This window comes from Tursiops truncatus, chromosome 2 (genome assembly GCF_011762595.2).
Source record: "Tursiops truncatus isolate mTurTru1 chromosome 2, mTurTru1.mat.Y, whole genome shotgun sequence".
Lineage (NCBI taxonomy): Eukaryota > Metazoa > Chordata > Mammalia > Artiodactyla > Delphinidae > Tursiops > Tursiops truncatus.
Window position 1 is genome coordinate 169,030,915 of NC_047035.1, and position 257,442 is coordinate 169,288,356.

The 257,442-nt window shown below is 43.5% G+C and overlaps 1 protein-coding gene and 1 long non-coding RNA gene across 11 annotated transcripts; one reads left to right on the forward strand and one right to left on the reverse strand.

The window, feature by feature from the left end:
• Window positions 1-13,771: 13,771 nt before the first annotated feature.
• On the reverse strand, window positions 13,772-230,526 carry FAM107B (family with sequence similarity 107 member B). 9 transcript variants are annotated; one of them, XM_019933461.3, is made up of 5 exons: window positions 230,116-230,526; window positions 151,506-151,566; window positions 26,224-26,407; window positions 17,735-17,885; window positions 13,772-16,773 (listed from the first exon to the last, which is right to left on the reverse strand). In XM_019933461.3, the coding sequence occupies exons 1-5, from the start codon at window positions 230,524-230,526 to the stop codon at window positions 16,657-16,659; spliced, it is 924 nt and encodes a 307-aa protein (XP_019789020.1). In that variant the 3' UTR covers window positions 13,772-16,656. The 9 variants fall into 9 exon arrangements, with proteins under 9 accessions (XP_019789020.1, XP_019789021.1, XP_019789024.1 ...); XM_019933462.3 differs by lacking the exons at window positions 151,506-151,566; window positions 230,116-230,526 and adding an exon at window positions 99,354-99,512; XM_019933465.3 differs by lacking the exons at window positions 151,506-151,566; window positions 230,116-230,526 and adding an exon at window positions 99,354-99,502 and having other exon boundaries at window positions 26,224-26,403.
• LOC141278114 (uncharacterized) lies at window positions 53,738-59,032 on the forward strand. Of its 2 annotated transcripts, none has more exons than XR_012330429.1 (3): window positions 53,738-53,846; window positions 56,179-56,281; window positions 58,757-59,032. It is a non-coding gene; the product is annotated as an uncharacterized lncRNA (long non-coding RNA). The 2 variants fall into 2 exon arrangements; XR_012330428.1 differs by having other exon boundaries at window positions 58,762-59,032.
• Window positions 230,527-257,442: the final 26,916 nt, after the last annotated feature.

Genomic DNA, 257,442 nt, shown 5'->3' on the forward strand with positions numbered 1-257,442 from the left:
GGAAGGAAGGAAGAACCAAAGAAAGGGAAAGAAAGGAAGGAAGGAAAGAAAGAAAAGGAAGGAAGGAAGGAAGGAAGAAGGGAGGGAAGAAAGAAAGAAGGGAAGGGAGGGAGGGAGGGAGGAAGCAGAGACCATCTCCTATACACTCTAGGAAGTTTACTCACTGATGCTCTTGGCTCCTGGTCTGGTGGGAGGGGGAGCACAGTAATTGATTCCTGGGCACTTTGATGTTTGAGGGGCCAGGGAGCTTCTCGGGCAACCCAAGAAGAGCAACAACCCTGAGCAGGCCCTTGTTCTGTGCTTCTAAGGAGGGCATCTGTGCTTGACCTCCAGACCTGTGTGCCTGCAGTGCAGGCAGACCAGTTTCAGAATCCCTCAGCTTCACATACAGCCTAACAAAAAGAAAAACTATTTCTCACTAACTACACATTGGCTTAAATTCCTCCTCTTATGGTTCTGTATCACAGAAATTTATGGCTGGGAAACATGATGAGTGACCTCTGTGGACAGATGCTTCTTTTCTTTTATTCTCAGGACATAGGAATTGGCTTTGACAACCATCAAGGAAGGGATCCAAGGCTTTGCAGCCTAATAGTACAGGATATCTCTTTAAATTACCTTGATAGGCCGTCTAAGCTCCTCCGTTATGTTTACATTTCGTTTGATAACCTCATTTTACGGGAAAAGATATGTGATGTGCTATTCTACACGAATTAGCACAACTTAACTTTTCGTTTCAGATATGAAATGAAATACAAAGAGTCTTGAGTCTTTAAGATCTTAATACCAGAAGCTCAGCCTCAGGTTACTGATGACTTTAGTGATTGGTGCAATAGAAAACTGTGACTGCTTTTCCATTCAAAATTCAGAGAATAACAAGCTGGGGGGAAAGTCTCTTGATACAGGGATCCTGAAAGTGTGGTCAGGGAAGAGTACTAATCAAAGCCTGGATGCTGGACCCAACGTTCACCTCATTCATTCATTCACTCACTGTGATTCAGTGAGTGCCCACCAGCAGCTCCAGGCACCACACCAGGCACTGGGGCTACAGAGTAACACGGGGCATGGCCAGTGTCTGGAGGGAAAGAGCTGATAAAGTCGTCGTTAGAATGAATTCAAATTTTACTTACTCAGTATTTATTCCTTCCCTTCCATGGTGCTCTTTTCAAAGAAACACATCCATCCTGTTCAAATAATGGTAAAACCCTTTATATCAATAGAAGAAACTGCTTGAATTAAGACACTGCTGCGTGGATTTTACCTCCCCAAACTGTACACTGAAGGCCCTCCTTCCACATTTCTAGTAGGAGCATCCCAAAGTGCCTCTTCCTCCAAGAACAGGGGAGAGTCCAGCTTTTTCAAGGGCCTCGCGCTCCAGTGCCCCCATAGCCCTCATCGGCAGACAAATCTCTGCATCATTTAAAGCAGACGTGAAAATAGAGCTTAGGGCCAAAAGAAATTACAAAGCAAAAGTGAAGGATAATTTATTATGCATGAGCTCTCCTCCCCTTAAAACCTCCCTTTGTTCCGTTTTTATAGGGATCTGGTTTTTAAAGAGAATTCCAAATGAAATTTCCTACAAACAGATGCTTGTACTCACTCAGCTTGCCGATAAGGGGCCAGGAAAAGGAGATGAAGATGAGGCCTCAGGGTCTGGGGTTTGCACTGACAAACGTGGTAAGGCCAATACACATTTGACAGATTTATTACAATGGTGGCCAGTGCTATTGATTTAAACAACTAACAGGTAAAGCAAATCTCATCTAAATTCCTTTGCTGCAATGTGAACGCACCCTAATTATCTCACCTTTGTCCCTCGGAACAGTCAAGTTGTATTCACTCCAATGCATATTGGCAGTTGCTAGAACCCACGGGAAGGGCTGGTTGATAGGCAAGATATTATTGCAGGGCAGCGGGAGGCTGCTCGGAGATGAAATTAGAGATCCTTTCTTTCAAGACCTTCATATCGTGAAAGCCCCTGGTTTCCTGCTTCTTCCCAGACACGCTGGTGTCCACTTCCTAGATGACCAGGGCTTTTTTACAACACCAATCATTAGGTTTAATTAAAATGTTGCCATTGAAAAAATGGATTGTGAGATATTTCATACTATATAAGAGTATATAAAACATGTCTGTGTTGTAAATAATTATAAAGCAAATACTCATGCAACCGTGATCCAGGTTAATTCAAAAAGATACAGGCACCCCAATGTACATAGCAGCACTATTTACAATAGCCAAGACATGGAAGCAACCTAAATGTCCATTACAAGATGAATGGGTAAAGAAGATGTGGTATATATACACACAGTGGAGTATTATTGAGCTATAAGAAAGAATGAAATCATGCCATTTGCAGCAACATAGATGGACCTAGAGATTATCATACTAAGTGAAGTAAACCAAAGATAAGTATCATATGGTATCACTTATACATGGAATCTAAAACAAAGATACAAATGAACTTATTTACGAAACAGAAATAGACCCACAGACATAGAAAACAAACTTATGGTTACCAAAGGGTAAAGTGGGAGGGGGGAGGGATAAATGAGGAGTATGGGATTAACATACACACACTAGCGTATATAAAATGGATAACCAACAAGGACCTACCGCATAGCACAGGTGACTGTACTCAATACTTTGTAATAACCTGTAAGGGAAAAGAATCTGAAAAAGAATATATATATTCTGACACCTTGACTTTGGCCTTGTGAGAGTTAAGCAGGGAACCCAGTCAAGCCCATCTGACTTCTGGCCTATACAACTGTGTACTAATAAGTGTGTGATATTTTAAGCTGCTACATTTGTAGTGATTTTTGTTACACAGCATTAGAAAACTAATGCAATGTCCATACAGGTGTTTTCCAAAGTGCGGCAGCAATATTTATTCCCACCCCCAGTAGTTCTAATTGTTCCACATTCTTTCCAACACATGAAATTGTCAGTTGTTTAAAATTTTAAATCTGGTGTGAATGTACTGGTATTACACTATGGCTTTAATTTGCATTTCTATAATTACTAATGAGGCTGACCATCCTTCACACTTTTTTTGGCCATTGAGTTTTCCTTCTTTTGTGCAATATTTGTCGACATCTTATAACCCAATTTTCTATTGGGTTCTTTGTCTTATTAACTGGTAAGTTTTCTCTATATATTCTGGATATGAGTCCTTTGTCAATTATTATTTTGCTAATATCTTTCTTACAATTTTTGTCTTAAGAAATGTTTCATTATTCCAAAGTCCTCAAAATATTCTTTTATAAATGCTTTATACCTTTGCTTTCATATTTAGGTCCTTTAATCCACCTGGAATTAATTTTTTTGTATGGTATGATGTAGAATCCATTTTTTCCCCATCTGGATAAATCATCATTTCAGTAACATTTATTAAAATGTCAGTTCTCCCCTCACAGATTTGCAATGTCACCTGTGTTGTATACCCAACGATAATATCTGTGTAGATCTGGTTTTTGGACCACATTCTGTTCCATTGTTTAATTTTTTCTTTCTACATCTATACCACACAATCTTAATTATTAGAGTATTATACTATGCCTTGATATCTGGTAGGGCTAAGCTTCCTAGACTGATCCTTTTTCCTTGGCTACGATTTTTCTCCCTTTATATGATAATTTAGAAAATTACTTTAATTAATGTTTGTAGTCAAACTAGCCTTGCATTCCTGGAATAAACAAAATTGGTTATGATGTATTATCCTTTTAATATGTTGCTGGATTTAGTTTGCCAATATATTGTATAGAATTTTTGCATCGATGATCATAAGTGTTATTGGCCAGTAATTTTCCTGTTTCCTACTTGTCCTTTTTTTATTATCAAGATTTTGGAAACCTCATAAATTGAGTTGGAGAGTGTTTGCTTTTTTGCTGTGCTCAGGAATAGTTTGTGTAAAATTGATTTAGTTAAAAATTTAACTATCTGATAGAACTTGCCTTTGAGGCTATCTATGCCTGGACTTTTAAGATTTCTTTTATCACTATTTAATTTTTTTAAGCATATTATATTATTTAAGAAAATTTTGGTTTTTTTAATGTTATATTTTTCTCCCTGATTCCAAATTATTTCATATAAAGCAATTTTCAGTAGCAGCCACAAAAGGTGTTAAGCTTGCTAGTTTTTGAGTCTGGAACTATTATTCAGAAAGATCAGACAGATCCGCCCAGAAATGAGAGAACGTGACAACCAGAGAAAGGGGAAGACAATCTTACTTACAGAACAGGGACGTAGTTTCTAATGTCACAGACTATGTAAATCTCAGCTTGTCACTCCAAAGAAAAAGATATTCCAGGTTTCATGTACTTAACTCGTCTTCTAAAAAGAGAAAATTGGCCGCCACAGGGAGCTGTCCTTTTAAACTTACCTCTGACAACACGCTGTGCTCCTTTCTTCTTCCCTCCACTTATTAGATTTTTAATTGCAAGGGCAATTTCCATACATATTTCTCTGCAATGTCCACAATTTTCTGATAATTTAGGCCAGCTCCAATTTATAGGCAAGGAAACTGCTTTTCCAAAATCAATTAAATGACTCCAAGAAATGCGGCTTCAGAGCCAAGATCTAAGAACCCTAGGATTGGAAGAGACCTCAGAAATTATTTGGGCAGCTCCCTTTTTGCACTGAGAAGTTTAATAAGGTACCGCCAGTGAGGGGCAGAGGCCCAGACAGAACCAAGTGCCTGATCGTAGGCCAGGGTCCCATCCATTACCTGGTGAGATTTTCCCCTAATTGGAGCCACTGCACTGAAGCTACTTAAAGTTCTGTCAGGAGGGTCAAGCTCGCCTTGGTGCAAGGTCTGCGCAGGGATAGTTTCAAGTCTCTTTCTCAGTAACGCAAACACTTTCTGGTGTAGTGACCCCCGGTTCAAATGGCAGAAGCAATCCTGAATTGTAATAGAAAGTGGCCTAAACTCAAAACCAAGACACGCTCAGGCACAAATGAACATTTCATATTCTATATCGTTTCCATTTTATAAAGAAATGTTAAAAGCCTCTGCTGACTTCCGTTTCTCTGGTGTTTAACAGTGTACAGGGCACTTTCTCCCGTGCTGTTCATTTACTGCAATTCAGCAAAACTGTGTTTAGTTCAGGCCGCCGCAGACGTTGACAAGATCCTTGTAATGTGTCGAGGCAAACGAGTACAAGCTCCATCGTGCGTGACAGAGCCTGACCCAGGTAGGGACCCTTCTAGGGCTGGGGGGAGCCAAGCAGGGCCATGGATGTGAGGGGCAGCCTGGTGGTCAGGATTTTTGAGCTGAACCACGAGTAACTGGTGAGATTTCACCAGATGGCCAGTACACCGGATGTGGGGAGAGCAGAGTTGCAGAAGCAGGAAGCTAGGTGGCAGCGTGACACAGAGGCTAAGGGCACAGGCTTTGCCATCACGGGAACCTGGGTCTGAGCTCCAGGGACCTCTGTTTACTAGCTGTGTAGCCTCAGATGAGTTCCTTGGCTTCTCTCCGCCTCAGTTTCCCCACAGATAAGCAGAGGGTGATGATAGGACGTAGCTCTTGGGTTGTGGTGAAGATTTACAGATAAAGCACTTAGCAGAACACCTGACACCTGGCAAAATTCACCTGCTATGGGTTCAAAACACTGGAAGTAGCCCGATGGAGCGGCCAGGATGGAGAGACTTCCAGGAGAGAGAAACGGGACTCTATTATATTGACAAGGGAGACAGTTTCTGAGCAAGGCGGTGATGTTCAGAGTTGTGTGTCAGGAAAGAATTTTAGTATTAGGAAAGGAAAAAGATTGGAAGCAAAGAATGGAGGAAGAGAGTCTGCGTGAGAAATGGTTCCATGGTTTGTTCATTTTGTGTGTGAATCTATTTCCTCCCTGGAACACCGGCTCCCGGAGGGCAGCCCTGCACCCTCCTTACTCAAGGGGGGTCCCGGGCTGGTACTCAGCAGACTCCACCCCGGATTGGCCGGATGAATGAATGAACGGGTGAAATTGGGCTTCTCACACTCAGTTGTGGACGGGAAAAGTCCAGTTAGCCCATTTTATGGATAAGAAACACAGCACATCCGGAGGCTCAGGGACTCGTCCACTGCCCCACAGGGAGAGGCAGCTCTGGGACCAGAAGAGAGGACTGTTTACTCTGTGTGCAGGAAGCCAGCATAACAAATGGACGTGTTTGATTTACATTAGTTCACCTAAGATCAAGAACAGAAGATGAATATTCTGAAAAAGAATTCTAAGGCCTACAGAGGAAATAATAATAAAAATAATAGTAGATTCATTAATTAATTCCAATTCTAATTAAAATTTTAAAGTTCTCCTCCTGATGCACACTAGATGGCAGCATCTCGCACCACTTTGAGGGCAGTAACAATGGCAACCGGCCCCCTCCGGGAAGGGTATCTATAGAGACTGCGCCCTAAGCTAGGGCCTGATTTTTATTATTTTATTTAAGCCTCATGACCACTTAATTCTGCAGATTAAAACAGCCTAGCAGAAAGGATCAAATCCAGAAACCTGAGGTCACCAACCTTCCTCTTGCAAAGAAGTTTCTCGTGGCTGCCTTGCCTCATCACTGAAGATGCTCCGCAGGGAAGCCTTGCTTCCTAGAAGCCTCTGAATCAGGGTCCTTCCGTGGTGAGAAGGGGTAGCAGGGACAGAGGAGTCCCTGGGCCTTCGAATGGGCCGGCGACCCCTCCCACGCGCCTCCCTTCCTGGCCCCCTGATGTCTGATGAGCTGGGCCAGCCCTGGGCACCCTGGAGACAGCCCACGCCTGCCAGTGCCCACGCTGCCTCTTTCCAGGCCCCATCTTTCAATGGCAAATATTTATTGAGCACCTATTATGCACCAGCAATATGCCCCAAACACAAACCCCCAAGCCCTGTACGCCTTTGCCCCAGCGCCATCCATCACGACCGCCCTCCTTCTCCCAGATCCTCGGGGTTCCTGCTCAGCTTCCGCAAGCCCCCCTGCTCAGGCCCGGCCTGTCCCCTTTCTTCCCCAGCCCAAAGGGACCGTCCTGGCTGTTCCCAGTGCTTGGGGGTGCATCAAGGTGTCTGTGCCAGGCAGCAGAGGGTAACTGTTCTCTCTCCCCAGGTGACGGCACGTTGGAACTTTCATGGAGGTAAACTGTGGTCAGGATTTTAAAGATTAATGCTATAGGCTTTTGGAAGAGGAATTCGGGAGAGGTAGGTGTTGTGGCTTTAAGTCACACCATGAGGCAGAGGGTCTCGTACCAGGATTGCCCGGGCACTGGGCGTTCGTTCTGTGAGCAGCACGGTCCTGAAGCCATTCCGGCCCACACAGGCCTCTGCTGACGGAGCCCGCACGGGCTCATAAATACAAGCTGGAGACAACAGACACAAAGAACAGGGCAGCAACCATAACAGCCGCTAATGTTTATTACGGGCTTCACATGTGTCGACTCCTGTAACTCATGCAACAACTCAGTGAGGCAGATATGTTCATTATGCCCATTTTTCAGAGGAGGAAACTGAGGCCAGAGAACTTGTTTTCCCAGGACTGCAAAGCTAGAAAAGTGGTGGGGCTGAGATTTGAACAAGAACCTGGGCTCCTAACCGCACTCTGCTGCCCACTCGAGTTTCCCCAAAATGCCAAAGCGACATCCAATGTGAATTTCATCTCTCACATACACACGCACATGCATGCTCACACCTTCTACTGAGGGCAGAGATCTCCAAATACCTCCTGGTTCGTGCTGTCAGCCAGTAAGAATGAGTCCAACGGTTAGTTTCAAGCTGGGGAAAGGAAGCACGGAGGCCCGGGAATTGGCCAATGGCTTTGGATCACTGCGTTTTGCTCCTACAGAAACGTGTGTGTGAGCCTACAGGTGTGTCTCTATGGTGACACAGACAAGACCGTGGTACTTTCTTGTGACACCTGGATTTGACCTTCTCTCATACTCTCTTAGAAAACCATAAATTGCTCTTCTGGGGCTCCTACAACATTTTCTGTATCCACGTCTGTCAAGGTCAACATATGGGAGGTTCCTCTCATGTTGGGGACACTTGTTTACTCGAAGGGCCTCGAAGGGGCATAAGCTTCAGAATGGGGACTGTACCCTACTCACGTTCAGCCTTCATGCCGGCTAGCATACAGCAGACGCTCAATAAATGACTCCTTGTGAGAGGAGAGGGTGGACTCAGGAAACAAGGGGTCTCCTCTCCATTCCTGGGCTGGCCGCCCCTCCACTTCACCGCTCCCTCCCTGGGCTCCCCCTGGGTCCCCATGCCCATCCTCCATCATAGAACAGGAAGGTGCAACACTGGATACCCAGAGCCAAAAGCCACCACGGGTCAAATAAGACAAGAGGAAAAGGACGCAGCACTGCAGAAAAAGCCAGCACAGCTTGGATCGATACCATGTGGGCCGGATTCCCTGAGATCTTGTGTACGAAGCAGGCCATTCGGGAAAATACGGTAAAGAAAGTCATCACCTCCAACACCGCAAGGGGATTCATGAGAGCCTCAAAGTTGCAGGTTTGAAGAAAAGAACTCACCTGGCTGGATAATGTTTGATCAGCCTTAAAATGTCTTTTCTGTTTCACTATGTGAGAAGGGGTGGGGGTGTAGTTAATGAGTTGTGTTGAGAATGAGGGAGGAGGGGACTTATCTCTAAGATGAAGAGCTTATCAGTACGAGTAAATAAACAGCCTACATTTGGAATCCTCCAAGTCTTGGATTATGGCTTAAATGTCCTTGTCCGAAGAATAAAATGTGGAAGAGAAAGAGCAATTACATGCGTTCAATCTTGTTCTACCCAGACTTGGCGCGATCTTTCTGTCTTTCTAGTAGTTTCTAATTGGCTAGATTTGTCGGTGCAAATTGACCTGTGGATTCACCCTCACTGCCTGGTCTCCTGCTTCTTTGGGGGCCTTCATAGCACACACCACAGTTGTCACATTCTGTTTGTGTGATTCTCTGAATAATATTTGGCACCTTATTAGATTTTAAGCCCCAAAACAACAGGGACTGAACATGATTTTGTAGCCCCGTCACTGAGCACTGTGGTAAAAACGGACAAACAGCCTGGAGAGGAACTGTGTGCTTCCCCGGAGTGCCATTCATTCCTGTGTGCCCACTCCAGGCACGTGGGAACAGCCTGACACTTGCTTGGTATTAATCATGTCACCGCAAACTGCACAGTTCTTCAGGGTTCACGCTAGGAAGCAAAATATACCCACCCATAGCCTAACCTTAAGTACCTCAGGAAGTCCTTTGGAAATAATGTCAGACGTTACCTGGCAACCCTACAAGCTGTTGTGCGTGGCGGGCCTGTGAGTTTACTTGCTGTGCTCTCCTCGCCGCACTCCACTCTCCTATTACTGATATTCATAAAAACCTGGGTTTTCAAACTGTCCAGTCTTATTCTTGGAAGAGTCTGTGAAGCAAAAAGGAAGATCAAGGATCAATAAGATGCGCATTTCATTTAAAACATCATTTGAACTGTTCTTTCTACTGCTTCCCTTCAGAGAACATTTATGAGAGCATCTACGTAGCAGTAAACAGTGTATTTCTTTTCTTTTCTTAATTTGCTCCTATAGGTCTTATCTTCTCAGCATTCTTGTGGCAGTTCATTTAATTTAATGCTTGTTATTATTTGTTACATCCTAAGCAATGTCTTATCTCTGAACAAGATTATAAACACCCCAAGGGCTGGAACCAGCTTCTAGCAAGATATCTTGTAAATATCTTCGGTTAAAGTACTTTCAGTTGACTGAGCTGGCATCTTTGAGAAACACTGAAATCACTAAGGAAGGAAAGAGAAATGGGGACAAACAGCTCATCAAATTAAAGCCAATTCACAAGTTTTGACCAGAAAATTGCCTTCGCTCATTTGAGTTTACACAGTGAATTTTCTCCTCATGAAGGCCCTAGGTTGGCTACCAGCCCTAAAGAGGTTATCCATGAACCCGACTCTGGTTCTCAGTTCACTGTGTAAGATTTTGCCCCCCTGGCTTGCAGTAGATGTTTTGGTCGTGTTGCCCCCTCTTCGCTGGTACCTGGCTGACACAGGTGTGATGGTTTCCTGAAACCTCTTGAATGAGTAAATAACTGTGGGCAAATGACCAAGGTGGTACCCATGTGATCACACCTCCCACTTCAACAGTGAAGTCAGGACAATTGACGCTGCACCCTACATTCTCTGACGTAAATTCTATTCTAAGCCAGCCTCCATCCCAGTGCCTATTAGCCCTTTGTAAAAGGCCAGCATTTCTCCAGTTCTTGGCTAGCTCCTCCTTTGGCTAGCCAAAATCTTTTTTTTTTTTTTCTTTTTTTGGCTAGCTTAAATCATTTTAAAAAATTTTACTTATTTATTTTTATTGAAGTATAGTTGATGTACAATATTGTGTTAGTTTCAGATGCACAGCAAAGTGATTCAGTTACACGTATATATGTATATATCTTTTTTCTATACTTTTCCATTATAGTTTATTGCAAGATACCGAATATAGTTCCCTGTGCTAAATAACAGATCCTTGTTGTTCATCTATTTTATATATGATACTGTGCATCTGTTACTCCCATGTCTCAATTTATCCCTCTCCCCCTTCTACTTTTGTAATCAGAAGTTTGTTTTCTACATCTGTGAGACTGTTTCTGTTTTGTATAGAGATTCATTTGTACTAATTTTTAGATTCTACGTGTTAAGTGTTATATCATATTTGTCTTTCTCTGTCTGACTTACTTCACTTAGTATGAAAATATCTAGGTCCATCCATGTTGCTGTAAATGGCATGATTTCATTCTTTTTTTATGGCTGAGTCTAAGCTTTAATGGTAACCCTCCTTCATCCAGAAGAAACAGAAAGAGAAATAAAATATTCTTAGTAATAGGATGAAGGCTTCACCTGGAAGCAAGGGAGAAGGTAGACAGAAGTTTCACTATCATCCAAGAGAGAATACGTCCCAAGAAGACTGTGATAGGCCAACCTAAAGCTCCCCCAAGGCACTGTGTGCACAGGGTATCAGTAATTCATTACCAAGCTGCATGTCCCCACCTTTCCAGTCCCCTTGACCTCAGCCAACAAAAACAACAGTAGGAAAAACCAATATTGTAGCCACACTACCTTAAATTCCAGTAGCAGAGGAAACATTTAAAGGGCAGAGTTTTCATGGTGAAGCCTACAACTGGATCTCTTACAAGGAGCCCCGGCTTAGGTCTCTGGTTCATCACTGGGGGGCCGACAAAGAACTGATATGTTCCTCACTGCCATTCTGGAGCCCTTGCTTCTCTTTATTCCTTCCCTGGCTCCTCTTTTCCTTTGATTCTGCTTCAATTACAGGTCTGTGTGCTTAAAATAATTGGATTCTTGACAGTTTCTTAAAACGGATTCACTTTTACTTTGCTTTTTCGAAATGCTGAAATCATTCTGTTGTAATTTTTCACCATACATGTGCTCAACACATAAATAATTATGACATGAATATCATTTCATTTTTAAGAGATGATTTTGTATGAAGCACACATTTTTTTCCCCAAGCTTTTTCTTTGCTTCTTATGCCATTTTAAACACCGGTAGGTCAAGAACACACTTTAATTGTGTAAAATTATTAAAAATATAAAAATACACAAATTAAACTAGGAATCCCCCATTTCTGACCCCAATTCCTTTCCCTTCCCCAGAAGTGACTACTGTTTACATGATAGGTAAACATCTCGTCTTATCGATAAGCATTTATATAGATGTATGGATACACTTTTAATTTTTTCATGTAAATGGGATTATATTACATGTGTTGTCCTGTAGCTTGCTTTTTTATATAATAGTATAGCTTCAAAGTCTTATTTCTGTAAAATAAAATAATAATACCTTATTATTTTAAAAGATATGCATTATAGCCCATAATAAGGAATACAGATGTATTATACTCAATCTAGTAAACTACTAAAATATAGTTGGGTTGAGAAATTATGAGAAATGCTGCAATATCTTTGAACAACAATCTTTGTGCAGATAAATACTTCTGAAGGCCAAATTCCTGGAAATCTAATTGTGCATTCAAAGGATATGTACATTTTTAAAAGCTTGACTGAGGTATAACTCACATCCCATAAAAGTTACCCATTTTAAGGTATTAGTAGATTTATGTTTATATGATTACTAGTATATTTAAAGAGTTGTATGACTATCACCACAATTTTACTTTAAATCATTTCTATCATCCCCCAAAAGAAACCTCATGCCCATTTGTACTCATTCACCATACCCGCCCCCAGCCCTAGGCAACCACTATTCCGCTTTCTGTCCCTATAGTTCTATCTACTCTGGACATTGCATATGGATGTAACTGTACACTATGTGTCTTTTGTGTCTGCCTCTTTTCATTTAGCATAATGTTTCTGACGTTTGTTCATACTGAAGCATGTATAAGTACTATGTTCCTTTTCATGGCTGAATAATATTCCATTGCATGGACATACCATATTTTGCTTATCCATTCACCAGCTGATAGACAACTGGGTTTGTTGGTTCACACTGGAAACTATAGCACAGAAGAGTAATCATCAGCAGTGGTCACACATAATAACCAAGTGGAAAAGGAGGCATGAGCATAGAAATAACAAATTTAGAAGAACACAACAGTATGTTCAAGAAAATACAGAACCAAATGTCTCAGAGAATTCACTTGATGATTCTTAGTAGAAAAAATTCCCAGTATGATCCTACTAATTATATAAGGTATCGATAAGGCATACCAGACTCTGGTTGGCATTACCATCTTGCTGGGAAATCTAAGGGCAAGTGGGAAGATGTTCCACAACATCCCCAATTGATAATCAGACTGCATTTTCTCACCTGGGAAAAAAAAGTAGAAATTATAATTGTGAGACTGTGAGGCTAGCTCATAAAGATTTTATTTACCCTAAAACCTTAGAATAAAACACTTCATTTTTCATTATACTAGTAAATGTAAGCCTCGAAGTAGTATTCTAATACTTCTTTTAGGTGTACTGTAGCATTTTAAGTCTTACCAAACATATTAATTGACCTCTGTCTTCTTTCAAGTCTATGACTACTATTGTAGGGAACATACAGTGGTCCAATGAAATGGACTGACAGCCTCAAAACTGTCACCTTGGAAAATTGCCTTGTTATTCCACTTTTCAAATTATTTTTGGAGCCCACCTTCTTCATTGGTCTTTGGAGTTCATGGTATAAACCCTAGACATAGCAAATCTTCACTGCTCTGAGTAGATTTAATTTTTCAAAAGACTCCAAAGACATTAGGAGTTGGGTGACTAAGCTCAGTAGTAATTTGGGGGTGGAAAATAAGGACAAAGTATAGAAACTTCACTCTCCAAGCTATTTCTACCAACAGTATAATGCAGTCATGTGTACAGCTTCCCAAAGTGACTTCTTTGAGGATGAAGTTAATTTAGCTGAATAAGCAAAATAATTTCATGGTCATACTTATGACATGTCATGTGTGCTCACAAGCACTAAAAAACGGCCCTTCGCAAAATATATCTCCCACTGTCCTACCAAGCTACCTAAAATTCAGAATACTTTGATCTGTAGAACGGATGGCTGTTGCTAAAATACCATATATTCTAAGCAAGGTGTAGCATAATACCTTAGCATGAATTTGCTTGACAGAATAAATCATCAGCCTTGACTGACACAAGGCAAGAGGACATAACTGATTTGGGGGGAAGGCCATCAGAGGGAAAGCCTCGAACCACCTTCTAATCCTTGAATCGAACACAGCACCCACTCCCCTCCAATTCCACACAACCGTCTTAAACACATCAGCCAAACACAGACGCATGGTCCAAGCGTGTGGTGATTTTTATTAAGAATAACTTTGGTTCTAAGAATTCCACCCTCAATTCTGTAATACTTTCCATTAAAAACAATTATACAAGAGCAAATACAAAAAATATTAAATTATGAAAACAAATCCATTAAGGCTCCCTTTATATATATTATATACACTCAAACAAGTCAGAATTTTTCAGAGTAGAAGAATAAAGTCAACTGTGATAGCTTAGAAAGCAACACTACTCGGAGACTAGAAAACACGGAGCTATTTTAAGAAAACCGCAGAGTGGAAAAACGGAGCCATTTTTCTCAAAAATTGGCTCAAAGCACAAAACTGCTTGGATGTTCATGAGTCCTAGGGGTCTGGACTGTACAGTATGAAAGTGTGGAGGGAGAATGACGCCTTTTTAAACTCAGGCTTATAAGCTGAGCTGACCTGGCAATTTCAAAGAGCTTTTCTATCTGGACATTCCACTGTCTAGTGAGGAGACATCGCTTGACACTATTTACAAGTCTTCTTTTGGCCAAACCTTGGACTGCTAACCACTAATAATTTTGCAGATTTGTGAGTGAGACTGGGAGGGAAACACTCTTGGAATTTATTTTTTCCCAGTGAAGAATGCATTCTAGGTAAATTCTAGGAACAGAATTGGTCTTTCTAAAGGAGCCTGTTAGGGCCCTTGAGAATTTTATCAAGTGGCAGAATTGCTTCAAGGATACACAATCTAAAGATCTTACATATCCGGTTGGATTCAAGGCTATGAGCTACTCCTGAATCTTCATTTTACAAATTGCATCACTAGTCCACATGCACAGGGGCAGAACTGTAGTCAACGTACAATCGGAAACGTACTTTCAAGATGATCAGTTAATGCTCTTTCCTCTCTGAAAAGGAAGAAGGATGGAAAAAAATAGTTACCATTCCATCCTTCAAAAGTAACTTATGATAGAGCAACATTGTACCTTAAGCACCTCATATTTTATTCAAATAATACTTGCTGATGAGAGAAATAATCCATTTCAGGTGTAATCAACATGTTCTATGACTAGCAGTATATTATCTATGCATTTACTTTTGTCCTGTCCACATTAGGGGTGAACAGGAGCCTAATCACCAACCATGAAAACTACAGAATTCCCATAGAAAGCTACTTTCTACTTAGGCTTGTTGAGGATTCAAAAGCTCGGGATCAGCTTTCTATGATTCTTGAAAGAAATTATAAGAAGAGCCTTCCGGGCTTCCCTGGTGGCGTAGTGGTTGAGAGTCCGCCTGCCGATGCAGGGGACATGGGTTCGTGCCCCGGTCCGGGAAGATCCCACATGCCGCGGAGCGGCTGGGCCCGTGAGCCATGGCCGCTGAGCCTGCGCGTCCGGAGCCTGTGCTCCACAACGGGAGAGGCCACAACAGTGAGAGGCCCGCGTACCGCAAAAAAAAAAAAAAAAAAAAAAAGAAGAGCCTTCAATGTAGGAATTACCGGCTGAACCGTTTCTACAAAGAACATACTGAATCCACACAAATTCTTCTAGACCACCCCAAGCAGAACGTCCCCCTGCCCATCCCGGCAATAGAAAAGGGATTTTGCGTTAAGAATCTGGCTGTAGTTGGTAACGCAGGGCTCACACGTGGAGTACAGCATGCCAGCTGGAGAGCGCCAACCGAGCAGCCTCCCCTTCCCCTCAGCTGTTCCTGAGAGATCAACAGTAGTCACAACATCATCCTTACAAACGCATCACCATCACTAAGGTAGTGGTGAACTAGCCTTTCTTCACAAGAAAAAAGGGCAAAGAGCTAGGTGACCATTAATCAGAAAATTTCAAAGGTTGGCTTCAAATAATATTAAAAATGTATAAATGCTATATATCTTCCAAATGGGCCTCCTTGAGACCAATCTACATTTGATTCACATTAAAATACCCAGAGAACTCTTCCTTCACAGCTCCACATGGGAGCTTTCCCCACACTGCTCTCAGGAGAAACCAAAAGATTTGGACCCTCTACTTTTGACACTGAGGTTGGGTTATACGGACTAGTTTTTATTCCTCGAAGGAGTGGGAGATTATTTCACATAAAAGGCGTGGCTGAGCAAGAAACTTAACAACAAAATAAAACAAAACCAACCCCCTAACAGTTATCAAAGCAAGACATGGATTTATATGATGGACCTTCCCTGAAGTAGAAGGTCACCGTGAAGCATCAGGGAACCAACAGGAACGGAAATAAGATCAAGACAGACGTTTACGTAGTCTTGTTTATGTATCTCTTTGTTCCCATATTTTTAAAGTTCCTCACTCTATTTCTGAATCTTAATGCCGACAAAGGTAAGAACTGTGTTCAACATGAATATTAACATTCTCTGGTGTTAAGCCTAACGTGGGTGAAACTGTAAATAGACAAGAAAACAGAATTTACAAACAGTGGATATAAGAGATCAAACGCATTTCTGCGCGATCTAAATTACTGAATGGGTAACTAAAGGAAGAACGAAACACATTTTCTTTACATTTGAAAAGAAAAAAGGCTCTGTGCCCCACTAAACTTGGCTTGAAAGAAAAACCAAGTAGTGCAACTCTCAGGAATTTATGCCAGTGTCCTCTTCCTTTTTTTCTTGTTGTTGTTATTTTTTAAGTCTTTGAACACACAGGTCCATTATCCCAACTTAAGTGCTGGGCAACGTCCTTCATTTGGCGAATAGGAACTGCAACAGTCACAGGTGTAACCGATCCAACCCGGATGGTAGGAAAACCAAAACCAAACTCTTTTCAAAGTAACAGTTCTCTGCTGGCTGGGATTCTCTCCAGGGGCTTTGGCCCTGAGGTTAAGTACTGGGGAGGCCCCTGCACACACTTTTTGTGTGCGCTGGGCTGGTGCGCGGTCTGTGCAGCCTGGACCTACGACTCCTGGGCTTGCGCCACTTCTTGGCCTGTTCTTCTGAGATTGCCTTTAACCTTCACAAACTCTGGGGCATTTTCTTGCTCTTCACGCAATTTCTGCTTCTCGAGTTCAAGCTAAACAGAATTCAGAAACAGGAAAATTATTTACAAATGGACAGGATTTCCAAAAACACTGTTCCTCTTTCCAAAGTCCCTAACAACTCCATTTCCCAACGGAAGGAAGTTTCTCCTGGTCTCCGCTTTAAATATATTTGTATCTTTACATACGTGGCTGGATCTAGGTGCTGGGGTAAGAATTCTGCACAGGAGCAGCAGCTGACTGGTTGTTGCTGAAATACCGAGGGATGACGAGAGCCTAAAGATTAAGGCTAAGACTTAAAACAAGACCCGAGGGCAACACGCACTTGCTCCACAGTCTTAAGTGAAGCTGAACTTCACTCAAGTGCTTGAGCTCCCAGCACTGGGCTGTGCGTTCTGTGATATTCCCTGGTTTTGGCTTTGCCTCCTGAATCCCTTCTAGGTCCTCAACAGAATCCTTCCCTTTATCTTGAGTGTATTTTAGTCCACCTGCGGACACCTGTCTCAGCTTTTCCTTTCATGGTATAAAAACATTTACATCCGACGTGTCTGGGAAATTCTGCTTGTTCCAGCACCCTTTATTTCTCAGGACAAGGTAAGTCAGAGAAAGACAAGTACTGTATGATCTCTCTCACATGTGAAATCTAAAAACAGTGAAATCGTAAAAGCAGAGGGTAAAATGGTGACTAGCTAGGGGAGTGCGAAAGATGCTATTTAAGGGTACGTACTCGCAACTAGCAGAGAAGTAAGTCCTGGAGACCTAATACACAGTACGGGGATTATCGACAACAAAACGATTATAAACGTGAAAGTTGCTAAGAGACTAGAACTTAACTGTCCACACCAGCTAGAAGAAATGATAATTATATGATGCGACAGAGCTGTGAGTTAGCACTACGATGGCAATCATATTGCGATACAAATGTACCAAATCAATACATTGTGCCCCTTAATCAACAACAACCGAAAAAACACCTTTCACCCCAATCACCCCTACCTGCTCCAACTTCTGCTGCCGTTTTAATAGTTCTATTTCCAAGTCAGATTTCTTCTTTTGTGCCTCCTCTTCCTTCTGCTTTATTACTTGATCCCGTTTTCTCTTTTCCATCACTTTCTGCAGCTCTGGCTTATTCTGAGGGGCAAGTCCCCTGCAAAAAAGCATTAACAAATCACTTTGCTGTACACCTGAAATGAATGCAGCACTGTAAATCAACTATACTTCAGAAAAAATTTTTTAATTAAAACTAGTAAAAATAATTTTTTTAATTAAAAAAATATTTAAAGCATTAACAACATTTAAAAGTTTTAATCTAGTGGATGCATCTTTCATGAATAGAAATTTTAGGCGTCAACCACAGAAGAGGGGTCTCGTGACTTAGCGTGACTGTGATGCCTACCACCAGCTAACGGTCGACACTGGGAGCCTCAGAAATCCATGAGCATGAAAGGAAGCGCAAGAGCACCTTCCAACAGTAAGCAAAACCCATCGCTCGATAAAATCATCCTGAGCGCCTACCGTATGCCCGACGCTAGGTCATGCAAGGGAGGTTAGTGCAGGAGGTTTGGGTGGGGAAGGTGGGGAACAGCATGCTCATTCGCTGGGTGGGACGGTCACCCACCATGGAGAGGAAGATGTTGAAGCTTCCCAGGCTCGAGCCCCTGACCCCAAGTACTAAATGCAGCCTCGAGAGAAGCTAGCACAGACACTTCAACAACCAAATGGCCCAGAAACCTCTTCCAATCCTTCACGTTTCAGACTTGGGAGAGGATTCTTGCGCATCTAAAAGGCACGTCCAAGGTTCCATCATGGCTGGGGGCATGGCCCTGGAGAACCTGGATCCCGAATCCCAGGCCAGTACTCTGGAACCATTTCAACTGCTGACAACACACGGAAGTCAGCCTTCAGGGGACCTCAACACTGGGGAGAGATCAATCAGGCTGCCATCTCTTCAAATGGGGCGAAACAAAACCCAAACTCGGGCCATTCCCTAGCAACCCTCATCTGAAATGTCTGCGGCAGGTCAGGAGAAGGACGACGTTCACTGGCATTTTCGCAGGTGGGATTTCTGTCTATGTTAAAGGTCAGCTGGGACTTGCCTGGTCTCCATGTCCTCGGATAATTCCTCAGGATTTCTCTAGTCCGGGCTCCCCCTCTTCACCATCCTCTCTCTCTTGAGCCAGTCTCCACTAGCCCCTGAGTCATCTCAACTCATTATTAACTTTGACAATAAAAAAGAAACCAAAAAAGAAACAAACAAACAAAATACACAAAGGGCTTCCCTGGTGGCACAGTGGTTGAGAGTCCACCTGCCGATGCAGGGGACACGGGTTCGTGCCCTGGTCCGGGAAGATCTCACATGCTGCAGAGCGGCTGGGTCCGTGAGCCATGGCCGCTGAGCCTGCACGTCCGGGGCCTGTGCTCCGCGACGGGAGAGGCCACAACAGTGAGAGGCCCGCGTACCGCAAAAAAAGAAAAAAAAAAAAGAAAGAAACAAGCCACAGAACAGGAAGAACGCTATCAGTGCCAAGCAGCCCAGGGGGTGAGTGACAATGCCATCACACGTGTCCACACATGCACACGTGGCCCCAACCGGCACCGGTGCTTTTCCGGGCTGCGGGAAACCGGTGCTGCTGAAGCAGCCTCAGACCACCGAGGTGGCCTGTGCGCCTCCCCACACGCCTGCTGACCTTGCTGATGACACCTGGGAGTCTATAGATCAGGCCGGTCGACCTCCGTGGCTCTTCTCCACTCTACTTCAATCAGCTAATGCAACTAATCAACTAGGAGTCATGTGAGTTGCCGTTAACTGAAAGAATTTCCGAAACGTGCTCTGGCTCTAAGAATCTCAACACCACCCTTGCCTCAATCTCTTTCAAGTTCACCCTATCACATCTGTAAAATAATCCTCGGTGTCACACTTCCACATCTATCTAGTGGTGATTTTTTAAAATGCTGGCATCTCTCCTCTCTACCTCTTTTTAAGGTCATAATAAATGATTTTGCAAAGTTGTTGTTTACAGAGTAACCGTCAGTGGATTCCATCACTGAAGATAAAGGACACAGAGTTAAAATAACATATATGTCTTCCCTTTCCCAATTTTCATTAGCAGAACTTTCGGTTTTAAAAAAACAGAAAGAGGAGTTTTCCTGGTGGCCCAGTGGCTAAGAATCCGCCTGCCAATGCAGGGGACACGGGTTCGAGCCCTGGTCCGGGAATATCCCACATGCCGTGGAGCAACTAAGCCCGTGTGCCACAACTACTGAGCCTGTGCTCTAGAGCCTGCAAGCCACAACTACTGAAGCCCGCGAGCCACAACTATTAAACCTGCGTGCCACAACTACTGAGCCTGCGCTGTAGAGCCCGTGAGCCACAACTACTGAGCCCACGTGCCACAGCTACTGAAGCCCGCGTGCCTAGAGCCCATGCTCCGCAACAAGAGAAGCCACTGCGATGAGAAGCCCGTGCTCCGCAACGGAGAGGGGCCCCCGCTCGCCACAACTAGAGAAAGCCCTCGCGCAGCAATGAAGACCCAATGCAGCCATAAATAAATAGATTAAAAAAAAAAAAACAGAAAGAAATATTAAGTTCAGCCATATTTCCAATGAAATAAAAGAGACGGGTTATTTTTGCGATTTACAACTTATTTCACAGTTATTAAGATTGTATGAGGAGGACAGAAGTATAGACAGACTACTCTGGAAATTAAGTCTTACTCAGTGTAATGAGAAAAGTCGCTTATGGTACTTCACTCCAATAGACTTAAGTGTCATTGAGCACCGGAAAATGTTTGTAAATAATCTGAGTAAAGACCCACGCAGTTTCATGACTATTAAAAAGTCTCAGGATGACAGTACAGACAGAGTTAAGGGATTTAAATTTTAGGATTAAGAATTTAGCTACCTGCATAATTTAAATTTCAAACTATAATTCACTGGTGAAATTAACTTCAACCGTTATTAAGTGCTTCTGGCTTATGCAAAAGCTGTTGAACAAACTCTGATGTATGACGCGTTAAGCTGGCATTCTATCACAACACGTGAATGGGTTTAATATACGGTATGCGTTTTCTGTTCAAAGATTTTACGCAGTGGTGCAGTAAGATAAAATATTTAGTAACACAAAACTCAGGAAAATGGTGCTTATATGATAAATGTCCTGCACTTATAACAGTCAAGAAGTCATACAAATTTAGTTAATATTTTATCAAGCAGCTCACTTAACTTTCTATGCTGAATGGAAAAAGTCAAGCACTGCCTATGTGATTCTCTGAGTCTAAAACTAGATCAGGTTGCAGAGATAGCAAGACAGAAATAAGCTCCAAATTTCATAAAAATTACAGTATCAGTCTCTGCATGACAACGTTGATTCTCTTTAATCAATTCAATTAACAAGAACTTTCAATCCCTTTATGACTGACAACTGCTTACGACCTGGGGGCTTGGTACCACCCAAGACCAACAGTTATTCCCGAACTGCTTCTCGTGACTATCACAGCGGACCAAGCCGATTTTTAAAATTAATATGTGCTCTTTGAAAAAAAAAAAAAAAAAAGAGAGGTTAGGTGTTATATACATACATGCAAGATAAAAAGTGAAAGCAGGGCTTCACTGGTAGCACAGTGGTTGAGAGTCCGCCTGCCGATGCAGGGGACACGGGTTCGTGCCCCGGGCCGGGAGGATCCCACATGCCGCGGAGCGGCTGGGCCCGTGAGCCATGGCCGCTGGGCCTGCGCGTCCGGAGCCTGTGCTCCGCAAGGGGAGAGGCCACAACAGTGAGAGACTCACATACCGCTAAAAAAAAGGGAAAGCACACCTAGACTCTCCCTGTTAGACATCTACGGGGTGCACCACTTGCACTGTAATCTAAGTGAATGGTGGCCCAGAAAATTGTACACGGTAGAGGCCCTGCACCCATTCCTGCACCCACAGATCACTCACTGTTTAGAGTGTGCCCCATACTCTCTAGACCCTTATCGGAGTACAGAAGTGCCCAAATTTCACCATGTCCATAATGCGAGACATTTATGTTGTTTCCAATTGTTCCCCATTGAACGCAATGAGGCGGGGAGCTTCCTTGTCCGTTTGTATCTCTCCTATCCAAGCATCTCTGCTGGCTACATTCATAGAAGCAGAATTGCTGGCTAAGCGTCTGCACATTTTGGATTTGGATGTGGACCGTGAAACTGCTTTCCAAATAGGCCGCAACAATTTGTACTCCCACCACCACTGATGAAGACGTACAGACGACGTTTAAAGGTCTGTTTCACACTTCATATAAACCACTGAACACATTCAGGGGCCGACTGGACCGGTCTATGTTCACGCCACTCCGCCTCCACACCGGCCACACTTGAACCCGTAAAAGGGAGAACGCCTCCTGAGCCAGGTCAGCACGGAGGCAGGGGCAGGTCTGGCGCCAACTCTAACACGACACGCTCCCTCCCCTGCCCACCCAGCCACACACCTCCTGGCCTAATATTTTTCTGTAGCGGGGAGGGGAAGGGTTGCCTTTGACTTTCAGGCCCTTGATCTTGAATCTTGGAATCTCCTGGTTTGGCCTGCCCTGCTCCACGTTTATGACTGAGCCATTTCAACCGGCGTGGATTCAAATGTAAATATTTCGACCTCAACTTCCCATATTTTTTTTCCACGTTGCAGGGCAACAAGCATTTACTGAGGATCTACCTATTTGTCTAACAAAGAACACCAACTGAAGAGTGACCAAAAACACAGGGACCTAGAAACTGTCGTCTGAAATGTACAAGCCAAAGAGCCATTGGCAGGGATGCAGAGTAGCCGGGTATGCTCTGTTTGCCCCAGAAGTACTCTTTTTAGGGAAGACAGATTCTCTCTAAATTATATTGGAAATATTCTCATTTTTTAAGACCTCTTGAACACTGATCTTTCAACTACCAAAAATAATGCCTCTTGCAATCTGCCTTGTTATAGGAACAAAGAATCCGAGAACCTGACACAGGGTCTTAATCGTCAGACTTGGTGGTAAACTGTGACCAGATCAAATTTTCAAGACTTTTAACCTGAAACTTAACTGGGTCCGAAAGACAGCAAATAGAGGAGCAGAATGAGATACTTGAAAGAGTGCAAGATACGGCGTTAGAATACCTATGAGGATATGCTCTCCTAAGCAAGGCAACTCTTTGGACTGCAACAGGTCTTCGAGTGAAACTGTGGCCATGCAGAGCAAAAGCTCCACAGAGCCTGTTTCGTGTACATCTCAGTTCTCTCTCCCTCTCCCACCCCTACCCCTTCTTCTCATTTATATGGTTATTAAATTTGATTCATCGCTGTCTTTAATTTAAACTGCCTGTAATTCTATGTTGATTTCTACCCTTTTTTTATTCCAATAAAACTATCATGTGAAATTGAAAAGACTCTTCAGCCAACGACTCTTGAGTTTCCTCTCACTCACATGTCGAATGAGAACAACCCCAAGACAACACACACTGGGTTGCTGGAAAGATCACTGGATAAAACATGGGAAGGCCCTTTACAAACCGCAGACAAGTAAACAGAGGTTCATTATGGTACAAACCAGTAAGCAACTATGACTATCCTTGAACCAAATATATATATATTATTGATGTGATACTTTCTATTATTTGGCCCTAAAACAGAAATAAAAACCCCACAGTCTCTAAAAAGCATGCGTGATAGAAGATGAATAAAAGAGAAGAAACTGCTTGAGAAGTTTTCACTCTAAAACCAGTTGTATTCCTAATAAGAGGATCCTACCAAACTAAGATTTTACCTTGAAAAAACCGGAAGGCATAGGATAAGATATATTCGTTTGATTTTGAAACCTCGCTTTAGTTTTCATTTTTTTTGTTTGTTTGTTTGTTTGTTTTTAATGTACTTCTACAACCAGACCAGAACTTTTCAGAGAAAAAGGGGAAAAAGCAACAGGAAATTTCAGATGATGCTACATAGTAAGGGGGAAGATGGATGGGACTAAATGAGCACTTCTTATATGCCAGGTGTTTTAACAGGTATTTAAACATGCTCTCATTTACTTTCATTTTTTATAAGAAAGATATTTTTATCCCCTACTTTAGAGATGAAGAAACAGATCTCAGGAAGGAAGACCCTATCCAGGATCATAAAAGGTAGGTCAAGTTCAATGGCAAACCAGGATTCATACCATTTCTCCCTGACCTTAAGGCCCAGGTCCTCTCTATACCACGGTGCTCGAGTGAACACGAGCATTCTCCAAAATTAGCTGAGCTGGGCCTGGCTAAGGAGTCAGCTGTGCAAACAAGGAAAAGAAAGAACAGGCGACAGAAAGGCAAACAGGAATGAGGTCCATTTTCACAGAATGTGCCTACTCCAGGAAATTTGGAAACAGATTCAGTTGCACAAACTGAATGTAATGTTTTACACAGACAGACCCAGGCTACTAACTACATTTCTGCAGAATAGCCTATAGCCTCTAATTCAAAGAACAACTATTCCACCAACTTTGCTTTACCGTTGTCTCTATTCTGACGTGGAGCCTTTTCATAGATAAAATAGAAAAAACAAAAACCCAACAACAGTTTGAACTAGAATGTTCCTTAGAGATTAACTAAGTCTCCTACTCCTATCTGACAGGCAAGGGGACTGAGATCCAAGAGGTAAAGACAATCAGAAAATTATTTGGTTTAGGAAACCATTCGGCTACCCTCTTTTAGAGGATATTTAACTTTCCATCTTCCCACCAAAATGCAGACATGGTTTCCCAGGAAGGACGGCCTCCAAATTCTCTGGTCTGTTTAGGAACGTATACAGTCTTGTTTTGCTATGGGTGTGATGATACCAAATCCTTGGGGGTTTTGTTGTTTTTATGCGACAAAGACAGGTAGAAGCTAAGGACTTATTCAAAAGGGATCAAACTCACATTCTACTGATTAAGCGTTATTCAGACAGCACGCTAGTGTGCTGGGGACAGAAAGTAAGTCACATTCCCACATCTGGAGGGAGAAATGTAGTTACAAAGAGTTCCTGGGACAGAAGATATGAGTTCTGGAAGAGGTACACTCCGACGGAGAACTGCCATAAAAATGCCCCCTCATCCCTTTTTAAAATGTTTCATTTTTATTTTTAATTAGGCCCTTCTTCCAAAACGTTACCCCAATGCTGAGCTTGGTCTGCACATCTTTCAGTGCAGTGGGCAGTAGCTACCTTTTCACCAAGGCTTAGCAAAGAGTGAGCAGATGAGTGATCCACAGTTCCACAACTCAGATCAGCACAGTTTTACTATGAAGACCTGAAAACAGTTCTAAACGAAGCTTAACAGATCTTCTAGTAACCTTGTGTCCTAATAAATAAAGCAACTTTTCATCCTCAGCTCTCCCAGTCCAGTAGCCCTGCCCCTAATCACTTAAAACGCAGAGTACCAGCCATAAAAAAGAATGAAATAGCGCCATTTGCTGCAAAACGGATGGACCTCGAGATTATCATACGAACCAAAATCAGAAAAAGAAAGACAAATACCATATGATATCATTCATATGTGTAATCTAAAATACAACACAAACGAACTTATCTATGAAACAGACTCACAGACAGAAAGAGGACTTGCGGTTGCCAAGCGGGGTGGGTAAGGGAAGGATGGATGGGGAGTTTGGGATGAGCAGATTCAAATCATTATATACAGAATGCATGAACAACGAGGTCCTACTGTATAGCCCAGAGAACTATATTCAGTATCCTGTGATAAACCATGATGGAAAAGAATATGAAGAAGAATATAAATATGCATAACTGAATCGCTTTGCTGTACAGCAGAAATTAACACAACACTGTAAATCAGCTAGACTTCAATAAAATAAACTCTCAAAATTAAAAGAAGCAGAGTATACTGAACCCAATGCCCTAAATTACGTATGACACAGATGGAACTAAAAATGGTTTACAGAGAAGACTGAAAGTAAATGTTTTGCTCCTCTCCAAAAAACAATTAATAACAATAAAAATGATAGTAATCATTTAAAATGCTCCCTAAAAACAAACAAATGAAAACACAAGAAAGGGGGTCCTTCTCTACTGTTCAGTCTGATGTGGTTCTAGAGACTTCTCCCGGCCACTCTACAGATGCTGAAGTGGGTGGTATCTGTTCTCACATTTCCCCAGATATATGGGGAAAATTCAGAATTTTTACAAATCTAAGCAATAATGTATTCCTCTTCGACGTAGGACACCCTCTTTTATCCTTAATCCAGCCCCTTCTGTACAAATTCTAAAATACGCATCCACTTGAGAAGGGGACCCAGGACCACAGAACTCCGAGAGACCCTGGGGCCGGCAGCTGAGCCTGCAGACGGCTTTACATCATGGGTGCCCTGACTCAAGGATGCGAAAGGAATAGGAAGTGTTAAATATGGTCAAGAAACAAACAACTCTTCGAAGCCTTTGTAAACGTAACTAAACTTAAATCTAGTTACCTTAAAAGTCCCCTAAGGAAAACTCCGCTCAAGAAAGCATCTTACCTTTTTTGATTCATAAGGAGTTCTCTGTGAAGGTCTTGATGGTTCCGGGATGTTTTGACAGGATTGACTAGTTTCTGAGGCCTAATTAGTTCAGGATTGTCATCGTCTATATAGTCTGGCTCAGCCATGATGTTTCTCGGGATGAGATATGTGTCCTTCAGGTCAGAATCCTCCAGCGGGCTGTCTGAAACAGAAAGATGAAATTCACTGTGGTCTCTGCTCAGACGTCTGCACAGAGGCCGAGGCCCAGGACAGCCGGGCTGGCCCAGCAGCTGACACCGCATCCGCCACGGGGCCCTTCACCACTTCACTGAAAACTCTGAAGCTCTGTCAAAGAGATAGGGGCAGGGCTTCCCTGGTGGCGCAGTGGTTGAGAGTCCGCCTGCCAAAGCAGGGGACACGGGTTCGTGCCCCAGTCCAGGAAGATCTCACATGCCACAGAGCGGCTGGGCCCGTGAGTCATAGCTGCTGGGCCTGCGCGTCCGGAGCCTGTGCTCCGCAAGGGGAGAGGCCACAACAGTGAGAGGCCCGCATACCGCAAAAAAAAAACAAAAAAAACAAAAAAAAACAGGGGGCTTCCCTGGTGGCGCAGTGGTTGGGAGTCCGCCTGCCGATGCGGGGGACGCGGGTTCGTGCCCTGGTCCGAGAGGGTCCCACGTGCCGCGGGGCGGCTGGGCCCGTGGGCTATGGCCGCTGGGCCTGCGCGTCTGGAGCCTGTGCTCCGCAGCAGGAGAGGTCACAGCAGTGGGAGGCCCGCGTACCGCAAAATAAATAAATAAATCTATAAAAAAAAAAAAAAAACAGAAAAAAAAAGAAAAATCTTTTGAAAATCAACGTGAAAATAAAGAGGACAAAAGCCCAAAGAATAAATAAGTCAACTCAAACAGAAAACTTGTAGCTGCCTCATTTGTTTATATATTTTAGGTATAAACACATGATTAAGGCTCAAAATTAAGGAGCAATAATATATATATCTAACAAATGACACCAAACATTCTTTAAATGCTACCTGCACTGACCTTTTAAAAACAAGCATGCCTGCAGCCCTCCCCCAAATGGAAACTCACAAACCTCGACAGTGGTAGGTTAGTGACCCCATCCCAGCAGCCTGACCGTGAACGCACCCCGAGGAGAATGTGCTCCTTGGTGGAGACTGGAGAGGCACCAAACACACTTGTAGGCAGTCTTGATTTTGTTGAAAAGCCAAGAGCAGTTTCATCCTAGTTAATCAGTAGACAAGAAGGCCCATATGCTTCCATAAAAGGACTGGTTTCTCTGCCCTAAACTCCGGGACATCAAATGCAAACAGATTCCTGCCCTCCTGAGGTCAACGTGTCAGCAGGGGTGGGGAGAAGAGTATTCCAGACACCGGAATGAGACAGGAGTCAGGAGCATGCCTGATGGGTCTGAGGGAGGACAGACACCAGAGAGGGTGGGGATGGAGAGGGACCAGTGGGGACGCAGGGGTGGGGTGAAGGTGATACGATGCGGGAACTTGAAGGCCAGTGTCAGGGCTCTGGCCTTTGCCCTGAGTGACAGCCGGGAGCCATGCAGGGCTCTGGGCAGGGAAGTGACGAGCTCTAACTCACGCGTCCAGACAATGACTCTAGCTGCTGAGTGTAGGACAGACCAAGGCGGCCAAGGAAAGACGCCGCCGGGAGGTGAGTGTCAGGGGACCCAGACGGTCTGGACCAGACAGATGCCGTTTCATCCCGGGCCTCAGGACTCCCCTAAAGGACTGCACACGAGGTATGAGACACAGAAGGGCCGAGGATGTCTTGAAGGGGCCTGGCCTGAGCAACAGGACAGAGCGGTCGTGGTGGAGGCCGTGCGGACAGCAGATGGGAGTGAGGTCAGCAGCTCCCTTTAGGACGTGTTGGGTGGGAGACGTCGCTGGACGCCTGAGTGGTGACGCGGTAACTGGGCAGCGGCTGGAGGGGATCTGCCGTAACTGAAGCCCCCAAACATCTTCCTTCTTCTTTCTCCCTGGTTTGCCCTTCTTCTAAGTGGGGACGGGAAAGGGAGTCCCGGCCTGAGTCAGGCGTGTAGACCTCAAGCGTGACTGCAAACCAGGCTAAGGGAGACCTTGTGGCCCCCGTACAGTGGACCACACTGGGGTCTGGGAAAGGTCACTTACGAGAAGGAGGGTGAGCTGGCTGGGAGCCACACTGTGTGTCCCTGAGCACCCCTGGCAGTGGTGGTGGCCGGAGAACAATCTGGGGTCTGGTTCCTTTTCAGCAACTTTCCACCCTGGAGCCACGACACGGCAATAAGCATCTAACTGACCTCCTTGTTCGACTTTCTCCCCTCTGCCAACTACCTTCCCCATGGCTCCCAAGGCTGGGAAACACAGCTCTGATCGTCAGGGAACCCTCCCAGCTCACAGATCCTGTCCTCGACGAAAGGAAATTGAACACTCACTGCTCCCCGTGTGTTCACAAGTCCCTGCCTTCCCCACCAGCATCCTGTGCCTGCAACCCGCCCTCTGGCAGGGCCGCTGATCTGCTCCCTACCCAACCCTGGACCACAAAGCCAAATCTCACTCACACCTTCAGGTCCAGACGAATGTCAGATCTTCCACGAAGCCCCCCGCCCAACTCCCCAGGTGCAATTCTCTGACCTCTAGACAACTATGGGGTTCTCTTTGCCCCCTTTTCCTAGTACTCACCAACCTCCACCTCGTGTTGCAGCAAAATGTACATAAATCATATCATCTCTTCACCGCAAAGACCGCATCTGGTTTACGTTTCAAATTCCTCAGACCCCTTGGACTGAGTCAATGAACAGTCAGTCCTTTAATGAAGGAACAGAGCCCACGAATAACTAGCAGGACAGGGAAGCCCTGGGCTGTTTGGAGTCCAGAGCAGCAAGTAAAGCCTGAAAGGGCTCCGAGCAGCGAGCATCCACAGCCCGAAAGGGAGGAGGAGACAGAAATACGTCTGGGAGTAAAAGCACTTTGTAACTGGATGTTATTATTGCTACGAAACATTCTTCCAGAAAGTAACATGAAGACACTCTTGTCATATACACGCCCCTGGCCCAGTAACTGATTCATAAAATAATTTTTTTTTAACTGTCAGGTCAATGAAGGAAAATGAAGGTCAGCTCAGTACAGGAGAAGCAAACCTGGCTTGAGATCTTGGACAAAGCTTAAGATGTCTGCCCCTCGGTTCTCCCACCTTCTAAAATGAGTGTTGTTTTAAGAACAGGCTGAAGGGGCTTCCCTGGTGGTGCAGTGGCTAAGAATCCGCCTGCCAATGCAGGGGACACAGGTTCGGGCCCTGGTCCAGGAAGATCCCACATGCTGCGGAGCAACTAAGCCCGTGTGCCACAACTACTGAGCCCATGAGCCACAACTACTGAGCCCATGAGCCACAACTACTGAAGCCCGCACGCCTAGAGCCCGTGCTCCGCAACGAGAAGCCACCGCAATGAGAAGCCCTCACACCGCAACGAAGAGTAGCCACCACTCGCCGCAACTAGAGAAAGCCCGCGCACGGCAACAAAGACCTCATGCAGCCCAAAAAATAAATAAATAAAAATAACACTTAGAGTTCTGGCAGAGAGCACGGTGAGAAGCGGATCGCGGCCTTCTAGCCCGGGGCCCTCCAGGCCCTCCGGCCTCTGGTCGGCAGGTGAACTGGGGGGCCCCCGGGACAAGCTCAGGCTGTGTCTTACCGAGCCCCAGAGCCCTCGCCGCAGCCGCCCACTGGCAGGGCCCGAGCCCGGAAGCAGCAACGAACTGCTCCCCCACCCCCACCTCCGCGACTTAATGGCGGCGGCCCCTCGGAGCCCAGATCCCGCCCACCGCCGGGTCTCTTGACCCCACGCTGCAGGGGTTAGGCGAAGCCAAGGACATGGCGCCTTTGGGCGTCGGGCGTGGCAGGGCGAGAAGAATGGCGGCCACCGGAACGCTGCGGAGGGCCGTTAGAGCCTCGAGGGCCCGGGAAGGGGGCTCCACGTGGAGGCCAGCTCAGCCACCCTTAGGCCTTGGAGCCCGCGCGGATCCGGGACCTGAGGTGACCTCTCTGACCCAGTTGGACGAGACCTCACCTCGTCCGGACAACGACGGACAAAGGCCTTAACGGGCCCGGAAGGTGAGCGGAGCCCCGGTCGACGACGGGTGGAATGTTAGCAGGTCATCGGGCGGTTGGTCGTCGTTCTACCAAGACCTCGATGTCGGAAGATAGAAATGGTAGAATAACGTACCACACGCGGCCAATAGGAAGTGCCCGCCAACCTCTGGGAAGATTTACTGGCCATTTATAGAAGGCCTGTGTATATAATATGAAAAAGCTGCTCTCAACTTTCCCCCCAACCTTTCGAAAGAAAACTTTTCACTACATATAGGCCTTCTAGATGTGAAGAGGTTGCCGACGTATGATAGAGTTAAAGTCACATGTCTTGTAAATGCCCATTTGTTTCTTTAAAAAAACCGTAAAAAAGAAATGTCTTCTGGAAATGACTTTTCGAAATGGAGTTGTTGGACCACCTCTAGAGGCGACATCAGGAGCCACAGAGGTCCACGTTTGTTCAGTGGGTTAGAGGACATGGAATGGAAGACGTTGAGGAGGAAGAAAAGAAGGTTCTGTGCCAGACTGGTCACAGTTAGAAGACATTTGCATATTAGAACCATTGGTTTGTGTGTGCATTTTACTCCTTACTACTGTATGTGTAGTTGACAATAAGTACTTTTTTGAAATATCTAGTCTTTCTAGATCTTCTAAAGTGCCTGATATTTGTTCAAAGTAGAGGTAGTAAAAAGACATTTTGTAAACATCTTTTTGTTAAAATTCGTATGAAATGTTGTTTGGGGGGGAAGGGATGGCCAAACCACCTTTTTGAACAGTACGCAGTATGCACTGTGTTTGTTTGTGCACTGGTGCAAGGTCGCGGGGAGGAGAAGGAAGTGCAAAGAGCTCTGTGCCAGTGTGTTTATAGTGAGGCAAGATTAACCGTTGTCTTTTTTATGTTCCCGCATTTTGTTTCACTTTGCTGTGTATATAGTGTATATAATGGACAAATGAGTCCTAATTTACAACATCTAGTCTTTCTAGATGTTAAAGAGGTTGCCAGTGTATGACAAAAAGAGTTAGTAAATAATACATTTTGTACATTTTGTGTTAAAATTTCTAGGAAAGGTTGTCTTCTGAAAATTTGAGCGTGACAGCCCTCTGGGTTGGTGGAGGGGGGAGAGAGAAGGGGGTTGGTCTTAGAATGGCTAGAATGCTGGTATTTTGAAGACAGTTTCAGATTATAACTGTTACATGTGTGCAGTTCATTCAGTACTGCTCTGTATATAGTGGACAAATTAAGTCCTTATTTGAAACATCTAGTCCATCTAGATGTTTAGAAGTGCCCAACTTATGTTAAATGTAGAGGTAGTAAAATATCACTTTGTAAATAACTTTTTGCTAAAATTCACAGGAAGCACTGTCTTTGGGAATGTTAAATGTTAAACCACCTCTCTGAGCAGTATACTATTGTCTATACTTACTTGTTCAGTGGTTTGGAGGAGGGAGGGAAAGAATTGCAAAAGGTAATATGCTAGTGTGTTCATACCTGGACATTTTCAGACAAAATCATTTTTTGTATGTTCATTTTGTTTTGCTGTGTATATAGTGTATATAATGGACAAATTGAGTCCTAGTTTTGCAACATCTAGTCTCTAGATGTTAAAGGGGTTGCCAGTGTATGACAAAGTAGTAAAATTAGCACATTTTGTATACTTTATTGAAATTCATAGGAAAGCTTGTCCTCTGTAAATGACTTTTGGATATGAATTTGTTCAACCATCTCTAAGCATTACATATGCATGTACTTGTCCACTGGATTGGTGGTGGAGAGAAGGAAGTGAGGGAGGAAATGGTTCAGGCCAAAATGGTCATATTTAAAAGATACCTCAGATTATAACCATTGTTACATGTGTGCAATTTTATTTAACAGTGCTGTGTACATAGTGGACAAGTAAGTTCTTATATGAAATAACTATTCTTTCTAGATGTTTAGAAGTGCTTGATGTATTTAAAAGTAGTTTTAGTAGAATAATGCTGCTTGTAAATAGCTTTTAAAAACTGATGGGAAATACTGTCTTTGGAAATGGAATTGTTAAACCTCCTCTCTGAACAGTATACTCTGTGCTTGTTCATTGGGTTTAGGGAGGTGGGAGGGAAGATTGCAAAAGATGTTTTGCTAGCAGGTACTAGAACATTTCAACTTACCCATTGCTCTGTATGTTACATGCATTTTGTTTAACTTTACTGTATATATTTTGTATATACTGGACCAATGGGTCCCAATTTTATAATATCTAGTCTCTAGATATTAAAGAGGTTGCCAATGTATGACAAAAGTAGAGTTAGTAAACTAACACATTTTGTACAAAAAAAAAAATAACACTTAAAAAAAAAGAGAACAGGCTATAATGTGGATATAAGTATTCGCTATAATCTCTGGCAGGTCTATGATGCCAGATTCAATAAATGGAAACTATTATTAGTCAAACTATGTGACTAACAACATTCCATATTTTATTCAGAGGTCTGGGAAACCCTGTATACACAAAGCTCTACCTCTGAAGGCCTTTAAAGCATAAGAGTTCTCCGAAAACATACGAGTTCAACTAGGTGGCCCACAGGCACTGAAACGAAGGCACAAACATTTTCCCTCTCCTTTCTCTCCAGTTTGCCCTTCTTCTCAACCAGCGTGGGGAAAGGGCCACGAAGCCCCCTTCACGTTCTCGCCGGTAACATTCAGTGGTTCTAAGACCCACTCAGGCTACAAACATTAAGAACCTTCTGCAAAGTGTAAAAAGTCTATCACACACACATGGAGTTCTGAATGGCTCAGGCTACAGTGCAGGGTGTGTATCAAGGAAACAAGGCTGCTAGTGAGGATCTCTGATGCTGTTCTGAAGTGGAGGGGATTCACTGAAAGATTTTTAGCCATTGAATAACAACACAGATTTGCATTTTAGACATATACTAATGCTATGCACTGAAAAATGCAACCTGATGAAAATTCTGCCTTTAATTCCTGAGAATCAAGAAACGGAAATCATCACTAAACTCTACTATCCCAGAGAGTAAGGAAATCCCATCCTTACAGATGCCTTCTGAGTCCTTGCTTTTGCATTTTTTTCCTCTTTCAAAGGTTAACTCTGGGCCCAAACCTCTGCCTGTCCTGGGTATTTTGTGTTGATTGCTTTCCAGAGGCGAATAACCATCCCCACAGAAAAATTCCACAGCTCGACTAATAAAACAAACATTTCACTGCATCTGAGTTTCCCATCAGTCTATTCCTGGCTCCAGTAGTTCACTTACATATTGTTACATCACAAAGATATATTTTTTTTGTATTTTGGCCTCAGGGCTTATGGGATCTTAGTTCTCTGACCAGGGATTGAACCCGGGCCCTCAACAGTGACAGCGCAGAGTCTTAACCACTGGACCACCAGGAATTCCCACAAAGATAAAATTTAAAACCTAATCCTTTGAGATGAAAAATCAGAATTTACAGATTATGCTAAATTCCACGTTTCCCTTAATATTTAAAATCTAATTCTACCTAGAAGTGCTAATAAATGAATCCTTTAGAAAACAATACTGGGACTTCCCTGGTGGCACGGTGGCTGAGACTCCAAGCTCCCAATGCAGGGGGCCCGGGTTTGATCCCTCATCAGGGAACTAGATCTCACATGCATGCCACAACTAAGAGTTTGCATGCCACAACTAAGGAGACTACGTGCCACAACTAAGACCCGGTGCAACCAAATAAATAAACAAATAAATATTTTTTTAAGCAATGAAAAAAATAAAAAGGAAGAAGACAATACCTGAAGCCTGTCGGTACATGCAGGTTACAGCTGTACTAGAACCAAGCGAAGCTAAACAATTAAACATCTGAACTGCTGCGACTTCTTCTGGAAAGTGCAAAGTAATTCCAAGGCAGTTTTTAAGAGCATTTGTTTCCCAGGCTGTCTCTAAGAGATTCTAGCAACCCTCTCACGATACCCTGAAAAACCCAAGTCATTTAAGATCGCAGGCCAGCCAAGTCCAGGCCTGGGTCAACCTGGAAGGGGAACGGCTGTCTCTGGACCCACGGGAATCTCCTGCAATAGCCACTGTTCCCAGAAGGGAGGCTGGCTGGCTGTGAGGAGAAAGGCCTTGAGAGACCAGAGAGTGAGTTAAAATGGGAATTTCTCGCAAACAGCCCAGGGCTCCACTGACAAACTCCTAAGCCTGGGGTGAACCTAAGGATTCAGTCTCGTTGCCAGGAGACAGTGGCAGCATCTGGTACCCAAAGGCATCAGACAAGTGCCCAGATGACCTCTGTGGCCACAAACGTAATAAACTAAGGCTGACAAATGACACCAAACCGCAGCCATCCACAAGAGCTCATAAATGTGATTTTTCCAGCTCTACCCGGCCCACTGCTGCTAGAACTTCAGACCCGCAATAAACTGGCCACAAAGATGCTGCTGTACACATGCCAAACACTGACGCGCTTGGGAAAATACCAAACTCGTATTCTCATCGGTTTTTGCATCCCCCAAAAATGTTTTTTTACAAAAATAATAAGGCACATATTTTATATTTAGAAGATGGGAAAGAAGTCAAGAAAAACCTCGGGAAGACAGAACGCGTGCCAAGGTTAGATGAGCTGGTCAGGGTGAGGCAGGACCAACCAGTAGGTGGCGATAGCTCCGCAAATCACGAGGCGTCCATTTCCAGGATGACACCCGCACCTCACCCTGAAAAAGCATCAGAGAGATGCCACAAAAGGAATCCATTGTGGAGTCACTGTGCATCTTCCCTCGATGCTGTCCACAAGCTTCTCCCCATCATTTCAGCCTCATGACGGCCCAATGAGGCAGGAGGTTTTATTCTCCATGAAGTCTCCAAATTCCCTATAGGCTCAGACAGCTTCAAGGCCACGGGCTCCAGGTCACACCAACTGGGTCTAAATTCCAGTTCTCTCATTTACTGTAAGTGTGACTTTGGGCCAAGCTTTCTCACCAGTTTAAAAAGAAGAAGAAGAGGTAGAAGAAGTGGAAGAGGAAGAAGCAGCAGCAGCCAGGGAAAGATTATCTTATAGGGTTATGAAGAATAAATGCACACCCAATGCAGGGCCTGGAATAGTAAGCGTCCAGTAAATGTCACCTGCGATGAGTGCTGTCATGGGCAACAAATAACGACTAGTAAAAATAACCCTGTTACTGCTGCCCCAGGTTACACAGCTACGAAAGGGCAGGACCAGGATTTGAACTAGAGGCTGTCTGATTCCACGGGTATGCCCTCAAGCATCCCACTCTTCTGGGCCGTGATAATGGTGGGGCAGGGGGAGGCAGGAGAGGAGACAACAGGTTTCGCTTTAACAGGATGACTTTCTCTCTCAGAAAGCTTTTAGGAGCTTTATAACATCATAGCTTTATAACCCCAACCAGAAAACATCTTGCAGAAAGTCACACTAATGTGGGGAAAGGTTGCGAGAGGGACACAGTTTCTTTAAAACATATAAATGTTTTTATAAGGACGCGCAGAGTAGCGATATTCATAACAGCCCCAAACTGGAGGCAACCCAAATGTCCATTAACCGTCAGATGGAGAAGTAGATGGTGGTGTGAGGATATAACGGAAGAATACACAGCAATGAGAATGACAACAGCAGCAGGACCGAACCTCACAAATACAACGTCAGCAAAAGAAGCCAGACACACAGGAGTCCATCCTGGATCATTCCACGGATCTGATGTTCAAAACAGGCAAACCCAGCCTCTGGTGTCAGATGTCAGGATAACGGTTACCTTGGGAGCAGAGAGGCAGTGGGTGGGGAGAAAGGGGGCTTCTGGGGTGCCGGTAAGGTTCTGTTTTCTGATACAGGTTCTGGTTACACAGGCACATTCACTATGAAAATTCACCCATCAGTTCACTTTTGGGGCTCATGCCCTGCTCTGTATGCATATTATCCCTCAATAAATACCGTACATATTAAATAGCTATTAAACTTACAATCTAGGGATCATTCAGTTGCTGCTATATGATTACAGTTTTGTTATTTCATCCATTTTAAACCCTGTTCAGTCCATGAGAAGTAATACCACCAGGTTTGAAGACCACCCATCCTGGATTAGAAGCCTGGTTATGCCACTTACCAGTTATGTGATTTTGTACAAATGACTTAACCTGTGTCTTGATTTCCTCACCTGTAAATCAGGGCTCGTACACCCACGTTTGCAGAACTGTCCCAAGCATTAAAAAAATCTTAAGGAAAACATTCACCATACGTCGTACCAGCCCATGTGGCAGATGTTCAATAAACTGGACAGTTAAGTAGTTCCAACAAATTAACTCATTAATCTAACCCTCCATGAATCAATGTCCTATCACAGTGAAAAATGGATGACCACGCACTACAAGTATACTATTTTAGACCAAGTTTAATGGTGAACCCCATCTCGGCCTCTGCTCATTTTTTCAATTTGGACTTAGATGGGAGAGAGAGAGAGAGAGAGTCAGGGAGGGACGAAGTGGAGGGGAGAAAACAAAATCCCTGACGGCACAGCCAAAGCACAGAGAGGAGCCCGCAGCCCAAGGCTGGAATGCCGTGAAAACCCTGACCATCTCCCAGTCTCTGGGCTTCAGTCTTCTTATCTTTACAGCTGAATGGCTGTGTCGCCCTGATTGCTCAGTAATCTGTTGTAAATGACTACGCTGCGTACAGAGCTATCATACAAATGTGAGGGATCTATAAAAACATAAGTTAGTCCAATATAAAGAGTCTAACTGTTCAAACATCAAGTCACTCTTATTAGTGGTCACGATTTACTTAACCTCCCATGGCCCGCGTGGAATCTGAACTCACGACCCAATGGCAGACAACTCTACAAAAAAAACAAAACAGAAAACAGGCCAGATCTCTTTAGAGGCATGTTTGGCACAAGGTTCAGTCAAACCCTGTGGTAAAGGGGTGGGGAGAGAAGCAATGGGTGGAAGACAGACAGCAAAAGTGTCCCCCCAAAGCACAATACTTTACACTTCTGCACTGCACTGCACTGGTACTATAAGTAAAGTGTATTGCTCCTGCACGTTTCTAATCAAGTTTCTACACCATTAACAGTGCATTTTTCAATATAATCTAACACAAAATTACTCAAACACATACAAGGGGTAACCTGAAAGTAAATGCCCGGAATGTCAGGACCTCAGAGAACACTTATACCTAAGTTGGGCGCCCAAGATCCTGCCGGTGCCTGATCAGAAGAAGGTGATGCTGACAGTCAGCAGATGCAAGTATCGGTTGCTTTCCATGGAAACCAGCAAATCAACCCTGTGACTGAATTCCTTCTGCCTTCTAGCTCCCCAAAGTCTAATGCTTTGCTAAAAAAATTTTAAAAAGAAAGCAAAAAAAAAAAGGAGTTTGCTATGTTGCCTAATGAGGTCATGCTCAAAGCCTAAGTAAAAGTTAAAAGCAAAAGCAGTTCTTGAATAATCTGGTTTTACTAGAAAGGTGGATATTCAAGCTACCTTGGAAAACTGGGAAGACAAACTATACAGAGAAAATAAAAACAAAAACCACTCTGGGGGTGTGAGAAAAAAAAAGTCTCTATGGCTTCCCTGGTGGTCCAGCGGTTAAGACTTCATGCTTCCATGCAGGGGGCGCGGGTTTGATCGCTGGTCAGGGAAGTTCCGCGAGCCGCGCGCGGTGCAGGCAAAAAAAAGAAGAAAAGTCTCTAGGTAGAACAAAACTAATATAAAACGGATAAAAATTCCCTGAGCCGCTTGGTGGAGGGAGGAAGGGAAAATGGTGAAAGAGGTGAATAAAATCCTTCAAGGGCTCTCAGCCAGCGATGACATCCCTCCGTCCTGGCAGGCAGCTGATCCAGGTGATGTTTCACTCCGATAACTAAACAAGTCCCCGAATTTCAGATGAGACACGGATTCTCTACATTCCCTCCCTCTGCCTCCAGAGAAGATTCTAGAATTCCCTGGTAGACAACAGCACTAACTCTGCAAGCAGTGAGCACGCCTGAAGGAAGGAGAAGGGCCAGCCGGCGGGGGCCTCACCGGCGGGGGGACCCCAGCAGAGCTGCAGCAGGGCCACCACCTCCGCACGGGGAATGGCAGGGCCTGCTGTGTCGCTCACGTTCCCGCAGGACAACAGCACAGGGCGGCTTCTCATCTGAGCAGATGCACTCGGGCTTCTCCCCAAGGAAACACCTGGGCCTGAGTACGAATCGACAGGGATTTCAACCTGGAAGGACCTTAGCAAACCTCCTGCTTCCCAACTCTACCTGGGGGGCAGATGTTCTTTCAGATCCAAGGTCCTGTGCTCTGGCCCCCAGGCCTGTCCACAGGGGCTGTCTGTGACCTGTAAGGCACTAGGGACAAAAAGCCACCACTGGATGCCTAGCAGAAAGAGAGCGCAGAAAACCTCCCAGTCCACAAATATGGGGTGCTCCTGGCTTCCTGGGGTACATTCTCCCCAGCCTCTCCCTGGAATTCAAAGCTGCTGTCCATCTCCTTCTTGACCTGAAAGCCAGCCCCTTGGACAACCCTCTCTCCTGGGCCTCCCTGCACCGGAGGCCCAGGTGCCCTCTTCCAGCCTGATCTCTTGGCGCCAAGAGTTCTCAGGATCAGGCCCAGCCTAGACCCTTCTCTGGGTCCCCAACGCCCTCAGCCCTCCCTCTCTGTGAGCCATTTCTCGGTGGGATGCTTCCCTCTCCTGAATCTCCCCACGGCCACTCCCCCAGGCCGTCTCCCTCTTGTCTGCAGTGCTGAGAACAATTTCACGCGGTACTCCCTTCCCGTGTGAACTTGACACTTACAAGTCAGTTCTTCATGCATCTCCAAGTGGTCCCCCTTGAAGGACCGATGTGCGTCCCTTCAGAAAGGAAAAGACCCCCGACTGACTTAAGTCATCCCCCCACCTGGAGCACAACGCCTCGCACTTATGCCATCCAAAGCGGAATTAGCCCCACTGTAAGCAGCTGACGAAGAAGAACCAGCAGGAAGCTGGGGCCACCGCCGCCCTGTGCCTACGGCTGAGCTCCAGGGGCCAGCGGTACATCTGTCTTTACTCCCTCCTGCGTTCCCAGCACTGGGCTGCGCGCCACCCCGTGGGCACCCGACAGAACTGCACCGAATAAAGGGGGCAGATGCTGAAGCAACAGAGAATCCAAACGAAGGAGCTCATCCCGGGAAGCTTTTCCTGATTCCTCTTGCAGTTTCCCTCCTTTCTGTCCCAACAGGATGCCGTTAACACTTCTCTAAGGATGCTCATGGCTGCCTGTATGAAAACTACAAGTTTGCTTATCCCTCACATTAAAGTTCCAAAGGAAAGGCCTGACTCTTCCTCATTTCTTATCCCCAGAAACACCACTATGAGCCTTCCGCGTACTGCTGAACTCAATTTGACCTGTTGACAAGTGAGGTGCAGAGCTCAGGCTTACAGAAGGCGCCAGAAACACGGGAGGGGGAGAGAGGGCACCTCATGCTTTGAACAGACTCTGTCCTCACTTGATCTTCAAAAAGCACAGAATGAGTGAGAGACAAAAGTTCCTGGTTCTCCTGATACAGATCAGTCCAGGGAACCACATGCCCATTTTTCTAGCCCAGCAGATGATGCTCCCTCTTGCACAAGATGACTCCCCGAAACCCTCACTCAAAGTCCATAACGTGAATTGCTGCGTACGAGCTAGGAGTCTTTTGCCCCAGAAAGATAACTCAGATTGTTGTCTGCTGGGAAATAAATCTGAGTGCGCTGGCTTGCATAAATATTCCCGTGAAGTAATTAGCACTTCATTAACATGCGGCCCATCAATCTGCACAAACCTCTAAGCAACTGAAATGCTGTCCAATTAACAGATTTTTTAAATAATTGATTACCTTAAACTCATTAGCCTTAAAATTGCCATAGGCTGATAAATTACACTTATCAAATAACATTTGATAGATGACCATTAAGTGGTTCAGAGTCTCTCTCTCTCTCTCCTAGGTGAAGCAGCGTGATGAGATCTGAAGTTCAGGGATCCTTGATTCTATCCGTTGAAGAGTGTTCTGTGGTCTAACAGTGTCACCCAGTGGCAGAAGTCTCACAGTTGTGTTCAGAGCAGCTGTTGCTTTTTAAAAGAAGTATTTGTCACATGTGTTTCTTTACTAAAAGGAAAAGAAGAAAACTATTTTGGGGGAATTGCTCTAAGAAAACTAGTGTGTGTAAATTCTAGAAAACACGGCACTGGCATAAGACAGCTCCCCTACGTCCAAGGTTACTTTGAAGCCTTTGGGGACCATACAGACGTGTGCAGACATGACGAGACACAAGGGAAGTTCCTGTGACTCAGGGACGGTGCAGGTTTGACATGAAATCAATTCAGTGTCCCAGGGCTGAGCAATAGGGTCACCCCCTGCTGTCTGCTTTCTCGTCCACCATTCGGCCACTTCAATTCTCAAAACCCTGGCTCTCCCAGAACAAGGAGAAAAAAACCAGCCAATTCTGTTCCAAGGTTGACTATCTGATTTTAGAAGCTTATGAGGTGACGCTTAATTGAAAATAATAAATTATTTAACTTCCTTATCGGTACAAAGAGAAGGCTGGACCAGATAACCCTTGAGATCCCTTCCTGGTTCTAACATTCTGATAATACAGAAGAGTTCGGCTGGTCTGTCACTCCCCACAGCACAGGGGCTTCTGACCCAAGGCTGTGGAACTCTGGCCCCACCATCAGGGCCAGACAGACCACAGAGGTGCCCCAGTACGTTCCACGCACACTCCACCTCGGTCTCCACTCCTCTCGTTCCTGTCCCCAGTGCATCACATCTACGCTGAGCAGGCTTTCTGCTCGTGACTGCTGCACTTCCCCAGATGCAGCCACCCTCCCTCGAGTCCCTCTAGAAGAGTCTCAGCCACTTGGTCCAGGGCTAGAGCTGCCCACATAGGATGGGGTGCAGACTAGACTTTATTAAACCAAAACTCCCAATCCAGGGGGCTCCCAATACTCTAGTCAAGAATCACACATACACCATATACGATCAATAAAAACAAAGCATTGTTTATTCCTCTTTGCATAAAATCACCTACAGCAATTAGATATTACACTATAATTAAATTAATTCAAGTCTGACTCCTGAAACTACCCTGAAATCAAGCCACAATTCAGCCCTCTTTAGGATTGGTTCAAGATGGCGGAGTAGAAGGACGTGCTCTCACTCCCTCTTGTGACAGCACCGGAATCACAACTAACTGCTGAACAATCATCGACAGGAAGACACTGGAACTCACCAGAAAAGATACCCCACATCCAAAGACAAAGGAGAAGCCACGATGAGACGGTAGGAGGGGCGCAATCACAATAAAATCGAATCCCATAGCCACTGGGTGGGTGACTCACAGACTGGAGAACACTTATACCACAGAAGTCCACCCACTGGAGTGAAGGTTCTGAGCCCCACGTCAGGCTTCCCAACCTGGGGGTCCAGCAACCAGAGGAGGAATTCCTAGAGAACCAGACTTTGAAGGCTAGTGGGATTTGATTGCAGGACTTTGACAGGACTGGGGGAAACAAAGACTCCACTCTTGCAGGGCACACACAAAGTAGTGTGCACATCAGGACCCAGGGGAAGGAGCAGTGACCCCAGGGGAGACTGAACCAGACCTACCTGCTAGTGTTGGAGGGTCTCCTTCAGAGGCAGGGGATGGCTGTGGCTCACCGTGGGGACAAGGATACTGGCAGCAGAAGTTCTGGGAAGTACTCCTTGGCGTGAGCCCTCCCAGAGTCTGTCATTGGCCCCACCAAAGAGCCCAGGTAGGCTCCAGCGTTGGGTTACCTCAGGCAAAACAACCAACAGGGAGGGAACCCAGCCCCGCCCATCAACAGTCAAATGGATCAAAGTTTTACTGAGCTCTGCCCATCAGAGCAACAGTCAGCTCTACCCACCACCAGTCCCTCCCATCAAGCCTCTTACATAGCCTCATCCACCAGAGGGCAGAGAGCAGAAGTAAGAAGAACTACAATCCTACAGCCTGTGGAACAAAAACCACATTCGCAGAAAGATAGACAGAATGAAAAGGCAGAGGGCTATGTACCAGATGAAGGAAAAAGATAAAACCCCACAAAAACAACTAAATGAAGTGGAGATAGGCAACTTTCCAGAAAAAGAATTCAGAATAATGATAGTGAAGATGATCCAGGACCTTGGAAAAAGAATGGAGGCAAAGATCGAGAAGATGCAAGAAATGTTTAATAAAGACCTAGAAGAATTAAAGAACAAACACCTAGAAGAATTAAAGAACAAACACACAGAGATGAACAATACAATAAATGAGATGAAAAATACACTAGAAGCAATCAATAATGGAATAACTGAGGCAGAAGAACAGATAATTGACCTGGAAGACAGAACGGTGGAATTCACTGCAAGAGAACAGAATAAACAAAAAGGAATGAAAAGAAATGACAGACCTCTGGGATAACAGTACATGCACCAACACTCAGATTATAGGGGTCCCAGAAGGAGAAGAGAGAGACAAAGGACCTGACAAAATATTTGAAGAGATTACAGTCAAAAACTTCCCTGACACGGGAAAGGAAATAGCCACCCAAATACAGGAAGTGCAGAGAGTCCTAGGCCGGATAAACCCAAGGAGAAACATGCTGACACACACAGTAATCAAACTGACAAAAATTAAAGACAAAGAAAAATTATTAAAAGGAAAAAACAACAAATAACATACAAGGGAACTCCCATAAGGTAAACAGCTGATTTCTCAACAGAAACTCTACAGGCCAGAAGGGAGTGGCATGACATATTTAAAGGGATGAAAGGGAAGAACCTACAACCAGGATTACTCTACCCAGCAAGGATCTCACTCAGATTTGACGGAGAAATCAAAAGCTTTACAGACAAGCAAAAGCTAAGAGAATTCAGCACCACCAAACCAGCTCTACAACAAATGCTAAAGGAACTTCTCTAAGTGGGAAACACAAGAGAAGAAAAGGACCTACAAAAACAATTAAGAAAATGGTAATAGGAACATACATATCAATAATTACCTTAAATATGAATGGATTAAATGCTCCAACCAAAAGACACAGGCTCGCTGAACGGATACAAAAACAAGACCCATATATATGCTGTCTACAAGAGACCCACTTCAGACCTAGGGACACATTCAGACTGAAAGTGAGGGGATGGAAAAAGATATTCCATGCAAATGGAAATCAAAAGAAAGCTGGAGTAGCAATACTCATATCAGATAAAATAGACTTTAAAATAAAGAATGTTACAAGAGACAAGGAAGGATGCTACATAATGATCAAGGAATCAATCCAAGAAGCAGATATAACAATTATAAATATACATGCACCCAACACAGGAGCACCTCAATACATAAGGCAAATGCCAACAGCTATAAAAGAGGAAGTCGGCAGTAACACAGTAACAGTGGGGGACTTTAACACCAATGGACACATCATCCAGAAAGGACATTAATAAGGAAACACAAGCTTTAAATGACACAATAGACCAGACAGATTTAATTGATATTTATAGGACATTCCATCCAAAAACAGCAAATTACACTTTCTTCTCAAGTGCACATGGAAAATTCTCCATGATAGATCATATCTTGGGTCACAAATCAAGCCTCAGTAAATTTAAGAAAACTGAAATCATATTAAGCATCTTTTCCAACCACAATGCTATGAGATTAGAAATCAATTACAGGGGAAAAAAACGTAAAAAACACAAACACATGGGAGCTAAACAATACATTACTAAATATCCAAAAGATCACTGAAGAAATCAAAGAGGAAATCAAAAAATACCTGGGGACAAATGACAATGAAAACACGACAATCCAAAACCTATGGGATACAGCAAAAGCAGTTCGAAGAGGGAAGTTTACAGCAATAAAATCCTATCTCAAGAAACAAAAAAAATCTCAAATAAACAATCTAACCTTACACCTAAAGGAACTAGAGAAAGAAGAACAAACAAAACCCAAAGTTAGCAGAAGGAAAGAAATCATAAAGAGCAGAGCAGAAATAAATGAAACAGAAACAAAGAAAACAATAGCAAAGATCAATAAAACTAAAAGCTGGTTCTTTGGGAAGATAAACAAAATTGATAAACCATTAGCCAGCCTCATCACGAAAAAAAGGGAGAAGACTCAAATCAGTAAAATTAGAAATGAAAAAGGAGAAGTTACAATAGACACCGCAGAAATACAAAGCATCGTAAGAGACTACTACAAGCAACTCTATGTCAATAAAATGGACAACCTGGAAGAAATGGACAAATTCTTAGAAAGGTATAACCTTCCAAGACTGAACCATGATGAAATAGAAAATACGAACAGACACATCACAAGTAATGAAATTGAAAATGTGATTAAAAATCTTCCAACAAACAAAAGTCTAGGACCAGATGGCTTCACAGGCGAATTCTAGCAAACATTTAGAGAAGAGCTAACACCCATCCTTCTCAAACTCTTCCAAAAAATTGCAGAGGAAGGAACACTCCCAAACTCATTCTATGAGGCCACCATCAACCTGATACCAAAATCAGACAAACATACTACAAAAAAAGAAAATTACAGGCCAATATCACTGATGAATATAGATGCAAAAATCCTCAACAAAATACTAGCAAACAGAATCCAACGACACATTAAAAGGATCATACATCATGATCAAGTGGGATTTATCCCAGGGATGCAAAGATTCTCCAATATATGCAAATCAATCAATGTGATACACCATATTAACAAACTGAAGAATAAAAACCATATGATCATCTCAATAGATGCAGAAAAAGCTTTTGACAAAATTCAACATCCATTTATGATAAAAACCCTCCAGAAAGTGGGGACAGAGGGAACCTCCCTCAACATAATAAAGGCCATATACGACAAAACCACAGCAAACATCATTCTCAGTGGTGAGAGGTGAAAGCATTTCCTCCAAGGTCAGGAACAAGACAAGGATGTCCACTCTCACCAGTCTTATTCAACATAGTTTTGGAAGTCCTAGCCATGGCAATCAGAGAAGAAAACGAAATAAAAGGAATTCAAATTGGAAAAGAAGAAGTAAAACTGTCGCTGTTTGCAGATGACATGATACTATACATGGAGAATCCTAAAGATGCCACCAGAAAACTACTAGAGCTAATCAATGAATTTGGTAAAGCTGCAGGATACTAAATAAAGCACAGAAGTCTCTTGCATTCCTATACAATAACGACAAAAGATCAGAAAGAGAGATTAAGGCAACAATCCCATTCACCACTGCAACAAAAAGAATAAAATACCTAGGAGTAAACCTACCTAAGGAGGTAAAAGACCTGTATGCAGAAAACTATAAGACATTGATGAAAGAAATCAAAGATGACACAAATAGATGGAGAGATATACCATGTTCTTGGATTGGAAGAATCAATACCCAAAGCAATCTACAGATTTAATGCAACCCCTATCAAATTACCAACAGCATATTTTACGGAACCAGAACAAAAAAATCTTAAAATTTGTACAGAGACACAAAAGCCTGAATAGCCAAAGCAATCTTGAAGGAAAAAAAATGGAGCTGGAGGGGCTTCCCTGGTGGCTCAGTGGTTGAGAGTCCGCCTGCCAATGCAGGGGACATGGGTTCATGCCCCAGTCTGGAAAAATCCCTCATGCCGCAGAGCGGCTGGGCCCATGAGCCATGGCCACTGAGCCTGCACGTCCGGAGCCTGTGCTCCGCAACGGGAGAGGCCACAAAAGTGAGAGGCCCAGGTACCGCAAAAAAAACACGGAGCTGGAGAAATCAGACTCCCTGACTTCAGAGTATACTAAAAAGCTACAGTAATCAAGAACAATATGGTACTAGCACAAGAAGAGAAATACAGATCAATGGTACAGGATAGAAAGCCCAGAGAAACCCACACACCTATGGTCAACTAATCTATGATAAAGGAGGCAAGGATATACAATGGAGAAAAGACAGTCTCTTCAATAAGTGGTGCTGGGAAAACTGAACAGCTACATTTAAATGAAAGAAATTAGAACACTCCCTAACACCATACACAAAAATAATCTCAAAATGGATTAAAGACCTAAGTGTAAGACCGGACACTATAAAACTCTTAGAGGAAAAGATAGGAAGAACACTCTTTGACATAAATCACAACAAGATCTTTTTGACCCACCTCCTAGAGTAATGGAAATAAAAACAAAAATAAACAAATGGGACCTAGTGAAACTTAAAAGCTTTTGCACAGCAGAGGAAACTATAAACAAGATGAAAAGACAACCCTCAGAATGGGAGAAAACATTTGCAAACGAATCAACGGACAAAGGATTAATCTCCAAAATATATAAATAGCTCATGCAGCTCAATATTAAAAAAACAAACAACTCAATCAAAAACTGGGCAAAAGACCTAAGTAGACATTTCTCCAAAGAAGACATACAGATGGCCAAGAGGCACATGAAAAGCTGCTCAACATCACTTATTATCAGAGAAATGCAAATCAAAAGTACAATGAGGTATCACCTCACACCGGTCAGAATGGCCATCATCAGAAAATCTACAAACAACAAACGCTGGAGAGGGTGTGGAGAAAAGGGAACCCTCTTGCACTGTTGGTGGGAATGTAAACTGATACAGCCACTATGGAGGACAGTATGGAGGTTCCTTAAAAAAATAAAAATAGAATTACCATATGACCCAGCAATCCCACTACTGGGCATATACCCAGAGAAAACCACAATTCAAAAAGAGTCATGTACCACAATGTTCACTGCAGCACTATTTACAATAGCCAGGTCATGGAATCAAACTAAATGCCCATCAACAGACGAATGGATAAAGAAGATGTGGTACATATATACAATGGAATATTACTCAGCCATAAAAAGGAACGAAACTGGGTCATTTGTAGAGATGTGGATGGACCTAGAGACTGTCATACAGAGTGAAGTAAGTCAGAAAGAGAAAAACAAATATCATATATTAATGCATATATGTGGAATCTAGAAAAATGGTACAGATGAACCCATTTGCAAGGCAGAAATAGAGACACAGACGTGGAGAACAAAAAATATGGGCACCAAGCGGGGGACGTGGGGGTGGTGGTGTGATGAATTGGGAGATTGGGATTGACGTATATACACTAATATGTATAAAATAGATAACTAATAAGAATGTGTCATATAAAAAGTAAATTAAATTTTAAAAAATTCAGCCCTCTTGCTTCTCCTCTAGTTTTTCTTGACATGTCTTTGTCTTCTCTATAAATCCATCTTCTTCCTGCCAACTCCCACCAAAGTCCAAATACACAGGAGCTTCAGAGAGTCAATGACAGTTCTTTCTCATTGCCTTACGTTCAGAAAATCACTGTCTACTCTCATAGACTACTCGTAAGAAGATATATTTTTGCCACTTCCTGTCTGAAGAACGTGTGGGCAGTGTGTGACAAAAGGCTTGAACACGTACATACCCGTGAATCTGGTAATTCCCCTTGCAGGAATTACTCCAAGGAGGTAATCAGACAAGGACACAAAACATATAAAAATATGTGTAAGAATAGTTTATGTATGATTTATGATAGTGAAAAAGGAAAGAAACCACTTAGATGTCTAATAATGCGCTACAGTGCAGCTTTAATAAAATCATATTGTTAGAATAAATAATGAAAGGGGAAATATTCACGATGTATCAAATGAGAGAAAAATTTCAGGTTCCAAAACAGCATGTCCTTTATTTTCTAGTCTGTGCGTTTGCATGAACAAAAGCTATTCAGAGTGTCACCCAATGACCAGCAGTATCCGCATCGCCAGGGAGCTTGTTCAGTGCAAATGCCCTAGCTGAAAGGCACTGGATCAGAATCGCTGGGGCAGGGCCCAGAGATCTGTTTTTTTGTTTACTGTGTGCCACACCACCTCTGAGGTAGATACTAAAATTTGCCCCATCGTGCAGATGGGGAAATTGAGGCCCAGAGAGACTAGGTAACTTAGCCAAGGCTGCAAAGCCAGTAAGTGGCAGCTCGCACAGCTAGCTCCAGAGTCCGCACTCCGCACCCCTCTGCTCTAGGGCCCCTCTAGGATAAATCTTATATTTGGAAGTGTGCTCTGTGCTGCTTCCCCGAAATCAACAGCGTGATGCATCCCACCCATCCTTGTGTCTTCTTCCTAGTGTTTCAGCACTTCTGTTACAAAGTTATTGATGGGGGAAAGAGGCGTTGCCACTATCGCTGGTACCACCATTGACAAACCCCGTGGAGAAGACCTGCCTGAAGTCTTTAAAAAGATGGTTTGATTTTAGTGCACATTAAATAACAGCCCACGTTAGCAGAAACAACCTTAATGCCCTTGAGTGACAGCATGGAGTGTGATATGGGTTTAACACGGAAGGCCTTCCTATCACCAGCTAGAGTGGGGCTGTCACTGGCGATTCCATAAACACCCTTGACAAACCACCCGGCCTATCATCTTTGAAATTATGCAACTTTTGATCGATTTCTTTTACTTTTTTGTCTTCTGCCTTCAAAATTTGCATGTAACGTAATACTTTGATTTTTATATGATGCTATTTTATATTCACAAAATTCAAGTTTGCACACAAACGCCACCAGCCTTTATTCCCAAACTGCAAATTTCTGAATAAAGGAGCCTACCTTGGCACATTTACTGTATGTGATTTTCTAGGGAGGAAACACCTCAGTCATTCATTTCAGGAGACTACAAAGGGGATGGATGGACTGGGAAGATGGTGGGTTTAGGCCTGGTCCCTCCTGAGAGGAAGGAAACCACACAGACCAGAAAAAAACTTCCTGCTGGACCAGCTTTCAAAGCCCTCAAATATTCCTGTCTTCAAGAGCGGAATAATAATTTCATAAAATGCATGACCTGGTCCAGCTGGGCACCCAAACAAATATTTTCAAAAGCGGAGACTATCTTCAAAAGGACTCAATTTAGAAAGAGCAGAGACCATCTGCTCAACTTCCCCAGCACCACACATGAGGAAACTGAGGCCCAGAGAGACTGAAGCTTGGCTAAGTTCACACAGAAAGTGGCCACGCCTGGACTGAAACCCGTGTCTGCCTCTGGCCCTCAGTTGGCTGGACTACACCGCCTCTCTCACTTCTGACTCCTATACTGAATTTTCTAAATTGATTTTCTACATTTCCTACTCATTTGGGGGGGGGTGTTTTTGACACTAACATCACCATTAACATTACCATCAATAACGGGATGGCATCTTTGAAGATGATAATATGTTTCAGTTATAAGTAGCCACACTGCCATCTGCTTCTATATCCTGCCAAATTCCAGAAAACTACAAAGTCACTGTGATGATTAAAAAAAAAAAATGCCTCTTAGGGTAGGAGAAAACGACTCATTTGCCTTTTTTTTTTTAACCTGACATTGACACTGAGTAACCATAACATTAAAAACCAGTGACGGCTCAGACCCAGTGACTTAAGACACCCTCTTTAGACTCTCCATCTTATCCTTCTCCTATTAAAACCTACCCTTCCTCAAGCATCAATAAACTACTGGATCAAATCAAATAAACTACTGGAAAAGTGAAAATCAGCCCTACTGACAACAGGAGAAGTAAGGACAGGCCTTATGACAACCGACCCCAATATGCCATCAGGACATAAAGAAATCTCAGCATAGGACCCAGACGCTGACCTCCACAAAAATGAATGGCCATCCTCCTTTCTCACTAACCTGTGACTGCTAATTCTTTACTAAGTGACAACTCTAACCCCACTTTAATGTCCGGCCTCCTATATAAAAATTGTTAAGATACCCAATCACTGAACTGTGCCTGCTTCCCGACCACATCCAGCCCGGGTCTGGCCCCGTTTCTCTAACCCCACCTTCAAAGCACCCAGCATAAGCAAAGACCCAACTCTGCCTTTCCCAGAGAATCCCAGCACTCTTCCAGGCTACACTCGCCCCACTGCAGAAGCTAAATGAACCGAACCTCTCTACAGTGACACGTGCATTCCTGGAGGTTGCTGGCTGGTGGGATTCCACACTCGTTTGTCTTACTAAGTTACTAGTAACATTAGAGTAGAAAGAACCTCAAATAAAAGGTCCACAAACCTAAATCCTGACTTATCACTTCTCTAGGTCTGTTTCCTTGCTGGTAAAATGACAGCCAGTTATCCTATATTTTGCAACTTTTCATCTCAAATACGCCGTATTTCAGCCATATTGTGGGTCAAAGAGGTTTATTTCCATTGAAGAAGGTGCTCTGACTTCCAGTCACTCAACTTAACTTTTTCACTTTTGAAATACAGCACAGTTAGAGTTTGTCTGGAAAACTTTTTTCACTCTTAAAGAGATCTTCATGCAAGAAACAATGGTTACAATTATGTGTTTTTCTGAATGGTTCATTAACATGTTTCCTAATTACACGAATATAAGTTGACTCATTTGATTTCTGCTTCCACCGTGAAAAGTTAGTGCGAGGATTGGGGCACATCTCCGTCTGGGTCTTTGGAGGATCAACTGGCGCTAACTAAACCTCAGAGAGCAGCTATGGGCACAGCCCAGGTCCTTTTAATTAAAGTCTGTTTTCCCACCTACCCCTCTTCTGGTTACCCCGTGGGCTTTCTGTGGACAACAAACAGCCAGTCTTGTTATGAGGACACCAAAACCAAGACAGGATTATTAAGCCCACTGTTGTCAGCAAGGCCAGAACCATGAGTGTCCCTCCTCTGTATGAGCCTCGGGTCAGGCCCTAAAGATCTAGGGAGGAGTGAGACATGGTCCCTGCCATCCAGGGCTCACAGCTAGTGGAGAAGACAGGCCCACAATCACTAGTGTGATACATACACTTTGAGGGTGGGAAGGCCGGGGCGGTCTCTGGGAGAAGTTCTTCCTAAGACTGTACCTCCTTCCAGCTCCAAAAGGAGGAAGGTTCTCCCCTTGTGACTCCATCAATGAGGATGCTCTGGGCCACATGCAACAACACCTGCCTCTAAGGAGCTGCAACCACAGGGGCTCGTTTTTACCTCTCGTAAGAATGTGGTGTCAGGCTGTGCAAGGCTGCTTCAGAGCTCAGTGGTGTCATGGGGGCTCTGGGGTCTTCTCATTGCTCTGCTCAGCAGTCCCAGCACCTCCAGGAGGAAGGGCAGACTGGCAAAGCCCCCCACACTGGGTCTCTTTATCTTGGAGGGAAGCCACTCCCAGAAGCCCCCAGGGGGCCTTCTGACACCTCATTGGCTAGAGCTACATCGTGTCATCACCATAGCAACAAAGGACGCTGGGAAAATGGGGACGTGGCATTCCAGCACTGAAGAGGGGACAGCAGTGGCTGTTAGGTAGACAACCAACCCTGCCACACACAGACGGTTATGGGGGGAATGTGTCCCCCAATATTCATACGTTGAAGCCCCACCCCCCAATGTGACAGTAAGTGGAGGTGGGGCCTTTGTGAGGTGATTAGGAGTAGAGGAGGGCATGGGGGGGGGCCCATGATGGGACCAGAGTCCTTATAGGAGGACGAGACACCAGAGCTGGCATCTCCCCCTACCCCTGCCATGTAAGGACATGGTAAGAAGGCTGCTGTCTGTAAGCCACGAAGAGAGTCTTCACCAGGAATCCAATCAGCCAGCACCCTGATCTTGGACGTCCAGCCTCCAGAACTGTGAGAACTAAATATCTGTTGCTTAGCCCACTCAGCCTATGGTATTTTGTTATGGCAGCCTGAGCGGACTAGGACACAAATCCAATTCAACTGTCTTCAAAGGCACTCCAGCCTCCGGACAAGGGGCTCATCAGGCCCCTCCGGGTAAGGTCAGCAGCAACTCTGCACCTCAGCTCCAAAGCTGAAAGGGACACTAGAGCAACGACCATTTCTTAGAAGTGCTCAGTCCTCACAGCATCTGTAATAATGCTGCAGTAAGCAACAAAGACGGGGGGTCTTTTACTGGGAGCCCTTTCAGCCTTTAGCTCTGCCTTCTGCACAAAACCTCCCTTTCTAAACTACCGGGATTTTGGCAAAAGTTCAAACGTAAACACATTTGTAGCGGGCGCTGGCCCCGGAACGAGGGAGTAAACTGCGCTGACTCTTCCCTTTCTCTGCTTGAACTCCATGCATTAATTCAACTCCCTCAGGAGGCCTGTCATGCTAGGACGCCAGGCCTTACCGTTTTCCCACAGGCTTTCCTTCAGCCCCAGGAAAACAAAAACAAGGCACCCCCAGCCCCGTGGGGCTGTCTACGCACCCTAAACGGTTATTTCAGTCACCCCCATCTCACAGGCCCACCCAGCCCGGAAACTGGATACAATCTCCCTTGGGCCTCCACTGGAGCCCTTTCTCTACATGCAGTTAATAGGCAGCGGAAAACCTCCCAAAATAAGAATTGGGAAAAACTGACAGCAACCTACTTGGCAAACAAGGAACACAGAAAAACAAAAGCCTAAAAAGACGGAGCCTGCATTTAAACCAGCAGACACCAGGGGCCACGATGTCTGAAAAGCATAACAGCCTTTCTTCTTGCTGGAATGGAAGGGGGCTCACTGTTCATTAGAAAATAGTCAAGATTTCAAAAATTTATCTATTCCTAGAATAAACAGAGGCCTTAGATAATCACTTACTTGAGTAATGAGCAACAGATACACCAATCACGTTCCAGATCCTATAGAAGTTGAGTGATATTATTCATCTTCATTCCAACAAGATGTTTTAAGGGTGTTTATGTTCAAACATAAATTGTTTTTAAGTACAACTTATGACGATTGCAAGACTCTCCTATTTACTTGGTAGCTTCCATCCTCAAGGAAATTCTCTCTTAAAATAAAGCCTTAACCATCACCCCTTCCTCCCCGCATCCAAGTATGCAGAACTCAAACCACTTACCACTGTGTCTACAGCCCCCAGGTCCTCAGCCAACAGGGATTAGGACGTGTGCCCTGAGTACCAACACATCCTCCACCAGGCTACGCACTCTGGCATCGCAATCAAATCTGCTGCTAACCTGTTATACTAGTTGTTTTACATGCTTTCCCCAAGTCTTGACACAACTGCAGAAGCAGTACTGATTAAGTAAAAGAACAGGACAGGCTGGTAACTAGTAAACGCTCTGCCCGAACCCAGTTCCACAGGAAATGGAGAACTCTGCTTCTCTCTCCTTCTGAAGTTACCCAAGTTTGAAATGTTTTCATTTCTTTTGTTGCAACAGGACTCCTTACTCAAGAACTTGGCATCCAGAAACTTCCCATGAGCTTCTGACTACTCTCACAGCTCCTGTCCAAAAGTTCAGAACTTTAACTGTGTCTGTTTTAAACTCCACACGTAATAGAAGCTACTGGTTAATTAAATGAAAAGGGCAAGGACAAATGACATATCAACACATCCATAATGAAAATTTGTCCTCTACTTACAACCAGTTAAAAAGGAAATCATCAGTCGCTTCCGGAAGAACAGTTATAAAATAACAAGAAACTACAGATGTATCATGACACCTAACTACTTCCCTTATGCCTTAAAAAAACAAAACAAACAAAGAATCTGAAAAGCTTAAGATAGGATATTTTTACCTACTTCAATGAAGTATTCAAAAGTAAAATGCAGCCAAAGGCCATGAAAAATAAGATGCTTCTTTTAAAAAGTTTTCAAGGTAATTCAATGAACAAAAATCTCTACCCTTTAGTTTGTAATCTTACAAATGTCAAACTGAGTAAGAACCCAAGTATTTAAGAGTCCAATTTAAGATTTTTAAATTCAGTCTACAGTACAAAATCTACAAACACAACAGTACATGTGATGTGATAATTAGGAAGGACCCTATCAACTTTACTTTCGTAATTTCATCCATGAAGCTTCAGACCTGAAGTCATTAACATTTTCTTTCTTTCTTTTTTTTTAACAGGTTTTGTGTGTGTGTGTGTGTGCACTCGTGCGCGTGTGTGTTTTGACTGTGTTGGGTCTTCATTGCTGCACGCGGGCTTTCTCTAGTTGCGGCGAGCGGGGGCTACTCTTCGTTGCGATGCGCAGGCTTCTCATCGCAGTGGCTTCTCTTGTTGCAGAGCACAGGCTTCAGTAGTTGTGGCGTGTGGGCTCAATAGTTGTGGCTCGCGGGCTCTAGAGCACGGGCTCAGTAGTTGTGGAGCATGGGCTTAGTTGCTCCGTGGCATGTGGGATCTTCCCGGACCAGGGCTCGAACCCGTGTCCCCTGCATTAGCAGGCGGATGCTTAACCACTGCGCCACCAGGGAAGTCCCAACCTTATTTTCCATTTATAAAATATATATTAGCTCTGGGGAAAAAAAATCTGAGTTACCACTGAGTGTTCCTAAATTTCATTCTGTGAGCCATGTAGGAAAATCAATGTTAAGGACTCAGTGGAACTTCCCTTCTATATAACATTTAAACTTGCTCTAAAGCTGATAAACTTTCTAAAATACCTCAGATCGATGGCTTTCAAACGTGTCTGTCTGTAATCCTCTTTATACACAGGGACCCAATAACACACCACACTAAAATTAGCTGAAGTAAAAGTTTCCAGAAGCAATACTAGCCTTATGCTATATACACCCTGATATTTTTCAGTTTCTTTTTTTTGTAATGCTTCTTGGGACCCACTAATGGATGCCGCTGGGAAAATCCTGTCCTAATTCTTTTACTTAAACTTGCCACCATCACCTGGCAGCACTCCGGGTACCAGGGAAAGCACCTGAAAACTTCCAACAGAAACATAAACTGGACGAGCAGCCAACTGTCAACATCCCTTCCAAATGGGAAGCACTTAAAACCATGACCTTTTAAAAGTTTATTTGAGCTTCTATTCCTGATACTAAAAAGCCATCATCTTCTCCTCTGTCTAATCTTTAAAATGTCCTTATTTCAATTGTTAAAGAATAACCTCAAATCCTCCTAGCTATATGTGAATGAGTAAAGAAATACAAATTAAAGATTACTTAGAGAATGATATTTGTTCATAGTTCAGTAACAAGCCTTTTTCCCTGTGATGATGAACATGGGGAACAGAGATCACCGAGGCAGTATTTCCTCCCCTTCTTAAAGTGTTCTTTTAAAAGCAGTTTCAAAAGTTTCTCTATCCATAAATAAAATGATACCCATAGTACATCAATATTTAAAGCTAACTGTAATGGCATTTGCTTCTGTGTTAAAAACTACAGTGTAGGGCTTCCCTGGTGGCGCAGTGGTTGAGAGTCCACCTGCCGATGCAGGGGACACGGGTTCGTGCCCCGGTTTGGGAAGATCCCACATGCCGCGGAGTGGCTGGGCCCGTGAGCCATGGCCGCTGAGCCTGCATGTCCGGAGCCTGTGCTCCGCAACGGGAGAGGCCACAGCAGTGAGAGGCCCGTGTACCACACACACAAAAAAAAAACTAGAGTGTAACTCAGATTCTTAATACCAGAACAATAATTCTAGTTGCATATTTTTTAAGAAGCAGGACAAAATTCCACACACTTAACTGGAGTTAACAATAGGTAAGAGGAAGTTCTCCCGTCCCAGGTACCTGCAACCCAACCGTCAAAGGTCATTTACATCCGCATGTGGGAAACATGCGGAAAATGGTAAGGGAGACAACTAAGAATTGATGTATTTTTCTTCCTGTTGAAAAGAGACATGGCGACAGTAATGGTGGTTATGAAACAGTAGAAAGAGCTAAGCTTTCAAGTCTGAGAAAGTCAGAGCCCGCTCTGCCACGTGTTAGCTGGATGACCTTGGTTCAACAAGAAAAATATTAAAATAATTATTCAGTAAATATCAGCTGTGGGCTGGGCACGGTCCTAAATGTCCACATCCATCACCTCATTGAATTTTCACAACACTGGAGGTAGAGGGCCAGAGGGGCTAAGGCACTTTAAAGTCGTACAATTAGTCATGGGAAGGCCAGAGTTCAAACATAAGCTGTAACTCATTTCAAAATCTTTGTTGGGCGTTTGCCTTCTGAGCTCTGCGTTCCTTATCTTTCCCTCTCAGGGTTGCTGTCTGGATTAATGACTGACTGTTAATAAGGACTCATCACCCCCTCCCCCCAGCCAGTATCTCAGCGGCCATGAGCACAGGTTACCAAATTTCTCAGGTAAGCGGGCTTCACCTGTTCAAAGTCAGAAACTTCTTATCTTCCGTTCAGAGTCAGAAAACTTATCTTTTTTCCTTCTACCCTCTCACTGCTCCACCCTTCAAACACACCTCCCACACAAATACCTATTACTAACCTTAGGAAATATGTCCAATTTCATCAGCACTGCATATAACACCCACCTCCCATGAGTCTATTTACTAAGGGAAGGGAGGTGGGTGTCCCAGGTTTGTAAGGCAGGGCAAAGTTATCAGACTTCATTCAAAGCCAAGACAATGACAGGCAGAGAGCCACAAAGGCTGGGACTCAGATGGGGCAGCAGGAGTGCCCTAGAACAATCACTAGGGTTAAACTGTATTTACCCTACGAGGTCTTGACCAGGGACAGAATAAAGGCAGGAGAGCGACTGAGCCAGTTGTGGCTTGGGGATCCGGCAGGAATCGGAGGGGCAGGGCCTCAAATATGCCAGGAATTCTGCTGAGGGCAATAAACAACCTCACAGTGGAGGGCAGGATTGCATTAAATCGGTTTTTGAAAGAGGAAGTACCAGGACCAAGTAGTTAATAAGTGTCGACAGAATTTTTCAAAATAGGATTACATTTCTCCCTTGCTTTCCTGTCCACATTAGTTGGCAAATGCTACCCCCTCCACTTCCTTATCCCAAAAAGTGGGTAAACAGAAGCACTGACAGGCTGTTCCATGGAAAGAACCAAAGCACACCGACCAAATTAATTTAACCAAGTTGATGAAAGACATGTCGATAATACACCATCACCTAATCACTGAATCGGGCCTTTTTTTTAAAACAGCAAATAGAGATGAGCTGTGTGAGTATGTGCCCTCAAGGTGTAACAAGTCAGCTATATATGTTAGACTTAAATTGTTAGTTGTCATAGCAACAGTGGACAGTAACGCCTGCTCAGATTGGTATTTAGCAGTTTAGTTCTTTGTTTTACGCTATACATCTATCACTAATTATATAAACTACTTTCCAAGTATTAAGAAATAACTGGTTTGGCAAACCAAAGCAGAATACAACCCATGAAGCTGACTTGGATAAAAGCACCCGTAAGTCTAAAGGACATACATTGAATTTATGAATGTTCAGAAAACAGGACATTGTTGCTATATAGCTATTTAATAATCTGAAGAGATATAGCGTCTTTTTACCCTTAGGAAAAAAATTAATTATGAAACTACCAGATTAAATAATACCATCTAACAAAAGGAGATTCACTGATACATCCATTATTTTAATTAAGTACTGATGACATTATGAATTTAGAATCATTAAATGTCACTCCCACTGACATTCTAATTTTTTTTTAATTTTTATTGGAGTGTAGCTGATTTAGAATGTTGTGTAACTTCTGCTATACAACATAATGGTTCAGTTATACATATACATATACCCACTCTTTTTTAGATTCTTTTCCCATCTAGGTCACTACCGAGTATGGAGTCGAGTTCCCTGTGCTATACAGTATTCATATTAGTTATCTATTTTATATATAGTAGTGTGTATGCCCACCGACATTCTAATTTAAAGCCTGCTTATAAAACAAAGATACAAAGTATCCTAGACTAACATTTTTATTTGTCTTTAATCTAGTTTCATTTTGCCTCATTCTCATTTTTAAAAATAAGTTCTGCTTCTACCTCACAAGCAAGAAACAAATTTTGTTTTCTCTTAAAATGGTTCACTGCAGATTTAAAAAGATTCAACTCACTGGCTTGGAATAATCAGACATTATTTATTTCCTCATTACATCTGCTACTAACCATTTTCTTTACAATTAATCTAAACAACGTGTTTTGTCAAAAGGCACAGGTCCCAGTCCCAGCTCAGCCACCGACAGGCTCTGTGCGTTCAGCCAAAGATCCTGCCCCGTGGGGTCAGTTTCCTCACCTGTGGGCCCCAGACCAGGAGACCAGAGGTTCTCACTAATCAGGGCAGTCTGATCTAAACTTGCAGACTTTCTTGCACGCACACACACACACACACGCACGCGCGCGCGCACACACACACACACACACACACACTGCACCAGGCAACAAAGTCAGGCTCCAACAGAGACAGGCCTTTCGAAGCCACACACACTACCCCATCCCTCCCAAAAAGGGAAACGTGAGAAATCTGCTTCTTGCCCATCTGCAGCTATAACACAAAATAATAGGGTGACTCCTCGGAAGACCCATGACCAGAAGAAATCCCGATTAAAGCCTGTTTCTGAAATGCAGCCCCTCACTGCCTGGGTGTTGGGACTTTCCATACTTGGAGGCAAACCAGTAAGACAGCATAGCACTCCTCTCTCAGCGCTCCACATAAAAACGAGCACTGTTGGATTAATAACGACTGCTTTAAAGAGGCCTTCCAAAGGGTCCTTCTCTGTCATCCGAAACAACTGATTTCATCATCTGTAATTGGCTATCAGAAATTTACATTAAAGCAGCCCATGTTACTCTTCCCAAAAGCACAGAAGATCTGCAAGTGCTGATCGCGGAGTTTCTGGATTGTTCCCGGCTTGGCCTGGACTGTGACTGAAAACGGAAATACATCGGTCAGCACTCAGCTTGCCAGCCATCGGCCAGGTCGCAGTGTTCTCATCGGTCACAGCCCAGACGAATGACAGCTCTGCTCTTGACACCACAAAGCGGTGCCAACCTCTGGCTAGAACAGCCGCCTCCTGTGCGCTCCTCTTGCCGGGAGCCTGTAGGATGTGATCAGGGCCACCAGCCTGGCCTCACAGTGCAGCTGCAACGTAATTTCAGGTTGAAAACCCAGAAGGTCTCGTTGTCATTCCTGCTCCTCAAATATATCCAGATACCAATATTTCCATGGCTAAAAACGCTCTCCTCATGTTTTCTTCGTTATCAAATAGAAAAATGTTACAGCAGGAAGCTTGCACTAAGAATTGATCTTCCGCCCGTGGGATTGTCTTAAAATGTAATTTAGGTCAGGTCACTTCCCAGAAGCTTCTCTAAGTCCCTGACCATGGCCGTCACTCCCTACCTGACCTGATCCGGGCCTATTTCTCACACCTCGTCCCCTGCATCTCTCCGTCTCTCCCCGCAGCCTTGCTCCCCGCCCTCCAGTCCTGGCAGCCTCCCTTCATTTTTTTTTTTTTTTTTTTTTTGCGGTACGCGGGCCTCTCACTGCTGTGGCCTCTCCCGCTGCGGAGCACAGGCTCCGGACGCGCAGGCTCAGCGGCCACGGCTCACGGGCCCAGCCGCTCCGCGGCATGTGGGATCTTCCCGGGCCGGGACACGAACCCGCGTCCCCTGCATCGGCAGGCGGACTCTCAACCACTGCGCCGCCAGGGAAGCCCTCGCTTCATTTTTTACCTAGTCTGTGCTCACGCCAGTACCTGCTCCAACCCATCCCTTCCCATCCCAAATCTCTCCATACTACTGGCTCACCCTTGAATCTCCACTCAAACATCACCTGCCCAGATCACCCCACCTAACTTGGGTCCTTCCACCATCAGTCTGTCCTAAGCTCACATCCCAACCCTTTCACAGCCTTGGGAACTGTTCATTTTACTGCTGGGAACATGTTTTTTGATCATCTTCCCTCTAGATATGAAGCTACCTGAGCGTCGGGGCCACTGCTCTCTGGGCACCACTGTATCTCCAGGGCTTACAATTACTAAATGTTTGATTATCACTTGCTAAAGCAATTCAGTGTCTCAGTAAATTTTGCAGGGTTAGAAAAGATGCAGCCCATGAACATTTTTCTTTGTCCTAAGTTGGTCACGGACCAATAAGAAAAGTATTCACTTGTCTTGGGCAAAGTTAATTTCTACTCTTTCTATTTCTCCCCACTGAATATCCACCCTGTGGGTCTGTGCACTCCTGCAATCTCCTGATTTAAATGGGAGTTTTAGAACACTGAAATCTGTAATAGAAACGCTGTTATCAATGACAGTCTGGTTCCCAGGTAATCCTTAGAAATACGAGTCCTCCTTCTTGTTAAAATTTATTCAGTGCTTACTATGTTCCAGGCACTGTTTTTTGGATTTTTGGGGTTTTGGCCGTGCTGCCCGGCATGCGGGATCCTCGTTCCCTGACCAGGGATCGAACCCGTGCCCCCAGCAGTGGAAGTGCGGAATCCCAACCACTCGACCGCCAGGGAAGTCCCAGGCACCATCTTGAACACTGCGTCTTTCACGTCATTTGCCTTCCGAGACAGTCCTATGATGGAGGGATTACTGTCCTTATTGAAAGAGGAGAAGCTGAAGCCCAGGGATGTTAACAACTGGTGCAAGGTCGTACAGCTGTAAGAGCCTCATCAGTCCAGTGGGTCTGCCAACAGCGTCTGGGCTCTTTACTGCTGTGTGATGGTGTTTTTATCTCCTGCGAGAGAAGTCCTCTACTAGCAGGAAACAGAAATGAGGCAGAGCCACCCCTTCCTGTTTTGGAGTCAGGCAAATCATTTTTTTAAAAAAATTTTTAGAGAAAAAGACTAAATTCCTCTTCGGACCCACGCTCCCTCAGTCCAGGTAATTCCCTCTGGGTCTCCCCAGTGCATCACGCGTCCCTCACCTCCCCCATCAATGCATCTTTATGCTTTGCAATTCACCACAGGGTCCCCAACTGCTCTCCTCCCCTGCGTGCTTAGCAGAAGCACATGCACATGCACTCACAAACAACTTTCCAAATTCCTATTTACTTCACCCTGCGGTGTAAAAGGTAAATAACTACTGAACCTTCCTAGCGATGCCAAAATGCATAACATATAAAAGGTTACTGATTCACAAAGTATCGTCTGAATTATTACACAGCCAGAAAATGACCAAACTTGGATGGACATTTCAAGAATTATCCAGGAAGATAACTAAACAGGTCAACGGGCAGTGCTCACCTGGTCCCGGTTTTCCCAACCGCTTTCCTTCCTGCGATTCTGAACTCAGACTAAGCTGCTGGCGATCGCAGAGAGGACTGGAAATCCGGGGGGTGGACGGGGAGTTGAGCAGGGAGATTCTAAATCTAGTGGCTGGAGCTGGAAACCACCTACACTTTGCTGCTAAATTTTAAGAAACACTTCAACACCTTTATAATATGTTCTTCCAGGTATAATAAAAATGTGCCCAAAGAGCTTGAGTTCTTATGAGCTGCCAGGAGCCAAACGTGGGGAAAAAAAGTCCAAAACAGCAGATGAAGATGTAGGGGGAAGAGAAACAACTAGCGAGTTAGGTGGGTCCATCTCAGCAAAGTAACACCCTCCCCCCTCCCCCACCCCCGGGCAAAAAGGATAAGCTGCTTTTGTTTATTTACATGTGGACAAACTGGCTTAAGTTAACTTCCATTTTCCTTCAAACACTACGGCTGTGGTTTCCAATTCTCCCCTGCACACCAGAATCATCTGTGAAACTTCAAAAAAAAAAAAAGGTGTGTCCAGCTCCAGTAGAGAAGCACTAAAGGAGCACCCATCGTGATCAGCCACACCTCCAACGGGGTCTGGGCCATAACACAGCCAGGGAAAGAGCAAGGCTGGTCAGGACAGCAAGAGCCACTGCTCCATCTCCAAGAGCCTCCTCTCCCTCCATCTCCAAGACCAAGCAGCTGCACCACCCATCCATGCGTCCATCCATGCATCCATCCATTTATCCAACCATCCATCCATCCATCCGTCCATCCACCCGTCCATCCATGCGTCCATCCATCCATCCATCCATCCATCCACCTATCCATCCATCCATCCATGCATCTATCCATCCATCCATCCATCCACCCACCTTCACTGAGCACCTCTTGTGCCAGCACTGAGTACCAGGACACATGGCAAATAACACTGGCGGCCCTGCCCTCCAGGAATTCCATTCTAGGGGAAACCACACCAGGGAAATTGAAGTTACCCTTTTCTTCAAAAAAAAAAAAAGCAACTAAAAAGGTTCCCACGAGCAATTTCAATCAGTCTCACTGAACTGAAGTCCTTTCAGCCCACAGCTTCTCATTCAGTCATCAGAAAAGTGTTGTGTTGTGTTGTGCTGCAAGAACTGGTAAATGCTTTCTATAAATGTGAAGAAAATTGTGTTAAACTCCAACATCCTCCTTCCCAAGCTGAAACATTCTAGTTCATTCAATGTTCACACCATCTCCAGGTTTCCAAATCCACAACCCCAGCCTGCACAGTCTCACTTCAACCAGCAGGGCAGGACTATTTCACACCCGGCTTCACTCAGTGGCTTGAGATCCAGACAATGAAACAATATTAACTAGCTCAGGGCCCCTATGTTCCCCACATCCTCGGAACGGGTAAGCGAGTGTTCCAAAATCAAGTCTGTCCCATCAGCATTTCCTAGTTTTTATTTTTTTTCATTTGGAACAAACGCCCATCACAGGCTTAGGGAATATAAAAGAAGTACAAGAATCCCTTTTAAGAGTATTTAGTCTTTTTGTAAAAACTAAATCAACACAAGTAACATGAGTATCACGTAACCCTACATCTTGATTCAGAACAAAATTGTGGCGGGTAGGCAAAACAGATTAGTCAGAGTGAAACTCCACTGAAGCAAGCCTCAAAAGAAGGGTGTGACCAGGCGGAGTCAGCACTGACCAGGCAGGGGATTCTTAAGGAGTAGGAAGGGTCCTCCGATGGGAGAGACAATGGAGACACCAGCCCGACTGAAACACGGGGACTGAAGGGGTGAGTGACAGGAGATTCGGCCGAACCAGTAAGAGGGGCAGGTAACCCAGGGCTCGGAAACCAGATGTGGTTCCCCTGTGACATGGTCAGTGAGACAGAGGTGTGGCAGGTCCCCGAGAAGGAGAAGGCATGACAGAAACTGTTTTAGGTACCTGTATAAAACAGCTGTCATTGGGCTTCCCTGGTGGTGCAGTGGTTAAGAATCCGCCTGCCAATGCAGGGGACACGGGTTCGAGCCCTGGTCTGGGAGGATCCCACATGCCGCGGAGCAACTAAGCCCGCGAGCCACAACTACTGAGCCCGCGTGCCACAACTACTGAGCCCGCGAGCCACAACTACTGAGCCTGCGTTCTAGAGCCCGTGAGCCACAACTACTGAGCCCACGTGCTCCAACTACTGAAGCCCACATGCCTAGAGCCTGTGCTCCGCAACAAGAGAAGCCACCGCAATGAGAAGCCCGCGCACCACAACGAAGAGTAGCCCCCACTCACCGCAACCAGACAAAGCCCGGGCGCAGCAACAAAGACCCAACACAGCCCAAAATAAATAAAATAAAATAAATTAATTTAAAAAAACAAAACAGCTGCCATCAATTCTGATGGAGCCTCCGATAAATGTCTGACGCGCCAAGTTATTTTCAACAAGAACTTTAATCCCGGTTGTTCATACCATTTCCATGCCTATCATCAAAACAAAATCACATTCCAGTATGCCAAAGTCCCAGTATTTACAAATGAGAAATTCAAAACAGCTTCCCATCAACCTCCCTGGGCTCTTCATGCCCCATTTTCTCCACCTACTGGGCCTGTGATGATTCTAGAAGCCACTGACAAACATGAGCGAAAAGAAGCAACTACCTGGCCGTCCCACTGGGATTTTGTTCTAAACATCTGACCAGCAACTGTGCGTCAGGCACGGTGCCCGGTGGGGTCTGAGGCAAGCCACACACAACAAGCCTTTCACTTTCAAAAAGCTACTCCTGCCCTTTCGGAGAAGATATGACTCCTGGAAAGCAAATGCCTATTGTTTACAGCAGCCCACAGAGGGAATCCAGGGAGTCCAATCTTCCAATAATTCACCAAGTATTTATTCCACATCTATTAAGTGCTGGCACCGTTCTAAACAGTGTGCAATTAGCAGGAAAGGAATCAAAGCTCCTGCCCTCATGAAGCCTAGCTTCTGTATCACGGCAAGTTCTTCAGGTTATGTTCCACAGGCTCCCGCAGTTTATGATCATGGTAATGCAATAATAATGACACTTCTCGTGTCTTACTTAGAATCTGCGATACCTTCCAAGCCCAGTCTATTACATAAAAGACGATGACAGACCCAGGAAATAATTAAAGTCAAAGAGTGGTTTACATTATAAAAGGAAGAAACCACTAGGTATTATTTGGAGTATACTTCTTAGCCTCCAAAATGCTCAACTCATAAAATCTGACTAAAATTAAATTAGAATATTTCCAAATATAACGATGAATGCTTTAAGGGTGCCCCAAGAATATTCTCAATTGTTTTAAGCAGAGGATAGAATGGTCTTTTAATGTAAAACGGTATTAGGACGAACAATTAAGTAGTTACCCATCACAGTTTATACTTCAAAGTGAGCTGTGCCTTAGTAAACAGTTTTGGGAGAGACTGCGAACGTTAACAGTCACTAACATATTAACTAAAGCCACAGAACTGAATGTTCAGCTGGAAATATCAAAGTAACAATGTTCATATCTTTAAAGTGATAAGTAGAGGATGCAAAACTGCTAATTTCCTGCTTTTTGGGTGCTTTGTAGCCATCTTAGTAATCACTTAATCATATCATAAGGAACATGAAGAAAGACCAACAGGATGGAATCCTCCACTTTCAGGAAAATAGACCATCAGCAGATTTGGATTCCTGTCCACAGACAAAGGACAGAAGCCTTAAAGTAGCAATACGTTAGGACAATACCACATCAGCTACATAACAGTGAACAAACATGCTTCCTAAATCCAGGGGTAAAAGCAGGGAGCTCATCCCCAGATGTGAGATGCCCTTTGCATCTCTGGGTAGACACTTCAACTTCCAGCCATAAAACTGTAAAGAGAGGGACTTCCCTGGCAGTCCAGTAGTTAAGACTTCACCTTCCAATGCAGGGGGTGTGGGTTCGATCCCTGGTCGGGAGCTAAGATCCCACATGCCTTGTGGCCAAAAAACCAAAACATAAAATAGAAGCAATATTGTAACAAATTCAATAAAGACTTTAAAAAAAATTGTCCACATCAAAAAAAATCTTTGAAACAAAAATTGTAAAGAGAAATACTCAACACACCACTGACAAAAGGACTCAGAGGCAATAACTGAGAGGTTAATTGCATGTTAATTTCCAGGAATATTTCTCAGCTATGCAAGGAGCTCTACTATCACTGTAGGACAAGATCCTCCTGCATTTTTCTTACATAAGAATCAGTGCTTGGGCTTCCCTGGTGGCGCAGTGGTTGGGAATCCTCCTGCCAATGCAGGGGACACGGGTTCGAGCCCTGGTCCGGGAAGATCCCACATGCCGCTGAGCAACTGGGCCCGTGCGTCACAACTACTGAGCCTGCGGCTCTAGAGCCCACGAGCCACAACTACTGAGCCCTCGTGGAGCGGCTACTGAGGCCTGTGTGCTTAGAGCCCATGCTCCGCAACAGGAGAGCCCGCCGCAATAAGAAGCCCATGCACGGCAACGAAGAGTAGCCCCTGCTCACCGCAACTAGAGAAAGCCCGCTTGCTGCAACTAGAGAAAGCCCTCACAGCAACAAAGACCCAACACAGCCAAAAATAAATAAATTAATAAGTTAAAAAAAAAAAAAAAGAATCAGTGCTTGCCTGAGGTGTAGCAGAAATGAGTAAAAGCAAATTGTGCCCCTGCTATTAAGTTCCACAAGCAACACTTTGCTTGAATAAGTCTTGAATAAAGTTTCTCTAATAAATCAATCAATTGTTATTCAAATAAAGAGGAAAAGTCCTGAGGTTGAAAACAGGCGTAGAAACGTTACATTAATCTGTTAAATAAACAAAAACTTGAAGGGGGAAAAGGGATTTTTGTTACCACTCCAACTATAAAAACTGGGGTTTTCATGTACAAGGTGACCTGTTGACGAAGGAAAAGGTTTAACAGACATACTTATTTCGCTATTAAAACAAAAAAAAACCTCTCCCCGCCCCTGCCGGTTTTAGAAGCAATGTGATCATAGAAAATTTGGAAATCAGAAAAGTATACAGAAAATAAAATATCATCCACGAATGCATCACTAAACATATCCATACTCTGATATATTTTCCTTTCAGTTAATACAAATACACATCTCTTTTCTTTTTTTCTTAGCAAAATGAGGGTCATATTAAGTAGACAATTTATGACATTTGCAAGCATTTCATCTGTGATAAAATACTTTTAAAATATGGTTGCATAATATGCCATTATACAGCTGTATTATAACTGACTCAGCTACCCTCCTGTCCTATTCAAAATGAAAGATAATTTAATGAATTTTAATGTAACAGACTGAGAAAAGATCACTGTTGCGGTTTCAGAATCCACACTGTACCATCCATAATTCTCTGAAAAGGTTATTTCAGTACTCCCACCTTCACCAGTTATGTATCTGTGTAAGATTGGATTTTCTACGTATACTTCAACCAAAACAACCTATCAACAGACTGAATGCAGAAGCAGTTATGAGAACCCAGTTATTTTCTATTAAAGCTGGTTATGGAATAGATTTGCAAAAATGTAAAACAATACCGCCAGTGTCATTAATTTTTTTAATTTTGAAAAATAGTTATTTCCTTTTAAAAACTTATTTTAAAAATGTACACAAATGTAAAATAACGTTCATCTCACTATTTTTTTCTGTTTTGGAAACGTTACCTTCCAATAAGAATGGTCTTCTGCTAATACGTAATGGGCTTACTGTTATTTTTGCCATTTTTAAGCGAATTTTCTAAACTTTCTCTGTTTTAACTCCTAACACGGTAAATAATCAATAGATATTACAATGGACAGAGGTCTTTGAGGGTCTTCAAATACTCTTTAACAGTATAAACAGAGGGTCCTGATATCAAAAAGTTTGAGAGCCACTAGGCTGCAGAATAAAGGGTCTCTTTAACAAATAAGTGTATCTATTATTTTGTTTGCTTGTAACAGACTTCTGCTTAAAGAGACTTCTCCAAGACCTTTGATAGATGAGCAGTGTCTTTGCTGAATGGAATCCGTCCTCTTCTAGCCCATGTTTAGTCTCTAAATAATTAGGCCCCCAAATACTGAAATGTATTTCGACATTCTATTACCAAACACTATTTAAAGCAGATATTGCAAGGAAAACAGGATCCCAGAAAATCAGAGATGTAGATCTCTGACAACAACTACCTCTGCACTTGGTTAAAAAAACAAAAATAAAAATATGTCAAAACATCTGGAGTAAGAGCAGAGTGACTCAGATGATGGTACCTGATACCTACTTATCTTCAGTTACCATGTTTTTACTTCCTGCTACCAAATGACACAAGCAATTCTTTGAATTCTGCAGACCCAATGACACAGGCTCCCTCCCAACCACCAGGCCCAGAACTCCATGGAAATAAGAAAACACCCACGTAGTGCCTGTTACAACTTTACTTTCTAATCGACAACAATCCAATCAAAAGGTCCCAAACTATTGTAACATTATAGGTATTCCTAGCATCTCTAGAACAGGAATTCTCCTATACAGTTGTCCTGTTTTTCCAAAACGTATGGTTTCTACAAAGGAACAAAACAGTCATGCTTTTTTAAAACTCAGGTTAAAAATAAAAAACTCTTTCAATAAAATATTACATGTTTATTGGGACTTCCCTGGCAGTCCAGTGGTTAAGGCTCCACGCTTCCACCACAGGGAGCACAGGTTCAATCCCTCAATCCCTGGTCGGGGAACTAAGACCCCACATGCCCCGAGGTGTGGCCAATAAATTAATTAATTTAAAAATAACATATTTATTGAGGGTGTAGCAGGTGCCCGGCTTCCCAATACTGAGGATAAAGCAGTGAACAAAACTGCGTCCCTGCTCTCAGGAGGTTCCTATTCTAAGCGGGGAAGCAGACCCTTAACTGAGGAAGAGCAGTGAAGTATGCTGGGTTTGAACAAACAAGCCCAGGAGGCCAGGAGAACAAGAAGATCGCCCGAATGAAATAGAGCCCCAGGGCAAGCTCTTCACAGCCATGTGGAGGCACAGACCTTAAATACAAGGAAGATCAATCAGAAGAGAGAGGGGGCTCAAGACAGGAACACAGCAAAACCAGAAATCCAAACTCACCCGGGGAGACAGTGGAGCCATTGGCCAGAATGGATGACGCTGAAGAGAAACGAGCTTGATCAGAGAAAACAGGGGATCACCTTTAGACACACTGCACTTAGATGCCCATAAAGCATACGAGTGAATAAAGGAAGCTTGGATGTGAGTGCCCGAGCTTGGGAGTCAGATACAGGCTGGTTACGTAGATCTGGGAGCCCCAAATCCACAAGCAACTGAGGCCAAGGAAACTCACAGGGTGACAAAGGTGCCTCCAAATCCTCAAATATAAAGGGAAGGATAAAGAGGAGGAGCCTGCAAAGGAGACTGAAGGGGAAGATCCAGAAAGAGAAGGGAAGCCAGGAGGGCGCAAGGTCTCAAAAGCTCAGGGACATGAAAATGTTTCAGAAAGCGAGATGCTCTCAGCAGTGGCCAGTGGACAAGCAAAACTGCTGAGAGGGGGCTTCCCTGGTGGCGCAGTGGTTGAGAGTCCGCCTGCCGATGCAGGGGACGCGGGTTCGTGCCCCGGTCCGGGAAGATCCCACATGCCACGGAGCGGCTGGGCCCGTGAGCCATGGCCGCTGAGCCTGCGCGTCCGGAGCCTGTGCTCTGCGACGGGAGAGGCCACAGCAGTGAGAGGCCCGTGTACCGCAAAAAAAAAAACTGCTGAGAGGCCAAGTAAGAAAGCACACAGGCAAGTGCCTTCTAGATTTAGCAACAGGGAGGCTGGCCTCACGGGTGTGGACCTTTGCATCCCTGTGCTCAGATGAGCCCCCCACCTGGTTTAATGCTTTGCTGCTGCCATCTTGAAATTCTTAATAATTTTTGAACAAGGAGCCTCCCACTGTCATTCTGCACGGAGCCCTGCACATCATGTAGCCAATTCTGCCTCTGAGATTAGTGTCAGTAAAGTGGTGGAGATTAAAAAAAAAAAAAAGAATACAGTGGTTTAAGGAGTGAATGGAAATAAGCAAATTGAGAGACAGACAGCCAGACTAAGGTGGTCCCCATGATCCTCATCTCCCATTGTTCCCCCTAGTTTAATCCCCTCCCTCTGAGTGTGGGCAGAACCTGTGACTCAGTTCTAACCAACAGAATTAGACCAAGGTGATGGGATATCACTCCCGTAATTCCATCCTGCTGGATTTGCTCGCTCACACTCTCCCCCTCTCTCCCTCTCTCTCCCCCTCTCCCTCCCTCGCCATCTGTGAGGACCTAAGGTGCCATGAATTAAGTGAAATCCCTTGTGTCATGGAAGAGCAATGACCTCTAGGAACTAAGGGTGACCTAGGTCCCACAGCTGCAAGGAAAGGCGTTCTGTCAACAACCTCAGTGAGCTCAGAAGATTCTTCTCCAACTCAGCCTCTGATGAGACCACAGCCCCAGTGCCCACGTGGACTGCAGCCTGGTGAGACCCTGAAGTACAGGCTAGTATAAGCTGTGCCTGGACTCCTGACCCACAGAAACTGTGAGATAAAAACTGTGTGTCCTATATGATGCTCTGTCAGGCAGCAGATCACTCCTACAGGCCAGAAAGTAGAATATCCTCTCAAAACGTTTAATCAAAGAGGAGGAGAGAGAAAGTGACAGCTGAAAGAGGAGGGTACCAGGCAAGGCGTGGGTTTCACAGTGTTTGTTCCGTTTTGTTTTTGCTTTAAGATGGGAGAGACCTGAGCATTCATAAATCCTCATGAGAAAGAAACAGCAGGACAGAGATGGAAACAGGGAGGGGATGGCTGCGGAGAAACTGATCTTTAGAAAGTGAGGGAGATGGACACCGCTTACACTGTGAACAGAAAGATGAGAAAAGGATCCAGGAGCAAGCAGGTTTGCAGAGGGGTAGTGGGAAAAGGAGCAAAGGGCCTTCACACAACTGCCTTACTAGCCGTGGAAAGAACACCTGCTGAGAGTGGGGGACCAGCAGGCAGGATGGGGCTGACGATGAAACTGGAGATTTAAGAACTGTTGAGAGAATTGAAAATAGTCACGCGGGACAGTGAGAGGGTTGATGAAGAAATCAGTTGGTTTCCAGGCAGTGTTGAAGTTGACGACCAGACTCTATCGCCGTATCTGTGTGACTTTCTCTGACAAGAACCTCGCGGTCCAGGGGCAGGTGCAGAGACCACGGGCTGCCCAACCCTCCAGGGTTGGGATGTGCCAGGACGGCAGATAGGAGGGGATTCAGTGGATTGATAAGCACCTTGGTGAAATGCTGGCCAGGGAATTAGAAAAGCAGAGGCAGGGCATGATGGACACGCCGGGTGAAAGCAGGGGCCACGGGCTGCAAACGAACCTGGAAAGACAAAAGTCTGAAGATACTAGGGATAGTCTGTCAGGTGAACTGGAAGGATAGAAGGTTCTGGCCATCAAGGGGGACCTCTGAATTCCAGATAAGGAGCTGTTCCCGGTATTAACAACATCTGGAACAGTGACTCTTTCAGGGTGGCCCACGCATCCCAGTTTGAGCATCCAAGTCTCGTGTCCTGGGAAAGGCCCCAGTCCCAGGCAAACCAGCATGGTTTTAAAACGGAAAGCCCCCCCATCGAAGAAAGCCCCACCCCCAAGTCCTGGGCAAACCGGGACTGCTGGTCACCCAGCTTTGGCTGCATTGAAATCACCCAGGCAGCTCTCACAACTACTCCAGATGGAGCAGAAGATCGCCACCCAGGTGCCAAAAGTCTCAACAAATGAGGAGACACAAACAGTACGCGACAGCACTGAGGATCAGAGACAGAACATGACTGAAGTCAGCCTCGAGAGAGCAGTGCACAGAAGAGGAAGGATCTGAGAGCCAGGAGGAGCGGGGACCCCATCCCGAGATGTGGGAGAAGCAGCTGGGTTCCATCTGGATTCGAACCAGGAAGTGAAGGAAAGACTTCGCGGGAGAAACTGGCTGACCACGGAGCAAGAGTCACAGCACCGTGGAAAAGTCTGGAAGGCTAAGGAAGCACAGAACAGTCCTCGGAGGAAAGTTCCACGAGTTCCGAGGCTGGGGGATCCCACCGAGGTAGCTGCAGGGAGGAAGGCAGTGGGGTGGGTACCACCCACCGTGTGGTTCACGGGATGGATGGCTGGTGACACACTAAATGGCAACTACAGGGGAGCTGCTGTCCCACAATGTGTGTGCCACAGAAGCACGTGTGTATTTTAACACACTGACATTCTGATATGGTATAAACATAGAGATTTATCCTGAAGAAGAGAGATTAGGGATTGTCAAAGCTCTACAGTGAGTTCCTCTGGTCCTTGTCTAAAAAGTCCTTTCCTCTCAGGACTCAATTCCCAGATATGTGTTTCACAAATAATCAACTTTGTTCTGATATTCAAACCCTCACCCAACCCTGAGAGTCTCCTTAAACCTCTCACATTTCACTAGTTACGATCTTCGTGGATTTACTGATACCACTGCCAATAACTAACATAGAAACAGAGTACAGACATACATTTCTGGACAATAAAATGCTGAAGTTTTCACATCACCATAGAAGAAGGGGAGGGTCTACATGTGTTGTGTCGTGGTGAGTTGCGTCTTCTGTCGTGTGTGTGTGTGTGCGCATGTGTGCGTGCACGCATGCGTGCGTGTTACGATTAGGCTATCTGGAGATTGAAGTCTTATGGAAGATAGAAAAATTCAACCGTAAAACAGCAAAAAGGTTTTAGTATTATTTGGAAAAAAAATATGCAAAGAAAGGTCCTCGACTCAAGAATGACTCAAGTACTTCTGTTCAGTCTAGCCTTGCTCTCAAGTTTTGGGGAAGACGGAGTTAAGCCAGGCCTGGGGGTACAGGGTCCCAACCAAACAAAAAAGTAGAGTAAGCTCACAGGTCACCAGGAGATATGAGGGCTACTCAACACTTAGTCCCTGGGAGGGACATCAAGGGCCGTTGCCTCCTCTCTCACACGGCCCACAAGCTCCCCACCTTCCCCCGTCAATTCCAGGCTGGGCTTCCTGAAAGAAGTAGGGCTGGCCAGCCTCACAGGTGTGCTTTCGCCGTTTCCCGGGATCCAGGGACGTGACAGACAGAGAGCCTTGGCTCCACCCCCGACCACGCAGGCTGGGAGAGCCAGAGGCCCAGCAAAAACCCGAACACAGATAGTGGAGCAGGAATCCCCACCAACGAAGCCCGTTTTCCTCTCATTTCTAAACCACTTTCCTTAGTTTCAGAAAGAGAGTTCTTCTGTAAAGGAAAGCTTTCAAAAGCGAAGCCATTATTCCTTAAGATGGCAGGTATCACTGCTTTTGAAAATTTTATTTTTATATAAATATGAATGTGCACAAGGTAGGTAGGAGCCCTACGTTAGCAAGGGTAGCCCATATTTTTTTTTTCCTCAAACGAAAAGGCACTGCAAATGCACCCAGCAAAAAAAAAAAAAAAAAAAAAAAAGGTGTGTGTGTGATCTGTTTGTCTCTATCAACATTACCCTGTCACCAAATATTTGTGCACACCTAGGGCAGGCAGGAGTGTGAAGCAGTAGTAGCGACTCAAGTCAAAGCTACTCTGGAAATTATGACACCACAATCAAAGAGAGCATTTAAATCCCTCTGGTCATTAGACAGGTATGAACAGAGACTGAAAATACTGTTTCCATAATGGACACCCGAGAAAGCATCTTTCCTAAACCCCACCAAGGAATAAGCAGCAAATTAAAACCAAGGCCTCTCAGAGTGTTTGGTTGCTGTTTTCACAAGCTTGTGTTTTTTTATACCCACAACCACCAGGGAGAAAGTGGAGATGATGAGCAAAACGACTGCAAAGCAAGTGCTATCTTGCTAAAATGAAGCATTCCAAAATACACATCGGTAATTTTCATTGGAGAGTCACACTGTACCAGAAGTGGAGATCTTCAAAGAAAAAGCACAGTTTAATCATCAGAAGCCCAGACACTGAATGGAGCCTGGATAAAAGAAGGGAGACAAAACCTACTCAACATCAAAAGATAGTTTTAAAAGGTGAGCCAAGGGCAACTCATCCAGAGTTTGACAGAGATGGCTGGGCACTGGAAGAAATCGTCGGGGGAAAAAAAGGTAGTTTATGACTGCAAGGCAGACAGCCTCTTACAGAACTCTCTCCCTGGCAAAGACACGACATCCAAAACCATAACAAGATGTGACTTTTTATTTAGTCTTGATTAGATCTGCTGTTTTGTTAAATCCACAAGCTCAAGTTCACACATTTGAAAGACTAGATTCTTCAGTGGCCCAGGGGAAGATCTCAAGGTTTATTATGACCTCAGATAAACACGTATTTATGCTTTCATCATCAACATCCAACATTTTAAAAATTATCCTTTAGTAAGATAAACTTTGCCCGGAAAATCACCCCACATTTGTCACCTACTCAAAGCAGAAGCAACCAAACGTCATGGAGAATGAACACTGATCTCTTTGGATGTGTGCAGCTCCTTGTTCAAGGCAACAAATAAAAAGATCACAGTAAGAACGCACCTCCCAACAGCAGGACTTTTATCTAGCAATAAAGAAAAGCACCCAGAACAAGGATTTACCACCACTGCCCCTCACCCCGCCAAGAAGCTCTCTTACTGGAAATCAAAACAGAGTTAAAGTTCAAAGGGAGATGTTGTAGCAACTTCGGAAAGCAGGAAAGTTTGCATCAGCTCTGTGTGTAACTGTATGACCTCATCGGGCACAGAAAGGACAGCAAACAATGAAAAACAAACTGTTCCAACCCTGGTACCAGTTACCGACCTTCCAGATGGAACACGCTGTCTCTGCCAGCACGTGTGCAGAAAAGATCAGCAGAGCTTGCTTGCAAGCAAGTACCCTCTATACAAGCTAAGTGAAATCTATCAACGAAAGCAAACATTTCCCCCTAAGAATCAGCTCCCTCATTAAGTGGTGTGACCACACACGCACACACACATGCACGCCCCAAACACACTGGGATCTCCCCAGGTCTGCATGTGCACCAGCCCCAGCCCGACATTCGCACACCTCAATCACTCTCCATTCACCTTTCCAACTACTGACAAATCCCCTCCCCAACGAGCGGAGGTGGAGTTCTAACATTGCCTGTAACCCCACAAGGCACATCCCATCCAGGCTTTTGAGACAATGCAAATCTGCGCTCCGAAGGATCGTAATTCATGACGAGACGGTCCACTCATAAAATATGCTCTGATGCTTCTATTTGGGGGGAAGCGTTTAATACAGTGAGAAAAATGGCATCCGTGGAAGAAAGGCCTTGAGCGCTAGTCCCAATTCTGTCCAAATACCTGAGTGACCTCTGGGCTGAAGGGTCTGCCCCTCTAAACCAAGGAGGGTTTAGATTGTTGGTACGAAATTAGTAGGAAATATCAAATCTAGAGCTAGGCAAAGAGTGAAAGGACAACCACGGAGGCGTGAATGAGACGTAATATTCAGTGAACTGACTTCAGCTCTGGTCCACAGTCCATGCCAGCTTCTGCCTCAAGCCCGTCACACGGGAGCTGCAGGCTCTCCCGGTGACGCAGCCCTGCCTCATTCAGTGCCCTGCGGGGTGTACGGCGCGGGGGGGGGGGGGGGGGAGGGAAGCACCCCAGGAAGACAGGAGAAAGAGGTTCCACGGAAAACCCTGAAAACTGTTTACAAACAATGCTCTCTGGCTATTGGGTTCACTTGAATTCCTTCCAAGTGTATCACTGTGGACATGTGACACTTAACAAACAACCACGCCCCATGAGTTCACCTATTCCTCCTGCTTGTTCTTTCCTAGTCCACCCCACCCAAAACATGGGAAACACTGCAGACCTCTCTATGTGAGAAGTGGCATGAGACCCGGGAGATACCAACGTGTTCCGCTCTACTCTGCCTGTAAAAAATGTAAAAAAGCAGGGCTTCCCTGGTGGCGCAGTGGTTGAGAGTCCACCTGCCGATGCGGGGGACACGGGTTCGTGCCCTGGTCTGGGAGGATCCCACATGCCGCGGGGCGGCTGGGCCCGTGAGCCATGGCCGCTGAGCCTGCGCGTCCGGAGCCTGTGCTCCGCAATGGGAGAGGCCACAACAGTGAGAGGCCCGCGTACCGCAAAAAAAAAAAAAAAAGTAAAAAATCAATAGGACTTAGTACAACACACACACACACACATACACACACACACTTCACAAAACAGTACTGATCCCTAATATAGGCAAACATTTCCTACTGTATTTTATGTTGTAAAATGCTGATTGTGACCCACAGTATAAAAAACAGAGTTAGATCCATCAACAGGTGAATGTGTAAACAAAATGTATCTGATACCTACAATGGAATACTATTTAGCCTTAAAAAGGACTGAAATTCTGACACATGCTACAACATGGATGAACCATGGATGAAGACCTTATGTTAAGGGAAATAAATCAAGCCACAAGAAAACAAATACTGTGTGATTCCACTTATATGAAAAACCTAGAGTAGTCATTTTCACAGGGATAGAAAGCAGAACGGTGGGTGCAGGGGCTGGGGGAGGGGAGAAGAGGGAGTTAGCGTTTAATGGGTACAGTTTCCATTTGGGAAGATGAAAAAGTTCTGCAGATGGACGATAGTGCTGGTTACACAACAACGTGAATGTGCTGAGTGCCTAAGATGGTAAATTTTATGTTATATATATTTTATCACAGTTGAAAGCAAAAATTAAAAACAAAAAAACCTGAGTTAGAAAGCAGTCAACAACTGAGAAATTCCCCTAAAAGATGAAGGCTTTCTATACTATGTAATCCTGGGGAAATCAGCACAATTGGGAAGAAATCTGTAATCTGTAACATTAGTGTGAGATAACAGAAAATATATATATTGGTCCCTGCCCCCAGTTCTAGGCAGAGAACTCCTAAAAAAGAGCAACTGGGGGCGTCTCTTCTAATATTTGGTCTTTGATCCTGTCCCTTACACAGAGCTCCTGAAACCCTTGTAAATGCCTAAATGATAAGAGCACTGAGAGCATCCTTCGTTCTAATGAGGTGACTCTGGACCGGCTCCCGGATGGGGGCTGCTCACCAGAAAGACCACACCGTGATTCGAAGCTTGGAATTTTGAACCTCCCTCCCCACTCCTCTGCTGAAGGGAGAGGGGCTGGAAATAGAGTTACTCATTGATCACGCCTATGTGAGGAAGCCTCCATAAAAATCCCCAGAGTATGGGGTTCAGAGTGCCTCCAGGTTGGTGAACATGTCCGTATACTGGGAGGGTGACACACCCCAAATCCATGGGGACAGAAACTCCTGTGCTCGGGGACCTTCCCAGATCTTGTCCTCTGTATCTGGCTGTTCATCTATATCCTTAACCATACCCTTTAAAAAAAACTGGTAAATGTTTCCCTGAGTTCTGTGAGCTGTTCTAGCAAATAACTGAATCGGAGGTGGACGAGGTCATGGGGACCTCCAATTTGTAGCCGAGTCAGACAGAAGTTGTGGGTAACCTGGGGACCTACAACTTGAGATGGGCATGTGAAGAGGGGAGGGGGCGGTCTCCTGGGACCAACTTCCAGGTAGATAGTAACAGAGTAGAGTAAATTGCAGGACACCCAGCTGGTGCCCCAGACAATTGCTTGGGGACGGAAAACCCCCAAACATCTGGTGTCAGAAGGTGTTCAGCACGGCAGCTGCGCCAGGGTCAAGCAGAAACAGAGGAGAGAAGACTGGGCATTTTTTTCCTAAAACAATTAGAATCCTAACAGTGTGTTCAACTTACACTACTGAACCTTAGTTTTTTCCAGCTATAAAACAGAAATAAGGATGTTTATTACAAAATGGAAGAGAGTCGTAATGCTCAAAAAAAACACGTGTTGATAAAAAGGTTGAAACACTATGAAAATTTAGTTAAATAGAGGAGAAATGATCAGAACACTGAATGGAGAAAGGGTATTTGAGCAGATTAAATCTTCCCAAAGTATTCTGGGATCAGTAATGTGTCGCCTCTATTAAAAAGAAGGAAACTGAAGAAATTAAAACACCATTTTCAAGCAGTAGGTCAAAAATGAAAATAATCAGGCAGGGCTTCTTTTGATCAAACAATTGTTTCTTTTTAAAAAACCCCTTTCATTTCAAACGTACGCTGATTAATATCACGGTGTTTGCCCTGGCTTTTTAAGTTGAGATCTGAGGAGTTCAGCCCTCAAGAAGGTAGGAGGGGCCTTATTCCTTCACCTTAATCTCAGATCCAGTTTCCCTAACTGTCCTTTAAACTTAGATCTATAAACCTATACTTATACCGTGACAACACACGTCCACAGTGGGAACTCCGGTTAAGTAGGCCCAAAGTTTTTACCACAAATATGAATAAATGTATCTACTTATAATCCACAGTTTTCTATTCACATACAGCTCCAGTAAGAAAGTCATTTTTTTCTCCCAATAAACCTTGTCCAGCAATAAACATTTCTGGGGCTGCAGCAGGCTGGGAAATAGAACGAGTTAAACCAAGCTTCAGTAAACGTTCTATGACTAATACCATCCAAGGATGGTCCTTTTCCCAGTGCTTCCCAACCGAACTCAGTCCTCAAGCTGACACCTATTTTTATGTATAAAAAGCGCATCGAGTCTCAGGCCCAGAGCAAGTGCATGGAAGTACCAAGCTTTCTTCCAATCAGGAAAGTTCAAAAAGCAAAGTGGTACCAACTTTACTTTGAACAGAATGAGCAACTACTTTGACATACTTGTTAACTCAAAGTATGGGCTCAGCCTCCCTAACTAGATGTAAGCTCCTCGAGGGTAAATATCCTGCATCCTTACCTATATGCCCAGGCCGCTGGGTCTTACATTAGGAGTTTACCGAACATCAGGTGAATTAACACATTCCACCAACTCAATCCATTTTTCATCTTTCTTCACTTTGCCAAACCTCTTTGAGTAATTTTCTCAATGCTAGTGAAGGAAAATCTAGAATAAACAAGATCCTTCTCTATCACAGATACAATTTCCTTTGGAGATTCTGAAATAAGACCACCATCTTATAAATATGACCAGTCTTCACTGGGAGAAAAAAAAGTCCATCTCAGACTTGACAAGAGATGGGATCTCGCCAACTGTTCACTTTTCATCCTTGCTGTAAGTACAGCATCCTTCATTCAGGATCTGTTCCCCATAGAAAGCAACTAGGGGCCACTGACAAGGCAAGAAGAGAACACAAACTCCACCTCAGTCACCAGAAGAAGTATTTACTTAGGAATTCCTGTTGAGTAAAAGAAAAACAAGACTATTTTGGAAGAGACTAAAATGAGGGAGAAAGAGGCAGAAGAGAAATATGTACATCTTGCCCGACAAAGCATTGCTGATATCAAACACTGTATACCGGTGGAATCAAATGTAAGAATGCAGTGATTTAATTCATCTGCGACTTAGCACTATCTTAAGCGCCTTTTCCATGCAGACTCTCCACAAAGTACAGAATATTTTCATTTCAATGCATGCTAAAAATGAGAGCCTTGTTCACAAATTTCATTTTAAGACTTTCCCAAAATCATAACACAGCAAAATACCACACTCACTTTCTATTAATTTCTGTCTCTCAGAAAAACCTCCGTTCCAAACACCTGGAAAAGACCTACTCATCGTATGACACGTTAAACTCAAGTCAGTAAATGAACTGATCCTCTAAGGGGAAAGATATTTCCATAATTGCTTATGAAATAGGTACCAATTTGACACACCAATTACGAAAACTAATTTATTAGAATATAAGCTTCTCGAAAGTAGGTTCAGCTATTCAAGCATCGCTTGTAAACATTCACAGCAATTAGGGTAAATCTTTGAACACAGGAAGGTGCCTAAGTTACTGAACGAAAACATTCGAATCCTCCGGAAACAGCAACGCCTAAGAAATTGTATTTTAATATGCAGATGTGAGTTATCTGGTCTCCCTACAACAGTGCGTATTTATGTTAAAGCCTTCAATTGCAAAGTAACCAAAATCTCGCGACTGGAATAAACCAGATAAAACCAGTGAGAAAGTCACCTCAAAATTGTACTCTGACTATTTACAAGTTCCTACTTCCCTATCCGTCTGGAAAGTACCCTAAAATGGCTTCCTTGGGTTTATCAACCAAAGAAATGGAAATTCTACCTAAGCAAATAAAGAAATTTCCGTCAGTTGCATTACCCAAGCAAAAACACACAAGGCAACAGAATTTCAAAGGCAAGTGGGCTATTCAATACCTCTCATTAGGAGATGAGGGGAGATAAAACTGTTGTGTCATCCTCTAGCTCTTTCCAAAGAATATTCAGGCTGCCTGGAAACAAGTCACACAGGCAACTAGATAAACAGAATTTAAACATTAAGGCCACACTACAGAAGAAACAGCCAAAGTGGGATACACCAGGGCTAATACAGTTTCCAGATCTGAGGGTTAAAGGTGGTTTTGAGCTTCCTAGTGGCCAGAACCCCCCCAAAAAAGTTATATACTTCTCATAGAAAAAAAAGTGGCATTTCACCATCCTTCCCAAGAGAAAGAAAAAAATATCATAGCATTAACAATAGTCTCAAAGAAGTTCCCCACTTGGACTTTATATAAAGAACAAGGGGCAACACTGTGGCTAATATCCTATACTCATTTACCCACAAATAAAAGTGCATTGAACACATGGCTATTTTCTATTAAAAACAAAAAAAAAACGTTAAAGGCCAAAGGCATAGGATTATGCCTGGCCTTGATTTCACCGGCCTTACATTCATTTTAATTCACTGAAAGGTAATGCTAACCTGACCCTCACATCTAGCCTCCCAAGATCCTGACGTCATGCCCAGATGGAACCTAAAATAAAGTATTCTGCAGAATGTTCTTCCCAAGTATCTCCCTCTGCCGGCATATTGAGAACACAGAAGATTCGGTTACCCTCGGTGATTAAAACCTAACGACCTCTTGGGTGGGCTTCCCTGGTGGCGCAGTGGTTAAGAATCCGCCTGCCAATGCAGGGGACACAGGTTCGATCCCTGGTCCAGGAAGATCCCACATGCGGCGGAGCAACTAAGCCCGCGAGCCACAACTACTGAGCCCGCGAGCCACAACTACTGAAGTCCACACGCCTAGAGCCCGTGCTCCGCAACAAGAGAAGCCCACGAGCAGCAATGAAGACCCAATGCAGCCAAAAATAAATTAATTAAATAAATTTTAAAAAAAAACCTAACGACCTCTTACCCTGTGCTGCTTTGGAGGTAGGAGAGGCCACCCCACCTACCGAAAGGGCACCTGGGGGTCCAGCAAAGGCCCGCCTGTGAGAACAAAGCAGTGTCTCAGTGCCGGAAACCCTGGTTTCGTGGACTTTCTATTCTGGTGATGGGGCGAGGGCAGGGGGAAGACGGGCGAGAAACGGGTGAACAGACAAGGTGTCTGCAAGCACCTGGGGGAGGAGGACACGTGAGCAGGGTAAGAGGGTCAGGGGGCTGATTCTGTAAAGGGTGACGAGGAAAAACAGAAAAGAGGCCAGTGTGGCTGGAAACTAGGTCTGCGAGGTGACAGGGCGTGGCCAGCTCCTGACACACTCTTTCACTTGTAGCAGCGGCTGATTTAGGTCTCAGAGTTCCACGCCACCAAACGCTGTGGGAATCAACTGGCCTGAAAGATGCTGAAAGAAGTCCCCCGCCCAGCCTGATAAAACCATCGGGAGGTCCCAGGGGACGTGTGACTTGGGCTCCTCTGCAGGGGTCCACCCCTGCAGGTTCTGAAATCAAAGCCACTACCGTAAGGAGGCACACTTAAGGGTGTTGAGGAAGATGGTTTTAAAATTCCATGCGCTGTTTGCTGAGGTTGACCGTTTCAGCTCGGGGGCATTCTGTTGACGCAGTCCTGGTGACAGCAGATAAGACTCCAGGTACATTAAAATAAAACCTGGTCTCCAACCAGAGAGCATATTACCAGCATCCTGTTCGCTGCAAGTTATCCAAGGGATCCGGGTTTTCTGGGCCACTCCCAATTTCAAATATTCTTCCTTGTCAACCCCAGAAATGCATGCACAAGTTCTCAAACAATTCGCTCTGATCATGATTAAAGAATAGACGGTGACCATACCCCTAGGAGATGGATAACAGTTCCAAACACAGCACCGGAGTACTGAGGTTTATGTGATTATCAAGACCCACATTTTTCAACACTGAACTGCCTTATACGCAGGCATTCTGCTGGTGCACTAGCTGCATTCCTGTAAAACTCTACGAAGTGTGCACTATTATTATCCCCATTTCACTGATAAAGCTAGTGAACTGCAGGCCCAGAAGGTGGGACCAAGCAGCGTGATTCAGAGCCCACCAATTCACGCTGCTTCTCTATCTCAAGAAACTGCACAGAGAAAAATACACATTAGACGGAAGTTACCCAGGCAGAGCAGGGAGGACATTTCCTTTTCCACTTAGCTAATAAGACAGTCTGGGTCTTATTTAAGATCCAGGACTCTTTGGGGAAATGTATGCAACCCAGAACCAAAAAGACTACAGGAAAAGTATCTGCTATTCATTAACCGCAAGTGACATGAAATGCAGAAGCATGGTATGGACCGCAGAACTCTGAAAACACGATGCAAACGCACTTTCCTGGGCAAGCAACCGCCCACCCGCCCACTGCCCTTTTCCATTTTAATATCCTTTCATCGAGGGGAGGTCACAGGCTGGTGGCACAGCTCTCTGTTTGTTCTAGTTTTTAAAAAAGGGGTCGCGGGATTCACTTTGTTATAAAGCAGAAACTGACACACCATTGTAAAGCAATTCTACTCTAATAAAGATGTTAAAAAAAAAAAAAGGCGGGGGTCACGGAAGTCGTGGCCTGACACGGCACCCCACCCAAATTGTAAAGACAGAGTGGGTGGGGTGCAGGAAGAAGACAGGGTCCCACCCAACCAACCTGCACATTTACTTGCCAACATCCTGCCAGCAAGGATGGGGAGAAGTTCACAGTGGAAGTAATTCACCAACAGAAGCAAAGGAAAGGAAAACACACAGACACACAAGATCGTCCACCCGCCAGAAGGGTCTTCTGTATTTCGACACGGCTGGGACCCTCTGCAGTGTATCACAAGGCCAATTCTTTTTGAGCTCCAGGGCCTGGGGATACAGTACAGGACAACACTTTCCCCTAAAAGGATCTGTTGTGTTGTTGTTGGCGGTGGTGGCGTGTGCGTGTCTGTGTGTGTGTTTCAAGGCAAGTCCTTAAAAAGGATGGTTTTGAGCTCAGGAAACGTGGGAAGAAAAAGATACAAAAACAGAAGTAAACGATGCTGTTAAAAGGAACTTCGAGGTGCTCCTGCACATCTCAGATGCTGATCCACACTGAGTCTGAAACAAAGCCTGACTGCAGACGCCCAACCCTCCTCAGGTGCTGTACGAACTTTATGAAGCTGGCCCAGCACCACTCAACAGACAGCCACGCTCAGGGTCTGAAGCCAGCATCCATGCCCGACCCTGAACAGCAGCAGTGACTTAGGAAGAAGCCCTGACGCTGGGTAGGACGAGATTAGGATGACAAGGTCCTGCCCTCGGAGTTTCCAATCAGAGATGGAAAAGCGCAGTCCACAAGCCAGTGACCACAGAGAAATCCAAAGGTACGGAAGTACCTCCCACAGGGGCGAAGTGCAGCCGACGCCTGCTCTCTCAGCCCGGGGCACGCAAGCCCTCGGAGTCTTTCCCCCCATCTCATCACAAACAAAGCCATCAAACTATCTGACTGGCTAATCCTGTGCGACGGTGGTATCACAGAGCCCGTCGACTCTCTTTCTGGGGAATGAAGCGCTTACCGGAAGGCACAGAGAATCCAGGCCAAAGGGAACCAGAAATACCTGGGGTGTGTTAGCAACAGCCTCATGACGGCACCCTGAGCCCTGCTTACCCCACCCTACCTACCTCCCCTGTCCCATGCCCCAATACCCAGACCCTCAAACAAGACTTCAAAACCCTCTCATCAGGATGACCAGTAAAAGAAGGCAAAGCATCCTACTCTTCCTCCTTTCTTCACCAACCCCTGACACCAAGGTGTTACTCAGGTGGGGCTACTGCACCCCAGGGAGCCCCAGGGGGACAGCAGGGTCTCCTGAGGAGCTCTTGGCAAACAGGTGCAATTAGAGATGCCTGCCGGTGCAGCTAGATGACTGTTTACGGCGTTAGCGGATCACTGCCAAAACAGACCATCATCGAAGACAAACCAGGAGAGAAAAGAACGTGGAAAAACGTAATGCAGAATGTTCTTTAGAGTTCAATTAAGGAGCAACGAGGTGGTAGCCAAGCTCCCTCAGTGAGGCAGGTAATAAGCCTCGGGCTCACCATAGAACCTCATGTCAGACCAACTTCTGATCGGGAATTTTTCATGCACACAGCAAATACTTACCTGCAACTGAGGACATGCACGAAGGGTGACTACATGATCTATCAACCAGACCAGGTCACTCTGGGTGTGGGTGAGGCTCTACTAATAGTTACACTGGACAAAGAAGACGCGTGCGTACCAAGCTCCTCCGCCAACAAACCAGGAGGGACCAGGTGGCTGCTCTCCTGCCATGCACCGTTGACCCTGGGTCCCACCGTTGACCCTGGCTGCTCTCCTGCCATGCACCGTTGACCCTGGGTCCCACCGTTGACCCTGGCTGCTCTCCTGCCATGCTCCGTTGACCCTGGGTCCCGCGTGCCTGGGGGTGCAGGGCCCTCACTCAGCAATCAGTTCCTGCATTTACAGGAGCCCATGAACCGACAAATGAACAGGTGAGAGCCTTTATTCAGCATCCTTGTGGACTCCTGGCTATTGGTGACCTACTGACCTGATTCTCTCCTCCGTGGCTCAGATGCCTGACCCACACTTCACTTCCATCCTGGGCCACTGAAAACCTTCCTCCTCTATAGAACCTGTCTTTGTTTCTAAGAACCCTGCCTGCCTATAGGTCCTAAACCTCTGTTCACCCCAGCCCACTGCTATGGGCTGAGTCAAGCACCCAAGCTGACTCACAGCCACATCCACACCCTTGAGCCCAGTGGTCCCTCGTCCACTGTCCAATCAGGCTCCAGAGCTCCAGCTTTGGCCATTCATCCCCAGCTTCCTAACCCATCCCTCTATCTACCTCTGCTTATACAACGGGCTCAGCGCTCCAGGTGTAGAAGGCCCATGAGGACGGTATGGGTGAAGCAGACAGTCACTCCAAACCTGGGGCAACCTTGAATTGAGTCCTAATGGAATTGAATCATTTTGTTCTATCGGGTGGGTGAAAATAATCAGGTAGGACATCACATCCAGACATGAGTGTAAGCAGAGCAGACACAGGGAGGACACTAACATTAGTCAACACCTGCGTGCAGACACCGGCCAGGTGACTTACCTGCCTAATACTCACATTGTAGAGATGAGAAAATCTGGGCTCACAGAGGTCTACCAGACATAAGGTTCATGCTCTTTCTAGCGTGCCAATGTCAGAACGAGCCAATGACACAAACACTTGAAAGAAGACTTACAGGGAACAGTGATGTGCGAAGCTCTCCTCCAAAATCGTGGAAAGAACGCATACATTGATTCTTTAATTTAGAGAAATATAGTCTCATGTATTTGTTTACAGAGAAAGACGTCATGTATTTATTCACACACAGGAAGTAGCTTAGCCCTAAAACTCAAAACGGGCACAACAGACAGCATCAGCAAAGAGGGTTCTCAGACATTTCAATAAACACCTCGGCTTCTGCTTATGGTATAAATAACTACTTTTAAAGTTTAACGTTTTTAAGAGTTTGTATTAGAACGGACAAGAACTAAGAACACACACATCAAGAAAAAGTTTTTTAGGATGACAGAACTACCTGAGGTTTTTCTTTAAAACATTATTTTTTTTCTGCAATAAAATCATCGCCCACATTCCAGGATGCCGGTAACGAGGACGTTTTCTCTTTCGTTTTTGCTTTTGTTCTTTTGTGGCGGCAAGTGCCGGTCCATGGGGGTAGGTGAGGGTAGGCAAGGCAGGTCAGAGCAAAGGAAGCCTCGTGCTGAATTAGCAGTCAAGGGAAGAGAGTTCTGGTCCTAGATCTGCACTAAGGAGACTTGTAAGATGCTGGGGTCCTCAGCTTCCCTGAGCACCAGTTTCCCATACAGAGCTCCAGGTTTTGGAAGGCCTCGTCCCCCTCCCAAGCCTACAGCTTACTGAGAATGCTCCAGCACGGGCTGATTATTAAAGTGACACACTTCAGAGAAACGGCAGGGTGTGTATTTAAAAAGGACTATGAAATGAGTCATCTGTGAGTAAAACATAATTTATCTCCATTTAAAAAGTCATGTTAACCTACATGGCGGTGGTAGAGAGAACATCTACCGTCTTACCATTATTCTGAAGAGGCTATAAATAGGCAGTATTTGAAATGAATCAGCTCTGTGCCACCATCCACCGAGAAGCCCATGCATGCAGCATCTTCCAGACCATACCTGCAGGCAGCTTTGTTTCGAGCGCAAATGGAGAGGGGAAAAAAGCAGCGTTAGTAGCGCCCATCATTACAGATTCAGCTGCATGTCTGACACAGGAAGCTCATGAAGAACTGCAATTTAAAAGGATTTAAAATAAACAAATAAAAAATTCTACCTGGGCACCTATTCGGAGAGCTGCCAAGCCAACTGTTTTTGTTTTATCACAAACTGTTTAAAGTCACCCCTGGACCAGGGTACAAACCACATCCAAGTAGAGATCTCCCTGGATGTTACCAGGGTCTCCGCACTTCCCCGCTCCATTATGTACTCAGGTGACACAGTTCATGCAGTTGAAATGCCCCCTCTCTGGCACCCACACCGGGCTCTGTGTGGGCAGCATGGGCGGAAACAAGGTGAGAGCCATGCAGGCTTCAAAACGAGAGCGTACCACTCAACACCAACACCCTCTCCCAGTTCCAGAGGCTACTTCTCACCACCTCTGCTCCCCACCCACCACCCTTCACACCCTTGCTCCTAAAAGTAGACCTGTTCCTGCCAAGATCTCTGCCATAGGACTGTCCCTAACGTGATTGAAGGAGGAAGGTTAGAGAGAGGAGGGAGTAAAGAGGCAGCAAGAGATGCGGAGGCTCTCGCGGAAGGAACTTTTGCTCTCCAGACCTGCTGCAAGGAAATATCCTGGTGATGTTTTCAAGTACTTAAAGGATAAGTGGTGATCTTCTTTTTTTAAAGAATGATCAAAGGAAGTTTTTAAGTTCCAAACGCTCTTTTTTTTTTTTTGCGGTACGGAGGCCTCTCACTGTTGTGGCCTCTCCCGCTGCGGAGCACAGGCTCCGGACGCTTAGGCTCAGCGGCCATGGCTCCCGAGCCCAGCCGCTCCGCGGCATGTGGGATCTTCCCGGACCGGGGCACGAACCCGCGTCCCCTGCATCAGCAGGTGGACTCTCAACCACTGCGCCACCAGGGAAGCCCCAAAAGCTCTTTTAAATGCTAAGAATTCAAGCAAAGTTACTTATTGTTTCAACCTTTATTATAGCTAGTGCATCACTTTCCGTTGACTATATTTACAATATATTAGAGCTGGTGGGTTTAATATAGATCTTTAGAGTAAATGGAAAGCCATGGAAAGGCAAAGTTTATGGGCCATTAGGAATAATTCCTTTCATAAGAATAATCAAGTTAGGGCTTCCCTGGTGGCGCAGTGGTTGGAGAGTCCGCCTGCCGGTGCAGGGGACACGGGTTCGTGCCCGGTCCGGGAAGATCCCACATGCCGCGGAGCGGCTGGGTCCGTGAGCCATGGCCGCTGAGCCTGCGCATCCGGAGCCTGTGCTCCGCAACGGGAGAGGCCACAACAGTGAGAGGCCAGCGTACCACCAAAAAAATAATAATAATAATAATAAAGTTAGAATAATAATAATAATATTGATAATAAGAGGACGAGGAGGAGAACGAGAGGAAGGAAAGAAGAAATGGCGAACATAGAAGACAGTACCATAGGGTGGATAAACCACATTTTCTGTAGTGAATAGAGTCGTCCCTCAGTATTGGCAGGGAACTGGTTCCAGGATCCCTGTGGATACCAAAATCCACGGATGCACAAGTTCCTTACATAAAGTATTTGCATATAACGTAAGCACATCCTCCCATACGCTTTAAATCAACTCTGGATTACTTATAATACCTAATACAATGTAACTACTATGTAAATTGTTGTACATACAATGTAGATGTTATGTAAATAATTACCAGGGCATGGCAAATTCAAGTTTTGCCTTTTGGAACTTTCCAGAAATTTTTTTTTTTTTAATCAGAAGTTGGTTGAAACCACGGATGCAGAACCCATGGGTATGGAGGGCCAACGTAGCTGAGTTCTGTGTTATCTAGAATAAATTACAGAGAGTCTCTAGGCCTCAGTGTGCTCCTCAGTAACATACGGTCCATTAAAGTCCTGCACCATGGGATAAGGATCACAGAAACGACGCATGTAAAGCATTTAGCACGTGCTTAAGAAACACCCACGTGTCAGTGATTGTTATTCTGGGATGAGTTTTAGTTCCAACTCAACCAATAACGAGCTGTGTGGTCTTGGGCAAGCTAGTTGACACGTCTGAGCGGTGGTTTACTCACCAAAAGAAATAAGGAGTCTAGATTAGATGATCCCTTGATCTCTAAGGCTTCCCCAAGCTCAAACCCTCTGTGACAATGCAGGGTAGTTTCTAATTTCAAATTCTTTGAGGTGTCTAGTTGTCACACCTTTATGATTTACTGGTCATAGCCACGATTTATTTGATACCAAGGGTCTAGTCAAGGCACAACTCCTAACCATGAGACTGTGCCTGTGGGGATCCTAGAACCGCTTTATGAAGACTGTTTGCACACTGTGGTTTCCAGGAACATGTGCTGGCAAAAGGCAGGCTTGCCTGTAACGGGAGAATCGATATATTTCCATCCCAGGGGCCTTCAAATGTTGCGACTGTCCCCAAATCAGATTGCTACTGTAACATGTCCCAGTGGCCCCTGGCAGCTGATGGAGCACACACAAATTAAATCATGTACTACGACCCCCCCACCCTCCAACCCCACCCCCGCCTATAAAAGAAACTCCCAGTTACTTCCTGCTGGACACATTGCAATAATCCATCCTTTCTGATCTTAACAATGAAGTTGAAAGCTGCCAGCAGAGGTCCATTTCTCTTCCATCTAGGCAGAACGGAAACTCAGCTATTTCAGAATTATCATCCACCTCCTATATTTTAAAACTCATCAGTGACTTACTTCTTTTATAAGGAAAGATGAGGCATACGTGTCCTTACGTGTCAGGAAATTTTACATGATTATTGAAGAACACAATCTATCATGGTCTACACCATCACTTGGCATTCTCACCCATAAACCCATGTCATAACCTCTTAATTTAGGTGATGGCCAAGCACCCAAGTTAGCAAATACGGACAGAATTTAACATTGCTGCTGAACAAGACTTACAATAAAATCAACCTGGCACAGTAACATTCATAAAAGGTGGTGCAAATAGCAATTAGCTCTAATGAAGTATTGAGTATTGGAAGTATTTGCTATGCTTGGATAAAGCCAAGCCAATCATTGCTTCTCTGTTAATTCTTTAGCTGTCCCTAAGCAGACACCCTGGCCAGTTTAAATCTCATCTCACACTCACTAACAGGCTCATTAAGAGAGGAGAATCAACAACCTCTAATGAAATGATCAATTCAGGCAACAGTCCTCAATGAAAGCTAACAGACCCTGGGAGAAAGGTTGATGTGGAAATTCACAATGAAAGGATCAAACTCCCAGCACATGGACCCAACGATCAACCTCAATATCACTACAAGGGAGACAACCAGACACCGTCCTGAGACGATGGGACACGAAGTGTACAACACGGCCAACAAACTAATCTTGCCCCCCTAAACCTGAACGTGAATCTATGAAAAATAATAAACAGAAACCTCATTTAAAATGGAATCAGGAAGCCAGAAGGGGGAGTTTTCATGCCCTACCACTCTATGTCAACTGCAGACCCCAAGTAAAAGAGATACCTCTGCATCTCCAACAGAAAGAAGGTTATTACTTTACCACTCAGCAGGAGGAAAGAAGGGTTTCTAAGCCTGGCAACAGCCCAGCCAATGAGAGGCTGTCACAAGTCACCCAATGAAAAGCCACTATACTTTGAATTCCCAGTTTCCTCCAATGGACTCTTTGTTTATAACAGTCCCGGCCAAATCCTTCTCCTCTAGAAAAGATTGTTCCTCTTCTCTGTTCTCTGGACTTACCTGTGGGTCGCCATAAGTTTTAGGTCCCAAATTGCGATTCTTTGCTGTTCTCAAACAAAGCCGTTTTGCTGGGAAAATAACTGGTTGTTTTACATCAACAAATCTAATAAAGCTTTCGTTCTAACTTTCACGTTACAGAAATACAGAGGTTGGTGGAACACGTTTAAAGAGAAAACTCTCACCAAATCCAGAATGCGGGACCGTCTGCAAGACAACGGACTAGCTTCTTCCACAAAGCAGTAACTTAGGGAGAACAGGATGGAGCATATCAAATGCAATGTGTGAGCTCTGTTCGGACCCTGGTGTGAGAAACCAACTATCAAAAGACATTTTTAAGCTAATGAGGGGTGAAATCAATGCAGGGAAGATGGGGAGTCCTACATATTCCGGGGCTGCCCCACCCCTTGCCTTCTGATGGTCTGGAACTGCAATTCAGCCACTCTCCAATTGAAAGGGCGGGGCCCGTGAGCAGAAACTGAGCCACGGATGGCTGGGCCACATCCAGCTCTGCACAGGAAGGGGAAACTCTCAGTAAGAAGATGCAGGAGATCCTCGTTGGTAGAAAAAGAGGCAGTACCTGGGGCAATCTAGAGAGGAAATGTACAGGTTCTTGAGCACAATTATAGCCAACAGGATTCTAGCAGCCTTGGGCTTCACAGGAAACCCATTCATGTAAACAGCGTAAAATCCATGCTCTGAACAGAGAAGTTAACATTTGAAGCAAGCAGGGTACCTATGAAATGGGAGAGAAGGAAGCAAGATGAACACCCAAGTGTACAGACAGAAAGGTATGAAGTGTTTAAAAATCTTCTCAAAACGTTCAGATATTTGTGATGCACAAAGAACCCCTCTGCAATGGGGAGCACAAAATCCTCCAATATGGACTATACATGAATTGGAAAAACTACTGTTTAAATGCAGGATTGTTACATAGAAGGGAAAATTGTATTAGCATCTAATATAATGACATAAAACACTTTGAAAAATACATGATGCCTAATTCCACCCATTAATAACAAGGTAACAGCCTTGGGAAACTTCATACCAAAAAACACGGCACTTCTGATAAACGTAATATTTAAGACCAGCTCAAAAACACAAGCTCTGCCTAATGACATAATTCTGTGTTTGGAATTTGGTGCCACGCTCACACCATACCTAAGGAAGCTCCTTCACTAAAGGATCACTTCAAGACGTCATCCTTCCCATGTGATGATGCCCAAACTGAAACGCAGTCATAAATACCCTCCTTACAGCTACAGTTGTAGATTTACCTGCTAAGTGCCTTATTCCAGCTGGGATTCCAAGCCCTTTCTGAGGCTAAGAAGTCAAAAGTTTTATCAAGGGCTTCCCTGGTGGCGCAGTGGTTGAGAGTCCGCCTGCCGATGCAGGGGACGCGGGTTTGTGCCCCGGTCCGGGAAGATCCCACATGCCGCGGAGCGGCTGGGCCCGTGAGCCATGGCCGCTGAGCCTGCGCGTCCGGAGCCTGTGCTCCGCAACGGGAGAGGCCACAACAGTGAGAGGCCCGCGTACCGCAAAAAAAGTTTTATCAACAGGGTTAAGGGAATGTGGAGTCTTGAGTCTTGGCCGAGGCAAAGTTCTGCAGAGAGGAGGCCCAAATTTGATCCCAGCTCTTAGAACCTGGGGCAAGCTCCTTCATCTCTCTATGCTTACTTTCCTCATATGTAAAACACTAACACTAACGGTACCTCCCTCACAGAACTTCTTGGAAGACCACAGAAGATAATGAATGAAACCACACCTGGCATAATCGGAAATGCTCAGGAAATGCTAGCCATCATTATGTTTCATCATCTGAAGGCCCATCTCCCTGGAAATCATTCTCATCAGCACAGAGTACCTCTTTCTGGCCAAGGCAAAAAATGTTCCTTAAGAGCAGACACGGTGTGCCACAATGAATGGACCTCAGAAACACTCTGTTAAATGAACAAAACTGGACACAAAAGGCCACATATTGTATGATTCTCTGTGTAGGAAATTTCTAGAAAAGGCATAACCTTAGACACAGAAGATCAGTGTCTGCCTGAAACTGGGGATGGAAAGAGGAATTGACTACAGAGTCTAAAACTGGACTGGGGTGATGGTGCTCAACAGTACAAACTGACTAAAAATCATGGAACTGTATGCTTGTAATGGGTGAATTGCACGGTACATAACTGATACCTCAATAAGCTGTACTGAGGGAAAAAAAGATGTGCTTTCACAGTGCTTGCACAAGTCCTTTCTCACCAATCTATTCTGACAGCAAACTCACATATTCTGCAGAGCACAGCCAAACAGCTGAGGACGCTAGGCTCGGGCCAGGACCAGACCTGGATCCTAATCCTGACCCGGCTTAGTCCTACAGCAAACTTGTTACTTCTCTAAGCCTCAGTTTCCACATCTGTGAAATGGCAACCCTAACAGTATTCAGGTCAGAGCTGTTGGAGCACATCTATAATCCTCCCCCAAGTTTCCCAGATCAATAAACGGTGCCCCCTTCACCCAGGGGTTGAGGCTAAACACAGAGGTATCACTCGTGACTTCTCCCCTTTCCCATATCTGCCCCAATCCATGACCAAGTCCTGAGGGTTCCATCCTCAGGATATTTCAGGTATCCATCCAACCACTTCTCACCAGCTCCACCCCAGTCCTCGGGGACTCACAAAAGCCTCCCACGGGTCCGCCTGCCTCCACTCTGGCCTCTGCAGTTATGGCTGCAGGCGGGTATTTACACACACAAGGCTGATCTCCACCATCTCCTGCTCAGGACCCTCCCCTGGTCTCCTCCAGCCCGCAGGCCCCACCTGATGAGCACCTCTGGCCCCTGGGCCGTTATCCGCCCTTGCCTCTGCACAGACGGACGGGGGTGAGGCTCACCCCTTCCCTCATTCAGAGCTCAAGTTCTCCTCAGAGGGGCCTCACCCTACTAAAAACCCCACCTCTGCCCCTGCCGGACTCCAACCCCTCCACCTCATTTCCTTCACAGCAGTGACACTGTCTGGAATCACATCATCTACGTTCTCCTTTACACTCTGTCTTCCCACTAGAAGACAAGCTCCACGCAAGCAGGATTTTGACACTCCTACCCACGTGCCCCAGAGTCTGGCACAGGGTCTGGCATAGAGAAAAACACGTTAAATACTTGCTGAAGGAATAAAGAACTCTCACGAAGCACTCAGCACAACACCTGCCACATAGGAAGTGCCCAAGAACTGTTAGTTGGTAATAATAAAAATATTTATTATAATTACAGTTCACAGATCAGAATATGGAAGCCCTACGAGGTTACCTGCCTAAGTCAGGTTGCACTCTTAGTCTGACAGTCTAGTACACGTCCACGGTGCCACGTTCCACGAGCACAGAATAACCGATGCTCCCTGCCCGCCCCCAGCAGGAACGCGAAGGATACTGCGGCCAGTCCCCCTGACCATCCTGTGCCCTGCCTCCTCTCACCTGGCAAGAGTCACCTGATCCTCGAAGGGGTGGCTGGCACGCTATTGAACCCTATGGCAGTCCCAGGAACGACAACTGATGGTCCCAAGCGTTCCACCAGGTAAAACGAAGGCAGGCTTCCAACTCACCCTAAGACCACTCTAAGAGGTAGGCAAGGGTGATTATCTGCATTTCATAGATGAGAAAGTAGAGAAAGAGAAATAAACGACCTGCTCGAAAACCACATGCATACTAATTAATGGTGACCCTGGGCCCAGGATTCTGAACATTTTAGAACACTACGCCTCCCTCTTTCCAACACACTACACTACTCTGGGCATCCGTGAAAAAAGGAAAGGAAGACAAAGAACCCTGACCCTGTTTTATTTTATTAATTTACTTTTTTTTTTTTTTTCGGTACGCGGGCCTCTCACTGCTGTGGCCTCTCCCGTTGCGGAGCACAGGCTCCGGATGCGCAGGCTCAGCGGCCATGGCTCATGGGCCCAACTGCTCCACGGCACGCGGGGTCCTCCCAGACTGGGGCACGAACCCGTGTCCCCTGCATCGGCAGGCGGACTCCCAACCACTGCGCCACCAGGGAAGCCCCTATTTATTTACTTTTTAAATTTATTTATTTATTTATTTTTTTGGCTGCATTGGGTCTTCGTTGCTACATGCGGGCTTTCTCTAGTTGCGGCGAGCAGGGGGCTACTCTTCGCTGCAGTGCATGGACTTCTCATTGCAGTGGCTTCTCTTGTTGCAGAGCATGGGCTCTAGGCACGCAGGCTTCAGTAGTTGCAGCACGTGGGCTCAGTATTTCTGACTCTCGGGCTCTAGAGGGCAGGCTCAGTAGTTGTGACTCGTGGGCTCAGTAGTTGTGGCACACGGGCTTAGTTGCTCCATGGCACGTGGGATCTTCCCGGACCAGGGCTCGAACCCGTGTGCCCTGCACTGGCAGGCGGATTCTTAACCACCACACCACCAGGGAAGTCCCGCTTTATCTATTTTAAATGACATTAAGTTGTAAGGGAAAAGAACATTCTAAAGAAAGTCCTTCTATATATACATATTCACAATGACACTCTTAACCTCCTCCAGCACAGGGGAATTTTCGTACCTCTCCATTAGACATCCAGAAACAACTTCTGATTATTTATACAGTGGGAGTTTGTAAGAGCACTGCATGGTTTTGTAAACTCATGAGCATGGATCAGGCCCAGATGCCTCAAAAACCTGGATAAAACGTGAGTTTTAATCTGAACGCTCACAGAGTGCGCTCTGTGTTACATACATACTAATAACGACACAGAAAAGCTGACACCACAGGATCACGGCCTCTCTCCCAGACACTTGGTTACGTCGCTTTATGAAAGGTGCCAGAACCTGTGTCCAAGAATAGAATAAACATGCCATTTCGGATAGCAAAGCCAGGTTCTCTAAAACCCTCCTGAAGGCGTGAAGGCATCCTGAAAGGTCAGATAAAGAGAGAAGGGAGAAGCCCCTCGTCCTCTGCCACCCCGCACCAGTGTCCCTCATCGGCATCTTGGCATCGTCACTGTTACCAAAAATCTGTGGGCGACAAAGCAAAAGCCTAAACGCCTTGGGCCGGCCACGCTCAGGGACCATGTGTTTGGGGCTTCAGGCCCTCGGAGGTAGATCTTACAAAGTTCATCTCACAAACAAGAGCACTAAAGCCCCCGGGGGCTCTGTGACTTGTGGGGGTCACAAAGCCGGGGCCTGGTACTAACTCAGACACACCTGGTTTCAAAGCTCCAAACTGTATGGCACATTCGTTAACACGCCCCGTTCCCCAACCCCACCTCTTCCGCCCAGGGCTGGCACTGAACAGGGCCATAGAGGCTCCACTATCACACACTTGGCATTGACAACAGAAAGGAGAACAGAGAACGAGGCGAGAAAAATCCTCCAGACAACGCGCACCTACCACCCACCAGGATGCGGACAGCTGGTCTACCTGCACTTTTTCTATCTTCTGCCTAGGCTCTGCAATTCCCCATTTAAGATTTCTCCGTGTAACAACTGCTAAGGATTTATAATTCAGTAGCATGACCAGGAATAGCACTGAGGACAGCCCAGAATCACATTGTTTCATGGCTCTAAGGGTGGAGGGAACTGCTAAAGAGTCCACCTTGTGTTAAAGCAGCAGTCCTTCCTTTTTCTACATTGCTCTCCATTTTCCTTCCTACAGTTCACCTGAGTCTGGAAAACATTCTTAAATAAGTCTTCCCACGATTTCCCCACAGCCCCCTCTTACCTTTTCATTTGTAAGAGAACCTGGGGTGGGCGCACCATGTCCCCACCACAGCTGGCTTCCCAGGGCCACCGGCTGGCAGGTTTACCTTCAGCTAGAACATGCAAACAAGACTACAATTTCCCAGTCCCTCCTCAATTCTGCCCTAGAAAGCGTCCCAACCCCTCAGCCGAATTCTAAACACAACCGAACAGTCCTCCAAATCTCCTCCGCCAAGCCCCTACACCTTGCTCTTAAACTGATCAGCCCTGGGCAAATCACACTCGGTGCCCTCCACGTCTCTTGCCCTACCCTTCACGCCTCTCCCCCTACCCTTCACCTTAGAGTCAGAAACCCAGTCCCGCAGCCTTAGGTGGGATTTCCATCATTCTTGCTGAGATGCCTTAATTCACAAAGTGCTACCTTCCCTTCACAGCTCTTAATATCACGGTCATCAGACAATGTCTGTGTAACTCATACAATTCTTTAAATATCTTCCTCGCCTGCCCTGCCATGTGGACAGGGACCCCCTGGGACTTGTCAACTGCGGTATGCCCAATGCAAGGGCAGTGCGGGCACACGGGAAGCAATAAGGAAATGTCTGTTCAATGAAGGAATGAATAGAAAACAAAGCTTCCCCCAGCAGCCTCAAAAATAACCACTCGACGATTTACCAGGACTAAGTGGCAGCTGGCCAATCACTTTCTTTCTTTTACTGATGGGGTCTAGGAATCAGCAGCATCAGATGCGGTGGAAAGCATCGACTCCTTTTCAGCGGAGCTCCCTAGGTACTGAGTGTAAGGAAAAGTTTAACGTTCAGACGGATGGGGCCCAGCACCTCTTGCACAAGAAGGAAAAGGGGAGAAACTGGTCTGCTTCACAAAGGAAAAGCAAAACAAGGCTAAGCTTAGGAAATTACACAAAAAAAACCGCAGGGAAGTCTCATCATCAGGTCATCCCAGCACTAAGTGGCCCGGGGCTGCGCACACGGACTCCTTAGCTGCACAGAGCTTTCCCTACATGACATGAGCCCAACGTGAGATGCAAAAACGGGTCAGTGCTCACAGCTACTTTCTCCAGACTTAAAGAAGGCTGACAAGTCAATATCTCAAGATATCCGGGGACTTCTAAAAATGCCTAAAATCTAGACCTCACCCAACCAAACATCCTGGCCCCTTTTCTCCAAACATTTGCACAGAGAATTCTGGAGGGAAGGGGCAGATGGGGCATTAAGAATATGAAGTTATATTACTTACCTACTATGTCCCCTCTTTCCATGCCTTAACCACTCCCCCAAAAAAATCTTTAAAAGTCTTTTCCACCTTTACATGTGGCATGAAATAGCTAGTGGGAAGCAGCCGCATAGCACAGGGAGATCAGCTCGGTGCTTTGTGACCACCTAGAGGGGTGGGATAGGGAGGGTGGGAGGGAGGGAGATGCAAGAGGGAGGAGATATGGGAACATATGTATATGTATAACTGATTCACTTTGTTATAAAGCAGAAACTAACACACCATTGTAAAGCAATTATACTCAAATAAAGATGTTAAAAAAAAAAAGTAATAGGAAGGAAGCGAGAGAGGGAGGGAGGGAGGGAGGGTGGACAGCATCCATCCTACCACTTACAGTTCAGGACCCGGATCTCTCAGAGCACTTCTCTCAAGCACAAACCAAGTCTGCTTCTAAACATCCCATGAATGGAATCTCCAGGCAACAGGGACAGGTGTCTGGCCATCACAAAGAGCCACAGGAGTCTGTAACCCTGGACCACTCCCAAACTTTTCTCTCCACCCTGCGAGGCAGCAGAACTTTTAAGAGCAAAACAGCTCAACTCTAACCTCACGTCCAGCTTGGCTGTGCTGCTCAGACTGTTCAAGGTCATAGCAGGGTTGAAAAATGAGATTGGGAGATTCTGATGGCCCCTATTTTAGTTTCTTTTGACTTATGCTTGGAGAGAGGTGCCATTATTACAGCAGATTACACACTTTACACACTCACAGGTCACTGCCGTTGACCCTCCATATCCACAGGGTATTGGTTCCAGGACCCCCGAGGATACCTAAATCCGCAGATGCTCAAGTCCCTGATATAAAATGGTGCAGTAAAATGAATACAGTCGGCCCTCTGTGTCCGTGGGTTTGGCACCTGCAGATTCGATCCTTGGTTGTTTGAATGTGGGGATGTGAAACTTGGGGATACGGAGGGCTGACTGTACTGCACTATAACCCGTCCAAGCACACTCACAGATTAAGGAGCCCCACGTTAGAAACAGGAACAAAGATTGCACCTGACAGTACATAACCACAACTTCCTCCTTGTAAATTCTTCTGATTTCAAAAAGTATTGCATCATCCTAGTGATCAATCTAGTACTTCTAACAGTTGTCTCCAAAACCTCTTTTTAACTTTGCATATTGGAGAAATTATATGTCGGAACATTTTACAAGTGGAAAATAAAAGTATGTAATGACAAAAGCATTCAGTGGCTAAATCTGGGGTGGAACAATGTGTTTTTTGTTTTTGTTTTTTCACAGAACACAGGCACGTGGCGCAAGGTCTGTTAGAAGCAAGCAAGTCACCAGCTACAAAACCATGGCTATTCCTTGTTCTACAAAGAGTTCCTTTCCATCACATATTTCTCATGGATCTCAGAACACAATTTTATTTTTTTGAATATGTTAAAAGCCAAAAGGTTTACTTTTATTAAAAAAGAAGCCAATCTGAAACTACTCCTGAAATCCAAAGAATATAGTACATTAAACGCTTCTATCTGTCCGTCCTTCCCTATTAAGTGGAACTTGCATTGTTTTTTCTTTCTTCCCTCCCTCTTCTGTATAGGTGGTTATCTGCAAGGCTATGAGGAAATACACTTCAAACGACTTGTTGGCAAAACACTGCTGTAGACTACGGTTATTAGAGATTATGTTTTAGACTGATAAGAGTGGTAAAGATTAATAATCAGTAACTCCCTGATTTATTCATTCACACACATGCATTTCCACACCATGGCTGCCAAGCCATAAATGAAGCAAAGATGCTTTTATCCTCCGGGTATGTTTGGGTGGTTTGGTACATGAGTGACTTTTTTTTCCCCTCTATTTCTTTTCAATTTTTTAATAAATATATATAATTTTATACTTAAAAGTTTTAAACTGGAAAAGACTAGCACTAAGAAATCTTCTCTAGACAGGCCCTCCAGATACTATTTCAACTTAAAGCAACTTGGACAGCTAAAATCTCCAAAGTGATGGAGAGAGCACATGGCCGGCGGAGAAACTAAGTACCTGTTAGCAAGAAATCCTCAAGTTAAAAATATAAAGTCTAACAGGCCGCATTCCGGTTTTCTGTATTTATGTTGAATATCAAACTCATTTTCATTAAATAACTTTGCTCTACTGTCATTAAGTCAAGTCTTTTCAAGGAAGGAAAGGTATGCTATCTTGCTGCAGAGAAAAAGATACCGCATTTATCCTCTGCGGGATTCCGCTTCGCATTTCAGAGGGACTGTTACCATCCCCTACACAGCAAGTCAAAACTTGGCCAGACGCATCCACGCCATCCCCGAGGGACCTGAAGATGCTTGAGGAGAAGTTAAGAGAACCAAAATTTTAGGACTCCTTGGGGGCAGACGCCACCCAACATACTGGGTTCACTGGAGTAGCGGGAGCGGAGAAGAGGCAAAAATAGAAAAGTTACTTGCAGACTGTTTGGAAACAGTGCCCCGGTCACCTTTAAACCAGCGGCGCAAAGCCCCCACGGCCCCTCCTCTGTTTGCCCAGGAGGAGGAGGCTCCGCGGCGGCCGGGGCTGCAGGGGGCGAGCCGGGCGCCCAGGGCTCGGCATCTGGCCGCGCGTGGCGCACCCGGTGGGCAGCGCATCCCCGCTCCAGGCAGGGTCTCTCCATTTTCAGGGCCGAGGAAGCAACAATAAGCCGAGCGGAGCGGCCGCTCAGGCTCGCCTCCCTCGCGGCGCCCACCCCCCCATCCCCTGCACTCCCGAGCCTCGGGTACCCCCGCGCGCGACTCCTGCCACGCCCCGACCCCGCACCCCGGGCTCGTCCCCGGCACGGCGCGGGGTGGCCCGGGCTCCCCTCACGCCCACCGCCCGGCGCGCCGTCCTCCAGCGCACGCAGGGACCCCCGCCCAGCGCCGGCCACGGGGAGGGGAAGCCCGGCGGCCCTTCCCGCCCGGGGTACCCTCGCGTCAGGGGTCGGAGCCGGGCGGCCGACCGGCCGGCCGCGCAGTGGCCCCGGCGGGCACCCCGCCTCCCCCGCGCTCCCAGTCTTTGTGTGCAAAGTAAGTGCGGTAGGCGAACCCACCTCGGCGCGCGCACAAAGGCGCGCGGCTCCCTCCGCGGCGCTCGCTCCGGGCGGCCGCGGCGGCGCCCAGCGGCCCGGCGGCTCAGGGCGGCCGGGAGGCGCCGCGGGCGGCGGCTCCGACTGCGGCTCCGACGGCAGCGGCGGCACGACCAGTCCGGCGCAGAGAAGCTCTTTCACACCCCGCGGCCCCGCGCGTCCGAATTAAGCGGGGAGGCTGGGCGGAGCTAGGCTGCTGAGGCCACGCCCCGGACACGCCCCGTCGCGCTGGCTGCAGCTCGGCGCTCCGGACCGCGGCCCGCGGGGACTGCGCCGGGAAAAAGTCTGTCAGTTTGATTCCTGGAGGTTTTCGTTCTGTGGTTTTAGTTTGGTTGGCTTCGGAATCTCTCAAAGCAGAGGGAATATTGGAAGAAAAAAACTGAGTGTCACCGGATGAGAGAGAGAGAAATGGGAAATTAAAGGTGACAGGCGCCCGTTTGCGAGGCCCACAATCAAAGATCTCTCTCTGTGTCTGTCTGTCTGTCTGTCTGTCTCTCTCTCTCTCTCTCTCTCACACACACACACACACACACACACACACACACACACACACACGACCGCAAGTATTCGGGACTGGTTGGTTGGTGGGTGTCTGGCCTCCATCGCCACTCCACTCCTGTGACATTCAGAGAGACTGTCCCCATTGAAATTCTGCCAACACGTCACCGAAGAAAACTCAGAGGGACACGGAATCAGATGTACTGTCCAGCCAGAGCCTGAAACCCAGTGATCTGGGAATTTGCTCAGACTCCTCCCCCTCGCCCTCGCTCTTCAAAGGGTAATTGGAGATTTAAACTTATGCGAAGGGGGTTTCCTGGTGGCGCAGTGGTTGAGAGTCCGCCTGCCGATGCGGGGAACGCGGGTTCGTGCCCCGGTCCGCGAAGACCCTACATGCCGCGGAGCACATGGACCCTTGGGCCATGGCCGCTGAGCCTGCGCGTTCGGAGCTTGTGCTCCGCGACGGGAGAGGCCGCAACAGTGAGAGGCCCGCGTACCGCGCAAAAAAAAAAAAACTTATGCGAAGGAGAAAAGGGTTTGTTTTTTTCCCTCTCGGATTTTCGTTTTTCTCAGCTCCCTTACAGCAAATCGCTTCTCTGCCCAACCCCGAGACTCTTAGATTACAATCTACGTGAATCACAGCAGGTAAAAAAATGGGAGATATGTTTCAGAGTAACAAACAATAAAGACAGCAGGTAATGGATTTTAGAGCAAAAGCTTTTGAATTTTCTTGGCAACAGATGAATAAGGGCTTATTTACTGGGAAGCTTTTCTGACTGAAACAGCTTGGGTCACAATCACACAGAAAAGTCATATCAATTATGGATTTTGGTAAACCAATTACTTACTCCAAAAATGTTGGAAAGTCACAGTACTTCAAGAGCCTGGTCATCCCTAGGCCTTGAAGCCCACTGAGGGGTGGGGTCACCTGCCAGAGGATTTAGAGAGATGGGCTCCTTCCCAGCCCAAGAAATTGACCTGTGTGAACTTTATCCACGGTGTTTCCCACAAGTCTTACTTCCCTCCCATTCTTGGGTTATGCTGGTTCTGTTCTTCACAATGGATACACCAGTCACTAAACCAGAACCTGGGATCCAGCCTAGATTTTGCCCTCACTCCCCACAGGGGAGACAATTCCAAGTCCTGCACGTTCTGTGTGACGGCTTGATAGCCCTTCCAGTCCCCATCCCACTGGCTCTGCCCCAGCTGGCCTTTGGGGTCTGTCAACACACTGTGGCGGTAGCCCCCCAGCTGTCCCCAGACCCCAATCTCACATATGCTTTTCCTCCAGACTGCTTCCCCAGTGAACATTCCACTTGCACATCTGCTCTCAAAACCCTTTAAGGGATGCCCAATCCCTACCACATGGCCAAGTTCAAGCTCCTTCGTACGGTACCCCGTAGCACAGCGTACCTCTTGATATCACCTTGATGACTTCCCTAGGCTCTTGCTGTATCCCCCAAACAAACACCCATGGTGCCACTCAGCCAGAGTGTTGTATTTGCTAAACGGCCCTGTTTTGTGACTATGAGGACTGGATGAAAGAATCTGTCACCTGTTAGGCTTTTCTATGCCTCCCCTCTACCCAGCACACCTTCATACCCCCCCTACCCCCAAGAGCTTCTCTCCTGTCTGAGATCCAAGTTGCTCTGAGAAGACTTGCTGACCTGCTCAAACTGAATGGACCTTTTCTGCCCTTCCCATACCTAGCACGGCCTTATAACTAGTGCACTGTATTATAAATATGTGCTCTTGGGGCTTCCCTGGTGGCGCAGTGGTTGAGAGTCCGCCTGCCAATGCAAGGGACACGGGTTCGTGCCCCAGTCCAGGAGGATCCCACGGGCCGCGGAGCGGCTGGGACCGTGAGCCATGGCCACTGAGCCTGCGCGTCCGGAGCCTGTGCTCCGCAACGGGAGAAGCCACAACAGTGAGAGGCCCACATACCGCAAAAAAAAAAAAAAAAAAAAAAAAAGTGCTCTCCTTGAGCAGAGTTTATACTTGATAGATACACATATCTTTACATCCTCCTGCCTAACCCAGTATCTGGCAAATAAGAAATGTTAGGGACTGAATTGTGTCTTCCCCAAATTCATGTGTTGAAACCCTAACCCCCAATGTGACTGTATTTGGAGATGGGGCCTTTAGGGAGGTGATTAAGGTTAAATGAGGTCATGAGGTTGGGGACCTAATCCAGTAGGACTGGTGACCTCATAAGAAGAGGAAGAGATACCAGAGATCTGTCTCTCTGTGTACACAAGGAGGCCATGTGAAGACACAGCTGGAAGGTAGTCATCTGCAAGCCAGGAAGAGGCCTCACCAGAAACCAACACTGCTGACACCTTGATCTTGGACTTCCATCCTCCAAAACTGTGAGAAGATAAATGACTGTTGTTTAAGCCACTGTTATGGCAGCTCAGCAGACTAATACAAGAAGCATGCATTAGATTCTAGACTCTTAACACTAGAAAAGCATGGACCCACTAGTGAGCCTATAATGTACCCCCCCTCAAAGCAGCCTGGACAAACTACTATGATGCCAGGGCAGTGGACAGAGTGTCTAGACGTGATAAGTGACCACACAGCCTTTTCCCTGCCCTGGTGAGAAACAGCTTATTCCATAGACTGAGGTATTAATGCCCAAGGATCTCAGCCTTGGCCTTACCTTTGTATCAGGAACCATTATTTCTTTTAAACCAAAAACAAAAAAGTACGTCAAATATTTACTTTGAACGTCTTGAATCAAAGCTTTATTAAAAGACAGGATGCCAACACCCATTCATTAAGTCTACTGTTTGGGGCCCGTATTTCACATTCCTGAGAATCTTAGGGGGATTTTAATCCAGGCAGGATCAAGTATCCAATTTGGCTTGGGGCCCCTGGAGTCACTGTGGGCGGACTCTGGAAATAAGAACTTAAAGAGTATGGACCAGAGTGATATTTATACTTGTATCCACAGCCTCTATCAACAGTGCCTGGACCACAGTAGAGGCATGATAGATGTTTGTCCAATAAATAAGCCTGGATTTTCAGGGCACAGCTAGACCTCCCAGGAGTATGTCAGGTGACACCTAACTCTCAGCCTGAATCTGATATCCTGTAGATTCCATATTCTGGATGTGGACAGAATCCCAGGAAGGTCAGGTGAGCCCGTGGTACCTCCTTGGGTTTCTACTATTGGGCTGACACACTTCACCAGGTATATAGAGGCCCTTTGCTCACTTTCCCCACATACAAAACAAAGAAAATTCTCCCCTGAGTGGCTTTTGAGTCCTTTAACCAATCACTGGTGTTAGATTCTCTAATCGTACTTTACGGCAAAACATACATAATAATTTTCCACCTTATAACACTCACCCGCAAGACCACCCATATACTCAACTTTAACCTCATCCTCTTGCTTTGACATAGGGGGTCTTTTAAATTCATTCCTAAGGAAAAGTGAGGAAAGCAGAGATGAACATGTGGGGACATAAAGTGGAACAAAGCAAATCAACTTGGAATGAGATATGTTGTCCTTTATCTCCCACTTGGTCATTTTCCTTATACACAATCTTGAAAGAGTTGCTTTATGCCCGAACCATCATCCTGCAGAACTCCAAACGGATGAGAAAGGCTTAACATTGCCCTAGAGGAGGGAAATTTATTTTTATATGTATACTGTTCTGTATCTTAAATTTTGCACTGTGTCCGTGACCATTTGAATAATCCGTTCAAAAAGACCATTTGAATAATCCGTTCAAAACGAAATAAAATCTTAATTTTCAATTCATATTTTTAAAGTCATGTTCTTTAATATCTGTATCAGCTATCTATTAATGCCTAACACATCACATCAAAACATAGTGGCTTAACATAAGAATGAATGATTTGCTCACAGTGCTGTGGGTTGGCAATTTGAATGAGGCTCAGCTGGGATACCTTGATTTTGCTCTGCTTTCTGTTCTGTTTGGCTCTACCATGCGTTTGGCTGTCACTGGGAGGTTGGCTAGGGAACAGCTTGTCCTGAGTGGCCTCAAAGTCCAGATGTTGACAGGAGCTGTCTGCTTGGGTCCCTCAGGTACAGGCTCACGGTGACTTCCTCCCGGGGCAGCTGGTCCAAGAGGGTGAAAGAGGAAGCCATCAGGCCTCTCAAGGTCTAACCTCTGCTACATTCTGTCATTCGAAAATATCACAGACCTAGCCCATATCCAAGGTTTGGGGGCTCCACCCCTTGATGGCAAAGCGGTGGTCATATTTCAAAGGGACCTGAGTGCAAGGATGCTATGTACGATTGGAGGAGTTGTTGTAGCCATGTTTGCAAATAATCTTCCCCTGCATCAGAGTTAAGGAACTCCAGCATGGAGGGTAGCTGTGACAGGTGATAGCAGTCGTCTCAGGGAAATCCTGATTATAAACCAGCCAAAACCCTTTGCAATTAAACATAAAACCCACAACAGATTCAATAAATTGCTACTGGTCTCACGTCCTGAACTGAGAGATTAAAGTATGTATGTGATTTCTGCTTTTTTGCTTCTGGTTTCATATAAGAATGAGAGGCGGGGAGGAAAGGACAAAGGCTTTAGGACGCTAAAGAAGCTAAGGTTGACCAGGTTCTAAATCAGTGTATTAGTTATCTGTTGCTGCATAACTAATTACCACAGAATTAGCCCACATGTATTAGCTCATCACAGCTTTAGTCAGGCACGGCCTGGATGGATTCTCGACCCAAGGTCCCACAAAGCAGAAATCAAGATGTTGGCAGGACTCATGGCTCACTTCATCTGGAGCTCAAGGTCCTGTTGGCAGAATTCAGTTCCTTGTGGTTGTAGGACTGAGGTTCCCATCTTCCTTTGGCTGAACTGGGAGGCACTCTCAGCTCTTAAAAGCTGCCCACATACCTTACTAAGGAGGCCTTTTCCATCATCTAGTGAGCAAGCACCCAGCAAATCCTTTGGTGCTTCTAATCTCTGCCCCCCTTCATCTCCACCCACATCCATCTCTGCCTCTAGACTCAGGTTTACAGTGCTCATGTGATTAGGTCAGGCCCACCCAGATCATCTCCCAATCTTAAGGTCAACTGATTTGAGACCTTCCTTTGAGTTGCAAAATCCCTTCCCAGCAGTACCTAGATTGGTGTATAACTGAGTGACTGGGAGAAGGTAGGTGTATACCAGAGGACAGAATTCTGCCCATACAATCCAGAATATAAATAGATGGACTGATAGGCAGATGGACAGATGTTCTTTAGTATAAAACTTACAGATGTGAGGGCGGGCAGAAGATGGAGGCCTTGGGGAGGTATCACATACAAGCTCCTCAGCTACTTAGGTAAACCAGAAGAAGCCAGGCCTAAGAAGGAATTCCAGTTAGGTTAATAAGCTAGCTCCCACACAGCTCAAGGGGTCGTAAGTCTTCATTAAACTGTGATGACCTGACTACGGAAAAACTAGGAAAAGAAAACAAAGTTAAGAATACGGCACACTAATTTTATCACTTAAACAGCATAATAATATGCATATAAGTGTTTCCTTGATTTTGCTTAACTGCTTTGCACCATTGTTGCATCACACTAATGCAATATTTTATAACCATGAAGATAATGCTTTTCAATGAAGAGACTTATAGAACTCATTTGTGGAAGTGTTTTGTGAAAAGATGTATGGCTTGCCAAGCAAATACAGCGTATATGTACCTTTTAAAATTAGTAGTACTTAGAAAGGATCAAAATGACAGACTCAAATCAAAAAGCATGTGCTATAAGCAAGATCATGAGCTGTTATTTTAAAATAGCCTCTTTGCATGAGCATTTGTGAGCGCAGGAATGGAATCACTTAAATATGCTAATGGTACCACTAAGAAAAATGAACACTCTCCCCTTTAATAGTTAGTTATCTGCTACAAAGCATTTGGCAAACTCCACAACAGAGCCGTGCTTCATAGTGTAACTGAACACTATACCATTTCTAGACAGTTTAAAATTCAGGAGAGTTGTCATTTCAAAACCTTTAATATATGTGCTGCCTCAAATGTTTGATTTCCTTTTTCACAAAACACTTGCTCTTTGTTATTCATAATTTTAAAATCAAAGGGACTCTATAATATAATGGTGATTAATATCTGCAACTAAATATCGCCTAAGAGTCAAAAGAAACAGCTGTTAGTCACATAAACAACTAGGGCATGATGCAAAGATCTGAGTTTTACGTCTTTTTCTTTACATAAATCCAAAACCAGAAAAAGAGGATTTCCTGACTGTCTTCCTGTACATTAAAACTAAAATCTCTAAAAGCAAAGGGAGGGGAAAAAACACTCAGACGCTCATCCTGTCAAAAATATTAAGATGTGTTAATAGTAAATATTAATGAGTAAACAATCTCTGCACGTAAGCATAATAAAGATAATTCCTATATGCTTCCTGATTCGAATAACTAGCACAGAAAACAAGTGGCCAATTCACTGAGAACACTCTACATTTTGCTTCAACTTCTTTTTCTTCTTGCTCTACATTCCAGATACATTTCTATTAGCAGGAAGTATCCCTTAAAATGCTTGAATTGGTAATAACTAGTTGAATGCCATTTATATATACTTACCTGCCTTTTAAGCAATGCAATAAAGTAAGTCCATGGAATTATAGAAAAAAGACTAGGCTAGGGCAGAAGGGATCTAAATCTTGGCTTTGCTACCAACTAGCTTTGTGACTTTGGACAAGATATTTAACTCACTGCAGGCTATTTCCTCTGGACTTAGTGGTTAATGATTTTATTGCAACATAAATCTAGATAAATGCATGTTCCATGTAAAAATTACAGCACTATTACGCACACACACACACACACACACACACACACACACATATATACATGTATATAGAGAGAGGTGTGTGTATACATATATGCTATATCTAAAAATTACAGCATTAATGGTTTTTCTGCTGCTGTCCCATCTTGGCTGCAAAGGGAGGACTGCTCAGTCCACTCTGGCCTTGCACCTAAAGTCCAAAATGCAGTTAATGTTAAATCTTGCCAGAGAAAGCTTGCTTATTAACTCTGCCTAGAGAATTGCCATACGTTTGAAGTGCTAATGATTCCTGTGCTTTAAAAGATGCTCTTCGAGCAATAACATTCCTTTATGTGTTCCACCAAATGCTACCTAATATTAACTGTAGCTGGATAATGTTAAATTAATAAGGAGTTAAACTTGATAAGGAAAGAGAGAAAGAATGACTGACAAAAGGGCAGAGTCCTTCGGAGGTAGCTGAAGGCTCGTTTCTGGAGATGGTTGGTAATCCTCCCCAGGTGTTTCTCAGTCACCGAAACAACCTGCCTTGGTTCTTATTCCAGCTTGACCTGACGACTGCCCTTCTGCAAGTCAACAGCTGAGACACATTGCAAGAAACTGTACTTTGACATGCACCTGCTTTTCCCAGATCGTTCCTCTCAACAACTGCTTAAGCCATCTGCTCTCATCTACATGAGTGCCTAAACAACTACTTAAAAGGATAAATGAGAGAAATACAAAGGTAGAATGAAACTTTTTCTTTAAAAGATCAATAAAATGGACAAAACTTTGTCCAAAATGTTGAGAGACAGAAAGAGAGACAAAGTCAAAATAATATTAGGAATGAAAATGGAGGCATAACTATTGATACTCGAAGATACTCAAAAGAGTATACAGAAACACTAGGGACAGCTTTATCTGAAAATTTAAGTGAAATGGAAAAATTCCCAGAAAAATTCAACTTGCCACAACCAACTCAGAATGAAATAGGAAACTGGGAGAGTCCCACATGCTACTGATGAATGGGATCAGCAATTAAGATTTTCTCACAGAATAGGAGGAGCCCAGTACTATGGAAACTGATTTTCAGAATGATTAATGATATTCATGGCTTAGAGATATGCTTAATCTTTCTGAGAGACAGTTTATCAATGTGACCAATTAAAAGCAGAACTTCCCTTTTTACTCACAACTTCCCTACTCACCACCCCCCCCCTTATCAAGAGGACCCCTGACACTATCAGTCCTACCACTTTAGGTAATCTTCATTTCCTCTCGGGCCCTACGTCCACTTGGGTCACAAAACCAATCCATTGCTTTCACTATATTCCTCTCATATCCACACGTTCCTCTCCATCTCTAGCAAATTCTGCCTGGACCACAGATACTTAATCCTCATTGAATGGACATCTATGGACTACTCTCCTCCCATATGCCCCACATAGCAAACACTATTGCCCAAGCCATAGCACCAGCAGGCCCCACCCAATATAACAAGTCATGTAAGCCTTCCTCCCTCAGACCCAGGCCTCTGGTTTTTCCTTGATTAAAATTCAAATTTACTTCTTTCTTTAGGAAATTGTTTTCTTAAAAATAGAACTACCGTATGATCCAGCAATCCCTCTTCTGGGTGTACACACAAAGGAAATGAAATCAGTACTTTGAAGAGATACAATATCTGCACACCCGTGTTCACTGCAGAATTATTCACAGTTGCCAAGATCGTGTATTAAGAAAACAGCCTAAATGTCTGTCCATGAGTAAAGAAATTGTGATGTGTATATACAATGGAATATTACTCAGCCTTAAAAAGAAAAAGAGGGACTTCCCTGGCAGTCCAGTGGTTAAGACTCCACGCTCCCACTGCTGGGGGCACGGGTTACATCTCTGGTCGGGGAACTAAGATCCCACATGCCGCGTATCGTGGCTAAAAAAACCCCCAAACAAAACCTGCCATTTGCAACAATGTGGTTGACCCTGGAGGACATTATGAAAATATGGGGCTTCCCTGGTGGTGCAGTGGTTGAGAGTCCGCCTGCCGATGCAGGGGACACGGGTTCGTGCCCCGGTCCGGGAAGATCCCACATGCCGCGGTGCGGCTGGGCCCGTGAGCCATGGCCGCTGAGCCTGCGTGTCCGGAGCCTGTGCTCCGCAACGGGAGAGGCCACAACAGTGAGAGGCCCGCGTACCGAAAAAAAAAAAAAAAAAAAAAAAAAATGAAATAAGTCAGACACAGAAAGAACAGAACTGCATGATCGCACTTATATGTGGAATCTAAAAGAGTCAAATACACAGAAGCAGAGAACAGAATGGCCATTACTAGCGGCAAGAAGGCAGGGGAAATGGAGAAATGCTGGTCAAAGGGTATTAAGTTGCAGTTATGTAGGAAGAATAAGCCTAGAGGTATAATATACAGCATGGTGACTATAGTTAATAATATTGTATTGTGTACTGGAAATTTCCTAAGAGAATAGATTTCAAGTGCTCTCATCACACACACACACACACACACACACACACACACACACAGACAAAATGGTAACTATGTGAGATTATGTTAATTAGCTTGACTGTAGTAATCATTTCACTATGTATGTGTGTATCAAATCAGCATGTTACATACTGTAAATATATACAGTTTTTATTTTTCAAATGGCTTTCTTTTCCCTCAAACAGTTGTCATAAGGAGCCAACGTTAATGAATTCAGCTGAGCTGAAAATTAAGAAAATATATAGAGGCAGGGGAAGTTTACTTTTATAGAAGAATGCATTTTCTCATGAATTATAGTTACTGATCAGAGTTATTACTTTAAAAGAAGAACTGTACACATCTTCAGAAATAGTATTTAGCTTCTCATAGTTTTAGAAAGACCTGGGTCTTAAATATTATTGGTTATGAACAGCTCTCAAAACATATGTCTAGACAACTTTTTCCTAATTAGCTATATTCTTTGTATGATTAGGATGAAAATAAGTAAGCCAAGTCCTGAACAACTCTGAATATTTCTTCTTTCATGAAATTTTTCTGATCTATTGTACTACTTTGGATAATAAATTTAATTCAATTCCTGACTTTTCTTATCTTCTCAAAATAGAACTGAATTACCAAATAAAACTTTTTTTTTTTGTAATCTACAAAGTGACATGTGGATTTAGCATTAATATGTTCTTTTATTGTCATTTATTTTTGAGCAAGTTGTAACTCCCAACAATGGGAAAAAATCAAATTTTTTCACATTATGGAAGTTATAAAATAATATAATAAAAAATGCCTGGAGAACAGTTCCATGCCCTGTGTAAGACAAAGAAGGCTTGCTTTGCCTACCAGCGGACCGAATATTACAGAGATCAGGTCCCCAGACCAAATGATGGGAGTCTGTGTCCTATATCCCCTGCTTAGCAGCTGAGTAACCTTGGCCAAATTATTCATCTTCTCTAAGGCTCAGTTTTTCCCATCAGTAAAATGGGGATTTATTCACTTAAAAATATTTCTCAAGTACGGTCTTTGTTCCAGGCTCTGTTCTATTCTAGTTCCTGAGAATACAACAGTGAACACAACAGAGAAAAATCCCTGCCTTTATCCGATGCATACTCTAGACCAAGGAGTCAAACAGGAAAGAGAAGAGAAGAGAAGAACAATAGAAAGGCATATAGAAAGGCAAATGATAGCATTTGTTACGGCTATGCTATAGAAAAAAAGTTAAGCTGGATAGATAACTAATAAGGACCTACAGTATAGCACAGGGAACTCTACTCATTACTCTGTAATGACCTATATGGGAAAAGAATCTAAAAAGGAGTGGATATATGTATATGTATAACAGATTCACTTTGCTATACACCTGAAACTAACAGAACATTGTAAATCCACTATACCCCAATAAAAATAAAAAATAAATAAAATAAAATAAATTAAGCTGGGAAGGAGATAGAAAGTGGTGGTGGCAATGTGCAATTTTAAATAGGGTGGCAAGAGAAGGTTTCTCCGAGAAAGTGGCATTTCAGCAAACACCTGAAGGCTATGAAGGTGTTCCTTGTGCAGGCAAAGTTTTGTAGGTAGCTGGAAGAACAGTGCAGAGGCCATGAGGCTGACACACACGGTAAATTCAAGGAACAGTAGGAAGGTGGCAAAGCCGAAGGGCAGGGTCCATGAGAGATGATGAATAATGAGGTCAGAGCATGGAAGGCCCTGTCAGCTGCTGAAGGGCATCTGGCTTTCACTCTGAATGCGCTGGGAAGCCACGGCAGGGTTTTGAGCAGAGGAGAGACCTGTTTGATGTACATTTTCAAGGGATCACCCAGTTGCCGGGGTGAAGATAGACTCAGGGGACCAAAGGTGGAAGCAGAAAGAACAACTTGGAAGGCTGTGCATTCATCTGGGAGAGAGAATGTGGTGGTTGGAATCAGAGCGATGAGAAACGGTCACATAATGGTATTGTGAAGGTAGAACCAGCTGGATTTGCTGATGGATTATGAGACGGTGAATGGGAGGGAGGAAAGAAAGAGTCAAGGGTGACTCCAAAGTTTGGGGCCTGAGGACTTGGGAAGGATGGCGTTTCCTTTTTCTGAGAAGGGGGAGCCTATGAGAGGAACCGCCCTAGGTGAGAATATCAGAAGTTCAGCTTTGGGTACATTGAGTCTGAGACGCCCTCAGTGATCCAAGTGAAAAGATCAAGTAAGTAGAGCTGACCCTGGAACCACATGGGTTTGGACTGCACAGGCCCACTTATACCGGGATTTTTTCCCTAAATGCACACTACATAGTCTTGGCTGGCTGAATCCGCCCATGAGGAGCTGCGGATATGGAGGGCCGACTGCCAATTATCCTCGGATTTTCGACTCCAAGAAGGGTCTGTGCCCCTAAAACCCGCGTTGTGCAAGGGTCATCTGGATATGGGTTTAGAATTAAGAGGAGAGGTCCAGGCTGTGGCTATACATTTAGGAGTCATCTGCGGGTGTATGACACTGAAAGCCAGAAGACTGCATATATCACCAAGAAAATGACTTAGGTCTGCACCCTGGACCACCTGGCATTTAAAGATCAGGGAGGTAATTGGAAAGTAGTAAACGAGACTGAGAATGCACAGCCAGTGACAGGGAATGAAAACCAAGAGATTAGCGTTCTGGAGGCCAGCCGAGACCAATGTTTCAAGAAGGCTAGAGTGGTCAGCTATCTCAAACACTGCTGGAGCCCAGCAAGACGGGGGTTGAGAACTGACCACTGGATTTACACACTCCATGTCACTGGTGGAGCAACAGGCGTGGAGACCTGGATGGGGCAGCTCAAGAAAGAATGGGAGGCAATATTCACTGCAGCGCTATTTACAGTAGCCAAGTCATGGAAGCGACCTAAGTGTCCATCGACAGAGGAATGGATAAAGAAGATGTGGCACATATATGCAATGGAATATGACTCAGCCCTAAAAAAGAAGGAAATTTTGCCATTTGCAGCAACATGGATGGACCTAGAGATTCTCATACTAAGTGAAGTAAGCCAGACAGAGAAAAACAAATATTGGATGACATCACTTATATGTGAAATCTAAAAATACTACAAATGAATCTATTTACCAAAAAGAAACAGACTCACAGACATAGAAAACAAGCCTATGGTTACCGAAGGGGAAAGGGGGCAATAAATTAGGAGCTTGGGATTAACGGATACACACTACTAGATATAAAATAGGCAAGCAACAAGGATTTACTGTATAACACAGGGAATATATTCAAAATGTTGAAATTACCTAGAATGGAATATAATATAAATATATATATATATATATATCTGAATCACTTTGTTCTATACCTGAAACTAACACAATATTATAAATCAACTAAATTTCAATTTTAAAAAAAAGAAAGAAAGAATGGGAGGGGAGGAACTGGAGGAAGCTGGTGTAGGCAGCTTTTTCTAGGGAGGTAGGTGGAGGGAAATATAGAGATTCTATTTATTGTTTGTTTTGTTTTTAAATTGGAAGGAATTGATGGCATGTTGAGGCCTGGGTGTAATTCTTGTTACTTTCTTTGTAAGCTGATGGGAATGATCCCGTATGGAGAGAATTAATGATTATCCTTATTGGTCTTTTGAATATTAAACCCTGACCTCGCTAAAGGGGAGATTCTGCTCAGGCAGTTTCCCTCTCGTTGGCGTGAACACACTTGCCCCCAACCTCTGAACGCTGTTCATGCTGTTCCCTGGGGCAGGAATGCTATTCCTCCCCCTTTTAACAGATCCAAATTCTACCCATGCATTACGTTTCAGCTCAAGCCCTACTTTCCCCACAAGGCAGTCTCTAACTTTTGTAATCTAGATTCGTTGCTTCTTTTATTTTCCTTATAACATCCAGTATTTTTCAAACACTCATTAAGTGTCCTTGTGTGCAAAGGAATGAACTAGATTTGGGACAACAACACATTAACTAAAAAGCACGGGGACTTCCCTGGTGGCACAGTGGTTAAGATCCGCCTGCCAACGCAGGGGACACGGGTTCGAGCCCTGGTCCGGGAAGATCCCACATGCCGCGGAGCAACTAAGTCCTGTGCGCCACAACTACTGAGCCCACGTGCCACAACTACTGAAGCCCGCGTGCCTAGAGCCCGTGCTCTGCAACAAGAGAAGCCATCGCAATGAGAAGCCCGTGCACCGCAATGAAGAGTAGCCTCCTCTCGCCACAACCAGAGAAAGCCCACGTGCAGCAACGAAGACCCAATGCAGCCAAAAATAAATAAATAAATAAGCAAGTTATCTACCCTCTAGAAGGCAACAAACTTGTTATCTGTCACATATTATGATTTTTTTGTACCTATCTTTTTTTTCCCCTAATTACCCTGAAAATCTTGAAGGCAGACAGGAATCGATATTTCATCCTGTTGGTGTTTTTAGCACAGTGAGAGAGCCATGAGAGAAACTAGATAGATATTGGTTGAATTATATTAAAAATCAGTATGATGGAATTATTTAAAGGATCATTATATTACTTCCCAATTATAGAAATAATCACCCAAAACTCTGCTTATCAGTTTATTCCTTCAAACATTTTTATAGCAATTATTTTAAATCCTTCCAAAAGATGTTAGATATTTCCCTGCTGTGTCATAGAAAGGTTCTCAGAGACGTTATTTCAAAAATGATTCTGATCTCCTTGTGGCAGGCAGAGCTGAGTCTTTATTGGGAATTTTGATAAAGGCGCATTGCCCATTTGCAGGAATGGCTGTTTTTAAGACTCAGTTTTCTGTATAGGAAAAGAATCTGATTAGCAGTTCTATGGAGCAACTGGAAACTTGTGCTTCAAAATAGATGGAAGCAAATGCAAAGACAAGGGACATTGTTTAACTGAGATTTCCACAATTCTCAATGCTCTCCCGATGACACAGAGTCAGCCCAGGGGACTACTAATGAGGTAGAAACATGAATATGCATGAACTTGAATCACGCCCAGAGGCTGATAAAGGGTATTGTCCTTCGCCTGGGTCCGCCTGGTATAAAAAAGTGGAGGCTCTTGGGGAGTATACAGTTGGCAAGTTTGTGGCAGATTTTCTCCTAGGCTTCTGAGAACACAAGACTTGATTGAATAAGAACAGCAATCCTGTAGCAGATGCAAACTGGTATATATAGAATGGATAAACAGCAAGGTCCTCCCGTATAGCAGGGGGAACTATATTCAATCTTCTGTGATAAACCATAATGGAAACGTATATCGAAAAGACTGTGTATATATGCATACCTGAGTCACTTTGCTGTACAGCAGTCATTAACACGGCATTGTCATTCAACTATACTTCAATAAAAAATAGATTAAAAAAAGATACACTTGAATCCCTTATAATAGTCAGTTAAGGAGGGAGTAGCAAAAGCACAAAAATAAAGTAAGAATCAGAAGTGCAGGGGAGCAGATAAGAGGAGAAGGAAGGGGAGAGGGAACGGTAAGAGGGAGAGGGGCCGGGAAGGACTTACGGGGGATAGGAGTGGGGTGGGAGAGGAGAAGAGGAAATAAAGAGGCTGGAAAGGACAGGAAATTAGCAGGGAGAAAGACACAGGATATTTTAAGATTTTTTTTTTGAAGGTCATGCCTTGGTTTTCACCGTGAATTCAAGGCTCAGGAAACAAACCTTCCTGTTGAGGCAGGTGTGAGATTCTTGCTGGGCACCTTATAAGTGGTTGTTGTGTGTTAAGAGGATCTACAAAGAGAAGGGGGAGGGGGTGCATCTGAGGACTGGGGCCTTTTCCCTGGGGAAGACAGATGTCTCTTAAACTTGAAACGGCCAAGTGAGAGAGAGCCCTGGTCTGGCTCAAGAAGGAGTCAAGCCATGCGGGAGACACAGTCTAAAAAACAAAAGTGGCATGCACCGAATACGATTTAACATAAACTTGTACATTCTGTCATTGGAACTTCATCCAAGTATCCTTGAAAAGTTGCTTTACACCGCTTTGCTTTTATGAAAGACTTACATTAGTACCTGTTTTCGCTAACCAAAAGAAATCCTCCGAAGCAGATTTTTGCTTTTATGAAAAAAAGGCAAAACGCCAAAATAGTGTTCAGCGGCTGTTTCGCAACAGGTTGTTACAAAGGCGGTGAGCATCCAGGCCAGGAGAGGGGCCCCGCCATCTCCTTCCCTGGGAACCGCATTCAGCATCTCAGCATCAAGTCTCTATAGCTTTGAACTATGTCTGTAAGCATCTCTGCTTTAACTCAATTAATTTTGTGCAACCATTAGCAAGATGGATAAGGTATAATTCCTTCTTCACTTTACACCATTTCAGCTTACGAAAGGTTTCATGGGCTCTGCTTTCGGATAGTAGGGAAATGGCAGACCTCGTTTCATTGGACTTCATGTGCTTTTCTTCCTTTCTCTCTTTCTTTCTTTCTTTTTTTTACAAATTGAATGTTTGTGTCAACCCTGCATTGAGCAAGTCCATCGGTGCCATTCTTCCAACAGCATTTGCTGACTTCGTGTTTCTGTGTCACATTTTAGAATTCTCACAATATGTTCAACTTTCTTATTACGATTATATTTGTTAATGATGGTCTGTGATCAGTGACCTTTGATGACTTGCTGAAGGCTCAGATGATGGTTAGCATTTTCTAGCAATAACGTATTTTTTTAATTAAGGAATTCACATTGTTTTTTTAGACATAATGCTATTGCACACTTAATAGACTACAGGAGAACATAAACAGAACTTTTACATGCACTGGGAAACCAAAAAATTCGTGTGACTCACCTTATTGTGACATTCACTTTATTGCTGTGGTCTGAAAGAGAACCTGCAGTATTTCTGAGGTGTACCTGTATCATAATTTCACAATCGATGGCTTCTTTGAATTGAGGAAACATAGAAGTAAGTGTCTATGTTTGAGTTCAGACAACAATTGAACGATAAGTGCAGACCCAAGACCCATGAATAGCAAGAGTAATCGTCCTGGTAGGAAAGGCAGAGCACAGCCCATCTCAGGAAGGGCTGTTGGGAGACTAGAAATAACAGGTAGTGAACATTCAGGTAGAAGTCAAAGAAATAGCCCCAGGCTCACACAAGGGCCTGGCTGGAGCCTTGTTACTGCTCAACATTTAGATTTTCTAAATCTCAGGTTGTCTTGAGGATTGCTCCTATAATTATCAGAGGGCCTTTCCCCAAAAGTACAAACCTTGACTCTTGGAGATTTCCTTTCCTGATTCCCAGCCAGGGGAAGCTATACTGACCTTCACTAATTCCAGTTAATCCTAATATGTCCAACAGTCTCTGTTAGAAACTTTAATTCCTCAAATCTGAATAGTTCATACGCAGACTGCCTACAGTGAGAGCTCACAGAATCTTGGGACTTATTTTTGTAAGTACTTTTGATTTTCAAACTGCAGTATGTAAGAATTTTTGTGAAAGTTTTCTTGAGGTATAATTTACACACGGTAAAATTTACTCTTTTTAATGTACAGCTCTATGAATTTTGACAAATATATATGGTTGTATAACCACCACCACAATTACGATAGAGAATATTTTCATCACCTGAAAAGGTTGTTTCAGGCCCCTTTGTGATCAATACTCTCCTCCCACCTTTAGTCCCTGCAGTTACGCCTCTGATTTTTGCCTCATAGTTTTTGCCTTTTCTGGAATGTTGGCTGAATGGTATGATACAGTTTGCAGTCTTTCCTGTATGGCTTCTTTCATTTAACATGAAGTTTTGAGATTCATCCGTGTTCTTGGATGCAATAGTAGTTTGGTTCTTTTATTGCCAAGTGGTATTCCACTGTATGGACGTACCACAATTTATCCATCTATAGTTGAAAGTTTCCATCATTTCCATTGTCAGGTGACTATGAATAAAGCTGCTGTAAACATTTTGTACAGGTCTTTGTGAAGACATATGTTTTCATTTCTCTTAAGTAAATGCCTAGGAGTAGGATCGTTGGGTTTTATGGTGTCATGAGTTGAATTGTGTCCCCCCAAAAAGATATGTTAAAGTCCTAACCCCCAGTACCCCAGAACATGATCTTATTTGGAAATAAACCATTGCAGATGTAATTAATTAAGATGAAGTCCTACTGGAGTAGGGTGGGCCCTTAATCTAATTGGTATCCTTATGAGGGGACAACTTGATTTCACACTTCTAGCCACCAGAAGTGTGAGATGATAGATATCTGTTGTTTTAAGCCACCTCATTTGTGATACTTTATACAACAATCTTAGAAAATAATGCACATGGGAAGTGTATATTTTGCCAGATAGGAGCTGCCAGACCATTTTCCACACTGCCTGCGTTTACATTCCCATCAGTGATGCATGAGAGGTCCGGTTGTTCTACCACCTGTCAGCACTTGGTGTCGTCCTGTTTTTTATTTTATCCCTTCTAATAAGTATGTAGTGATATCTCTTTGTGGTTTTAATTTTCATTTCCCTAATGGTTTATGATGTTGATCATCTTTTCATGTGCTTACTTGCCATCCATATATCTTCTCTAGTGAAATATCTGTTTCGGTCTTTTATCCAGCTGTTTTTGGTTGTGTGTTTTCTTAGTGACTGAGTCTTAAGCACTCTTTTACCTGTTATCAGGTGTATGTTTTGCAGGTGTTTTATCCCTTCCTGTGAATTCTCTTTTTATTTTCTTAACAGTGTCTTTTGAAGAAGAAAAAACTAAATTTAATGATGTCTTACTTATCCATTTTTTCTTTTATGGTTTGTGTTTTTGTGTCATAGTTAAAAAAACCTTTGCCCAAACCAAGGTCAAAAATATTTTCTCTTATGTTTTCTTCTAGAAGTTTTATAGATTTTTGCTTTTACATTTTGATCTATTATCTATTTCAGTTAATATTTCTATTAATTTTTGCATAGGATGCTAGTTAAGGGTGAGTTTCACTTTTTTTTTTTTGTACATGGATGTACAATTGCTCCAGTCCCATTTGTTAAAAAGACCATTTTTTATATATCGAATTACCTTGGTAGCTTCGTTGGAAATCAACTGACTATATAAATGTGAGTATATTTTTGGACTTTCCATTCTGTTGCATGTATCTCTAGATCTCTCCTTTTGTCACTACCACACGGCATTATTTGTCTTGCTTTAAAATAAGTATTAAAATCAAGCAGTGTGAGTCATCCAACTTTGGTTTTCTTCAAAGTTACTTTGGTTACGCTAGGTCCTTTGTTTTTCCATATACACCTTAGAATCAACATGTCAATTTTTTTTCAAAAATCTTCCTGGAATTTTAATTGAGATGATGTTAAATCTGTAGCTTGATTTGGGGAGAACTGACATCTTAATATTTCAGCTTCTAATCTATAAACATGGTATATCTTTCCATTTAGTTAGGGCTTTTTAGATTTCTCCCATTACTGTTTTGTACTTTTCAGCATACAGACCTTGCACATATTTTGTTAAAGTTATCCCTACATATTTCATGGTTTTGATGCTATTCTAAATGATACATTTTTAAAATGTCAACTTCTAATTATTTATTGTTACTATATAGAAATACTATTGATTTGCATATATTGACCTTGTACCCTATGAACTTGATAAACTCTCATACTACTTCTAGGAGTTTTTTGGCGTTTTTTTTTTTGAGATTCCTTTGGGATTCTTAATGTAGATAATCATTCATTTGCAATAAAAAGTTTTATTTTTTAGAGTCTCTGTTTTTCATATTTGATAATCCTTTCAGGGGACTCCAGGGGAAGTGGCATGCCTGAAGCAAATGAGAAGAATGACATTCAGTTCCATATTTATATGTTTGCAAAGCACCCATTAAACTGCTGCTTATACTGAATGAATTCATTAAAAAAATTTTCTCTTAAACTGTGCCTGTGTCATTTGTGTTCTGTGATTGACTCCTACTGCGGACTCTTTGGTTCTAAGCTCTTAAGTGTTCAAACTATACAATTTACTTTGGATGAAATATTTCCTCTTGCAGGCCACTTTTTAAAACTTATACGAAATGGAACATTTTGTGGCTAGACATAAGCCAAATGCCACAGGGCAAGGGAATATTAAAGCAAGATATTTGATTAAAGAGTTAAGACCAAGGAATTAAAGAATGTAAGGGATGGGGGAAGAAAAGATAATTCTTAGCTTAGGCTGCAAGTCTATTAAAGGAAACAGGATACATGGCCTTGAGAACTCCCCTAGACTCCCAGACTAGATGCATATGTTGATTTGAGGTTAGGGAAGAGAGAAAGGAGAATAAACAAGATTTATAATGGAAGGATTCAGATTCTTTGAGGCTGTCCCAGTTGATGTGGGGTGGCACCAGCCAAGTTCCACAGCTTCCTTGTTAGCTGCTGGAAACAGAATACAGCACGTGGAAGGCAAAAAGGAAAGGGGGCAAAAATTCTGCAAGGCGAAAAGATATAAAAATATCTTGCGGTTAAGAGACGATATGTCCAGACAGCACACACTAACAATAAAATCTATTCATGTTACTCTGTGACTCCCAGGTACTTGATCTTTAAGCTCTTTACAGAACACATCTAAATCCAGAGAAACAACTCCCTTATACCAACAAAGTTTTTCCATAATCTTTCCATAAAGTGATACACCTGGTTTTTATTTTTTTAATCTTGGTTATTCCATCAACACCTTTAATGAAATCTGTTTTTCAACCTTCAATTCATAAGCATTCATGCATCCACACTGGGGCCAGGCAGTGTTTCAAGACCTAAGAATCTGGAAATTAAAAATGAGTTCATTGCTCTCAGCAAGCTCACAGCCCAGTGAAGGAGACAGACAACTAAGCAAATAGTTACGATGTAATAAGATGCTGTGATGGACGAACAGCTGGGAGCCAGGATGCGGGAGGCTTCACCCAGGCTGGAGAGGAAAGCCAGAGAAAGCTTCCTGGAGGAGACTGCACCCAAGATGTCTGATAAAGGACTTGTACCCTGGACATCCTTTCAGCAGCTCTAAGTTCAGGTAGATGGGCAGTTAATCAGAGCAGGCAGTTACATAAAAACAATCTATGCCTTGAACACTTAATTCCACATAAACTCATATGGGGCGTTTATTCACCGGTTTACTTTGTTGTAGGGTCAAGGTTTTCTATTAAGCGTAAGCCTTCTAATTGGAGCTTCCTTGCCTTCTTTCCTGCACAGGTCGCACCCATAATGCATTAACTACACAATTTCCAGTTTGTTTTTTTTAATGGGAGCAAGAATGGGGAGAGAATTGCAAAACAATCTGAGTACAGAGTCCTTCTTGATTTTTACTACTTCCCTCGTCTTGTATAATTCTCTTGCCCACACCTAATCTGACAACAATTTGTCTTCAGCAGCTCATCTTCCTTATTTTCCAAGCATCTGATTTTATCTTCATAATAACCACCCCCTTTCTTTTGGCACTCGCATCCTGTTGACTTATTTCATGTCTAATTATATTACGGTATTACAATAACAACAGGTGTAAACAAGTTTGAAGCAAACACATCTTTTTCTCAGGATAAAAAACAATTCAAGCAGTAGATGCAGAAGTGTGTGGAGAACAGCCTACCAGCTGCAAGAGTCTAGGATGCCATGGGATTCACCGTATACATCCTACTGAGAGAATTGAGAGTGACCATTAATCCAGCAGGTGGCTAAGTGGAGACCTGTTTAAAGGACATCAAAGATGGACAAGGCACAAATATTCCAAGGAGAGTGAACAGCACAGAGGTACGGGGACGGGCACAAAATCATCACAGATATATACGGAAGATTTGATGAGTTGAGACTTCAAGCTAAATACCCCACAGGTGGGCTTTGTGTTCTAAAGGCATACAAAACTCTCCATTTTCCCTTAATTTTCCCACTGTTTAACAAAAGTGTCAAACTCATCTTTCCCAACAGTAATACTCAACATTGCTGAGGATACTACTTTTTTTTAATGTGGAAAGTAGACAGAAGCCTTTATTTGTTATGATAAAACAGCATAGGGTTGAAAAATTATTCCATTCATTGACATTATTTCTAGTGATTATATTATGTTACTAGGCCTAGCAGGTTAGAGCATGAGATAATATTTTGTGGTTTGTTTTTTTTAGAAAAATAAATTTATAATTTTACACACTTTAGTTTTAATTATGAAATTTTATCTGGCTCATAGCTAAATAATGAGTATTTGCTAAATATCTTACACTCAGTCAGTGGACCCCTATAGCTGGGAAATCCCAAAAGCCCTATGATCACTGGAGTCCAACGTTTTTTCAAAGGAACTAAGGCTAGATTCTTACCCCACTGTCATTCATGCATTTCACCAAGGTGATATCAGAGGTCCTCTCCAGTTTCCAAATTTTATCAATATTTTTTTATTGAAGTATAGTTGATTTACAATGTTGTGTTAATTTCTGCTGTACAGCAAAGTGACTCAGTTATACATATGTATACATTCTTTTTTATATAGTTTTCCATTATGGTTTATCCCAGGAGATTGGATGTAGTGCCCTGTGCTATACAGTAGGACCTTGTTGTTTATCCATTCTTATATAATAGTTTGCATCTGCTAACCCCAAACTCCCAATCCATCCCTCCCCTAACCCCCTCCCCCTTGGCAACCACCAATCTGTTCTCTATGCTGAGGACACCGTTGTTTTGGGGTTTTTTTGCAGCATTGGCTATTTTTATTGCTTAAAATGTCTACTATTTTGAAGAATTAAAAACCCATTATTTTGTTTAAATTTGTTTTTACTTCTTTGATTATTGGTAAGGAAGACGTTTATTTTTAAGTGTTAGCCATGTGTATCTCCAGTTCTTTCAGTGCTTAGTTCATGCAAGAGCATGATGATTTGTCTTGCAAATATTTTATCCAGATATTCCTTACTATTAAGGTTTATAGTTTTTTTTTTTTGACAGAATTTTGAAAATTTTAGATCTTTAAATCTAGCAATCTGCTCCTTTTTTTTTTTTTTTTTTTTTGCAGTACGCGGGCCTCTCACTGTTGTGGCCTCTCCCATTGCGGAGCACAGGCTCCAGACACGCAGGCTCAGCGGCCATGGCCCACGGGCCCAGCCGCTCCGCGGCACGTGGGATCCTCCCGGACCAGGGCACGAACCCGTGCCCCCTGAATTGGCAGGCAGGCTCCCAACCACTACGCCACCAGGGAAGCCCTGCTCCTTTGTTTTTAAGTTGAGGTGCTATTTTTCTCCCCTCCCATGACTGGCAAATTTGCTTACTTAATGTTTATTATTTTTTATGATGTAATTTATTATTAGTTATTAAAAAATTTTACACTTTCATCATTCTGGAATTGTTTCAGAACGATTTATCAAACAGATCTTCCCCTTCTCCTTATTCATTTGGAATGCCTTATTTATTACGTATTTGATTCTTACATATTTGATAGTACCATGTTCTTTACATTATTAGAACTCTATAACATGTTTTAGTATTTGGTAGGGTTAAACTTTCTTTACCCATTACTCTTCTTTTTCAAAATTTTCTGAACTCCTTTCATCATTTATTCTTTCATATGAAATCTAAAAAATGTTATCTAGTTTCAAAAGCTCCTCTTGAAATTTTGATGTAATTATTGCAAATTTAAAATTAATTTAAAAATTAATTTTAAAAGAACTAATATTTTAGTTACGTTCTATTTCCTAATCCATGAACATGGCATATTTCATCATATATCCAAGTTGTTTATATGAATAACCCAGAAAAGACATTCATGATTCTTGTACATGTGCCGAAAAAGGCTATTTCTGCATATTTTATGTTAGTGAGGATTGTGAACCTCCTTTGTCTGTTCTAGATTTTAATGTATGGAGCCATCTAATGTAGTCTCTAGTAAGAAAATGGCGACTGATTTGAGATAGATTGCTGTTTTTGCATATAAATAAAATACTTTTTATTCTTTATCCTAGTTTTTTAAACTTCTTTAAAAAAAGTTTTAACGTTTTTTAAACTTTACTTTTTTAAGAGTAAAAGGTTTTTTCACTTTTTAATGAACTTGCCAACATCAGTTACAAAGCATCCTTTTGAGTAATGGAGGCATGTAAAATGTCAGTTGCCTGTGTCATCCGCTACCGCGGTGTTTGTCCCCAAATGGTTCCTAGCAAACGGGAAACAAAGTAGAGGCAGCTGAGGCTGGTGCCCAGTTCAGAAAACACGTGGAGGACCATTAAATAACCACTGGAAGTGCTGAAAGAGACCCATGAACAATGCAAATAACCTAGTGATAATGAGAACAGTAAATAAAACCATGAAACCTATCGGGAGACGGGTGGAAGACCTTCCAACGCTGGCTGAAAACACTGGAGAAGAAATGACGGAGCCAGTTTCCGCTGGGCCCAGGACTTGTTTAGCCCATTTCACCTCAAAGTGAAAAGAACTTGGGGGTCAGCTCCCAAGGAGCTTGAACTCCCTGCATAGAACTCCATATTTGGACACAGAAGCTGCGTTTATAACAAATGTGGTAAAACAGTTCAAGCAGCTGACACATGCAGGGAGAAAAGTGAAACTGTTCAATCAGTAACGCAGATGTCTTATAGATACACTAATATGTATAAAAAGATGACTAATAAGAACCTGCTGTATAAAAAAATGATAAAAAAGAAAAACAGATATGGAAAAAAAAATTTTTAAATAATGCAGATGTCTTAGTAGGGAGGGAGGAGGGGCACTCTTGGGGTGGGAGTGGGAGGTACAAACTATCGGGTGTAGGACAGGCTCAAGGATGTGTTGTGCAACACGAGGAAGACAGCCAACATTTTGTAATCGTTGTAGTGACCTTTAAAAATTGTATTTAATTTTTTAAAACAAATAAAATAAAATGTTAAAAAATAGCAATGCAGAGGTCTTGTAAGCCTAAAGCACATACAGGACAAAGTTTAACTTGATCAGTAAATATTCAAGAGTGAGAAACACTTGTGCTCCTGGTGGCCCATTGTACTAAATGCATGACAGTAATTCTGTTGATCAGAATGTCACTTCTGTGTGCGTGTGTGTGTGTGTGTGTGTGTGTGTGTGAGAATCCCTCCTAGCCCTGCCAGTTTTCCAGCGTGGCACCAAATCTCTGCCCCATGCCAGGGTCATCCTTCATTCCTTCTTCTTTGATCCCTGACAAAGCATCATCTAACCACATACACCTTCCCCGAACAGTGAGCAGAGCTTGGCCCCTGCTCTGAAATACGGAGTGTGTATTTCCAGCCAGTCCCTGACAGTCATGAATGTGACCATCCTGGCAGCCTTGCAGGGAGCTCATCAGAACAGGCAAACAGGAGGGACCAGCCCTGCTTTGCAGCTGGGACACGATGTGCCAAAACGGCATTAATGTCGCATGGAAGAGGAACAGGCAGGTGGGACAGAAAGGATTTGTCTCCGGTTAGAGCCGAGCTGCGGTTTACAATCCAGATCAAGTTTCTTAGTCATTTTTATGGTGAAATTCTAGCGATTTCAAAATCTAGTACTCTTGCTTAGAAGCAGAAAAACAAGTGGCACAGAGGAATAACTGAATTAAATAAATATTCAGGAGTGCCTTAGCCCAGCCCCACTCAGTTTGACACTACAAGCAAAACCGTCCAACCCTGCGTGCAGCTGCTCGTAGATAAATGAACTGTTAATTTCAACAGGGCTGCTGAATAATCTGGGCTTAAAAGGAGATGTCCTAATGGAATCTGATCTCTTGCCTACCTCATTAAAAAACCTACAGCTGTGCATCAAAGCAAATCACATCCTCCTCCTTCGTTAGGGCCAAGAGGAGGCTGGGGACACTGGGTCCCCCAGGAGTACACGTGGGACTCTTTGGATTCTTTTAAGACAGTGGTTATTTTGCAGCTGGCAAAGCAGAAGAGAAGAGAAAAGCCATCTCCTGTTACGGTGATGATCTTATTTAGTTTTTTAAGGGCTGACCACTGCTGGCCACCGCCAGTCCCTGGGTGGCCCTGGATTTAACACAAGACCCTTCTTATACTTGAATTAACTCAGACCGCTCCACTCTCCTCTGTCTTCAATATACAATTCATTAGGGGAACAATAAAAACAATGCTGTTTTATATCTGAGTGGCAATTTAGAGTTTTCAATTGTACCAGACAATTGTCCAAGAGCTGGAGATCTTGGGGTGTAGAGGCAAGAATACAGTCTCCCCCAACGCTTCTGCTATTTGGTTTCTCATCTGAGGTCCTAGTTACCGCAGGACCTGACTTTCATGGAAACAGACTGGATTTGAGATGGATCGTTTTATAGCTTTAGGTGTCTTATCAATCTCCGTGTACCTCAGCAAAGCTCTTTGGGCCATGCATAAAAAGTACTACTGAGGACATGATCAGTGAGCTCTGAATTCGTTTCTGATCTGTCTCCATATGAGCTGTTTTTGCCTCGCTCCATCTCTTGGAAGTCACACTATAAATCCTCATCTATAATCCTGATTTTCCTCTGCACCAATTGGCTATGCTCTCTGTTCTCGTCGACATCTCTCCCCTCCCAGGATGCTCCTAATTAGATATGACCATGGCCCGAAGGTGACTTCAGAAAGGACATTTACAAGGCAGGCACCAGTGGGCCTAGTTCCTCCCGGGCATCAACTGACCACCCAGGCAATTTAGGTAAATTGCCATTTCTTGAACACTGTGGTCTCAATCATGGTCATTTGATTCAAAAGAAAAATTTCCTAAATGAATGGTTATTCATTCTTAAAGTACTGCCATCTGATTCTGCCAAAACATACTTTTATCACAGTCTGAAATTTCCTACCTCCCAATATGTTTAATATTATACTTACAATATTATCATCAGAATGACTTTAGAAATTGACCCTGCAGCTAAACAGACGGGAGAGACGTGCAGAAGCTAAAGGAGGTCGTACAGATATAGCTGTTTTAAGTAGCAGCTCTGCCAGATAGAAAGAACGTTAAAAGAATTTAGAGTAGAAACAAGCATTAAACAGAGTGGTTGAATCCTATTAGGCTGTGGAGCAAAGAAGGGGGATGGAATTGGAGTTTGGAGGGAAGATCACATATAATTTGCCATAATCTAGGACACAATTGAGAGTAATTACAAAAGAACGAGCATGAATTCAGGGGACCTACAGTGTAGGACATTGACTTGGCGTACCCCCTCGACAGAAACTATTAATAAAATAGTCTCAGACATCATTCGTCATTAAGGAAGTGCAAATCAAAACCATAATAAGATACCGCTTCACAACCACGAAGATGGCTATCATTTTTTTTAATGGAAAGTAACAAGTGTTGGGTAGGATGGAGAAATTGGAACCCTCTCACCTTGCTAGTGGGGATATAAAACAGTTCAGCTGCTGTGGAAAACAGCTTGGCTCAAAAAGCAAAACACAGAATTATCACACACACGACCCAGCAATTCCACTCCTAGGTATATACCTGAGAGAATTGAAAACAGGTGTTCACACAAATGCATGTACAGGCCGCGTTCATAGCAGGATTATTCGCAAGAGTCCAAAGGGGGAAACAACCCAAATGTCCATCAATGGATAAATGAATACACAAATTGTGGTGTATCCAAAAAATGGAATATTATTCAGCCACAGAAATGAATAAAGTAGTGATACATACTACAACGTGGATGAATCTCAAAAACAAGCTAAGTGAAAGAAGCCGGACACAAACATTCACATGTTGTATGCTTCCATTTATATGAAACACCCAGAATAGGTAAAACCATAGAAATCAGAAGCAGATTGGTGGTTCCCTGGGGCCAGGGGTAGTGAGTAACAGGGACTAACTGCTTAGTGGGAACAGGGCTTTATTTTGGAGGGACGGAAATGTCTTACAATTTAAAAAAAGGGGTGGTTTCACACATTGTGAATGCTGCTGAATTTTTTATTTTAAAATTGTTAATTTTATGTAACATGAATGTCACCTCAATTTTTTTTTTAAAAAAAAGGCTCAATATGACAGTCTATTGGTGAAAAAATTTATGCTGGATGTCTCTAGCTCTTCATTTGGTACTCAGGCCAGTCTCCTAATTCACATGCTGCTCAATCTGTGAGGTCACCCAATGCACTTGGAATGGAAATCCCACTTCCTTGGAACAGTACTGCCAAAAAATACTTGGAAAGAAAAATGAAATCAATGTGGGAAAGTATAATTGGTTCCTTGGTGGGTATGTTTAATACCAGGCCAGCTTAGAATGAAGTCTAAAGATAATTCTTCTTGGGCTTCCCTGTGGCGCAGTGGTTGAGAGTCCGCCTGCTGAGGCGGGGGACACGGGTTCGTGCCCCTGTCCGGGAAGATCCCACATGCCGCGGAGCGGCTGGGCCCGTGAGCCATGGCCGCTGAGCCTGCGTGTCCGGAGCCTGTGCTCCGCAAGATAATTCTTCTTGCTTCGGCTTTCCTGGGCTCTTTTAGATAGAATTCACGGGTTCCATGAAGTTGAATGGAAAAGAAATTACATCTTTATTGTCACTGGTCTCCCAGAATCCTTCTCACTGGAATCCATCTTGACTGAGCTATTAAAGATTATTGAGTAAATGCAATTCACAGTACTTACATTTTTTTGTGTTATATTGCATGTAAAATTTTGTGTACCTTCCATTTGAAATGTTTGTATTGTCTAAAAGAATAGTTGGCGTGGATACCTGATTCAAACTCATGATTTTTAAGATGACAAGCTAAAACCTAATTTGTAAATGGTATTGAACCGTTTTGGAGAACTGAACATTCATTATATGTAAGTAGATACTATGTATAATGTAGATGTTATCATATTATATATATTAGAGTTATATTACTTAAGTAAGTTTTGGGAAATTTTGGCATTACAGAAACAACTGAAGGACTTAGAAATAAAGCTATATAAACTGAATAACTATAGATGTAATTTTAAATGTTTAGAGGAGTTTAGGTTTTAAATGGGACCCAAGATGAATCGAAGAGCCTTTAAAGTGACTTTTAGAAATTTATTGGCATCTTAGTTAAAGCAAAATAACATTTATAAACTTAAGGAAAAATCATGACTTTTCAATTTACTTTTAAAAATCAAGTATTAATATTAAAAAACACATAAGTCACAGAAGTACGAACAATCTTTTCACCTAAGATACATGAAAAAAACATGTGTGTATATATATACATATCTATACATATATATATAATATATATGTTCTTTGAGGTTTCACAGTCAGTGAACACTCTGTAACATGGTAAAACTCGGATGGAGTTTTATCTTCTTCCGCAGGATGCTGTGGACAGACAGGGCTTTCTTGGCTGCAGAATTTCCTATTCTCCATACTTCAGGCTCATTTCAATAGGCAAGGCTTTCAAGAAAAGACCAAAATGTACTTCCCTTGCTCACTTCAGCAGTTTGTATTAAAGGAAGCACTTAGTGCCTTGAACGCAATGTTCAAACTTGGTTGTTGAGTTCAACGCGGCATCCCTTCTCCTTCCGTGTTAAAAGGTACAGTGGAAATAGACTTGCAGAAAAATAGTTGACTTGCTAGATTGACCACAGTAACCATTCTCAAAAGGATTGCCTACAAATGCCCGCTGCTCCCAAAGAATCCCAACAAATAAGAAATAAAACACTGCACCTCGGCAGAGCTGAATTTTACGTATGTACGTTTTTACTCAGCTCTCATTTTCAAAACCATGTTCTGAAATGAACTCTCCTCAAAGAGCAGTCAATTATTAAAAGAAAGAACTTCAGCTAGAGCCTTCAAATGCTATTGTTTGAAAGTCCTTGAATTCTAATGGGATCTAGTCTGTTTTAAATGGTTTACCCGATGGGCTTTTATGACTCTTTTACACTTATTGAGAACTAACAAGAGGATGAGCCCAAAGCAAACAGAAAGGTATTAATCTGCAGTCTCAACTCTGCCTCTTTCTGTTGTCCAGATCATCACAGAGCCCCTTCTATTTAGATTAATGTAGATAATTTTTTTTTCCAGGACAGTATGAAATTATCTCACGTGTTTTCCTTTGTTTTCTTCTCACATATGCATCTCACTGTGTTTCCTCAGGTTCTGCCTTGACAGCATCCTAGCACCTCTTCAAAAGGTCTGGGTGAGCTGTGACAAAGCGAGAGAGTGGCATGGACATATATACACTACCAAACGTAAGGTAGATAGCTAGTGGGATGCAGCCGCATAGCACAGGGAGATCAGCTCGGTGCTCTGTGACCACCTAGAGGGGTGGGATAGGGAGGGTGCGAGGGAGGGAGACGCAAGAGGGAAGAGATGCGAACATATGTATACGTATAACTGATTCACTTTGTTATGCAGCAGAAACTAACACACCATTGTAAAGCAATTATACTCCAATAAAGATGTTAAAAAAAAAAAAGAAAAGGTCTGCATCACAATCCTCTTCCTAATTTACTCTCCCAGAATATCTTTCCTGAACCAACGTAACATCTCCTTACAGTAAACACCTGGAAAGTGCCTTACTGCCACTTTTTATTTCTACAGGACGAGATTTTGCTCCTGGCTTTCCTGGGATAAACTGGTCTATCTTTTATATTAGTTTACCTATTCCATGAAAGAGATGAGCCAGTGTGTAAATTCCATGGCAGCCCTTTTAAAATCAATCTATTTTTAGAGGTAGATTCCTTCTGTAGAATTCCTCAAGAGTAGGTCAGAATTGACTGTGGTCATTTGAACAGCTCCTTAATTGATCTACAAGAGGATCTACCACCATGTCCTCCAACCCTGGCCCTGCGATTTAAGGAGATTCCCAAGGTAAAAGAGAGCACTGCTGACAGGTGATCCTACGTATCCTTCTTTTCTAACTTCCTGGTCCCGTCCCTGCCAGTGATGTCATAAATAGCCCTGGTTGCTCCTTTTCCTACCCAGTGAATTGCAAACTCCTGACCCACTGAGCACCTCTCCCTAACGCAGGACTGGCTATGTAGTTTATGGGGCCCAGCACAAAATAAAAATGCTTAAAAATGCACCTTGTTAAAAAAAAATGATTTAAGTATTTAAGTACATAAAGGAAATCCAAAAGTAACTTTTTTCTTAGGGAAAGGATGGGGATGTAGAAAGGTGGGCGATGGAAGATAGGTGGGGTATGACATAAAGAAGGAGAGACCCGGGACATTCCCCAGGGATTGAGAGGCTGACCAGCTTAGGACAGAGACCAGGAGGTACACGGCAAGAAGTACCAGAGTGGGGAGGGGTTCCAAGATGAGCTGGCGGGTCGTATGCCAGAATAATCAACCAATTTGAAATCATAGAGCTAGTCAAAAGCACCTCATTGAATGAAGCCCCCTTTCAAGACGTCATGGGAAATTTACACAGGTCTTTGATTGTGAAACTGACGAACAGAAAATGGACGAACAGAACTGACGAACAGAAAATGGTTATGTAAAGCATAACCCTTGAGAAAATTGATACATGTACTACGCATGGACTCCTGGTTTTCCAATAATAATGCAAGAAGTTATAATTGATGCTAAAACTATCCTGAACAAAATTAATCAACTCGATACTTCAGAAGGCATTTCAGAATCTTGCAGTGCCTTGGAATAAGGATTAGGAATTTATTGCTGAATTAAATTATTGCATTGATTCATCCATAAACTAACTAAATTAAATTCATGAAATAAATTAATTTATTGATGAATAAAAGTATGACCACACTAGCTTCTCACTAATCCACAAACGATTAAATTAGTTTTCATTGAACAAACTAATTACAGCCACTATGGAGAACAGTACGGAGGTTCCTTAGAAAACTAAAATTAGAATTACCATATGACCCAGCAATCCCACTACTGGGCATATACCCTGAGAAAACCATAATTCAAAAAGACACATGCACCCCAATGTTCACTGCAGCACTATTTACAATAGCCAGGTCATGGAAGCAACCTAAATGCCCATCAACAGACAAATGGATAAAGAAGATGTGGTACATACCTATAATGGAATATTACTCAGCCATAAAAAGGAACAAAACTGGGTCATTTGTAGAGACATGGATGGACCTAGAGACTGTCATACAGAGTGAAGTAAGTCAGAAAGAGAAAACCAAATATCGTATATTAACGCATATATGTGGAATCTAGAAAAATGGTACAGATGAACCGGTTTGCAGGGCAGAAATAGAGACACAGATGTAGAGAACAAACGTACAGACACCAAGGGGGGAAAGTGGCGGGGGTGAGTGGTGGTGGTGGGATGAACTGGGAGATTGGGATTGACACGTGTACACTAATATTTATAAAATGGATAACTAGTAAGAACCTGCTGTATTAAAAAATTTTTTAAAGTATGACCACACTAGCTAATCACTAATCTACAAATGATTAAATTAGTTTTCATTAAACAAACTAATTAACAGGTGATGGGGCTCTAACACATATCGGTTAAGCAAATGAATACATGGAGAAAGGCAGGCCAATCTCTTATTAGCCCCCAGATCTCAGAATTATAATTTTCCAATCTGAAACCTGACAACTTTTCGTCACCTCGTACTTCTCCTTCGTCCTACATAGCGAGAAATTTAGAACATTTACGGTTAATCGTAGCGCCACTTTGTGGAGCATAAATACAATTTAGGGAAGAGATTAAATGAGTTGTAACGGCTAAACCTCAACTCACGTGCCTGGAAGTAAAGGAATGTGAAGCCATTGCAGAGTTTCCCCTTAACACTGTGAAGGGGACTGTGATTTTTCTTCTATAATTGAGTTATAATTTTAAGACATTATTCTCGATTTTTAAAAAAAATCATATAAACTAGCTCTTAAGATTTCAAAAGATACGCTCAGTGTCCAAAATTTGGAAAATAGGCAGACAAGCCTGGGTTTATTCACACGGCAGCACCAGCTTTTGGAGAGGATGAGAGTGGATCCTGAAAAAGAGGATAAGGTTCTGCTTCCAGTAATGGTGGAATCAACTCTTCCACAGAAAACAACTGTCAACTTCAAATAAAATCCAAAAACAACCACTGAAGGCTCGGTGAGTGACCAAAAAGCAGGTCAAACCTGGAGAAGAGTGTCCACATTTGGGACAGAAGTGGCACCAGCTGAGTTTTGTACTTGTGTAGCCTTTAGCCTGAAGTCATATGGTTCCTTTGGGGTGAGGAGGGAAGAGTGGCAAAACCTTGAATAGAAACCGGCAGTCTTTCTGGGCTAAAGAACCCTAGGACAGAGGCAGGGAAACCACGTCAGCTAGAAAACGAGGGGGAGAAATCTGGGAAAGGAGAACAGGAGAGAGGGGAGCCTCAAGTTTTCGGCATAAACTTTGCGCACATCTCTGGGTTGACCTTTAAACTCTCCCTGCACAGCTAGACTTCAAGCAGCCCCGCTGAGGCTAAAAGAACTCAACAGAAAGTTTAGCTGTTGCTCATAATTTATAAAAACAAAAAAATCAGTATTCTCCACCAGTGGTCCTCCAGTGGGTGAGTTGGAGAGATATTACCTCCTACGATGGACAAGACAGCCTTACACAGCAAAGTACTGTTTTACTCAAAACGTGAGTTTCTGCTTTACACCCATTAGGATGGCTATTATCAGGAAAATGGAAAAGAACAAGCGTTGGATGAGGATGTAGAGAAAATGGAAACCTTGTGCACTGCTAACTGAGAATGTATAATGGTGCAGCTGCTGTGGAAAATTAGTGGTTCCCAGGGACTTCCCTGGTGGTCCAGTGGTTAAGACTCCGCGCTTCCACTGCAGGGGACGTGGGTTCAATCCCTGGTCAGGGAACTAAGATCCCACATGCCTCACAGCACAACAAAAGAATTAAAAAAAAAAGAAAATGAGTGGTTCCTAAAAATTAGACATAGATTTAATGTGTGATCCAGCAATTCCACTTCTGGAGATGAAAGCAGGGACCTGACAGATACTTGTACACCCACGTTCATAGCAGGATTATTCACAGTAGTCAAAAGGTGGAAACAACCCAAATGTCCATTGACAGACGAATGGATAAACAAAATATAGTAGATACATACAATAGGATATTATTCAGCCTTTAAAAGGAAGGAAACTCTGACATGCTACAATGTAGATCAACTTTGAGGGTATTATGCTAAGTGAAATAAGCCAGACACAAAAGGACAAATATTGTATGATTCCATTTATATGAGGTGTCTAGGGTAGTCAAATAACTACCAAAGGGGGAAGGGGGGTAGGGATAAATAAGGAGTTTGGGATTAACATATACACATCACTATATACAAAATAGATAATCAACAAGGACCTACTGTATAGCACGGAACTCTACTCAGTATTCTGTAATAACCTGTAAGGGAAAAGAATCTGAAAAAGAATATCTATATATCTATATATCTATATATATCTGAATCACTGTGCTGTACCCCTGAAACTAACACATTGTAAATCAACTATATTTCAATAAAAAATTTTATAGAGATAAAAAGTAGAATGAGAATGGACTTGAGGACACAGGGAGGGGAAGGGTAAGCTGGGACGAAGTGAGAGAGTGGCATGGACATACATACACTACCAAATGTAAAACAGACAGCTAGTGGGAAGCAGCCGCATAGCACAGTGAGATCAGCTTGGTGCTTTGTGACCACCTAGAGGGGTGGGATAGGGAGGGTGGGAGGGAGACGCAAGAGGGAGGGGATATGGGGATAGATTTATACATAGAGCTGATTCATTTTGTTGTACAGCAGAAACTAACACAACATTGTAACGCAATTATACTCCAATAAAGATGTTAAAAATGCAATAAATATAATATTTCACTTCCACATTTTTCAATAAAAATAATTGTAGTTTCTTGAAAAAAAAAAAGTAGAATGGTAGTTAATAGAGGCTCAGGGGAGCTGGTCCATTACATGGGGTGAAGGTAGGGGTGTGTCCAGGGGTCGGGCTGGAGGGCTGGCTTAGGTGTTTTGCCCACCCCTCTGGCGGTGTTGTGTGCAGGGGACATGCGCAGTAAGTACCCTGTTTTGGCTCCTGGCTCTTCAGAAGCAGCGCACAGATTCTCTTCAGATTCTACATTCCATTTATAAATGGAATCATGCAATATTTGTCCTTTATTTTTGTCTTTTTGTATCTTTTGCCCATAATTTGCCCCAACTGCACATACATGCAGTTATTTTTAGTCCCTTATGGTTTCTTTGCATTTTGTTGCTTAAGGAGATGTTTGTCCAGGTGCAAGCATTGCAGCAAAGGGTCCCAGGTCCCAGCCTGTCTCGATACCATACTGCCTCTCAGTAAGTGTTGGTCAAAAGAGTGAATGATTTCTCCAGAATTATAGGAGGTGCTTGATTGCCCTTTTTTATTTGCCTTCACTGCTCACATTACCACATCCTAGGTGAACCCTCTTTGGATCCACGTCTCTTAAGGGAAATTCTCATCTGCTTTAGTTCTCCTGCAAATAAAGCAGAGATCTGACCAAATTTGGACCAGTAGAGCTCTCATAGGAGCCCAGTATGACCTGACTGGGTGGCAGATACTGGATAATAAAGAGGTGATGACCTCCAAGTGAAATAAAACCAATGAATTTTCTTTTTGCTTGTTGGATTTCCTAGGATAGCACCTTGCATAAATTCTAGCTAGCATGATGGAATTTTCAAGCTGGAAGATATCTTATAGGTGATGCGTCCCAATCCCTTAATTTAATGACAAGCAGACTGAGGCTCAGATCAGCAAAGTCGTCAAATTGCCCAAAGCCACACAGCTAGTGAGTGATTCCCAGGCTGGAGGCCAGAGGAGACAAAATACTCCAAAATCTATTGGTACATCCTTTTCCTCCAAGGGAAATGCCCAGATCCATAATTTTCCCATTTTCTTTCTCTCTCTCTCTCTCTCTCTCTCTCTCTTTTTTTAATAGAAAACTTGGAGCTAAAAGGAGTTATGATCCAATTGTTTCTTCTCAGATGGATGAATAACCAAGTTGGTACTTTCCATTCCTAATGGCTCAAATTACTAAGCTGTATAATAACTTCCAATTTTGAAAGGTAAATAGATAAAATGCATTTGGAGAGTTGGGGTCTTCTGACACGTAACTCTTCTGAATAATTTCAGCCAACACCGGTTTGGACAAATACAAGTTGCTGTATTGTGCACTGGTCCTGGGTTAGACAGAGAGATGCAAAGCCAAGTTAGGCCAGTTTCAGATGACTGACCCTCAGGTACAGGACCTCAGCAGCCATTGCAGGCAGCCAGCAAATAATTCCAAGGGAAAATTTAAACAAAGTCACTTTGGGTAAAGACACAAGAAAAGAGCAGCCCAGTGTAAGATTTTTTAAAGCTGCTGTCATATTACGTATTTAGAAATGACCTAATGGTGCCAGTAATGAGGAAGACAGACCAAGCATAAGAAGCAAGGATATTCCCTCTCCCTCTGTCTTATTCTCTCTCTTTATCTACCTAATCTTGTTAGTGTTGTAAGGTGGCAGAGCTGGGAAGGGAGAGGCCAAGATACACTGGGGACCAGCAACAACAGCACAACGGTAGTCACGATGAGGGCTAACACTTATTGGATGCTTACTATGGTCTAGACACTCTTCTTATTTAATTCTCTACTTAATCCTCTACCGTGTACCTGGCCTTGTGCATTCCATATATATGGCATTGTGTTACCCTCACACCTAGCTGATGAGGTCAGTGTCGTTATCCTATTTTACAGCCAAGGAATTTCCCTGAAGTGAAACAAGCCAAGCTTGACATGGGATCCACATCCAGCTTGTCTGACTTGGAAGCTCATGATCTTTCCCACTTATGACACCTGCCACTGTGAAGGCCCATCAGCACCACATGCATTAGCAGACATAAATATTACAAGCATGGTGGAGGTTTTCCTCTACGTTGGAAATCAGAAAATGTGAGCATTGCATCTTGGTTTTGCTTCCAATTTTCCATGTGACTGTAAGCGAGTTGCTTACTTTCTCTGTGACTCAGTTTCTTTACCTGCAAAGTGAAAATTATATCTGTCCCACTTGATCTCAAGGAATTTTAATGAGAAATTCAATAAATGATTGTGAAAGTATTATGAAGAATGTTAAACATATGTAGGCTTTGGTATGTTGTATTTACTACAAAATGCGGAAAATTTCTCCTCCTCCTCTTTCTCCTCCTTCTTCCCAGTTTTATTGAGATGTAATTGACATCTAGCACTGTACATCTTTTTTTTATTATTTTATTTATTTATTTATTTATTTTCTGGTTGTGCTGGGTCTTCGTTGCTGCACAGGCAATGTTGCAGTGAGCGGGGGCTGCTCTTCGTTGCGGTGCGCGGGCTTCTCATTGTGGTGGCTTCTCCTGTTGCGGAGCATGGGCTCTAGGCGCACGGGCTGCAGTAGTTGTGGCTCACTGGCTCTAGAGTGCAGGCTCAGTAGTTGTGGCGCATGGGCTTAGTTGCTCCGCGGCATGTGGGATCTTCCCGGACCAGGGCTCAAACCCATGTTCCCTGCATTGGTAGGCAGATTCTTAACCACTGTGCCACCAGGGAAGCCCTAGCACTGTACATCTTTAAGGGGTACAGCATAATGATTTGACTGACATACATCATGATATGATGATCACAAGAAGCTTAGTGAACATGTATCATCTCATATAGACAGAAAAGAAAAAATATTTTCCTTGTGATGAGAATGCTAAGGGTTTACTCTCATAACAGCTTTCATATATAATGTACAGCAGTGTTCATTATATTAATCACAGTGTACATAACAGTCCTAGTACTTAAGTATCTTACACCTGGAAGTTTGTACTTTTTCACCATCTTTATTCAATTCCCCCTGCCCCTACCCCTCGCCTCAGGTAACCACAAATCTGATCTCTTTAAGTTTGTTTTCTGAACTATAAGTTTGTGTTTTGAAGAAACGTTGCTTCTTATTTGACAGACAGGAGAGGTCTTTCTTATATACATCCTCTGTCTTGTCATCTTCATGCCCAGCTACATAAAGTGGGCAATAAATTACCCCTTATTTATTTATTTAATTTTTTTAAGTCTTTATTAAATTTGTTACATTATTGCTTCTGTTTTATGTTTTGGTTTTTTGGCCACAAGGCATGTGGGATCTTAGATCCCCGACCAGAGATCAAACCCGTACCCCCTGCATTGGAAGGCAAAGGCTTAACCACTGGACCACCAGGGAAGTCCCCTACCCCTTATTTATAAAAAGAGGTAAACATAGAGTGTCTGGTCTAGTAGGAGCTCAATAAATATTAATTTCCTCACTTTGTTTGAATGGGCATAGGAGGCAAAGCCTGTCAGAGATTAATTATATATCAACTTGACTGAGCCATGGGTTGCCCAGATATTTGGCCAAACTCTATTCTGGGTGTTTCTGTGAGGGTTTTTAGATGAGATTCACATTTAAATCAGTAGGATGAGTAAAGCAGATTGCCCTCTTGAATGTGGGTGGGACTGTCTGATCAGCTGAAGCCATAAATAGAACAAAAAGACTGATCCTCCCCAGAGTAAGAGAGAATTTTTCCTGCCTTTGGACTCAAACTGAAACATCAGCTCTTCCTGGGTCTCGAGCCTGCTGGCCTTTGGACTGACCTCTCCCATATCTGCAGATCTTCAGATCCTGGGTCTTGACCCCCTTCCAAGTTACATGAGCCAGTTCCTCATCATAAACCCCTCTCTCTCTGTCTCTCCTCCCCATATGTATCTAAAAATTATTTTCATATATTTTATATGAAAATATATATATGTATAACTGAATCACCCTGCTGTACCCCTGAAGCATCGTAAATCAACTATACTTCAACTTTTAAAAAATAATAAATACATAAAAATGTTAAGATTGAAAGAATCTTAAATGTATATACACATCCTATTGATTCTGTTTCTCTGGAGAACCCTGACTAATACAGCCCGGTACTTACTCATCAAAAGTCATGGGGAATCTGTTTACAACATCCTAAAAATAATAACCAGCCAAGATCTTATAAGCAATTAGGTTCAAAATTGAAGATCCTGAGTGTGGCGGGGAGAGAGAACTCTGCCCTAGGAATCACTTAGTCACAGCAGAGCCCCAGCCTTGGGACTCAGGACACGTCCTTGGGGAATTCTGCACTTTCCACGACTGGGAGCTTTTTGTCCTTTCTGCCCTAGGGTGCAAAGCACTTTTTTGGCTACAAAAGGCTCCCTTATGGTCTGTCTCGCCTTCTCCACTTTGTACGTCTTTAATAAGTGTCAGTTCCACAGAAGGCAGTGGCTCTTTCTTTAAAAGTCCAAAATGATCCCCAATGGCTTGTCACCTGGCTATATCAAGAATGGCTTTTAGATGTCTGCTCCCCGTTATTCTCAGCCAGCCCAAGAAAGAACACACTGTAGCTGTCTGCCTTTGGGGGGGTGCTTCCTTTCCCACATCTCCAGTGATTTATAGCTCGTTTTTCCTGGTTAACCATGACCATGGCCGTGACCATGCACACAGTCTACCCTGGATAGACTCAGCTCGTAGGGGATATGGCTATTAACGAGAAAGCCTGGCTCCCAGAGGGTTTGGCTACTGAGATGCATTTTTCTTTCTCTCTCATTTACTAGTGGAAAATACTGCCTGGGAGGAAAATAAGATAAACAGTGGCCTTTCAAATTTCCCCTAAGCTAGAGTTTATGTTTTACTTTTCCCAGATCCCAGATAAATTCTCTTCCTGGTTTCTGTTTTATGCCACTTTGGAGGACATATGTCAGGCTCTTAACACTGGTTAAAAATAGGCCATTTGGATGGAAACAGGATATCATAACACAGCGGGGTTTTGCTGTTTCATTTTGTTGTTTTAATAAATGTAAGTTTAATCAAAAGAGCTAGATGAATCATCTTGGAGACTAAGTCCTCTGTTTGTCTACAGAACAGATGTAACTTCTCAGCTCTCTTCACTCATAATCATTCTGCTTGATCACCCAGAAAGGTGGGTTCGCCCTGTCTCCACCACTGCTCTCTCATGGGAAGAGTCAATTTAAGGGAACGTCTATAATTGTATGGTTTTATCTCTGTTTAGGCTATGATCTTGCTTGATAGTTACTTGGGTGCATGTCTTACTTCCTCTGTCAAATTGACAACGCCCCCCAAGGTTACAGACATGTTTTTCCCACAAGACACACCACGGTCTGTAGACACATATAGGAGACCCTCAATTAGAAATATCTGTTGGTTAGACGAATAAGTGAATGAAAATATTTTAAAAGCTATAGAGATAAGAATTCTAGGGGCTGTTAGGCTCAATTATAATTAGCTGCCTGTTGCCAGCAGTTTGAGCAGATGGCCAATGTTACCAATGGATACCAGCCAATTGGTAGGTAAAGATGTATGACCATCTTCTCTAAGATCTCTGTTCTCACACAGGTTACTATTCAAAGATGAAGCAAGGCATTTCCAGTCAGCAAACTCTGAAGCCATGCTCCAGCTATGTGCTACGGTCTGTACAGATTTACACTTTCTAAAATAGGGCTCTGGGGCCCCAACAGGAAGAGGATCAATGCCCCCGGTAAGGATGACTCTTTCTAGAACTTAGTATTTTGCTAGACTGAGGCAGTGTTGTAAGAAGATACTTTATTTCCCCAGCCGTCTTGTGCATTCAACCTCCTATTGACATGCTGACCTATATAAGGAATGAAGAATTTGGCTTCTGTGGACAAACAAAGTGAAGAATGGGGTAAGAATGAACTCTTCAGGGGAAAAAGAGTCTACTCAACTTTTCCTTAAGAAATTTAAGTCATTTGAAATAATGTGCAAACACTAGGTTTTTTTTTTTTTTTCATAAAAACTCAAAGTTTTCCTCGGGCATCTCAGAATTTTCCATTTCTGGTCAACATCTGAAAGACGAAAGAGGAAGTGTGATCTGAGGTAATTATGGTCTGACCAGGAGCAAAACAGGCCCCAGACCTCATGAGGAAGCGCCACCAAAAGAGGAACAGGGCCCTTTGACTTAGAAGACGAACGGCTGGGGTCGAACGGCCCCCCTAATTCAGAGCAGGTGCAGTCACTCTGGCCACTTGCTGACAGGCGAGACGGAGGAGAGAAAACAAAAGGCAGGGACCGCGCTGAGGCTCAGAGGCAGTCGGAGGTTCCTGTTGCTAGGGAACCACTTCCTGTGCGCTCGCAAACAGCTATTCACATATCACTAGAATAATCCTTCTCAGGCTTCGAAGGAAAGGAAAGAGCTCTCAAAGCTCAGACGTGACAGTAACACCAGGCAAGGTCTGGCTTTTCCAGCAGGCGCTGAAGAACCAAGGATGCCAGGAGAGAACAAGAAGTGAATGGACATTTTGTTTTTATTCAAAGAGACAGAGGGCTAACCCCCTTCCCGCGTTTATCTACCCCGATGTGTCAGATGCAAACAGTGACCACACACAAACACACGTGCACACACGATTTTACTATCGGTTTCTTGAGAGCAGAGAGCACGTTTCACTCATTTTCAGATGCCCGCATTCTCCCACACAGCGCTTTGCACTCAGTTCTCCAAGTTCCTTGAATTCTGTTCCTTCATTTCACAAAGAGTTACTGAGGATTTGGTTCTACACACACTGTGCCGAGTGCCTGGATGGAGACAAAGATGCACAGATACCATCCTCCCCTCAAGAAGCTTCCTGGTCTTGTAAGAGTAACACGAGTGACAATTAGGTTTGGCTACAAAGAACAGTAACAAAAATAACAGTGGTGTATATGAGATAGAAAGTTTTATTTTCTGGCTCTTACACGTAAAAGAAAGGTCCAGAGTTGGTATTGAGCCCCAGAGACCAAGGCCTCTCCTGTGTTTTACCCCCACTATCCTTAACATGTGGTTTCATCCTCAAAGTTGCCACGTGGTCCAAGATGGCCACCATGATTACCCATCACTGTTCCAAACAGGAAGAAGGAAGGGTGTGCTCTCTTGAGGGAGATTTCTGGAAGCCCCGTGGTAGTAGATGCTACACTTGAAATCTTTTCATGAACAACATTAAAGCCCCTTCCCTTATGTTATTGTTTTGGGGGTTGTGAAATCAGTCTTATACAGTCACTTTTTTTCATTACAAAACTTGTAGCATCTCATTATGGCAAATTTGGAAAATAGATTAATTCATCCTTAATTCCAATATGTATTTAAGAACCATGAAAATTTTTAGTGCATACTTATGGTACTAGAAGCTAGGACTATAAAGGTAAACAACTACTGTGGGCATTCTGTTTCCTCTCCCTCCATTTTGTAAAGGTCTGCAAGCTATGCATTGGTTTTGGTGTTTTGTAGTTGTAATTATGGTAAATAATTTTATATCCTCTGTTTTTCACTTCACATTAAATCAATAGCTTTTCCCCATTTTACTATATGACTAAATTTTTAATAATTTAATAATATATACTCATAGTGGAAATTGAAATGTTATTTAAAAAATAAAAACAACCCAGTCAAAAGACAACAAGATACCTCTACACACCTACTAGAGTGGCCAAAATCCAAAACACTGACACCACTAAATTCTGACAAGGATGTGGACCAACATGCAATTTCACTCATTGTTGGTGGGAATGCAAAATGATACAGCTTGGAAGACAGTTCGGTGTTTTTTCTACAAAACAAAATACACTGTTACCATAGGATTGAGCAATTGTGCATAGGTGAATATAAGTATTGTATAAACAACTGGCAGGGGTAAGACATGTCCACACGTGACTGTAAATCATGGGCCATAAGGGAGGTCTTGGTGAGATTACTTCTTGGTATGTCCTCCGTTATTACATCAAGACTATAGCATTGAACTTGGACCTTCAAGCCTAGGTGTGATTTTAATAGATGAATAGATCCTCTGTCAGTGGTGTGTAGGATGTTTAAGAGCAGGTGAAATATGGATGCACAGACGCCTGTTAGGAAACTATTAAAATAGTTTGGACAAGAGGGAATAATGACCCAAAATGGAGTGTAACGGCAAGACTGAAAAAGTTGGAATAGATATGAGAAACATGACAAAGGAACTCAATAAGAAGGATACAGAGGTTAAGTAGAAAGAAGGAATCAAACCTGGCCTTGAAGCTTGAAACCAAGGTGGATAGTGACACCATAAACAGAAATCATATCATTGGGTAGAAGAACCAAGTTTTAGGGAAGTTTATTATTATTTTTGATTCTACCAGCTTTAAATATAATGTCCCAATAGAGTTAAGTAGATTTAAACACAGATACTCGGGACTTCCCTGGTGGCACAGTGGTTAAGAATCCACCTGCCAGTGCAGGGGACACGGGTTCGAGCCCTGGTCTGGGAAGATCCCACATGCTACGGAGCAACTAAGCCTGTGCGCCACAACTACTGAGCCTGCGCTCTAGAGCCCGCGAGCCACAACTACTGAGCCCGCATGCCACAACTACTGAAGCCCGTGCGCCTAGAGCCTGTGCTCTGCAACAAGAGAAGCCACCGCAATAAGAAGCCCACGCACCACAAGTGAGAGTATCCCCCGCTCGCTGCAACTAGAGGAAGCCCACGTGCAACAACGAAGACCTAACGCAGCCAAAAATAAATAAATAAAATTAATTAATTAAAAAAATAGAACATAGATTCTCAACTTCACCAAACTTTTAAAAAAAAGGTAAAGACTCTCATTTCTTTACTTCATCTCCATCAAAGCATGACTTTATATGCCCAGGGCAAATTCCAAGAACTCGTCCTACCCCGGCTCTCCCTTACAAGAAACCCGGAAGTTTAACCTTTCTAAAGGGCACCCGAGCTAAGATCCCTGCTGATAAACTTGCTCAAATCAGAAGGATATAAAATCAACCCTCTCATATGGTACTGCTCAGAAATTCTTAACTCTGTCCAGAAGACATTTGGTATTTGCAGAGTTGCTGAAATGGCTAAGAGGGTAGGACTTTGGACTCAAGCAGACTTGTGTTGGGATAAATGAACTCTTTAAACTTGAGTTCCCTTATCTGCATAGTGGGAATAATATAGTACCAATTCCATAGCGCTGTTAAGAGGATCAAATAAGAAATCCATGTAAAGCACTTAGCAAGGTCCCTAATGAATTGCAAGTACATAATAAATGTTAGCTGGTATTATTGTTAAGTACCAGGTCGGCATGGTTACCAGATGTTTTATGTTCAATTGTTAGAAAAGAACAATTCAGATGATGTGATCATGAATATGCAAAAATCAAACATGGCAGCTGGACCACATTAACTAAGGATAAAATCAGTTGGTTGTAGGAGGTAAAGAACAGAGAAAGTTGTAGTCACCTGAAGGAAGTGATACAATTATCCATTTTCCTGAAGCCTTTGCAAATTGTCGGAAGGAACTACATACTGTGAACCCCTTAGAGCAGGGCAGCTATGAGAAGAGTCTAGGCACAGGAAAAAATGGCAAAGCACGAACTTCTGGAAACGTGGCTATTAGGGTTGAGGGTAGTAACTGGTTCCAGGTGAACAAAAAAGCAAGAAGGCAAGACTTCAGGCCCTATCTCAGTACCCAGCATAGCAGCAGGTTCCGTACACCCTTGCTGAACACACAGACAGATGAACTGTGGGACCAAATGCATGGATGCCCCAGTGTTCACAGTGATGGCCAAATACCAGAATTGGGTCTTTGCGACACCCTGACTTTTTGAGTCCTTGATCTGTTCTGCTTCTAGAGCTTGAAAAAAGCCAAGGGCAATTTGTCCCTTTTGTCAACTTCTCCTTGGATAGGAAAGCTGAAAATTTCCACGATTACTATACACACAGGAGTCATGCTTGATCAAAATCTATGGAAAGGTGCCGGGCGCACAGCCAGATGGGCAAATGCTCACAAAGGGATGTTACATCAGGCCTGCTGAGCATAGGCAGAAACAGAAGTCTTTGGCTGCAACCCTCTCAGTGAGAACATGGTGGTTCCTCAGCTCCCACAAAAGGATGACCCAGAGGAGAAGACTGTGGCCCCTTAGGTGACCCCGAGTCCTCCAACGTCACGTGTCACCAGAGTGTGAGCTGGAATACACTTCTAGCGGTTCAGCCACACCCATCTGTTACGTGGTTCCTTCTCCTGGGGGTACCCTGCATACCTGCCAAATGTTGGTAGCCCTCCATTCCTGAAATCATGAGAAGCCTGAAGAGTATAGTGTTAGCCTCTTACCAAGAAGAAACCATCACTGCGGGGAACTTCAGAGAACTGTGTGAAGATCACTGGCCGAGGTAAGTGCTCATCAGCTTGAAGAGCATTCCCTCCTGTTTCTATAGCAACAGCCTCTGCATCATCTTACCTGCTCCTCAAACCACAGGTAGGATGGGGAGGGAACATCTAGAGGATGCAACCCCAGCTGATTTTTTTTTATCACTTAAGGATGCAAGCCTAGTTTGACCAGTCTCTGGCCAAATTTCTCGAGAGAAATCAGAACCTAGATTTTTACATAACATTTTCCACTTTTTAAACATGGACCACCGATTGAAAAAAATTTTTAAAGACTGTGGGCCAAACAAAACACATCTATAAGCTGAGTTGGCCCTGTTTGTAACATCAGCCATAAGCAGTTAAAATCAACTTGCAGGAGTTCGGAATTACTCACTGTTTCTGAATATCTGTGGGGCTCGTAGACCGAATATCAGCTCTTGGCTATAATTTGTTTGAGAAAGTTGTTCATTAACATTTTACTATCGTGTTTGATTGTCTCCTCCTCCCATCATCTCTCCGTGATGAAGGATAAGGAACCAGAGGTGTTCTTTCCTAAGCTGTTTGGTTTTAACCAGGTTCAAAACAGGGTAGATGGTTATTCTTGTTCACATGGATGCAATCAGTAACCAAGCTGAACGTGTTAACCATCCCCAGTGAACAGGGAAGGACAGAGGGCTGCAGTCAGAAAAAGGGAATTTTAAGAAGCTTGGCGATGCCACCATTTTGACCAGTTAATAAGGTAGTAATCAAAGCAGCTATTTTGTATTTAGGTATTTAAAAAAAATTTTTTTGGAAAGGTTTTCTTTTCTGAGATTTCAACCAGACTCATGGACGCTTTCAAATATGTTATGATGAGTTCAGTGCAGAGACTGTCAAGGGACCCTCTTTTAGTTCGGATTCCTTGCAGGAGGTGGAGGATACACCAGGAGGGGAGTGGGGTGCAGAGATGGGAGGGGGGCAGCCGGCACTGGGCTTTATCCAGCCAGCTACTTCTGGGGGTGACTGGGGCTTGGCTCCGTGGGGCAACCCTGGGAGCCGGCGTGGCCCGTGCTCCCCAGCTGTGCTCCCCAAGGGGCCAGAGAGCAGAGGTAGCGGTTCATCAAGTCCCACCAGTGATCGCTCGAGGGCTGTTCCTGAGGGGTCTTAGAGCAGGTTCTGGAAGAGAAAGCCTCAGGCAGAGGCCTGCAGGTGCTGGAAGTGGGGCAGGTGTGCGCTGAAGTGGAAGGTGGGAGACAGGGCGCACCCCCAACTTCATCCAAACCGCCTCCCCGGTCTCTGATACGGACAATCACATTTTCCCAGTATTACATAAAGTGCTGCCCCAAAGCAGCTGTAGGACAAGCCCCTTACTGTCTTCTCAACCATGTTGCTTGACTCTGTGCCCCCTTCAATACACAAATTCGGGAACAGTGGCCGATCCACCAGGAATCACTGAAGCGTGTAGCAAAGTATGGCTGCCATGAAGCCAAGTTGAACTGGAGGTAGGGAGAGCAAGGAAATAAAGCAGCTGATTTCAGGGGCCCCGGGACCAAAAATGCCACTTTACTGAAATGTTTGCAGAGAAACATGGGTAAAGGGCAACAAAAACAATGACAACAACAATCTGTGAAATGTAAAAACTTCACGTCTTCTCTCCTCAGAGCCTCTGTGACAATAATCAGCTGGAATTTCTAGATGGTGATTTTTCCACTCTGCATATCCTGAGAACAGAAGGGAAGGTATACTCCCAGGAGAGAGCTGGGTGGGCATCCAACTATGTTGCATGCAACACAAGTGTCATCTTCTTATTCACGTGCAGGGAAAGGACGTGGGAAGTGGGAAGGAGGTAGAGAGATTCCCCCAGGATGGAAACCTTTAAAGAGCATCGCTGTACAGTTTGATTTATTTAATGCACGTGCTACTTTAATCATTGCTGCTTTTGTATATTAATGTCACCTTCCCAATTCTTTGTCCTCTAAGGGGTTCTTACGAAGACCCAATAACACATTTTAATCAAACAACAAAGTAATAAAAGAAAGTGAAATAGGGTAGAAACACATCTTGTCACACACTCACACACACACACACACACACATTAGGCAATTCTGCTGCAAGTATTACCGCACTGAAGATTTCATTCCTGGTAACTGATTGACGTTATGACCTGGATGAACTTCTGGAAAGCTCTCTGACTGCATGCCCACTATGCTAAGGGGACATAGGATCGGATGGAGAGTAGTACAAGACAAAGCTGGCGGGGTGTCTCATCGCGCACATGCACACAGTGTCAAAACCAACCATCAGCTGTGCAGGTGCATTTCTGCTTCTCCTCAAAGCACAGGTGCCCATCAATCAACAATGCATCAGGTATACCTTGAACACAGAGGACTAAAGCAAACCCTCATTTTCTCTAAACTTGTATTTTCCCATTTACAAACAATAAGCAGTCTGTTGAATTTCCTAAATAAAAGATCTGGAAACGATTAGCTCTCTGCCCATGGGGGGAGGAGAAAAAGCCAAGAGTGCTCTCTGGGTGATGCTGAGGAGGACATCTGCTGTGGTTTCAGAGACGTGGGTGGTACCATCACTTAAGAGCTTTTTGTCTAGGAGAGCGCTGAGAACTTGGAAACCCGATTTCCTCCATCTGACACCTTCTCGATGCGAAAGGTGGTGAGCTGGGAGCCGACAGACATACTTTAATAGGCAGGCCAGGAAGTCTCCCATCACCACAGACATGAAGCCTTCCGTGGCTGGCCACCCTCTCCTGACAGAGGCAAACAACACCCCCGGCCCCATCCACCCACCCCCAGTCACCAGAGAAACATCTCCTCGGATTCTAGGGCAAGTCCAGCTGACTTCACAGGTGAAGAAAACCCAGGCAAAAAAAAAGACTTTTTCCTACTGACCCTGATAGTGCAGAATCTGTAAGTAAATTCTGGAAACGTCTTCCTCTCTATGAATACGTGTTAGAGCCCATGACCTCCTGTCCAGTGGGGTTTTAGTTCTCGGAATAGGGAATGTGTCACCCTCAGAGGACTTTGTTCCTTTGATGAGCCTCCAGCAGCAAGCAGGTTGCTGCCATCATTGCTTCAGAAGAATGTATGTGATGGGTAACATCTAATCATTATTATTTGAAGTAGACACGGTATAGTGGGATTCCTTAGACTAAAATAAAAGTATGGTAGCAAAGTCCCATAAAGGGGTTTAAGGATAAGGACTTTGGGCTTCCCTGGTGGCGCAGTGGTTGAGAGTCCACCTGCCGATGCAGGGGACACGGGTTTGTGTCCCGGTCCGGGAGGATCCCACATGCCGCGGAGCGGCTGGGTCCGTGAGCCATGGCCGCTGAGCCTGCGCGTCCGGAGCCTGTGCTCCGCAACGGGAGAGGCCACAACAGTGAGAGGCCCGCGTGCCGCAAAAAAAAAAAAAAAAAAAAAAGATACGGACTTTGCTGAAAGTCATCTACAAACCCCAGTAGCATTTTCTCTAATAAAAGGCCTCCCAGGAATCCTCAGATTATCTGTTCCAAGTTTCAGAGAATGGAAAGAAAGTAAATTCAGGATAAAGGCGGTGCACCACGCTCCTGTTTTCTAACTTCCCCACCTGAACAATTTTCTATTCGTTGGCTGGAGCCCCAGAAAGATCAGTGAGGAAGATAACTTGTTGGCGCGATCAGAAGGGAGTTTGACTGCAATACGGTTGGCTGGGCCAGAAACCTCATTTGGACGGTTCTACTATGATGTGAAAGTAAAAGTAGACATTTTGTCTGAATTATCAGAGGCTCGGTCTCATTTTCGTCACCTCCCAGGGCTCTCAGCCGGAAAGCCTGACTTCTGAGTCTCCTCGGGGGCCCAGCCTCACACACACAGTAACATCACGTCGCTTAAGAAGCTGCAGAGTGGAACCCTGGTCTCACTTCCCCAGAAAGGTCACAAAACATACATATATTTTTCCCTCATCGCATCCATTTTTAGTTAAAGAACTTTAACCGTTTGGGGTTCGTTACTTTACACTTGAAGAACCTACAAACCACAGGAAATGAAAATTTGACTAAGTGCAGATGATACAGACAGCCACCTCTGAAAGTGTGCTGGGGCCCACTCCACCCTAGGTGACCTTTCGCAAAAGGAGAACATTCAGATGAAATTCTTTGACATAAAATGGTCATAAAATGGTTTCTCGCCTCTTATGAACCAAGTGTTGCAATCTTGGGGCCCTAACAGCACAGGGTGAATGCAAACTAAAAGCTAATGAGGATTCCACAAAGTCTTCCTGGATTTTAAACACATTTAAAATCGTTTCAGCATTCAAAAGGACTTGGCATTGCTTCTAAAGCAATGCGTGGCAAGAGACGTGGCAAGATAGAGCCAACATTTTTAAAACACATATTACTTTTTTTTTTTTTTTGGGAAACACAGCCATCAGAAAGGATCCAATTAATTTTTAAAAAGAATTCTCTCAAGAAAGCATAGTTGTCCCATAGATTGGTCTCATTGCCCACAAGGGAATGAATGAATGAATAAATTAAGATACGATGGGCCACCTCTGAAAAGTTGTTCATCTCCCTCTTTCTAGAAAACTGGTACTACATAATATCTTTTCCTTTGGCTACCAATAAGATTAGCCTAAGCAAGATCTGTTGTTTTTTCCTGTCAGCTATAAACCTGAGTCTCTGTACTAAGAAAAGTAATGCTCAGTTTTCATCTTATTCAATATCGATGCCTTTTATAAGCTGTTGTATGTGTGTGTGATTCTTGCCTTGTTCCAAGGGCCTTTCAGTAGAATAAAAAGAGATTAAATGAAGGCGGATCATATAATTTCTTCCCTACAATAAAAAGTCAGAGCAATCACAGGAGGCTCTGGGAAAGGAACACATTCCATGGAGAAGCAAAACGGAAAGAGCAATTATCCAGGGAAAGAAGGACCTGAGAGAGAGGGGGGCCTGAGCCATGCAGACCAAAACCCTGACAACTCTGCTACAGTAGCTGCTTAGAAACAAGGCATACACCCAGGTGAGAACGTGTAGACTAGTTCCTACCCTGTCCTCAGCACCTTCCAATAACTGGCTTATTGGGTCACGTTGTCAGGCTTCAAACCGTGCCTTCTTGCTGACGTAGAGTTCTCCCTGGTTGGAATTACAGCCTCCTCCTTGTCACTATCAGTAAAGCATCTTTGCTTTTTTTTCCTCTATTATATGAGCAACATCACGGATGCATCAAAGGATCTCTTAAGTATATGGAAACCTCTTCACCGTAATACCTCCATCTCACCACCATTTTTCATGGGTCCAGTACTTCATTCTTCCTTGCCTGTGCAGAGTGATAAGCTTAACCCAGTTTAGCTTCCCATCCTTTTCTTTACTTTTGCCTTGAATATTGTATCAGAAGGATATAATAATTCTTTAAAATGGCGCTTTCGATAAAGGATCTAACCTCACTTGTAAACAGACACACAATCTGATGGAATCTTCATTGCATGGCCCCACACTCAGGGCCATCCAATGCTCAGGTTGAGAAAGTGTGTAACCAGGCATCGTGGTTGGAGCCAGAAATGCCCCTGTTCTTTAATTGTTTGCTGGTGTTTAAAATCCCTCTAACACCACCACATTGTTTTCATTCCACAGGTAGATTTGTGGCTTAAAATACCAACAGGCTGAACAAGAAGCAACACAATGATGTGAATTAACATGCACCGAGGTGTATGAGCCTGACTGCATGTCCTTCTGAAGGTAGAGAACCTGGGGATGAGGTAGTGGGGAGCAACCCCACTGAAGAGGTTCAGGGCACCAGAAGGGCCGGCTGGAGGTAAAGGTAAACCTCATCTATCTAATGAAACTTCCCAGCGCTGGTCTTGCTGAAATGAAGCACCAGGTGACAGCAACCCATACTGTATCACATTAAAAGGGACTCGTTACAAATGGGCTACTCTATCTGCTCAGCTACATCACGCATAGAGTCAAGGGGGGATGCTACCTGATTCTGAGTAGGCATTAGGGTTCTGTCTATTACAGGCAGGTCACATTAAACAAAACCTCCAACGTACATAGATGCCGAATTATTAGAGCTCAAAGGACAGGTGACGATGGCGGTAAAATTTAAATACACTCCCAATTAACCCGTCATTGTCCCCTGGGGGGCCCCTGCAAATATAAATTACAGACCTCAGGATAAGGTGACAGCTGCCAAAGGATCAGGTCGTCAGCAAAAAAATGGGCAGAACTCCAAGTAGATATCACTGTGGATTCAACTTACAGTATTTGGTTTTCACTTTATAAACACACCAGCTAATGTGTCTCTCTTCATAAATGGATTTCGTATCTCTCCTTCCAGACCCAACTCCTATGCCACAATCTCTTGAGAGGACAGTAAGTAAAGAAACCAATCAACAGAAAGATGATTTGGGATCCTAATAAGTGTTACGGAAAAAATAAAAACGGGCAATGGGATGAAGAGTGATTTCAAGGAATGACAAGGTAGCTTCTGGGACTGTACATTCCAGCTGAGAACTACCTGAAGAGAAGGAGTCAGTCATGCAAAGATCTGCAAGGGGAGAGAATCAGAAGAGGCCCGCAACTAAAGCAATGTCTGTTACTGGCGAGGGTAGACACTTGGGAGGGCTGTAGAGGGAGATGCTAGAGCTGGATAATTGCTAATTGTCTCTCCTCCATGTAAATCAGAGCAGGGTGCCAACCTCCCCCCCCTCGCTGTGCATATTCTTTTTGTTACCATTTTTATTTTCTTAATTCTGCTCCCTGATTTTCATTGAATTACAAGAACATGACCCTCTATGAGCAGCAAACACGTCTGGAGCCCTCTTCTAACCCCTCATCATATAAAACACCAAATTAAAGCCATTGGAAAATAGAAGCTGAGAGTATTAAGATTTAGCTTTCATTATTATGAGGTCCATTCAACTAATGTTTATTTTTATGACCATTACATCTCATTATCATTACCGATCATAGGCAGAAGCTAAGTTATAAACTCATGATTTGTTTCTTTCCATATTATCTTAATCGAAGTCCTATTATGGGGTAAATAGCTTTAGCAAAGCTGCATATTTAACTATACACTAACAAAAAAACCAGCAAATGCATCTAGATAGCATTTTCCAAGGTAATCATAAATACTCTAGTAAAAAACTACACTACTTATTTCAGTATTACTGAATTTGAAATTTCTTCATCATTATCATCATCTACTTCATTGCAAGTATTTGTTCAGCAAGAACTGAAATCAATAAAAGAAAGAAGGAGAAAAAGAAAAGAAGCTATTTTCTGCATCATGACCAGATTATCCAGATGTCGTGCCTGGAATAGATCACAAGTGACATTTCTAGTCATGTTTCCAATCACTGGGAACATACAGATTTTCCTTTGCAATCTGCAGAGCTTTCGGATTCTGCGAGCCTTGCTGTCAACAATAGTAGCCCAGAAAAGGAGGCGCTGCCCTGAATGGACTCTACCTGCTGCCATCTTCCGGTCCAACCCGAGGCATTGTGGTTCTTTTGGGGATCCCTCTTCTTCCTGAACTCCAGTCCCACAGACCAGAAAAACAGGGAGAAAAGAAAAACAATGCATTAATTTACGGCAACACTTTTTGCAAACCAACTAATTAATATGAGATGAAGCTCTGAAAAAACTAGACCACGCCCTTATGAACTGAGGCTTCAGAGAAGCAACAAATTCAACAACAGCTATTAAGAAGAATAACTATGCGGGTGCTGGGTTACAAACTCCACGGTGCCATTCACGTGGAAGCGTCTGACTGTTGCCCCTGGAATTGTACAACCCAGGTGTTCTCTGTGACTAATACATTTGGGGACATCAGTTACTTAAACACAGTGGGGTGGGTTTCTCTGTGGGAGAACATTTCTGCAAGTACATATGATGCAACGAAGAGAATTATGTTTCCTTTTTCACAATTGAAAAGGCTGATTTCGTGTGCCTTAGAAAATTCTATCCCAGCTCACAGTTATTTTTATCTCTGGGAAGGTGAGCAAACGCATTCTTCTCTGAGTTCTGGTATGACATTCTTTAATGACAATGTTGACTCCTATAGCATTGGTCAAAGTAGGTCCAACTAGGAGGGGCAGGTGGGGAGGTGTAAATTAAGAGGAATGTCTACATGGGGCTTTTCTAATTTTGTCTGCAAGGTGATTTTATGCTGATACCTTTACTTATTTTTTTTCTCTTTGAACAAATATTCGTTGAGTTCCTGTATGAACTAAATCTGTGGGACCTTAATCTTTAGGAAAGATTCCTTCCAACATCTCATGAATGCATTATACTGTAGCTAGTTCCCTACTCAGCTTCCTCCCTAGGCTAGCACCCTTTCAGCACATACTTTGTTCTTCCTAAGAATTTAGCGCAATGGAAGATGTTCTGGACCAAAATGAAGCATATGTGTGTAGCGTTCCATAAATGATAATGACTCTCTAACCAGAGTGGAACAACGGAACTCAAAAACTGACATTATTTATCATAGGAGCCATGCCCAATTTGTTCTCAGTGTGCAGCTCCTAGGTAATATCTCATCTGGCTGAGAAACCACCAGACTCTCAAACTTGGTTAGTAAGATAAATAAATATCCTTTTTAATTCATAAAGATTCGTTTCATTAAATCACCATCAGTATCAACTCAGAAAGGAATTGATTTCACCTGTGTTTTTGGGAACACTTTTTTTTTTCAGAGATCAAAAATCATCTTCAAATGTTTACCACCAGGGACCGGTTTCAAAAATTTTTCCTAATTTTAAAATCCATGAAATTGTATTGACACGGGCAATTTGGTCAAACAGGCCTTCGGTCCCATTATCTAGATTTTATACATTACAAGAAATTTTAATGACAATTGCTTCCACAATTACATTTCTAAAAAGATGTGAATTAATAGATACCAAGGACATGTAAATGATAGAAAAGCCCCGTTACACAGCAACTAAACGCAGCAAATAATTTGTTGTTTCACAAGGCCCAATAGAATAAAAACGTGAGGAGTTATTTTATAATATAGCCTCAGGGAAAGTCTCTCAACACACCAAAATAATCTAAATAAAGTTGTTTCATGGATAAAAGGATTCTCCTTTGAGCCAATAGGACTGTTTACTTTTTTCATTGCTCTGAATTCCAGAACTGTGACATAACTCAGCCCTTTAACTTTCTTCCAAGCATATTTATTACTTCATTTTAAGTTTCCCCTCCCCCAGTCTTCTCATTAATTAGTAAAAATTGCAAAGCCCTGGAAGGATCTGCAGATGGAAGGATATTTGGAATCCGTCTGGCCAGAGAGCTCTCAGCATAGAATAAACAATCATCTGTCTTCAATAGTACAAACTATGTTCTATTTAGAGAAAAAAGGCTGAGCTCCGTAGATTCTTGAGTTTCTTCTCTTCAGTGCAAGTCTGTGATTTGCTGAATTTGTTCTTACTGGCTTTTTCCCAGCAAAGCTAGAATAAAATGACAACAGTCCAACTGTAGTAGACATCTGTTGATGTTGCTGCCTGGCATTCACTCACACTTTCTAATAAGTGTGTCCTGATTTCCTCTTTCAAGTCATCCTTTCCACCTCCTAATGAATTGTGGTTCCTATGAAACCACCTCAGTACACACACACACACACACACACACACAAACACACACATCCCTCCCTCCTCACCGCTCCAGGGGTGGTCACGTGACCCGGGGCTGCACCCATCAGTCTGCTGCATTTCCCTGTGATTGGTGCAGAGTGGTCATGTGACCCAATCTGGGCTAATGAGAGATTTTCTCTGTGCTTCCAGGAATAGGCTTCTATTCTTACCCACTGGTCCCAAATCCTGAGACAACTGTGGAGCGAGGGTTGGGCTGCTGCTGTCACAGGCAGCTGGGACAGAAGCCCACACAAAGTAAGGAAGAGCCAAGAGGTGGACTGATACTGAGTCCTGATGATATCATTAGAGCCCCTGATCCAGCCATGCCTGAAGCGAGCTTAACCATGGACTTTGGGGCCTAAGTGAGCAATTATATTTCTTTTTCTTTTTAAAAATACAGCCAAGACTTCCCTGGTGGTCCAGTGGTTAAGAATCCGTGCTTCCAGGGCAGGGGGCATGAGTTTGATCCCTGTTTTGGGAACTAAGATCCCACATGCTGTGTGGTGCAAAAAAAAAAAAAAAAAAAAAATACAGCCAGGGTTCAAATCCTGCTCTACCATGTAGGAACTCTGTGAGCCTCAGTTTCCTCATCAACGCTAATAACTGTAATAGTTTATGTTTTTGTGGGGCTGCTGTGAAGGTCAAATGAGGTGACAGATATAAGAATACCACATGACTCACTATTAATATGAGATGGGGCGGCTCTTGTCTGCCCAGCCAGCAGCCACCCACCCCCTTCTGGTAAGAGCTGCTATCCCCTGGCCACAGGGTTAACCCAGGCAAGAGGGTATAACCTAATTCAGGCTAGAGTGAGGAGGTTGGGACGTTTCAGCTTGGTTGGTGGATGTCCTACAGTCTTGAACCCCTCAGGATGGAGCCCCAGAGCTGGCGATAGTCACATCACATGAGATAGCTCAAGAGAATGAACCCAGCACACGGTGAGATGCAAAGGCAAAAGGAAGAGAAAGGGCTCTGATACCTTGTGTCCCAGAGTCCTGCAACTTCTCTTTACTCCGTTGTTGTTTATTGTTTATTTCCCCATTCCTCTGCCATCTGCCTGATAGCTTAGGTTGCCGCCTAACTTCTTCCAGCTCAGGGAATGCCCTTCAGATAACTGTAGACGCAGGGGAGCCCAGAAAGATGGGAGGAGTCATCTTAACCACTTCAAAATCTCGCTCCCGCCACCCCTGGGTCCATGGAGAATATTCCTCATGAGTAAAACCTGCAATTCACTAAGCTACCCAAGATCAGGGATACTGGGACCTTGACCAGAAATTTGCTTTACTCCCTGTCTACGTGGTGCCAGAAAGTTCTAGGTGCTTTTCCCAGTCTGCTTGTTGGAAACCTAAGTAGCTACAGCAAAAGAGGAGGTGTATTGGATCGCATGCTTTTGTAGAGCTGTAGTTCTCGAACTTTGATGTGGACGCAATCACCTGGAGAGTGTGGCACGAACACAGAGGGTCCAACCCCTTCCCACTCCAACATCCCTAGGCCTCTGGATTCTTCATTAGCGCCTCCAGTGATGCTGACACACACTCAAGCTTGAGAATCACCGTTGTGAAGGATGAAAGTTTGGTCTGGTGCTCAGACAGCATCACCAGGGTCCTCTCTTTCTCTCAGTCTCTCCGTTGGTCTGTTTCTGTCTGTGCGTCACTTCCCAGGCTCCTCCTTCACTGCACAGACAGGAGCTCTGGGGCCACATCCTTTCAGCTCATGTTTCAAAGGGGGACAAGAAGCGTTTCAGGCCCTGCATTCATAATGCAGTCAGCCCTCCGTATCAGTGGATTCAACCAACTGCGGATCGAATTTCAGACACCTTTTTATATAAGGGACATGAGTATCTGTGGGGATCGGGGGGGTCCTGGAACCACTCGCCCTGTGGATACTGAGGGACGACTATGTAGAGTTCTAAGGGAAGCTTCCTATTGCTCTATCTTGGGTCATGTGCACATGCCTGTCAGGGAATGGGGACCCTGATCTTCCAGACCTACATCACTGCCCATCCTGTGAGCCACTGGAGGGATGGGGTGCTGCAGTTGGAAGCCTCAGCAGAACCTCAGAGAATGGGGAAGGTGCAGTTCCCCAAGGGAAGGAAGGATGCCGGTTACACTGCTGTTCAAAATATAGACTCCAAGTAGGCAATTCTCCAAAGCCACAGGACTGAAAATACCTACCGCTTATTTAGTGGCTAGCCTGTGCCAGCAGCTTCATGTATGTTACATGTAACATGGGATGACATTCAAAATAGTGAACAGCCTGTATGGTACAGGCCACCAACTAATCAGACTGTGGAGGCTCCCAGAGGTCCCTGGAGTACAGGCATTAACTCTTTACTTCCTGGAGCATGCAGAGTTCAGGGGTCGGGGGAGAGGAGTGATGTGGGAAATGGATGCCACTCAAGGGCTTGGGGAGCAGTTATTTACCAGTTGAAACAAAGGTGTTTTAATATTTTAACAGCCAATAGTTATTTATTTATTTTTATTGATGTATAGTTGATTTACAATGTTATACCAATCTCTGCTGGACAGCAAAGTGACTCAATTTTACACATATATACATTCTTTTTTTAAAATATTCTTTTCCATGATGGTTTATCCCAGAAGATTGGATATGTCCCCTGTGCTATACAGTAGGACCTTGTTGTTTATCCATTCTAAATGTAATGGTGCACATCGACCAACCTCAAATTCTCAGTCTATGCCTCTCCCTCCCTCCCAGTCCTTGGCAACCTCCAGTCTCTTCTCTATGTCTGTGAGTCTGTTTCTGTTTTGTAGATAGGTTCACTTGTGTCATATTTTAGATTTGACATATAAATGATATCATATGGTATTTGTCTTTCTCTTTCTGACTTAGTTCATTTCGTATGAAAACCTCTAGTTGCATCCATGTTGCTGCAAATGGCATTATTTTGCTCTTTTTTATGGCTGAGTAGTATTCCATTGTGTATGTGTACCACATCTTTTTTATCCATTCATCCGTTGATGGACATTTAGGTTGTTTCCATGTCTTGGCTATTGTGAATAGTGCTGCTATGAACATAGGGGTGCATGTATCTTTCTGAATTATAGTTTTGTCCAGGTATATGCCCAGGAGTGGGATTGCAAGATCATGTGGTCTATTTTTAGTTTTCTGAGGACCCTCCATACTGTTTTCCACAGTGGCTGCACCAACTTACATTCCCACCAGCAGTGCAGGAGGGTTCCCTTTTCTCCACACCCTCTCCAGCATTTTTAACGGCCAATATTGTTCTTACGGATGCATACCTGCTGAATATTTTCAGCCCTGAATATCATCTTAACAACCACACTTCTAAAGTATAGGTACATCCCAGAGGTATGCTGTAATATGCTAGAGGTATGTAAAGCCTCTCTCTGGAGCATCAGTTTCACTCAAAGATTTGGGAAGAAAAACATTATTTGTACATTAAAACAAGTCTGATTACATTGCGGAAGGGTAAGTAGAACAGACCTAAATGTTTAGGATGAGCACGGAATGTCAAGGAAGTTTGGAAGCAGGGACCCTGACATAGAGGTACCCTGTAGACAAGGTTGAAAAGCACTGTCAGGGAAACCACAATGTTGATACTTGTGTCCCCATTATGCAGAAGGGTCCCTGGAGGGTTGAAGACTTTGACTAAAGGTGCATGCTTTTAGGTGGGGTAAGAGTCACACCATCTTCCTGGGTCAGACTCCAGCTCTCTCAGCAATACCATGATGGCTTCCTTCAAGTTTGCTCCTTGCTGGTGTTTTTTTGGTTTTTTGTTTTTTAATTTAAGTGTAAGTGGAAAGAACAGCTAGTTATTGAATAGCTATCCTTAGTGATGGGACTAACAGAAGAGAACTTTGGGTAAAGAAGACATAGTATGGTTTTACAAAGGAATGAGTGATTATTACTCTTAGCTAGGGAAGAACATTTCAAAGACACACCATTGTGTGCTTCAAGGTTTAGAGAGCCTGAGGTCAAGAAAACCATTTATCACGTGGTGGAAATTTCAGAACCAGCAGCATAGAAAAGTCTGACACAATCTTTATGGCTGTAATTCAACATGCTGGTCCAAACTTTCAAGTTACATAATGACTGCAAAAATATTTGAATTAAAATAAACTGTCAAACTACTGGGGAATGGAAGGGGTAAGATTAGTTGCCTATACTGATTGCTATGGACTGAATGTTTATATCATCCTTCCCCCACCCCTCCAAATTCATATGTTGAAATCCTAGTTCCCAATGTGATGGTATAAGAGGTGGGGTCTTTGGGGGTGATTAGGGTCATGAGGGTGGAACTCTCATGAATGGGATTAGTGCCCTTATAAAAGAGACCCCAGAGAGCTCTCTAGCCCCTTCTGCATGTGAGGACACAGTGAGAAGATGGTCATCGATGAACCAGGAAGTGGGCTGTCACCAGACACTGAATTGGTTAGCACCTTGATCTTGGACTTCCCAGCCTCCAGAACTGTGAGAAATAAATGTTTTTTGTTTAAGCCCTCAAGTCTATGGTAGTTTGTTACAGCAGCCTGAACAGACTAAGATCCTGATCAACTGAGGATTATTATATATCCTGCACATAGATTTGTGTTACAGATCGTGAATAAGTGACGAGAGAGAATCACGACTCTTCAGCTACTTTTATATCTAATTCTACTCCACATGCACTCTATAAACATGGGTTGAATGAATGAATGAATAATGTTATTTAAAGACGAATATTTCCAACCAGAAATAGACTCACAGACATAGAAAACAAACTTATGGTTATCAAGGGGAAAGCGGGAAGAGGCATAAATTAGAAGTTTGGGATTAACATATGTGTACTACTATATATAAAATAGATAACCCACAAAGACCTACTGTATAGCACAGGGACCTATACTCAATAGTGTGTAATAATCTATAAGGGAAAAGAATCTGAAAAGGAATATATATATATATATATATATATATATAAAATATATATGTGTATAACAGAATCACTTTGCTGTACACCTGCAACTAACACAACATTGTAAATCAACTATACTTCAAAAAAAAGGCATAGCAAATATCACTTCATATACGTTTCCCAACTCTTTTCTTCCTGGGAGTCAAATTAAATGCATTTATGACCTTAAAAAAAATGAATGTTTCTGCCCAACTCTTTATTTGCATAAAACCAATGCTCCAGGAGGCCACACACACCTGAAGCCCTGCAGGGCACACTACCAGATGTCCCTGGAAGACAGTGCAAGTGGGAGAGAGACTGTGCCGAGAGGATTTCATCCGTACCTGGTGAACAAGAGAAGGAGAGTTTTTGCTGGAAACTGGGGCACCAGTTTTTTATCTGGGTTCCATACTGGTTCACAAAATTTGTAATACCTCATCTCTGTCTAGTACGTCTCCATTTGTAAAGTGCTGTCTTATGTGATTTCACATGACTCCCTCAATAATTGTGTATGGTGGGCAAAGCCGGTATCCCCACGTCCTGGAAAAATGCACTGCTTTCCCCTACTCACCCTCACCATGCTTCTGACACTCGACTTTTTCCCCACACTGAACAATTCTCCAGTGCCAGCTGGGTGTCCACAATTCAATGCAATCCTGATATTAACCAGAATTAGCACTGACCCCTCAGGTTAAAGGCTCAGCCCCACAGGACTGCCCTCCACTTCAGACACCAGCCGCAAGCAGTGCGTCCCAAGGTTCCCCATGACTGCTGTGCAACTTGGCTACAAATCAGAGGTTCCCACAACCCCCTCCTTGGGTTCACTAATTTGTTAGTGTCCCCCAGAAACTAGGAAAACAGTCCACTTACTACTGCTGATATATTACAAAGGATATAGGAAAGGATACACCCGACCAGATGAAGATGTACATAGGGTAAGGTCTGGAAGGGTCCTGGGTGCAGGAGCTTCTGTTCCCATGGTTACGGTGTGTAGATGTGTTCACTACCCCAGAAGCTTTCCAAAACCCACACTTTGGCATGTTTATGGAGGCTTCCTCATACAGGCATGATTATGAACTCCATTTCCAGCCCCTCTCCCCTCTCTGAAGGACGGAGGATGGGCCTGGATGTGTCAAGCTTCTGATCATGCCTTAGTCTTTCTGGTGACCAGTCCCCATCCAGGAGCTCACAAAGAGCCACCTCATTAGAACAAAAGACACTCCTATCACCCAGGAAATTCCAAAGGATTTAGGAACTCTGTCAGATGCTCTTATCACTTAGGAATTACAAGGCTTTAGGAGCTCTGTGTGGAGCACCCAGGTCAAAGATCAACTAAGATTCTCCCCGGACCCCTGTTTACAGGGATCTTAGGAGCTCTGTGTCAGGAACCAGGGACACAGATGGATATACATATATATTTCTCTCTTCTTATTTCACACCCTCATTTCCCACACGAAGAATATAAACCCCACTGTCACACAGCTGTAAAGAAATGCAAGGCCAGACCCTCTGCTCACTAGTCATTAAAGGAACACTTCCCACTTTGCTCCATCCATCCCTCAGAGTTCAGGCAGAGGAATCAGAAAATATAGGTGGTCTTTTGTCAGGGATCAAAAAGCAGGGGAGGAGGAGAGCTTTGGCCAGATACCCAAGTTGCACCAGCACAAACACTGTCTTGGGGCTTCCGTAAGAATTCTGGAGGTGACTTCTGAGTTCTGGGTCCCATAACCTGACCAATCTCACTTCCAGAAATTATTCTAAGCCACGACATTTGTGGAAGCTGGAACTACGTCTGTAAGAAATCACACCCCTCAGCGGTGACACCCAACAACTCTTTTGGTTTCCTGTAGAACCTTCCAGAATAAATGGAAATTTGAAGGTGGATTTTTTTTTCTTTCTTTTTTTTTTTCTTTAGTAAACCTAAATTTTTCTAGTCCCAGCTGAAGCTGAAACTGCAGTAAGGAAGTTTAGACTCAAGGTCAGAAACTCAACCTCTTTTCCTAAAGTTTGACTTGCCATAGAGTACTATTTGTAAATTGCTCAAATGAACTTAAAACATTGTGTCAATTCATCCTGGGGGAAAAAGTGCTAAACTGAAGTTACTTAGTGCCACCTAGAGAATGGGAGGGGGTGTGGAAGGAAGCCAGCCGCTGCCAGCTGTCCAGCCCTCTCCTGGGCCCCTCAGCATACAGGGTCCTGACTAAGCACATCTCTTAAAGCAACATCATTTTTGAATATTAATTGTGGAAGCTCTTCTAATCACAGTAGTTCCATGGAACTCATTGTTTTTCAGGAATTTCCCTCACAGAAGCTTTATGCTCAAAAAAGCCTGGCAAAGCTTGCTGGAGAGGATTAAGGAGTTCCCTGGGCCAGCATATAGTTCTCATTATTCAGGCTGCGTTACCCCTAAAAGGAGTTTTTAAAAATGTCCTTCCACGAACCCTTGTCAACATCATTTTAGAAAGGCAATGATGTCTGATGGAAGAGTCCAAGAGCCACCTTCCAATCCCACATAATTATGTGAACCTGACCAAGTCCACACTTCTATGGGCTTTATTTTCTCCTTAACAAGGAGCAGCCCTTCACAACCTCACAGCCCGCCATGCTTCCAGATCAAATGAGGGAGGGGGCAGGGAAAGCATGCCGAGCTCTTTCCAATGACAGAAGGCTCAACGTTGTTGTTATTTGGAAAGAGATAATTATAAAGATCAGTATTTATCTTTTCCCTTCAACAGAACCCAGGCAGTTCTGTGCAAATAAAAACCCAACACAACCAAGAGAATTCTGTCACCAGCACACAGTGATTGCTCAGCAAATATTTACGGTTTGTGGGCTAACCTCACCAGGCGATTTCAAGTCTGCCTGGAGCACACGGGAAAATTCAGCAAGAGAAGGGACAGGTGTGGCAGGGGAGGGGCAGGTTCTAATGAAAGTGCTACCTAGAGCCCTTCTCGCTCGTTTGCCGCCTCCTTCTGCCTAGAAATACTTCTCTGCCCAATTTTGGCTCCTGCAGAGAGTGGGCTAGAACTATTCCTAGAGCATAAGGGCCCAGTAACTTATACACACACGCGTGCACACACAAACACGCATAAACACATCCACAAAGACGCATACCTACACACACGTACACACAAACATATATACACACACACATACACAGACTTACACAGGCATATGCATAAACACACACACGCATATACAAACACAGATGCACACATAAACACACACGTATACAAATATACAAACACATAGACAACACTCATAAACACAGATGCACACATATAAACACACATGTATACACACACAGCTACAAATATACAAACACTCATAAACACAGAGGCACACATATAAACACACACGTATACACACACGTATACAAACACTCATAAACACAGAGGCACACATATAAACACACACGTATACACACATATACAAACACATATATAAACACAGATACACACATATAAACACACAGACATGCACACAGACATATATACACACATACATAAACAGACACACACACACACACACATAGACAAACACATATACACAAATGCACACGAACACACATACACATATACACACACAGATGCACACATACATAAATCAGACACACATGCAAACACACACAAGCACCCACACATAAACACATACAAACACACACAGGGATACGCACATATTCACAAACACCTATGCGCACATGAGCACACACACGTGCATGTACATACACAAGCGAACACACATACACATCACACACCACCGACCAAAAGCGAACCGAGCCACAGAAGAGAGTAAAGCTGAGGAAGAGACGCCCAGGCAGCTCAGCCTCCCTGCGTCCTGCCGATCTCCCTGACCTGCTCAGCCTCCCCTCGTCCTGCCGATCTCTCTGACCTTCGTATCAGCATATCTGCTGTTTTCTTCAAGGTCTCTTGTGTCAGGGCTTCCAGAAAGAGAAAGGGGTTACTGGGAATTCGAGTGTTAGTTTAAGCGATACCCCAAGTACCTTTAGCAGGAATTGATAACCGGAGCTTCCTTTCTCCAGACGTGGCTGCGGGTCTGAGCGCCCCCCTCCACCCATCTTCCTGCTGCTCCCAGGCTCGGGGCGCTGCTGACCTCCAGACGCTCGGCTTCACCAGCGCCCTCGCCTCTTTCTCTCGGTGGTCTTCACTTGCCTGCCCTTCTAAGTAAGAAGAGATGCGCTTACAGGGAAGGCGGCGGTTCTAGGCTTTAATCTAGGAAACCAAGGGACCCAGGTGTAGTAGCTGAATGGCAAGCTTGCTTTCTTTTCGTGGGAAACGTAGTCATCCATTCAAACCAACAGTGACGGAGCACCTACTGTGCGCCTGCCGCTAGGCTGGGGATGGGAGAGACGAGGAGGACCAAACCCCTTCTCCTTCCTGGAGAAGGAAACCAGTCATTAGAACGTCAGAAGTGCGAGGGGAGCGCAAAGAGGAAGGCGCTCAGGCACCTGCAGGTCACGAGAGGCCAGTGGAAGGAAGACGACTTAGGGGAGATGACACCCAAGTGCCAGAGGGGGAGGCGGCGGAATTCTAGGCAGGGAACCACTGTAAGAAACCAAGACTCTAGTAACAGTTTTCGCTTTTAATTTCCTCTTTAAAAAATGTACCTCGGAGCTTCCCTGGTGGCGCAGTGGTTGAGAGTCCGCCTGCCGATGCAGGGGACGCAGGTTCGTGCCCCGGTCCTGGAGGATCCCACATGCCGCGGAGCGGCTGGGCCCGTGAGCCATGGCCGCTGAGCCTGCGCGTCCGGAGCCTGTGCTCCGCAACGGGAGAGGCCGCAACAGTGAGAGGCCCGCGTACCGCAAAAAAAAAAAAAAAAAAAAAAAAAAGTACCTCGGATCTCAGACATAGCCCAAACCCAATGTCTCTCACGTGCCGCCTCCTCTCCTCCCCCTCCTCCTCCCCTCCCCCTTCCTTCCCTCCTTGATAACTATATCATGGGTTCCCCAGGGCTCTGACTCCCCACTGGGCTCGGTCCATGAGCAGGAGATCGAAGGGAGGGAGGACAGTGCGGTCCAGGCGGTCATTCCACTGACCTCCTATCAAGGCAACCTTCTCAGGAAATGCTCTTTTATCCAGGTTCCTGTGGTGGCTTCCTCCCGCGCTCATCCCTTAAGGCCTAGGACTAGTAACAGCTCTTCCACTGTCACTAGTGTTCCTTATGCTTCCTCTCCATCCCACCCACACTTTCATAAACAGTCACTTTATTAAGCTCTTCTTGAATTATTCTAATTCAAGGGCCACCTGTTTCCTGTTGGGACCTTGACTGATAGAGCAAAGAGCAAATATATCAGGGAGACCAGGATGCAAGAATTATGTACGTGTATATAAAAACTGTGCAAGTTTATATATATAGTTTTATAAATTTATGTAATGTATAAAAATATTTCTATTTGTATAAATATAAATACATGTAATTGTACATATAAATGTATAAATATGTCCACACCAGTGATGGTAGTGATGGTGTCTCATTCATTCACTCATTTATTCCACAGACTCATTTATTTATTTATTATTCCACACACTCATTTATTTTCATCGCTTGCTACGTGTAAAGCACAATGAGTAAGGCAACCACCCTTTCTGGATTTTATGAGACAGTGTCAGTTAAAACCTTTTTTGTATGGTCAGACTATATATTTTATTTGGGGGATTTATAAAATATAATCTCAATAGCTTTGAGCAAAGGGAAGATGAGTACTCTGAGTTTATATTCTATTCTAGCTTATTCCTCCAAACTCCGTGTCTCTAAAAAAAAAAAAAAAAAAGCGAGTGGAGAAAGCCCAAGGCAAGATCAAGTACCAGGTCTGCATCCCTCAGGTTACACTGTGGGTACAGTTCCCTCACTTGCTGACTCGACTCACACTGAGTGGTAAGTCTGCTGCTTTGGGGTCAAAGGTTTCAAAAGTGATAACCAAGGCTCGTTATGAGCCCAAGATGAGAGCTGAAAACTTTACATATACTATTGAATTTATACTTCATGAAAACCTGTATGAATCAGGCATGGTTTTCCTCATTTTGCAGGTAGTGGTAGTAGTTTGCGCTGGATTCAAACCCAAGTCTATATCCAACACCCACTGCTCTTTATCCCACTGCATCATCTTTTCTAGGAATAGACAATTCGTGGCCAAGACCAGAGGGTTGCTTGGTAAATAAGAGACAATTACAGGTTTGGAGGCAAAGGGCCATCCTGCAATTTTGGCGTACTCTCTGTTATTATATCCACAGAGTGAGAAATCGGCGGGGGCACCAACCTTACAGGAGTCCTCTTTTGGTTCTGTGTGGTGGCATCAGACATCAGCTAACATTTTGCTCAGAGATTAGAAAGAAGTGGGAAGGGCAAGCAAAGTAAGAGATATACCCAGGGCACTCCAAAGGTTTGCTTCCCTAGAAACGTCTGGCTCCTTTGAACAATCTAATAATTATCGATTTGAGAAGGTAGTAGAGATTGGAGTGTTAATGGGAGGGGTGCAATTTGAAATTTAAGACTGTTCCAGGGAATTTCCTGGTGGTCCAGTTGTTAGGACTCTGAGCTTTCACCGCCAGGGACCCGGTTCCATCCCTGGTTGGGGAACCAAGGCCCCACAAGCCTCACAGAGTAGCCAAAAAATGAAACAAAAAACTGTTCCACTCATGATTAACCACTTTGGGGCTGGGATGGGCAGCTTTGCCATATGCTTCCTTTTGCTACAAGGGCAGAAGGGCAGTCAACCTAACCACACAGGAGGGTTTTTGTGAGTGGCAAGCAATACAAATGCTTGTACATTTAGAGTACCCCATAAATTTTGAAGAATCCAAATTTAAGGTCTGTTGAAGACCTCAATAAAAAAAAAAAAAACTACCTTACTTTTCCCCTACGCCTAAATTTAGTACCCGTATATCATGGTTTATGCCTGTCGTTCCAGAATGATTATGAACAATGTTCCCTTTCACACACAAAAGTGTCTATTTAGATGATAAATTATCATCTCACCTTTGCTGTGTGTAACTGATCAACAAAAGAAGGTGAGGCAGTGGGACTCAGCTTCAAATACCTCAAGTCTGGTTTGAGAACGAGTGTTGCCTTGCTGCATGAGCCTAGGTTATTCAATTAACCTCTCGCATCCTTTATGTGCCAGGTGAAAATAAAATATTGGCCCGTGACTTTTATGAGCAGTAACAAATAGAAGTTGTTCATAGGGTTATAGGTCTTAGAGCTAGAAACCACCTGGAGAGATCATGCAACACACGTGGGGGCTATGAAGAGCTATACAAAATTCACCTTGAGGCAGCCAGTTTTCCCCGTGGCCCTCTGTCGTTTTGGAGAAATCTAGCAACTCAATCCAGCTGTGGTAAATTACATCACAGGGAGCTGATTGATGTCTTAAGCCTTTTATCAACTGGAATTCAAACTATCCATCAGTCTGTGTCTGCCTGTGATTACCATAACAAACTCTCCAGTGGTCCCAGTAGATTTGATCACCCTGAAAGTGGCAGGAGCACATACTGTGGAGGTTCTGAGAAGGATACAACCACATCTCTTTGAGGGACTGAGAAAATCTTGATGAAGGAAATAGGTTTGATTTGGAGTGTGGAAACTGGGCATACTGCGGGCAGGAAGAGATGGGAGGAAGGCGTTCGTAGTTCTAGACTAAAGAGACAGTATGAGGAAAGGCAGGGAAAGTATGTGTGCGATGAGAATAATAAGACACAGGTTTGGTCACAGAGAGGGCATTTGTAGCGGAGGGGAAAGTAGGCTGAACCACGTGGTACGGTGTTTGAGTGTCATTGCAAGGCTAAGGCTTTTTACTTAATTCGCAAGGCTGTGGGAAGCCTGTATTGGAGCAAAAAGATTGCCCATCGGGAAGATTAGTCTGGAAACAGTGCAGACTGGATGGGCGTGTGGAGAGCCTGTGAGCAGCGAGGACGGTGAGGAGTCCTTTGGAACAACAGCAACAAAAGCAGTAACAACGATTGTGATGCACAGAGAGTAGCTCACTGAACGATGTCAAGCAAAATCCAGGAGAGCATCAACAAAGGGTTGAGAAATAATCCCCAGTGGAAAGACTGTTCTTTGAAGGTGAGCCATTTCTTGGGGCGATTTATGAAGCAGGAGGCAAGCACTGTCACAATAAATGGCCATTAAGCCTGGCATCTTCTAACGCACCTTGGGAGATGAGGGGGAGAGCCCCTGGCTCCCCGACTTGTAACTTTCAGAACTCAAGAAAAATGGAGTGGGTGGCTTTCTTCCATATGGAAGCCTTGGGGGCATTTCAGTGTTTGCAGGGAATTTAATGTAGGGAGAGTAATTAGCGCCGACATCAGACGAGATACCATAAAAAGATGAATGTCCTGATTCTGAAATGACAATAAAAACAGGGATGGGAATAGAAGCTGAGAAATCCAGCCTGGGTTTATCTCGGCTTCCTGAGCAGGATCCACGATGCATAATCGGCTGCAGTGCCTAGGGCATGCAGTAAACAATGTAAACAATGACACGCTCCTTCCCAGATGTTGAAACAGACCAAATAACCTCCACTTTCCACTGGCAGCTCTGACAGCCCAAATTATTCGAAATCGAAATCGCACCAGCCCAGGAGGAACTCGAGGCGAGCCCGAGCGGGTCACTTGGATGCTGCAAGCAAGAGGGGAGAAATGACTCCTGGGTGAGCACAGTTTAAGCTGTTTTGGCTAATAACCTTCATCTGGTTACAGGGAAGCACCAGGACGGTGGCTGACACGTGGGGCGCACGCGCACGGATGCACGCACGCGCACGCACGCGCGCACGCACGCACGCACGCACGCATCCCCGTCCTGCCTCGCCCCAAATGTGGCCTCTTGAGTGTTCTAAAACAGGGGTCCCCAGCCCCCGGGCGAGAGGACCGCCAGCGGTCTGCGTTCTGTAGGGAACCAGGCTGCACAGCTGGAGGTGAGCGGCGGGGAGCGAAGCTTCATCTGCCTCTCCCCGGCTCCCCATCGCTGGCATTGCAGCCTGAAGCAACCCCCACCCCCCGGAAATATTGTCGTCCAGGAACCGGTCTCGTGCCAGAAAGGTTGGGGACCGCTGCTCTAAACCATCAAGAGCTTCACGTTGGTGCCAGACAAGACCCAGCCGAGAAACCCAGTCATGTTTGCCTTGGAAAACTCCTGTCTCCTGTTGATCTCTTATGGAAGTAAGCCTTGAGTTCATCTGATTGTCAGCCATTTCTCTTATTCTTTAATGTGCTAATTTAACCTCATGTTCCCTGACATCATGCTGATCTCATGAAAGGCTCTCTAACAAACTTACTTTTAAAAAGGTCAGTGCCGGGCCCGAGCCCTCCCTTTTAAATGGTCACAACAGCTCCAATCATAGTTTCCTGTCTCTCACAGACAGAATCATCCCACGTGGGAACGGAAAGAAGGCATCCAGGGCATCCGCTCGGATTACACATCAGGAAAGGGAAACCAGGCAGAAGGCACGGCTGGCCCCAGGCAAGGATTTTTTTCTTTTTCCCCCCAACCAAAATGACAAGGGAAGAGGTATTTGTGTGGTGTCACGGTGGTGACCTTTGAGAAGCGAGCCCATTGCAAACTTATCCCTCTGGAGGCCTTCTGAGTCGAGCAATGTCGCAGCTCCTTTCTGAGGTACTTCTTAGCAAACAATATAATTAAAACAATTGTCACAACATTCTCAAAGCTTTAAAACAGATTTCTAGAGACCTGGTTTCCTGCTGTTGGCAGGAGCAGCCACCAGTAAAAAATACCGCAGAATTAAAAATTCTATGTATTCTTTTCAACAGAAGAATAGGAGATACACTGGAAAGGAAAGGCAGGAATTATGATAATTTGTTCCACAAACAAGTGCATTTAATGAAATATTCTTAAGGAACAAAGAGAAATACATGATTTATTTGGGTATATACACAATATTATATGTATATACACAATGCAGTATGTATGTGTATGTCTAAACATCTGTCTTGTGCTCAGCATTTTTCCTAGGCTAGACGTGATTGAATTAACTCTCGGTTGTAATGGTGTTGCTCCTTTTCATAAAGGCTTTAACTTAATAATCGAATTTGTTATCTTTTAAAAAACCCTACAAAAAGCCATGCATTTGGTGGTCTTCCAGCTAGGGAAGGCCAGCTCTCCCATAGCAGTCAGGTTTACATCCTTCTGAGTTTGAACAAACCACAAAACAAAAATTCGCCTTTTAAAAACGACACTTTGACCCATTTCTAAGTCTTCCTTAAGTTATAATGAAATGTAGTTGCCGACCCTGCTTTAGCAATCAGTAAGGAAATGGTTCCAGTTTTCACACTCTCAGTAGGGCTTGATGTCAAGTTTGGTCTTCAAGTCTGCTTCTTCCAGAAACGCTGCCTCGATTTTTTTTTTTTTTTTAAGGTTGCCATTTATGGTCAGGGGAGCATGGTAGACTACAATTTCTGGTTTGTTTTCAGGGGTAGTAGCAACAGAAATGGTTGAGCAGAGAACCAATCATGATGGTTTTAAAAAAAGTTTTCTAAAGGGGGAGAGGAAAAGAGAGAGGAAATGCTGAAATGCTTGGGCAGAAATCTGGGTTCTTTTTCCAGCTGGTGCTAAGTAAACCCCTGGCATTTTTGTGTAGTTTTGAGAAAAGTAGCAATCATGATTCCCATTTTATAGACAGCAGGAGCCACCTTTCTCTGCTCAGAGAGCACACATCCACACGGCCTACATGTACATCCTCACAGAATGTTAAATAATTGAATGACATCCACCTCCCTGCATCAAGTAATAGAGATTTTAAGCCTTAGGAGGAGAAATCCAATCACTTTATTTTGTCCTAAATTTCTAACTGTCCTAAGAGGCTAATAGTAAAGTTTTGGGTAAATTGCTATGTAAAATAAATACGGTAAATGAATCATCCAAACAAAAAGGAACAGGTTGGAACTGAGAGCTAACAAGGTGCTCGAAGTCATAGGAACATCCACTAGCAAATGATTTTCTACTCTTTACTCTAAAAAGGTTGAGAGGTTAGAGCCCAGCCTCAGAAAGGTGGGTCTACCCAGAGACAGGTCCCTGACAAAATCAGGAATAAAATCGACGGGGCACCTGGTCCAGTTGGGTGGTTAAAAATTAAACTGGACACATCTGAGGTGGGATCAAAACAGAGTACAACCCACAGAATGGGAGAAAATATTTACAAATCCTATATGTCTGAGAGATTAATATCCAGAATATATGAAGAACTCCTGCAACTCAGTGACAACAACAAAAAAACTAACAACCCAATTCAGAAACGGGCAAAGTACTTGAATAGACATTTCTCCAGATAGATATACAGACGGCCAATCAGCACATGAAAAGATGCTCAACATTGTTAATCATTAGGGAAATGCAAATCAAACCAAAATGAGATACCAGTTCATACCGTTGGGGTGGGTATTATCAAAAAGCAAACAGAAAAACAAGTGCTGGCATGGATGTAAAGAATTGGAACCCTTGTGCATTGCTGGTGCTCATGTAAAATGGTGCAGCTGCTGTGGAAAACATGGTGGTTCCTCAAAAAGCTAAGTGTAGAATAACTGTATGGCCCAGCAATTCCGCTCCTAGGTACACACCCAGGAGAGCTGAAAGCAGGGACTTGAATAGGTATTTGTATACCCATTTTCATAGCAGCAGCATTCGCAATAGCTAAATGTCCAGTAGCGGATGCATGGATAAACAAACTGTGCTATATCCATACAATGGAATATTTTTCAGCCTTTAAAAGGAACGAAATTCTGATGGATGCTGCAACATGGACGAACCTTGAAAACATGATGCTGAGTGCAGTAAGCCAGACACAAAAGGGCCAACAGTGTATGATTCTATTTATGTGAAGTCCCTAGAGTAGTCAAATTCATAGAGACGAAGTGGAACGGTGGTTTCCAGGGGTTGGGTTTTGGGGGGAAATGGGGAGTTGGTGTTTAATGGGTAGAGAGTTTCAGCGTAGGATGAAGAAGAAGTTCTGGAGATGGATGGCGGTTAAGGGTGCAGAACAACGTGAACGCACTTACTGAACTGTACCCATAAGAGTGGTTTAAATGGTAAATTTTGTGTTAGTTTATTTAAACACACTAAAAGAGAGGAAAGATACGCAACACTGTAAAACAACTACACTTCCATTTAAGAAAAATTTAAAAAGAGAGAGAGTAAAGGTGATTTGAAATGGTCTGGCCCTGGCTCTATCCCAGCCACCTCTTAAGCGAGTTCATAAGCTCTCACGACCACCTTTCATGTGCCTCCCCCCTGTTTATCCCACAATGAGATTCTCTTCAAGGACACAGAGACAGACGGGTCCTCTGGGCCAGGTGATCATCACACTTGGCAACTCGGAGAGCTTGTGCTTCCAGGTACCTTCCAGAGATTTCTACTCAGCACCAAGTCACCAGGACCAAAGGAATGACGGTCACCAGCAGGGTGTCGCCACGATGGAAGAGAGGTGAATACATTCCTGCAGAGGATAAAGCTCTGCTCCCAGGACTGTGCTCTGCATGGGCCACTATTGTAACTCAGGTCACCCTGGCCTCACAAAGACTCCCCTGCCCTCCGTGAGCCGTGGCAGCTGGCATAGATGAGGGACCCGCGTTAGGGCCGTAAGTAGGAGGGCCCAAGTCTTTATTCACCTTTTCTTTTTCATTCTTCATTCTGTTAAAGTCACTTTACTTTTGACATCCATAGACGTGGCTCCCTACCCCCACTCGATCATAATAGTGAAATATTCATACATACTGGAATTTTTTTAAAAAGTAATTTTAAAAGAAGTCCCGGGGACTTCCCTGGCGGTCCAGTGGTTAAGACTCCGCGCTTCCACTGCAGGGGACATGGGTTCAATCCTTGGTCGGGGAACTAAGATCCCGCATGCCACGTGGTGTGGCCAAAAAAAAGAAGTCATGAGTCTCTTGGTGAATCCCAGCTTGTGGAAGAGACAGCAGCTTATGAGAAAAAAAGGATACAAATTCCAACCAGGCTTTGGAGGACACAGCGCACGTTAATGGCTGTAAATGGCAGAGCCCCCAGCCCCCAGCATTCCTGACAAACGTTCCAGCCCGGGTGCTCTGTTCACAGTCTCCCTTCCATCTCCCATCTTGCTGTCACTTTGTATGACTGCCCAGTCTCTCCACCTTAGGAGGACTGAGCTCAGACTGGCCATTTCCCTTTCTCATGACTTGGTGTGCGTTTCAGACAGAGATCTGTGGTGCGGATACAATAGGATGTTTTCCACTTATTTCATGATCCATGGAGCCAAATTTCCCAGGGTAACAGCCTTTGAGACCGGTGGTAAAATAAATATGCCGCCAGGCCATATTTACTCTTTTCTTTGGGCACTGGATCGCAACCCTGGCAGGATGTCTGAAGGAAAAAATTGGTAAGTTGGACCTTATTGAAATTAAAAATATCTGATCTGCAAAGGACACTGTTAAGAGAATGAAAAGACAAGCACTAGCCTGGGAGAAAATATTTGCAAAACATGCATCTGATAAAGGGCTAGTATCCAGAACTTCTAAAGCTCAACAGGAAGGAAACAAACAACATAATTTAAAAATGGGCAAAAGATCTGAGAAGAAATCTCACTAAAGAAGATACACAGATGCCAAAATAGCAGATGAAAAGATGCTTAGCACCATGTGTCTTCAGGAAATGCAAATTAAACAACAATGAGATACCACCACACACCCATCAGAATGGCCAAAATCCAAAACACTGACAACACCAAATGCTGACGAGGATGTGGAGCAACAGGAACTCTCATCCATTGTTGGTGGGAATGCAGAATGGCATGAACACTTTGCAAGACAGTTTGGCTGTTTCTTATAAAACTGAACGTACTCTTGCATGCTCTCCAGCAATTGCACCCCTTGACATTTACTCAAAGGAGTTGAAAATTTACATTTACACAGAAAGCTACATGTGAATGTTTATGGTAGCTTTATTCATAATTACTAAAACTTGGAAGCAACCAAGATGTGCTTCAGTAGCCGAATGGAAAATTTGTGGTACATCCATGCACCAAAATATTATTCAAGTACATAAGATGGACTGTTACTCAGGTATGAAAAGAAATGAGCTATGAAGCCATGAAAAGGGATGGAGGAACCTTAACTGCATGTTGCTAAGGGAAAGAAGCCAATGTGAAAAGCTATATACTGGGGCTTCCCTGGTGGCGCAGTGGTTGAGAGTCCGCCTGCCGATGCAGGGGACGCAGGTTCGTGCCCCGGTCTGGGAGGATCCCACATGCCACGAAGCGGCTGGGCCCGTGAGCCATGGCCGCTGAGCCTGCGCGTCCGGAGCCTGTGCTCCGCAACGGGAGAGGCCACAGCGGTGAGAGGCCCGCGTACGGAAAAAAAAAAAAAAAAAAAAAAAAAGCTACATACTGTATGATTCCAACTATATGACATTCTGGAAAAGGCAAGACTTTGGAGGGGTTCAGGGGGACATGGAGGGAGAGAGAGAGGAAGGGGTGGAGCACAGGGCATTTTTAGGGCAGTGAAACTATTCTGTGTGATGCTGTATTGACAGATACTTGTCATTTTATATTTGTCAAAACACATAGAACGTATACCACAAAGAGTGACCCCTAATGTAAACTATGAACTTTAATTAATGTAATGTATCAGTATTGGCTCATCAATTGTTACAAATATCCCTCACTAATGCAAGATGTTAATAACAGGAGAAACTGGGGGGAGAAGAAAGGGGGTATATGGGAACTCACTGTACTTCCCATTCAATTTTTCTGTAAACTTACAACTGCTTTAAAAAAAAGTCTATTAAAACAAACAAACAAAATATACACGCACGCACGCACACACACACACACACACACACACACATACACATGGAGCATTTAAAAAACACCGATGCCTAGGCTCCACTCCAGAGATTCCGATTTGATTTGCTTCCAGTGGTGCCTGTAGGTTTCCCCAAAGTAGTCTGAGGCTTAAAGTCACAGTTTCTCGTCAAAGAGCGAAAAATCCCCCAAGTTTACCAAGTCAAGACCCTGGCCCATCAGCATCACTTAAGAAAAGCGCACAAGCAGAAACTAACACACCATTATAAAGCAATTATACTCCAATAAAGATGTTAAAAAAAGAAAAGAAAAGCGCACAGACTCTTCGATACTTGCAGAAGTGGGGGTGACTGGCTGGAAGCCAAGACCACTCTTACGGTGACCCTAAGCCTTAACCATTTCCAAAACCATTGCTGGGAACAAGGGAACAGAATGAGCAGAGCTTCAGACAAGAAGGTTTTGGGTTTTGTTTTGTTTTGTTTTTTTCCCTTAAATTTCTTTTTCTCTGAAGTAACCAAGAAGAGCTTGGTTTCAGGACATGAGTCCAGAATTCGTATTCACTTTGGACTGTAGTGTCTGGCAGTTTCCTTAGTGGCGACTGAGACTAAAAGTGTGCCCACCTTTCACTTTAGGGCTTCTGGTGTCCTCGGACTTTTCTTCCTAAACTCGGGGGTTCCGCTGCAGCCCAGATCTTGGCTGCTGAGTCTTGGGGGGGCTGAGCTCCTCCCCTCTCTCCTCTCCCTTCCCCTGCACGTCCTCCTCTGCAGACAGCTTTAGAGTCTCACTCAAATCCGTGCCCACTTCTGGCTGATCAGATCAAGGTAACCACAGTGTTGTAAGGGAAGATAACGGCTTATAATGTTACTCCCTCTCACCAGTTGACAGTATGCACCCAAAGCCTCTGTATCGTTCGCGGCCCTTGGCCCTGCAATTCCATACATGTCAGCACAGCTTTATCTCTAAGGATGTTCACTTCACAGCATGGGCAGTGTTACTCGGAAAACATAAATGTTTGACAGGGGACTGTTGTTTAAAAAAGCTCCCTGTAATCGTTCACCATTTCGGCCCCAAGGAGAGGGGAGAGGGATGCCACCGAGGGCTGGAGGAATCTGGGAGTCAGGGAGAGTCTTTGAGTTGCAAGAAATTAATGCAGATCTCTTGCCATTTCTGGGGGAGAGGGGAAGAGAGTGGGGAGCTGAGATGGGGGACTAGGCAGGGGCTTGTGCCCTGTTTTCGCTACTCTGCGCAGAAATTCTGGAACAGAGCACGTTAAATGGATTGAATGGAAAGAGCAGAACATCAGGGTTCATGGTTGCCCAGCCTGGGAGCTCCTGCAAGCATCGGGGAGAAGGTTCTTATTCAGCTATGCCCCACGTGGGGCTGGAGCGCTGCTAGCTCAGAGCTGGTGGTAGGAGGGGACTGTTGGGTGTCCCCAAGGCCATGTTCCTGGACCCCTGCAGTCTGTTAGCTCCGGGACTCTACAGGTTTCTGTGTGCCTCAGAGACTTGGTGGGCTGATGGCCTTGGCTCAGGGCACACTGGTGACAGTGTGCTGGGATCTTAAGGCAAGATGCAGATGGCTGGGCCATGAAACCCAGTAGTTGGAGCCACAGAACGGCTCAGAAGGCTATAAGAGACTGCGGCACCTCAGCAGAGACAGCAGGCCCAGGACAAATCCAGACCTGCCAGGCTTCATTAGAGAACAGGGAGGGCACGGACGGCAGCACGTGGATCCAAAGCCTTTAACCAATGCCCCCTGCCCTCCTCCAAGAAATCCAGACTCAGTCTCAGGAAGGCGCTGGGGGAGGAGGCCTGAAAACTGGAACGTTTATCCAAAGAAACTGACCTGAATGGGACTACTATTCAACCCGGAAAAAAAAAAACTGAGAATTTTCACTTTCTTCCCACAATAGTGTTGGAGGCCAGAGATGCAGGATTGGATCTGATGGGAAATGAACTATGTTTCTTGGCTCTCTGAGTAGTGCTGGGTTAAATAGTCAAACCACTGCCTTTACCGTACAGCCAGGTTACCTTCAAGGCGGGTTGGAGGACCCGTCTTAGACCTAAGCCAGAGGAAGAGCATTAAATATTGATGTCAGGGTGTTAACAATAAAGAGCTGTGGTCCAGCCATTGTCTTGTAGTGCTGTCACTAATTGGCAAACTCCAGACCTCACAAAGAGATTTCCTAGAGTTTCCAGCACCCTTTCTACTGCTTCTTTCCTGAATACAAACAACAGGCAAGGCTGGGACTTCCCTGGCAGTCCAGTGGTTAAGAATCCTCCTTCCAATGCAGGGGATGTGGGTTCGATCTCTGGTCGGGGAGCTAAGATCCCACATGCCATGGGACAACTAAGCCCACGCGCCACAACTGAGACCCAATGCAGCCAAATAAAGAAATATATTGAAAAAAAAAAAAAAGCAAGGCTCAGCAGACGTTTGAGGACAACTTCCAACATGAGAGAGAAACAGGAGAAAAAAAGGGACTCAGGAGAATCAGAGACAATACAAAGAGTGGGGGAGAATATCAAACGAGAAGACCCCTTAAAACAGCAACAGATTATGTGCAAAAAAGAAACAATCAGAGCTCAAGAAAGACTTTTAGAAATTACAAATATGACAGCTGAAATTAAAAGAGGCTGGAGATACAATCAAGGAAATCTCTCAGGAAATAAAAAGCCAGGGAAAGTTCAGTAGGATAGAAAAATATGAGAAAATTAGAAGATTGGTTTAGGAGATTGTATTAGTTATCTATCGCTGTGTAACAAATTACCCCCAGAGTTTAGTGCCTTAAAACAACAATAGCATTTCATCATCTCACACAGTGTTTGCAGGTCACCCAGTACTTAGCTGAATGGTTCTGGCGTGGGGTCTGTCCCAGGTTGTGGTCAAGATGTTGGCTGGGACTGTGGTCACCTTGGGCTTGACTGGGCTGTAGAGTCACTTCCAAGATGGCTCCCTCACAGGGCAGTTCCTTGCTGGCTGTTCCTTGTCATGTGGACTCGCATAGGGCTGCTTGAGTATCCTCATGACATGGCAGCCTGCTCCCCCCAGAGCAAGTGATCTGAGAGAGAGCAAGGAGGAAGTTGCAGTGCTTTTCAGAAGTAATATACTGACCCTTCCATCACATTCTATTTGCTAGAAGTGGTCACTAAATCAGGCTCAGGGAGAAGGAGCTAGAAAGGGTTAACAGCAGTGAGATGACTCACAGTGGTGCTGGGCAGTGGTGGGTGGGGTGGAAAGAACACAGATTCTGATGTCAGGGGGTCCTGGGCTTGAATCTTGGCTCCTCCTCAAGCAAATCATATGCCTCTCCTCAGTCTCCTGTCCTGTAAAATGGGTGTGATATTGCCACTATGCAGGGGTTTTTTAAGTTGAGAATAAATTGTTAAAAGTGACTTGTATATGGTAGGTGCCAAATAAATCACAGTTGTTATTATTAGTATTGAAATTTATTGGGTAAAATAGAAAGGATGTGATCTGCAGTGAAATCCTGGCTAAGTCCCAAAGCAGAACTCAGAAAAACAGCAAAGTCCCCCCTGGACACCCTCAGTAATGGACAGCTAAACAATTGGAATGCATTACTCTGTTATTTCTGAATAATCATGGGTATTCTGCTTAAACCCCAGAGACATCTTTTAGCATGTGAGTTTTATGGATTTGGAGGAAACTTTTATGCTACTGAAAGGTCGTTCTTTGGCCTTTAGTTTTGGGGAGGTCTTTGCCCAAATCTAGGAAAAGTATGTTTGACTCTGCAACCTCACAGACTTTGTAACGGCATGATTTAGTGAGTGGCAAGAAGAAAGCCTCAACCGTTCTTAAGTCAGAACTCCCCCAATGAGACTAGCTTCTTATTGGGTAAACGCAGACCCGATTGGTTCTCCATCTGCCCCTCAATATACTGGGTTGACCAAAAGGTTCATTCGGTTTTTTCCGTACGATGCCTGTAGTAGCACCTAGCTGTCTTTAACTTCATTCGAAACAACTTTGTTAGATTGTATGTGACCGCTGTCATATCAGCGTGCATTTAAAAAAAGACTTATCAAAATTGGTGATTGTGTGGCCATTTTAATATTGAAGGTGGAAGAAAAATAGCAACATTTTCAGCATATTATGCTTTATTATTTCAAGAAAGGTAAAAATGCCACCAAAACGCAAAAAAAAGATGTGTGCAGTGTATGGAGAAGGTGCTGTGACTGACCGAACACATCAAAAATGGTTTCATGCTGGAGATTTCTCGCTGGACATTGCTCCATAGTCAGCTAGACCAGTTGAAGTTGATAGCGATCAAATCGAGACATTAACTGAGAACAATCAAGGTTATACCACGCTGGAGGTCGCCGGCATACTCAACATATCCAAATCAAGCGTGGAAAATCACTTGCACCAGCTGGTTATGTGAATCGCTTTGATGTTTGGGTTCCACATAAGCGAAAAAAACCTTCTTGACCATATTTCCACGTGTGATTCTCTACTTAAACGTAATGCAAACGTTCTGTTTTTAAAACATATTGTGACGGGCGATGAAAAGTGGATACTGTACAATAATGTGGAACGGAAGAGATCATGGGGCAAGCGAAATGAATCACCACCAACCACACCAAAGGCCAGTCTTCATCTAAAGAAGGTGATGTTGTGTATATGGTGGGATTGGAAGGGAATCCTCTATTATGAGTTCCTTCCAGAAAGCGAAACGATTAATTCCAACAAGCACTGCTCCCAGTTAGACCAACTGAAAGCAGCAGTTGACAAGAAGTGTCCAGAATTAGTCAACAGAAAATGCATAATCTTCCACTAGGATAACTCAAGACCGCATGTTTCTTTGATGACCTGGAAAAACTGTTACAGCTTGGCTGGGAAGTTCTAATTCATCGGCCGTATTCACCAGACATTGCACCTTCAGATTTGCATTTATTTAGGTCTTTACAAAATTCTCTTAATGGAAAAAAATTTCAATTCCCTGGAAGACTGTAAAAGGCACCTGGAACAGTTCTTTGCTCAAAAAGATAAAAGGTTTTGGGAAGATGGAATCATGAAGTTGTCTGAAAAATGGCAGAAGGTAGTGGAACAAAAGGGTGAATATGTTGTTCAATAAAGTTCTTGGTGAAAATGAAAGATGTGTCTTTTATTTTTACTTAGAAACCAAATGCACTTTTTGGCCAACCCAATACAAAGTGCATCTCAATTTATAACCTACCTGGCTTTTGTGAAATGCACAAGGGACACAGAAAAGCAGGACAGCTTTTGGTGGCGATGTTGGTTCCTATTATCACGATAGATAAAGCACGGTATTGGTAATGCTGACTTAGGTTTGTGGATGCCTCCCCTCTTTCCACAGCCAGTATGGTTTTGATCCTCAACCACCTTCAGAGGTGGGAAGAGTCAAAACGTTGGTTCCCAGTTCTACAGATAAGGAAACAGAGACTGAAAAAGATGAAGCAGCTTCCAGACATAGTACTTGTCTGTGCAGAACTAAGATCAGAGTTCAGATCTTCTCGGGGTCCAGGGCTGTTCCCATCACCTTACCGGCCGGTGGTAGGAGGGGATGAGGCTTCGCAGTCAGATGATGGTGTCAGGGCAGGCTCCGTGGCCCTCTGATTTGGGGCTCACTGGACAAAGCCTGCTCCAGTGACACACTCAGGCCTGGGCCTTGGGCCTCAGAGTTCAGCCAGGGACACCTTCTCCCTTGGCCCTATTTTTCTTGCCTCTAAAATAAGAATCCTGACCTACTTCATTAGCCTGTCCTCAGGAAAGAGATCAAGATTTTTAAACTAAATTAAAATGTGTTTGTAAATGTCCTAATACAGCATAAAAATACTTTGCCTTCAGTGATGCTTTTCCCCCCGCTCTTGGGAGTCACCAGAGGAGGTGAGAGGTGGGGAGGTAGGGAGAAGCCAGAGGACCTATTCCCCCTTCCTCTCTGCTTCTGGCAGCATTCCCAACAGTGGCCGCATCTCCCCTGTGGTTCCAGTTCCCCACGAGCAAGCGCCTCCCCCTCCCTGGGCTCACTTCCTGCTGGTGGCCCTGGCTCCCACCTCTGTCCTCTGTCTGTGTGGCCCCAAGGGTAGTAGCTGCTTCCAGCCATTGCTAATCTCTGGGTCGCCTTGCCCTGCCCTGTGGGCTTTCCTTTGTCACCAGTCCTCTGTGTTAGATTCTATCTGCTGAAATCATGGTGTGGGCTGTTTTCCTCACTGGGTCCCCAGTGTTTGGTCCCTCTCTACAGAGAGAGTGGGGTACGGGGAATGCCTTCACCTGGGAGAAGGAGATCTGGGCCCGGGTGGGGCACTTCCTCCAGCCAGCCAGGTGATCGTGGGCAAGTCACAGCCTCTTTGGACTTTGGTTTCCTTTTCTGCAAAATGAAATAACTAGTCTAGGTGATTCGATTGCTGTCAGTTTCGGAGCTATGATTTATCTAGTAGGTGGGTGATCCCCTGTCTGTGCCAGAACACCGTCCAACTGGGACTCCTGTTCCCAGTAAAAAGATGGGGTTTTTTTTCAAGTAAACTTTAAAAGCTTTGGGGCCCCATCAGGTCCAATTCATCAGTCAGCTGAAGGGCCACTTGGGAAGTAGGGGAAAATAATAGCCAATGAAATGATTCCCTAAGAATGCTACCAGACACCGTTGTCTTGTCTTAAAACAATCTGAGAAGTCCTCGGGCAAGTATTTTAAGGAACAGAATAATGCAAAGGACGTAGAATTCATTAGCAAATGCTGTTTGCACCCCCTCTTTTCCTCCCCTGTGGAATATCTAATAGTTTCAAAGGAAATACTTTTTTAATTTTATTTTTTAAGTGTACAATCAGTGGTCTTCCGTGTAATCACAAAGTTGTGCAAACATCACTGCTAATTCCAGAACATTTTCATCACCCCAAAAAGAAGCCCCATGCCCATTAGCAGTCACTCCCCATTCCTCCCTCCCTCCAACTCCCAGCAAACACTAATCTACTTTCTGTCTTTGTTGATTTGCCTCTCTTACACATTTCTTTGTGACCAGCTTCTTTTACCTGGCGTAAGGTTTTCAAAGCCCATTCGTGTTGTAGCAGGTATCAGTACTTCATTCCTATTTATTGCCAAATAATATACCATCATATGGACATACCACATATTGTTTATCTACTCATCAGGTGGACATATGGGTTGTTTCCACTCTCAGGCTGTTATGAATAACGCTGCTACAAACATTCATGTACAGCTTTTGTAGGAGCAGAATTGCCAAGTCATATGGTAAATCTATATTTAACATTTTGAGGAACTACCAGCCTGTTTCCAAAGGAGCCGCAACGGTTTAACATTCTCACCAGCAGCCATGGGGGTCCCAGTTTCTCCACATCTGCACTAATATTTGTTATTGTCTGTCTCTTTAATTACAGCCATTCTAATGGTTTGAAGTGATATTGTGGTTTTGATTTGCACTTCCTACTAATATATTAAGCATCTTTCATTTGCTTCTTGGACATTCATACGTCTTCTTTGGAGAAATATTCAGTCCAATCCTTGGCCCGTTTTAAAATTGGTTTATTTGTCTTTGTATTGTTAAGTTGCAAGCGTTCTTTTTTTTATTATTTTTTAATTGAAGTATAGCTGCTCTACAATGTCGTGTTAGTTTCTGCTGCACAGCAAAATGAATCAGCTGTATGTATACATATATCCCCTCCTTTTTGGATTTCCTCCCCATTGAGGTCACCACAGAGCATTGAGTAGGGTTCCCTGTGCTATACAGTAGGTCCTCATTAGTTATCTATTTTATACATAGTAGTGTATATATGTCGATCCCAGTCTGCCAATTCATCCCACCTCCCTTTTCCCCCCTTGGTGTCCATACTTCTGTTCTCTACGTCTGTCTCTATTTCTGCTTTGCAAATAGGTCCATCTGTACCATTTTTCTAGGTTCCACATATATGCATTAATATATGATATTTGTTTTTCTCTTTCTGACTTACTTCACTCTGTATAACAGTCTCTAGGTCCATCCATGTCTCTGCATATGGTAAAATTTCGTTCCTTCTTATGGCTGAGTAATATTCCATTGTATGTATGTACCACATCTTCTTTATCCATTCCTGTTGATGGACATTTAGGTTGCTTCCATGTCCTGACTATTGTAAATAGTGCTTCAGTGAACACTGGGGTGCATGTGTCTTTTGGAATTATGGTTTTCTCTGGGTATAAGCTGCAAGAGTTCTTTATATCTTCTGGATGCAAGTTCCTTATCAGATATATAGTTGGCAAATATTATATTTTCTTCCATTCTCTGGGTTGTTTTTTCAATCTCTTCATGGAGGCTTTTGAACCATAAAAGGTTTTAATTTGGATAATGTCCAATTTATTTTTTTATTGCTTGTATTTTTGGTGTTCTATCTAAGAAGCCCTTGCTTTATTCAAGGCCATGAAGATTTACTCTTTTGCTTTCTTCTAAGAGTTTTATAATCTTAGCTCTTACATTTAGGTTGTTGATCCATTTTGGATTAGTTTTTGTATATGGTATGAGGTAGGGGTCCAACTTCATCCTTTTGCATGTGACTGTCTAGTTGTCCCAGTACCATTTGTTGAAACAACTATTCTTCTCCATTGAAGTTTTGTGGAATCTTTGTCAAAAATCAGTTGGCTACAGGACATGGAAGCAACCTAAGTGTCCATCGACAGATGAATGGATAAAGAAGATGTGGCACGTATATACAATGGAATATTACTCAGCCATAAAAAGAAGTGAAATTGAGTTATTTGTAGTGAGGTGGATGGACCTAGACTCTGTCATACAGAGTGAAGTAAGTCAGAAAGAGAAAAACAAATACCATACGCTAACACATATGTATGGAATCTTAAAAAAAAATGGTTATGAAGAACCTAGGGGCAGGACAGGAATAATGGCACAGATGTAGAGAATGGAGTTGAGGACATGGGGAGGGGGAAGGGTAAGCTGGGACGAAGTGAGAGAGTGGCATGGACTAATATATACTACCAAATGTAAGATAGCTAGCTAGTGGGAAGCAGCTGCATAGCACAGGGAGATCAGCTCAGTGCTTTTGACCACCTAGAGGGGTGGGATAGGGAGGGTGGGAGGGAGACACAAGAGGGAGGAGATATGGGGATATATGTATACGTATAGCTGATTCACTTTGTTATAAAGCAGAAACTAACGCACAATTGTAAAGCAATTACACTCCAATAAAGATGTTAAAAAAAATCAATTGGCTATAAATGTAAGGATCTGTTTCTAAACTCTCACTTCAACTTTGTAGATGTATATATCTATCTTATGCCAGTACTGCCCTGTCTTGATTACTGTAGACTTATGGTAATTTTTGAAATCAGGAAGTGTGAGTCATTCAACCATTTTTTGTTTTTTTTTTTTTAAGATTGTTTTGGTTGTTCTGGGTCCCTTTCATTTCCATGTAAATTATAAGATCAGTTTGTCTTAAACTGCAAAAAAGGTGGCTGGGATTTTGATAAACATTGAATTGAATCCGTAGACCAATGTGGGAAGTATTGCCATCTTAACAATGTTAAATCTTCCAATCCATGAACCTGGGATGTGTTTCCATTTATTTAGGTCTTTTAAAATTTCTTTCAATGATATGTTATAATTTTCAGTGTACAAGTTTGCACCTCTTTTGTTAAATTTATTCCCAAGTATTTTATTCTTTTTGATCCTATTGTAAATGGGATTGTTTTCTTACTTTCATTTTTGAGTGTTGATTGCTAGTTTATACAAATACAATTATTTTTACATATTTGTCTTGTATCCTGAAACCTTGCTGAACTTGTTCATTAGTTTCAACAGTTTTTCCATGGATTCCTTAGGTTTTTCTATATACAATATCATGTCATCTGCAAATAGAGATAGTTTTACTTTTCTTTGCAATCTAGATGCCTTTTATTTCTTTTTCTGTCCTAGTTGTCTTGACTAAACCACTAGTACAGTGTTTAATAGAAGTGGCAAGAGCAGACATCCTTGTCTTATTCCTGATCTTAGGGCAAAAGCTCTCAGTCACTCACCATTAAGTATGATGTTAGCTGTGAGTTTTTCTTACTGCTCTTTATTGGTTTGATAAAGTTGCCTTCTATTCCTAATTCGTTGAGTGTTTTTAATCATTAAAGGAATATACTCTTGTGCCCCGCCCTTACCTTTTAGTTCCTATTGCTCTAAATGAATTTCTTCTTTTATTTCCATGAAAATGACAGCAAACAGCTACCACTTGATCTATTCCCACTATCTCATTCCCTCAAATTGATAAAAAAAAAAAAAAGAAAAACACACACAAAAAAACAAAGAAAAAGCAGTTAAGTTGCTTCTAAAGGCATTTAGGATGTTCTATAATATATAAAGCATACATGGTAGTGAAATTTTAAAAGCAAGCAGAGAAAAATGTAATGTGGTGAAACAAAATCTATATCTTATTACTGCCAGATGTCTGCTATTGCTTGAGCCTTTTCTTCCTGTTATCCCACAGCAATGGGCATTAGTGTGCCTTTCTCAATCATTTGTGGGAAGTGGATGAGGAAGAGGGTCATGCTGTCCTAGCTGTGTAACCTGGAGCAAATCACTTAATCTCTCTGTACCTTAATTTCCCCTTCTGTAAAATGATCTTGAGTACTTAGCTTAGGAAGATACAAACAGCCCTTCTCTGTAAAGTACTTAAGTTCGTGCCTGACGCTTGGCAAATGCACGGTAAAAGTCAGCTCCTGTCACTATTTGAATCATCATCATTATTATTAACAGACTGAGCCACCTATGAGCTCTGTGTCTCTACTGCATCTTCCACAGGTTATTTGACATTTGGGTATGAAGAAGAATAACCCACTTAGGGAGCAGTGTTGTAGTCGAATACCCCCCAGGGCAGCCACCACCACTGGTTTCCACTTTCTATCAAATAATCAACCAGATCTGAGGCTGTGGGTTTAAAGATGAATTTAGATACAGGGAGAATCATTGAAAGTCATTTTGAAAATTCAGGCCTATCGCAGTTTTACTTTATCCTCTGCATTTTCACTAGCTTCAAAACAAAACAAACATTTCCTAGAAATAAAAGAAAAAGAAATACCCTGTGGATAGTGCTTCTCAATGTTATTAAATAGAAACATTTAATGGAAGAGACACTTCCTATCCCAGAGGGAACAGTTTCTCCCACACATGTACACCCCCCTCCCCCAAAGATGGATTCCTGTGCTCCCTGTTGCTTCACAGTGTTTGTGAGGCTGGGGTTCCTGAGGGGAGGGAGGTCTGTCTCTGGCGACAATCCATTCCCAAGCCCTTGTATCTCATGAGTTCGTAACACTGGATGTACGGACCTGCCTCGCCATCCCTTTGGGGAGTTTGGGCTGAACTCTTCTTGGCTTTTGTGTCAGAGAGAGAGAGAGTTGTCCCCCCAGATTCGCACTCCCTTTCCCTAAGTGGAGCTGTCACTGGCAAGTGACTACTTGGCCAGGGACGATACTTTTGTATCTGGATGCCACCATGTGACCGAGCTCACGACTGGAGCCTCCACGAAAATGATGCCACTTCCTGGGCTGCTCAGAAAACTTTGTGGGGCTCCTCCATGCTCTTGTTTCCTTCTCGGCTGGAATATAGGTAACCCCCAGGGAGTCAAAGATGGCAAAACCTCCATCACCTGGGTTCCTGAACAGTAGTTGTAGGCAGGAAGCTACCTGGCTGACCTCTTCGCCTGCCTGTACTGTTATGTGAGTGAGAAACAAAATGCAACTGTGTTAAACTTCTGAAAGTTTCCTGTTTGTTTCCGGGATAGCGTCACTCTAACTAGTTCAGCTCTTCTCACTTTGACAAGCCGTGCATACTTAGATAATTAAGGTTGTTTTTATGCTAAGCGTTTTGCTCAGTCTGTTTGGGCTGCTGTAACAAAATACAGCAGATTGGGCGGCTTATAAACAACAGAAATTTATTTCTCACAGTCTGGAGGCTTGAAGTCTGAGATCAGGGTGCCAGCACGGTCAGGGTCAGGGGAGGGCCATCTTCCGGTCGCAGATTTCATGTTGTGTCCTCACGTGGAGGAAGGGGCAAGCTAATTCTCTGGCGTCTCTTTTATAAGGGCACTAATCCATTCATGGGGGCTCCACTCCCACGAGGTAATCACCCCCAAAGGCCCCCCCTCCTAATAGCATCACCTTGGGGGTTAGGTTTTCAACATATGAATCTGGGGGGAACACAAACATTCAGACCATAGCTGCATTACAGGGGGAGAAAGTCCTTTTATTTTCCTAAATAGTGAAAAAAAAAAAAATCCACCTTGATTCATTTTAGAATGTGGACTTATCAGGCCATGTTAATTTGAGAGACTAACATGTATAAACACATGACTATGTATTTATAGTCATATATGTCTGTATGGATCTCTCTTAACTACTGAGTAGTCATCTGCTTATTCTTTAAACATCAAGTGCCGTAATATGCCAGGCACTGTCTGGACCTAGTAGAGCATAAAGGTGCATAAGATCTGGTCCCTGGCCTCGTGGGCCCTTAGAGAGGTGCTGGCCCAGCTTTGCAGGTATCCCATGTATTCAGATAGTTTATCTACTAGCGTGACCTGGAACACCAGCTCCACTCTGAATTGTTTGGATCAGCTCTAGAAAGTGCCTGGAGTATGTGTTCACATTTCATTTTCAGGAGGAGAGCGAAGTTTAGACCAGGACCTCCCCAGAAGGAAAAATCAGCCCTCCCACAGTCTTCATACCAATTCTCAGGAGCCCAGTCACAGTGAGGAGGAAGAAGGTTACAAGGAGGAGACAAGACAAGAAGGTTATAAGGAGGAGACAAGACAACGGAAGCTCATCCCCCTCTGAAGGGCAGAGGAGTCCCGGGCCTTAAACACACACAGATCCCCGCCTCTTCCGCCCCAGGGTCATGGCTGTGAGAAAATGAAGCATGTTTGAGAATGAAGGCACACAAATAAACATTTGTGGGAGAAATCCTTCAGGCTCTCATAGCTTCAAATGGTTGCAGGGAGACAGCATTGCTAATGAATTTGGTGTCAGTGAAACGGAAACGTATGATTTAGATCTCTGTGAAAATAAACCCAGCCCTACAGGGGGAAGAGAGACGGCACCTGAGGGCCATGTGCCTTTGGGTGGGCCTTTGTGTGTGTAAACCCACAAGCCTTGCAGGAGAATTGCGGCTCTCAGACCCTCAGCAGCATCCTAGCTCCCTGCGGAGAGCTAGGAACCAGCTGACTGGGCTGGGTGATGAAGCTTGTCTGGGTTTTCTAGAGGCCAGAATCTACTTGAAATTAGAGGTGCTTAGGGGGGTCTCTCAAAGAAAAGGAAGAGAGAGAGAGGAAGAAGGAGAAAACAATGAGACTTACTCCTCAAAAGGCCAGACTTATGAACCACAGATCATCTTTGACTCTGGATTTTATCTTCAATCAACGCTCCCGTCTTAGTTTGGGCTACTATAACAAATATGGCGTAGACTGGGTGGCTTAAACAACAGACATTTACTTCATACATATACTTCTTGATCTTGGCTGGAAAGTCCAAGATCAAGGTGCCCACAGATCCAGTGTCTGGAGGACCTGCTTCCTGGTTTGCAGACGGCCATTTCTCCACATATCCTCATGTGGCACAGAGAGAAGCAAGGTGTGGGGGGGGTGGCGGATGAGGGTGGGCAGGGGGAGAGGAAGAGCGAGCTCTCCCCTCACGTCTCTTCTCGTAAGGGCACTAATCCCATCGTGAGGACTCCACTCTTATGACCTAAGTACCTTCCAAAGGCCCCACCTCCTAGTACCATCATTGGAAGTTAAGATTTCAACACATGAAATTTCAAGGGACACAAAACATTCACTCCCTAACAGCTCTCCGTCAAATCTGGGGAGAAGTGAACACAGGAGAATGCTCAGTGGGAGGCATCTCCCATTACAAACCAGGTAGGGTGGTTTGGTTTGTGTACCTTCCTTGGAGCTGATCAGGAAGATACAGCAGGATTGGACGTCCGCACCAGGCTTGAAGGAAGAAAGGACCGAAGCCATAGCACAGAACAACATGGAACCCACCTGGGAAGACAGTCAGCCGTGTGTTTGGACCTCTGGGGTCAATTTTTTGGTAATGCTCCACAATTAAGGACAATAGAGTCATGCTTCCCCTAGAAACCAGGTCTACCCACATGGCAGCTAGAAGTCTCTATAGTCAACCTTCTGCAAATGGCTTGACCCTACATAGGAGGTACTACCCAAAAGGACCAGGGCAGATTGAATGATCCTTCCCTGCTTCCCAAATTATCAGCTCCTCTCTTGTGCCTTCCCCCATAGAGGGGTCCTTTAAACTCTGACCATTCTCTGATTATCAAAAACAGGTCTATACTGTTCTAGAAGTAGCACCGTCATGCTTTGGACTTTGGTCATAATGCCCAAGCCCTATCTCTCAGATCTTAACTGTGACAGCGTGTTCCAGCCTGGACTTCCAGCTCTCAGTGGCTGCATCTCTGTGCCACAGGGCTTCTTCCGGAGCTAAGGAAGACTGTAGCCTGGGACTCAGCAAGCCCAAAGTACCAGGCAATTAACACCTGCCAGTAGCAGCACTCAACTGACAACTCTTGGGAATTGGTGTACAAATACCCCAGCTCCCTCATCCCTCAGTGTGAGGGATCACTTCCCAGAGTTTCCACATAGTATTAAGCTCTGGTTGTCCACTGTGGTGGCCAACTTAATAGCAGGCTTCCTTTCCTTGAGTCACTTCCCCCCTCTCTTCCTGGTCACTTCCCCCCTCTCTTCCTGGTCACTTCCCCCCTCTCTTCCTGGGCCTCTGGGGACACTAACGTGCTTAGCTAAATCTCTGTGCTTTAGCAGCCCATCTCGTTTGATAATTTTGAGTAAGAAGCTTAGAAAGTAACTTCAGGATGTTTAAGGTAAACATAAAAGCTCTAATCAGATGTAAGAAGATGAAATACCCTCTAGCAAACTTTTAAATTCCAAACCAAGGAAAGAGGACTGGGCTAAGCATGCCGGTCTCAGGCAACCTCTATCCTTTCTCTCTCATTCTCTCATTCACTGTCACACCCACCCTCATAGAGTTATGGAGTAAAGAAGTCCATTGAATGACCCCAAAAGTAACAGGGACTGTCCAGCCAACACTACATTTGTGAGTTAGTGGGTGGTCTGAGATCTGGGCTTAAAGCCATGGCTTGGGTCATCATTTGAATCTTTAAGATCAGTTGCATTTACACTGCTTTCCATTGATCAAATCTTAGTTCAGTCCAACAACTTCCTTGAAGAACAGTCAACAATCATCTTTCTTTTTGGTTATTGATTTCATTCGTGGTATGATTTTTAGGGTTTGCCTGTATGTGTGTGTTTTCTGTTCATTCGCCAGTGGCAGAAGTCAAACTTGAAATTAAAACCCATGAGAAATACAAAGGCAGACACACTAAATAGAAATGAAGGGGAAAGCAGAGGAGAACCAACCCCGGGGTGTTGATGCCAAGTGGTGCAGAAGCCCAGCTGGGCCGGCAGTGGGCTATTCATCACTGAGGGCCTCAGGAGATACATTCCTTTGTCTCTTTGTCAACAGCTTCCCTGCCCCAATATATAGAATATTGGGTTGGAAGGTCATGTTTCCCTCCCACTGCATGCTGGTTTATTTACAAAACTCTGAATCACCGACAGACTTGCAAAGCAATCAGCTAAGGAGGACGCGATGCTTCTTCTTTCCTACCTTTTCTTTTCTTTCTTTTTTTTTTTTGGCCATGCCGCATAGCATGTGGGATCTTAGTCCCCCAACCAGGGATTGAACCTGTGCCCCCTTCATTGAAAGTGTGGAGTCTTAACCACTGGACTGCCAGGGAGTTCCCAGGAGGACATGATGCTTCTTAAGTGTCCGGTTATCATATAACACTGCTACTTATATTTACCTCCTGCTTTGTTCTGAACATGCTCACTTTCAGGTACCCAAGAGAAAATCCAAGTATCAGTCAATTCGTTGATTAATTTATTGAGCACCTACTAGGTTCTGGGCACTGAAAAAATAAGACAGAGGATGCCTGCCCTTATGGAGCTCTTGGTCCAGTGGGAGAGAGGAACTAAATCAATAATTTTACCCCCCAGAAAATTTATTTCTCAGCACATACTCCTCTGTTTCCACCATATTGCTCCCCTGTAATACTGTTATATCTAAAGTGACCAAATATCTGGTTTCCCTGGGATAGCACCAGTTTACCCCTGCTGTCCCAATGTCATTAGTAATAAGGGCACCTTCCACTCTCAGAAGTGCCCCAGTTTCTATGGTAAACTGTGTGACAACCTGACTGCACCTACCCTCTACGCCACCGCAGTCACCTACTGATTTTCTGTGTTCATTTTCTTACAACCGCTGGCTCTTGCACAGCCATCACCGTTCAGCAGATTTTGACTACATTCTGAATACTCCACAAGCAAGAGCAAGGAAACGAGGCAAATCTATTCCCCACTCTCTAAACCAGTCAGGGAGGCAGTGCTGGGTCGTGGGAGAATATCGACTGGACCAGGAGTCCGAAGAGCTGTTTTTTATGAGGGCTTTGCCATTTGCTAGACGTCCTGTCACCTGCTGGAGCCCTAATAAGTGGCCTTACTCTTCAAAATGGGGATAGTAATACCTGCCTGGACTATTTTAGAGGGCTGTTTGGAAAGCGCCGAATCCTAGCCACTAGACCACCAGGGAGTCACCAGAAGGTTGTTTTGAGAAGCAAATGTAGGTGAAAGTATTTCTAAACTGTAAAGGGCTATGTAAATATAAGGTATTCTAAATACGAAAGTAGAATGTACTTGATATTTTAATTGACGTAGTTAACCCAAAATATCCTTCTTGCTGTCAGAAACATCTAATGTCTGTGTATAAAGTACAAGTATTTTGAAGGCTTGTATAATAATATTATTTTACTATTAAAAATATTATTTGATAATATTAAATAGTATATATATATTAAAATATATATACTATTTAATATACTTTATACAATATATATAATAAAGTGTTAGATATTCAGAAACAGAGTAAATTATTCAAGTCACATACAGCATTTTAACTGTTCACAGAAACCATACCAAATCTGTCACAGAAAGAATATGAGCTATAGTACCTGCAGACAACCTCACCCAGCTTTCCACAGTCAATCCCAGAGTCGCTCTAATGTATCTGATGGATCATCTAGTGTATCGCTCTAATGTATCCGTTTTGTCAACGGACATAATATTTTCCTTGAACTTTGTCAGCCCCATGCAGAGATCCCTAGGGTTTTTTGTTTAAAAAAATGCCATGGAGTTGCACACAAACCTGACTAAAGTTACATGTTAAGCAAAAATGATAGCCACCAAAATGGTATTGTTTTACTTATGATGACAAAGCAGTTCCTAGACGCAGGGTATACTGACAACATGTGTGTCTGTCACCACCAGGAGATTACACTGGTGACAGGTAGCTCATGGGGCTCTCGAAGTATTGCAGTGGATGCACTCAGCAGTGGAGGGAGGTTGTCCATGACAGTGATAAAGTAAACTGGGGTTAGTTCAGCTCCGATAATCTAACATTTATCTCACAGCCCTGAGAGGCGGATTTTATAATCCCCATTGGATAATTAGAAAACCGTGGCTCAGAGAGGCTATGCAACTTGCCCAAGATCAAACAGCTAGATTCAACTTCAAGTCCGTCTGACTCCAGAGTTTTGTGTTCTTTCCAGAAAACCACATTTTCTTCTCCAATAGACTTCTAATTTGGTACAGTAACTGCACAAACTCTTTGGAATTAATTTCAGTGAGTGTCCACACATTAGTCAGGGTTCTCCAGAGAAACAGAATCAATAGGATATAAAAGGAGACTTATTATGAAGGGTTGGTTCACACAGTTACAGAGGCCGAGTCCCACAGTCTGCTGTCTGCAAGCTGGAGACACAGGAAAGCCAGTGGTGTAATTCGGTCTGAGTCCAAAGGCCTGAGAACCAAGGGAGGTGATGATTTAAATCCCAGTCTGAGGGCAGAGAAGATGAGATGAGATATCCCAGCTCAAGCCATGAGGCAGAAAAGAGGGGCACAGTCCTCCTTCCTCTGCCTTTTTGTTCTAGTCAAACCCTGAACAGATTAGATGATGCCCACCCACCCTGGGGAGGGCGATCTACTTAGGAAGTCTATGACTCCAATGCTAATCTCATCCAGAAACACCCTCATAGACATATTCAGAGATAATGTTTAACCAGATATCTGGGCATCCTCTGAGCCAGGCAAGTGGACACATAAAATTAACTATCACAGTCCCTGAAAAGAGGTTCTGGTCACCTGGTATATAGAGAGGATTTTGGCAAGGACAACTGGTGTCAACCCAACGTTGCCATCACTTGAGCCATTGAATCACATAAATGGACTGACAGCCACACCCACATAAATTGGGGACTAGATTTCTTCATGCACACACACTTAAACTTACTTAGTGGAATCTTCTTCACTGAAAAGAACACTAATCAATTTATAATAAGATTAAAAAGTTAAGATAACGAGAATAAATGTCCTGCCACATATCATTGATTAGTAAGCCATGGGGGGAGAGTGAATAGTAATGAATGGAGCTCGCAGACACCAGCGTTGTCAGACACAAGGTAGAGACCAATCATACTTTTCTTACGTTGGCCTGTCCGGATGGATAGGGGATTAGAAGCATCTTGTAAATGATTGTAAAAGCCATCGTCAGGAATTAGTAGCATCTGTACCCCGAAGGTCAGGACACACCTTCATTGCTCAAATGCAGTGACAACTTGGGTATCCAGATTTAGCACTGGTCTTGGCATTTCCCTACAGCTCTGTGCTCTTAAATAGTTCATCTGTCTGGTACTTTGGTAGTGAAATGCAGTGGGTACAGTTTTACAAATCCCTCAAAGAAAACAAATTAATAGACGTCATCCTTCCCACCTCCCCCGTGGCACATGGAAGCCCATCTGTCCCAGCCCTCACCTGCCAAGTCAGCTCAGTCCTGAGCCAGCCAGTGTTGGCTGCAGACCGGCGTCCTGCAAGATGTCACCCACCTGCTGTCTTGAGGCTTGTACTGCAAGATTGGGTTGTATTTCAGGGTTCAGTCATTCTGTAGTCCTGCGCGTGCCACTGGGAAAAATAAGTGGAATTTATCCACCCCCCCCAATCTGATGGCCTTTTGTGATGGGAAAGATACACATCTATTGGAGCTATTTAAGGGTGGCCTTGATGAAAAGCAGGGTGACAGCTGGTTAGATGACACCTCAGTAAAGGAAAAAGAGCTTGAATTCCAGATCCCTTTGGAGGAAATGTATCATTAAAGGATGAGCAGGAAAACTGGGGGCAAAAGACAGCCTGCTTCAGCATGATTCTAGGAAGAATTCCCCAACTGCCAGGGGATCAGACATTGGTGTGCCTTCTTCAGGGAGACCAGGAAGACTCCTTTCCAAAGCGTTTAAAGCAGATGGGTAGCTGATACACTGCCAGGCTTCTCTGAACCAGGGCATGGACTGGAATGCCGTTCACAGTCAACTTCTAGGGGTCTATAATTGTCTAGCTGTACTACAGTTCTAGAGTCCCTTCCTTCCTGGGAAATGTAGTCATGTTAACATTTAATATTTGTATATTACTCTATCATTTTCCAAAGTGCTATTATATATATTATTATATTTCATTGTTACAGGAAACCTATGAGGAAGGTAGGGTGTGATTATAGGTTAAATGCAATAAAATGCTACGATGGGTTTTAGTTGTGGTGCCCAGAGGGTGAGCCATGGGTAGAGGGAGCAGAGAGCAAAGATGGAGAGTCTCAAAAGAAAAAAAAATTCCTCTCTCTGGCAAAGCATTAGTGCATGCCTCTAGAATATACTCAGATAGCCAGCCTCAAAATGGACACGCTGAAGGGGACCTCAGGGATCAAGCGTATTCTCTAGTTTTCCAATGAAGAAATGGGCCCATAGAAAGGAAGTGATCAGGAGAGAGACAGAACTGAACAGAAACACAGGTCTCTTAACACCCAACCCTGTGCTGTTTACATTTGTCCCTGGTATCTCCCTTACCGTTCTCACGCCTTTCAGTTTCGCACCTCATCCTTACCGGAAACCTGGGTTGACAACTGATTGTAAGCGATCAAGAAATAATTTTAACTTACTGCCTACACGAAAAGCACAGTAAACAGCATTTTAACTTTTAAGTACTAGTTTGAAAGAACAAATAAGTAGAAAAAATGGCAACCAACTGTAAGACTGACTGATAGTAACATTTTTAAAAAGCCAAGGAGCTTCTCAAGTTAGAGGGCAAATCACACACCTACATTCACTATTTTTATTCCTTGATTAATTTTTTCAGCTAGTCAGTAAATAGCCCTGAGCTCAAAGCATTTGCCAACAACTGTGTTAGACGTGAGGGATCGGAAAAGATGGCGATGAACAAGACAGGTCCCACCAGAGGGAAGTATGTGTGCAAAACTGCAGAAATATTAAAGAGCAAAACACTCTCGAGTGTGGTTTAGTGTTACTGTTGTCTAGAATGTTTACGTAAGGGTAGCAAGAGATAGGGCTGCAGATGTAAGTGGGACCAGGTAGTGGAAAACCCTCTAGGGCCACACGAAGAGATCTGATGTTGAATTTTAAAGAGGGACTGAAATGGTCAGATTTATATTTCACGAGGAATAACATGGCAGCGTGGGCAGGATGCGCCGAAGGACGGACCTCCTGGAGGGCTGAGGGAATTGTCCTCCTGTTACTTTGGCCGTTCGTCTCCAGCGACTTCTGCCAGCTCCTCCTCCATCTGACCTTGACATGTTGGAGAATTCATTGCTCTGCCCTTGGCCACTTTCTCTTCTTAGCAACACACTTCCTAGGTGATCTCATCCACCCCTGTGAGTTTTAATCATATTTAAATATCTAGATCTTTTTTTGTGGGGGGAGCCATGCCACGCGGCATGTGGGATCTTAGTTCCCCGACCAGGGATCGAACCCATGCCCCCTGCATTGGAAGCGCAGAGTCTTAGCTACTGGACTGCCAAGGATGTCCAGTATTTAAATACTTTTTATATTTAATAATAATTCTATGCCCGTGATCTTCTGATCTTTATTTCCTGTGAAGACACACTCAATATCAATCAATGGCTCACTACGGCCATGCAAATTAAAACCATAATGAGATGACACTTCACACCCTTCACACGAAGGATGGCTATAATCAAGAAGACATACAATAACAAGTGTTAGTGAGCATGTGGAAAAATCAGAGTGCTCGGGCATTGCTGGTGTGGATGAAAAATGGTGCAGCCGTTTTGAAAAGAGTTTGACAGTTTCTTACAACGTTATGTGTAAGTTTATATGACCCAGCAATTCGACTCCTAGGTATCAACCCAAAAGAAAGGGAAACATACATTCATATGAAGACTTGTATGTGAATGTTCATAGCAGCATTACTTATAACAGCCCAAAAGGAGAAACAACTCAAATGTCTATGAACTGGTGAATGGATACACCAAATGTGGCATTACAATGCAGTAGAATATTATTCAGCGATAAAAAAGGAATGAAGTACTGATATATGTTAAAACACAGGTGAACTTCAAAAACATTATGCTAAGTGAAAGAAACCAGACACAAAAGATCAAATAAATGTCCAGAAAAGACAAATCTATGAATACAGAAAGATTAGTGGTTGCCAGGGGCTGAGAGTGGGAACAGAGATTAAGTGTAAGTGGGCATGAAGGATCTGATTGTGGTGCTAAAATTCATGTTCTAAAAGTGGATTGTGGTTATGCAACTCAGGTTACTTACTAAAAATCATTGAATTGTACACTTAAAATGGATAAATCTTATGATATATAAATTATACCTCAATATAGTTAACTTGAAAAAAAAATCTTTTCCAATCTGACGTCTTACTGGAACTGCAGACTTCTACATCCGATTGATTACTTGACATTTTTGGAGGTCTAATAAGTGTCTTAAACTTAATATGGCAAAAAGAAAAGTATATGTTTTAAGTTGAGACATAATTTACATAGTTAGCACTAATCAATAGCTCGATGAATTATACCCCAGTAGAAGCACCACGTAGATTCAGATGTTTCCACCAGACCAGAAAATTCCCCCACGCCTCTTCCAGTCAGTGCTTCTGCCCCTCCAGAAGGAATCACTCTTCTGATTTCTAACACTGTTGATTAGTTTTGCCTGTTCTTGAACTTCATATAAATTGAGTCAGGCTTCTCTCACTCAAGACAATGTGAGATCCTTTCAGGTCATTGTGTGTATCCATTGTTTGATCTTTTTCATTGCTGTGTGTGAATATATCACAATGTATTTATCCATTCCCCTGTAGATGGGCATTTAGGTTACTTACTGTTTGGGTCATTATGAAGAAAGCTGCTGGGAACATGCTCACACATGTCTTTTGGTGGCTATAGGCACTCATTCCTGTTGAGTATATTCTTAGAAGTAGAATCGGGAGATCCTTGGTATTTCCTTCCAAACCTTATCTTCCTTGAATTTCCCCACATACATAAATACCACCACCACCCACCTAATTGTTCGATCTCCACATCTAAGTGTTATCTCACCTTCTACCCCCTCACCACTCACTCGTCTGTGAGTCCTTTTGATTCCAAAATCTGATCTGAGTCTGTCCACTTCTCCGCAGTCCCCCTATTAGCTTCTTCTCTAAGTCATATCACCCTATCTCAGGGCTACTGACATGACCTAAATGTCTCCTTGCCTCCACTTGTGTCCTCCTCAATTCTTTCTCTACATTGCAGCCAAGGTTTTAGAAATGGAAATCAGACCAGATCATGTGCTCGCTTAAAACTTCCTTCAAATTTCCATTAAAGTCCAAACTCTTTTTCTGGCTTATGAAACCCTGGGGATTTTTTTCTTTGTTTGTTTCTGTTTTTATTGAAGTATAGTTGCTGTACAATATTATATAAGTTACAGGTGTACAGTATAGTGATTCACAATTTTTAAAGGTTATACTACACTTATAGTTATTGTAAAATATTGGCTATATTCCTTGTGTTGTACAATGTATCCAATGTATCCTGTGGCTTATTTTATACATAGTAGTTTGTACCTCTTAATCCCCTACCCCATCTTGCCCCTCCCCACTTCCCTCTCCCCACTGGTAACCACTAGTTTGTTCTCTATATCTGTGCGTCTGCTTCTTTTTTTGTTATATTCACTAGTTTGTTGTATTTTTTAGATTCCATATATAAGTGATATCATACAGTTTTTGTCTTTCTCTGTATGACTCATTTCACTTAGCATAACGCCCTCCAGGTCCATCCATGTTGCTGCAAATGGCAAAATTTCATTCTTTTTTATGGCTGAGTAGTAGTTCATTGTATATGTGCACCCCATCTTCTTTAGCCATTCATCTGCTGATGGGCACTTAGGTTGCTTCCATATCTTCACAGTTGCAAGTAATGCAAGCTATGAACGCTGGGGTGCACATATCACAAAGCCCTGTTTCTTATCTGGCCACTACCTGCCTCTGAACGTCCTCTCTTGTGCACAGAGCTCTGGCTGCCTCTGGGCCTCCTTCTTGAGTCTACACAGCTCATTCCCAGGGCACTGGTGCCAGTCCTCTTCCTCACTGGGAAGGTTGTTCCCCTGATCCCCAGCTCCTTCTCTTCACTCAGATCTCACCCCAAAAGTCACCACGTCTGAGAGGCCTTCTCTCAACACCTAACTTAGGACACGTAGGATACGTAATTTAGGATGGCCATTTGGTCATTGGCTTTCCCAACAATGTAGTTTAATTCTCTTCAGGGAAATTATGACTGTCACGTTTTTATTTATTCCCTCTTTCTCATTTGTCTCCCCACAAGAACATAAGCTCCACGGGCACAGGAACTCAGCTGTCTTGCCAACTGCTACACCAGTGCTCCAACTGTGTCTGGCACACAGAACATGTGGCTGGATGGCTGTAGTGACAGCCATGGTTGATTGTAACTTCCCCCAGCAATTCTCAAATACTCACATGCAGAACTGGAGAAAGTGGATGGCTGGAATAATCCAACTTATGGGTCTGCCAGCTGCTGCTGTGGACTTTGTTAAGGAGGCAAGGATGTTGAAGGCATTGGCAAAAGAACACTAGAAGTGATACACCCCGGATAGCAAAGGGAAAAAGCTATGTGGGGAGAAAATATGGTTGGGGAGGAGACTGGGGGTCTTGACACCGTGGAAGAACATTTATATCCAGAAGATTATGTTGACAACCTAGAGAGTGAGGCCAGAATAACTGAAGAAGTATTTGGACTTAACGGTTGCTCTGCCAGTGTGGTTCAACAGGTGTGATTGAATCTTCCTGTGTCACCTCAGAGGTATTGCAGGTTTGGTTCCAGACCACTGTGATAAAGGGGGGTGGGCGGGGTATATCACAATAAAGTGAGCCACACAATTTTTTTGGTTTCCCAGTACGTATAAAAGTTACGTTTATACTCTACTGTAGTCTGTTAAGTGTGCAATAGCATTATGTCTAAAAAAAAAAGCCAGTATACACACCTTAATTAAAAACTCCTTTATTGCTAACAATACTAACCATCATCTGAGCCTTTAGCCACTTGTAATCTTTTTGGTGGTGGAAGGTCTTGCCTCGGTGTTGACGGCTGCTGGTTGATCAGGGTGGCAATTTCTTTGTTGTTTGTTTTTTTGGGGGGGGGCATGCTGTGGGATTTTAGTCCCCCGACCAGGGATCGAACCCACGCCCTCAGCAGTGAGCGCATGGAGTCCTAAGCACTGGACTGGAATATTGCACGAATTACCACAATGTGACACAGAGACATGAAGTGAGCTAGCTACTACTGTTGGAAAAATGGCTCTGATAGACCTACTTAGAGTTACCAGAAACCTGTAAAAAACACAGTATCTGTGAAGCACAATAAAGGGAAGTACAATAAAATGAGGTCTGCCTGTATTTTATATAGCTCAGGGCTTGGCACTAGTCTGTAAATATGTGTTGAACGAGTGAGTAGACAAATGAAGAAAACAACAAAGAGATAGTAATAACTAAATAAACAGATGATGACTCCAAAACTCGTGCTCCGCTGTATTGCTGCTGGAAGTTAAAAGAAATGGTATCTTTTCTTTTTTTTTTTTTTTCCGCACGTGGGCCTCTCACTGTTGTGGCCTCTCCCGTTGCGGAGCACAGGCTCCGGACGCGCAGGCTCAGCGGCCATGGCTCACGGGCCCAGCCGCTCCGCGGCATGTGGGATCTTCCCGGACCAGGGCACAAACCCGCGTCCCCTCCATCGGCAGGCGGACTCTCAACCACTGCGCCGCCAGGGAAGCCCACGAAATGGTATCTTGATGTAAATTCGTCAACCTACTTTCATCAGGTCTCTGATGAAGAGTAATCCGCCTCTCCCTTACTCCACTCCACCCCCCACCCCCCGTCTAAGGGACAACCCAAACTGTTTGACAGCTTTCTTATAGACTCACAATTAAATCTCTATCCATTTGTATATCCTTCAACATCCTGTTGTGTTAAATTGAACAACACTTTATATAAGCACAGTAAGTCTGCTACCAAGAAACTCAAACCCCGTTATCACTCAGTTCTCCTCACTGGCGCTATCAGTCAATACGCTTTTCTAAGTCCAAGATACACTAAAACCCTTTACTAAGTACAAACATCATAAATCAGTAACTATTCACCTCCGACACTTTCACTTTGGCCAGGGGTAACTGTTACTGGGATTTATGGCCCCTCACAAGCATGCAGCATTATTTCAGGACAGGCAATGCTATAATTCTGAAAGGGTCAGCTAAAAATAGATTCTAAATGAATACCATGGGAAACATTGCCCGTAAAATAGGGAGTGAACGTGGTGGCTTAAAGCTGCAGAGGGATCCACTGGCGTCTTGATGATGTGACGCCAGGCACTCCATTGGGAAGCCAGCACCAGGTGGCTGTGTGGACAGCCTGGGGAAAGACCTCCCTGCCTGAGAAAGCGTGAGGAGTGGGAAGTTCTGTGAACCCGCAGAAGGACAAGGAATAAGGGAGGGAGTCATAAGGCAGGCAAAGAAGCAAGTGAGCCAGAAACCTTGTCAGGGCTGTGGGGAAGCAGCTGAGAGAGGCCGTTCATCTCTGCTTGACAGGAGGCCCTTTTGTTTTGCTCATATGGTTTCTCTTTTATTCGTCTATCACAGAATTGGGGTTGGGATGCCATGGGGAGAAAAAGGAAGTGGGAGAAGAGAGGGGAGAAGAATGAAGAAAAGCCCTTCCTTTCGTCAGGAGAAGCATTTTATTTCCACAGGGAAATGGTCTAAGATAAGTTTATCTTCCCGGACCAAGAGGCCCCTCTGAAAATGCTCCCCAGGCCGATGGGCCAGCCCATCCCCGTGCGGCACTGCTCTTTCCCAACCAGCCCGTTGGCTTCACTGGGACCAGGCAGCAGCCCCATGCCTCAGTTCATCTTTTTTCCTCATCTGAAAATGCCATTTACCCCACTGACGGATGGCGATGTTGTCAGACATGCTGACCGCCTTGGGACTGAACCTGTTCACAGGCAAAAGCTCTGTTTCTAGGCATTTGATTCCCATGACACTCGGCAGTAGCTGGTACCTCCGAATGAAGCCTTTACCCTGTGCCGGCGTTGGGAGAAACAGTCTATGTGCAGGCCCTCGCTGGAACTTCACAATAGCTATACCTACAGATGTACAAAAACCCAGGGAGGAAGATTTCCCCATTCTACAGCTAAGGAAGCTGAAACGTGGGAAATCTAAGTATCTTATTACAAAGGTAATAAATGTCTGAATTGGGATCTGAATCCACAGTCAACTCCAGAGCCTGGGTTGTCTTCAAATAATCTTGAATTAGATGAGATAGAGCAATCAGAATAGTGAGTTCGTTGGGGATGGGAGTTAGGGAAGAGATAAAGTGTGTTTCAGAGCAAAGTTGGAATTATCTACACCACCAACTGAGCCCACTGTTTGTACAGATAAGTGAGTGTGGACTGGAAAGGAGTGTAAGTGGCCATCATCTTGGGCTGCAGGCCAGGCTCTTCTTCCTGACCACAGCCATGCCCCTAACTTTTTTAGGTCTCTTTAAATCTCCTCTGTAAAATGAGATGGTCTCCCAGGGCCCTTTTAGCTCCAAAACATTCCCTCCAGATTCCCAGCCGTAGCCTGTTTCTGGGTAGCCTGAAGCGTATCACATACCTCCTGAGAAAGGAGGTTAGGTGAGTCAATACAGAATGAGGTCAACAGCACCTGCAGGGCTGCCCGCAGGGCTAGTAAAGGCGAGGTGTCCAGACAGGAAGGCTGACGAGTGGCCTGGGCCGAATGGGTTGGTGTGCTCAGTTTCAGTTGATTACCATATTATACTAGCTGCTGTCTGTTCTGGGTATTATCGCTACGTAACAAACAACCCCAAAACGAGTGGCTTAAAGCAACTATTTTATTTCGCTCACAAGTTTGTGGGTCAGGAGTTTGGAAAGGTCTCAGCTGGGCTGTTGAGCTCTGATCCACATGCATCAGCTGGGGTAGCTGGGGCCGGAGGACCCCCTTCCCAGGTGGCTTCCTCACCCACACATTGGGGAGCCCCTCTCCAAGTGGCTTCTCATCCACCTGGGCCCCTTCTCGTGGCTTAGAATTCTCCCAGCATGGTGGTCTCAGGGTATTCATCCTTCTAACATGGTGAATGGCTTCCAAAGACCAAGACAAAAGCTGCCAGGCCGTCCAGAAGAAGAAGAACGCCCCTTCCATCCTGCTGTTAGTGAAAGCAGTCACAGAGTGGTCCGGTTTCAAAGGGGTTGGGGGGAACAGCCTCCACCTCTCCATGGGGGGAACATCAAACTACCGCATGACCTGCCTCAGGGTCTGGCCAGAAAGGGCCCAGGCAATTGGTGGATTTGGAGAAACTGCCCCAGAACTGCAGCACCCCGCTGGGTCGGGCAAGCTCCGTGGGCACAATCAGCAGTGGTTTTTCCAGCCCAGCATCCGTGATCCGACCAGCTGTCTTCTGGCAGCTGCACCCTGGGGGCACCTTACATCCTCAGTTCTCGGTTCACGCGGTTCGGGTAGAGAACAGACTTTACCCCTGGAACATGTGGTTTGGGACTGAACAGTCATCCTCAGTGCCTAGAATGTGCCTGGCACGTAGGAGGTGCTCAGGATGAATGAATGAAAGAAAAAGATGTCAGTTGTTTGGCCCCAAGAATTGTTTCAAGACTAGATATGTGATTCAAGTTCTCGAATGACTGGGAAAGAGGTATCCTCCTTATACCGGACTTGAGTATGGGCATTAATCCTAGAGCCATCGAGAGTTACCACAAGGTAGATCCCTGCAAGAGAATGGAGCTGCCCTGGGGGAAAGGAAAGCAGAGATGAAAGAGCAAATCAGAGTCTTCATGACCTAATTCGACATCCAGCTGTGCCGAAAGTTAGTGCATCCCCAGGACTATTCAGCTAAATGCCTGAGACCCAAACACCGACACCACCAAACGCTGGCAAGGATGCAGAGGCATAAGAACTCATTCATGACTGGTGGGACTGCAAAATTACAGCCACTTAGGCATACAGCTTGGTAGTTTCTTACACAGCTAAACATACTCTTACAATGTGCTCCAACGGTTGTGCCCCTAGTGAGTTAGAAACTTATGTTCACACAAAAACCTGCTCACGAATGTCTGTGGCAGCTTTATCCTCAATTGCCCTGGATTAGAAACAACCAAGATTTCCTTCAATCGGTGAATGAAAAAAGAAACTGAGTTATGTGCATACAACGGACTCCACTACTCGGGTATGAAAAGAAATGAGCTATCAAGGTACAATAAGACTTGTAGGAGACTTAAATGCTTATTGCCAAGTGAAAGAAACCAGTATGAAAAGGCTAAAGGCTACGTATGATGGAATTCCAACTATATGGCTTTCTGGAAAAGGCAAGACTATAGAAGGCTTCAGGTAGAAGGGGGGCAGGAGGGATGAATAGGTGGAACGCAGGGCATTTTTAGGGCAGTGAAACTAGTCTATGTGATATTATATTGGTGGATACATATCATTATACGTGTTTCAAAACCCATAGAATGTACAAAACAAAGAGTAAACCTTAATGAAACAATAGACTTAGTTAATAATAATATATCAGGGACTTCCCTGGTGTCCAGTGGTTAAGACTTCACCTTCCAATGCAGGGGGTGTGGGTTCGATCCCTGGTCGGGGAGCTAAGATCCCACATGCCTTGTGGCCAAAAAACCAAAACATAAAACAGAAGCAATATTGTAGCAAATTCAGTAAAGACTTTAAAAATGGTCCACATCAAAAAATAATAATAATTTTAAAATAATAATATATCAGTATTGGTCCATCAGTTGTTACCAATGTACCATGCCAATGCAAGATGCTAATAATAGGGGAAGCTGAGGGGGAGGGGAGTGGGGGGGAAGGGTGGGAAGAGGGGGTATGTAGAGACTCTGTACTTTCGCTCAATTTCTTATAAACCTAAAATAGCTCTAAAAAATAAGGTCTATCTTTAAAGCTAGAGAGAGTCTTGATGACATATAGCTATGTCCCAAATTAGCCTAGCCCCTCGACTATACAGCCACAGGGCAATACATTCTCTTTTCAGCCTGAGCAAACTTGGGTTCATTTTCTGTCACTTGTAATCATAAAAAGTCCTGATACGTTTTGGGAGGAAATCCAGCTTGGCGGTCAAGAAACAACATGCAAACATGATGACAGGACCCACTGAGGCCCGACAGCCATCAGCAAGGGATGTTAGGGGTTTCCAGTGGGAAGGCGGCACCAGGTCGGAGCTGCCGCGGCTCTGGTGATCGGAGCAGTGGTGGGCAGTATGCCAGCCACGATCGGGGCGCCAGGTGAGGGCTCCGGGGCAGGACTCCAGACTAGCGGATGGGGAATGGCAAGAGCCAGGTGGGAGCTGCAGTACTGAACAGATTGTCAAGACAGTCAGGCCCGGGGAGCAAGACACAAGTCAGGCATCAAGAGCAGTGATGCCTTCTCCGACCAGACCGCTGGACGTGTCAATTGCATGGCACCCAGGAGGCACTCCCATTCCCCCATACCTTGCCTGCTTTTTCTCTTCTTCCCTAGCATTTTATCACTTACATACTGTATAATTTATTTCTTTATTATGCTCTCCCTGGGGAAATCTGGGCTTAATGAGGGGCAGCAATCACTGTCTATTTTGTTTACCAGTGAACCTAAACGGTACCTGGACTGTAAGAGGTGTTCACTAAGTATTTATTAAATGCTGGGTGAGTTCTCTGTTCATTCTTGATGGGAGGCAAAGGGAAGAGGGGCAGTAGATTGCATACATTCGAAGATCAGTATCTGGTAATAAAATGCTGGAAAGGGAGTAATGGCCAGATTTTAGCAATTCCTCTCTGGATCCTATATTACCCCTTAGCTCCTGCCCTGTCTCATCCCTCCTCTTCCATAATCAGACTTCCTGGAAAATACTCTGTACTCCTTATCTCCACGGTCTCACCTTCCTTCTCTCCTAGACTCACTGTAATACTGACAGCCACCACCCATCGAAACAGTTCTCATAAAGGTCACCAATGGCGTCTTCCCACCAAAACCACATACACATTTTAGTCCTTGTGTCTCCTGACCTTTTCTACTTCCTCCTCCTTAAAAACCTTTCTTCCTTCGGCTTTCGCACTCCTCAGGTCTTCTTCCTGCCTCTGTCACTTTGACCCTTCTCTGTTGCTTCACAGACTCTCTTTACTGTCTTCTCGAATCACGGATGATCCACACCCACATGGTATCCCTGGGCCTCCTCCCCACCTCTGCTCTCTCTTGATTCTCCCTGAGTGATAGCAGCATCGCTATGACTTTGACAACGACCACGATGGTGACAGTCTCCAACCTCCATCTCCACCTTAGCCCTCCTTCCTGAAGTTCAGCTCTGCGTGCTCCTCTGCCTCCCAGGTCTTTCTACTCCGTATAGGCACCCCGATCTCAACATTTCCAAAATCAAACACATCCTCTCTCCTCCAAATTTATGACATCACTTTCCCCATAATTGCCCAGCCCATGAAGCTGCAAGTCATCTGTAACTTCTCTTCCTCTTATATCGATAAATCCCACATTTCATCAGTTACCAAATCCTGTCAATTCCACCTCCGAGACATTTCCTGAATTATTTTATTCTTGGATCTCTCTGTCGCTGTTTCGTCCCTAGACTCCTGTAACTTCCTAAAGTGAAAGTCTTGACCTTTAGTCTTGTTGCCTGCGATTGCCATGACAAAGTGCTGTTTCTAAATTGATTTTCCTTAAAATTCCCCAATGATTCCCCACAGCCTTCAATATAAGATCCAAGCTCCTCAGTGAGGCGTGCAAAGCTTTTATGATCTGTCTGTCACTCCACCCTCAGCCCCAACCTGGCCCCTCCCTGCAACCATCCACAGCTGCAATGAAGTTCCTCTTCCGGAAACACCCTCACCTGCCTTTGCCCTGGCAATTCCCACTTATTCCTCAAGATTTAATTTCTGTGTTACCTCCTCTGATTAGGTGCCCCAGTGCTTACTCTGTCAAAGCACCCACTACACCTTTCTTATTCTGTTTTGTCTACCTTTCCACTAGATCGGTGTCTATTGAGAAGGTCCTTCTCTATTATCTCTGTAATCCACCCCGTCCCACACAAAGTTATCCCAATGCCTGGCTCTTAACAAGTGTTCAGCAAATGTACGTTGAGTGAATGAATGTCTTTAAGCTGGGAGTGAGCACGTGAGGGTCAAGGTTAGATCTAACAGAGGGTAGTGGACGTCTGTCATTCTTTCTGGCCACCCAGTATCTGACCCTCCCACATCTAGGGACTTTGAGTCTCAGTGGGAGTAGCGTCTGCCTGCCACTGTTGATGCAGTAGCGCATTATCGCAGTCTTACCTGTAGCTATGGCAGAGACTCTACCCTGACTTCCTGCCATCAGATGCTCGCCCCCTCCCCCAAGACCTTGAATGGGAAGCTAGCAGCTTAAGACAGATGGAACTGGAAAGAGGGGCCATCGGGCAAATGTGTATCCCTTGCCAGCAACAGCAGTGGTGCTAGCAGCAGCAGGCGGTGTCCAGAGCCAGCAGAACCAGAGGAGCAGGCTGCAGCACCTATGCCAGCGGTGGCCACACCCCCTATGCTAGTGGTGGTCTTCGCAGGACCAGTTCTACAGCACAGTTTGGAGTGTCGTTCCAGGCTGTGTAGGCCAGAACCTAATTCCGGCTCCTCTATAAGCTACACAGCTATCCTTGGATCAGTTTTGTTTCAATCGACCAGAGTTAATTTCTGTTGCTTGCAACTACAAACTCTGACTGGTACCCAGAGGTTTCAAAGGTACAGCGTCTAACGGAGATGCAGCACAAAGGAAACTAGGTGAAACTGCAGGGACATCAAAGCCTCAGCAGCCCCAAGTGGCCCCGTGTGAGCCGCTTGCTCGAGTGCCAGCTGGCCTGGATTTTGCCCCGTCCTTCTTCAAAACAAGGGGTAAGAATAGATCTGATGATACCATTGGGATCCAGAGTAACTTTCCTTTAAAAAAAAACAGAAAAAAGAAATCCGAGTCCTTGTCCTGGAGTCAGATCCTTCCTGTCCTGCGGTGTGCTTGGAGTTTAGCACCAGATGAGACCTATTAAGGTTCGCGAGGGAGCTGGGGTTTGGTTCCCGCCAGCCTCTCTGGGAAGGAGTCACAGGGGTGGAATGGCTGTGTTTGTAAGCCAGGGAACAATGCCATTAAGGGGAAACAAAAGCCCAGACCATGTGATCTGCCAGCCTCTTGGAAGCCAGCTTGGCCGAGGTCTTGGAACCTGGGTGACACTCTGGAGGGTGGCTGGTGAGCAGGAAGTCTTCCCCTGCTCACGTGATCCAATGTGCTGTTGGCTTAGAGCCTTCAACGAGATCCTTGCCTTTTGGCGTTGCCCGGACACCCCCTTCCCCTCTCAATCAACCTGGCTTCTGAGATACGAGTCCCTCATCAGAATCTACTCTGTAGATCAAGGCTAGACTGTGAGTTCATCTGTTAAGCAAAAAACACTTCATCATATAATGGTTTCCCCTGGTGCCAGCACTCTTACTCTCTGCCCAAATAAATAATGTAATGGCCTTCTCAGAACTGAGGCATGACCACAGTTCATGTCCCAGTCATAGTGAGGTCTTCCCAGCGATGTGAAATGAGTCAGAAGGACAGTAGTTGCTCTCTGCCAGCCTCATTCCAGCTGGATGATTTCTCACCATTGGCTTCTTCTACCCCAGGGAGCAGAGGCACCAAGACCCCACCCGCTCCCAATAATATCCTCCCTCCTGGGGTGCCTAGAATCACCAGCAGTAGTGTCTTTGCGATAAGGCATCGTTCCAGAACCACTTATGACAATGCAGATGTGTCATGGGAGGGATTATTATTAACAGCCACTAACACATCCACAAACAGCAGACCTTGAGGGAATGAAACCTCAGATAGGAAAGAGGGAAGAAAAGAAAGGTCTAACCGCATCATGGAAGCCAGTCATGGACGAGGCACCTCGGTGGTCGTCCTGAAGAGCCAGGGCACTTGGGAACACGGAAAGATGCAAGTGAACAGCTCATATGAGGGGAACACCTAGGAAAAGACCACCTGGAGCCAGGAGAACAACTGGAGGCAAGGCTCATGTGAAAATCCATTGGTACCATCCCCAAGACCTTTCTTATGGAAACAAGTTGCACTCATTCATGAACGTCTTCTAAATGCCTCCTCCCTGGGATAACTACTGACTGTCCCCTGTGGCCTGTCTCTTGGGACTTAGGACATCAGTGGAAACCAACGGAGCTGTATCATAATGGAAAGACCAACATCAATTCCCTGGAAAAGCATTTTTTTTAAATTTTATTGAGGTATAGTTGATCGACAATGTTAATTTCTGCTGTACAGCAAAGTGACTTCAGTTATACATATATATATATATTCTTTTCCATTATGCTTTTATCACAGGATATTGAATATAGTTCCCTGTGCTCTACAGCAGGACCTCATTGTTTAATCCATTCTATATATACTGGTTTACATCTGCTCATCCCAAACTCCCAGTCCTTCCCTCCCCCACACACCCTCCCCCTTGGCAACTGCAAGTCTGTTCTCTATGTCTGGGAGTCTATTTCTCTTTCAAAGATATGTTCATTTGTGGCGTATTTTAGCTTCCACATGTAAGTGAGAGCATATGATATTTGCCTTTGTCTGTAGCTTACTTCACTTAGCATAATAATCTCTAGGTCCATCCACGTTGCTGCAAATGACATTATTTCATTCTTTTTTATTGTTGAATAATATTCCATCCTATATCTATACCACATCTTCTTTAGCCATTCATCTGTTAAGGACACTTAGGTTGCTTTCATGTCTTGGCTATTGTAAATATTACTGCTATAAACATAGGGATACATGTATCTTTTCAAATTAGAGCCTTGTCTGGGTATATGCCCAGGACTGGAACTGCTGGATCATGTGGCAACTCTGTTTTTAGTTTTTTGAGGAACCTCCATACTGTTCTCCATAATGGCTGCACCAATTTACATTCCCCCAGCAGTGTAAGGAGGTTCCCTTTTCTCGACACCCTCTCCAACATTTATTATTTGTAGGCTTTTTAAATGATGGCCATTCTGACCAGTGTGATGTGGTACCTCATTGTAGTTTTGATTTGCATTTCTCTAATAATTAGCGATGATGAGTATCTTTTCTTGTGCCTATTGACCATCTGTATGTCTTCTTTGGAGAAATGTCTATTTAGGTCTTCTGCCCACTTTTTGATTGGGTTGTTTGTTCTTTGTTATTGAGTTGTATGAGCTGTTTGTGTATTTTGGAAAGTAAGCCCTTGTTGGGCGCATCATTTGCAAATATTTTCTCCTAGGCCGCAGGTTGTCTTTTCATTTATGGTTTCCTTTGCTGTGCAAAAGCTTGTAAATTTGATTAGGTCCTATTTGTTTACTTTTGCGTTCACTTCTATTGCTTTGGGAGACAGACCTAAGAAAACATTGGTACTATTTATGTCAGAGAATGTTTTGCCTATGTTCTCTTCTAGGAGTTTTATGGTGTCATGTCTTGTATTTAAGTCTTTAAGCCATTTTGAGTTTATTTTTGTGGATGGTGTGAGGGAGTGTTCTTAACTTCATTGATTTACATGTGGCTGTCCAACTTTTCTAACACCATTTGCTGAAGAGACTATCTTTTTCCCAGGGTATATTCTTGCCTCCTTTGTCGACGAATAGTCCAGAGGTGTGTGGGTTTATTTCTGGGCTCTCTGTTCTGTTCCATTGATCCATATGTCTGTTTTTGTGCCAGTACCACATTGTTTTGATTACTGTAGCTTTGTAGTATTGTCTGAAGTCTGGGAGGGTTATGCCTCCTGCTTTGTTCTTTTTGGAAAAGCATTTTTAAAGCACTGTAAAGCTATCAAAGATGAGAACATTCCAGTCTACGAAAAGTACAAACACAGCACACAACTTTTACTGATATTGTCCCAGGGATGGCATGAAACTTCAGGACACAGAATCAAGCCCTTGGACCCAGACAGGCAGCGCCTCTGCCTGCAGCACTTTGCTCTAGAGAATTCCACTCAAGGAGTTCTGGGCCAGACGATGTGCCCACCCAGCACCCATTCCGCCTTGCAGACCATTGGGACTCTGGACCCAGGAATTCCACCCAGGTGGAGCCTTCTTTCTCAGGTCTGGACTCCCGAGGGACCACATGGCAAGTGTGTGCACCTCTGCTGAGAAAGAGAGTTCAAAGGGTGGCTCTTTGGGGAGGGATGGGATAGCACTGGGATCTGCAGGCAGAGGCGTCCAGGGGCATGTGCTAGAGGCTCCGTCAGGGCACAGGAAGGAACCAGGGATGGCACAAAAAGGGGAGCTTGACCTCGGACGTCTTTACTCCGGCTCCAATCTTGCAAGTGTTAGAAGTAGGTCTGCCTAACGCATCACTTCTGTGTCAGCTCATCTGTGAAGGGGCTGGCCCCGTATGCTGGTGGGCATCTGCTAGGTCATGAGGGGAGGACGATGGGCCCCAGCTGGGCAGATGGGGTGTGCACATCTGCTCCCTTCCTTCCTTACTATGGTCCCTAGAGAGAAGTTGAATCCAAGCACAGAGACCCAACCCCCGGCCCTCCCAAGCAAGAGAATGTTGCAAAGCAAACCCACAGATGTGGACTTTGAAAGAAGCTCTCTTTGCCATGAAAACTAGAGGATGTTTTGGGAAACCATTTGGTTTTTATATCATTTCCCATACATGGTCCTTGTCCTGCAAGGGCCCGAGCGTGTTTGATAGCACAGCTGGTCCTCTGCAACAGTTTTGGAGCTTACCGGTTCAGGCTGGGGGACCGCCACCAAAGTGGGGCAGCTGAATGAGTCTGGGATGCCAAGCATTGAGCAGAGCCCTGCGGGAGGCAGGTTGAGTAGAGTGACCTGATATGCTAATCCTTTGAAAAAGTGTGGAAAGTCCTGGGATGTCCATAATTCCCCCAGACCACCCCCAGATGCCCCCAGAGTTGTCCCTGGGTGTCCCTCTCGCTGGTCTGTGGCTCTGAGAGCTGCAGGGACAGGAGGGCAATAAGTGTCAGGTTCTTGAGAAGAGGTTGTAACACATCTAGACTGCAGTCTACCTGCCCGAGCTCCCACCTCCCTCTCCAAAGAAGGTGTAGGTTGTGAACAGGACCAGAAAGCCTTCCCCAGTGGCTGTGAAGACAAGGAGATTGCAGAAAGAAGGAAAGGAATCAGAAAAGAGGTCTAATCCACAGCCTCTCTTGCTCTGGGTTGCAAATGGTTTTTGAAATGCCCGTCTCCCTATTTTCATATTTACTGGGCCAGGGCGGATTTTTCCATCTCAATGATGTCATTCCCAGCCCGCAGTTTTCCCAATACCCCGTCTGCTGGTGCAGCTGACTTCTGCAGAGACTCTGACCCATTTGCTCAGGCCGTTTTACTGCAGCCTGGAAAGTGATGCCTGGAAAAAGGGACTCAACCTATGGCCCGTCAAATCTTCATGACGTCAGAGTCTCTTCCCTTCTGCTCCTCACTCATCTCTGCAAAGAGAACACTCTGGAAGGGACAGAGTGCCTGGAAGGGACCCAGCTTCACACTCAACGGTTTCCCTTTCCCATTTCACTTGCAAAATGTTCAGATAAGAGTTCTACTTCCCCTCCAGGCCCAGTCCAGGTGCAAAGGCACGTGGCTTCTAGTAACCCTTTGGTATAGGATATGAACAGCCAATGCCAATGGAACTGAATGTGTGCCATGGTGTGTAAGCCTGTCCTGTGTCTGGGGACCTCTGTGTGTGTGACGGTCTCTGATCTTAAGATGGGGTGAATAAGGCTCACGCAAACTTAGCCATTCAAACAGCATATCGTATAAAAGATAATGTAAGAATGGGCAATTTTTACCAGCCCAAGTATAATTTTAATAAAGTTTTAAGTGCTCCCAAAGCACAAAGTTTCTAGTTCAAAAGCTATTTATGATACTATCAAAAGGGTAGTAATAAAAAGAGTGGTAATAGATTTTAGAGCACACGCGCGCGCACACATACACGCACAAGCGCCACAGTGACACACGTCTACAAAGTTTTCATGGCTACAGTGTTCCTGACAAGCCAAGCTCTACTATTTGCTCTCAGTCAGGATGGCAACAGAAAGTAGAAGTTAGGATTGGGAGTATAAAGCCCATTATACAATCATGGGCAGGTCTTCCTCAGCCTGGTCGATGATGCTTGGTCAAGTTTCACAAAGTCTAGAAGGAACTTCTAGATTTACTGTCGAGGCCCATTGTGATTATTTAATACTTACTCAAACTAATGGTAAACTAGCATTCTCCTCTTTTAGTTTTCCTCACATCCATGTTATCTTTACCGTGTGTGACTGGTGGAAGGGAAACGAGAGCAATAGAGCCGAACGAAATGGTGAGGATGAATGTTTATAGGACTGACTTTTTGTTATTCAGACTTTTTACTTCCCATCTGCTCTTCAGTGATGCAGAGAACTTTTAATGCTTTTCAAAGAAGGAAGAAAAGTACGCTCAACTTTTCCATTTTGATAACCAAAGAAAGTCTTTTGTGAGTGGTTTTCCAAATCATCAACATTGTCCTCCCACATATAAAATGTAACATGTGTGATGGCTGAAAACAAAAATTACCTGGAATTCAACTAAACAATTTTCACATCAAAATGTTTAAAGGAAGAATGGGGCTTCCCTGGTGGCGCAGTGGTTGGGAGTCCGCCTGCCGATGCAGGGGACGCAGGTTTGTGCCCTGGTCCGGGAAGATCCCACATGCCGCGGAGCAGCTGGGCCCGTGAGCCATGGCCACTGAGCCTGCGCGTCTGGAGCCTGTGCTCCGCAGCGGGAGAGGCCACAGCAGTGAGAGGCCCGCATACCGCAAAAAAAAAAAAAAAAAAAAAAAAAAAAGAGAGAGAGATTAAGAGGGAACTCCTCAGGATGTAAGAAACCACTGTCTAACGATTTCTGCAGGGAGATGGCAAAGTGTGACTAAGACCTCAAAACTGGTATGTCATGTAGTGGAAACTATGGGGAAAGAATCTCCAGCAGCCGAAGAAAGGGTGGTAGCATTGAGGGTTTCTTAAAGCAGGCAGAGTCGTCTCCTGATAATGTCATAGTAAAGGAAAAACAAGCAGCTCTCAGTTAGGGTGGAAATAATTTGGTTGGAACTGGTTCCGAAGAAGGAAGGATAAAGCCATTCTCTTTCTTCTTCTCTTTATAAAGCCATCTAGGTCCTTCTTTCTTAGAGAGGCAAGTCATGGAACTTGAAGGTGAATTTTGAAAGATTGCCAGTTCGTTGCCAAGTATATAACTATGCTTTTGAGCCTAATATTTGAAGGATGCCATTGATTCTATTTGCATGGTAGGAGGGAAAATACATCTACATATAGTGCTGATAGGCAGGGCGATTTTTGTTTTAAGCTTCAAAGGAGATTTGAAAAGGCATGACTTACTGAGTAGGAAATAGTCACTTAAAAAACAAACTAAATCACAGAAACTTCCTTTTCCCTTCTTACTGTGCTTCACCATTCACTTTACAAAGGAATTATCAGGAATCCTTCACATCTGGTACTGGGCATTGTTTTCCTTAAGGATCTCAAAAAATGTGAGGGTAAAAGAACAATAAAGAAGCTGTTACATGTTGCATCTCTCTGGGGAAAGCTTTTAAAATACTGATGCAATAGTCCCAGCTCTGATGCATTAAATACAAATTCTGAGAGTGCTAGAATTATTAGTCAGTATTAGTATTAGCAATTAAAAAAAAAAAAAAACTCCCCCAAATGATTCTAGATGCAGCCAGGGTTGAGAACAACTGGGATAAAGAATGGGATGGAACTGTTTATCAGTTAAACAGCAGCGTGAACAATGGGAATAGTGACCACCACAAAATGGGTATTGCTGTGTATTGAACGTTTGTGTCCCCACCCCCAGATTCATATTTGAAAACCTAATGCCCAAGCTGATGGTATTAGGGGGTGGTGCCTTTGGGAGGTGATTAGGTCATGAGGGTGGAGCCCTCATGAAAGGGATTAGTGCCCTTATAAAAGAGACCCCAGAGAGTTCCCTTGCCCCTTCCGCCATGTGAGGACACAGCAAGAAGTCTTAACTGGGAAGACGGCCCTCACCTGACCATGCTGGCACCCTGCTCTCAGAACCCCAGTATCTGGAACTGTGAGAAATAAATTTCTGTTGTTTATAAACCTGTTCTAATAAATTTATATAATAAATAAATTTATATAATAAATAAATTTCTGTTGTTTATAGTCTGTAGTCTTTTGTTATAGTAACCCCAACAGACTAAGACAGGCATCAACCCCAAATAAGAGCAAGGTCCTTTGTGGCCACCCTCTCCAGAATTTCTGCACCCCCTCACCCCCAACATTTTACATCCTTTCCCTTGCTTCATTTCTCTCCTGCAGTTATTACTATCTGTAACGTATTATATAACTTACTAGTCTATCTTATTTATTGTGTGCTTCCCTCGGTAGGCTGGAGTCTCCACAAGGGCTGTTTTCTTCGCAACCGGTTGGCTCTCTAGTGCCTAGAACGGTGCCTGGTCACATTTCACCTTCTTGCTAAATACTTGTTGCATAAAGGAATGAATCCATGGGAATCAGGTCTGGTTTCGGTACTGTCCTTGTAAAGCAATTCTGCTGCTGTGAAACTTAGCAATTAGCTTCTGAAGGATTGCTCCTCACTGAGCTCCTCCATGATCCAAGAAGACAATGGGAGAGCTGGTCAACCTTGGCTGGGGACTTGTCATTTGTGTCCTGCAAATGAGCCACCCATTGGAAGCTCCCTCAGACAGGAATAAACAATCCAGTAGGTCATTCAACAGTGAGCCTTTGGAACTCAAAGAGGGGCTTTGCTTATGGCCTTGGGGACAATGAATTATAATCCAGATGGTCACGCAGGAAAGACGGTGCCACACACAAGCACGGGAAGTACAGAAAATCTAAAGTGAAGAATTGGCCGTAACAATTGGCTAGTGAATACCTGAAGCAAACATGCATTTTAAAACTAGCCTGGGATAAGAATATCATTTCAAAGACCTGAAGTCAAAGAGGTATTTAGGAGACAGGCCTGAGCTCATGCATCCATGCCCAGGAAAATACCTTACAGGCCAGCAGGGAACATGTCTTCTTCCAAGAGAGCAGAGCATGTCTGCAGGGGGTAGGAGGGGAGGGATGCCCTAGATGCCCAGCCTGGGGTTCCCATCTGCAGGAGGTGCCAACCAGCTGGTCCCTGAGGAGCAGAGGAATGCAGAACTTTCACCTGAAGTTCAAAGTCTGGGCTGGGCTGCTGGGACTGCTGACATGCATCCCCAGGTTAGTTGAAAGAAAAGCAGAACACAAACGGCCTGCAAGTGGATTTAAAAAGAGAATCTCTATGCTCTGTAAACATTCATTTCAACCCTCTCTCTATTTGCTCCGTTTCCTTAACTTCTTAATAAAAGTTTCACTGAAAAAATCTAGCCATCCACTTTGAGATAGATGAATATCCTCCCCGGGGGCTAAATGGGCTTGTGACATGAGAACGTCTGCCCCAGAGCCTGAAAGTGCCCCTCTGCTTCTTTCAGCAACTCCAAAGGCAGCCAACCTCTGGACATCTAGTTATGTGAGATAAGAAATGTCCTTCCTGTTTAAGCCAATTGGAGTCAGGTTCTTGGCCACCTACTGCCTTTCTCTACCTTGCTTACCTGGTGAACACCTTCTAGCTTTGAGACCCTGCTCTCACGCAGCATTGATTCACTGCCCACCTGCTTAGTACACCATACATCTACCATGGCACCAACGTTGTTACTGAAGTTTCTGTCTCTGTCGGTCAGACGGTAAGCTCCTTAAGAGAAAGAAGTATGTCTTCTCCCTTTTGTTTTTCCAGAACTGACAAGAGTCCATGGCACAATTGAAAGGTGAATGAATCAATGAATAAATCAATGAATGAATGAATCGATGACTAAGTGAATCAATGATCTTAGAGATAGAGACCCCCTGTGACAGCAGAAATGCCAAAGCATAAGTGTGAGTCAGGAGAAAAGGAGACAAGAACGATAAAGGACACAATGGAAATGGGGAGACAGGAGACAGCAAAATGGGAAAAGTTTGAGACTGTAATTATGAGAAACTGATATGTGATCATTTGGGTTTATGGCAGTTTTATTGGATGGGAAAGAAAAGAGTGTGTATAATTGTATAACACTTTGAACAATAAGCTGTAGAAATGAGATAATGCCATTTTGACATTGATGACCTCATTTTGCAGCTGGTTTTCTTTGTTTTTTGTTGTTGTTTTTTTTTTGCCCGACTCCTGTCCTAACGCACCGCAAGCAGCTCCAAGGCAAAATGAGTGCTTGGTTCTTTGTGGCAAATTCAGCAGCTAACCCAGCATGTGTTAGGCCCCCATTAATGTCTGTTGAACCGAGGAATGAATGAAAACTTTAAAGCTCCCAAGTTAGACTTCACACCAACTACTGAAAGCACAGAAGAGATAACCTGCTGAATGAAATGATTTGTTCCTTGTTAAATCAAATTACTTTTTTTCTCCATTAACACCCTCTAACTTGACAATAACATGTACATCATTGGCTTTTATCTCCGATTTAGAAAGTAACCCATTAAGTGCAAAATCATATGCTTTATGCTTTAATCAGATTAACTGAAAATATCTTTTAGATACTGAGTTTTTTGCAAATCAGAAAAAAAAGTTTTTTCTTTCAGCCAAAAACGTTGTAAAGTCAGAATTGTGGAAAAAAATTTAAGCCATTATTGCAGTGTCTTTAATACAGCTCAGGGTCTTAATAATGTGAACAAGATTATCTGTATACTTCTCCACATGCTGTTAAAGTCACAGAGAGTAATGAGGTGAATGCATCTCTTTGTTTTCTTCAGCTCCCGTTTCAATGGTGTCATCATTTTGTTATTAATATTCTCTATTTTCTCCTGTATTGCTTAAATTTCTGTATAAATAGTCATTCTTTCCAACACGGCACTAGAATAATAAAAACTCTCATTTTGAAAATAGGTAAACAGAAGCATAAAGAGGTTAGTTCTTTGCCATGTGGGGAATTCATTGAGGGCTCCAGAAAGTAGTCTAGAAGGACAGTTGAAAGAAAACTGCTTCCTCTAGCTGAGTTCACTTCAAAATAGGTTTTTCTGGCTCATTTGTCTTAAACCCGAGTAATAAACAGTTCATCCTTCAAAGGGAAAATATCTTGACCCCTACTCTCTGGTGTGGTCTTAAATTATTTCCATCCATTTCTAAAACAACGAATGGATCACAAAGATATTGGCAACACTAAACAAAAGGCTCTGTGAAGGCTCATGTACAATAAACCTCTCCCCTGATTTTGATTTTGCTGATTCATCCTTCAATTTATTCAATAAATATTTGTTAAGTATCTTCTACATGTCCGGCATTGGTCTAGGCACTGCCCATCATAGGTAAAAAGGAAAAAGGATACAGCCCCTGTCCTCAAGCTCCTGATAGCCTAGTGGGACAGCCAGACATATGAACAAATATGGTGCAGGTTAATAAGTGCTTTACTTGAGGTAAACACCAAGTCCTAGGCCAGACCAGGAGAAGGCACCAACCTGGAACTAGGTATTGGGGATGGTGACAGAGAAGGGGACAGAACATTAACATTATGAGGAGGGATTGTCCAAAGTGTGTGGGAGGTTAGAGGGGGAGGGAGAAGTCACGCGACCCAGCTGCTACTGGGAGCCATTTCATCACCACCAAGGGAAACACACGTTGGTGAAGCCAAGGCCACAGGTGGCTAAGCAGAAAGATGGAAGACACTAGATGCTCCGTGGCTTCATTGAACTGCTGAATCAACCCATTCCAAAGCCACCCACCCTTGGGGCTTGTTTTTAAGCGACATAATATGTTTACATAGCGTCTAAGTTTAAGTTTTTCTGTTTCTTACAGCTAAAAGCATCCTAAGTGATACATGGAAGAGGAGGTTTGGAGGAAGGATAGTTCATTTTTACACACATTGAATTTGAGATGACTGTGAGACCACCTGGAAATTTCCCGGGGATAGGTAAGTCAGTCTGGATCACCCTTGTTAAAACATCTGTAATTATTTTTTAATACTTCGGCGTAAACATTTTGAGTATCTGTATCCCCTGGACATTGAGTTGCAGTTGAAGTGCTTCCATGGCATCTTCAGGAACCCAGGTTCTTTCTTCCTACTCCACCATCTCAAGGTTATTTGCTTTTATCTACAAGTGTGTCCTCTCCCACTTACAGGATGGCTACAGCAGCGCCAAGCATCCCATCCTTACCCAACAATGTCCAAAGGCCAAATTCCAGAACATTTTTCCTTGTGTTCCTTCTTGAGAGCAAAGAAAGTTTTGGAGGCTACACTCAGAGGTGCTTAGTTAGTATTTGAAGCACCCTGTTCAGGTATCTACTTCCAGAGATGACCACAGCAAATGTTCCACATGAGGCTAGCTACATCTCAACTAGAGGATTTGTTATTATCCTAAGAGATTTTGGAAATTATTTTTCCCTTGTGAAATGAATGGTATTCAAGGTCCCTGACTGACCAGAGGTTTTGCCTTTGTAAAATGAAGTATGAGAAGGTGGCCAGTTCAGAAGTCCAACTCCTTTATCACATCCTGGATCTTAAACTCCAGTTGGTCTTGGACCCACATCCAACAGAGGGCTCTTCGCCCCATTTGACGCACGTGGCTGGCTGGTTTTGCCATTAGAATACTGTCACCTTCCTATGTATCGTTCTATTCATGCCAAGGGCTACTACGTAAAAGGACAAGAGCTAGGGAACTTCTTCCAGCATTCAGGGTCAGGGAAGATGCCTCTTTTTGTGTACTCTCGCCAACAGATGTTTGTACCCGTGGCAGGATTCATGTGAGACTTTCTTTAGTGAAGCACATCACTGGGGAGCAAGTTGTGGATGGGTAGACATGGAGCCCCCAGGCGCCTCTACTTGTTGGAGGCTACCACTGTCTACTGGACAATTCTGAATGGTCAAAATAGCACAGGTCAACTTGCAACACCACCACACCAAGATACCTCTCCCTACAGACTCAAGTATTACACATCCAGGTTAGGTGGGTCCTGGCAGAGACTCAGTCCAGAGACAGGCTTCCTGGAATCCTAGGTAAAGCCCTCGGATGGAGAGCCAGCTAGGAGAGCCATCACCTGACTATGCAGCAGAGTCTATTCAGTTGCTCTTCTTCCTTCCTTCCTGCTTCCTGTGTGTGTGTCTCCTAAAATATCCAGCTCAGTCAAAGAGGGTAAGAAAGCAGATATTACTGGTTAAGGGCATGTGCATTGATGTTCCTGTTCAAGAGCTTCCTTACACAAGATCTCACCCTTTTTAAAAAAAAATTATTTTATTTATTTATTTTTGGCTGTGTTGGGTCTTCGTTGCTGTGCGCGGGCTTTCTCTGGTTGCGGCGAGTGCGGGCTTCTCTTCGTTGTGGTGCATGGGCTCCTCTTTGCGGTCACTTCTCTTTTTGCAGAACACAGGCTCCAGGCGCGCCAACTTCAGTAGTTGTGGCTCATGGGCTCTAGAGCTCAGGCTCAGGAGTTGTGGCACACGGGCTTAGTTGCTCCGCGGCACATGGGATCTTCCCGGACCAGGGATTGAACCCGTGTCCCCTGTGTTGGCAGGTGGATTCTTAACCACTGCGCCACCAGGGAAGTCCCAAGATCTCACCATTTATTCGGCCTCTACATACATGATTTTTCTCACAGCCATCTTTCACAAGCAGGGGGTGGCCAGCACTTCCTGATGGCCAGCAACTCCCCAGGTCTAGTGCCTCCTTCCTTCCCCCTTAAGTCAGTATATCAGAAAGCAGATGCGGGAGAGTGATTTATTCCAGCTTTACTGAAGAGTGATTGACAAACAGAAAATTGTATATATTTCAGGTATGCAACGTAATGTGTCGATATCTGTATACATTGCGAAATGATTACCCCAATTAGCTAACATATGCATCATCTCACATAGTTACCTCTTTTTGTATGTGTGGTAAGAACACTTGAGATCTACTCTCCTAGTGAATTTCAAGGATATAGTATGTTATTATTAACTAAGGTCACCATGCTGCCCATTAGGTCTCCAGAACTTATTCATCTTAAAACTGAAAGTTCATACCTTTGATCAACATCTCCCCTTTCCCCCACTACCCACAACCCCTGGCAACAATCACTCTATTACTATGAGTTCAGCTTTTTTAGTTGAACTCCACACATAAGTGAGATCATGCAGTATTTGTCTTTCTGTGTCTGGCTTATTTCACTTAGCATAATGTTCTTTAGGTTTATCCATGTTGTCACAGACGACAGGATTTCCATGTTTTTAAGGCTGGATAATATTCCTGTTTGTGTGTGTGTGTGTGTGTGTGTGTGTGTGTGTGTGACATTATCTTTATCCATTCATTCATTGACAGTTACTTGGGTTGTTTCCATGTATTGGCTACTGTGAATAACCCCACTGTGCTCATGGGGGTGCAGATGTCTCTTCAAGGTAGTGATTTTATTTCCTTTGGATATATACCCAGAAGTGGAATTGCTGAATCATATCGTAGTTCTATTTTTAATTTTTTGAGGAACCACCATACTGTTTTCCATAATGGCTTACCAATTTACACTCCCATCAACTGTGCATAAGGTTCTCTTTTCTCCACATCCTTGCCAATATTTATCTTTTGGCTTCTTGATAATAGCCATCCTAACAGGTATGAAGTGATATCTCATTGTGGTTTGCATTTCCTTGATGATTAGTGATATTAAACCTCTTTTCATGTACCTATTGGACATTTGTGTGTCTTCTTTGATGAAGTGTCTATACAGGGCCTTTATCCATCTTTTAATTGGGTTATTTGAGGGTTTTTTGCTATTGAATTGTACGAGTTCCTTATATATTTTATTAGTCCCTTATCATATATATGATTTGCAAATATTTTCTGCAAATCTGTAGGCTGCCTTTTCATTTTGTTGATTGTTTCCTTTGCTGTGCATATGCTTTTTGGTTTGATATAGCCCCAATTGTTTATTTTTGCTTCTGTTGCCTGTGCTTTGATGTCAAATCCAAAAACCTATTGCCAAGGCCCATGTCAAGTGTTTTTCCCCTGTTTTCTTCTAGGAGGTTTAAGGTTTCAGGTCTTACATTTAAGTCTTTAATTCATTTGGGGTTGATCTTTGTGTTTGGTGTAAGATAAGGGTCCAATTTCATTCTTTTGCATGTAGATGTCCAGTTTTCCCAGCACCATTTATTGGAGAGGCTGTCTTTTCCCCATTGAGTATCCTTGGTGGCTTTGGTGAAGATTACTTGGCCATATATAAGTGATTTTTTTAAAAGAGATAACTTTAAATTGGCTCTAATTATAGGTATACATATATCACATTTGAACTTTCTATAAGACTGTGTTGTTTTATCTAAAAATATAACAGTTGCCAGGGCTGTCATTTTCCATTTAACTGAATGTGGGATACCCACAAACCAGCTTCCCACAACAAAATCATAAACACTTCCCATAGCAGGTCCTGTGCCCTTTGTGGAGACTCCCTCTTCCTCTAATTGCCTCCAGTTTCCAAACTCTCACCTCCCCGGTGCAGAATTACAAAAGCGAGTGTGTCAACCTCATACTGGAAAAAGTGTTAACGTGATGAGATCTATTTTCTTTGGAAAGGAGGAACTGTGAGTGCAAAACTAAAGGCAGCTCAGATCAGGTTAACACATGTCCTTGGCTGGAGAAAAAGCCTTTAACTTCCCATGATTGATGCAGCACATTCATTCAACTAGTCCCTATGGTTCCTGGAGCGTATGAAATTTTAAAGTTTCCAGTATACTCAGTGAGTGAAATAGCAGATATTTTTTGACTAAAGGACAACTACATATTATATAATCAAGAGGATGGAAATCCCAACTCTACAGAAGCAGTTATTTTGGGAAAATGGGTCTTGGAATCTCCTTGGTGACTCTTTGGTTAGACAATCCCAGGCCATTGCCTATGAACAAAGTAAGCCCTGCTCTTTTATTAACCACCGGTGAAAAGGAGGGCAAAGGATCAACTAGGTCATGGGCAGATTGCCAGGTTCTCTCTGATGTGCTAGAAATAGGTGTGGCTCAGAAATGGGCTGACCTCTTCCTTTTGTACCTCTCCCTCCAACATATCAACACCACCTCAGAAAATATATATAATTCTTATCTGAATTGTGAACGCAGGAGAAACCTCACTTGAGAACAATGCTTTAAAATTTGCTAAAATTATGCACTCAACTTTATTTTTTTTTTTTGCGGTATGCGGGCCTCTCACTGTTGTGGCCTCTCCCGTTGCGGAGCACAGGCTCCGGACGCACAGGCTCAGCGGCCATGGCTCACGGGCCCAGCCGCTCCGCGGCATGTGGGATCCTCCCGGACCGGGGCACAAACCCGCGTCCCCTGCATCGGCAGGCGGACTCTCAACCACTGTGCCACCAGGGAAGCCCCTATGCACTCAACTTTTATTTCTTAGCTTGGAACATATATGCCCCTCAGCTCTAAATTGTCTGAAAATTTTGCATTTTTGCCATCATGTCGTCTTTTATGGATGGTCTCCAATAGTCAAAGTGGTTTGATGTAAAATTTGCATGGTTTTATGAGGACTATTTATTTTATTTCATTCTAAGAGAATCCAAGAAGCTGTCTCTCTCTTTTCCAGTTGGGATGCAACTGAATATCTGGATTGGAAAATTCCTGTCTGAGCACACTGGGTGTATCATGCACTATCATGCCACTATGTTTAACATCTTTTGAAAGTAGAAACCTAGTGTAAGAAATTATCAGGGCTTAAAATGAATGGTATGGTATTCCCACCAGCTTGTTAAGATACCCACCTTGTTGGTGTTGGCGTGTGTGTGTCGAGGGGGGCAGTTTGTGATTTTGCTAAGAGTATGAAAAGGAACTAGAAAACTAACATTTGATTGCATGGGTCTGTCAGTTGCTTTCTATTAGAATTGCTTTTATGTCAAATCATCTGTCTAGCAGAAAGCTTTCTTAATAGGGTATTTTTTTTAATAGGTAGCCTAGAATTCTGTTCTCTTCTATTAGGGTCCATAGGAAAAAGAAGGGAAGATTTCATTCTAAAGAAATGCAGGAAGACTAGTTTGTACTAGAAAGTAGAAATGCAGCCTAGCACAGTTGCCCCTAATGATGCTTAAATAAAGGGAATGCAGAGTTAGGGTGGGATGAGGGAGTGATAGATGTTTACATACAAGTTTACAATATGCTTCTAAGCAACACTGCCCTCTACAGATGGATTCCCAAGGCTTGACTTCAAGGCAACTTTAAGACATTGAAAATAAAATTAATTTGTTGAATGAGATCAGTTGCCTATGGAGGTGAATATCTCCAAGAGTTTTTCTGTTAATAGGTATCCAGGAGCCTCTCCAACACCAAATTCCAATTAACATGACCAAGAGAGCATAGTCGGAATCTGATTCTAACCAAGGAAGCTGAAACCCACTTAATTAACTATCCTAGGTCTTAACAGAGACTGTGCCAAGAGAAGAGGAAGGATGGGCGTGGAGCCTAGACAAGGAGAACAGAATTAACAGCTATTCAGTTATTGGCAACATGAGTTCTGTACAGCCCAAGAAAGTCATGCTTTGACTGGTTGAATTGAGCTTCCCAGCCTGCTGCAAAGGTTACCCTTAGAGTGGAAATGGATCATATGCCTAACTCCACTGAGTCTTAATTTCCCCATCAGTAGGAGGTGAGTTCAGAGAGGTAATGGGACATACTTTGTAAAGGACCTATGGGCTACTGTGAAGACTTGATTTTTATTCTGAGTGAGAGAGCCATTGGAGGGTTTTGAGCTGAGAATTGATTGGGATTATCAGAAGCTAACATTGTAGAAGGATTAGAAGGATCAAATGATCTAATCCACCTAAAGCATTTAGCACCACGCCTAAACTATTAATAGTGCTCAGCAAGTGGTAATCATGATTGTGATAGCACCATGAAGTGGTGCTATCAAAGTGGCTCCTCTTCACCAAGACTGAATCATGAAGAAATAGAAAATCTGAACAGACCTATTACTAGTAAGGAGATTGAACCAGAAACCAAAAACCTCCTAACAAAGAAAAGCCTTGGGCCAGATTCACTGGTGAATTTTACCAAACATGTAAAGAATTAACACCAAAAAAACAAAAAAGAATTAACACCAACCCTTCTCAAAAGCTTCCAAAAAACTGAAGAGAGCGGAACACTTCCTAACTCATTCTATGAGGCAGGCATTACCCTGATGTCCAAGTCAGACAAAGACACTACAAGAAAAGAAAACTAGAGATCAATATCCCTGATAACTACTGATGCAACAATCCTCAACAAAATGCTAGCAAACATAATTCCATAACATATTAAAAGGATTATACCATGACCAAGTGGGATTATACCATTTAATCCTGGAATACAAGGATGGTTCAACATACAAAAAAAATCAATCAATACAACAACATATTAACAGTGTGAAGGGGGAAGATATGATCATATCAACTGATGCAGAAAAAGCATTGAGAAAATTTAATACCCTTTCATGATAAAAATACTCAACAAACTAGGAATAGAAGGAAATTACTTCATATAATAAAGGACATATATGAAAAACCCACATTGTACTCAATGGTAGGATCATACTAAATGGTGAAAGACTGAAAGCTTATCCTCTAAGATCAGGAACAAGACAAGGATGTTCGCTTTTGCCACTTCTGTTGAACACAGTATTGCTGAATAGTATTGAAAGTTCCAGTCAGATCATTTAGATAAGAAAAAGAAATAAAAGGCATCCAAATTGGAAAGGAAGAAGTAAAATTATCTCTGTTCACAGATTATAATGATCTCATATGTATAAAATATAAAAATTCCACAGATATACACACACACAACTATTCAAACTAATAAATGTATTCAGCAAAATCACAGGATGAAAAACCTATGTACAAAAAAACCAGTTGCATTTCTACACACCAACAACGGAAGATCAGAAAAAGAAATTAAGAAAACAATTTCATTTCCAATAGCATCAAAAAGAATAAAATACCTAGGGGTAAACATAACCTAGGAGGCAAAAGACTTGTATACTGAAAACTACAAAATATTGCTGAAAGAAATTTAAAAAGGCACAAATAAATGGAAAGACAAACTATATTCACGGATTAGAAGACCTAATGTTTTTAAGATGTCAATACTATCCAAGCGATCTATAGATTCAATGCAATCCTTATCAAAATCCCAATAATTTTTTTGAAGAAATAGAAAAATCCATCCTAAAATTCATATTGAATCTCAAGGGACCCAAAATAGCCAAAACAGTCTTGAAAAAGAACAAAGTTGGAGGTCTCACATGTCCCGATTTCAAAACTTACTACAAACTACAGTAATCAAAACAGTGTGGTACTAGCATAAAGACAGACATATAGACCAGTGGAATAGAATAGAGGGCCTAGAAATAAACCCTCACATACATGGTCAAATGATTTTTCACAGGGATACCATGAGCATTCAATGGGGAAAGGATAGTCTTTTCAACATACGGTGTTGGGAAAATTGGATATCCATGTGCAGAAGAATGCATTTGGATCCTTAACTTATACCAGATATAAAAATTAACTCAAAAGACCTAAATGTAAGAGCTAAGACTATAAAAGTCTAAGAAGAATACATAGAGAAAACTTCATGATATTAGATTTGGCAATGATTTCTTAAATATGACACACAAAGCACAGGCAACAAAAGAATAAATAGATAAATTAGACTTCATCAAAATTAAAATTTTTGTACATCAAAGGACACTATGAACAGAATGAAAAAGCAACCCACAGAATGGGGGAAAACATTTACAAATCATATATCTGACAAGGAATTAATAAGCAGAATATATAAGGAACTCCTATAATTCAACAACATAAAATAACTCAATTTAAAAATGGGCAAAGGCCTTGAATAGACATTTTTCCAAAGAATATAACAAATGGCCAATATGCACATGAAAAGATGCTCAATATCACTAATCATTAGGGAAATGCAAATCAAAACCACAGTGAGACACCACTTCACACCCAATAGAATGGCTATTATCAAAACAAACAAAACTTCAAAAAGCAACAAGTGGCGGCATGGATGTGGAGAAGTTGGAACACTCGTGCATTGTTGGTGGGAATATAAAGTGGTACAACCACTGTAGAAAACAGTACGTCAGCTCCTCAAAAAAGCAAAGATAGAATTACCATATGATTCAGCAATTCTCCTTCTGGGTATATACTCAAAAGAATTGAAGACAAGGTTTTGAAGAGTTATTTGTATACCCATGTTCAGAAAAGCAATAACCTCAATTGCCAGAAGGTGGAAATGACCCAAGTGTTCATTGGTGGATGAATATGTAAACAAAATGTGGTATAAAAATACAATGGAATATTATTCTGCCTTAAAAAGGAAGGACATTCTGACACATTTCAACATGGATGAACCTTGAGGACATTATGCTAAGTGAAATAAGCTAGACACAAAAGGACAATACTGTGTGACTCCACTTAACATGAGGTACTTAGAGTAGTTAACTTCATAGGGACAGGAAGTAGAATGGTAGTTGCCAGGCAGTGGGAAGAGGGGCCAATGGGGAGTCAGTGTTTTATGGATACAGAGTTTGAGCTGGAAAAGATGAAAAAGGTTCTGGAGATGGATGGTAATGATGATTGCACAACAATGTGAAAGGAGTGACCACCTGAGCCTGTGACACTGCGTCCAGAGCACGATTTGCGTTTTGGGGATGTCTTGGTTACCATTTCTCTGTCTAGTAGCAAAGCCAGCCTGTTACAAAAAGCAGTGCAGTTAGCAACTGCACTACGAGCTCTGTTTCCCTTCCTTTTTGTAAAGTAGACTTTTAGTTAAAATACCCAGGAATGATTTCCAGAACCACAGTTACTTTCTCTTCCTGTGTTAGGCTGGCTACTTTGTTGGCGTAAGAACTAGATGAAGGGACTGCCCCGGTGGTCCAGTGGCAAAGCATCGCCTGCCAACACCGGGGACGTGGGTTCTGTCCCTGAAGATCCCATATGCCGTGGCGCAACAAAGCCCTCGTGCCTCAACTAGAGATAGCGAAGCCCTCACGCTGCAGTGAAGATCTCGCCTGCCGCAGCTAAGACCTGGCACAGCCAAAAATAAAATAAAATAAAATTAAATTAAATTAAAAAATAAATATTAAAAAAAAAGAACTGGATGAAAACTTACCACTGCTATAGAAAGACTTTCTGAAACTTCCAAACTAACTCTGAAGCCCTTAGTTGCTTCTTGTGGGAGCTGTGCCTTTCTTACACTGCCAGATTTGTCAAGGGAGAGGGAGAGAGGAGAAAAATAGCACCATTCAGCTAGGAAGAAGGCAGTGTTAGGTCTGATATGCAATGATAAAATAAAGTAGAAATCCTTCTCCATATATTCCAGCCCCCCTTGTCTTCCCAAGGCTAAGATGGGAGTCTCTTCCATGTGCTCCTGTGGTGTCCAGTGCTGACCCATAAGCCTTCTCGTACTGCACTGACACTACCCAGTTACCCAACCGTATCTCCTACTGGAATGTAAGCAGCTTCACGGACTGTGTCTTAAACTATCTTTGTTTCTCCAGGACTAGTGCTGTCCTGGCACAGATTAAGAACACAGTACTTCTTGGCTGAAAAATAAAGAGTAAACAGCCTACTGCTGTATTTCATTGACTGTACGATCCCACCCATTATAAGACTTTTCCATTGCAAGACCACTAAGAAAGAAAAAATTTATAATCAGAAGATAGCAGCAATTATAAGACACATTCCACTTTTATGGTTGTTATCACCTTGGTTTTAGTCCTGGATCAGGGAAGAGATGACCGCAAAAAGGTTGAAGACTAATTGGCATCACTTCAGAAATACAGATATGTGCACGTCAACTTACACAAACGAAAACCTTTCCTCTCTAATTAGTTCACTTGGCCTCCCTATCTTGAGCTTTCCTGCTCAGACCAGATGTTGTTTCACATTGAAATGACTCACCCTCCTGTCTGAACCCCAGGAAACTAAAGACAGATAGAGGGACTCATTTCTCAGGTATGATTATGTACCAAGGCTGAGCTCTTAAAAAAAAAAAGTATTACTTGTTGCCTCTTCCAAGACAGCTTAAACGATGAGGCTCAGTGCCTCCAAAAGAGAACTATTTTGCCTCCAGGCAAGCTTGTAACAAAGAAGCTTATTCATCATCTTCTGAGAGGAAACATGTCATGACAAAAGTACCAGGTAATGAAAAATCTGGGCACTCCTATGGCACTTTTAATGGGAAGATCTCACAGCAATCCCACACTGTCACTGACAAAGCCTTGCCATCAGCAGGAGGCAAAGTAGAAAGCATCTCTTTCCGTCGTGTTATACACCATGAAACTAAGATAAAACAATGTTAAGCAAATTAATAAAAATGAAAGGTATGAATTCAGGTATGAATACTTGACTGTAAATCCTCAAACATCCTACAAAGAATAATAATAAGCAGTAGAAGCATGTCATAATTCAGAGGATAGACAGGATAGAGATAAACAGAACTGGGCTCCAATCCTGGGTCTACTACTCCCTCCCTCTGTGACCTTGGGCAAGTGTCTGACCCTCTCTGAGGGTCAGTGTCCTCATCTGTACAATGGGACTTGTAAGAATATGCGCCTCACTGTAACCATGTAACGATAGGGTACTCTATGTAACGCGCTCAGGACAATGGCAGGTGGACAGCAAGTGCTCTGTGAATATCAGCTCCTCAAATCGGAACCAAAACAGATGCCCGTTTACTACGCCCACGGGACTGCACACCCTGGCACTTAATTTTGCAGTGTTTCCGTTTCATCACTCCCAGTTTGGTCTTTTTCTCCTCCTTGCTCAGTTTGGGACCCAGAGTCCACTGCTGCGTTTGCTACCCCGTGGGGTCCTCTCTTCTTTGCCTCCCCCCACCCCACCTTCCTGCTGTTCCTTCTGTGACCATCCTCAGGCTGGGATGATTACAATGGCCCCTCAGCTCCAGTCTTCCCAAATCTAATCCATCCCACGTGGCCCCACCTGTTTATCTTCCCACAGTGAAATCCCAAGTGTGACATTCCTCTGCTCAAAATTCCCAAAGGTTCCCCACTGCCTTCTCACCACAGCTTTCAAACCACTTTTGGCCTCAATTTACCTTTCCAGATGTCGCTCCAACTTAACCAAACAGATGTACCTGCCTATCCCTATGCTGCATTCCCCTACATTCAAGCTTTTGTTCATACAGTTTCCTTTTATTGCAAGGTCCTCCCCTTCATCTCTGCCTTTAAAAATCCTAACCCTCCTTCTAGACCAACCTCAAATTCCACCTCCCCTGCAATGTTCCTTTCCAGACCCTCCAACCTCCTTTGAAACGTCCTATGTGTATTTCTCTTTGAGACACTTATATTCAGATTCGCATTAGGGCTGCTTCCATCATAAGGCCTGCCTCACCTCTGTGGTCTGTCCTTGGCTTTGTTCATACCAAGTGGACAACAAATATGGATGTTACCCTGCTGCGTTTAATTGGTTATATTTGAATACACTTATTTACCTTGAACCCCTGTGTCACATATGCCACTAGCACAGAAAGATAAAATCAAATCAACTCTTGTACTTGCTGCTATGTTTAGCAACATAGGGTGGGTCCTGGGTTGCTGGAATCTCTACCCAAAAGAAACTCTTCCAGCCCATTAAAATAGTGCATCATTTGTTCCTTTAACTAACGCAGCAGATATCATCTTAGCCATGCCATCCACTAAGCTAACTACGGTACTACTACAAATGTCTTATTCTGGATGTGGGTGTAAACTGAAAATTGAACAAGAAATATTTGGGGTTCTGTTTGTTTGGGATTTTGATTTAGAAAAAAAAAATTACAGTTCTTGCTATAACAGAGGGCTTGGTGAAATCCTCGGTCCAGTCTCAGAATAGAAGGATGTAGACAGTAGGGCTGAGCTTCCATCTTTTAATATAAGCCTGTAGAATGTCAAGTGAAACTATTTTTAAAATCCCGTTTTAATCCTATCTTCACTGTTTGGCAGTTCTCATTGCTTGCGTTCAAATCAGCAAGTCAGACGAAAAGCGATTTGTTAAACTAGATAGAAAAAATAATCTTAAAAAATCAGAATATCTTAGTAATGTTTGATGCCAAAGACTTCTCGGTTTTTTCAATCTGGTCCTAAGCTACATGGGCAGGAATACAACCCCAGAATGCTCAAGGGGTGTCTCTGGAAAACATCATTCAAGAAACCCCGCCTCTACACTGTCTCCCAAATTGAGATTACCAGGAACTTTGAAATGACTTTGTAGCTCAATCCAATCAGAATATTCGACTTGAGGACACGGGGAGGGGGAAGGGTAAGCTGGGACAAAGTGAGAGAGTAGCATGGATATATATACACTACCAAATGTAAAATAGATAGCTAGTGGGAAGCAGCCGCATAGCACCGGGAGATCAGCTCCGTGCTTTGTGACCACCTAGAGGGGTGGGATAGGGAGGGTGGGAGGGAGATGCAAGAGGGAGGGGATGTGGGGATATATGTATACATATAGCTGATTCACTTTGTGATACAGCAGACACTGACATAACATTGTGAAGCAATTATACTCCAATAAAGATGTTAAAACAAACAAACAAAACAAAACAAAAAATAAAAGTTAAAATCCAGTAATTCCAGTAACAGGAAAGTAGATATATAAATAACTCAAGATGCTGCCTTTTAAGAGCAACAGCACCAGTTTTTTCAAATAACGCCCTTTAAGTCTCAGAAAACGATCACAGAAACATCCCCATTACGAATAGGTTTATAGGCCAGTTCCTTTCTTTACTGCTATGCGTACACTGATGGTCCTTTCCAAATTTTCCCAAATATCATGTGATTCATTGTAAGTAGAGGCAACTTCTTAAATTCTATAATCAAACCTTTCGTATTGTGGATCTTCATATAGATAAATTCACAAACCAGTAAAAATTTTTAAATGCTTTTCCAGACCCTATTTCTCCTCATCTTGTGTTGAGACACTGCTGGTTCTGGAGCACCAGGGGCAGGTAAAGGTCAATGTTGGCCACTGCCAAGGCCCTGGTGCTTATTGTCATGGCCTCCCTCCGCATCCTTTGAGAACCTTATGAGAATTTAAAAGGCTTTACACACTTCCTCTCGCTAGTAAGAGCTCCCCCAATGTCTCACTCACTCATAACGCTAAACAAGCTTGTTTCCTGAAGACACTCACCAAACACTGGACTCTCCCCCAACACCACTCCTTCTACAGTAACACTGGGAACACTCACCGCTGGCGTTTCAATAATTGATGGTCTGGGAATAGAAGTCTGAAAAGTAACTGCTTCACAGTCCGACGCCCCATCTAGAGAGCTGGGCAAATCCACAGGGGTCTCCGCGGGCTGGACAGCAGCGTGGTTACTTGAATTCCGGTTCGCACTGCCATTTCTCTCTGAATGGGTGCCGGAATCTCGCCTTTTCTCTGGAGTTCCTTCTTCCCTTCGTGGGTGACTTGGGTGTCGGCCCGCTTTGGCCTTGGGCTGAACAAAGACGGTGGAAGGGCTATCGGCTGCGCTGGGCTGATCGAAGGGAGCAGTCTCCCTTGTGTCCCCAAAACAAGCCAGCAGCGCTGAGCACGGGAATGGATGCATCCTTCTAGGTGGAGATTTCAGGCTTTCAGCCAGCCTTGCCTTCCACCTGGACATGCCCCGCGGCGAAACATTACAGAGTTCAAAGGGGGAAAGAAAATTCTCCAGGGATTCTGATCACCTCCATAGTAGGTGACTGTTTCCTTGCCTGAAGGACCTTTAGTGGCTGCCCCCAAATAGAAGATTAGGAGATGGCCAGGCCACCCTCCCTGAGAGTCCCTCGGCAGCCAGCCCCGCTTCGGGAGCATCCGTTCCCGGCGATTTCACGCTCTTCCTTCCTTGATGCCGTCAGTGGCTAAAGAAAGCTGTCTGTGAGGCATGTGGTTGACTTGGGTTACAGTCCCCAGGCGGGGCAGACACTTCAGTGTGAGGTGCTGCCAAGTCAATGGACAGCTGCTTCAGATTACCTTGGAGGCATAAAGATAATGTAGCTGATAGCATCCGCCATAATAGCGTCAGCCCGTGTATCAATAACATCACAACAGCCACGTAACCTTCTTCGGTTACCCCCTTCAAATATTTATTCCCCCCAACAAAACAAAAACCACCCAGTTATGCGTCACAAGTGAAGACCCCCGAGAAGGTCCTCGACCCTGGAAGCTGTTTCATTATTAAAATAGGAGGCCGACTTGAATCTTCCGTCTGGAGAGATCCATGTTTGGGTCTGATGTCCCAAGAACTTTTCTCGATCTTTCCTGAATCTTCTCCCAAACAAACTTCCTGGCTTCAGGATCCATATTGTCGCCTGGTAACTACAAAGAAGTCTTTGTTAATTTGGTCTTTACTATCCATGCTAAGTCCTTTATTAATTTTCAACAACACCAAAAAAAAAAAAAAGAAAAAAAAGGAGCCAACGTGAGCAATTAACACAGATATTATGTATGTGTGAATGTGTGTTCTGTCCATCTACTGTGTATATTACTTAATTTTGGAAAATAACCCCCTTTTGAACATAGATCTATTTTTCAACACATCAATTTGTGAATGGTGAAATAGAATAAGAATAATAAATTATAACCACATTCCAAAACTATGCTCAAAATTGAGATCTTTCCTTAGCCGAGCATCTGCTAGGAATGCTAAAGAAATATAATACTGTAATGGTTTTCCCATTAATAGTGACTTTCAGGTCAAGATTTCAGGGTATATTGCCCTTTCTAATTTATTTGTTTGCTCTCTCTTTTAATATAATGTCAAGATGTGCTCTTAAGCTCGGAGAGGTGGTAGATATTACAGCACGTATCCCCATTTTATGGAGACAGAAACCGATTCTTTGAAATTTCAAGATTCTAACGCAAGATTATGCTGTTGAGAAGGGCTAGTTGAAAGCCCAAGACCCCTGCTATCCTATCTGGTCTCTGAGTCCCATTCGACCTGACAATCATCTTACCAAAATAACAGCTGTACTAGGAATATTGTCCTGAGTGTGCAGCCGTATCGATAATACATGAGGTCAGATATGGTGTGAGGAAGAGTGGATACAGCATCAAATGAGGACTTTAGTTTTAGTCTTTACCAACCTTTAGAAATAAAATGTAAAAAGCTGTCATTTACTTAAAGGTTACCAAGTAATAGTCCCTGTACTAACCCAGATATATCAGACTTCCCAGTCTGGAGAGATCATTCTCCTTTTAATACCCAAGTACAAGCAGTGCAGATCCCTTTCCGTGGAAGCAGGAGGTCCAGGCCTTTAGCAGGCTCCCCCCACCAGGTACTTCTGGGGAACCCTGGGCCCTGCGTTCTGTGTCTCTTCTGCAGTGACTGCTGCCACGCACTCGGGCAGGACGACTCTGTGATGCTTTCCTACATGCTCTTCCTCAGTACCCTCCCTCCCAAGCAGCTCACAACACAGCGAGGCTGTAATGGTTAACAAGAATTTACTGAAGACCCAAGGAGGACAGGAAGGAATTAAAGAGAAGAAAAAGTAATTCTTCAACCTGGTTTCGTTCACTCATTCATTTATTCATTCAGCTATGTGCCAAGCACCTTCTAGAACTAGAGGGACAGCAGCTAACGGGGCAGCTTTTGAGTGGCTACATTCAGTAGATGACTGGGTAAGAAAGCTCCAAGCCCCTCCCTGAGGTCTGTCTCTCTCTTCTTGGCCCTGAACTTGCAGCTCCTCTGTGGAGACCACTGTACCTCCCACAAGGAGCAGTCGCAAGAGTGATAGCCAGAGGGCAGCTCCAGCCCACCTAGAAGAGAGCCTTATCTTCACTAGTGTGGTCGCTAAGTCCAACCTAGAATAACAACATTAACAGGTGATGGTGATTGAGTGTTTATGATCAGACACGAGCCTCAGGAAATTAACTCATTTAATCCTCACAACCCTGGGAGAAAGGTGATATATTAATTCTCGTTTTTACCCATTAGAAAAACAAGACAGAAACTTAAGTAACTTGCCCAAGGTCACAGCACTGCTAAGGAAGAGAGCCAGGATTATGAGCCCAGGCAGCTTGGCCTCAGAGTTCATGCTTTTACTTACTATACAGTATCACTTTCCAAACACACACACACACACACACACACACACACTCCAAAGAGGAACTTCCCAACAACCTTCAATCCAGCACTCTACCTCTGGGGATTTATTCTACAGATAAATACATGTGCACAGAGGTATGTCCAAGAATGTTCACGGCAGCAGGGTTTGTAGTCACAAAGTTAATTGTTAATCAGTAGAAGACAAGTAAATATATAAGAAAATAGCCATACAGTTGGATACTATGCAGCAATTAAAAAAAAAGGATGTTTTTTTTTTAACTATCTAGTTGGCAAAAACATGGGCAAAATATCTGAACAGACACCTCATCTAAGAAAATATACAGATAATAGGTAATATATGAAAAGATGTTCAATATAATTTCTCATTAGAGAATTGCAAATTAAGCAACCATGAGATACCAACATACACCTCTTCAAGTGGCTAAAATCTAAAAAAGCTGACAGTACTAAATACTGACAAGAATGCAGAACAACAGAAACTCTCATTCCTTACTCATAGGGACGCAGAATGGGGCAGCCACTTTGCAAGACTGGCAGTTTCTTACAGAGCTCAGCATAGTCTTAGCATACACCTGGGCAGTTGTGCTTCTGAATACTTAGCAACTGAGTTCAAAACTTATGTCTACCGCAAAACCTTACACAAATGCTTATAGAAGTTTATTCATAGTCACTAAAAACTGGAAGCACAGTATGTCCTTTAATATGTGAATGGATAAACAAACTGTGATACACCCATACAATGGAATGTTATTCAGCAACAGAAAGAAAGGAGCTGTCAAACCTCAAAAAGACATGGAGGAACCTTAAATGCATATTGCTAAGTGAAAAAGGCCAGTCTGAAAGGGCTATCTACTGTATGATCCCAATTATATTATATTCTGGAAAAAAGAAACTACAGAGATAATAAAATGATCAGTGTTTGCCAGGGGTCCTATGGGGGTTGGGGTCAGAGGGTAATGAACAGGTTGAAGTCTAAGGGATTTTAGGGTGGTGAAACTCTTCTGTATAATACTGTAATTTTGAATACATGACATTATGCATTTGTCAAAATCCTTAAAACTGTACAACACAAAGAGTGAACTTTAATGGGTGCAAAATTTAAAAATTACTTGGAAAAAAAAGGATGTAGAGCCTTCCAGTTTAATGTGGTGTACTAATGGAGCACACGTATTTATGTCGCCGCCTTTCTAAGAAACCGTGAAGATAATAGTAATGGAATCCTTTCAAAGGCTTAAATTCACAACACTAAAGAGAATAGGAAGGAGGCCACTAATATACAAGAAAACTCAACAAATTTCTGTAGAAAAAAAAGCAGATGAAATATTACTAATTAATAAAAAGGAAAAAAAATAAAACCCAGAAAGCCAGCATACTGAGTGGCACCCCATGGAAGCTCCTGGCCCAGGCAGCAGGTACAGTGGAACTAAAGAGTAGGTCTGAAAATGTGGGATAAAATTGAAGGTCTGGGGGCTTCCCTGGTGGCGCAGTGGTTGAGAGTCCGCCTGCCGATGCAGGAGACACGGGTTCGTGCCCCGGTCCGGGAAGATCCCACATGCCGCGGAGCGGCTGGGCCCGTGAACCATGGCCGCTGAGCCTGCGCGTCCGGAGCCTGTGCTCCGCAACGGGAGAGGCCACAGCAGTGAGAGGCCCGCATACCGCCCAAAACAAAGAAAAAAAATTGAAGGTCTGAATATGGAAGTCAAAAGTTTCTATACCCTCCCCTACCTGCAGACAGACTATAAAATGAATAATGAATAAATTAAAATGAATAAATAAATGAATGGATGCCTAAATAAATAAAATGAACGAATAAATTTTAAAAATAAAGATTAAGGTAGGGGTCAGGGTCTTATTGAAACATCTGAGCTATTTAATGAGCTGTGTAATCAGTTCTTATCTAAAGTATTTAATGAACTGTCTAATGAACTGTCAGGATAGCTAGTGTGGATGTCAATATCCAAGAACAAAGACCCTCTTGTTCTTTATATAGACCAGACATCATAACAGAAAGCTCCCTGCCTGTTCACTTAAAGTGAACGGGTCTGTTGGCGAATCCCACCAAGATTCACAGAGCTCCTGTTAACTTCAAACTCCTCTCTCAGGGAAAAATACAGATCACAAGACATCACAAGACATTTAAGAAGAACTGCAACATCAATGACAGCAACCAAGAGAAACAAAGAAAAGATCCGAGCAGGCGAGAACGAGGGAATGTCAGGGGCGTAGGCAAGCAACCGTATCTGCCATTCAAAGTCTGAGGCAAGTATGCAGCATACAGCACAGCTGGATTCTGAGTGATGGGGGAGAGTAAAGGGGGAGAATCTTTGCAACTTGATACCAAGAACATTCTCTGAGTGCCGCAGGAGGCACGACAGGCATCCTAGAGAATTTGAAAACATTAATTCTCTCTGCCATAAAAACTGTTTACATAGCTATAATAATATAAACACTATGCACACTTTTTTTCTCAGAATTAACATACAGACCAGTAGTAGCAAACTGGTGGCTCTCAAGCAACATTAGGCCTCCAGATGTGTTTTGTTTGGCTGATGACATTTTAAAAAATTTATTGCACCGCCGTTAGATCACAGAAACCACCACTCTTTGTGTCCTGCGCTCAGTCAGTTCACAAGTTTATATAAACGGAACCCTGAAGAGTTTGTGGTCTAGGGTGTGTATTTGTTATTTTTGGTGCCTAGCATCCTTTCCCCCTTTCTTTTGGTAACAGTACCCTGATTTCCTTTGGGGGAACCCCTTCTGTGCCTTGGGTGGAGCTCCAGGCCTGGTTCCAGAGGTGAGGCTTAGATAATCAGCACACCCAAAGCCCCCCCCCGGTCCCAGCAATGGGTTCAGGGATGGGCATGAGAACACAATATTCCAATCAGGATGACCGGGAAGAAACTTTCTCCTTTCCCCTGAATTTACTGGATTTGAACTTGAGAAAGTGAAAGCTGCCAGCATCTTGCCTTCTTGACGGGAGAGAATTTAAGAGGTGAAGAGAGAGAAACTGGGTCCTGATAACACTTTTAAATGAAGCTTTGCATTAAGGCCGCATTTCCCCCTAGACTTTACTGTTACGTGAGCAAACTTCCTTTCCTGTTTCGTTTGCTTCGGGTTGAGCTTTCCGTCACTCGCCGCTGAAAGAGTTCAAATCAGTATATGACCTGCCAGTACCAGCAAATCACGGAAGAAGACGTCATTATGGTTACAGAATAGAATGAGAATGTAATCCACCTTGACAATGGCAAAATAAAGGGGGCGCTGAGAGACTTTGAAAAAGGGGAATGTTGTTGCGGAGGAGATAAGTAGAGAGAAGGGTAGATTTGCTCGTGTTCTTATATTTCAAAGTCAGAAGATGCTTCCTATGTTCGATGCAAAGAGAAATAAAGTTAAGTGAGGTGTTTGAGGCTGCAGAGGTGACCAGAGGGGGGATTGTAAATAGAGACAGTACAAAATTGGGAAGAGATGGGGTGGAGGAAGTGCAAAATGCTCATCTATCTTATGAGAAAATTAATAGATAACATAGATAACGTCTAGAGTTGTTGGAGACATAAGCATCTTAGTTAATGGTATTCATCATCCATCATAGCAGAGTGTCAATAGATAATATTTTAAGTCGATAAATTAAGGAGTATAAATGTGCTGTTTACCAGAAAAACTAAACACAGGAGCTACTGTAAGAGGTTGCCTTGAAGGGGTCAGGGCTAAAGTGAGAAGATGAGACCGATGATTCCCTTCCATTATAAACCCTTATGTATGGTTCATACTTATATCACGTGCAGGTATTATCTTAATACATTTTTTTAAAAAAAAAGGAATACAGTCAACTTACATGTTGCAATAGGGAAAATCTTCAAGATATATTTTGAATGACAAAAGCAAATTGGAAACAAGTTATACATTGTTGTATTAAACAATGTATTAAATTGTTGTTTAATACAACCTCCCAGTTGTATTAAACACATGTGCATACCTGTAAATATGCCCATATAAATATGTACGTGTGTGTTTACATTTACATAGAAAATTCACAGAAGTGTGTCCAAGAAGTTAGTAACTGCCTCTGGAGAGAGGGCACTAAACATCTGGCCCGGGAAGATGACCCTTTTCATGGTTTACCCTGTTGTTGGACTTTTTTAACCATACGCAAATGTTAATTTTTGAATTAAAAAAGTCTAGGGCAGAAACATTCCAAAGTACCACGTCACCAACATAATGGTCTCTAGGCAGAGTCTCAGATAAAAGTCAAGGATTTGGCTGAAGTGACCTCTCCAAAGAGAAGACTAACAGAGTTGTCTCGGTCACCTAAGAGTGAATGAGTCATTGCGTGCCACCATCAGAATGCCTTGAGGACATGGGTCATTCTCTGTACAGAAGTCCTAGGTGAAACACTAACACTGCGGCACATTTATTTAAATGCTATTTATTGAGAAGCCACTGTAGGTCAGATTCTGAGTTCCGTGTTGCCGTGGGCATATTAGCCAAACAAGATAGGATTCTTGCTTTCCTGGAGTTCCAAGGCCAGCGGGGCAGGAGAGAGAGTGTGCTAAGTGGTAAGAGAAACCCACTGGCTCCCAGAAATGACATGTGACTTGTGTGGGGAAGGATGGCTGACCTCACAGCTCAGGTCCGAGGACGTTCACTTTCTCCTTGGGATCCCACTCGTCACTGCCCTGCCGCACAACCTGGGGGTGGTAGGAGCGGGGGCACTGCCCTCCCCTTTGCAAATCCAGCCCAAGAAAACCACACCTGTCGCTTCTCCTCCGCGGCTCAGCCGATACTAGTTTGCGGTTATGATGGTTGCTTTTAGGTGTCAGCTTGACCAGGCTAAGGGATGCCCACATCGCTGGGTGTGTCCATGAGGGTGTCTCCAGGAGGGATGAGCATTTGAATGTGTAGACCCCCTCCCCAGTGTGGGTGGGCACCCGCCAGGCCACTGAGGGCCCCAAGAGCACAAAAAGTGGGGGAAGAATGAATTCATTCTCTCTCTGCTTGAGGTGAGACATCTACCTTTACCTGCCCTCAGGCATCGGTGCCCCTGGTTCTCTGACTGTGGGGCTCAGATAGGGATTTACACCATCAGCTCCCCAGTTCTCAGGCCTTTGGACTAGGACCGGATCACAGCAGCTTGCGTGACTCTCTAGCTCACAGACAGCAGGTAGTGAGACCTCTCGGCCTCTATAGTCACGTGAGCCAGTTCCTATACTAAATCGCTTATATCTACTTACCTATCTATCTAAATATCTATCTATCCATTGGTTCTGTTTCTCTGAAGAGTCCTGACTAATCTACATAGTGGTGTGGAAGCAGACTTTACTGATTACAAAAGGGAATTAGATCTCTCAAAACCCTGTTTTCTTTGTTTTCACTAGCTGCTAGGTAACCTCGCTGTCAGTGCCTCAAAGCCCCAGGAGAGCCCTGCAGCATCCCCCAGGGCTTCCCCTCTGCCTCCTTCCTGTCCAGGCTCCAAGCGGCAATGACCATCTTACCCCTCTAGACTCCTTAGAGACTAATCTTAAGAGACAAGGCCCCGAGAAAGGAAGGGGCTCCCTCTCCCTCCCGATAGCCACCTTGCTAGGTATTTCCTGCCCAAGTGTGACTGACCCTGGGAACATCCCCTGTCCCAACAGAAGACTTTCCTTGCCCCCAGGCCTTACCCACTTCCCACCAAGACAATCACACCAGAATTCAGGGGTCCAACACCGGGTCCCTGAAAGTAGCAGGAGGGGTCAGCTTCCTCCTCAGTGTGGAGAAAGGAAGGTCACCTAACCAAGAGAGGAATGGCAGGGGAGGGGCAGGAAACAGGCCCCTCAGGTGTCAGACCCAGAAACACAGCTGTGCTTCCAGACAAGGCCAGTAACAGTGCACCGTGTGATTTCACATCCTCTCCCCCTCCTCGTATTTATTTTAAAATCAAAGTGAATTAAAAATAAGTTAAAAAAAGGAAATAAAAATTAAAACAAAGCAGAACATAAATTAAAATATGCTTCCCTTTTTTCTGGTAAAAATTTCTCAAACATTTCTGAGACCATTGAAAATGCCGTAATTTGTTGCAAAATAGATTTGACTATGTGCCTCAGATGAAGACTGTCCTACCCTCGCATTTCCAGAATTCTCTTTACCCCTTTTCTTAATCCTCACACAGAAATTCCAGCTGATTACAACATGATCTTCCTTGGGGAGCAAAAGCAAAAGCTTCTCTGCTTTCCACCTGAAAGCACAACTGAAATTAAAAGGGCTGATACGTCAGGTAGGCTGAAAAAAGCCAACCTTCTCTGATGCTCAACAAATCTCCAAGCTTCAGGATTATATTTCCATCATTACAGCTTCCACGAATACTTCTGGGGAAATACTGATATATCAGGTTCCTAATTAGCCTCCTTCCATGGGGCCCTTGATCTTTGGGTGAAGTCAAATATTCCCCAGATGTGCCCATTTCCCAGCTCCTTCCACCATTCTTCTTGGTCCACAGCCGGCCACTGAGGGGTGTATTCAGCCCCCAGGGTGGCCATAGGAATACGCAGTGGGTGTTGGGGGCAGTACTGGTGAGTTCTTAAAGGCAGATAGAATTATATCCTTATGACGGTGGCTAGTCCATCTCAGTACACAGTCATTATGATGTCTTACCCATAGACAGAGTCTGGATATGCATAAATTTTTGCTCCAGCAATTTCAGAGTAAAAAGGCATCTGCCCTAGACCACACACCTCATGTCCTTTCCCAATAGTGGCACCTGGGCAGTGGTTCATCCTGTGTTCACATCTCACCTTACTTAGGACTTACAGCGCCTTGCAGTCTCCGTCCTCCTGGGGCAGGTGTGGTAACCATGCTTGTTTTCCTGCTCTACCAGCAGGTGCTGAGGAAGGGATGAAGAGGGTAGGTCCCCTGGCCAGTTGGCCACAAATTAAAAATCTTTTAACTGTAGTAAAAAAATCTTTTTACTGTAGTTTAAAAAAGGGGGATTATAAAGCATCATATATGGTCTCATTTGTTAAAAAAAAGGGAAACTGAATTTTAAATAAAAAGCGAATATGTGTTCTGATGTGGTTCAAAGCTTTTGTGCAAGTTCTAAATGACTAAAGAGTAGTAAAATAACAGTATAGGAATCTAACTAAAATAACATTAAAATAATGTCTTAGTTCTGGATGCGAAAACAAAATACCATAGACTGAGGGGCTTAAACATCATACATTTATTTCTCACAGTTCTAGGCTGGGAAGTCTAAGATCAGGGTGTCAGCCAATTCCATTCCAGGTGAGGGCTCTCTTCCTGGCTTGCAGATGGCCTCCTTCTCTCTGCATCCTCACAGGGCAGAGAGAGAGCTCTGGTGACTCTTCCTATTCTTAGAAGGCCACTAATCCCATCATGGGGGCCCTCCCTCATGACCTCATCTTGAACCTAAGTATCTGCCAAAGGCCCCACCTCCAAACACCATCACATTAAGGGTTAGAGCTTCAACATGTGAATTTTGGGAGGATACAAACATTACAGAAGAAGAAATAGAAGACAACAGATATAAAAGGAAACTGGAGGAGAGTGAAACTGTCTTAGCTGACTGAAACCCACATGTCTGAAAAGGATACAAAATGATAAACAAGCTTATCTTCTCCACTGTACTGCCTCTCCACACCTCCACTCTACCCCAGTCCATCCAAAAGCTTAGAAATTGGAGGCACCTGGTAATTTGGAGGTTGGGAGGATGGGAGATCGTTTGAAAATTTGTTAAAGAGGGCTCAGATAACGATGTCCTTTCTCTAGTCCATGCAGCCAAGGAGCTGCTCCCTCCTCATCCCCCACAGAAGACTAGACTGTTATTCCCTGGAGAATTAAATCAGAAAGTTTCTGGGCTTGAGTCTAGGGAAAGAGGAATGCATGGAAATGAACAATAAGAGAGAAGACAGAAGAAAATAAGATCAACCCAGGAGGTTTAATGTCTGGTGAATAGATATTCCAAAAGGAGAGAACATTGAAAATGATGGATAAGAAATTATTAAGAAAGGAAGGAAGAATGAAGGGAGGGAGGGAGAGAAGAAAAAATGAACTCTCAGCCTTTCATTGTCTTTCTCCAAATCATTGATTTTCTCCAGCAATAACTACCTGTTTCCATATTCCTTATAATTATTAATCCCCCTTTTTAAAAATGCCTAAAACATTGCACACACCCCATTATCACAGAAAGTTTTTATCAGACAGCACCATTCTAACTATTGCTTTAGATGTGTCCCTCAAAATTTTTGACATATGCTGTTGCCATTGTTTTTCAGTTCTAGTATCTCAGAATTTCCCTATTTTTCTTCTTACCAGGTTATTGGTAATATGTTATTTGGTTTCTAGACATAGGTTTGTTTGTTTTAGATATCCTGTTGTTACTGATTTCTGTTTTTTCTTTTTAATTTTTACTTTATTTATTTATTTTTGGCTGCATTGGGTCTTCCTTGCTGTGCATGGGCTTTCTCTACCTGCAGTGAGCAGGGGCTACTCTTCGATGCAGTGCACGGGCTTCTCATGACGGTGGCTTCTCTTGTTGCGGAGCACGGGCTCTAGGCGGGTGAGCTTCAGTAGTTGTGGCTCACTGGCTCTAGAGCTCAGGCTCAGTAGTGTGGCACATGGGCTTAGTTGCTCCATGGCACGTGGGATCTTCTCGGCAGGGCTCGAACCCACGTCCCCTGCGTTGGCAGGTGGATTCTTAACCACTGCGCCACCAGGGAAGCCCTCTAACCATTTTTCATAGTAGTCAGAGCACAAGATTTATATGATATTTGTTCTTTGGAATCTACTGAGGTTTCTCTCATGACCTAGTATGTGTTCAGTGTGTATATATTATATGTGTACTTGGGAAAAGTGTGTATTCTCTGCTAGGTAACAAATTCTATTTATGTATCTAAGTTAGGCTGAATAGTGGCCCCTAAAGATATCCGTGTCCTAATCCCCAGAACCTGTGAATATTATCTTACATGAAAAAAGGGACTTTGCAGATGTGATTAAGTTAAGGACCTTGAAATGGGGAGTTTATCCTGGATTATCCAGGTGGGCCCTGGATGCAATCACAAGTGTCCTTATAAGAGTGAGATTTGAGTACAGAAAAGGAGAGGGCAATGATGATGAAAGCAGAGATCACAGTGATGCTGCCACAAGCCAGGGAATGCCAGCAGCTCTAGAAAGAAGCTGGAGGAGACAGGGAGCTGAATCTTCCCCGGAGTCTCCAGGAGGAACAGGTTAAAGACATCTTGACTTCAACCTCCTCAGACTCATTTTGGATCTCTGGACTCCAGAACTGTAACAGAATTCAGTTGTGTTGTTTTATACCACTAGGTTTGTAGTAATTTTACAGCATCTAATAGTTTGGTTCTTACTTGCATTATTCTGATCTATATCTTTCTTACTTTTAGTCTGCTTGTTTTTTTTTATCAATTTCTGAGATAATAATTTTAAAACCTCTAACTCTATGTGTTGATTTATATATTTCTCCCCCCACAATATCAATTGCTTTTTATACTTTGAGGGTATTTTGTTAGCCGCATATATATTCATGATGATTATATCTTCTTGCTCTATTTATTCCTTTTGTAGGAACATCCCTCTTTTTTCCTTAATATGTTTTCATGCTTTTAATACTATTTTATTGGATATTAAAATTGTCTCCCATGTTAAAAGTTTGGCTACCCTCATTAGAACAAATTTGAGGGAGTATCTACTTCTTTACTCCACTGCCTTCCAATTCAAACTCATACATACATACAAATATACACATACATACACACAAATAGATACAGAAATAAATACATATATGTGTGTGTATACGTGTATATGTTTATAATAATTCATATGTACACATGAGTTAGTATAAATACAAATGTTTCTTGGCTCGGCCCCTGAGAGGACCTAGAAGTAGTGACACCCTAGTGGCAATGAGCACACCTGGTTCCAGCATCCTGGTTTCTAAGTACCATTCTCCAATAAAAGGAAACAGGGCTCTTTACAGGAGTGATTGGGGCCAAGAAAATACCAGATGAGCCTAGAGCACCTCAAGGTGCTAGAAAGTAAGGAAGTACTAAAAAGGATGGTGGCGTATTAAAAAGAACACAAAAGTCAACTTGGAAGAGCTCTCATGGCTAAAGCTGGAATAAATTAAGCAATAAAATAAATAATGATAATGTTGGATTATAATCCAAAAATTAAGATTATACTAATATAAATAACTGAATAAATAAATAGAAGAGAAGGAGCAACTCTTTCTTATAGAAGAATACAAATTAATAAAGATAGAAATGAGGGAAATAGAAAATTGCCATTAGAATACCACATGGATTAAGGAGAATTACTATGGAATAAAGGATTCTAATTTCCCAAAGGACAGGATTGTCCACCATAACATTTACATTTTCCCAAGGCAATATATTTTGGTTACTGTATCAATCAGGGTCTAAGCAGGCAACAGATGGTATGCTCACAATGTGATATTAATGGGACTGAATGAGGGACCATGTACAGAGATGGGGGCGGGTTTCACAAGGGGAAGGCAAAGCATCCTGACCCATGGATCTGAAAGGTCAAGGGGAGGGTGCCACAGGCCAGAGATAGCTAGAGCCCTGGAAGTAGGGTTGCCTGACAGCAGCTGTGAGAAATGCACCCACTGCCATCACTGCGGTGACACAGGCAGGGAACAGGGAAGATAAATACCCGACCTCTCACTCTCCTGCCCTCTGATCTCCTGCTGGTGCCTCCCATTGGCCAAACCCAAGGCCAACAGGAAGCCCAAAGGCAGACAGACCACAGAGGCCTGCCTCCTGGGATACACGACAGGGCAAGACGCATAGAGAATGGTTCTAGGAGGACAAATGGAGAATGTTTACATAGATACGGAAAAAAATCATGAAATTTAATTGCATTAAGATGTGTATGAGTTGAATTGTGTCCCCCCAAAAGATACGTTGATGTCCCACCCCACCCCGGTACCTCAGAATGTAACTTTATTGGGAAATAGGGTCATTGCAGATATAATTAGTTAAGATGTGATCATGATGAAGTAGGGTGGTCCCTTAATCCAACATGACTGGTGTCTTTAAAAGAAAAAGGAGAAGAGACACAGAAACAGACCCACAGGGAGAGTGTCACGTGACCACAGAGGCAGCGATGGGAGTGATGTATCGACAAGCTGAGGAGCAACAAAGATTGACGGTGAATAGAAGAGCCAAGGAAGGGTTCTCCCCAAAACATTTCAGAGGGAGCATGTCCCTGCCTACACCTTGATTTTGGACTTCTAGCCTCCAGAACTGTGAGACAATACATTTCTGTTATATTTAAGCCACCCAGTTGGCAGTACTTTCTGACGGCAGCCCCAGTTTAATTACAGTGTGTTTACATGAATCAGGAAAGAAATCATGATTTTTAATTTTGGTCACATAGAAAACTTTTCATCTAGTGAAACCCACAATTTTCCTGATAGTCTTTATATTTCAGTCTTGGGACAGCAGCCTTTGAAAAAAATAATTTCAAAGACTTCAAGGATGTATTTTGAAAGCATATTATCATCTAGGTTTTGCATGTACATCATCAATATTGTGCAGTGAGAATTAATATTCATATTAATCTCTGTTAGAGAATCCTTTGCTTCATATAGCAAATTATACTTCACATACTTCATTTACTTGTGCAGGAAATGGACCGAAAAACACATCTAAAACATCAACAGCTAAGTTTAGGATAGAACGGCTTTTTATGTTCACTCACATTTAACCAGAAAAATTTAAATTTTAAAACGATTGCCCACGACGTTAATAACTATTATTATATCACAGCTATCCTCACTCTTTACTTGATGAGGTGTTGCTTTTACCATCCCAAGCATCTTATGATGTCTGATAGCATAGCTGGAGAGAGGATGGGGCCAACCACAGGCTGCATCTGCTATATATGGGAAATAATCACAGTAACAAACTATCAACCTAGAGCAGGACCAAATACGTTTTTGAGATTTCTCAGTAGATTGCCACCTGCTGGTTGGAAGATCACATCTCTGTATGAAGTTTTTCCTCTTACTACACAGATGAAAAATAAAACAAGTGTGGCTGGGGCCATAGTAATGCATTTGAAACAGCAGTGGGCTATGAGTCAGAGGTATCACAAGGGCGTCCCAACTCTGTCTCTGCAGAACTACTCGACCATGAACAAATCATGAAGTCTCTGTTGGCTTTCATTTCTTCAGGTAGAAAATAAAGGTCTAGAGCTACTTCTGCTCTGGGACCATTCTGGGAGGGTTTCTCTGTCAGAGATCAATGAATTAACGTCCATTATTAAATAATTTTAATGAATAAGATTATATCTAAATCCCTGATCTGTAAATACACTAGCCTTCAATTGTTGTGATACATGAGAAAATCAGGGAATTATGATGTGTGTGGATTTTCAGATGCTTAAGAGATGGTTCAGACTGACCAACAGACCGTGCTCTGAGCGTAGGGTCACTGAGGTCGCCTTGTTGAGGACATCTGTGAGTTTGTCCGGGAGATTCCCCTCCTTTACCTTGGGGGTTCCCAGTTCCCCCTGCCTTTAGGAACAGTCTGTCAACTGGTTAGCCTGCTTTTCTAAGATCACTTTCATATCACCTTTAAGAGTTGAGCTCAGAAAACAATAACAGAAGCACTCTTGCTTTTTTTTTTTTTTTTTTTTTTTGGGTCTCAATATCCTTGGCTTTCTCTTCTTCCACCTGAATTAATTGTACCAGAATTAATTCTGTAACCAGAAGCATATTAGGGGGGCCTTCAGGCTTCTCAAGCAGCCTGAAGCTTGCTAACAGAGACTGTAAGTGGATGCAACGAGCATCTATTAGATTTCCTCTCACATTACTGTACTTCAAAGCCCCTTCCTCCACTGCCTTTGTAAAAGTGTCTCCCCTGCACATTGAAAGGTCATTGCATCAGTTTTCATAACCGTCAGTTATAATGGTTTGGGCAGCAAGAGAAAAACAACTCAAGCCAAAATGTGTGCAGCAAAATAAGGAATTTGTTGGCTCACATAGGAGAATGTAGAACTGGCTTTGGACAAGGTTATCCACAGGGAATACACAGACGCACTCCTCTCTCCCCCGGCCATTTCCAGCCACCACTTGAAAGCTCTCAAGTCATTCCCATAAAGGAAGGAGCTCAAAACCTTACGCTTTTAGGTACTCAATAGTTATGCGCCCTTTTCTAAACTTGTCTTGGGTATCCAGGATCTAAATACACCTTGTGTCTGAAAGTTACTCATAGAGCACTTCCCTGGTTTAGCTTTTTGGATCTTGGCCAGCTTCTCACTTCTGTCAGAGTAATCTAGCTTTGCTCACACATTAGCAGACCTAGCTTCAGACGTTACCAACTGTGACCAAGGTTATACTGAACTCTGTGTACTGAAAACTAATATTATTAGGAGGGGAAGGAAAAGTATAACAAAAGGAAGGCTAGCAGCTCCGAGCCTTATTCTCATCCATGCTAAGAATTGTATTCCAGGGGGCGGGGTGTGGGATGAATTGGGATTGACATATATACACTACTATGTATCAAATGGATAACTAAGAAGAACCTGCTGTATAGCACACGGAACTCCACTTCGCTGTGTAGTAGAAACTAACACAACATTGTATGTGTTGTGTATGAGCTGTTTTTTTTAATTAAAAAAAATTGTATTCAAGATACCAAAAAAAAAAAAAAAAAACCAAAGACTCAATAAACACCAGAGCAGAGAATGGGAATAGGAGGGAATATCTATTCATTTTGTTCTCTGATCCCAAAATATCCTGAAAATAATTTTAAATATGTATTTTGAGTTTTAAATATACATGTACCTACATATATATATATATATATATATATATATATATATATATACATATCTCTACATTTTTACATACAGAGATAGAGAAAATTCTGGAATACATGGAACCAGAACGTGTCAGACATAGAATATGTCACCAAAGTTCCCTTGAACTATTCCCATTCCTTTGTGATGTTATGTTGCTTAAGATGTTAATGGGATAACTCAAAATAATGCTATAGGTACCTCCCACCCTAATACAGTAGCAACTTAATTACTTCCATGATGTTGCTATATAATTTATAAAAGCACTTTTGCTTCTTAGAGCTGCCTACTTTCTTAAATATTAGTTATTTCTAGTAAATTTTTAAATTATTTATTACATATTTAATGTTACACAATCTAAGAAAACTGGTACTCAAAACATCTATAATTTCACCACCCTACAATGAATATAAATTCTAGTCATTTTATTTGAATAATTTCTCCCATATCATAGATAATATACAATTTTATAATCCTATTTTTTCACTTATTATAGCATATATTTCACACTGCTACAAAGTCTTGACATCATTGTTTTCAGTGGCTGCCTGTTACATGTCATATAGCTACTTTCTGCTTTTCACTATAATAAATATACTGGGAGGAGAATTTTCATGAATATCGCCTTTTCTCTATATTTTAGATTACCCCAAGATAATAGCACAAAGTCTATTAGTCAAGATATTAGCACAAAGAATATAAATATTTTCATGGTTCTTGAAGATGTCAAATCTTCTCCAGAAAGAGTGAATTTTATTTCTTTTTAACAGTAGTCAGCAGACTCATTGGATAAGACAAAAGCACTAAGGGGAGGGTTGCAGAACAAGATTCTGTCAGCCAATAAGGCTCTTTTCTTAATGTGACTCAAATTCTAGGTTTTGAAAATATTTTCATTTTATTAAAAATAATAAAACATGTATTAGGTGTTTAAAAAAATCTTTTTTATTGAAGTATAGTTGATTTACAATGTTGTGTTAATTACTGCTGTACAGCAAAGTGATTCAGTTATACACATGTATACATTCTTTTTTTTAATTCTTTTCCATTATGATTTATCATAGGATGTTGGATATAGTTCTCTGTGCTATACAGTAGAACCTTGTTGTCTATCCATTCTATATATAACACTTTACATCTACTAACCCCAAACTCCCACTCCATCTCTCCCCCAACCCCTTCCCCCCCGGCAACCACCAGTCTGTTCTCTATGTTCGTGATTCTGTTTCTGTTTCATAGATAGGTTCATTTGTGTCATATTTGAGATTACACATATAAGTGATATCATATGGTATTTGTCTTTCTCTTTCTGACTTACTGCACTTAGTATGATAATCTCTAGGTCCATCCGTATTGTTGCAAATAGAATGATTTTGTTCTTTTTAGGGCTGAGTAGTAGTCCATTGTATATATGTACCACATCTTCTTTATCCATTCATCTGTTGATGGACATTTAGGTTGTTTCCATGTCTTGGCTATTGTGAATAGTGCTGCTATGAACACAGGGGTGCATTTATCTTTTTGAACTATAGTTTTGTCTGGATATATGCCCAGGAATGGGATTGCTGAATCATATGGTAATTTTATTTTTAGTTTTTTGAGGAACCTCCATACTGTCTTCCACAGTGGCTGCACCAAGTTACATTCCCACCAACATTGTAGGAGGGTTCCCTTTTCTCCACCCCCTCTCCAGCACGTTATTTGTTGACTTTTTAATGACAGCCATTCTGAGTGGTGAGAGCTGGTACCTCATAATTTTGATTTGCATTTCTCTAATAATTAGCGATATTGAGCATATTTTCATGTCCCTGTTGCCCATCTGTATGTGTTCTTTGGAGAAATGTCTGTTTAGGTCTATCTGCCCATTTTTCAATTGGATTGTTTGCTTTTATTGTTGTTGAGTTGTATGAGCTGTTTGTATATTTTGGAAATTAAGCCCTTGTGGGTTGCACCATTTGCAGGTATTTTCTCCCAGTCCATAGGTTGTCTTTTTGTTTTGTTTATGGTTTCCTTTGTTGTTCAAAAGCTTGTAAGTTTGATTAGGTCCCATTTGTTTATTTTTGTTTTTATTTCTATTGCCTCGGGAGGCTGATATTAGGTGTTGGTGTTTTTTTTTTTTAATTCAGAGAAATATTAAGGGAAAACAAGCAAGCAAAATTAGACCACAATTGACCTGCTCAGATTCCTCTTGTTGACATATTTTAATAAAAGTAATATAGGTGTTCAGTTAGAAAATGCAAAACTGCATTTTAAAAACACACACAGGGATGAGCATGGACTGATTTTCGTTTTGTTTTGTAACAAAAGAGGAAGCAAAGTGTCTGCTACAAAGGCAAGGAGGTGGGTAGATTTGGTGGGGAAAATCCAGGCTGTTCTCTTGGGATCATGTCTATTTTATCAACTGGAGTCAAGGTCATCAGCTGAGAGGGTGGACCAGTGAGGAGGTGCTAGAATTTCAGGAAAGGACAGAAGATGTGAAGTGGTCTTCTCCTTCTCATTGACATTGCTAAGCTTGGGGAGAAGGGAAGTAAAGACACGGGGCAGAGGTGATGGATTTGAATAAAGTAATGAGCTACATCCAAATGCTTGCTAAATGATGAAACCACACGATGCTTGGCTTTAGTTCCTCCTGGGTCCCCCTCACCGCCTCCCTTGGTGTGTTCCTCCCCTCCTTCCCTCCATGTAGGCCCTACACAGAGCTCGTATCAACTAACACACAGCAATGCATTCGATGAAAAAGCTCAAGGGCTATTTATGGTTTAATCAGACACTTGCTTTTTGGCCAATAAAATCTGGACACAAAGGTCTCAGATCTCTAAGGGTGAAAATTGAAAACACTAATAGATAGTGAGGAACGAATCTGGGTCAGAATACCTAGCACAGATTAATATGTTTATTAAATGAATCAAAATATGAAGATGTCAGTGCCAGAACAGGGCCCAGACTGGTGAGTTGTGATGGACGTAAGTGCTGGGAAGATCAGTGGATCCTTAGAGGAGCTGCTTGAAGGTTCTTCAAAGCCATCTTGAACTTGGACTAGTATCTATTCATTAGTTATATGGTAAAAATTCTGAGGGAATAAAGCTCACTTTTATAGATTCTCCCCCTTTTTCTCCCCAGGCACCAATATAGTGTTAGGCAATCTTTGAGAAAATATTGACAAAATGACCAAGCGTATGGTCAGTGGACCAGCCAGACAAGCTGACACCAACATCAAAGGAAGGGCAGAAGGGATGGGAAGCCCGTGAGTCAATGTGTGCACATCTCTCGGAACGACGACCCTCCACATCCTCTGAATCTATCCGCTTTCCCAAACACCTCAACCCAGAGAAGCTGTCACGGGGTAACCCTCGAATAGAAAAGGCTTGCGCTGCTATTTCCCCTGGAATCTGGGCGGCAGGCAGCTTCCGCATTAGATAACTCATTATGATCAAAGAGTGAGAAAACCTGTTTCCTGGCCTCCTGCACCTGGGAAGGAAGAAGCGCGCCACCACCCACCTCCTGCCCCGCCCCGCCCCGCCCGAGACCCGCCCCAGGAGGCGTGCGTGGTGCGAGGTGCCCTGGCTGCACACGTAGACCTGGCCTGCCTGCTGCCTGCTTTGTGGGGGTGTTGTACTGCTGGGTCCAGCCAGCGAGCGGCTCGGGGTATCCGGGAATGGTCCCCAGAAGGAATCTGTCCTCACCTCGTACAGGGAGAAGAGAAGGGAGCGGGAACTCCATAATCTTAGTACCTTACGACGATGTGCCCAGAAATAAGACTGGAGGGACATATTCCCAAGTATAAATGGTTATCTTTGCTTGATGGGGTTACCAGTGATATTACCAGTGACAGCTAATACCTTATTTTTGCTTACATTGGTTTTCTAAATTTTCTACAGTGAAAATGTATTGGATTTAAAAGGGAGTAAAGGGTGAGAAATGTTCTTTAAACATCTCCCACTTCATGCACTGGGGAACACTAGCTCAGTTGATCCTCACACAACAATTTCCTAAGATCGGGGAGCCCACAGCACCACCCTCAGTTTACAGGTGAAGAAACTAAGGCCACGACTGGACATGATTCTGCACTGGGTTATAGTTATCCCAAGTGGATTGATGCCGTAGGCAAGCCCTCTTGATGACACTTGGTCCACCTGGCTGGTACAGCCACCCACTCCCCTGAAGCCCTCTCACATGCTCCAGCCCCGGGGCCTGCTGAAGGCTGCTGCTCAGCATTCGGTCAATGGCTACTGGACCAGCGAAGGCAGAAGCCTTTATTCTGAGACTCCGGATCTGTACCCAAGTCAGCAAGAAGCAGCAGGGTGGCCCGCGCTCTCCTGCTATGGCCTGTCTTTGAAGAGAGGGATCTTAGAGCCGAGAAGAGGTTAACTACTTTGCCCAGGATCACACAGCTCTCAAGTGGCCCAGCTGTTATGTAAACCTGACATTCTGACTGTAGAGATCTCACACGTAACCACTAGATTACAGCCCCTCAGTAAAAGAGTCAAGATTCATTCAAAACCATAAGGGTGAGGGACTCTCAGCTGGCATACCACCAGGGCTGGGGGACCTCTTGGCTCTCGCCCTGCACTGGCCAATGTGAGTCAGAAGCACTGGAGATGAGGGAATTCCCTGGCGGTCCAGTGGTTAGGACTTGGCACTTTCACTGCCGAAGGCCAAGGTTCAATCCGTGGTTGGGGAACTAAGATCCCACAAGCCATGCAAAAGCGTGGCCAAAAAAAAAAAAAAAAAGAATCACTGGAGATGAGTGGGAGTTACATCTGAAAGAATTAATCAGATATGTTGAGGAAAATGGGGGCCAGCTAGTCACTGTTGGAGAGGGAGGTACAAATCTGGGAAAGGAAAGACTAGAGTAACTAACTCGTGTAATGTTGGATTGTAATTGGAGGCATTGGCATGGACACAGGGTTTCCAGAATACATAGGTACAGATAACGTATGTATGTGTATATATAGCTCTACCCATAGAGAGGACATGGAAATGATGACACCCTGGTAGCACCGAGCACTTTCAATGCCTAAATCTTGATTTCTAAGTACCATTCTCAGCTGAAAATAACTCGGGCTTCTTGCAGAAATGGATGACTCCAAGGCTGGGGCAGCAAAAGTATCAGACGTGCTTGGCTTTCTTGTGTGAGGAATAAGGAAGTTCTCCAAGGATGATGGAGACTGTCAAAAGTCACAGGGGCTTGAAAAGGATCTCACTGGCCAAATCTGAGCCAGCTGAAGCATCATAGTAGGTGTAATAGTAATAGCAGTAGTACCAGTAATGGACGATAAATCATTCAATAAAACAGGAATCCATGAATCCATACTGACACAGATAAATAAGAAGAGAAAGGTCTACCTTGTAGTAGGATGCCAACGAATATGTATAGAAGGAATGGTAGCATATATAATTAATTACCAACCATCTTAATAATGATCGGGTCAGGTGAAAAGCACCCCTAGATGCCAGAATTAATGGATAAAGGTTTAACAAGGGATTAGATATTTACACAGTCTTAAACTAACTCGCCACAAAATACTTATTAACATTGTAATGAATACTTATCAATACTTATTAATATCCCACCACAGATTTCTTATTAACTTTACTGTGGAGAAACCCGACAGACACCATCTTAACCAAGTGAGAAAAATTAACATCACCAATAATAGGTTAAATAAACATCACGTACCTGCTGATAATACGTACTGAGAACACAGAGTCGTTTCTGAGACATTCCTGTGATACACCTGAATGTAATCGTGAGAAAACATTTTAAGGGACATTCTTCAAAGTAATTAGCTTGAACACTTCAAAAATGTCAAGATCATGGAAGAGAAGAGAAGACTAAATAACTGGTTCCGGACTGAAGACGACTAAACAGACATGCCAACTTCATACAATGCATGATTCTGGACATATAAAGGACATCATGGGGACAATCAGTGAAATTTGAACGGGGACCTGGGATCCCCATTGAAGATTGTACAATATCAGTGTTAATTTCCTGATTTGGATGGGTGTCCTGCGGCTATGTAGTGAATGTTCTTGTTACACATTGAAGTATTTACAGGTGTAACAGAGCATCATACCTTTTACAACTTAATTTCAAAGGGTTGAGAAGAAATAATATGTGTATATGTAGAGAGAGAGAGACGGAAAATATGGTGGAATATTAACAAATGGTGAATCTGGGGAAGGGTATATAGGACTTATGTGTACTATTCTTGAAACTGAAATTTTTCTGTGTTTAAAATTATTTCAAAGTAAAACCTACCCCCAAAAGTATATGATACTAAGTCACTCTAAAAATATTAAATCATCAATTCATCATCATTCTTACAGCTGGGGAAAAATTCCATCTGAGTAAATTGCAATGATTAGTGGAAGCATTACGTGGCCTTTTATATATATATAAAATTATGTATTTTAATTTTATATATATATAATTTTATATATAAAATTATTTAAATTAAATATATATAATTTTATATATATAATTATTTAACTTATAATAATTTACTCATAGAAGGCCTAAGTTTAAAATTAAGGTGTAAGTAGGCTTATAACCAAAGCATATTCATAAATAATCATTTATTTTCTTGAGCACTATATTACACATTTTCCCCTCTCTCCAGCAGAGAGATATGTAATTTAGAGTGTGTTCCAATAGGTGTAAGTCAGATGAAAATAGTTGATATTACTGTGAAAATAGGAAAAGGATATCAACCCTTACATTTCTAACAATTTAAACAAGTGAAAAGCAACTCTTCAAAACAGAACAATAGGCTATCACATTCTGGTATATTATCTTTTTTGTCTAATAGGAAAAGGAAGGCAGATGGGAAATTTACTAAGAGTCAAACTCGTTCAAATCAAGCACAACTCACAAAGTGCTTCATTTGAGATTGCTGAGTTTCAAAAGTTTGTATAGGCTTTCTAGAGACATGCTGATGAATAAATTTTCCAGGTGTTTCCAGAGAACTGGTAGATGTGGCTGCAATAAAAATATCCATGAACATACTCAGACTTTTTTTTTTTTTGGACAAGATAGTTGACCTATATTTTCCTGTGTCCTACAAAATGCAACAGCGTCATGGAGGGGTGTAGAATTAAAGGATGCTCCAGAAATATCGAGTTACCCCAAATAAAAGAGATAGCCCACTACTGATCACAGGTGACATCCTAGACTACATTATATTCATCATTTATCGAATTCCAACCACCTTATTTGCCATCCCTTTAAGAACTCTAAGGCATGAGGTGTGAATGTTCCTTATTCCGAACGATTGAAGTCCAAGTTTCCAAATCATCAAACTCTCTCACCCCTGAGTTTCTCAGCCTAAAAGTTACGTCCAGTCCAGAAACCAGGTGACCTGAATTCATTTCCTGGCCTCAGTAAACAAGTTGCTAAATGTCTTCTCACTTCCTCATCTCTAAAATGTCTTTACGTACAATGCTGTGACAATAAATGAAACCTTTAAAAGTGCAATTCAGATTCAACTAATATCTACTGAGGTGTCCACCCTGAGCTAGGCACTCTGTTACATCTTTTACCTATATTTTTTTCCATTTAATCCTCAAAATATGCAATTAAGTAGATAGCTGAATCCTAAGATGAAAAACAGAGGGCCAGAAAAGTTAAATGACTCTTCTCAGGTAGCACAACCAGCCATAGGCAAACCTAGACTTCAAATTCCGATTCAATACTCTTTCCATCTTATTATTTCTATCTTTGTATAGTCAAGATGCTATTAATTACAGTAATAAGATTTTCCAATAGAATGAAATTTGGGGGAACCACCAATAAACTATATTAGAGAAAGTAAAAGAAACTGCAAAGATCATTTGCAAAGTCTGGGTCTGAACTAAGCTTTTGAGCACTTACAGCCCAAGGTCAAGGTGCTATGACACTGAACTTTCCAGGGAGGCTCAGACATAATTTCTTTCTGGATTTCTTTTTTGAAAGAAACAAAGAACTTATTCATTTAGGATTCAGGAAGAACAGAGGTATATGAGAAGTGAATATCTGGCTGTCAGTGGAAGACTCAGAAATAGGGAGAAATGAATTCCTGGGCCAGACACACACATTCTTAGATAATATCAAGCAGGTGAGCAAGTTTACCACCTGCTAGAAATTGCACGGTCCAAGATCCCTCAGAATGTATTTATAGCTGCTCTGTCACGAAGGCGCCAACATCTGATCTGTTCTTTCCAAAATAGGTTTTAAAAAATTCAAAAGGAAAAAGGCAAGAGCCTGTAAACAATGTCTTCTGCAGCTGATTGTAAGACAGGACAGTGGGTTGCAAAGTCTGAGCAGACTTTCAGTCTGAGGAAAGAGAAGGGCTCTTAAGGCAGTGGGGGGCTGCAGAAAGGAGCCCAGCTGCTCCTTTCGGCTTCTTGGCTACCATGACCTGAAGAGGAGAAACCACTGCTGACCCACCTTGTTTGGAAGGAAGACAGCCCGGTGAGCACTGGTTCCTAGGTGGGTGTTTCATGCTTACCACACACCATGCTGCTGGAAGGCGTGTGACCAAAAAAGAAAGAAAGAAGGCACTAGGAGTCCTAATTTTCTGAGGCCCCCAGGTGCTTTTCAACTCCTTTCTAGAAGAAACAAGTTCTGTCTATGGGAGACTAGTCTATGGGCGGTAGAGGTTTTATCAAAGAAGGGCTGAAGTCTTAATTCATGATTGATAAACCCTAGATTGGAGTCACCACAGAACTACAGTGCCACGCTCTCTCATCTAAGACTCAGAAATCCGAAAAGCTCTGAAAATACCAAGTTCTTTTTTGCAACTCCTTTGACAAGCAAAACCTGGCCTGATTTCTCCTAATGACAAAACCTGACCTGGGTTTATGGAAGGGCACAGCCACAAGCCCAGAGGAGATTATGAAATATTTAGTATATGCATCATATTATCTTTCCAGCATCTGAAAAATTATGAATTCCAAGAATACCTAGCTCCAGGTATTTTTGGTGATGGGTCATGGGCCTGTATTATATATTTTTATGAGTCCTTTTTGCTGTCTTCTCTTGTTCTAAATGTGGGTCGATCCATCTCTTACACAGTATGATCGACTAGGTGTCTTCAGAAGTAGGGATACATTCACAGAAAATGCATGTGCCGTACTATGTATGTTGGCTTGCAGAGTCTGCCAGAAAACTCTGGAAGAGCTGAATGCACAGGCTGAGCTTCCCACAGCAAGGAACTATCACCGTGGGGAGGCAGATGTCAGAATTATGCACAGAGAACCTAGGACAGCCTCACGGGGAAATCACCCAAGAAGCTTAAAAAATACTGCCTTAAAGTTGATCCACTTCATGGACAACCAACGACCTTTCCTCTCTCAACAACCACATTAAAATTTTTAACTTGTTGGTCCCACGCATTAAAAATTTAATTTAAATCCTGGTGAGCTTTAGAAATTCAGCACTGGATATGCCCACACAATCCCAAATTCTCAAAAGTTTTTACCAGTGAAAAGCATACCAAACACAAACAAACAAACTTAATCATACATGCTACTCATTCCCTTTCCTACTTCTCTTTTGGTGGAATTGTTTTTCTTTCAAACACACTGTGAACGAATGGGCACCTGAAAATAATTTCTTCTGGATGACACTCAGGATAAAAACTCAAATATCTGCTTAGAAAAGACTCTTAAGAAGAGCTGCTCAAACCCACAGGTGGGGCCTCTGGATCACAAAATGCTCTGCTTTTTTCAAGGATCTGATAATCAAATATTTTCTTGTCCTATATGGCAAGGTAACTCGTTCTAAAGCTAACACTCTTTAGTGGAATGTAGATTACAAGTATCTATACTCAAGTGAATAACTACAACTTTTAAGTCGTGCTCTATCTAGCCTCTCGTGTGTATTTAGGAACCAAATTAAAGGGTCCTCTGCTTGGAGTTTTTGAAATCTAGAGTAGATTAGGAATAATGTCTGCCCCAGACCACCACTGTTTAGATGAGAATTTTTAGCCCAGCGTTTTGTCACTCTTTGAAGTCAGAATGTCTGATTTCTAACTTGTGTGCTTGTAGATTTGGGGTTAAAAACACACCCCAAAAATGCAGAGTCTCAGGTCCCACCCAGCCCTACTGAGTCAGAAGCCACATTGTAACAAGATCAAAACCAGACTAAACGTCATGGATTTGAATGACTTGCTGGGCAGTGTTCTCATTACCTAGATTTATATCCTGAAAACATGACACAGAAATATGACCTGATTTTGAGAGCAGACATCACACATATTATTTTCAAATGACAAGTTTCTCAATAGGTTCAAAATGCACTGAAGAAAAGCAAACATAAAGGTTGTAAATAGCCTAAATTTGGACTTTTAAAAAATATAATTCATAATAAAGTAGGTGCTTTACACAAAATGACCAAGCTGCCAACATCCAGAAACAGTAACCCTTTGGGCTGTTTATTACACCAAAGCTTTTTTATTCTCATTTTTAAGTTACTAACCACTAATTCTCTGACAAGTTCAGTTGTATCCCAGCTGCCCAGCTGGAAATGCTTTTACCTATGCGGCATTTAAAAGTGAAAATTATACTTTCATTGTATACTTTCAGTCTGGAAATTTTCTCCTCCACTCCCCAAAAGAACTCCTAGTAAGTAAATGAACTTTCTTTTATTTTATTGAA

Excerpts from the sequence above, each read along its gene's own strand:
- FAM107B (XM_019933461.3), bottom strand. The coding sequence starts at position 230,526 with ATGTCCAGGTGGAAGGCAAGGCTGGCTGAAAGCCTGAAATCTCCACCT. Across the intron at positions 151,567-230,115 it reads CATCAATTATTGAAACGCCA|GAAGAAGAGGGATCCCCAAA; the intron begins GCGGTGAGTGTT and ends ACTGGAGTTCAG. Across the intron at positions 17,886-26,223 it reads CTCCTTATGAATCAAAAAAG|GGGACTTGCCCCTCAGAATA; the intron begins GTAAGATGCTTT and ends GCTTTTTTGCAG.